At 47.2% G+C, this 288,358-nt stretch overlaps 5 protein-coding genes across 10 annotated transcripts in view; 1 reads left to right on the top strand and 4 right to left on the bottom strand.

Annotated features, from left to right (window-relative positions):
- Nucleotides 1-26,381: 26,381 nt before the first annotated feature.
- IGDCC3 (immunoglobulin superfamily DCC subclass member 3) lies at nucleotides 26,382-129,481 on the bottom strand (the record flags this gene model as incomplete). The annotated part of the gene is made up of 14 exons (XM_080351267.1): nucleotides 128,866-129,481; nucleotides 118,215-118,520; nucleotides 67,697-67,841; nucleotides 64,605-64,735; nucleotides 60,545-60,682; nucleotides 54,212-54,370; nucleotides 45,632-45,797; nucleotides 35,495-35,742; nucleotides 34,951-35,115; nucleotides 29,587-29,775; nucleotides 29,031-29,135; nucleotides 27,973-28,111; nucleotides 27,265-27,472; nucleotides 26,382-26,546 (listed from the first exon to the last, which is right to left on the bottom strand). The coding sequence occupies exons 1-14, from the start codon at nucleotides 128,930-128,932 to the stop codon at nucleotides 26,382-26,384; spliced, it is 2,331 nt and encodes a 776-aa protein (XP_080207393.1). The 5' UTR covers nucleotides 128,933-129,481.
- Nucleotides 129,482-137,044: 7,563 nt separating this feature from the next.
- Nucleotides 137,045-220,915, bottom strand: IGDCC4 (immunoglobulin superfamily DCC subclass member 4; the record flags this gene model as incomplete). Its single annotated transcript, XM_080351415.1, has 20 exons — nucleotides 220,125-220,915; nucleotides 190,106-190,435; nucleotides 184,058-184,199; nucleotides 179,006-179,139; nucleotides 163,440-163,574; nucleotides 161,257-161,412; nucleotides 160,328-160,738; nucleotides 159,429-159,593; nucleotides 158,174-158,311; nucleotides 156,694-156,867; nucleotides 155,753-155,986; nucleotides 151,280-151,387; nucleotides 150,416-150,599; nucleotides 149,607-149,734; nucleotides 148,754-148,924; nucleotides 148,081-148,218; nucleotides 147,492-147,597; nucleotides 146,284-146,518; nucleotides 139,097-139,261; nucleotides 137,045-137,575 (listed from the first exon to the last, which is right to left on the bottom strand). The coding sequence occupies exons 1-20, from the start codon at nucleotides 220,228-220,230 to the stop codon at nucleotides 137,045-137,047; spliced, it is 3,891 nt and encodes a 1,296-aa protein (XP_080207541.1). The 5' UTR covers nucleotides 220,231-220,915.
- A 19,969-nt stretch (nucleotides 220,916-240,884) lies between these two features.
- On the bottom strand, nucleotides 240,885-263,869 carry DPP8 (dipeptidyl peptidase 8). 6 transcript variants are annotated; one of them, XM_080351455.1, is made up of 20 exons: nucleotides 263,821-263,869; nucleotides 262,489-262,758; nucleotides 260,852-260,964; nucleotides 259,746-259,919; nucleotides 258,690-258,858; nucleotides 257,336-257,446; nucleotides 256,851-256,979; nucleotides 255,534-255,595; nucleotides 254,406-254,506; nucleotides 253,110-253,287; nucleotides 251,908-252,067; nucleotides 250,863-250,942; nucleotides 249,757-249,909; nucleotides 249,353-249,488; nucleotides 248,424-248,569; nucleotides 247,450-247,596; nucleotides 246,695-246,847; nucleotides 244,548-244,690; nucleotides 243,711-243,822; nucleotides 240,885-243,134 (listed from the first exon to the last, which is right to left on the bottom strand). In XM_080351455.1, exons 2-20 carry the CDS (start codon nucleotides 262,745-262,747, stop codon nucleotides 243,009-243,011), a joined length of 2,652 nt encoding a protein of 883 aa, XP_080207581.1. In that variant the 5' UTR covers nucleotides 262,748-262,758; nucleotides 263,821-263,869; the 3' UTR covers nucleotides 240,885-243,008. The 6 variants fall into 6 exon arrangements, 4 of the variants coding, with proteins under 4 accessions (XP_080207581.1, XP_080207582.1, XP_080207583.1 ...); XM_080351456.1 differs by lacking the exon at nucleotides 246,695-246,847; XM_080351457.1 differs by lacking the exon at nucleotides 262,489-262,758 and having other exon boundaries at nucleotides 263,821-263,868.
- A 1,975-nt stretch (nucleotides 263,870-265,844) lies between these two features.
- Nucleotides 265,845-274,731, top strand: HACD3 (3-hydroxyacyl-CoA dehydratase 3). The gene is made up of 11 exons (XM_080351120.1): nucleotides 265,845-265,940; nucleotides 266,071-266,113; nucleotides 267,056-267,129; nucleotides 269,395-269,559; nucleotides 270,479-270,530; nucleotides 270,925-271,035; nucleotides 271,663-271,790; nucleotides 272,290-272,402; nucleotides 272,937-273,043; nucleotides 273,966-274,097; nucleotides 274,545-274,731. The coding sequence occupies exons 1-11, from the start codon at nucleotides 265,854-265,856 to the stop codon at nucleotides 274,619-274,621; spliced, it is 1,089 nt and encodes a 362-aa protein (XP_080207246.1). The 5' UTR covers nucleotides 265,845-265,853; the 3' UTR covers nucleotides 274,622-274,731.
- Nucleotides 274,732-276,646: 1,915 nt separating this feature from the next.
- Nucleotides 276,647-288,358, bottom strand: part of INTS14 (integrator complex subunit 14) — an 11,920-nt gene continuing 208 nt past the window's right edge. The window contains exons 2-12 of the mRNA XM_080351243.1: nucleotides 287,907-288,174; nucleotides 286,414-286,521; nucleotides 284,656-284,811; nucleotides 283,218-283,336; nucleotides 282,657-282,799; nucleotides 280,742-280,834; nucleotides 279,532-279,676; nucleotides 279,145-279,278; nucleotides 278,931-279,049; nucleotides 278,497-278,562; nucleotides 276,647-277,517 (exon numbers count right to left, since the gene is read on the bottom strand). Coding sequence (XP_080207369.1) covers nucleotides 277,266-277,517; nucleotides 278,497-278,562; nucleotides 278,931-279,049; nucleotides 279,145-279,278; nucleotides 279,532-279,676; nucleotides 280,742-280,834; nucleotides 282,657-282,799; nucleotides 283,218-283,336; nucleotides 284,656-284,811; nucleotides 286,414-286,521; nucleotides 287,907-288,128 — 1,557 coding nt within the window. The 5' untranslated portion in view covers nucleotides 288,129-288,174 and the 3' untranslated portion in view covers nucleotides 276,647-277,265. The remainder of the gene's footprint in view (nucleotides 277,518-278,496; nucleotides 278,563-278,930; nucleotides 279,050-279,144; nucleotides 279,279-279,531; nucleotides 279,677-280,741; nucleotides 280,835-282,656; nucleotides 282,800-283,217; nucleotides 283,337-284,655; nucleotides 284,812-286,413; nucleotides 286,522-287,906; nucleotides 288,175-288,358) is intronic.

Raw genomic sequence — 288,358 nt, forward strand, 5'->3', positions numbered from 1 at the left:
GCGTCTGCAAAGAGGGCTCACGGCCACCCTGCTGTCCACCATGTGTGACACTGCCCAACTCTCCAGAGGATACCATGTACAACCCCAGGGTATTTTTTTTTTAAGTAGTGCTTTTCTGTGACACTGACACAAATCAGAAAGGGCTGTTGTCTCAGAAATATTTGAGGCTCTTTATCTCCTTGCCTTTGGAGGGCTGATTCCAAAGGGAAAGTTGTACAGCTTCATTTGGGAAGTGGCTGAATGCAAATGACTCCACGTAGGAGGCACAGGGCACGTGCCAGATCACAGATAAACTGAGCTCAGAGCAACCACTTACAGCGGACTATCATAAGGTCTTCTGGCTATGAAATTTGAATTTCTGGCTATGAACCTCAATCTGGGCTGAGAAGGAACATGAGAGATAAACAGAAATTAAATGTGAGAACTGAAAAGCTTGTGGTTTCTCACTGTTGGGGAAGTCACTTGAGTTTCTGTCTGGCAGTTCCAAAAAGAGCAGAAGCGGGGATTTTCTTGCACTTCAGCTATGTCAGATCTGGGGAGCTGGTTCTGGTTTATCTCATATAGGAGATAGCTGCCAAGATTTATCTTTGCGGAGTGTTTTGCAGAAGGGAAAACAGAAGTGCGAAAGGTCTGGTATCTTGCGTAGCTCTGGCCAAAATAATATTATCTGAAATAACAGGTTATCTGAAGTTTGGCCAAAGCCCATTCTGCATGAGAGTCTAAACACCAGGCTTCTAATGCATTTTTTCATTATTCAAACCAGTATATGGCAGATGTGTGTTGTGGAAAGGCCACAAAGCCTTTTGGATTAGAGGTGAGCGCAGGGGATGAGCTGTGAGATGGGCAGCAACCTGCCCAGCAGGAGCTGCATAGATGCAATTTCCCATGACACAACCCTGTGCGAGGGGCAGCTCGGTGCCGTCAGCTCCAGGGGACAGTGGCGTCCTGGGGCCCTTGGCAGGAGGTGGCAGAGGAGGGAAATTGGAAATTAGAATCTCAGAATCATAGAATCATGGAATAGCAGGTTGGAAGGGACCACAAGGATCATCTGGTCCAACCTTTCTTGGCAAAAGCACGGTATAGACGAGTTGGCCCAGCTCCCTGTCCAGCTGAATCTTAAACATGTCCAGTGTTGGGGAATCCACTGCTTCCTGGAGAGATTATTCCAATGGCTGATCTCATAGTGAAAAATTTCCCTCTTGTGTCCAATTGGAATCTCCCCAGGAGTAACTTGTAACCATCACCCCTTATCTTTTCCATGGAATGCAAAAAAAATCCAAGTGTACGCTCCATGAACTGATGAAGATGACCAAACCCATTTGCTCTTAGGACTGTTTATTCTCTGTGTTGAACGGAGTGTATAGCTTTGGTGCAACTTCAGCACGGTGTGGACACTATGTAGGGAGCTGCCCGAGCAATCACACTTCTGTTGAGCTCCAAAATACCCAGAGAGGCCTGTCCACACCTTCACTCCTTCCTTAAACTTCTGCAATTCTCATCTCCATGGTGCTGAAGAGCATAAAGTGGCACTTAATGGCGAGTTTTGCTTGGAGTGGTCCAGCCTTCCCTTGTGTCTGAATATCCCATCTGCTGTGTTTCTCTTTTGTGTGTGTGCTGAAGGATGCCTCTTCGGAGTGGAAAAAGCAAAAGGAGGGTTTGTTGTGTTCAAGCAGAGTGTGTTGTGCCCGGTTTAGCTCCCCCCGTCCCAGGGAGGGGATGGTGCCCTGTGCTGGTTTCCTTTTGCCAGCTGATGGCAGCAGCGCATCTGCGGAGAGGGACGGAGCAGGCAGGGACAGGCAGCTCTGCCTGCTCACCTGCCTCTTCCCTTTGCTCCTCATTGCCCCAGATATCCCAATTAAAAGTTGAACTGGTGCGAACTGGTTATTGCCTTATCAAATAATTCGTGCACAGAAGTGTTATTGCAGAATGGCATGGGAATAAATAAGTCTGCTGCTTCTGAGGGAAAAACTGCAAGAAACTTTTCTTGTCTGTACAACAACAATGATTTTCTGCACTGAGGGTGGTGAGAGCCTGGCCCAGGGTCCCCAGAGAGGTGGTGGATGCCCCATCCCTGGAGACATCCCAGGCCAGGCTGGACGGGGCTCTGAGCAACCTGAGCTGGTGAAGATGTCCCTGCTCATGGCAGGGGTGGCACTGGGGGAGCTGGGAAGGTCCTTCCAACCCAAACTATTCTGTGATTCTATGATTCTAACCCACCTGCTGATTTGTTCCCTTCATTCACATCAGAACCGGTGAATCATCTCCAAAAAATAAATGCCAGGCAGTGAGTTGTTCCTCCTGTAAAGATGGGACTGATATTTCCTTGGGAGGTGATGGTGTGATTCCCTCTCCTTCAGAGGGGCTTTGCCCCCCTGTTACCCACTTCTCCCTGGGATGTGTCAGTGCATGACATTCCATTTAAAGGAAAAGATTATTCCCCGCTTGTCTTAAGCCCAACTGATGATTTTAGGGGAAGAAGGAGGACAATACACTATTGTTATGTTGTTCCCCACCTCAGCCTGGCACTGAAATATTTAAGCTCTCCCATGAATTATGCAGCTTCAACCCCCGAGCCTGTTTTGCACTTCACACTAACCGGGCCCATAAAACAACAGGATTGCTCCCGGCATACATTATACCATATAGGACATCTCCCACCGAGCAAAGCTTTGTCTGCGCTGCCACAAAGGCTGTTGGGATTTTTTTCCCTGTCTCCAAGAGGGATAACGAGCAGGAGAGCTCCTGGCTTTAAAATATTAGTGGAAACAAGTCACCTGTGGCTTTTTTTACCTGGTGCTAACTAGCTGTCCTCACCGCATCTCCCACTTATGGCTGATCCCATGTAGTTTCCTTTTTATCACACTGCCGTGCCCTATAGCAGGAGAACTATACAGCACTTAATCTACAGGAAAAAAAAACCAAACCACCGTATTTAGCTGACAGGCAAAGACAAAATGAGCCAAGTCAGTAGTCTGTACCATCACAACAACAACTGTATTTGTGTGATTTAAAGAAGAAAAACCACGCTGGGTGATTGCATAGATCAAGCCTCTCTGAGCAGTTTTGCACGGGCATAATCAGTGTCTGCAAGTGAGTATTGGATCTGATTTACATCCAGCTGAGAGTGGTCAGGTATCAATGAATAACCCAAAATAGGAATTACTTCTTTCTCTTGATTAGGAATTAGGTACCTAAGACGCAGCAATGAGCAGGAGCAGGATGCTATAATGGCTTGAGGCTCATATATACCCCATCACACAAACCATATCCCTTCCCGTGTCCTTGTAAGAGATTTTTGTAGCATTTTAATGATGCTGCTATTCAAACAGAACCCCTTTGGTGTCAGGTTTAGTCACTCCCAGCCATGCTGTGCGAAGCTTTCCTCTCCTCAAAGGAAAAGGAAAAATGAGGCAAGAGGGAAAGAAAAAAAAAGGGCCCCCTACCCCTTTGCATGCAGATACCTTTACACTCACCCTAAACTACAAAGGTGAGGCTCTTGATGAATTTTGGATTAAAAGGAGCAATATGCCTCCCTGGACATCTGGTCTGTCGTCAATAATGACATTAGGATCTGTCACATAGGAATTGCCATCTGTGATCCGGTCAGAGGCCTTTCAAAGGGAAGGAAACGGGAGGGTGGGGATCAGGGAATGATTTGCTGCAGGGAAAAGCGACTTGCAAGCTCCGGAGGTGCCTGTGCCCTTCCTTCAGCTCTGCAAATCACTCAATTCCTCCATCAGGTTTGAGGACAAAGGCAGAAAAATCTTGGGTTTTTGGAGAAATCTTGGGAAACCTTTGCTAGAGGGAGGAGATGAAGTGGGGAGACTTCAGGTTGTCTGCAAGGAGGTTGGAAAAAAAGGGCTATACTGAGACCTGAAGCCTCATCCAAACAGAAGATGAGGGTGATGCTCAGATGAAAAGAAGAGCCAGAGACCTAAAAACGCTGGGAGAGGTTTTCTAGCTGCTCTGTGAATTTTTTTGCATCATCTGGGTTACACCACCTGCCCAACCTCTCCCAAACTGGAGCTCTTTGGGAAGATGGGTGTCTCTGGAAACCCACCTGCTGCCATGGCTGCAAAAGCAACAACATTAGAACCTCCAGGGACCCAAGGATGCTATTTTCCACATGTTTTGTTTTTCTCTTTATTAGCTAGATATAAACTTTCCCCACGGAAACCTAAGATTAATCCCATCACCAGCCCATCAGCTATTTATTTAAAAAGGTACATCCTCATCTTGTATTTTGGCCATCAATCCCCATTAGTTTCCCTATCTGGCTGATTGAATAGTCCATCGCCTGTACTAATAAGCACCCATTAGTTGTTCCACAGAGCTTTGGTTTTATTAGAAACAATTCATGTCAGTCTAGGCCAGATGAAATGCTTTTAGCTGGATTGTTTTGATTGCATTACTTGGAAGGTGGCACACAAGCGCCTGGAAGGTTAGCGAGATGCAGCATCTGATGGAGCTGCTTTTGCACATATGTGATGCAGGAGAAGTGCCGATGATTTAGGTGATGGTTTTAAAATAAAGAGGTGATGGTTTTAAAATAAAGGGGGAGATTCAGGTTGGACATGAGGGAGAAATTTTTACACTGAGGGTGGTGAGAGCCTGGCCCAGGTTGCCCAGAGAGGTGGTGGATGAACCATCCCTGGAGACACCCCAGGCCAGGCTGGACGGGGCTCTGAGCAACCTGAGCTGGTGAAGATGTCCCTGTTCATGGCAGAGGTGGCACTGGGGGAGCTGGGAAGGTCCTTCCAACCCAAACTATTCTGTGATTCTATGATGTGGTTGTGAACAAGGCAAGGATTTGCTGCAAGCGCACAGGGAGTGCATTTAAATCTGCAGAAGTGGCTCTTTGGTTTGCACCGTTTTGGGTCAGTCTAGAAGGAATCTCCAGCATTTTGAAGCAAATGTTCCCATCACCTTCTCTCTGGCTTTGGGCTTTCAAACTCTGGTGGATCTCAGGACTTGTCATTCTTTTTTCATTCTCCCTCTTCATTCCTTGCACCACAAGCCCAGAAATTTCCCTTTTTGCAGCATTTTGAGCTGCAATAAGCTATTTACGAGCATTTTGGCTCACTGCTCTGAAAAAAAGAAAAAAGTATGTAAGGCAGGAATTGCTACAAATCACTATTCAGCTGCTCTTCATCACACCAGCTCTGGCTTCCATCTACCCGACAGCCCCGCTAAAAGGATAATAATGCTTTAAAAATAATGCTTTAAAAATTAGAGTCAGCCAAACAACTACTTCATAAATTCATGGCCTTGCCCTGATCCTTTCCAGAAGTTTTTCTTTCAGATCGAGTCCACAGCAGACCTTGGATTCCTTCCCTTTGGAAATGCTGCTGCTTTTCCACTTTCCGAGCACTTGCTGGGTCACCCAGCTATGCAAAGGGGGTTACCAATTATGTATCATTAGCTCAACAGAAACAAGCTTCCTTTCAGGATAATCTTATGATCTCTCCTTCAGAGAACATGGGATAATCTCTCCGTGATATTGTCTCATTGTGGGATTTTTGTCCTTGATAGATAAATCGGGCCCGAAATCCTATTAAGAGCGATTCTGCTTCCCCTGAAAAGAGACAAACTTGCAGGTAAAACATATTCTTGGCAAACTCAAAAGAAACCCTTGGCTTTGTCTACCTTATGGGAAACAGCTCAATTTTGCAGCACCTGTCTCCATCTGTGCCACTTCTGAAAGTGATTGAAGATCTAACACAGCCCTGGCTTTTCTAATCCCAATATGAAAGCACCAGAGCGGCTTTTGCCCCATACCAGGAACATCCCATGGGGAATTAACCTTGCAGAAATGGGGATGCTGGTGCAGCTAATGAAGAGCTACCTGAAAGGAGGTTGTAGAATGGAGGGCGTTGGTTTCTTCTCTCAAGTAGCAAGCAATAGGATGAGAGGAAACGGCCTCAAGTTGCGCCAGGGGAGGTTGAGGTTGGATCTTGGGAACAATTTCTTCCCCAAGGACTGTCAGGCATTGGAACAGGCTGCCCAGGGCAGTGGTGGAGTCACCATCCCTGAAGGGGTTGGACAGACGGAGATGAGGTTCTCAGGGACATGGGGTAGTGCCAGGGCTGGGGGAATGGTTGAATTTGATGATCTTGAGAGTCTCTTCCAACCAAAATGATTCTATCCAAAAATCATCTTGATGGCCAAACTGGGAGGTGAGCTCTTGAGTTGATAATGTGTTGCCTTCTCTTTTTTCACATTAAAAAATGTGGTAACACAGCACTGCTGATTTCCCATGAATAAATAAAATCAATAACAAACAACCCCAACTCAGATAAAAACCACCTCCGTCTGTAAAGATACTCACGTCTTCTTTTGCCTGGGATTAAAGTGGAGTCTTGCTGAGAGGAAGCTTAATAATACACGCTGGAGGTTGGGCTCCAGGGAGCCAGAAAAGGTTATTAGAATCTACATTTTCCTTGAAACACAGTTTTGTACCCTGCTTAAGTCATGAGTTTATTATTAAGAACAATATTTTGCATTACTAGAGCTCCTTGAAAGCTTTGGAGCCCTTTGCGTGATGCGTAGCTGGTAGTGTGGATTTTAACCCGGGTTTCTCCTGTGGTTGCTCTTTCATCGTGATGGGGCTTGTTTTGACCTTTTGGTGCCTCTTCTTAGAGGCACAACAAATAAATAGAGAATTTATTTTTGAGTACCGAATCTGAAAATGGCAGCGAGTTGGCTGGATTCCCATAGCAGGTTCATGCCTCTTGGTTGACATGTAGATTTTTTAAGATGCAAAGAAATACTGTCTTAGTAGCAGCCTCCCAGACACCACTGCAATAAATACAGACTCTGTTTAGCAATCCCTACTTGCTGTTCATGTCTTTATGTCATTAAGGAAGTTATGACAATAGAAGAAAAACAGATTCATCAGCCATGAAAGGAGTTTGAAAATGTTGTTTTAAAAAAGTATGTAGATTTTATTTTAAAAGGGTTTAAAAATAAAGTCTCTTCTTTTAGAAATCTGACAACTCCAGCAAAGTCAAATTGCTTCTCAAGGGATGTTGATGGGAAGCAGGATCCTACCCAAGTCTGAGATTGATGAAAAAGGAAAGTAGTCTGTGTTGTCTTAGATTTTGGGGGTTTTTTATTTACTCAGAGCCGTTCAGCCGTGAAGGACTCTGGTCCCTGAGGTGCATCTGTCGAGTTTGTGGTGCATGGACATCGGTATCTCCCTGTAGCTGTTTTTGCATCTGAAAATAGTGAGGGTGATCTAAATCTCTTGGGTTCTTTTCCTTCTTGGCATTTTGCTTTTGTCCTCCTCTGGCTGTTGGGAAGCAGGAACATGCTTCCTCCATGAGTCAGGGGAAGCTGATGTACAAGAAAAGATCTTCAGGCTTCTCCAGTTTTGAATACTTTTTGGGGAAAGTATGAATATATCTTATATATTAATATATCTCATATAATAAGGCCCATTCCCTTCCAGTGTTGTGTTGCTGTGTCCCACCCGTCCTACACCGCCTGATTTTTTTAGTGCCCATCAGCCATTTCCCTTGGTGCAAACAATAAAATTTAATTAGATTAATTTTGTTGGAGCTGCAGGAGGGTCTGGCCCATCTGCTACCAGTGAAACCACAAGAAGCTGGGAGAAACATCTTTCCCCCTCGCTGCCAAAACCACTGGGTCTGTAACGTCTCCTGTGTCACATCCTCGCCCCAGGACTGGCAGGAACACGTCCGATCTTCAAAAATAAATCCATCATGGGAGCAGGGAGCGGATGAAGCTGCTGCAGATATAAAGGTCAAATTATAAAGGCCATGTTAAAATATGCTCATAGGAAATGACAGCTTATAAGTGCTCTGTTATATAATTACTTATGTCAGGCAGATAAGGCTGGACAGCAATTATTTTTAACCAAAATCACGCAAGCAACTGCTGTAGCAACTTTCCTAGTTCTCAGCATTTCTTTTAGTTATCATTTTGGGGGCAAAACACAGAGCTTTGCAGGACAAGCAGCTGTCTTAAAGGGTTGGTTTTCACTTTCTTCAGTCTGAAGGTGGGGATGCTGCCTTACTTATCTTTTTTTTTTTTCTCCCTTCTCATACAAGTAAACCCTATGCAACATAGTCCACTGAGTCCATCCCGAACTGCACCCAGAGGGATGCCCTAAGATGACTCAAAGCACGAACATGGGATGGGAAACCATGTTGTCCTTTTGCAGGCGGGTGTCACAGCCTTTTGCTCCAGCCTGGCACACAAAATCCAGGTTCTGTTGGTCCTGCATCAGCTTCCAGCCTCTGCATGGTCTCAAATCTTCTCTCATGTTACCAGAGAAGCTTTCTTAGCCAAATGTATTTCTCTGTGCCTTATGGAGAGATCTTGGGACTACATATCATCTTACTTAGTGCTTCAGTCTTGGCTTTTTGACCCATGCTTGGGGGTGCTGCCCCCATTCTATCAAGATCTTTTGAACCTCAGCAGAGACGTTCATCATCCTGGGGCCTCAAGGAAGGTATCGATCATGTATGATGAATCGGTGCATGTGTCATGCAGGAGGAACGATCAGTTAATGGATGAAAGATGTGAGAGCTCGTGCTCTCACCTCGGGTCACTGCTTGTTCCTCCTTCCTGACGTGAGGATCTTCCTCGGTGATGTGGGACATGCAAAGGAAAAGGGCTGCGGGTGTTGGTGGCACCTTCTCCTGGGGACACAGTCTGGGTCCTCCTGGGTAGCACTGAAGGGTAAAGAAGCCAAGAGGACCTGGTGCAGCAGATGACACAGGAGAATATCTTGATGAAATAAAGCCTTCCTCAAGTTTTCCACCAGTGCCCTGGGGATTAAACAACCCTTTTTTCTGCAACACAGCCTCGACAGCTCTGGCCAAACCTCTTACCACCGCAGTCTGAGCAGGACGATGAATGTCCTTCCGAATCAGGTGGATTAATGGGGTTTTTATTCCACACACAGCATTAGTGTCATTACACGAACAGAAACTGCCAACGAGCGGCATTGGTAAAGATCTACGGATTTAAATTGAATTTTCCCTCTCTCTACCACTCTCCAAATATCTTTTGCTTTAAAGCAGCATAATTCATTTCACCTCCAAGGCTAAAATGTCACATTATTTTAGCTTCCCGACTTGATCGCTGCATCCCTGAGCAGCGGGTTTGCAGCATGGAGAGGTGCTGGGTTACGTGGTCCATAGGGACCATGAGGGACATGGGTGGGTGCTTGAGGTGCCAGCACTAAAAAAATACCCATGGCGGGATCACTTTGGAGCTCCACAGCTTTGGAGACAAAGCCAGGAAGGAGGAGATGCCACGAGGCTCTCGTTCATGTCGCTCTCCAAGCCTGCAGGAATTACTGCAAATAGTGATTTATTAAATCTTTGTAACCCTGCGCAATATCACGCATCCCCACTGAGAGCTCTTCTGCATGAGATGTTATTCGGAAGGGCTGTTTCCGATTGATTTTTTTTCACCCCCTGTTTTTTTTCCCCCTATATGAATGTTTTGGAAGAAAAGCACATTATTCCAAATGCGATTAAGTCATTTGGAAGAGGATTATGGTGTTTTGGAATAACACCCTCTTATTCTAGAATGGGATCAGTCACACGGGGAGTTAATCGGAAACAGCTATTTTTGCTGCTCTGGGAAACCTCCACCAGCACCACGAACAATCAGACAACTGGAGTCGCTCCCACCAGTGCCTTCTTCCACCCGCGGGATCTAAGGCCAGCCACTGCGTTATGGCTCAATAATTTAGAGGTATAATTTAATTATTTCTGGGCTTCTTGTAGCAGTGAAGACCTGAGAGTCCTCTGTAGGAATTGCAACAAATAGGTATTTCATGGACTGAAAATCAAGACGATTTGTAAAGAGCTGTTGCCTGCCAGAGAGGTTCGCTTCCCCAAAAGCCTCTCGGTTTATTTCACTGGATCAAACCACCCTGGAGGCATCTGTTTTCACGCCCACAGCATCGCTCTTCCCATCGGCCGTGGGGCTGCATCCCTTACTGGTGAGCTGCATCCCTTGGCCGTGAACATGACGGGCATCAGCATCGCCCATAACGCCGCATCCTCCACGCACACACGGCTCTGCCATGATGCAACAACCCAGGAACTGTGGGCTTGCATATGCCACAAATTATTTTTTTCATCCTCTGATATGTATTTATTATTGAAAATTAAAGGGTTTCCTAAATTTTTATTTCTGAGCCAGGCCAAACACAGCTTAGGCAGTAAGCAATGCATATTTATTTCCAGCTTGAGAAGGAAAAATATAACTTCTTTCGTTGTGTTTCTATAATTTCTTTTCTGTGCATATGCAAATTGCTGGTTTATTTGTGTGAGATTTATGCAGCTAAATGATGGGGAATTATAGATGCAATTCAGCACTTAGAAAGGAAAGAGACAATTGCTGCAATTTGCTTGTGCCATGCGTTAATTCCTTCAGAAAATGCTTTTGCTCATTTATTTGCACCAATTTCTGCACCCCTAAGCAAGCTGGGGAGATTTTCTCCAGGGTCAATATACTGCAAATGGTATATATTTCTTTCTGCCTGTGCTATCACCTCCCCATAATACTTTAAGGCAATTAGTAACAATAATGAAATATAGCTGTGATTTCTCAGTGCTGGAGAAACACAGCCAGTGCTTGTGAATCAAGCACATTTTCTGGTCAAATTGGCCATTTAAGCATGCTGCTCAGGAAGCTTTAAATCCACCTCCATGGATCACTACGAGCTAAGTTCCATGCGGGGGAACTGTTGGAAGCAGATTTTTTTTCCCTGTTTTTTTTTTCACTGCCAAAACTGGACTAGCTCTGCCAGGTGATGCTTGTGGGTTTGGGAGAACCTCTTGCCCTGGTGAGAGATGATGGATTGTGGATGCTTGTGAGCACCATCCTCCCTGATCATAGAATCACAGAATAGTTGGGGTTGGAAGGACCTTCCCAGCTCCCCCAGTGCCACCCCTGCCATGAGCAGGGACATCTTCACCAGCTCAGGTTGCTCAGAGCCCCGTCCAGCCTGGCCTGGGATGTCTCCAGGGATGGGGCATCCACCACCTCTCTGGGCACCCTGGGCCAGGCTCTCACCACACTCAATGGAAAACATTTCTTCCTCATGTCCAACCTGAATCTTCCCTCCTTTAGTTTAAAACCATCACCCCTTGTCCTATTACAATAGGCCCTGCTAAAACGTCTGTCCCCATCTTTCTTGTATGATGCAGCGAGATAGTGGTTTGCAAAGCCAACAGCAGCAAGAACTGGGGCATTTCCCAAGTTCTCCTCCATGTATCTCAAGGGTAAAGCTGAGCAGGGAAATCTCACAGGACCAGGATGCAGGATGGAGACAGGATACAGGGACGGAGGGTCCAGAGCCCCAGGAACCAACCTGGAGGTCCTGCGAAAAGGACTTGTTGTAGTTAAATGTCACAAGACAGCTGGTGCCCAGCACTTCGGAGAAAGGGAAGTGATTTAGGTTTGGCCATTATCAGAAAAACATGTGCGGAGGACGGGGCAATGAGAAGAGCAGCCGTTTTCTATTAGGATAAGAGTAGGTCAGGTGTAGTTAAAACTGGGTAAATGGAGCAGGAAATGTGGCTGTATATTACTCACCCAAGATATATTGCACACATTAGGTTTGTTTGATCGGGTTATTTGGAGATTCGGCACTCCGAGTGGTGTTTTAGGGTGGCCAAATCCAGGCTTTGTACTCTATTAAAATAAATATATTGCTAGTGTTTAATAAAGTCACAGAGTTTCAATGTAACCGAAAGTCTGCGAGCGGCCTTCTCTAGAAGTCTGAGGTCTTAATGAATCCATGCCTGCTATGGGCTTTTGAAGGTGGAAGGTGTGATTTTAATATTGTTTATGTAGGAAAATAATTTATGAATATTCATATGATGACGTTACCAGCTTCAATGTGTTTCTGCTCTTGGGAACTTCAGTGGTTTTTCTGTCGTGGCAGAGACCTGCCCTGTGCAAGGGCTGCAGGTTTTACTGCAAGTGCTTGTGTCTACCCCGGGCTGTAGAAAGGCTGGTCTGAAGTTTGGGTATGAAAACTGCACCTCATTTGCAGAAGATTTAGGAAAAGGCACTTTTTTCTGTTAAAAAGCCACATGAAGTGTGGATGGAATTATTGGTACTGGGCAAGGGAAAATGTGTTGAACGTTTTTTGGTGCTTGAGGAGTTAAAAGTGAGTTTTAATGAAGAATTGTGTGTCCTCTCAAAAGTGGAGAAGAAGCTGCTAAGGCAGACAGTCATTATACAGTAAAATTAACTTGCATTAGATGGTTTTCTATAATACAACATAAGAACTTTCATCTCAGCTGTATCCTGTGTACATCTGCATTTACCTTTGATGCATTTGACCTCCCCCTTGGTGCATGGACAAGCTCTTTATCATTTCCCTGTGGCTCCTTGGGAACTCCTGGGATAAATATGTGAAAAATACGTGCTCCTGGCATTGCAGTGTCCCTTTTTCCTTTCAGTGACGGAGAGCTGAGTCTGGGTCCAATTGAAACACTTGGATCCTGCTGATTCCCTACCTGAAACCTCACAAATCCTGTTTTTTGGAGAGGAGCTGCTGTTACAGCTGGGGCTATTGCTGTACATGCAAACAGAATCATGGAATAGTTTGGGTTGGAAGGACCTTCCCAGCTCCCCAGTGCCACCCCTGCCATGAGCAGGGACATCTTCACCAGCTCAGGTTGCTCAGAGCCCCGTCCAGCCTGGCCTGGGATGTCTCCAGGGATGGGGCATCCACCACCTCTCTGGGCAGCCTGGGACAGGGTTTTACCACTCAAGATAAAACAAATGGGGAGACTTACCCAGCTCCCCATTCCCTGTAATGCCACGGGGTGATGGATGGTTCATCATCTGCAGCCTCCAGCCCATCTGCGGGCAGTAAATCCTGCGGAAGCGCTCGGGACTGACCGCAACTTTGTTCCTTCTTTGCCTCCAACAAAGGTTTATTGTTTCGGCATGACCTGCTTTTAGGAGCCCCCTGAGTTCCAGCCATATATCTGTCCTTGCTGAATCCTGAAGGGCTCTGGGACCCCGGCGGGGTCACCAAAAGGGTACAGCACGGCTGGACGGCAATTATCCCCCAAGCTGGGAAAAGCCAGGGCTAAGGCTGCACCGTGACCTGGAGCCTCTTAAAAAAATCTTTGAAGGGTCCCAGGCAAAGCTCCTGGTTGCTCTGAATCAGTGTGTCCTCCCCCAGGCATCCTCTGCAAAAAAAAAATCAAGTGGTATTTCTGCTTAATGGTGAGTTTATTTGGACATCACATAGTAAACAAAATGCTTTACCCTGTCCCAGACACCCCTTGGCTGGTAGGGAGTGTCTTTTGACTCTTGGGTGGGTGCTTTTGGGTGAAATCCTGCAGGAGTGAAGTGCTGTGCTTCAAATTTGTGGGGTCATTAGTTTCCTGTTCCCCAGCTCCAGGCAGCTTCTGCCTGGCAGAGCCACTAAATAGGGTAAAACTGGAAAGAAATGGGCAAACCGTGACTGTGCAAATTGCTGGGTTTGTGTTGAACGGGAGATGAGAAGCAAAGCCTGGATGGTAACAGGCAAAATAAAACAAGGTGGTTTGATACAGTGAGAGGAAACGGCCTCAAGCTGCACCAGGGGAGGTTGAGGTTGGATCTTGGGAACAATTTCTTCCCCAAAGGGCTGTCGGGCATTGGAACAGGCTGCCCAGGGCAGTGGTGGAGTCACCATCCCTGGAGGGGTTGAACAGACATGGAGATGAGGTTCTCAGGGACATGGGGTAGTGCCAGGGTTGGTCTTTTCCAACCAAAATGATTCTATGATTCCATGATTTGTATTTGTCACAGCTGGGGAGGGGACAGCCAGGGAGCTGCCACTGTCCCCTGCCCGATGGGCTGGAGGGGAGGCAGCTGTTCCGGAGGGAAGCCTCCACGTGCCTCCTCTTGATGCTCAGCAGCACTGTATTTAATCTCCTCCAAGAGAAAGTAGCCCAGTTCCCTCTCCCAGGACAAGCAAACTCTGTCTCTGGAATTGAGCAGCAGCACCTGGCAGCCCCTTCTCGAGGCTCCAGTGGGAGCGAAGGCTGTTGGCTCCCGTCAATCCGCTAAAATAAAAAAAAATCAAGGGCAAAAGGTGCTGGTTTTGGGGGGAAGGCCACTGTCGCCCCAGGGAGACGCCAGTGTGTCCTGTATGCATTAATGAAACACTTTCTTTCCAGTTAGGACTTGAAGGATGCTCATTGAAAATCAGGCTGCCATGGAAACTGAAGGTGTTTAGTCTTTTGGGAGTGTGTTGGGCAGAGGCAGGAGAGGTGCAGGAGGGGAAGAACAGCCGCTGCAGATGAGGCATTTCAGCGAAACCCTTGATTTGCCATCAGTTGGTACCTGTCTGTTGCTTACAGTGGCTCAGTGTAGGAGAGGAGGGCTCGTCTCTTTGCTGGCTGTTTTCCCAGCCCTGGGAGCCTCCCTGCTCTCAGTGTGTCCCTGCGGGGATGTGGCACATGGACCCTCGTGCCCTCAGAGGCTTTTGTGTAGCACCAGCATGGGGTCTGGAGGGGACCAGGAGCTGCAGAGGCACCAAGCATCCTTCTTTAGGCACCAGGTGGGGGGACCTTCAGCTGTCAGAGCCCCCCTGGTCCCTGTGGGACAGGTGTGAGCACCCCAGTCCCCTGCACCCCCTCTCCCCGTACCTTGAGCATAAAGGCTGGGGAGGTTCAAGCGTGGAGAAATAATGGAATTATTGCACTTCTCCGCTCTGTCATGTACCATTCGTTTTAATTAATGCAGCACATCCGCACTGTGACAGCAGTATTAACGAAGGTGGGGAGGTTATTGTGGAAAAGTGTCATCTTCCTACACCTTGTCACTTCGAGAGCTGTCCCTGAAACAAAGTCCCTCTCCTTCCCCTGCTCCTTCTCTCCATCTTCTGGCTCTTGCTGGGAGCATGTGGCCATGGGCAGGTGCTGGGGGCACAAGAAGTACCTACTAATGCATGTTTAATTAGGATAATTAAATGAGTTGTACTGGGAAGAAGGACCGGAACGTGTCCCTGTTGCACACATGATGCAGCTCTTCGAGGTGACTCACACAACACCCTGCAACACTTGGCTGTGAGCACAGATACCGCTGGAGGTCATGGTTAAGTCTAATTAATTGCAAATATACCCAGTACTTTCTGTTGGGCACCTTTTTGCTTGGGCACAACACAGCGTGGGCGAAGCTGGAAGCCGCACAATGGCTCAGTCTGGGTTTGAAGGCAAAATGTGAAGAAATAGATGAAAATAAAAAGCAAAGCAGCCACCTTCCCCCTCATCAAATGTTCCTGAAATCAGCACGTTTGTGCAGAAAACCACAACATTTTTCTGAGTGGGATGGAAAATCCTCAGCGCCAGAGGACGGGGCTGTGCAGGTGCTTCGAGCATCGCCCACCTGATCAATTAACTCAGTTTGGATTTGGACTCCAGTTAACACACTGCCAGTGTTTTACCACCATATCCAGAGCCATAATTACAGTGATTGCATGGATCAATTAGCAGCTGCTTAAAGCCATTAGCGGCCTAGCCAGTATAGCCCATAGCAGCCCTGTGCGTGGTGAGATTTCATCAGGTGGGACCCGTCCTCCTGGTTCCTGCAGCGGGCAGCCCCTGGAATTATTTTAAATTTGAATTTTAGTCTTGTTTTCCCCATTGCACATCAGTAAAAAACTAGTGATGTCCCCAGCAGGGTCGCTGGGCACCCCCAGGGCTCGGAGGCGTCAGTGTGGATTCTCTGATGTCTGATAAGATCAGCCTCTGCCCGCTAAGATGCACAGAGTCAGGCAGGATGGATTTGCGCTGGGATTGCAAAAACCCGCTTTTTAAGGAAAAAAATATTTCTTTTTTTTAAGGAAAAATCTTTCCATTCGTGCCTTGTTTGGCTGCAAATGTTTCTTTTCTTTGGGATTTTGGCATCTTCTCTTGGGTTTGGCCAAAAGGTGACACTTTTGCTTCGTGATGGGCTGTTGAGTCAGACATTTGTGCTTGTTCAGCACTGGAAGAAATACCCAAATCCCCCAAAGTCTGGGATTGTCTCGAAACATCCGTTTTCAGTGGGAAAAGCAAAAACCCTTACTGGGGCCTCATCCATGGGGTCAAGCAAATTGGGGGGAGAAGCAGGGGAAGAAAGTGGATGTTTTTTCATACCTAAAGCCATAAGGGAAGACAAATATTTTCTCTGTACCTCACTTTCGCTGTAGGAAATGTAAATATCGCCTCTGCCTGCCCACGTCACCCATGGTGGCTCCAGTTGAAGGATGAAGTTCCAGGCTCTTCATGAAAACGCCTTGATGTCCTGGTGAGCACCAGCACCTCGAATACAAGGTTTGCATTCACGATAGAAGATTCAGTGAATAACATCCAAAATACCCCCCAAAGAGGTCATTTCTTTCAAAGTGTCCCCCAAAAGTGCAGGTTAAAAATGTCCCAGGAGAAGCTAGAGGCTGTAATAGTAATATTAATAAATAATATAGATAGTATATAATAGAATAATAATAATGTATATAATGCAATAATTATATATGTAATATATAATCTTGTAATATTCAACATCTCACATGCAGGGACTTTTTTTTCCCTTTTTTCCTTCCATTGATGAAAGGATTTGCAAGGTTTAATTGTTGTACATCCCAACCTGAGTGGCCCTATGGCCAAGGTGTCCTCGGTGGCCTGTCTGTCCCCAATGGGGAAGAACCCTTTGCATTTTAAAAATGTGAATAAATGGACAGATTTTATATTTTTTTTTTTCCTTTTATTTTCCCCTTGGTTTATGGTTTGTTTGTTTTGTTTTGTTTGGGGTTAATTTTGTTGTTGGTGGTGGTTGGTTGGTTGGTTGGTTGTGGCAGTGGTAAATATTTCTCATCTGAAGGATGATTTTCTCGTTGGGAAGCGGATCGTTCTGTGTGTGACTTATCTTGTTTCTAGATCGACGTGCGTGGGGTTTTATAGACACAAGTGCCCTTGTATCTGCTCGTGGTTAGTTGATAATGCAAAAACATATGGGCTGTCATGTACTTTTCAATGTATTCCTGTACGATAGAATACAGAAATAATCTGAGGGGTTAAATGAAAAAAAAACCTCGAGGATGGTATTGTTCGTGCTGGAGAAAACCCTGTGAACAAAGCAATTGGCATCATTTCACTTGCAAATTGAGCAGCGAAGCAAAATACCGTTTATGAAACTGTAATTTATTCTTGGAAAATCAAGCACTTACAATGTCGGCTTGTCGCAGGTTAAGTTACAGAAAAGGGAAAAAATAGATTAATGATGAACGTGACAACATTTCAGGGCAAATCATCACAGCGAAAGCCTTTGAAAAGCTTGTATGCTCTCTGCACAAACTGCATGTATTTTTTTTCCCCGAGAACATTAAACCAGCGATTGCCTTGGGGCTCGGTGATGCCAGCTGCAGCCGAGCAAGGTCTGGAGAGGTCCTCGTGCCCCTTTGCCCGCAAACTGCTGCATCCCGTTTTGGGGACCCCTCACCACCTTCAGAAGCCAAAAAGCAAAGTCTGACTAATATTTTTTTCCTCCTTTCTGCAATTAGTCCATCCCTTAACTATTCTCTTTCTTGCTGGTGTGTGTATTATATTCTTACGTTTTGGTGCTGAACAGACAAAGTCATCCCTGCAGTGGGGACGTCACTGTTGCCACCACAACAGGGGCATCAAACCCCATCATCAGTTCCTCCAGAGAACCGCAGGAGATGCTCCGTGAAGATGGGTCTCCCAAAGTCTCCTTTCTGCCCTGGATTTTCCTCCCTATCCCTCTCAGCCCTTTTTCTTCTTACCAGGAGATCGCTCACAGCTGCACTAACACCCTGGGGAGTTGTTGCAATGGGGATGGGAAGAAAATTCATATAATTTGCACAAGATGAGGACAGAGCTCATCAAAATAAGTCAACAGGTGATTAGGAGGTCTGGAGTTTCTGGACCATGTAGAGCCATAAATCCCAGACTGAGATCTCACTCCAGACTTGTGTCTTATATCTTTATTAAGGGAAATACTAGAAAATAGTCCCAAACCCAGAGATTTCTGCACCAGCATCTTCGAAGGTCTCACCCCAAGCGCTGGATCCCACCTCTGCCTTGGGAAAAGGGTCTTGGCAGGGAGGGAGGAAATTCCTGATCATCCAAACAAAGTTTCTGATAAAGGAATTAATTAAACGTATTATTACCAGTGGTGACCGATTCATGACTGGTACCCGACACCCCATGGAGGGACAGGGGGGGTTGTCGTCTCAAGGAGCGTTTGGGGCTCCTGGGGTGATGCGGGGCTGGGAGAGGTTTCATGATAACAAGATATTAAGATTTAATTCTGCCTTTTAACACTTTCAGGTAGGCAGATAACATCTGTGTGAGCAGAAGTGCAGGTTTTTTTACACACCTTTATATCCCCGCAATGAGGGTTTTTTGGGGGCAGGAGTGGGTTTTTCCATCATTCAGGCTGAGCCATCGCTCATCTCCCCATGGTGCTCACCAAAGGTGACGGTAAAACGGAGTTCGCGACCCAAGGAGCTATTGCCAGTGGTAATAGTGTGTCACGTATTAAGGGAGCATGTTTGAAACCACGTTAGATTATTAAAATTCATAGGAGTGATTTATAGGGGTTTTTAAAAACCAGCAGCTTGCCAATATAAATTGGCTTAGGAAAGTCAACTGTAATCCACCCAGGTCCAAATAATGACATTTCCTCCAACACATCCAAAAAGCTGAAAAGCAGAAAATAATATCCAGGCTCCAGAGATAAGGCGAGCACCCAAGGGAACGAGGACGCTGAAATATTCATGCGATCGCAGATTGGATGGTGGAAATGGCCCTTCCCAGCGGCTGCGTTTAGGGACTGATGAATTTAGTTACTCTACCTTTATATTTATCGCTCAATAAACAAGACAAGCTCCTTCACGATGCCGAGCAAGACTAATTTAGCTATTTTAGCGCTAAGGAAATGGCTTTCTGGGCAAGATGAGGGTTTGATAGGAAGCGAGTTTTGTATGAAATTGGGAGCTCTCTTTTAATTTAGCCAAGGCAGCGAGTGTTGGTGGGTTCTGTGGTGTGACCCAGATTTGAGGATTAACCCACCTGGCCCAACCCTTGATTTTGGGGGACCCTGCACCGAGATGAGGCTCAGCCTGTCGGGGCCGCCCCCATCCACTGATGAAGACGTTCCAGCTCTTGATTTTTAAAGATTATTTTTCAAGGCATAGCCCATTGCTATAAAGGTTTTACAGCAGCCGTGCCGGAATTAAGCGTGGCTTCGTAAAAATGTCAGCAAATGAAACAGTAATGCCCGAGTGGTATTAGCGCTAAAATGACCTTTCAGATAGTTAAGGTTTTATGGGATATTATAAATTCTCCCTGCGCTGGCAGGGTTGTAACTAGGACATTAATGGTAACATCTTCTCCAGCGATACCTGAGGCAAGAACCTGGCGTTCGGAGCTGAAAATACCCAACGCATTTTATTGTTATTATTTCTGGAGCTAAGAGCTGACATGTTTCCAGAAGAAATTTGAATGTGCGTGGTCAAAAGCAGAATTCTTTTATTAAAGAGGAGTTTTGAACGTTCAGGTAAGGGCTTGGTGGTTTTTTTGAGACTACTAATATTTCCAACAGCAAAAAAAAAACCCTGAAGTGATTTAAACACATCATTTGGATTCTTTTATTTCCTTAGTTTCTAAGGCTTTAGATTAATATTGTCAAGCCTTTTTTTTATTACTGTGAAGGGAAGGAAAGACCTTTTTTAATGAAAACCATGAGCTTTATACAATACCTTGACTCTGCAGCCACTATTTGAAGCACCATATTCTACTTCACTCAAACGAGTAAGTGAGCTCTGATTTTTTTTAACCTCTTGCATTGCCACTGGGAAACAAAATCAGTTTTTATGCCTATATTTATTATGAAGTATACGTTTAGACAATTCGTGCTGCAATTTAGCAGTTTCAGGAGCTTCAGGGAGTTGTTTGAAGCATCTTCTCACTCACCTCCTTATTGAAACCTCTTTGGAAAGTGCTGCTGGACTCGGTCTCACTCATTTATTCCCCACAGCCTTTTGCTTTGACCATCCTTTGGCATCGGGAGGAGAGGACGGGGGCTGTTCCTCCGGTGAACTCATTGATAACTGTTTTCCCAAAGCCGCCCTTGCGTTGGGAGGGACTTTCTGGCTGCAGATGGTGAAAATGAAGCAAGAAAAAAAACCCTAAAATGATCTGGAGAAAGCCAAAGGCATTGCAAAATTTTAATTTTGGTGGTGAATTGATGCTTGGAGTGAGCTGGACAGCCAGGTCCTGCAGCTTGAGGTCCATGGAGAGGTAGCAGCTCCAGCTCCCTTCCCTGTCTCTGCGCAGGTAACGCCTGAAAACGCAGCTGAAACAGTCCAAAAATAAGGGAGATATCGTAATTCAGACTGGTGTGAGCTGGCCAGGCTGCCTCGGTCGCTGCAGGGCTGTGGCTGTGTCCCCATAGGTTCAGCTGACCCCCAAAAAATCACCGTTATCCCCCTACCACGGTGGATTAAAGAAAATGGACCCAGCATCGACACCCTCCTGTCCCCAGGCAGCACAGGGGACAGTTGTGGGTCACAGTCCTGCAATGAGTCCCCAGGTAAATGATGTCCTGTTGGCACCTGAGGCGATGGGAAAAGCAGATGGCAGCACCAGCTGAGCAAGAGCCAAGATTAATTGGGAATTAATTTGCACCTCCGAGCACGAGGTGTCACCCCAGGAGCTCCTCGTCCCAACCCCGTCCCCAGCTGCCAAAGAGCCACCAGCCGTCCCCAGCACTCCAGCTGACAGCTCGGCCTGAGCTTTATGAGCAAACCAGCAAAAAAACGTGTAAGTCCTCAGCCCTTAAAAACTCCATTGTGGAAGCTGCTCTTTGGTAGGAGCCAAATTCACCACCCCACCCATAAAGTGACAGTGCCTGGAGCCACCGTGTGGTCCCCACACTACCACCGACCATGAAGAAACCACCACTCAGGCTGAGCCACTCAAGCTCATTTATTCTAGCTTTATTATTCTTGTACAAGTAGCCACAGGCTAAAATCTAAACAGAGCAAACTACAAAAAAACCTGCATTTTATTTCATTATTATCTTTTTTTTTTTTATACAGAGCTAACAATCGTAGGATCAGTGGGATTTCAAATATCAAGACAGTTCAAAGTAAGAAAGGTAGAAAATAAACAGTAGAAAAGTGCTTTGTAATTTGGGTTTTTAATATTACTCTTAACGGTTGATTCCCAAAGAGGACTGGGACAAAGGTTTAGCATCGTCTTTACCATTATTATAAACACAAAGACATTGCAAGTTTAAATGATGGAAATACGATCAAAGGAAAAATCCCTCTTTGCTTTGTAAGTAAGACCCTGATCCAAAGCCCCGTGAAATTCAGCTTTTCCCCGACTCGCTGGGCTTTGCACCGGCCCTGTCCCTTCTTCGTACAAGATGCCGAAGCTCAGACTCTGGTCTCGGAATAAAACTGGAGCCATTTCACCGATTTCCAGTGTTTTGGTGCTGGGGATGCTGGTACTTCACACAAAACCATCTCCCTGCCCGCAGCTCCAGCCCAAGCATCTTTCCCTTTTCTTTTTTCTTTTTAATTTGACAGGTGAAGAAAATAAATGAGCAGGCATCAAGTTGCTTGATAGGATCTTTACTCTGCCTTCTCGGGGAGGGATAGATTTCCAAATACTGTTTGCACAGATGAAGTCAGTAAGTAGCTCCCCCCCCGTGCCGCCACTGTTTATTTTCATAAGCTTTTAATTTCCTCTTTTTTAAACGATCTTCTCAGACTTAAGTGCTGTCAGTCAGCTCAGAGAGGATTCAGACACAGCACTGAGTCCCCCGAAATGCCATGGGATGGTTTTCTTGGAGAAATAACCCCACGGGCAGCAAAAAATAAATCATCCCTTCACCATCCAGAAGTGACAACACTTTGTAGCTTCTTTCCTCTATTATCGCCAACTTAAAAATGTACAGTCCCTTGGTATAATCTTGGGTGGAAGCTTTAAAATTCCCAGACTGGTCCAGCACTTAAAAATATTTCAGCGTCTTTACAAAACAAGGAAGAAGAAAGATATGGCAGACAAATAAATACCTGAATCCAACAGCAGGAAAATACCCTGTCACAGCATAAAACTATTCCCTGTTCAACTAAAGACAATGTGGATACTGTCCCTGAGGTAGCAGCCATCTCTGGTAAACGTGAGAGCTCCAAGAAGAGGTTGTGCCCATTATGGGTTACCAAAAAAACAACAAAAAAATATCAGTTTTTGGATAGTTTATTCCTTGCTGTAATTTCATCTCACCATCACCAGAAAAGTAAGAGGGTTGCTGTTGTTTGGGTGGGGTTTTTTTGGATCTGCCCAGAAAAGGCAGTGAGTTGAATTTGTGGAGTTATTTCATTGGAAAAAAAATACTAGAGGATGAGATTTCTACCCCAAATGTGGGCGGTTGCCAGTGGCTTGTGATGGATCAAACACCTGCCCATTATCCAGCACTTTTATCTCTGGATAAAACTCTCTGACTCCTCCCATCAAGAAAAGAGGGAAAAGAAAACAAACTTAAAAGAAACGTGGTAAGCTGTTGCTTAAATGCTTGCGGTGTGTAAATGAATTATTGAGGTGAAGGGAATGCCAGGGGCACGGGGAGGCACTCCCAGAGCAACGATGCTCCTGCTCAACCAACAGCCTGGACAAAGCCTGAAGATCCCTTTGAAGAAGCCTCTGATTCATTGAAAAGGGTATGTGCTCATGGAAGACCATGGATGAGCATTTTTGACACCTGTGAAACCGCATCCAAACCACTGGCAGCACACTCCAGTCCTACGTCTACCCAGGTACAACACGTCTACTTAAGTACAACATGTTTATCCAAGTACAACGTGTTTATCCAAGTACAATGTGTTTATCCAAGTACAACGTGTGAACTCAAGGACACTGTGTCTACCCAAGTACAACGTGTTTATCCAAGTACAACGGCTACCCCAGTACAACACGTCTGCCCAAGCACAACATTTCTACCCAAGTACAACATGTCTACTCAAGCACGTGTCTACCTGAGTACAACACATCTACCCAAGTACAATGTGTCTACCCAAGTACAACGTCTACTTAAGTACATGTCTACTCAAGTACAATGTGTCTACCCAAGTACAACATGTCTACTTAAGTACAACATGTCTACTCAAGTACAACTACGCCTCAAGCACAGAATAAAAACCTGGCGGTTTCCCTCAAACATGGGGCAGCACTTTGGATGAGCCAAGAACAGATTTGAAACTGTGCTCCACACTGAAACCAAACACAAGCTGGGTTGTTTGGGTGTTTTTTTGTTCTTTTTTCCTTCTTCTTTTACAGATTAAAGGCCAGACGTACACCAGGTGATGTTTTTCCCAGATTTTTGGTGGGCACAGCTTTGCCCAAGCCCGGCTCAGGCAAGAGAGGCTGTTAATGTCGCTTCTCCAGCTAAGTGGCAGCTAGAGATGATACTCCACAGGCACAAAGCCAGAATGTGTTGTTTTGAGAGGGGCTTTTTTTGCCCAGTTTTGTGGACTTGGGAGGCTTGGATAATTCAGGGAAGACCACGTTCCCCTGCTGGGTCTCCAGATTTCAGCCTCATCCCTTCAGGGACTGACCTGCCGCAACTGACTGTGGCAGGTACCAAGAGTACAGATTGACAAGAGCGGAAAAGAAACCCCGAAAAAGAGGAAAAGCTAAACATCTAAAAAATAGTCTTTAAAGATTTACATCCATTTTAACCATCTCAAACCAAAACATAATCTGCATTGGTTTAAGCCATCACATTTCTGCATAATAACAAAAAAAATAAAACAGAAAAAGAAAAAGCTCTATTCTGGAGATACTATTATATTTCAACTAGTCAAATGGCACAGCATTTCCCTTTAATAAAAGGAAGAAGTGACAAATACTTGTTACTATTACAATATCACAATAATATGATATTAAATTAATAGCATGTTCACAGCTCCAGGAGTCTGAGCTGAAAGCTAGTCTAAATTCTGTGTTCACTTTGGCAACAGTACTTATTCAATGTGAACGTCGGCATTACACACACACACACAAAATAAAATAAAAAGCTGGGCTGGAGTGGGATGGCAAGAGGAGACTGGGATTTCTTTGATATCGGTCTGACCGCCCATTTAGTCTCTTTGGTGGGGTGGGAAGAGGCTATTTGGGGATTTAATGCATAAATGTAACCCTTCACATCTTTTCTGTCCTGTCAAATGTTTGCAGGAGGAGGAGTTTTAATGGGACCGCATTTAACGAACGCCAAGCTTCAAGAGCTCCTTGCTCTCGAGGTCGATGCTGTTACATCTGGGCCAAGCTGGTTGATGAGGTTGGGAAGGACCAAGTCCCACTCGGCAGCCCAGCCCCACACCAGGACACCCCACAGGGGGAGAGACGTTTGCCTTATCGTCCCGTATATTGTATTATTTACACCATTATCAGTAGCATCCTGTTGCCAAACAGGAAGGTGATGAGGATATTTCTGACACAAGGGACTCCTCCACTGGTACCTTTAAAAAAAAATACCTTTTTTTTTTTTTTTGTTAAACTCATTTCCTTTCACTTTTCCTTCTGAACACGGTGACGTTTGACTTACCACCACCTACACCTTCACATTCACCCAGTTTTAACCAACCCACATGACGGGGAAAGGGCTGCTGCCCTCCAGCACCAGCTGGCCAATGTCCATGTCCCCATGGACGATGCTGGTCACACACTGACTCACAAGGACAACCCAAAAACCACGGTGGCACATTGGTGGTGGTCCCTGGAGGGTGAGGATCATGCATGAACCCTCTCTTTGGTGTCGGGAGCTCCTCTGCCCACCCTGGGCATGGGGAAGGGCATCCTCTGGTGTGGGCCATAGCCACCTGGGAACCCTCCTTGCCTCATTCCTCCCAGGGAAATGAGCGCTTCTCAGCTCAGCCCATCCTGGGACGAGCCCTTGCTTACTGGAAACATGCTGGAGGAGCTAGAAGCAGCTCAGCAGCATCTCCAGGGGTTTGGGAAGTGCCATATCAGGGTTTCCTTGTAGCTGCTCCTGATGGCCGGGTGAGCTTGGAACGGACAAGATGGTGATGATCAGGTTCCCACCTCCCAGGGGTGCATGATGCTGCTTGTGCCCATGCATGCCATGAATCATCCCATGGGGAATCAGCCTTGGGGAGATGGACCCTCAATACACTCAGGATGGACCACGGCAGCCAAATTTGGCCCTGCAAGAGCAACAGTGCCAGCGAGCCACAGGGCACCGAGCTGTGTGGCTGCGGTGGCCTCAACAGTCTTTAAAGTAAAACGAAAAACCATGATATGAATCTCCACTACACAAAGATCCCACCGGAGCCCTGCTCCATGCCTAAAAGTAAAGCTCATAACAACAGTGAAGCATCTTTCTTGGTGTGGGGCTGAGTGGGAGAGGCAGGAATTGGGGAGAGGAGAGGACACACGCACACAAACACACACACTCTTGAGGTAGAACATTGCTTTCAAGGTTTGGAAGTGCTTTAAATGGGAACGATGACAAGAAAACCACCGAGGCAGCAGGTACCGAGCGTGACTGCTGAGGTAGGACCAAGCTTGTACTGACCAAGTGCTATGCTACTTGTTTTTTTTTGTTGAAGACGAAGGAAGACGCAGGTATTTCTGCTTCCCAGAAGACATTCATTCCGGTTGAGGTAGGTTCTGAGTTCACTCGGGTTGTCTGTCCAAGTCTTTCAGTAGCCCTCAGGCAGGCATCCTTTGACACACACACTTTTTTTTTTACTTTTTCTTTTTCATATTATTTTGAGTCCATCAGCAAAAAAATTATCCTGAGAAATAGCGAAAGTGTACAAAATCATCAAATCCATGGAGAGATGGCCTTCCCAGGCCTCAATTTTTGGAGTCAAGTTAGAAGGATTTCTCTGAATCCAGTCTTCTGGAAATAAAAAATAGATCCAAAAAAGTAGTCCTAAAGCTGCTGATCAGGAAAAAGTCTGGGATGCCAAGAGGAGGCTCCAGAGTATTCCCAGTCTGTCAGAGATGGGAGAGTTTGCCAAAAACTCTGCCAAGGAGTCTTTTACGTAGCAGCTGCAGGGAAAATGCATCATGACCAGTCTTGATAAAGCCATCATCGGAAAAAACACCGAGAGGCCCCAGAGAGGTCAGAAAGATAAACTTCACAAGAGTTTCCAAAAGGCTGTATACACATATATATATTTTTATATATATATATATATATAAAAATAAAGCAAAACAAAAAAATAAAAATCAGACCGTAGAAATCTTCAATTGACCTGAGATTGACGACTCGTTGTAAAGACATCACCAGCCGTGGGTTTGGTTTCTGGTAACTCCTACAAGAGGGTTCGAGTCTTGGCAGTTTTATCCTTCATTGGCGGGACCATGGTCAGGAGCCGGAGCTGGGGGGCTGCCGCTGTGGGGGCGGTTTGGGAGGGGGTCTGGCTGCTCCTCGATGATGCTGAACTCATCCAGAGGGAGGGTGGATATCTGGGTGTCGTCATGGGTTGCTGGGGGGCTGTGAGACACCTGGCAAGAGAAAGGGACAATGCAGAAGGTCAGTCGCATCTTGGGCTGCAGCAGGAGCGTGGGCAGCAGGTCAGGAGGTGACTCTGTCCCTCTGCTCTGTGAGACCCCCTGCAGTGCTGGGCCAGCTCTGGTTCCTCAGCACAGGACACACATGGACCTGCTGGAGAGGGGCCAAGGAGCTACAGGAATGATCTGAGGCTGGAACAGCTCTGCTGGGAGGACAGGCTGAGAGAGTTGGGGTGTTCAGCTGGAGATGAGAAACTCCGGGGAGACCTTAGTGCAGACTTAAATACTTCTGTACTTAAAAGAGGCTGATAAGAAATATGAGGACAAACTTTTTAGCAGGTCCTGTTGTGATAGGACAAGGGGTGACAGTTTTAAACTAAAGGAGAGGAGATTCAAGCTGGACATGAGGAAGAAATTTTTTACAATGCGGCTGGTGAGAGCCTGTCCCAGGATGCCCAGAGAGGTGTTGGATGCCCCATCCCTGGAGACATCCCAGGCCAGGCTGGACAGGGCTCTGAGCAACCTGAGCTGGTGAAGATGTCCCTGCTCATGGCAGGGGTGGCACTGGGGGAGGTGGGAAGGTTCCTCCCAACCCAACCTACTCCATGATTCTATGATAACACAGTGACAATGGTGGATCACTGATCCTCTCAGACACGCCACTGCACCTGCATTCCCTGGGCGTGATCCCGTTGTGTGCTGCTGGACTTACCGTCATTCCCTTATCCTGCTGCTCCTGGGATGCGGATGTTGGGAATAACCTCTCCAGCTCGTTCATATCCAACTGCTTTCCATTCAAGTCTCGCTCATCCCTGTCCCTGCGAGCGGCTCCATTCAGGACGAGGCCCGTGGCGTTCCGCTGGCTCCTGGGGATCTGTGGGGTTGAGAGCTGCTCCTGCACGTTTTTGCACATCAGCAGCCTGAAAAACAAAGAGGCAGGGCCTGAAGGTGAGCAAAGCCAGTGTCTCCCCCAATCCTGAGTCTGTGTTATCCCTGTGCTATGTTCCTTCACTCCTTAAATCCCTCTTATAAAGTCATATAGACACCACCTGTGCAATTCCATGCCACAGGATGTGTCCCCTGAGATCTGTGTGGGAAACAGTCCATTATCACAAAGGTGTTTAGATATAAGGAAGAAATTCTCCCCCACGAGGTGGTGAGGCCCTGGCACAGGCTGCCCAGAGAAGCTGTGGATGCCCTGTCCCTGGAAGTGTTCAAGGCCAGGCTGGACGGGGCTCTGAGCAACCTGATCTGTTTGAAGATGTCCCTGCTCATGGCAGGGGGGTTGCCACTAGATGATCTTTAAGGTGCCTTTCACCCCAAACCATTCCTTGATTCTATGATCACACTGGGGGTGCAAGACCCCTGCGGGGACACCCACACGGCACTAGGACCACCATCCTTAGCAAGCAAGCCCTACCTTCCTCTGTACCCAAACATGAGGAAGAGGACACAGAATATGATGCATGTGACACCGATGTGGATCCCAATGATGATGCCGGTCGTGGAGGTCTTATTGTTCTGCTCGTCCTTCATGCAGTCGCAAGGGGGATTCAGCACTGCCAGAAAAAAAGAGGAGAGGGGGTCAGTGGTGCTCTTTGCCTCTTGGTCCTCCAGCTTTTGGGGGGCCCAGAGCAAAAGTGGGACCCTGGGCCATAAGCAGGGGAAGAGGATAGCAGCATGGGGGCCTGGGTGGGTCACCAAAGCAGCTCCCCTGCTCCTGGTACCCCAGCAAGGCGGTACCAGCAAGCACAGGACTGGAAGGTCCATAGACAGCCAGCCCCATTACCCAGGCTGCTGTTATTAGACGCTATTAATGAATAAAACCAAGTCTGATGTTAATTTTTACAAACCCCCGTGTCTGAGGTGAGAGGCAGCTACCAGAGCAGGCTGGTACCTGATGGAAAGCACTGAGTAAGCAGATGCCAATGAGATTACTATTTACTCCAACATAGACAGAGCAGTAATAACTGTCTCTGGAAGATATTCCCACTGGAAGGCTTAAAAGGCTTCCAAGATCAGCAAGATGTTTTCTTACATATAGACGAATATGAAAGGTGTGATCAGTTAGAGATTCCCTCTAGAGATTTCCCCTTTTCTGCCATGTAACGCAGTGCTCATGCCTTGCAGCCCCTCTTTCCAAAGCCACGTGTCCTCTCTTCCCAGCACCAGGGAAGGTCAAAATATCCAAGAGAGCTCCAGGAGAGCAGAGATGCTCAGTGCATCACACCTTGCTTGAGGACAGCAGCTCTTAGCTTATACATGGGGACGGTGCAAGCCACGTGGCAAGGAGACCACCCTGACCAGCACCAGGTGGTCCCACCCCTGCAGAGTTTTGCTTCATCATTTGTGATGCTGAAAATAAATGAGTGGCTGAAGATGAGATGCGGGGTAGAGCCCCAGATGTCTGGGGAATGTGTCTGGTCTCACCACGCTCCCGCCAAATACTTTTCACAAACCACCAATGTCCCATCTCACCTGTCCTCTCCACAGTTTCCCTCAAGGACACAAAGCGGACAGTTGAATTTCCATCCCCATGCTGGTTATAGGCGAGGAGCTTGACTTCATACACCACTGACGCATCTGTTTTGATGGAGACACAAGAAAGGTATTTCAGGTTTAATCATTAGTGTTTTCTCCCTGAGTTATGCTTATTTAGAAGACGCACATCTTGCCAAATGCACACAAGATGCTGCAAACAGGAACTGGGAAAGCGCTCCAAAAACTTAGGGCAGAGCTGCAGCATCTTCTGTTTAGTAGCCATGCAACCCATCATAGAATCATAGAATCATTTTGGTTGGAAGAGACCCTCAAGATCATCAAGTCCAACCATTAACTTACTGTATCATTAACCCGTGTCTCTAAGAACCCCATCTCCACATCTGTTCAACCCCTCCAGGGATGGTGACTCCACCACTGCCCTGGGCAGCCTGTTCCAATGCCCAACCGCCTTTTCTATGAATAAGTTTTCCCAATATCTGATCTAAACCTCCCCTGGCACAATTTGAAGCCTTCAAGCTGTCACTGTACTCACCCAGGTGGGTAATGTTATATGCCGTGACGTTGCTGGGCAGCAGCACCGGACCTGTGTACTGGGAGAGGTGGACCTTGCGGTAATACAGCTTGAAGCCTTCGTGCTGACCCAGCTTGATGGAGGGTTCCCACGTAGCCTGGACGGTGGTGCTGTTAATGACTTTAATAAAGAGGGATGGTATGGCTGGGACTGCAACAGAGAGAAAAACAGTGGGTTGCATGCTTTTTGACTCTGTGTGATAAAAAATTCCCCAGGAGCTGTTCCCTGTGGTGACCACACCAAAGAACATGCTAGAAGAGATAGAGAAAAAAATCAGATCAGACCAGATCCTGCTTTAAACAGCTTTGAACTTCTTCTGGGAGCTGTAATGTGTTTCTAAGGGTTTCTTCTGTTCAGTTCAGCAAGGTAAGAGGCTACTTTCACATTCCAGTTGCAATCTGATGCTCAGCCCGCTCAGGTCAGGGCAAGAATGCAGTGACTTTGGCAATGCATTCCCAAATTCCACTTTTCTGCCCTCACCCTGAGGGTACTGAGGACCTTTTGGAGTGATTAATCCCCTAGGGAGGAAGGAACCAGAAGGGATGGAGCTGGAGACATCTCTCTTAAAAGTCTGCTAGGTACCTGCGCTGGCTTGCAGGGTGTGCGGGAGCTTGTTCTTCCCATTAGGAGGGAGGTTTGTGACTCTGTGCTGGGGATTTAGAAGAGAATTTGGGCATCTTCATCCACCAGGACACTTATTGCTCCAGTCAATGCCCCCAAACTCTGCCCTCATTCTCAGGGTGGGGGTGTCACAGCCATTTAATCCCCAGAAAGCTGCCTGGCCCCATCCTGCCCCATCAGCCTGGGCTGAGAGGCAAAGACTTGCAAACCAAAGCCAGTTTTCTTCTGACACAGATATCTGGGGTTTCCAGAAGTTAATTCTACACACGCCCTGTCCCTGCACAGCGCAGGGGCACAGAGGACCAAATTTCCCCCAAAATCTCCTTCCTTCTCTTCTGACAGCACCAGGACAGAGATGTGTCACAGCAGGACATTTCACTGGTGATTTTTTTCACCTCATTCCACAAAACTCCCCAGCACCGGGAGAGAGAAGGGTCTTTGAGTGCTGCTCTACAAGCTCGGCTAAACCCTGCAGCAAAAGCACTGAGCAGAACAGCCCTGCTTCTTCAGCAGCCTCCAGGCTTTACGACAGAGCTATTTTTCCAATCCCATGTGATTACAAGCTCAGAAGTTCCCAAATATAAAGATTCCTGGGCTTGCCTTGGACCGATGCTGCTTTTTGTCTTTTTTTTTCCCCAAAGGGTCTCTAAAGGATGAGCCGTGCACACCCAGCCTTGATGGTGTCCTTTGGCAGAGAGTTCAGCACAACCATTTACTGAGCGATAGTGAAATGTGGCCACATCAGTCTAAGACTGACAAGCTAAAAAGGGCATTTCCTCCACCTAACAGCAAAGGCAAAACCCCATAGCACAACTGTTTGCCTTTTCCCAGGCATGGGGAGCTCCAGCTTTCCCCCAAGGAGATTTAGGGAAAGGAAAAACATATCTCCTGGTGAGCAGGATGGTCTGGGCGAGCCTGTCCCTTCCCAAAGTGATGCTCTCCTGCAGGTTCCAGGGGCTTTGCCTGAAGCCCACCAAACATACACAGTAAGAGGAGCAAAGCCCTGCTGACTGGTGAGAATCTCCATGGGGATTCAGGAGGAAGAACTCAGCTGTCCCGGGGCAGGATAACGAGATCCCATCCTGCCTGAGTGCTGCAAATGGGAAAAAAAAAAAAGGCTTGAAGTATTTTCATCTTGCTAGGATTTATTCTGATGTGCATTTCATCAATGGGAAGGCCACACTAAGCAACTTCTGGGTGCAGAACACAGAGCAATTTCTATTTATACCAGAACATATCATTCTTCCCAAGGATGCGTATTTTTTGCAATCCAATTAAATACTCTTTTTTGGATTTCTAATTTTCCCAGTTCTCTCTGGGGCAAAACTAGAGATAGTCTGGATCCCCACTCTGAGAAATTGGACTCTTGCTTCAAGCATCAGGAGTGAAAATGCCACAGAAAGGGAAATCACATTATCCCATGGACAAAGAAACACTGATGTGGGCCATCCTGATTTGTGAAGTTGGCTTTATTTTAGGGCTGCAGAGCCTTACATTTAACAAAAACCACAAGAATCTCTCTCCTTCAAAGCATGGAATATATAGTATTTATTCAAACTTTGAGTATATATATATATGCATAATATTGATTATATGTATGCACTCGCAGAATGCATGCGCTGTTTATAATATTATTACACAAATAAGTGTATACAAATGGAGTATATCTGTGTGTATGTTTAAAAATATGCACACACAGTAGTGTATATGTGCTTCACAGAAGTATATATAAGGCATAATACAGATCTACTATAAGTAAGGCATCTCCCTCATGCTAAGGACTGGGATACTTGTTTTCCTCTTCTGTGCTGTTTGGAATTTTCCCCAGGTCATTTCAACTTTCTTCTTGAAGGCGTCTTTAGCCGAAGATGACTAAAGGAACAGTCTTCATCCTAGAGAAATGTCAAAAAGTCCTGGAGAAAATCCTAAAAAGCATTAAAAGACAAGAACAAGGAGTGTGTGCTGCTTAATGAAGCAGAGAGAGTTTGAGATTTAAAATACCATGGCACTTGTGAAACAGCATAAAGGAGACGAGTAGGGAGGCGACAGGAGGACCTTTCTAGCAAGAGAGGTTTATGGAGGATGAGGTTCACTTGGGAGGTTTCTCTACTGCATCTTCCCTTCACCTTTCCATCCAAAATTGTCCCCAGCACAAAGGAAGGAGCACCGCACTTCCACAAAGTGTTGGAGGCTTCAGCCAAATGCATTCATAAAATCATAGAATGTCCTGAGTTGGAAGGGACCCAGAAGGATCATCGAGTCCAACTTCTGTCCCTGCACAGGACAGGCCCAAAATTAGAGAATCAGAGAATGTCCTGAATTGGAAGGGACCCACAAGGACCATCATCTGCATTCTCAGCAGATTCCTGTCCCTAAGAAGCTGATCTCCCCACTCGGAAAGGAGCCTTGCTCCTCAGGACCTTCACTCTACTATGGCTCCAGACAATACCAGCATAACTTAGACCAGTCTCCAGCTGGCAGATTCACCCACCGTGTCCTTTCCATGCAAGGTAGGACATGGCAACGTGGTGACACGGAGGGTCCAGCCACCACGGGGCTTCACACACATTTCTGTGCACTTCTCATGCACGTCATGCTGAGCTGGGATGACAATGCCAAGACACGGCATGTTGGGAAAATCCCATCCCTTTCCAAGGCTCTTAGCAAGAGATCCCGGGGCTGCCCAAGCCCAGGGGAACCCCAGCACTCTTGTGCACTTTAGGAATCATAGAACCATAGAAGAGTTTGGGTTGTAGGGTCTTCCCAGCTCCCCCAGTGCCACCCCTGCCATGAGCAGGGACATCCTCACCAGCTCAGGTTGCTCAGAGCCCCGTCCAGCCTGGCCTGGGATGTCTCCAGGAATGGGGCATCCACCACCTCTCTGGACACCCTGGGACAGGCTCTCACCACCCTCACGTCCAGCCTGAATCACCCCTCCTTTAGTTTAAAACCATCGACCCTTGTCCTATCACAACAGGCCCTGCTAAAAAGTATGTCCCCATCTTTCTTATTGGCCCCTTTTAAGTATGGAAAGGCCATAATAAGGTCTCCCCAGAGCTTCTCCAGCTGAACACCCCAACTCTCTCAGCCTGTCCTCCCAGCATTGCTGCTCCAGCCTTGGATCACTTCTGTGGCTCCTCTGAGAAGGCACAGGGTGAAATGGCTTGGCTGTGAGATGAAGCAAATCTGCAGTGAAACCTTGATTTGGTGACAAAAGCCTCAGAGATCCTCTCTGACCTGCTCTCTCCTCTGGGAGCAGAAGGCAACAGGCACCCGAGTGAAGTAAAACAAACAAATCAAGCCAGAACTGTGGCTTTTAAATATCTTTTTATCTTCTTACAAGATAAACACAAGCTGGGGTTGAGGGATCTCAGCCAGGCCAGCTTGTCCATCCTGAACAGGGAGCTAATTGCTGCAGCTTCGTTACACAGGACAAACCTTTTTTAAAGGATAGCAGAGCAGGACAATGATGCCTTGAAACTTCAGAGAGCTGGGAAATTTATGATCCCATTACCAGATACCTAACTATTTCTGTCATGATTGAAGGTAATAATGATAAAAAGTCCTCTCTAGCCTGACCCAGACTTCTGCAGAAACACCAAGCTCTGTGAAGCATGGCTGGCTTCTGGCTCCAGTAGCTGAACTCAGAGCATTGGGTCAAGGAGTTTCAAGTTGGGCCTTAGTCCATCCTTCTGTCTCTAAATTGGAAGGAAAAACAAACTCCAAGGGTGACCGGTTCCCTGCACAGTACCAAGGAAAATAAACTCACAGGGTAACGACCCAGCAGGGCGAGGATTTATTGCCGTTGTGGCTTAAATGCTGTAGTAAACATCTGCAAAAGCTGAAAAAGGAATGAGAAATGGATCCCCCACCTAGAGCCAACACACTCTTTCATTTGATCCTAAATAACATCCTCACACCAAAGGTCCTCTCTGCTGCAAATTCATAATTTCTGAGTGTTCATGAGAACAATGCAATGCTCCTAAGAAATGAGTATCAGTATGTGAGACAAGCCAGTATTCAGAGGTGCTGGAGAGGTCCGAGTCTCTAGGAAAATGTTCCTAAAATGCCAGCTGAGAGATCACACTGGGGCTGGGGTTTCTGCCTGGTGCCTGTGTCCAAGGGTCCTGCATTAGAGCACCCCCTTTCTTACTGGAGAAGCTAACTGGTGGCCACATCCGTGAGGCCAAGTCAGGGAAGAATGCGTTGGAGATCACCCTGACTTCCCACTGAGCCAGAAGGCTGCTCCAAGGCAGGGACCTGTAGGTCAGGACAACTCAGCTCCAGTGTGATTTCCCCACGGTAAAACAGAAAAAAATTCAAATTCAGAAAAATATTGTACCTACCAAGTCAGAGCTGTGAGTACCAGAGCTGCCTGAGCAGGGAATCTGCACTTAGTGAGTGGTTTAGGAAAAGCCCAGAACAGCTGTGATGCATGAGACCAGCCAGACTCACACCCCACCCCAACACAACATCAGCTACGTTTGAGGTGATTCTGCACTTAAAGCAATCAGTCCACCCCCATCTAACGATACAAGAGTTTTACAACATCCCAGAGCATGAGGAGGAGCAGGAACAAGGAGCATCAACACCACAGGCTACGTGCCAAAGCTCTCCAGGGTGGGTATCAGGGTGACTGGTGCTGCTGCTACACACAGCGGGTTTCAGCATCTGATGATGGTCCAAGCACAAAGCATTCCTTACCTTCTCCCAGCGTGCTCACCACGGTGACTTCTGAGGCTTTGCTGGCACCCCGGGAGGTGTAAGCCTTTATGTAAAAGCTATAGCTGGTGGAGGGCTCTAAATCAGTCACTAGCTGCTGGAAGGTGCTCTTGCTAACAGCCTCCTGATACTCCATCTCTACGGGATCTGAAGTGCAAAGAGAGAGAGAACAGAGTGGCGTTAGGCTTTGCAAGAGGTGAAGAGACTAAACTGATGTTGCAAGTGGTAATTTTGGTCCCTCCTGTGGATACAAATCTGCCCACATCATTTTCTCCTTACGTTTCTGTGCACTTTGCAGAGACCGAAATGGGCAGCAAGATCCAACTACGCAGCTTCACCCTCCCCACCCTTTTGGTATTTACAGCAGCATTACTGCCTCATCTTTGTCCTTCAGAGACATGGAGATGTTGGAGAACATGGGTGGCAGCACTGCCTACTGTCATGCAGACCTAGTTTACCTCCAGGGCCATGTTGCTAAATTATGGGAAGGGTGGGGATGCTCCGGTCAGCAGGTAGAGGACTGTACCTGCGGCTTTCCGAATGTGCAGCACGTAGCCGATGATCTCCTTGGTGTTCTGCAGAGGTTCTTTCCAAGACACCTGGATGGTGGTTGCAGAGACCGTCTCAGCCTTCACGCTCTGCGGAGGGCCGGGCAGCCCATCGGCCCACAGGACCGTGAGGCGAGCGCTGGCTTGCGTGGAGCCGGCGCTGTTCTCAGCGATGCACTGGTAGATGGCTTCATCCGCCTGGTTGATCCCGTAGATGGACAGCGTGCTGCATGGGGACACGAGAGGGACAAGCATTTCACCAAGTGCTCACCAGCAGACATCCCTCCCCTCCAGCCACGTACAGGAAAGACACGGAGATGTAGGAGAGGGGCCAGAGGAGCCACAGAAATGATCCAAGGTTAGAACAGCTCTGCGGGGAGGACAGGCTGAGAGAGTTGGGGTGTTCAGCTGGAGAAGAGAAATTCTGGGGAGACCTTACTGCAGCCTTTCCATACTTAAAAGGGGCTGATAATAAAGAAGAGGAAAGTCTTTTTAGCAGGGCCTGTTGTGATAGGAGAAGGGGTGATGGTTTTAAACTAAAGGAGGGAGATTCAGGCTGGACATGAGGAAGAAATGCTTTCCACTGAGTGTGGTGAGAGCCTGGCCCAGGTTGCCCAGAGATGTGGTGGGTGCCCCATAGAACATAAGAATAGAATCATTTTGGTTGGAAGAAACCCTCAGGATCATAGAGTCCAACTAAAACCTAACTCTAGCACTAAACCATGTCCCTAAATGGCTTTAAGCAGAGCAGTATGTTTTTTATGCCTTTAATCCTGACCCCAGGCAAGGCAGCACTTCCCTCAGAAGTGGGTCAGGCCTGCATATTGAGCCTTCTGTTCCCTTTTAGAAAGGAATCTCCTGCAATCACAACCGCCTTTTTTTTGATGAAGGATACAGGGTGCCCCTGTCGCCTCTTACCACCTGATGAAGGTGTCCCTGCTCATGGCAGGGCCTGGACTGGATGAGCTGTGAAAGTCCCTTCCAACCTAAACTCTTCTTTTTTCTATGACATGGTCCCCATGCTGGCTCTGACGGCATCCCCCATGCTTCTGTTTCCACAGAAAGCTTCCAGGAAGCTGTGGGTTGGTGATTTTGCAGAAGGAAAAGCCCAGGAGGTGGATGCATCTTTCCCTGGACCCCATGACTGGGCAGATTGTCTCGAGTTGCAGAGACTGTGGGTCAAGTACAGCCAGACGGGGATACAAGGAATGGGGAACAGAGGATCTGAAACCCCGAATTCATGAATATCCCAGCCACGCGACAGAGAGAGCTCTGTGGCAAGTGCATCCATCCACCCAAACCAGCTTTAACTGGCTTTGTTCCAGTACACACCAGTTGAGACCCATCCAGGCACTGCACATGGTTGCTGAGCCAAGTCCAATCAAGCACAGCCAGAAAGCCCTCTGGTGAGGCTCTAATTGCATTATAGCACATTAGAGCAGTCTTAGGGTAACATCGGGATTAGCTGATTTACCCGGCAGGGTTACAGCCTCAGCTCCTGCTTCTGCATTTTCAGAAACATGATGAGCATGAGCCAAAAGCCAAAGCTTAGGAGCAAGTCGCAGGTTTTTGTTTGCAAAACCTCTTGAGCACTTTTTTGATGCTGGTGCCTCAAAGTTAGCCCTCCCAGGGCAGGCAGAACAGTTCTTCCAGCCTGTGCTCAGGAACCTTCACTCAGGCTTAGGGGCTGGTTTCAGCCTCCAAGATAAAGACAGACACTGGCTATGCTGGTGGAAAACATCTCCAAAGAGGGGGAAAACCAGCGATGTACCAGCTTGTGTACAACCAGAGCAAGTTCAGGGCCAGTGCAAGGGCTGCATCTTTAAAACACTACCAGTAAATATTGATTCAGAAATGTTTGTGCAAGACATTATCTCTATCTTGCCATTCAGTGTGCAAAACAGCTTTTCTTAATAACATTTGTTAATAAACAAGGACCCATCAATGAAAGCCCTGCTCTCCTCAGGGCTTGCGCCCTTCTTCAGAAACCAAGCCAGGAACAACACGGTTCAATTTGTGTGAACAAAACACCACTCACCACTGCTCCCACTTCCATTTTTGAGCATCACCCATATGCGCACCATTCTGGATTAATCCCTTTTTGTGCATCTGCAGTTCCAGTCCTGTCCAGTTCATTTGAACTGTGGTTTGCTTCTGGCTTGACAATGTTTGCGAGACAATGATCCCCACAAGCTTCAGCATCATCTTTCAGGCTTACGCCAAAGCTCACATGAGCTTTTTGGTTGCTATTTTTCTGTAAGAAATTACCTGAGCCTAACCAAATCTGCATCCACTGCGTCCTTCTAGGGAAAAGTAAATGATTTTCTTCTCCTGTGGTGAATTCCAGGTGGATTTGGGACTTGACCGCACATGAGTAAATCCCAAGCGCCCCTGCTGATGCGAGGGGCACTTCATGGCTTTTTGGGATTCATCATCAAAGCTGCCTCTTATGTATATGAAAAATTGTACATGGGAAGTTGAAATGATAAATAACTTGCCACTGGCTGCCTGTATGTCAGAACAAACATTCCTCCTAATTGCAGCAAGATATTGGTCTTCCTATATTAAAATGTATTATTGCTATTCTTTTAACATTCATATTTGTGCCTTGCAAATTATCAGGGCCGTGGTGAGCGAGCAAATGTTTAACAGTCATCTATTTATGTCCTGTGCCTTTGTTTCCTTGGAAACACTGTAAATGGAATATCAAATGTGATGGTTTCAGCTGATACGGTGATTTTAGAGAATCAGCCCTAAGCTCCCCTCATAGCCACTGGGCTCAACGTATCTGATTAAATGGAAGGAGAAAGGCAGAGCTGGGAGGGGGGCACAGGGAGGAAGGACTCAATGTGTGGCTCAACTGTGTCAACAACGGCTGATTCCTGCGAGGACAGATGGCAGAAGGCAGGATTACGCCGTCCAAAAGCTGTACGCGCAGCTCAGCACAAAGCAGATGTGTGGAAGGAGCAGCAATTCCTTCTGCCCCGTCAATGCCGGGATTATTTCCACCCGGCCGCTGTGCATCTGGGCACCCAGGACCAGCTCGGTTGGGCTGGCACGCGAGTCGAGAGCAGTGTTAAGCTGCCCAAGCACAAAGTAGCCCAGGAACGATGAGTATTTAGGCTCTGCTACCTCCAAGGGTATTTATTTTCTCAGCGCGGAGAGGGGAAAAGATGGGGAGCAGAGAAGAGGGGAGCCTGGTTGGAACCAGTGGTGCAAGGAGCCTGATGGCAACAGCATGACTGTACAATCAATGAATCACTTTGGTTGGGAGAGACCCTCAAAGATTGAGTCCAACCATTAACCCACCCCTGGCACTGCCCCACGTCCCTGAGAACCTCATCTCCACGTCTGTTCAACCCCTCCAGGGATGGTGACTCCACCACTGCCCTGGGCAGCCTTTTCCAAAGCCCGACAAATGCTGACACTGGGGCCAAAGTTGTCTCTCTCCTGGGAGGATGAGTGGCTCAGCAAAGTTTATCTTGTACAGAACAGGTGATGTGCTGGATGCCAGCGCTCCTGGAGCGGGACAGCACTTAGCCACTGGGACCCAGAGCTGGGCAGAGCCTTGGACATCCCAGCTGCCTCTCTGCAGAGGTGCCAGGGCAGCCGGAAACACTGTCATGCACAGTCAAGTTAGAAGAAAAGAAATATAATAACTTTCTGTAAAGTGGACATGGCTTGCTTTAGGCTTTGAAAAGTTCGCTTTCATTGAGATTTCCAAGGCTGCGTTTGGACGTATCGAGCAGTAAGAGCCTTGGCCACCCATCACCACGTTATCTGGAACGATGCGCAGGTAATGGCGTCAATAAAGCACCTGGATTTTCAGCTGTGTCTATAAACCTGGGTATGGAGCAGAAACCAAGGGTGGAGAAGTTGATGAGCAGAATGCTCAGTATCTAAACACCAGTTTCATGGGTTTTCTCTGTCTGTCAGTCCCTCTGACACCTGCAGGCAGACTCTAAAGGAGGCTGTGAGCTCCTGCAAGCCCCAGCGTGAGCTCGGAGGGATGCTGGGAGCTGCAACGAGGAGGGCAAGTGCTGGCAGAGAGTGACATGAATCCCAGCATCATCCCACCTGACACCTCTGCTGTGCAGCCCTTTTCATCTTTACTGAGAAGTCCTTCCCACCTTCACCCACCACATCACCCCATGGATGCAGATGATGCGACACCGCAGGGTCAGTGTCTGATCCATCAGCTTTCCCGGGTTTTGCTACTTTTTGTAGTTTTCTTTTTTTTTAAGGAAGCTTAAACAAAAGGAAAATATGTAGTTGCCGTGCGAGGAGATGCAGAGCGTCTCCGCGCGTCAACCATCTGAAATATGCAGTGTCCTTTTATTTCTTCCCGTCAACAGGGGGAAAAAAAAAATCTGTCACTTTGGGACATCTGCTGTTGGAAAACTTTCCCGCGGGTGCCAGACCGGCAGCGCCGTGAGCACGTCAGACGAGGCGAGATGCCAGAAGGCTTTTTGCTGGTCACCAAAGCTGCTCGGCGAGCCGAGGGCTCCATCACATCCCTGCACAAAGCCCTGACAGGCATTGATGGAAGTGGGGAGAGGAGCCGCCGCAGATTCACACCCGGCTGGAGCTGAAATGAGACGTCTCGGCCGCTCGAAAGCCGCGGTGTTCCCAAGCTGTCTCCTCGTTCAGAGGCAAATCAGGATGAGTGATCTGACTCGGGTCAGGGGTCCGGGCCGGTGACCGGAGATCGGCTTTCCAAAGGCTCCTCTGAAAAAAGTCTGAGAACTGAAGGAAGCCTCTTCATTGCTTCAGCCACACAAAGAAGAAGAGGGGCCCATCTGGAAGGAGATCAGCCTGCGCGCGCACACGGGCGCACAAAAGAGGGAGTGTGCTGAAATTAATGTGGGGAGCAGGCTGCGGCCAGCAGAGAGGGTTTTAAGCACCAGAGAGCCACCAGTGCCACATTCAGATGTCCCATGGCCATGCCCTGCGTGTATCACAGGTCACATTGCGCCATCCTGCACCCAACAAACCGCTCCTGGGCTGCTGATCGGTGCTTTTTTCCCTTCAGTACCAGTTCTTTGCCATTTCACAGAAATGCCCTTTATTTTGAAGGTTGCCTTGTACAGGCTGAGAATAAGGTACAAAGCTTGAAGAGCGACACTCACAGGTCCAAGGGAACACTGCAGATCATCCCCAGCCATCTGTAGGCATGTTCTTACGCTTCCAGAAATGAAATAGCCTGCAGGGTTTCCCAGGTGAAATCAGGTTGTTTTATGCAGCAGAATGAACTCTTTCCATACAAACTGCTTTATATGGAGGGATGCAGTTTCTGGAGGGATGTTGCTGGTCCCAATATGATGCACGGTGCTGCGGGGAACCACTGGTACCAATGAAAGGTCCATCAGATCTCAGTCTGCAGAGCTGGTGAGGGATGCTGCTCCTTCTCGTGCCCCTGGGAGAGGATGAAGTCCAGCAGGATGGAGATTTGGTTGTATGGTGTGTTTTCTGCAAATGGGATGTTGCAAATGGTATCGCATTTGCTACACGAGGCTCAGCAGCAGCACCATTTCATCCCAGCTAACATGGGTTTTGTCGAAAAAAGCTGCCTCGTGAATAACAGGTTGTAGTTTCCCTCGGTTTGGTACCAAAAGGGTTGTCCTGTCCCAAGTGCTTGCACTAGAATTAAGCAACATGACAAATGCAAGAAAAGCAACGATGTCCTGCAGTTGGTTTACGGAGGAATATTTTCCCTGATGAACCTTGAGCATTTGTGGCCCTTGAAGTGAGTCATGCCCAGAGCAGTAACACAAGTGCAAACTAGCGCAGAAGAATTTTAAAAGGAGACAGTTCATAAGCAAAGGTCACCAAGGAAAGCAAATGCCACCTGAGCCCAGGTTCTAACGAAGCCTTTTTCCGGTGGAACAAATGAAGTCTCTTAATTACCATTTTGTAAATAAAATCTTCTTGGAAAATCAATATTTAGAGCCTGCCTTCTCTGAAGATGTTGGCCTTTGTTCCTTGCTATTACAGCAATATAAACCCCACAGTGTGATCTACTTCTAGGCTGAAAATTACCCCCCTGAACCTGACTGGGTCAAAGGAAGGAAAGCAATAAACCTTTCAGAGCAGTAATTCGAGTACTATTTCATGCTTCCTGGTGAATTTTGAAGTAATAGCCAAGAAAGGATGATTTTACACAAGCCCACAATTAACTCGGCCAGTAACCGCAATCTGCTTTCCCAATGGGCTGGTGATGTCGGGTGGGAATTTTGCTGGAAATGCCCATCGCACCTCTCAGCTATTTGGATCATAATTAATCTGAATCAACCCAGGAACAACACGGACAAAACAGCATCTCTGATCAGCAGAGAGGGACAGGCCCTGCGGCTGCTGGACATAGAGATGGCTCCATCAAAGTCAAAAAGGTTCCATCAGCTCCTCCATCCGAGATCGTGGTCCAGCGCAGCATCACCCCAACAGCGACCGGCTCTGTCCCCAACCCGGGGATTGCGCGGCACGACAGCCCCATCGTCAGCTCCTTCAGCGGTTTTTATTCACAGCTTTTAATGGAAAACCCCACAATTCCCTACGCCTGAGCCCTCATGCATTTTTCATTAACAATTATCTGCTATCCCAGAACTGCTTTTGATTTTTTTTTTTTTGCTAATCATCGATTGGATATTTTGTTCCCACACAGCTGGCATTTTCAAAACATAACAACCACCTCTGGAGAGGGCTCAGCAGAAGGCTGATCTTTAATGCTAATGTGCCCAGAAACCGTCAACACATCAGGTGATGAGAATTCACATCTGAGGGACCGTGAGGGAGGAGGTATTTATCAGATGCTGCCTGGGAGGCTGATTTTACTGTGCCGAAAGGCTGGAAGTTGCTTAGCAAGTGATGCTCCAATGTCGTACCAGAAGCCACATCCAACCTGTGGTGAATCCAGTCCTGAAGCTGCTGTCCCATCTCAACAACAGTGGGTTTGTGCAGTCCCTTGATCCTGAGGGTTTGCTTTCCTTGGGTTTGTAGTTACTGCATATCAGAGACAACACAGGGGGACTCAGATGCCAAAGGGACCTTCACAACTTTGTGAAGCAGCAGTTTGATGGATGGGTGTTCCCATCAGCTGAGGAGCGGAGCAGCATCTTGAACACCCCACGTACTGCAGGTCTGGACCTCACTTCTTGCTGTGTTCGTTTACAAGAACGAAGTTGCTCATAAAGACACATTTTGCAATCAATTAGCACATGATATGATTTGGGATGATTTACTCTTTTTTCTAAAAATCCCTTTGGGGGCACTCAGACCTTTATTGCCATATTAAGCAGAGTTTTAATCCAAATGAATTTTTCTAGGAAACCATGTAATCTAATTTAAAAGCTCGTAGTGCAGTTTAGTAGCTTCATTACTAGTAGATTTGAGATCCATCTTTACACGGACAAATATTTTCCAAGTGCAACAGACTGATAAATCCAAGGCATAATCACAAACTGATTCTGCCTGGAACTAAGTGGGTTACAGCACTTAGTCACGCCCATGAGAATGAAACAAAGGACAACTTGAAAAAGCTCAGAGGAAAAAAAAAAGGAAATAAAACAGCCGTTGATCTGTTTCCTCCAGTTGATGGAGGACCCAGCTTTGCTGTACCAGCAAAGGCATTTTTCAGACTGACAGCTTTGGAAACCACCAAGAATGGCCACTTTCCTGGAGTTGGGGGTCAGAGTAGACCAACGCTAATGCGAAAGAAGCCAAAAGTTCACCATGGTCAAGTAGGATGGCCCTAGGGCTCAGGTTTACAATGGCGTTACTATAGCTTGAGAAGATGCCACGTGTCAGCTGAGCCCCAGGAACCGGCTGAGCTTCCCCAGCCTGTGCCAGATGCAATGTAATCTGAGCTCACGGTGGAAAAAAATGATGCTAAATTGCATTAAACGATTGCCATAAGAAAACGATTACAGCGGCGTTCACCAAGTCACAGTTCACATGCATGTGTAGTGATAGCTCCAGGCACAGGGACCTGGCCAGGAGACATGACCATGACAAAAAATCCTACTTCTACTTTCCTCCAGCAGTGAGGAGCAATGATTTCACAGGGAAGATGTCTGCGCGAGACACAGAGCGTGAGTTTCGTCCTGGATTTAATGGCCGTTTGTAAAGTCTTTGATCACTTCTGACCTGCCTGGAGATGCACTAATTTCCCTTCTCCCATTTCTGCTCTGTTCATAGGGTAAGGGCAGCCAGGTCTCAGAATCCCATGCAATGAGCTAGAAGACCACGAGCCTGCATTGAGCGGTATCTGCACACACAAAGTTCCCTGGAGCTCTAAAAACTTCTAGCTCGGAGAAAACCTCCAGTGATTGATAAGATTTTACTGCAACTCACACCTTATCCTTCATGCAACACACATCCTTCCCTCCTTCATATAACAAACCTTTAAAAAAGCCTCAAACCTGAAGACAAAAAGCCCTATTATACAGAAACTTAGAAAAATAAACCCACTTTTCTCCCCTGAGGAACAAGCCATGGTGCCTGCACAGCACTTCCCAATAGTCTGAACTGAAGGTCCAGACCCTCCAGCGAGGTTGGGTAGTTGCATTTCATGAGACACCATTTTTAATACAGATAGCAGTTCTGTGACACCACAAAGTACAATTCTCTACCAATAATTCAGGTTTACAACACAGGTACTATTATTTTGCAGTATATTGTTCCATGCTATTTCCATAGAAACTATGTTGTCAACTTGTAATTTTCTCACTAAGTGCATCCCACCATATCATCGCCTCCGTACAAACACCCCCACCCCCTTGCACAAAAATGCAGTTATTTAGTACTCAGCGAAAACACTCTTCCCTGGTGAGATAAAAGGCTGAAGTTTAGTGGAAGTCAGCTTCTACGCAAATATTATTTCAAATATATTTGCATTTGCACAGCCAGGCAAGTCACTGTTTGGGGGTTAAAGTGTGGAGTGAGTGAGGTCCCTGCCAAGTCCAGGGACAACGTTTGGTCCTTCTAGAAATACCCAATGAGGATCAGGACAAAAGTGAAACTTCTGACAGGTTTCTGTATCATCAGTCAAAGTCTAACACTGATGTCCTGGTACAATAAAGCACGAAGCACTGAACTGTAAGCCTAAAAAGTGCAGCTAATAGGACTGGTGCAGTGTTTTAGTATATCAAAGCCCAAGTTAAATCCACTGACTGGCTTCTGAACATGATCACCTTCACATCAGCTCTTTGCTAATGCAGAAAGGAAGCCAATATCTCCCCAACTTCCTTTTCAACTAGAGTCCAGATTGTTCAAAACAATGGCTTTTAATTCAAAAGCTGGGCAAGGGGCATTGCATCAGTCTCTCTGGATCTCTCATCCCCATCTTGGCCTCGAGCACATCAGCCATTACCCAGCACAATGGGGTTACGGTGACTGCAGGGTCTGCCTGGCTCCCCATGAGGTGCTGCAGACCCCCACTGCTCTCTGTCAGCCTTCACCCATCGCTCCAAAATGAACCTCCACACACACCTGCCTCAAATCCACTATCTGTGCAAAAGCTGAAGTCTGTATGAGCCAATTTGCTCTTTCATAGAATCATAGAACCATTTCGGTTGGAAGAGACCCTCAGGATTGAGCCCAATCATAACCCGACTCTAGCACTAAACCATGTCCCTAAGAACCTTGCCTAAATGCCTTTTAAACCCCTTCAGGGATGGTGACTCCACCACTGCCCTGGGCAGCCTGTTCCAATGCCCGACAACACTTTCTGGGAAGAATTTTTTCCTAATATCCAATCTAAACCTCCCCTGGCGCAACTTGAGGCCATTTCCTCTTGTCCTGACACTTGCTACTCCAGAGAAGAGACCAACACCCTCCGTGCTACAACCTCTTTTCAGGCAGTTGTAGACAGTGATAAGGTCTCCCCTCAGCCTCCTTTTCTCAAGGCTGAACAGCCCCAGCTCCCTCAACCGCTCCTCCCCAAGAGGGAAGGGACAGCATCTTCTGGACCATCAGGTAGGTCCTGATGGACCATCATGTCAGTCCTCCATGTGTAGTAACTCCAGATTGGTGCTGGGGAATACAGAACCCATCTGTGTGTCTCACACTGCCCTCAACCCCCTCACTGAAGAACCAGCAGTCAGTGCACCAGGACTTACCTGTTGTTATTCTTCAGCTTAATGTGGTCACTGGTCTCCAGGATCTGCCCGTTCCTCAGCCAAGTGATCTGTGGGGGTGGTTCCCCTTGGGCCACGCACGTGAAGATGGCAGTAGTGCCCACGGGCCTGGAGATGGACTGGGGATGCTGCACAAACTCTGCGGGGGCTGCAAGGAGGAAGGAGAGTAAGAAAAGTTGTAAAGATCCCACTTTGTCCTGGTACATAGAGCTTGAACTTCAATAAGTCTTGTTTGCCTTGGAGCACGGAATACTCAGCCAACCTACAGCACAGGCAGCAGGCAACTATGGTTTGGATGGTATATCTGTAATTTAAAGAGTGGCTACAAAGATGAGGAGACTCCCTTTCTAAAAGGAGTCACACAGGGCGATGGGTGCAAGTTACTCTTGGGGAGATTCCAATTGGACACTAGAGGAAAATTTTTCATGATGAGAACAACCATCCACTGGAATAATCTCCCCAGGGAAGTGGTGGATTCTCCAACATTGGCCAGTTTTAAGATTCAGCTGGACAGGGTGCTAGGCCAGCTTGTCTAGATCATGCTCTTGCCAAGGAAGGTTGGCCCAGATGATCCTTGTGGTCCCTCCCAGACTGGTATTGCGTGATTCTATGATTCAATGCTGCAATTTGGTTGCTGTATGGAGAGCAGAGGTGGGTCCTGCAGGGTTCAGATGAACAGCATTAAGGTCTAAGCCCCTTCACATCACATCTCCCCAGTGAAAGCAACCTTAAGGCTGCAAAATAATCCATATCTGACAAAAGTTATTTAAAAACACATCCTGCCTGTTCGGGGAGCAGGCTGGGAGGTCAGAACCTCTGGTGGTTTGCACATACATCAAATGGAAAGTATACAAACCGTTCGTAGTGCGTGGCACCACGTGGGGCCATCACCCGGCAGAAACGAGCCCTCTGCTATGGAGACATGCAAAAATCAGCACATACTGACAGTACGAAGAGTGGTGGGGAAGAAAGGCTGCAGCTCCATGCGGCAGTTATTGTATTTGCAGTTGGGGAGATCTGCTGTTTCACTGATGGCAGAGCTACAGCCTTGCCCAAAGGACCCGTATGCCATCAGCAAACTACTCGCAAATAGAAAGCAATGTATACAGCGTACAGTTTGCATACAGCAACCTGGCAGGTTGTTCCTTCCCAAGTAAATACCAGGTTTGCTGCAGACTCTCCTGGTAGCAATAGATCAAGAAGTCTTTTTACCCCAGATCTGCAGCTGGGACCCTTGGGGTCCTACCAAGCCTGGCAGAAGATTCCGCCATGGCTGTAACTGCTGCTCACGTCATAACCAAGTGTTTTCACCTTTAACTGTAACATCTTTAAACATAAAGTGATTTCCATCCTTCCAGTAGCTCAAAATAGATTTAAAATCATTTATCAGAATAAACCAGCATATCAGCCTACAGGAAGCAGGGCCTGAAAGACACTGCTAAATAGGCTGAGTTTATTCAAGCAGTTACGCTTCAAAGGGCAGAGTGATAAATATACTCCAAGTTGCTGCTGAAACCTAAAATCAGGTGGAACGGGCAGTCATCGCAATGAAGACAAACAGAGGAGAGGCTAGGGCCTGTAATGAATTTACCAACTAGCATCACATAATGGATGGCTGGTGTTGAATTTCTCCGACAAAAGCAAAATTACCCAGGGAGACACACTCGATGCCACTCGCTGGCATCTTCCAAGGAGGGGGTTGGTGGGCTCAGAGATGCTGGGATGGGAGAAAGGAGCAAACTGATCCATGAAAATGTCTCGAGGGGTGGTCAGGCTATGAAAGACCTGTACCTTGTGGTTCACCGCCAAAAAAACCCCTCGGGGTTTGCTGCAGGAGCTGTGCCAGGGCAGAGCATCGCCGCAGCTGCAGAGAGGCCAAAGCACAGGGCAAGGTGAGTGTGTGTAAGAGCGAAGTCATGCACATTGTAAGTCCTGCAAGCAGGAAGACTCAAATTCATCGCAGAGCCTGTCTACCTCAAAAGAGCCCCCTTTTGCATTTTCAGTAAACAAAGGGAAGCACAGCATGGCAGGTCTGACTTATGTTAGTGGGGTGTCTGCTGGCAGACTTTACTGTCAGGCCACTTCTGCTGGCACTTGGCTCTCTTAATGAACCTGACCTCAGCAACCTAACGAACATGTGTTCTCTTGCTAAACTTCCCCAGGTGCCAACTGATCCCCTGTCCTTTTTCCCTCCTACATTTTTTCTTCCCCTCTAGAGTTATAAATTAAGATAAAATTCAGGATGGGTTCAATAAAAGTTGGAAGCACGGATACATGGGGAAAAAACCCTCTTCCCTCCAGTGAACGGTCCTTTTGTGGTGTACAACAAGAGCATCTGATACTTGATTTTCAAGAGTTCCTTAACCTCCCGCCCCCTAGTTTGTGCTGGCACAGTTTTGCAGGAGCAATTATTTTGCAATGGCTGTGCACATCCCTGCTTTCACCCGGGCTCACGAGTTACACAAGTCATACTTGCAGGTGCAGACCCACGATGTCAAGGAAGGGCCCAGATGCCTTCCAGCTCCTCGCCGCAGCTTCATTAAAGATCTGGCCACTTTGCTTCACCAAACCTCAAACCTGCTCTGTGTTCCAGCAGAAACAAAGTTTAAATAAGGAAAGAAGCATCCAGTGTAACCCTTCTGGAATCACCGGCTCTCCTTATCCTCAATAGCCTGTATCAAGAGGGACAAATTGGGGCAGTGTCATGTGGGGACTCAGGGGTAAGGAAGGTGCAGCTGCGGCCGTGGGCTCAGTGCCAGTGATGCTATTCAGAACCCAGTCCCTTGGGTTCCTCAGACTCCTGCTCCCCTCTGCCATCCCTCCTCTTTGCTGTCTCGCTAAACACAACTGGATCAAAACCCTGTTTAACTTGTTTAAAGTCTCTGGGGAGCAGGCGGCTGTTCCTTCCAATGACTCCTGTCTTGTGCTGAGCTGTCCCTGCTTGGTGGCATCTCTTGCTGCAAGACAGGGGATGTGCCGCTGCTGTTCCTGGCTCTCTTCAGACATTGCTCTGCCCTGTTCAGGTCTCACCCTCCTTTTTTTTTCAGCACAAAAGGTGCAGCCCATGCTGCAGCAGAAACCCATGGAGATAAAAGGCTCCTTGTCCCCATCACCTGCTTCTGACAGCATCAGAGAAAGGATATAGAAACATTTTGGTTGGAAAAGATGTTCAAGATCATCAAGTCCAACTATTAACCCAACACTATCACTAAACCATGTCCCTAAGAACCTCATCTTCGCATCATTTAAACCCCTCCAGGGATGGTGACTCCACCACTGCCCTGGGCAGCCTGTTCCAATGCCCGACAGCCTTTTCTGGGAAGAAATTGTTCCTAATATCCAATCTAGAAACCGCCCCTGGTGCAACTTGAGGCCATTTCCTCTCGTCCTGTCACTTGTTACTTGGGAGAAGAGACCAGCATCCCCCATGGTCCAACCTCCTTTCAGGCAGTTGTAGAGAGCAAGAAGGTCTCCAGCACCTCAATGTCTTTCTTGTAGTGAGAGGCCCAAAAGTGACCCCAGGATTCAAGGTGCCACAGTCCGGGTGCCACCACGGTCTTACCACAGGGACAGACATGGGCCAGGCTGTACCTGAACTGGTGTTTGTACCAGTGTCCCCAGATAAGGTGTCCCTCATACTTCATAATTAGCAGAGCATCTTGTCAGGGCTCATTTCACCCTGCATGGAGTCACAGTGGCCTGAACACCTCTCCCCCTTCCACCCTATGTGCCAAAATGCCATCAGAGATGGTGCAAGGAAGCATCTCTCATTCCTCCATGAAGATCTTACTTAATTAAGAACACCATTCAGAGCAGAGAATTCAAACCAGGTGAGGAGGAGCCAGCAAGATCCAACCCTGGCTTGTGAAGGATGAAGAAACCAGAGCGTTGATTATTCAGGACTTAATGGGAGGGAGGGGATCATGCAGTTTTAATGAATATTTAAAGGCATGACATTGGTATCAAAAAGCAATAACGCTTAATACCACCCCCAGAATCATTAATGAAGTGCTTCAGTAGCTTCTGCTGTGCTCAACAAACTGTGATAGCACAAAGATGCACTGTAACAGCGTGTTGTCACAGGGGACATCTCAGCTCAGTGGTGACGGGCCACCAGTGTGTCCCTCGAGGTAACAGGAGCTTTGCTGCTCTTGCCATGAGTGAGGTGTGGGGCTTATTGCAGCACCCGAAAACTCACAGAGAAGAGGACGGGGGAGCATGGACAGCCGATGGACCGGTGCCAGGCGAATCCTTGCCCCTTACTCCTCAGAATGAAGCCGTCATTAATTCTCAAGTAAGCGTGGCATAGTGAGAGAAGAAAGCTGGGGTGAGGAGAAGGAAGAGAAACATGGAACACATCCCACTGCTGCGGAGCTCCAGCTTGCATCTTGGTGGGACAAGAAGTTCATGATACCCACCAATGGCTGATGGACAACCTCCCTGAGAGCTCTATGCCTGTTTCCCAGGGGACATGAGCCACTGGTGTCTTTCTGAGGGGCTCAGGCACCCTGACTCACTCCAGCATCCCAACACACTAGATCCAAGTCCCATCTGTCCCCTGAGAAGTATTAATAAAATGTGGGCAGGAAGGGGACTGTTCCATGGGGCACACTGACCCATATATATGACCTACATCTAAGAAAGACAATATTCAAGAAGCAATTGCACAATGTCCCCAGACACACAGTGTGAATTTTGGGGTTGTCCTATGCAGAGGCAGGAGTTGGGACTCGATGATCCTCGTGGCTGCCTTCCAACCCAAGACATTCTGCAACTCTAAGATATAGCACATACTGAAGCTGGTTTTGCAGCATGAATTTAGGTTTAGGGCAAAACTTAAGACAAACCAAGTACCACAGAGCCGAGCCTAAAACACAGCAACTGTGATACATCCGGGGCTGAATTCAACCCCGCAGCCAAGGCTTGCAACGCCAGCGAGCAATAACGATGGAAGAAATATCAGGAAACCCAGCAGTGGCCGGATCTGCTGGACCAAGGAGCGCTGCCCAGTTCTGCCAGCAGAAAGCAAGGCGAACAAGGCAGTCATTGTCAGCAGAGCCTTCCAAAACACATCCCTACGATGGGCACTCATTTATGAGATGGGATCTCATTTTTCTGCATAGCTTTCAGGAGGAAATGAAGCGTGGAGCAAAGAACACTGGTGACCATCTGGCCATTCACAGCCCATCAGTTTGTTATGACACCAAACACATAATAAAGCACAAAAGCTTGCACAGGAGGTAGAGAGAAAGCACTTTGATATATATATTTTCTTCTTTTATTTTTTTTTTCCTTGCCACCAAAGCCTGCTCTTCCCTTGCACCACACGCACACCCTCCATTTCAGCCGGTGACACATTCGGCCTTTCGACAACTCCCCCCATGAGACTTTCATTTGCAGCCCCAGCACAAAGCAATATTCAAATGGCTGTGCCGCGGATCTGAAGAAAAAAATTGAAAGTTTCTTGTGGGAGAACCTTTACAAAAGAGATCAAAGGAGTCTAAATGGCCAGGGGAGGGCAGGGAGGGAGGGAGGGAGTGGGGGATCAACGCCTTCTCCTCTGAAGGGAGGAGGAATTCCCAGGAAGATAATAAGACTGCGTTAGATGAACTGAAGGAGAGCCTGCAATGCGAAAGGATGTTATTGCCAGGGAAAGAGCAGAGCCCGGCACCAGGACCCCTCTGCTGTGGTTGGGACAAGGACCAGTGCTGGCAGTGGGAGGGTGGACATGGTCTATGTCCCAGCCTCCTGCTAATTTCTTGCATTATGGCAGGAAACATCGCCTTTTCTCCCCCACTTTCCCACTTATAAAACGTGCCTCCTTCAAAAGAGGCTGGCGCAAGTTAATTTGTGCCTCCAGGCGCTTGAAGGACCCCTGTGTAAAGGCGCAAGTACCTGGCCTGGTATCGTCCCAGCCCTGTGCTAACTTCCTCTCCAACCAGGCTTTTGATTGCCCGCTCTTCACTTTTCTTCTCTTTAGGGATGTAATTTGCATTGTTGACATCCTGACAAAGATAAAAACCCCAAGGTCTGCCACGTCAGTCATTATTGGTGTTTTCTTCCCAGATAAACCTGAACAGCAATCACTTGTACCTCTCAGCTGCAAAATCCAGGCAAAAAAAAGATTCGGAGGAAGGAAAAGCTGCATCCAGAGGGAGGGTGAGCAAGGCTGGGAGGACTCCAGCTGCCTGGCCGCAGTCTGCCATGAGCTTCCCTGGGGCAGGGCAGCCTCATGGTAAACACGAAGCGTTTTATGGATGGACAACAGAAGTTGGGGTCCTGGACACTGCAGCTCATGTCTAAGGGCTACTCCAAGGACACGTTCCACACCGCTGCCAGCTTCTCTGCTGAGGCTGCACGCTGGAGCATCCCCTTCCCACAGCAAGGCTGGGCTCCCATGGCCCTGTGAGTACCACTTTAGGGAAAAAATTATCATCTTGGTTCCCTGGGTGAAAACCCATAGTAAATCTACCCCAGCACTAGACCAGCTGCTCAGGAGCTGATGTTCGAATCTCCAAAGAGACTGAAAACTGCCCATCTGTAGCGATGACGAGTTGTGCTACCTTTCCCCTTCTCATCCCATTGCTAAAAGGAGCAGCGAACGGTGTCCAATAACTGTATTTTTACAACTTCAAAGATTTTCCAGGCAATTTCTCTTGGCTCTGCCCACCTGCCTCCTGTACGTCAGCTTTGGGTTTAGACCTCTGCTACACGCACCATCTCCTGCAGCAGCTCTAAAGGGTTTGTACCAGTATGGCAGGGTTGTTCTTAATGCCTGGGTTGGTATTTCTTAATAACGGGACTTGTAATTGTGTCAGGGACCGTGGCTGCTGCACAAGCAATGCGGTGGTGGGTGACCACCAGCGACAAAGGGACACATCAAGTGAGCACCAGGGCTGGAGTGGGGCACTTTCCCCATGACCAGCATAAAAGGTTCAATTAGCTCACTCTGGCAAGAGACGTATAATTTTAGATTCAGGATATCATCAGTCAATAGTTAATGAGTGAACTGATGAGAGCGTGAGATGCTTTAAGTGGACGAGCTTGAAGAGGAGGTGAGTGCCTGCAATCAGGAGGGATTAGTGCCATTCAGAGCACGCTGCCAGCTGGGTTTGACTTCTGCAACCCTTCCCTGACTCCCCTCACCATGGAGACTGGTTGCACAGAGCACATGGAGGGGATTTGTTTCGTTTCTTGAGTGCTGATCTCTACTCTGGGCTGGATCACCCTTCACAAGTAGCATTTCAGGACTGCAGCAGTGGGGAAGGGGAGGAACCTGCATCTCCCGGGCATGGTCCCCAAAGGGGGCTTCACTCACATCATGGCAAGGGGCTCAGATGCAGTGTCAAGTGCTAAAGAAAACAGTCTTGCTGACTTTTTGGAAATGGCTTTAGATTTACTTAAGCCATTTAAATTGGAGAGTAATACTCTGAGTGACATCCACTGAGTATGGCTGCAGGAGCGATATCTACCATGCAGAGGAGTCCAACATGAGGACAAGGCCCGTGTATCCATATCAATAAGAACCATGCAGGAGTAAAAGATGAATTTGGCCAATTAATTCAGCCCAGGCTTTCTACTGAGATGTACAAGTACAGTAACAAGCAACAAGCAGTGCCTGCTAAACCAAATATATGCTTATGATGGAGTGGGAAACCATTGCAACCTGTGCAGCTGAGGCCTCAGTTGAGTGATGCCTGGTTGCCACTGACATACATCCACCTGGAAAGCCACATGTCTAGAAGAGAAGTCCTTTGTCTGATACCATCATAGAATCAAGAAATGGCTTGGGTTGGAAGGGACTTTAAAGATCATCTTGTTCCAATCCCCCTTGCCATGGGCAGGGACACCTTCCACTAGACCAGGTTGCTCAGAGCCCCGTCCAACCCGACCTTGACACTAGCAGGGATGGGGCATCCACAGCTTCTCCGGGCAGCCTCTGCCAATGCCTCACCACCCTCATGGGGAAGAATTTCTTAATTCTATCTAATCTAAATATCCCCTCTTTCAGTTTAAAACCATTACCACTTGTTCTATCACTATGTATCCTTGTAAAAAGTCCCTTGTAAAAAGTCCCTCTCCAGCTTTCTTGTAGGTCCCCTTTAGGCGCTGGTGGCTGCTGTAAGGTCTCCTCAGAGACTCTCTTCTGCAAGCTGTACAATCCCAACCCTTTCAGTCTGTCTCATAGCAGAGCAGTTCCAGCCCTCTGATCATCCTCATGGCCTCCTCTGGACTTGCTCCAACAGGTCCATGTCCCTCTTATGTTGGTGGCCCCAGAGCTGAACACAGCACTGCAGGTGGGGTCTCACCAGAGCAGAGTAGAGGGGCAGAATCACCTCCCTGACTTGCTGGTCATGCTGCTTTTGATGCAGTCCAGATGCAGTTTGGCTTTCTGGGCTCCACACCCACACTGCTAGGCCACGTGAAGCTTCGCATTAAGAGAGAAGCAAAGTCAGGATCTGTCCAACCAAACCCATCCCAGCACCCAGGTGACACGTGGAGCCCGTGGAGAGGGCACAGTGATGTGGGCATCACTGCTCCCTGAGTCCCGGGTTTGCTCACCTTGTACCACCAGCCTGCCCTGCGCCGTCCTTCGCACCCGAGTGCCAGGTTTGTTGGCCGCACACACGTAGATGCCAGAATGCTGCACGGTGAGGTCTGAGATCATGAGATTTCCCGTCCCCAGCACCTGGATCCCCTCCACGCCGATTGGACGGCCATCTGAAAGAAGGGGAAAAGGATAAGAGTCACGTGCTGGACCTTTGTGTGAAGTTCTCTAGGGCACAGCCCTTAGTGAAGCCAGTCTAAGCACTCATGGAGTGGTGCCACGTTTTGTTACAGGGATTTGCCAAGTCAAGTGAATAGGTCTTAGCTGATGCTCTTAGCAGAACTGCCTTCTGGACAAAACACATGATCCTCAGTCACATTTGCCCAAAACCGTACTTTGTGCTGCTTGGAAAACCAAAGTACCATCAGAAGAAATGTGAGAGCTTTCAATTACATGTTCAGATTAAGATGAAACACCCAGAACATTTTCAATAGAATGGTTAAATCATGTTAAATCATATCACCTTCTGTGAGCCATTGCCTGCCTGGGTTCTCACATCAGATTGAGCAAGGATCCAACCAGACCAACAACCTGCTCCCAACAGAGATGCTCTAGGAAGGAGAAGACCAGCCAACGTACAGCAGGACTTCCCTCATGAACTGTCCCCGCAATTATGACTTGAGAATATCGTGAGCCTTTTTGCCTGCTAACTCTTGATGGATTTTTGTTGGCCGGATCCATCTCACTGCTTTTGGAAACTATGTGAGCACCGCATTTTCGGTTCCTTAGCTCTTGAACATACAATAGCTTAGGGTCAAGGAGCCAAACTCTGAGCTGGGTGGTTAGATCTGCTCAGCTGCTCTGGCTTGGAAGGGCAACTGGAAAGGGCTGACTTCATCCTGAGTCTGTGGCAGGCCAAAACAGCTCAGTATCAGGGAATTAACCCTTTTCCAACAAAACTTGTTTTCACTAGAAAATTCCCAGCCAGCTTTAATTACATTGTGTTTCATTAGTATCAGGCCATTGCTTTTTATTGTTGTGTTGGTTTGTGTTTTAAGAGGGTGGTGAGAGCCTGTCCCAGGTTGCCCAGAGAGGTGGTGGATGCCCCATCCCTGGAGACATCCCAGGCCAGGCTGGACGGGGCTCTGAGCAACCTGAGCTGGTGAAGATGTCCCTGCTCATGGCAGGGGTGGCACTGGGGGAGCTGGGAAGGTCCATTCAACCCAAACTGTTCTATGATTCTATGCCTGACCTCAAGCAGGCTTCATGCTTCAACACAGGCACTCAGGACCAGTTAAAAGTTATCTTGCCATCACATGCTTTAGATGTAATATCATGCTTTGCATAATAAAGAATATTATGAGGATATGGGCTGTTCATAACCAACAGGTTCTGGAATAGACTGGGAAACATGAAGGCAAAGCAGCACTCAAGGAGAGGGACAAATTAACCATCAACCAGAAAATGCCACTTTGCAACCTGCTGCCCAGAAAGCACTTGGAACCACACGGAAAAGCACACGATTGGATGGGGAGCAAGTGTCTCTGTCAGCATTAATCAGAACAGCACAGGTTCATCAGCTCGCAAGCCTGGGATGTGGAAGTGAGGGATCCTATTTCAGATTAACAGCTGGGAAACACCAGCAAAACATGGCCTGCAAGCTACAAAGCACTTCACAAATGCATCTCCTGCCATGCTCTTTATGTATTACTTTTCAGGAAATTTTTAAACTTCAAGATTTTCTTGCTTCATTAGGCAGGCAATGCCAGACCACTTAATTATTTGCGTTGCAAAGAAAAATGCTCGGGTCTTGTAGAGAGAGAAAAACAACGTCATTAAATGATTAAATGATCGCATAGCTGGCCAAGCCACTGCAGCAGTAAATGTCTCAGTCATAAAAAGGACAGTAAAACATGACCTGTCCCACATTTAATGAGCAGTAGGAAGGAACCATTCCTTTCAAACATCATTGGAATTGAAGTGTAAAAGAGGCCTGAATTAAATTCAAATTAAACTTGATTTCATCTTTTAAATTAGACCTTTTGGAAGTCCACATTTACAATAGGCATAAAAATCAAATCTCTCTCTCGAGGGAGGGACGGGACCAGTGAAAGATGTGGAGTGGCCACCCCTGGATGCTTCATCACATCGTTGCCTCAAGAAATACCACAGAAATGTGACTTGAATGTCAGTAGTTTTATTGTATTATTTATAACGTGCTACATAATTTAAGCAGGCAAAGACCCAGCCTGCAGCAGGTACTCCACACAGGCCAAACCCCAGCATCGACATGTGTCCAGTTGCCTCTCTAGCTCCAACTATTAATTAGAGGTGCTGGTGGTCTGAAGAAACGTCTCCTGTCAACCTAGCATCCTTCATCTCCTTAAAGAACAAGGCTCTCCCAGCTCAGAAATCTCAGGGGATCTGCCATTTGAGTCAGAGATCGTGGCCAACTCTAACAGCCAGCAGAGATTACCGTGCCAGATCATCCCATATGCCTCTTGCTCAGTTCCTCCCTTCCAAAGAGCACTGGAGAGGAATAATAAAGAAATATCTCCTGCTTCATCCTCCTCCTCACTCTGCTGTGCCTCACTCCACCTGAGCCATCCTGTGACCAGCTAGAAGGTCTCTTCAGTTAATATCAAGTCCAACTTAGTAACACTGACAACGTGCATAAATAATACAGAGTATTTACACAAGAAATTCCTCGCGTCTTGAAAGCTCAGCACTTTGTAGAAGTGCTGTGCAGAGGTACTGACATCTCGCACCTGCTTTGCAAAGGTTTCTGTCTATTTTAACCCATTTCACTTACATGGAGACCTGAAGAGTGGCTTGGACCAAGGGATCCAGACCCTGAAAATCCAGATTCCTGGCATCACTTGCCATCATCTCTCCATGGAGGAGAACCAAAAGACTGCAAAATCTAACACTAGTGTTGGTGCCCAAAGCTCCCAGGACTCACGTAGGTTTGAAACTGCTGCCCACTTAACACAACCTTGTACTTCTTTTTGTGAAGTCAACAGCAGAAAATTTGAGGGATTAAAACAAGCCAGTCCGGGTGGAAATGTCTGACATTCTCCCCGTTGAACCCCAGTTGATCAGGGCTGAAAAGGGAGGTTCAGCTGGTTGTGAAGAGCAGATGGACACAACGGATGAAGAAAGGAGAACGTTCTCCAAAGGGGAGATGCTCCCAAGGGATATCCTGGCTGTGGACAAGTAGAGGCTTCCAGGTTGCCCACAGCAGTGAAATTTGGATGAAAGAGCCCTGGGGTTTGGAAGCCACATTATTTATTTTTCCAAGGTGTATGTGATGCTTTCTGGAGCCTATTCTCCGCCTGCTAACCAAGTGATTGGCACACCGGCACTAATTACGGAGACCCGTTAAAACGTGCCAGGCAATATGAATATGCAATGACACGAACGTCTTTCTTTTATAAGTAGCAAGTAGAAAGAAAGTAACAACTTTCTAATGTTGATCATTTAGCTCTTTTGTGAATTCTTTGTATTGTGCCACAGTAGCCTTCCACTTTTTAGATACATGGGTCTCCTGCTTCAGCGGACACTGGGCACCGTGGATTAGCATATTTAGAGTACATTGCAACAGTTGACTATTCAGTATGTGAAGTGGTGAAATTTACTCTATTATTTCTAAACACTTACGGGAACTGCGCTCCTGTCAACCAGTCAGCCATCCAATGCAAGCTTCTGTGTCCAATAAGTTACCAATTAATTGGCTCCTACAATTGTTGTATAGTTTACTTCTTGAATGGCTTCCTCTTTAGTAATTTCCTTCCCATTGTGCGCGCCTTTCTGACAACTTCTGTATAACGCTATCAGATAATCACTGTCTTTTTCTCTCTCGCCTCACTTTTCTATATCTCTCTAAATAGTTTATTATTCTGCCTTGGTACCTTTTATGGAGGCCAGCTCCGTGGCCTGTCACTTAAAAGGTAAAGATACATTAAAATCGTCATTCATTCAAAAGGCTTTGCAGTAAGTGCCCAGGATATTCATTTGTGCGCACATACAGGTCCAAGTCTGAAGTGCGTCGCTCTGAAAGGAAAAGCCCTGTCTTCCCCGAACGAACCCTTAATGATTTTACATTTCTCTCAGAGTCTGCTCTCTAATGAATGTTGACATTTCATGCACGGCGAGACACAGGAATTCTGTTTGTGGTCGGGGGGGCTACAACATATTCCCAAGGAAATTAAATTCAAAATTGATTGTGTGACACTCAAAAACTGGCCCAGAATTGGAAATATTTTCTCCAAGCGAAATATAGCTGCCTTCCCCACTGAACACCAGCCAGGTTTTAGCAAAGCCAAAGCAAAAAGTGCAAATGTTGTTATGGTTTGCTTTCCCCTGCACCAGAAAGCTGTAAAAGCAAAATTGTTCTTCTGCTCCTTTCTGATAGAAGAAATGCCAAAATGTCAAAACTGTGAGCAAAACGGTTTGGTGAGACCGTCCGAAATGCAAAGACCCATCATAATGACAATGTCATGACTCTATTTTGAACAGGCAAGAAAGATGTTCACATATAATTGACCTTTTTTGTTGTTGTTTAAATTAAGTCAGGTTTATTGCTAAATCAGCCGCATCTCTCTAAGACTTTGTGGCCTCGGATGCTTTTAATTTCTGGGAGTGGATGAAAAGGTGGGTTTTTTTTTTTCCAAGTTGACTAATTTAACTGGTTACTTAAGCTGAACCAGCTCTGCAGGAGGAAACTCTGGAAGAAGACCCTCAGATGGGAGGAAGCCACATGTACAGAGGACGGATGCTCAGGACCATCCAGTCCAGCATCAACCCCTCTCCCTCCTCCTGATCACACAGACACAGAGACATTAAAACACTCCTGAAATGGCTACAAAGAGACCACAAACCCACCAACTTATGAGACAGCCTGTAAGCCATGCCGCTGTCGAGATGTAAACTAAACAAGATCTTGTGATGCTTCGGACAGGAAATATTCCTACTGAATAGGAGGGATAAAAACAGGATCTGTTTCCCATTAACTAGCTCTAATTCTGCTGCTGTTCAGCGTGGAGAGGGTATTTATTTTGGCAGAAGGCAATGCTGAGCCCAGACCATCCAGACAAACATCGCATGGAGCTATTACATCTTCATTATTGCACTGCTCTAAAGAGACAAGTGTTTTGAAGAAGGTAATAAGCACTTATAATTAAGGCAATTATAAAGTAGTTTATTATAGTTGAGCGCTAACATAGAGGTGCCTTGTGTCCAAGAGAACCAAACTAGTGATACAGCCTATCTGGGGAATTTTTAAAACAGCATCAATCTAACAGTTATGGCTCTGGAGGAAAGAAAACCAAACCACACAGCTAGTGGCAGACAAGAACTGATTTTACAAACCATCGGAGGATGCGAACAGGAGGGCAAAGATGGAGAAATCGTGCGATTGATGTTGGATACTTGTCCGTGTCCCCTGGCAGATGGCTCTGGGGTGGGAAGAGCTGGACCCTGACCTTTGGAGAGCCACAAGGATGAAGTCCACATCCATCCCAGCAGCATGAGACAGGATTATCCCCATTTCTTCACCTCAGGGGACACAGGGAGATTAGCATCCCAAGATTATGTTATCTCAGGGACCACGTAGGTTTGGGAAATAACACATTGAACCCAACCCCACAGCATGCACAGGCAGAGTTACAAGCTCTGGAAGGTAAAACAAAAGCCACCAGCTCTTTGCTCCGCACAGATTTCTGCAGGGCAATGGAAGTGTTGCTCTGGGCAAAATAGTTTCTGAGCTACTATCACCTAAAATAACTCTTTCAGACTGGGAGAAACACAGCACTTTGCTCTTCCTCGTCTATATGACACCATTAGATGCTGCCTCTGGTTTCCTTGTCGATTAAAAAAAATATCGTGCATTTGTTTTTTCAGAGCTTCAAACACGCTTCTTTAAACACTCTCTTTCCCCTCAAGTTTTTTAAAAACTCTCTGAACAGGCAGCAAGTTTCTTTCAAGGCTGTTTTACGTGAAAGATGTGTTTGTGTATGATATTGCTTCTCTAGGCCAACAGTGGTGATGTTTTTGATGCAGCTGAAGAAGATGCTGTCACTTGAGGAAAGACAAAATTATCACCTTTCATGAAACGTCTACAAGTTTAACCAACCCACTTCTCTATCAGGTGAAAATAAGATCTTGGCAGAGAGAAAAAACAAAGCGCAGACGCAAGGATAAAAAGCACTTCAAGCCTACAATTAACTTTAGTGGGAATGGAAAGGGCGAATCACTTGTTGCGTAAAATACGCAGTGGCATCTACCTATTGCTTGTGCGATAGCAATGGAGAGGAGGAGGAAGAAATCCTGGTCATCTCAGGGCTTACCTAGGCGGCTCCAGGAGACGATGGGCCGTGGATTGCCGGTGGCGATGCATTCCAGCACAGCGGTTTGATGCACCGTCAGTGTGAGGTTCTCCGGACCGACAAGAATCATGGGGTCCTTGTAAACGCTGGAGCGGGAGCCTGCAAGGACAGCGTCGGCGTTAAAAGGTACCCGAATCTCTCGTTTAACAGAAACACCGAGGGCTTTGTGCATTCTTGAAGTACAAATGATGCAAGTGGCTGGCATAATCCTGGATAAATTTAAGATGCATATGAACAAAAGGAGCATAGTGTTTGTATGACAGTCACAGTACCTGATATTCCTGGTTAAAACACCTCAGCCAGCCAACCTGGCCACAAGCAGCCCTGTTAACACCCAGATATGGGCGGCATAAAGAAGGACCCGTGCTGGGAAATGCAGTGAGTCGATGTGTAGGAAAAACATGGTACACAGGGAGAAGATAACCTGCAGGGCAGCTCGTGCAGACAGGAATGCAAATAAATGGAGGAGTTGCTTTGTCTTGCAGTATCTCAAACCATAAAGCAATCCATGCAGTCCACAATGCCTCAATCTGCCTCTCTGCAAAGATCCTCTATTGCTGCTGGTGTCATTTGCCCCAAAGTCTTGTCCTGGGGCATGGAGAGTGATGGAGGTTTCAGTCTCTGGCTCCTGCTGAGGATCTTTTTGAGAGGAAACTCAAGGAAACTTCTCTAATGACTGCAGCCCACAGGGTGGTTATAGAATCATTTTGGTTGGAAAAGACCCTCAAGATCATCGATCATTGAATCCAACTGTTAACCCAACCCTGGCACTAACTCGTGTCTTTTAAATCTCAACTCTGTGTCTTTTAAAACCGTCCAGGGATGGTGACTCCACCACTGCCCTGGGCAGCCTGTTCCAATGCCCAACAGCCCTGTGGGGAAGAAATTGTTCCCAAGATCCAACCTCAACCTCCCCTTGTACAGCTTGAGGCCGTTTCCTCTTGTGCTGCCATTTGTTCCTGGGGAGAAGAGTCCAACCCCCTGCATGCTACCCTGCCTTTGACAGCACCCCTGTCCTGACCCACCCTGGTGGAACTGGGTGCAGGGAGATGATGCATCCCATCACTCTGATGTAATCACGATACAAACATCGCTCATGATGCAATTGCTAACTGTTCATTTGCACTACAGTAGGACCAAGTGGCAGCAACCAAGAATGAAGCCTGTTGTACACAATGATGCACAGACTCACGATAAAATAAAGCACTGGCACAATGACACTGGAAACCGGACAGGTACGGGATTAGCAAAAGAAACCACATTTCACCAGACAGGATAACACCACTAGACAAAAACATCATTCTGTGTCAGGTACAGCATTTAGTCCCTAAAAAGTGCCTTATCCCTTGGCCAAAGTTCCCTTCAGCCTTTACTCAGATTTCTTAGGAGCAGGAGAGGAGGAAAAAAATGAGATATTCTTCATTTCCCATAAGTAAACAAGAACACTGATAATCTCTGCATTAGTCTCCTCATTTCCGAGGAGAGCCAGGTGATTTTCCAGAAATGCTGAGCTCAAGCAGTGTTTAAGGAATTCCAACAATCTGACAGCTGCTGCTGGCAAAAATGCTCCATACACCTGCGGAGACAAACACTTGGGCTGGTGTCTGTCCCCGAGCAGGAGGGGGACACGAGGAGGGCTGGGGAGCCGAGCTCTGCCCTGGGCTGGGCTTTGCTGGAGGGATCACCCCAGCACACAGACTTTCCAGTGTCCAAAACGCTCGTTATAGAGAAGCGATCCACCAAAACCCTGCGAGGGTTTTTTTCTCCAAGAAAAAAAACATGTCTTTTCTTCCCGCATTTTTAGCATTGCACTTTGACAGCAGCTCAGGGGCTGAAGTCGGGGCATTAGCAGGGGGATTTCTCAACAGTCCAAGGGCAAGCACAGATCAGAGCGGCTCGTTTGTTAATCGCTCCTAGAGGGGCTAAATGGGGAGTGACAAAGCAACTCAGGAGTTGTGTCCAAATAGGCAAAATCCAAGAAAAATCACCGTGTCAGTGTGACTTAAAAGCTGACTTTTCTCAATAAATGCATTTCACTGCAAGCCATAAAATGCAGATTTTTTTATGAGAACCAGAATGCACAATAAATTCATATGACCGGCTGGTTAACCCCAAGAGATCTGAAAAACAATACCTTCCCCCTCAGCACCTCGGAGTGCCTTTAAAACCCATGTAGATTTATTGTTCTAAACCACAATACTAAATGTTCATGCTTAGAATAATACGATATCATCATTGTATTACACAGTGATTTCAATATTTCAGAACACAGAGAAATGAAATGAGTTGTCCAAGGTCACCCAAGAACATCCGTAAATGGGAGCGGAGACAAAAGCAGAATTTATACACCATTCTATTTTGGGAATAAGAAATTAAAAAATCACACGGTTTGATTTATACTCTGAGTCCTAAATATGCATTTGGGTTTTCAGGTGTGGGAAACATTCCCACTGCTGGTCACCTTCTCCTGCAAAGGCCACATAATGGTCCCGTCGCTTTGCTTCTGAGCAAAACACCCACAGCAGTGGCAGCTCCAGGGACAGCAGAGAGAGGGACCCCACAGGGACATGGTGACCAGACACCAGCATCGTGCAAAGGGGCTGATTGTTGCCAACCATCGAGGAGGAGGTTTCCTTCTCCAACCAGAAATGCTCTTTGCTGCAGGGTCGGAAAGCAAGGAGTGACAAAATGAGGGACTTGTGGCAGGCGAGTGCTGCTGGAGCTTGACAGGGTTCAGGGCAAAACGGGGGGGGATTTGTTTTGAAAGGGGAAAAAGGCTCTAATGAAGCACATGGTCCCCAGGGACTCTGCCAGCAGCAATCGTGGTGAGGACGGGGAGGTCCCCAGCACCGCCAGCGGTGACAGGGACTCTAGCAGGGACAGGAGCGTCTGTTAGATCTTGATCAAAAGCACGGCAGCAGAGAGAGCCGCAGCTTGCGCTGGAAAAGTGTCAGTGCAGAGAGGCAGGCAGCCCCACAGGAGCATCTCCGCTAAGCAGGCACTGAAAATAATCAATCAGTAGAGCTGGAAGACGTAGTAGAGCTGCCGCTCGCTGCCAACGAGAGGAAGGAAAGTGCTGCCAGCAGGTTCCTTCATCCCCTGCAAGCAGCCAGCTTCCTCCTCCTCTCTGAGTTATTGCTGGAAAGGGTTCCAGGAGATCAATTTGGGTCCCACGGGGACAGCTGACAGAGGATGGGCAATGGGCAGCTCAGCGGAGGGCAGCACAGCTGTCGAAACGTGATATTTGCACCCTGATCCTTCCCTCCCTGCGCCCACATGCCATTTTCTGTGCTTTCCCAAACAGGCCAAACCTGCACACATACAAAGTGTGGATGCGGGTTGCTTTGGTTTGCCCCTATGGCTCCATCACGTCCTACCTCTGCCAGCATGAAACCAAACAGCAGTTTGGTTTGGTGATTTTGGCCCCCTTTTTTGGAGAGGAAACCATAATGCACCATTATTTCTTTAGCTGGAGCTTCCAGAGGTGAAAACCTGTTTCAGTCACTGACTTCAAATGTGGATGGAGAACCAAGTCAAACTCAGCCTGAGGTGCTCAGGGCTTCTCCTTCTCATCTTTCAAAGAAAAGTTAGCCCACTTCAGTTGCAATGCAATGCTAACAGCCTATGGAACATAATTCCTCCATTAGATAAATAATTGATCACCCTGTGTGCTGCAATTACTTCCAGAGTGGGCAGATCTCATAAGGAAATGATGAATCTTCCACATTTCCAAAATAATTTATTTAATGTAAAGCTGCTGTAACTCATTTTCTCACCGTCCTCCCTCTACCCAGTAACTGGCACTAATGTAAAGGCAGAAAGACAGATTTATTTATCTGCTATCAAATGGACAGATCTGGCAGGAACTAGCAAGAATCCAGAAGAAGGAAGGGGCTACGGCTGGACAGAGAGATGCTTCTCAGTGCTGTCAGCCTCAACCTCTCTCTAACTGTCCTGCTCCAGACCAGCAACAGGAAGAAAAAGATGGAACGACAGTCAGGACGGCATTAGCGGTACTAACCTGACACAGTGAGCCTGGCCTCCCGGCTGAACTTCACATTAGCAATATTGGTGGCAACACAGTGAAAAATCCCACTGTCTTCTGCCCTCAGTCCCGTAATCTGGAGGACGCCCTTGGGAAGCAGCGTGTACCTGCAGGAAGAGAAAGGCAGAAATAAAAACCTGCAAAGCTGGACACGATGCGAAAGAAGGCTGCACACCCACGGAGCAGGGTGCTGGCTCCCCACGTCCCGGCGCAGAGATGCTGATCCCACCCCAGCGATGCTGAGCCCACACTTTTCACTGCAATCAGTTCTTTATTTTGGGGGCTATATGAGCCTCTGGTGCTTTTTTACAGGGGGCATGTTCCCTCTATTTTCTGATGCATCCTTGAGAAAGGATGACTTTTACTGGAAGGCTACAAAGTAGGACCTTCTTAGTTAAGCTGTGGAAAAGCTTTGGGATGTGAATCCAGCTGATGTGGGAGTTATCGCTCATCAGCTGGAGCACAGTGACCATGGACAAGCATCAGGGTACATGTCTGCTCTTAAAACCTCAAATGTGTGGAAATGCATGCTTAAAATAGCCAGCAAGTAGGCATACATGAATATAAATAAGTACGTTATATATTGAAAACGTAGATATATGTAAATCATGCATGCACACACACATATATGTATACATACATTACACGTTGCTTGGCAACTGTGTGTTTAAATTGGCTGGTAGTAAGTCATTACACTGTGATGAGTTAATAATCCATTTCCGCCTGGAAGATGAAGAATATCTTTTTTCCATATCAGCATATGGTTAAGTGCCTATAACCTGCTCCCCGCACCGGGTTCCAAATGCGAGGCTCAGTGTCGGCGGCAGCGTGGCAGCAATCAGTTTTACACGTCCCGAAGTTGATTGCAATCTCTCTGGGACTTTAAAATGCCCATTGTTTTGGATGAATTATACCACAAGAAGCCTTCATTTTTGTTAACAATCTGCCCACAGCATTAGAAGATTCAATTCCAAAGCTATTATTCTGCCTTCAAAGCCTCCAAGTGCAAGACTCGGCATACAAATTTATATGCACTTTATACACAGAAATGCACAAAGCGTGATTAATGCAGAAATCCAATTCGGTTTGAGAAGCAACTCTCATCACCCAGACCTGTTGGTGTCAGAGATTAATCTACTGAGCTGACAATAAAAACCTTCCCTGTAACTTTACTGCTACAAAAAGCCAAATCTGTTAAAAATGAAGACACTGAATGCAGGGAAACTGCTCTGAGCCCATGGTCTCCAGGGCTTGGGCAAGCTCCCTGCCCCGGAGGAGACGCAGTGGGTATGAGGATGACTTGGAGATCTCTGGGTTGGAGAAAAGTCTTGGTTGCTCAGTCTTGGGGGTCCTTAGCCTTGGAGAAAAGAAATCCTGCTCGCTCTCAAATCCCTGCCACATGTCTCACCATCTCCACACCTGTGACCCTGGACTCAACTGGAAAGGGGCAATAATGCATGAAAGACTTCAGGGGAACTTCAGCAGTCCTGCAGCATCTCATTGGGATGCACACAAGGCGCCGGGCCCAGTTCTGCACCCCTGACTTCTGCTGACACCACCTCGGACCAGTTGCTCTACTCTACACATCTCCAGTTTAGCACTTGTGTGAGTGAGGAGCCGTCAGAGGAGATCAAGTTTAACAAATCAAGCCTGTGCTGGGCTAAAAAAAGCTCAGGTGAAAAACGCAAGGAAAAATAAAACCTGACAGTTGCAGTTTTCCACGGCAGGGTTGGGCCTCTTGGGTCCTTCTACCGTAAGTTCACCGTAACGCTGAAAAGGTCAGGCATTGTTCCAGCCCTCGTGTTTTCTCCTGCCTCCAAAGAACCCAAGCGCATTCTGCTGCACAATTGACATTTTTAAGAATAGAGGCTTTCAGGAAAATATTTACAGCTTCCTGCTTTCTCCTGTTCCCAACGCACGGACTTCAATTGCCCATCGAGGTGTGCTGCCACCGATTGTTCCTCGCCATCGGTTGTGCGGCTCCCGAGGTGCAGCTGGGACCGCCGGAGGCTGCCGGCACGGAGCACACGTTTCCTGCCACCTGTCCTCACCCCAGCCCCACCGCTGCTCAGAGGATCAAACCGTGATGAGGACTGATGAGGGACATTTCCCACACAAAAGGAGCAGCTTCTCAAACACAGGAAGAGAGGACGTGCTGTCCAGGGCCTCAGCTGGGGAAGGAGGGCAGCTGGGGGGTCTCTTTAGGAGGATGGAATGGGAAACATCAGCCCAGGGCAGCAAGGGATGCTCTCTGTAGTGTAATTCAGTACTTGCAGGAGTCCGGGACCTATGTGGAAGACACTAAGTCAGGGATCTGTCTTGGAAAGAACTGCACAAAATGGAGCCATGGAGGGATTAAGGATGCCAAAGCTACCCCGGCTCTGCTAGGACTGCTGGGTGGGCTCTTCATGCTAGAAAGTAACCTTGGAGGAGAGCTGATCGGGGGCATCAATGCAAGGCCTTGCCCACTCCAGAATCAACTAGTGGGCTTTATCTGCCTCTCCTGGGAGATCACAGAATCATTTTGGTTAGAAGAGACCCTCAAAATCATCACATCCAAGTGTTACCCCACCCCTGACACTACCCCACGTCCCTGAGAACCTCATCTCCATGTCTGTTCAACCCCTCCAGGGATGGTGTCTCCACCACTGCCCTGGGCAGCCTGTTCCAATGCCCAACAGCCCTGTGGGGAAGAAATTGTTCCCAAGATCCAACCTCAATCTCCTCTGGCACAACTTGAGACCGTTTCCTCTCATCCTGTCGCTTGTTACTTGGGAGAAGAGAGCAACACCCTCCATGTTACAACCTCCTTTCACGTAGTTGTAGAGAGCGAGAAGGTCTCCCCCTCAGCCTCCTGTTCTCCAGGTTATTATTTCTACACAGTGTTTGACCAGAAGGAGCTCAGACAACCCACAACATTAACTAAGAGTGTTCCATGGCAGAAACACTGTCCAAGACCCTCATCCCCGATCAGTTGTGTCCCAGAACAACTGTGAGAGCAAGAGCAAGCCTGGCCACCTTTTCTACCTGGAGAAAGGACAGCAGTACATGGTTTGCACATGTCCTACCTTTCGTTGTCTGTGTTGACCGGCATGCGGTTCTTTTGCCAGAGGATGACCGGCTCAGGTAACCCATGGATCTGGCACTGGAATCTGGCTACACCACCTTCCTCCACCACTGCGTTCTGAGGGTGGATGTGGAAGTCGGACATCGCTGGAAGACACAAGGAGAGATAAAAATATTCACACGTGAAAAGAGATCCACTGCCAATAACTCTGCATGACCTAGAAACACCCCAGTTTGCCAGAGACAGCAAATGGGATCACAATGCAAGAACAGAAGGTTGGTTTGTAGCCAAACTCCCGCATGGAGAAAAAAGACTGGTGGCAAGTTCTTGACATACGTTTCCCTCTGCACATTGAACTGATTGGTTCAACCAGGACAGGAGGCAGTGCTTTGTGACACACAGGCTCCACAGCGAGGTCTACGCAGGGAGCAAGATGCTCTGGCACTTACCGGAGGTCATTCTCAACAGCACAGCAAGCTTTGGATCCAAGCTCACATCAGAAAAGATATGCCTATTCTTTCTGTTGCTGCCAGTGTCTTATCTGCTGTCAATATCCTTCTGAAGTGCATGGCTTGACTCCTAAACTCATACTGCTTATGTCTTCACCAAAGTTGCTCCCAGATACCCCAGTAAAACTTACAGCCCTTGATTTCCATCTCTGGTACTTGCTCCAGCTCATTGCACACCCTGCCTTCCAGCACTGCAGAAGGAACAGCCACACTCCCAGCCCATGGGCCAACAGGCTCCAGAAAGAGATGGTGCCGAGAGCTCAGCAGATGGAGAGGTTTAGGGTTGGCACCACTCAACGGTGAATGAGAAACCTCAGCGTACCCATGCAGGATAAATACAGACCAGCCCGCCTCCACACAGCCACAGCTGTAACCATCATGTGGAAAGACTTGGGCATGCTGTTAGAGCTGCATAAATAATACAGTAATTATTACTATTAATTAATTGGAAGGTGCTGCCTGTTGACTCTGCAATGAACATATTCAAGGATAACAAACATCCCAGTGGTTATTTAGCTCATAATTCATTCACAGCGCTGCACCTGTGGAAAGATCTCTCACGTTATCACACAAAATAAACTCCAAGAGAGTATCCTGCTCTGCTACCCCAGCCCAACAACATCCCCCTCCGCAGCAAGAAAGCCTCATCCCCTTTTACATGCATCACATATAATGAATGTACCTCTGCTAAGGAATAAGCTGCATTTGTGTCAGGGCAGCTTAATCATTCATCTGCAAACTCCAGTTGGGCTCGGGCAGATGGGAGATGGCCATTAGCAATCATACATTAAATATGTGTTGCATTAACCCGCGCTGCTCCCCCAGCCACCGCTCTCAACCCACTGACTGCAGATTTGTTAAGCTGATCGAGTAACACACAGCGAAGCCCCGGTCCTGCATGGGTGTCAGGTTGGGAAGGGCAATCAGCCCCACATCGGGATGCACCAGTGGGAGCAGGACCAAGAGGTAGCCATGCAATGCTCCAGTGTGATGGGAACACACCAGCAGAAGGTGAAAGATCACGCAAAACTGTATTTCCCTTTCCCAAGACGAAAGGTTGCCCAGAGAGGTGGCAGATGCCCCATCCCTGGAGACATCCCAGGCCAGGCTGGACAGGGTTCTGAGCAACCTGAGCTGGTGAAGATGTCCCTGCTCATGGCAGGGGTGGCACTGGGAAGCTGGGAAGGTCCCTTCAACCCAAATTAATCTATTACTCTACGATAATGCAAATATCCTCTCTGGTAAAGGATGAAGCCCAATGGTAGAACAGCAATTTACCCAGTTTGCACAGATTTAGCCTTGAAATGAGACTGCTCGTGGCTCAGAGCACTCAGTGATGTGGGAAGGAGCCCAAAGGTTGCTGGGGGGGTTCCACCACACCAGATGATTCCTCTTTCAAGGGATGCTTCAAAAAATGGGGGGTCCAGAGGTGCCAATGGCAGGAGAGCTCGAGGGAGCCTGCAGGACATTTCAAAGCTGCCACCGGGAGGTTCAGACCAGGGTGAGCATCTTGCAATCGAAATTTATGAACTCTCACCAAGAAATGAAGAAAAGAATTAATGAGAAAGACACAAAGCTCATTAATACAGAAAAAAAAAAAAAACAAAAACCAAATTCAGATGCCTGCAGGAAAATTCCTCTCAAATGTACAGATGCTCAGTGCTGAGGTTTTTCGGTGGCTGACAGGGTTGATAAGAAGAGGGAGGTGTGAATGAGAACAGCCCCAGCACAGACTTTGCTCTGCTGGCTACAGAATTCATCGCTGTTCCTTTATTTCAATAATATCACCTCTGATAGGTAAAACTGCAGCAATAACCTCTACTCTTAAAGACACTAGTATTAATATTTATCATGAATAAAACATGGGAAGTTATAAATAATTCAGTTATGAGGATGTTAAGTAAAATATTGCTCTTCAATGACCCTATAATGTGGCTCTGAAGCACAGTTTTATGTTAAATGCCGAGGAAACACTGCGACCCTTGCCAAGACCAGCTGGCTTGCAGAAGATGCATTAAAAATTCATGTGCTGAGCTACAAAATGCTATTTTTAACACAGGTTTACGAGTTTATTTACAGTTGCAGAGACAAAAGCTCTTGTAGCACGTCCTGTAAAACAGCAAGAAAACTTGAAGGCGAGTGATTACCTGAGATGCTGTTTTCAGCTGGGAAATAAATCACTGGGTGTAAGGAGAGGGATAGAAACTGCTTTACAGGACATCGCTTGGAGGGGCTAAATCTCTCCTGACATATGTGAGGTTTTTATATATGTCCCAGCCAGCCATAACAAACTCATACGGTGGAGTGTTTGCTCCTGTTTGTCACTTGTCACCCGTTAGCAGCCCGGTGGTTTTTGTTTCAGCCGCCACAGAGAAGAGCCCGGGTGAGGCTGGCCAGCAGCCAGGGAGCTGCAGCTCATTTCTATGCTAATGGCCATCATCATTTTAAAAATAAATACATGCAATCACAATATTCACCCACCAGCTCCTAAGAGGGGAGGTGCCCTCTGATCCATCTGCCCGCAGATCTGCCGACTGGCAATGCCGCATCCATGTGCCAGCGGAGGGACTGGGGCTGCCCCTGGTCCCTTTTTGCTGTCATGGGACTGGGTGAGTGTCACCCTGTTCCCATTAAACTCCCTTCTGCCATCTCCATGTAGCATGGTACCATCCACACACACAGTGAGCGTAGGGTAGTCATCAAGCTATAAAATCGCACGTAAATCATGTGCACACTCATTGCTCCATGTTGATGCTCTAAGCCACAGTGCCTCAGAGCTTCTACTATCATCACACCTGACCAGTGAATAACAAAATAAAATGAGCTCACAGCAGATGTGGAATGGTCCCAGCAGCTCTCTCATGCTGCAGGCATGGGCGCACCTTCTCCCAAAGACATTGGCCAAAGCTACATCCAAACCAAGTTGTCTATAGCCACACTAACACACGAGGGAAAGCAGTTACTCTTCATCTCTTCTTACCCCATATTTTATCATGGAGGACCTCAACTAGGATGAGGCTGGGTGACAGGTGAGGTTCTTCCCTAAAGAGAACCCCATGGTTAGGATCTCCCACCACCAAACCCTCACCAGGACGCAGTCCCTGAAGGCATCTCCTACAGACACAGCCCAGGTGAGCAGCAGCTCTTCTGCTCATCCATATTCACATAGGATTTGTTCCGGTAAATGAACTTGCTGGGTCTCCTCTAATCAAAGCACAAACACTCTCTCCATCCTAACAGGCCCCATGGAAAGGCCAGTGGAATAAAAATAAAAATAGGTATCGAGTGAAATTTTCTTTACTCCATAAAAAACTAAATTGAAACCATTAGTGGCCAATCCTTTTTTGCTCAGTACAGCATTAGTGTAAGCTGGAGATTGACCTAGATTTGATATAGAAAAAGAAAACATTAACTTGTTATGTCAAAGCAAACCCTAGGTCTGTTAAAATCATTAAAACGCAAACATTATTATCAGATGCAGGCACAAGGAGAGGAAGAAGACTTGAAAGGTTCAGTGCCAAGTCTGGTGTTAGAAGAGTACTGGGGAAGCCCACTCATATTGCTTTTTGCTTTTAAATTACTTAGGGGGAAACAGATACCCAGGTCGGATCTGACACAAGAGGATGCTGGGGAGGAGCTGAGCGTCCTCACGGACACCGGCAGTTCGCAAACAACAGCCTACAAGTGAAGACCCTTTCTCCACATTTCTGCCACCAACCTGTTAAATTCACACCTCTTCCAGTGCAGACATGTGGTTAAAATGCCTCAAAGTTACCTGAGTGAAAGGAACAAGAGCTTAATGGGGACGTGTCTCCAGTAGCTGGGCTCCTGGATACCCCTGCCAAGGAGGACAAGCTTTGTTAGCACCGTTCCAGCTGACGAAGGTGAAGCCTAGGAGGAAAATAGTTTGCCCAGTGCAAGAGAACAAGCCATGGGCAGAGCTGAGTCTTTCCAAGAGTTGTTCTATCTTGATGCTGGTGATAGCTGCCCAGGGCAGTGGTGGAGTCACCATCCCTGGAGGGGCTGAACAGATGCGGAGATGAGGTTCTCGGGGACATGGGGTAGTGCCAGGGCTGGGTTAAGAGTTGGACTCGATGATCTTGAGGGTCTCTTCCAACCAAAATGATTCCATTATTCTATAGCTACTGATTTTCATACTGAATTTTCTAACTTACTAATGAAACTAAATTTCCCCCTAGGTCACCAGAAGTCAGAGTCATTTTTAAAACGCAATGACCACCATGCCAATTTAACCCAGACCTAAACCACTATCAGATCAGGGCTGAGAGCTCCAGCAGAACCAAACCTCAGTATCTGTGAACTTTATTCAGCCGCCATCCTCCTTGGCACTGCGACTCCTTCCCAAACACTTTCCCTGCCCCAAAGCAAGCAGACGGATTACATCTTCTTCAAGTCCCTCCTGATCTGGGAGACTTCCACCATTAAGTTAACAACTGGCCAGGGAATATCTTCAAGATGGACATGAGGTGAAGGCTTAGCAGACACAGGTCTTATATTTTGTTTCCCTCTGTACTCTGGAAATGGAGGATTTCTCTGCAAGGAAGAGTCAGCACAAAAGACGGGGGGCATACAGATACCACAAATCCCATCCTCTCTTCTCCGCTTGCTTTCAAGCAGGGACGCCTTCCCAAGTCTTTAAGGAAAAAAAAAAGACACTGCATCTTCTTTCTCTACATTTTTTTCTTTCAAGATGTATTTTTATAAAGGTTTTTTTTAAAAAAAGCCCACGTCACAACAGCCCCGGTGGCTCCTCCAGCTGCAGAGCAGCCTCTGCGCCCGCGACCGGCCCTGCGTGTCTAATGATGCTTTTGTGCGAGGTTGTTGCTGAACTGCCATGAGCCCAATTTCAAATGCGAGTTGCTTTGTGCATAGTGAAGCGTGAACAACAGCGCCGCCCATTTATCTATTTAATTCTTCAGGAGTAGCAGGAGCGGGGGCCTTCGCTCACATCTTAAAGAGAAGAAAAAAAAAAGCCAAAAAAAATAGCCTTTTCTCTCAGCTTTGGAAAGGGAGGGAAATATTAAAGAGCAGCCGTGCTTCTGCCAGCACAGAGGAAAATCCCTTCTGCTTCTTGCCCACAAATCATAGAGGTGAAAATCCCAAATCTCTTATTGTCTATGCTGGGCCTCAGATCTCCAAAGAAAATGGGCTGCAAGACTTGGGAGGGTTTGAAGCAAGGAAGACATTTTGGAGGAATGTAGCTCATTTCAGAGGAACCAAAATAGGTGGTAAGATGAGAGAGGGAGGAAGCCTCATCTCAATCTGTGCTGGGCAGAGGGAGAGAGGGTCAGCCCTGGATGCTTTTTATTTGCAATATTTGCAAATAAATGCTTATTCCCCTTTTGCTCTGGCTGTCGTTTTCTCCCTCTGGAGCTGATAAAACTGCTCAGAGCGGGGATGAAGGATGGTCCAGGCTCTCCAGCCTCTCTGCATTTTGCATCCTTGTGTCTGTGGCATTATCACACTCAATCAAAACTGCATGAAATAATTTAAACAAGACTGAGAAGACACCCCATGAGATGAACCTCTCTGGTTGAAGAGCAGAGTCTCCACCTGGCCTGTTTTTTGCACACCCCCCCACCCAAAGCCCCTGGGATGGGGATGAAAGGGAGGGAACTGAGCTAATGCCTCACACAGCAGCTGCCCACGGGAGGGAACGTGCAACAGATGTTTTACAAGAGGAGGAGAAAAAACAATCCACCGCTTCATGACTCAGGTCCACCAGGAAGCAAACTGCTGCCTGATCTGGGACTACGGCTTCTCAATTTTTTGCATAAGATGTCAAATGACTGCGAGACAAATCCAAGCTCAGGTCATCTCTCCACTGCACTGCAACAAGCAGCACCCATGGACTCCACCAATCCATGATTTACTGTTTTGTTTTGGTGCAAAAGCAGAGAGCCCTGAGGGGTTTGCTTCTGCAAGGGGATGAGAAATATCCTCCAAAGGTGGTGAGTACCTCTCCCCTGCACACAGACTTGAGTTGCAGGGAATGTGCTCAGGGGTCCCTGGTTGCTCTGCACGAGGGAAGGACCACAGCTGGGAGGAGGAGGAGGAGGATGGGTCCTTGCAGGGACTTCATTGTGGCACCTGGAAAAACTCTGAATCCCTGTGCTGTAGCTCCGCTCCTCTTCCTGGACCATAGAATCATTTCAGTGGGAAAAGACCTCTAGGATTGAGTCTAACTGTTAATCCAATGCTGCCAAGTCCATCTCTAAATCATGTCCCTGAGAACCTCATCTCCGTCTGCCCAACCCCTCCAGGGATGGTGACTCCACCACTGCCCTGGGCAGCCTGTTCCAGTGCCCAACAGCCCTTTGGGGAAGAAATTGTTCCCCAGATCCAACCTCAACCTCTCCTGGTACAACTTGAGGCCGTTTCCTCTGGTCCTGGCGCTTGTTCCTGGGGAGCAGAGCCCGACCCCCCTGGCTCCAAGCTCCTTTCAGGCAGTTCAGAGATCAGAAGGTCTCACCTCAGCTCCTGTTCTCCAGCTGAACCCCCAGGTCCCTCAGCTGCTCTCATCACACTTGTGCTCCAGCCCCTTCCCCAGCTCTGTTCCCTCTCTGAACTCGCTCCAGCACCTCAAGGGCTTTCCAAGTTTCTCCTTTGAACATGCTTCCCATCAACAGCACATCCCAGCCCCTCCTGTACAACCACATGCACCTCCAAGCCAATCACCTAGTCCTAAAGAACAGTTAGTAGATTTATGGTATCGATTATAGTTCGCTTATTGGAAAAGTAACTACAGCACCATCAGTTGTTGACGGAGGGGTACTCTCCCCTGAGTGGGAAAGATTTTTGTCTGAATAAATGCAGTCTATGCACCATGCATGGAAACAAACAGGGGCCATGTGCTCCAAGGGCTGTTTTAAACTGAAATATCTCCCAATTCCTATGAAGCTCACAAAGTGCTCCCCCACACCCCCCAGAGAGAGACTGTGCCCATACTGTATTGGTGCATCATGCCAGGGAGCATCTCCAACACCCAACACCCCACCACCCTTGCTATCTTGACGTGAGAGGATGGAGAGTACCAGCAGAGCTGCCTGTGCCAGAGGAAACCCCTGAAGGCAGCTGGTATTTAATAGCACAGAGACATTGCCCAAAGCCTGCCAGTTCAGCCCCAGGACCTCCTGCAAGGCGGCTGCAGCCAGAAACCATCCCAGCCTGCAAATATGGAACAGCGAGTCCTGGTGCATCAGCACAACACTCTCTCCAAAGCCCAGCAAAAACCCGGGCTGTCTGAGCCTCCTCGAACCTTTTCTGTAAACGGATCAGTCATTTTACCTTTCCTCTAAACATATTTTACATTTTAGAGAGACAAGCACAGAAGACAAAAAGTGCCATCCACAGTCACAGCCCAAATCCAACATCATCCCTTGAGTACCAATGGCACGCTCTATCCACAAGGCAAATATTCTCCTTATAAATCCCTTCAAAAGATGCATTTTGGCAATCCCGTGGACCAAATTTCTCAGTTCCCTCCACGTTCAGAGCACACGGCAGCATCCCATCGCGTAACCTGCCACACAAAGCAGCACAGCAGACAGCCCAAGGCGGTTATTCATCTTCCAGCACCCTCTTGTTTTGCAGGGGAATCAACTCATAAACAGCCCCTTTAGCGCTCTCAAATTGGTTTCAGGGAGAGAAGAAGTTCCTGGCCAAGAGGGAGGCAGCGCTGGGGAAAATCTTTATCAGGGAACGCTATTGCAGTAATTTTTCAAGATAAAATTGCTCTCCGGCTCATGACAGCATTTAGTGTATCCTGAGGCGACCATTTGTGAAGCCAAACCTGTGGTCCTGCCACCCTGCTGCTGGAGGGAAGGGGGGAGTATTAAATGTCATAAACAACTCTTAATTTGCCTGGGTGGATGGCATATGGGGCCAGCGATTCTGCAGTGCAGGAGGAGGTTATTTGTCATCATTACAGTGCTCCGGCACAAAGGCTGATGCTGGCCGGGCAACAGCAGCCGCTGTCACACCTGCCCGGTGGTACGGGTCACCACGGAGAGCTCCTGTGTTTCTGCAGGGTGACTTCTTGAGCAGGAGACAAACCCCAGCATCACCTGAGGGTCCCCATCCCCAAAGCAGTATCTCCAGCATCACAAGAAGGTGCTCCTGTCGCATCCACAGCTCACCTCGCTTCAGGCAGCGGCTTCTTCAGGACTTTGCTGTCTCCCAGGCTTTCCTCTGAAGCACACTTTGCTCTTTGCAAAATACCTATGAATCATCCTCCTCAAGTGCCCCTGCAGGCCCCTGAAATAATGAGAAGATGAAGGGCAAGTTGTCTCGCAAGCCTTGGCGAGAGGCTGGCTCGGCAAGGGCAAAGCGGAGTGTGCGGCACGCTGGCAGCAGGCAGGTCTGTCCTGCCAGATCCCCATCCACAGCTCCTCCTGTTTCTCCTACTCCGACACACACAATTAAGACAAATTACATAGTTACCATTTTGATTTGTTGCACAATAGTAATGTTTTCCATCCCTCTCCCAAATATTGATGGAGATGATACAAGAGGATGCTCCCGCACAGCTGGTTTTGGCCCCGGACCATTTTGTTCGCAGCCAAATGCTTCCGATACTGAGTGCAGACGAGCAATTCTGCTTTTTATCAGCACAAGGCATCATCCTGCTCCTCCACAGCCCTTGCAACACCTCTAGGCAGAAACATCCCTGCTCAGCCCTCCCCGTTTGAAAATCCACCAGCCATCCCTGTCACCAACGAGCACCCGCTTTGTTTTGGCATCTCTGGAGGCAGCAGTGGGACGCAGAAAGGTGAAGGAAAGGAAGCTTTTCATCACGACTTGCCCACAGAAATGCCATCAGCTCTGCTTTCAGACAGGGAGCTGTCCTGATTTGCAGGCTAATGAATTTTAAATGAGATGCATTTTTTAATTTTTTTGTTGTCAGCCCCCATTTTTCTGCTAGCAATCACTCCAATAATAGCTTTAAATTTTCAGCATCTGTTTTTACCAGCTCTCTTGTAATTAGTTTACTAATGTATTTCACTGCGCCTTTGTTATTTTCAGAGAATTACTTCATTCCCAGCTATCAGAGATAGTGCACTTCAGTCTATAAGGAGTTTGGCCTTTGTTCCCCCGTGGTTATTCACATGGGGGAAGATGGCTCAGTGAATGACAAGCCTTTCTATCACCACACATTCTCCATTTAATGTCTTTATACTGGCTCATTAATTACCACAGAAAACTCCTTTCCAAATGGAACCCGTGATTTATAGAAGACTTGGGCAAGGTGCCATTTTTATCAGGGCCGACAGCGAATGGCATCAGTGCTGGTAATTCACTCGGCATTTTCTGTGCTCCAGTGGCGGGGTCAGCCCTGCCACGGTGGGAGTTTTGCCCAGACAACGGAGCTCAGCAAGTGCTCAATGCCGCTGAGCTGTGGCCGTCCCGCTGCTCCTGCACGGCTGGGATGACCAAATCCATAGAAAATTAAGCTACAGCCCATTCTGCCTGTGTACCAAGGTGTCTCCTGTACAGATGGGGACATTCTCTTGGATGAGTGTCTGGAGGAGGTGTCCCTGCCTATGGAGCTGCCTCCAAGATGATGTCCTGCATCTTTTGTGGCCTTTCCTTACTTAAAAGGGGCCGAGAAGAAAGATGGGGACAGACTTTTTGGCAGAGCTTGTTGCCATAGGACATGGGGTGATGATTTTAAACTAAAGAAGAGGAGATTCAGGCTGGACATGAGGAAGACATTTTTTACAATGCGGCTGGTGAGAGCCTGGCCCAGGTTGCCCAGAGAGGTGGTGGATGCCCCATCCCTGGAGACATCCCAGGCCAGGCTGGACGGGGCTCTGAGCAACCTGAGCTGGTGAAGATGTCCCTGCTCATGGCAGGGGTGGCACTGGGGGAGCTGGGAAGGTCCCTTCTAACTCAAACTCTTCTATGATTCTCTGATTTTTATCACATCTTGTAGTCCAAGGTGGTGTGGTGCACACAACAAAGTATCTCACACAATGCAGTGTCCCATTGCACAGCATGGGCTGGACAGGAGGTTTGAGTCCCAGCTGTTTCCTTCAGACTCTAAAACATTTTAGATTTGCAAACCTGCCCACAGCACAGGGGAAAAGCTGTACAAAGACACATAGATGAGGTTCTCCGGGACACAGTTTAGTGCCAGTATTGGGTTAATGGCTGGACTTCATGATTTTGAGGGTCTCTTCCAACCAGAATGATTCTATGATTCCAAGACACAAGGTAAATGCTCCATGTAGATCCGAGGCAGCTACCCTGGCTTCATGAAGGAATAACCCGGACAACAGTCTCTGTCTGACAGAAATTCACTTTAAATCCTTCAGAACAGCGAGTCTTCCACCACGTCCATACTCTGTGCCGATCATGATAAACTGCCCTCTTCTTTACTAAGGAATGAAATAAGAGGTGCAAACAGTGCACACGTTGACTAAAGAAGTTATTTAAACAGAAAAACAATCACAAAAGGATGGATTTGCATTGCTTGACTCTGAGGAGCCACCTCACACCCTTGCAAGGGCAATACTCAGCACCCCCGAGCACACAGGGAGGAGAGAGGAGAGGCCAAAGAACCTGAGCGCAGCAACGCAGCAGGTTGGGCACAGAGTTAGCATTACTAACGACTGCTCTAAAGCTCCTTTCTCTTCACTTTAACTCTGAATTTCACTCAAATGCAGGTGAATTTCCCAAATGCCAAGTGCTCCTCTGCTTCCATCCCTTGGCAATGAGCACAGCCACTGCGTTATGATGTTACTCGATCCAGATTGAAGGCAATAATATCAAAAGACATTAAAAAGGCTGAACTGCTGTGATACTGAGAAAATCCAGCTTCCTCCGAGGTCTGCTTTTCCTCCTAGCAGTGGCTAAGCCGTTAGCTGTCATCTCGTCCCTGTGGCTGAGTTACAGATATAAATTCCTGTTCGCTCCTTGGCAATAGCAACAGCTTCCTATTTTGCTGGCAGCGATCCAGGGGAAATTCAAGCTGAATTACAGCCATTCTTCAGAAAATAGGCCAAATCCACGAAAGCAGGACACATGACCGCAGACGTCGAGCTCGTCTGTTTTTTTTTTCTTCTATTTATTTCACGGCGAGAAGCCCTGTTGGCTGAAAATAGCTTATCTCTGGAAGTCCCCTTTTCCGTTCACGGCTGCCGCTCCTGGCTGCCATCCAAACTATTACCACCTCAAAGAGAAAGTTCATCGTTCCGGCATATCAGCCTCACTGTACGGGACGTGTGGTTTGATGTTTTCACCGATCTCTCTCTGGGAGCTCTGGAAGGAGACGGGGATTGTATTTCTGTACATGAGCCAGGCAGGGGATGTGAAGTTTTTTCCAGCACCTCTGCTGGGATGGTTGTACTTGGGCTTGTACCCCAGCATCGCTTCTCAGCGGACACAAAGCAGCATGTGTACACGTATGTGCATGTATGAGGGTGTACGATACAGCACAGGGGTAACACAGGCTGGACTCCGAGAGCCAGGGTCCCTCCAGACACCCATTCCCATCCTTAAATTTCAAGTCGGGTCCATGTGAAGCATCCAAACGCATGTCTGCACCCACAGCGAGTCCTCTCTCCTACCCATGTACCCCACAGCACCCTAAATACAACCAGGGGACACATCACCATCCCAAAACATGCACACAGACGAACACAAGTGAGGACACAGGAGAAAGGGTAAAGACAAGAACCATAGAATCATTTTGGTTAGAAGACACCCTCAAGAACATCAAGTCCAACCATTACCCCACTCCTGGCACTACCCCATGTCCCTGAGAACCTCATCTCCATGTCTGTCCAACCCCTCCAGGGATGGTGACTCCACCACTGCCCTGGGCAGCCTGTTCCAATGCCCAACAGCCCTTTGGGGAAGAAATTTTTCCCCAGATCCAACCTCAACCTCCCCTGGCGCAACTTGAGGCCATTTCCTCTGGTCCTGGCACTTGTTCCTGGGGAGCAGAGCCTGACCCCCCCTGGCTCCAAGCTCCTTTCAGGCAGTTCAGAGATCAGAAGGTCTCCCCTCAGCTCCTGTTCTCCAGGCTGAACCCCCCAGGTCTCTCAGCTCTCTGAAGAAGGGTGGGGAGATGGTCACATAGAGGAAAGAAGCAATGGCAGAGTTACAAACCACAAATCTCACCATCTTTATCTTCCTCGTTACCACCAGACAGTCAAAGTCAAGGAGCGCGGACGCATTCCAGAAAACACAGCTCTCCGGTGAGAGCCAGTTTCTTGTTGATAAGAAGCAGGGAGGCTTATCTCCCAAACTCACAGCGACACCTCACCCCAGGCCCAGTTTATCAAATTAAATTAATTACCTTGGTGGCCTTGCTGAAAAGAGGTGGCAGGAGGATAAAGGCTGGTGCTCGCACCACCTGCCGTGCTGCTCCCAGTTCAGCGCAACCTCACTGGCATGCACCGAGCAGGGTGGTGGCCAGTGGGACAACACTGCCCGTGAAATCCCCACCTGTGCCAAAATGTCCCCGAGTGTCACGCCAAGGAAGAAAAGGGACAGAAAGAAAAGATGCACTGAATTACTGCACGGCCATCACATGGCTCTGTGGTTTACTGTGTGTATGGCCACATCAGGTCAGGCTGCGCTGGGTGTGTTTTCTCTGTATAAGATAGTTTACAACAGCAAGTTTCTATATGGTAGAAAGATAACCTCACTATGTTTACAGAGGAGTGATGTCTCGGTGACTTGCCATCATCCATTCTCCATACTGTATTACAACCAAATACAGCATTTTCCATTTGTATCTATTACCAGCAAGGAGAAACAACCAAGTCCTTACCACAGGGAATTTTTAAAATGAGCAGTCAAGCAAAACAAAATTTCAGCTTCAAACGTTTTGCTAAGGCATTCAGATATATACTTCAGATATTGATTCTTTTTTTTTCTTCTTCTTCTTTTTTTTATCATAGATTAGACAAACACCAGTAACCTCGGGTGGTGCCTCTCTTCTCAAAGACCTTTGGTACCGTTTATGGGAACAGGATTCTGGTAACACGAGGCGGCAGCAATGAGGCTCGAGAAGCCTTTGATGAGCAGAATTCCCAAGGGATGCTCCCGGGCAGGATAACTATGAGCTCACAGGGCTACAAGGAGGGACTATCGATTTGCTGGCAGGAGAAGAGATGGGAAGAGCCTGTGTTATTTCCTACTGTGGAATCTGCAAATATTTTACCCCAAATGAGTTTTAGGATGCACAAACACATGAAGAAGCACAAATGGGGCTGGTCGAGGTGGAGAGGCTGTCAGACTCCCCAAGCAGTGAACCCATGAGGTGGGGACACAGATTTTCCTGTAGGCTTGTGGCAATCATCAGATAAACCCTCTGCAGATGCACCAAGTCCCTTATGCCCTCCATCACCCCACACCCACACTTCCAAACAACCCCCCGCAGCAAAATCCAGCGTCATAGACAAAAGACAAGGGAAGACCTTGACAAGAAACCCAGCACCCCATGCCTAGCCCGGAGAAGGGCTCGGTCCCACAGCTCATGCTGAAGGACTAGAAGAAAGGCTGGATGCTCAAACAGCCATGTAATCTGAATTTAAATATCAATATTTGCCTTCAAAAGCTCTTAGTGATGGGAGAGCCATACAAACTTGCAACTGCTCAGCAATGTGGCCATGTCCCCTCTGCAAAAGCTCCCTGAAGCCATGGGAGAGGGTGATCTCCCCTGGTATCCCTGCATCCCCAGCCCTGCTCATGTACCTGCTGTCCCCATTCCATTCCCAGCTGTATTCCCCATCCACATGCCAGGCTGATAATATTTAGCCACTTAAGCTCCCTGTCATCATTAAATTTCATTTTAGTTAGGGTTTGTTAAGGGTTTGGGATGCGGATGCAAGTGTGGAAACCTGCCCGGGCTGGAGTGATGCTGAGCATCAAGGAATGGCAGCATCGCAAAAGTGATGTGAGTTTTAGAGATCAGGTAGAGGTCAAACGCTGTGCCAGAACAGTGGGGGATTCAGGGGTGCATTCTTACAGACTTTGAGCTCTGAACTCAAGCTTTGCCCCTGTGTTTGCAGCACACTGGGGAAATCAGAGCCAAAGCCCCGTCAGCCTCATCTCTGGGATCACCTGCAAGGATGTTCAGCCCTTCCTGCACTGAGCGTGGGCAATCAGCCCTCCCTCTCCTGAAATGTGCATCTTCATCAGGAAAAACACTTGCACCCCAAAACAGGCACCTCCTTTTAACAAAATAAATGAAAACTGAGTAACAAACATGTAATTGTAGCATAGACTGTTAGAGACCTGAAAAACTGCTGGGACACCTGAAATATCCAGGACAGCGATTAAATCTATCTTAACAAAACCTTGTGGTACATAATGGCTCCCCAGGAGACTCATTATAGTACTCTGATAACTTGTTTATGTGACCAAATTATCCAGGAAGAGATTTCAGATTTGAACGAACATGGGACCACACATTCACATACAGGGGAATATAGCAAAGTCCGTAAGATGCTCGCGTGGGACAAGGGAGGAGCATCCACATGGATGGATCTGCACCACCAGCAACTTCACAGCCCTTCCCACCACGAAATAAAACACATAAATAAAGAGAGCTCCAGGAACTAGCTGCGAGGGTGATAGTGCTGACAGAAAATGAAAGCAGAAGTGGGGTGGAAAAAAAAAATCCAGCGCAGCTCGCTTTTGTGTTCGCACACAATGGGGCACGTCAGCTCCGAAGCCTCCGCAAGCCATCACCCACCATCTGGCACCGGGCTGGACACTAATGGGAGGCCCCGGAGCCCCAGCTGACTCCAGAGCCACGGGGGAAATCAAGCTGACAAGCTCCCCACATTAAGCCATCTAAATTAATGCAGATGCGTGGCCCACTCACAAGAAATTTGGCTGGTGAACGGCAGGAAAGAGAGAGGAGTGAGCCGTCTGCAGCGTGCCACGAACCCCGCGCCAGCCCGGAGATACAGCCCAGCCATCGAATTCAGCACGAGCCATCCTTGCTCATTTGCAAGACGAATTGTTGGCGAGGGGATCTGTAAGCGCAGCCTTTCTCTTGACTGCGAGATGCGCAACGCCGGCCAGATGCAAATTCTGCAGCAGCGGGGACAGCCCAGATTAACACTGCCTGCTCAATGCATCGCTCTCAAAAGCAGCCTCGTTAACTAATGGTCCTGTAATGGCCTAATGGAGGAGATCAGCTGGGAAATTGCTGTGCACGGGGTATACGCAGGGAAGGGGATGAAGATGTTCCAGGTTCGACAGCAGCATCTCTGCCCAGGAACAACCCTGCTGATTTTGGCAGGGTGGACCCCAGAGGACTCATCACCCCAGAGGAACATTTACTGCTGTGAAAATCTGATTTCTCTAAGCACTGTGCTACAGAATGAGGGTGCCAGAGCCTGGCACTGAAACTCAAGGGAAAATTCAGCGCTGTCCTGATGAAGCAAAGGGCTGGCTCAGCACCTTGTCGAGGACATGAGGTCCAGCTCCACACCCTTCCCTTGTCAGCTGTTGCATGAAGAGTGAGAAGAGAACAAGCCACAGGGGATTTAGCGTGCACAGTGCTCCCAAGGCATGGGAGTGGGTGTTGGGGAGTATGTAAAAGGGGACAATAAGAAAGATGGAGATAGATTTTTTTGCAGAGCCTGTTGCCGTAGGACATGGGGTGATGGTTTTAAACTAAAGGAGAGGAGATTCGAGCTGGACACGAGGAAGAAATTTTTTACAATGCGGCTGATGAGAGCCTGTCCCAGGCTGCCCAGAGAGGTGGTGGATGAACCATCCCTGGAGACATCCCAGGCCAGGCTGGACGGGGCTCTGAGCAACCTGAGCTGGTGAAGATGTCCCTGCTCATGGCAGGGGTGGCACTGGGGGAGCTGGGAAGGTCCCTTATAACCCAAACTCTTCTATGATTCTACCTGGGCAGAAATAGAAATGTCAACCTTCAGACAGGAATTTTTCATTTCTCCTCTCCACCACCTGCTTTGGAGAACTTATGGGAACCCAGCTCTGCAGTGGCCTGACCTGAGGATCAGAGACATCAGCGTGACTTCAGAGGCAGGCGAAGAAGAGCCTGGGAGGATCAAAGGTCCATCACAGGGGTGCAGGACCACACCAGACGCTCTCAGTGCTGCGGTTTCGCTGCGGTGTGCATCACACTGTGAGCAACACTGCCTGCTTGCAGCCAGGCTCCACTCACTGCCTTGCACCCCACAGCGACAGAGCCAAACGATGCCCTCGCTGGCATTCTGAATACCTTTGGCCATGACTGTTAGCAGCAGTGCCAAAAAATAGCCATAAACCTCCCCAGGGTGAACCCAGCCAGCAGAGACCTCTAGGGAATCGCTGCTGCACACCAGGCCAAACAAAAACCAAATCTTTAACAACTGAGGCATATTTCAGCATCTCTAGGGCACATTTCAGCATCCCCAGGGCCCATTTTAGCATCCCCAGGTCTAGCTGCTGTTGCACAGCCCAGGGAACCTCTCGGGGTGGCAGCGATGCTTTGCAACAAGCAGGTATTTGGGGATCCATCACTGTCGCTGACAGCTGAGCTCCTGCTCACAGCACCAAGGGTAAACCCAGACCCTTTCTAATGACTTTAGATTCATAACCTATTCCCACAGATGGAAAATTTTATTCCCAAATGCACAGAGACCCACACGGCAGCAGCTTGAGTGATTATGGCCTCTGCTATCATTTGCAGGGAGGCAGAAACACCCTCATTTTACCTAAAGGGGAGGGTGTAGCATATGGTAAGCGTGGGTTACGCTCAGCACCAGGAACAATGCTGGAGCTCTTACGCAGCTCGTGCCGCCTCCAAATTGCGTTTCAGGTCTGTAATGTCCCATCGGAAGAGAAGCAGAATTTCTGCTGGGGTGAGAGAATGGGAGAAAAGCTCTCCACGCAATTAATGTGCCTCCAAATTCAAGCTAGGTTAAATAATCTGTTGGTAAACACAAAGCACCACTGGGATAACAGCTGAGCAGAGGCTTATATCAATCATGCGTCTTCAGATGAAAATATCACTCATCTACAAGGCATCACCATTCATTCATGCTCAATAAAATACAAAATGGTTACAGATAGAGCTGATGGAAAATAAGAGAGAAATGAAAGTAAAGGTAACGCTGCCAGGCAGGAAACAGCACTAGGAAAAAAAAAAGGAAAAAGAAAAAACAACATCGTGAAGAGGCTAATTTAGCATTCTGCTTTGGGAGAAATTTCCAAAGCAGGTTTTAATATCTGATAAAACTTCACTGCTGGTTGCCACGCTGCCTGACGGAAGCACAGAAGGGGACTAATAGCCCTGGCATACGACACGATAAAACATTTTAAGCCGCATAGCTTTACTCGCGCTTGCTATTTCTAAGGAGGTTTTATGGTTCACTGCTACCCCTCAGTGTCCTACCAACAACCCCTGAGCATGCACAAGCTCTCATCTACCCACCAGGCAGGTAGTTTCCCCCAAGGTTGAGTTTTTCTAGCTTGTCCCAGTCAAATATTAGCGCTTGGCTGCATCCCTGCAAGGAACTGCAAGGGGAAGGACCCCTAGGCTGGTGGCTCTGGTCTTCCCACCTCACATCTGGCCCTTTTTGGGATCTCCAGCATCCATCCCGCTATAACATGGCCCATTCGAAGTCCCTCATCATGCAAACCCTCCATCCAACCAGCTGGATGCTGCTGACCGAGCGCTCATGAGAAACACCGGGGCTCAATTTCAAATACACTTCTGCTTTATAGATGATCTCCCAATCTAATAAAGAGGCAAAACATTATCTGTCTTGTCTTCTCTTATTTCCCAAGGAACAATAAGGCTGGAAACATCTTTCTGCTTCACTAATAAAACTTTTATAACCCCTTTCCCTGACAGCCCCTGAGTCCTTTTTACAGCAAGAATCCTGGAACAAGCAGGGAAAGGAGCAGCGGGATCTGTATTCACAGCCTGTCCGAGCTCAGGTGGTAACTAAAAAAATAAAGGCAACTAAAAAATAAAGGCAACTAAAATGGGGTTTGTTGGCTGTTTTGAATCCTATTTTGTTTATTTTTTTTTTTTCAGTGGTCTAGTGCCAGTTTGCATTTCCTGGCGGCTGTCGTGCCGTTTTCAGTTTGATTGAGTCAAAAACCAGGTAAATTTGGCCATGGGGTGCACAAGTCTACCTGCACATCCCTTTGACCGCAGTCTGGCTGAACGGCCACGCTGAGGCTGCTGCCAGGACAAACTGCTCTTGTTACCAGACAGACTGCATGACAGCAGGAACAGAGCTCTTTTGACCTATATCTCCGCATTTCCAGGACTTCTAAACTGATACAGGCATATGGGCAAAACTGTGGAGCCTACAGAGCAGGCTGTAGATACCTCCAGGCAGAAGATACCAACAATTTTTCTAAAAAATCACAGGGCCATCAGCGCAACAAATCCAACAGGTATCAGTATTTCCAGCTGGAAGGAGGAAAAATCAGCACAAACTAGGCAATAATCTTTCTCGCAGCCTTCCCTGGGATGCTGCCCAATGCAGAGTTTTCACTCTTCATAAATAAATGATCCCTCCCCATGTGGGAGACAAGCAAGAAGAGGCATAAACCCACCGACTCATGTCACAGCTCTGAGAAAGGACAAGGTCGGCCCAAGCAGATAATTACCGGGATGCCCTAATTAGGAGGATGAAGAGGAAGAAAATAGAAGGGGAAAAAGTTATCCAAAGTTATACAGCTTAATCACCCTGGCGGAGCCTTCCCCAATGGACCACTACTGCCTCCATCCACACATGGGAATCTTCTAAAATTGTTTCTAAATCCAGGAAACCTCTCCTGGCCACGAGCACGGGGTCAGGAAGGGGAAGAAAGCTACAGAGGAGGAGGAGGCTAGGAAACTTTTAAAAAGAAAAGAAAAAAAATCACATCAGTCAAGCCATGGGAAAGATTTCATGCCCCAGAAACCCAAGGCCAGGTTACTCATACACACAATCATAAGCTCCAGGAAGGAGAAGTCTTTCCTTTCTTTCTACAGTTTTTTGTTTAATGTCAGGAATGGTTTTAATTAGTGTGCCTGAAGTTTGTGAGCAGCTCTGGCAGTGGAGAATCCTGTCCCGATAAGGGAAAGCTGAGTATCCCAGCAGGATTCGTCCTGGCTCGTGGGGACATCTCATTCCCCTGGATCCACACCAAAGCAAGAAGTAGGTGTCCACAAGTTTGCTCAGATCCTGGCTTGGCACATGGCAAACAGCTGGAAAAAAGCTCCTTTTGGAAGTAATATTACCATTTCCCTACAATCCTTTAGCCCAAACCATGACAACAACCACTCGTTAAAGCTGAATCTTGTTTAGACGAGCACACACCACCTCCCTCTACATTAAAACAGCAACCTGACCTCAATAAAGTATAAAACAATTAACTTACTAATTAGTCAACAAATAACTGTTTCACCCAAGTAGGTACTAAGTTGTTAGGAAATTTATTAGCATTTCCACTGTAATTTCATGCTTTGCTGATGATGAATAAAACAAGGTTGAATGGGAGCTATTCACATCCAGAGCACAATGCCCAGGAGCTGGACGATAGTGGGAAACTCCCTCAAAAAAGTCAAATGTTGAGACCAGAACCACCGGCCAGACAGTGTCACCGAGGCCACAGCAGCACCAAAACCTGGCAGGGATGGTATGTGTGGCCAGGAGGAAAAGCAATGGCTGAGAAGCTTATAGGATGGAAGCAAGTTTTACCTGAATTTCCCATCCAAGGTGTAGGACAAGTTCATGCACACAAGTGGATCAGGCAAAAAAACCCCAATATTTTGCTTAAATTGATTGTTTGAAATTCTCCCAGTCAACTCCACCACGGGCAACAGAAATCTTACCAAATAATCTAGTTTTTTCACACATTCCTATGTGTCATTGGGCTGTGGTCAACAAGCAAGGCCAACAAAAGCCACCAACCCACACACATCCCTTCTCCGCTTCCTTCCAGAGAAACCTCGAGCACAAACCAAAGCTCATCAGCCTCCATGAAGTTCTCTGATTTACAGCATGCTGCCACCAGCCTGTCCACTTAATGTGGGCAATAATTAACATGTCTGTACCGGTCCCAACGATGAAGATTAGAGTCTCACAGGTGACATCCATCTACAAGATCCTCTTTCCCAGGTCAGGACATGCTCCTTGGTTGCATTCTGAAGATGCAACAGGAGAAATTTGAGAGTCTTCCAGCCCTGCCTGTCTTCTCCTGCAAAAACCTGGTGTGCAAGCCAAGTGGGACCCCATCATGAGAAGGGACAAGGACACTGCCAGCTCAAAATCTTGGATGAGTACACACGTCTCCAAAGATGTTCAGAGGCAGTGATGATAATACCAAAGGCCACAAAGAAGGGACAAAGCACGTAAGCTGCTGTTTAACAAGAAGTACCAAGACTCCTTTGGGTCTGTGGTCTCTTTCCTACCTATGGATGAAAACCACCTAGAAAATGAGCGTGAAATTTGGATTCAATGCAGGGAATCAACTGGTACATGCAGCACACACACCAGTTTCATAGTTGTTTGCTAGGAAAGTGAAGGTGGTTGTTGAGTCCAGCTGCCCCATTCCCAACAAAACACAGGGATTATCAAGACCCATGGTAGTGGCCTCGTTGGGAAAAAGAAATGAGTTGTGATGCTCAGATCAGTGAAATATTCTGCAGTCATACACACGTCTCCCCATCCAGGCATGGGCTGCTGTTTGGTTGCACTTAACCAGCACTTTATTCCCCCAAAACCCAGCATCCTGCTTAGCATCACCTTGTGAATCTCTTTTTCAGACACAACACACCCAGACAGAAACAGGTCGACACATCCAACTGCCAGCAGAGTGCCCGCTTCCACCCATATAACGTACACCCACAGAACACAGCCCCTGCCTTCCTTTCATCCTAATGTATGCCAGCTTCAGAAAAACATTTGCATGTTAGAACAATTAGACGTGAAACATTACATGCCTTATCTCAATGATATTACATAATTGGATTTGCAGCGTACACAGATAATGAAAGTCAGAGCTTCCAGCAGCCAGAAATATAAATCATACGCTGGGTTTTCTGCAGTTAAAGTTAAAAATATTTTTTATGAGGCCCCAGCAAATACGTTGTTTACATTAAGAAATCGAATCATGTTATTAGGCCCTCCATTTATCTAGTAAAATCTTTAAAAAGCTCATAAACTCGTTACTTTATTAGTTCAGACTTATTATATGTATTTGAAGCAATACTCAGAGGTATTGTTAAGCTACTGCAGGCGAGGGTTACAGGTCTTATGTATTTTGGTAGTACCAGATGTGTGGCTGTGCTGGGGGGTGTCGGGAAGCTCAGAGCAAGCCCAAGTAAACTTTTTTGTGTGTTACGGTTCTCCAGAGACCTACGGCACATTTAGCACATGGGTAGCTTTGCTTTTTCCATGGATAATTCTTCACCTGCGTGCCCACCCTTCCAACCCATCCTCCCCCAGGAGGAAAAGGCCACCTGAGAGCTGTCTGTGCAAATGCAGCTGTAATCCTGCTCCAGAGGTAATGACGCCTGGACTTCTTGCACTAATTAACCTAAATGAGTTCCTGCTCTGCATCACTGGAGCACCCACGGAGAGCGTGCGAGACCCTTGTGCGACTCGCATATCAGGTAATCGCTTCCAGAGCTGCTCTCGCAAGCAATTCATCCCCACCATCCTCTTGGATCCAGAAGATTTATGCAAATAGCTTAATGTGTTAATTTACATATTTGATGAATACACATTGTCATGCCCCATCGAAGTGACAGCAAACATGCTAATTACCAGCACACAAGCCTGATTGGGCTGTGGGATGGAAGGAGCTGGTGAAGCAGAGCTGTGCTGCCCCTCATCTCCTCACCCATCACCTCCCAATAAACATTGTATGTCAGGGCCCTCAGCTTGCATAGGGAGAGGGCAAGGAGCATCTGATCCCAGAAGCCTCTCGGTATTGCTAACATGTGCTTTGACCTGCTGCCTTGCACTGGCTGGTGTTTCTCCTTGAGCCCACTTGTGGGGATTTGCAGGAGGATCTCAGCTCGGATTGGAATAAACAAATCCATCCTCAGCGGCCGCAGATAAAATCCCTCATGGAACACCCCAAAGTATCCTCAAGGCCCAGAGTGTAAAGCCACAGAACCCCAAAATAAGGTGGATTTCCCTCTCTTTTGGCAATATTGTCATTTTTAACCCATTCTCCTGATTTTTTAGGGGTTGCATCTGATACTGGAAAGTAGAAGGCTATTCAGAGAAGGATATGGGACCACAAGCCCTGTTACCAGCCTCCAACATGAGCACCCCGAGCAAGCCAAATATCATTCTCTAGGGTCTCCAAGAGTCTTCAATCACTTCAAGCAGCACTGCTCCAAGGCACCTCCGCTTTTAACTTAGAGTCGTTTTGGTTGGAAGAGACCCTCAAGATCACCAAGTCCACCATCATCCATCACCTCGGCACATCCTTCACACCATCATCCCAGCACACAACCCGCACGTTGAATTTGGCAGCAGGGGGTGAAGGGCCTCGGCAGCGTGGTTTTCCCACCGCCTCCATCCCTCTGCTTTTCCCGGGCTCCTTCCTCCCGCAGCAGCTGTGCACCAGGTGAGCCGGCCCGCGGGGGAGGCTGGGCCAGGGGCTTGCAGCCCCCTGTGACCCCCTAGCTCCTCTCCCCCCCTTCCCCAGTGCCTGTCTGCCTTTGAAGCCCTGGCTAATGACAAAATGACATCCTGCTCCCCTCACCTCCCCCTGCCCGCTCGCCGGGGCCCCTGGCTTGACCTGAAGGTGTGACGGCTCCTCGGGTTCAAAGCAAGAGGATGCTTGGAGCTGAGACTTCAGAGGGGGGCTGCTGGAGGGGGTGGAGGGGGCTGCAGCAAGCAGCCCCACATCACCCCCGCTTCAGCTCTCCCCTTTGACCCCCCGGCTGAGGGAAAACCAGCCATTTCACAGCCCCAGGGGCAATGGCACTAATGGACGGCACAAACCACCACGTTTTATCTTGTGGCCCCAAAAGACTCAGGAAAAGGCCGATTTTTCTCTCGCTCTTTTTTTTTTCCCCACTGATGTTAGCAGATTCAATCACTTCATCGGGAGATTTACCTGGAAATCGAGCCCTTTCAGGCAAGCGGCCACCACGGCTCCCTGTGCCACCAGAGTCTAAATACTTTATAAGGTCTAATTATTGATGCAAGCGGACGGGGCACGGATCGCTCCTTGGCAGTGTTTCAAAGAAGGATCGGATGACACCTAGCTCCCTGTTTGATATGTCATTAAATCAGGTTGCCCTTACCTGCCCCTCAGCTCAGACACAGGCAAAGACAGATGAGACTATTTCTTGAAGTGTTTCCTATCTCCTTTTTTTAAACAAACAAAAAGAAAACTTGAACAAAACTCTCCCAAGCAGACAGGGAAAATATTTTTAATCTCTCCCTCTGCAGCTTAACATCGGCAGACACCGCAGGCTCAGATTTATTTAACGGGATGTACAGTATGAACAAGCAACCGTCTACTATTAGAAGCCAGGGACGCAAAACTCCATCACTGGCGGCTGTAACCATCGTAAAGGGCCATTAAGGGAACTAGTCTGCCTAAATGCACATAATCAGCAAATTTATGGCCTGTTTCTTCTGTTCCAGTGAGGAACTGGCAGAGGCAACAGGGACGTGTGATGCTGACAGCTCACAGGCTGGGCTGGTGTGCAAGCTCAGAAAGTCCAAAAACCTGCAACAGTTTGGTGCACAAACGTGCCACGCGTCGCACGACGGCTCCGTCGCACACATACACAAAGCTGCCTGCTGCCATTTAATTGATTTCCCCAAGGGCTTTGGTATGGGTTTTATAGTGCATAACTAATACTGATAAGCAGGCATGATAAGGGAGTGTTATTACCCAACTAATGGGTCACTTCATCCACAAATACTTTCTAATTTAATTGAAAACAGGAACGCGAGTTGCAAGTAGCCAAAACCTCCAGTATCATCTGTAACCAGCACTCCTGGAAGGTTTTTTTTTGCTCTCCCCTTCTCACCTTCGGTAGCTGGTGAACCATGGTAGATGTCCCAAAAACCATGTTTTGTGGCTACAGATTCACAGGCAAAGATCTCTGGATTCAATTCAGGCATGCAGCAAGGAAGTACAGCTCCCAGGAACTTCAAAGAGAACGGCATCCATCACTTTCTGCCCTTTGCTTATACCTACCTCCCTAGGTCTGCCCTGGAAAGGAAATTCCTGGAATAACTTTCATGTGCTTAACCCTTCGGAAATGGTAGGCATTAATAAAGCCTCTCCTCAGCATCCGCTTGCGGCTGATCGAAAAGAGATCTTTCCCAGTCATTAGCAGAAAAACGCACCTCCACATCATCGCCATTCTGCTGGAAAAAAAGCATGTTTCCAGTCTCTCCCGATGACATTCCTAAAGAGCACAGCTACCATTACGCAAATTGCTTTAACGAGAGTCCAGCCTCCTGCAATAATAGCTACGGGACCAGACAGAAATATCAGATGAACTTCTCAGTTACTGGGGTACTGGAAAAAAACGAAACAACTTCTAATTCACAGAGAATAAGATATTTTCTCCATTTTCAGTTGGTCTAGCACTCAGGAGTATTTTTGGCCATTCTCACCAATCCTGCGCTCGGTACCACATTGTGCTACCGCATTGGAATTGAGAATTATTGAAGTTTTGGGGATTACATCTCCCCCTTGTGCCTACAAACTCTGCGAGAGGCTACACGCCCAAGTTCTGCCACTGTTTAAAACAAAAAGGTTGGGTTTTTTTTAACTGGGAGAGATGGATCTTAGAGCAAAACTGAGCCCAGTCCAGCAGCAGAAAGTAAAGGCTCCATGTGGCCCAAGTACCAGAGCATCGCTTGTGCCGTGGCTGTTGGAAAACACCAGGTTTTGCAAAGATTTGAAAATAAAATGCTTCCCAGCCCATCCATGAGTGCATTTCCCTTCATTAGCACTAAGATCAACAATTTAGCAGGAGGCAGCTAGGGGATAGCAAGACCAATCCAAACACTTTTAACTTGAATTCCATCTAAATGAACCCGGTTTTCTCAGCTTTTAGCAACGGCGGGATAACGTATGGCTATTAAAGAGCATGTCAAAGCCCCAGTCACACAGTCTGGGCATTCAGTTAAAGCTCAGGTCACAGATCTGTGCCCTGGGGCCAGGGGAGAAAGGCTCAAAGGAAGAGGAGTGGCCATCTGGTCCCCCTGCTTATGCAGAGGTCACTGCTTTCTGTCACCCCCTCTGTGGCCTCTGACTTCTAGGACTCAAAGAGGGGGGGTAAAAAAAAAGAAAGAAAAGGAAAAAGAAGCCAGGCATGATGAAAGAGGGGCCCTGATGTGCTGAGACAACTTGCTAAAAGAGCTCTAACTCAAACCAGCCCCGCGCTCTGCGCAGTTAAAGGGGCAGCTCTCCCCGTCCCAGCGCTCACCGCAACGCCAGCTCCCGCGTGGAAAAGAGCTGGGATGAAATTCCGAGCGCAATAAAAACCTACCAAGCCATCGGCTGTAACGGGGAAGCCCAGTGTAATACACATGAATGCAAGAGCAGCACGATGGGGATGGAAAAGCAAGGGGCCAAGCAGACGCGCGGCCCGTTTGCAAAGCTCTCTGAAGTGCCGGATGCTCGCACATGCCTGGCAATGAGATTGATGCTATTCATGCCCGACGTGCTTGTTTCCTGCTCAGCAATAGCATGTGCACTGAGTCGAATCCGCTAATTGTTCCATCCGCGCCACGATTTGCAAACTAGATCACTTAGGACCCAAGAGAAAATAAATGAGGTGTTTATTAGAAGGAAGGCTGGTTCCATATTCTTCATAAAAGCAGAACAGCGCTGATTCTCAGCGCCGTTTCCAAACCGCCTTTCTTGTTGAGATGTGACTTTGAGCTGCCGGGGCTTTTATTCCTCCAGAGATACTCATTCAGCAATCAAAGCAGAAAGGCATTATAGTAACTCTGCCATTTATTTTCAGAGTAAACAGGTTTCTTGTTCATTAATTACATGGGTCTTCAGATAACACACACAATTTCCCATTACCTGGACTCTGGGCAGTTTGTTCCCTGCATGCCAGAGCACTGTGGACTTTTTATCGAGCAATTCTGCTTCATTTTAATCTGTGATTTATCTGAGGGCCCAGCATTGGTGCCTGAAGGGTATTGTTTAAGTAACAATACTGATGTACACATTCCCACATCAAATGTCAAGGGAGAAGGGGCCTGCTCCAGAGGATGCACGGACTCAAAGGAAATCATTAAAAGCCACTGGCCTGCAGAAACTAAATTGTGTTCGAAAAGAAAAACTAACAACAGACAGGAAGCTACTGGCAACCAGGCATGGCTTAGGAAAGCAGCTCTGGGGGGAATAGCTCGGTTTCCCCTTACAAACTCTCATCATGGCCCAAATTTCTTTCTTTTAGGCAGTGACAGACATGAATTTAAATTCCAGTTCGTACACACAGCCTCGGTGCGTGGATCGATGTCGTCTGGGTTTAATTCTCGTTTTTCCCAAAGCGGCATCACACCACGTCCCTTTCAAGGCAACAGCAAATCTGCCACCGGCCGTGGATGGAGCCGGGATCTCACCAGCCTTCCCCACTCCCCACCAGCTTTGAAGCCACTAGAAATTAGTGCAGCCCCATCAAAAGCAACAACTCCAATTAAAGCTGTTGAGAACCTTTCCTACTTCATATCCCAAATGTGCTCCTGTTAAAGCACACCCTCGAGCAGGCGCAAATAAGTCTCACGGAACGCCACCACTTTGTGACAACGAGAAAAGTGATGCCTCATATTTGCTGAATATTCTTATGTTTACTCAGGGAAGAAGAAGTATTTATTCCTAGGATGCAATCACTGCAATTAACCTAGAAGCTACTTTTAAATTAATGGAGTAATACTATGTAAAAAGCTAATATGTAAATAATAAATAAATAATAATAAATAAAGGCTAATATGTAAAAGCGCAACGCATGGAGAAAGCAAACACTTAATTTTGTTAGAATAATTTTTAAAAGAGCTAATAAAGCAAGACACTAGTTTGGGGAACATCCCACCTAAGAATAGCCAAGTCAGAGGCTCAGCCTGGTTTTAAAGGGGCCTCAGCCCACACCTTAGTGCTGCCCTAATTAGGGATGCTTTCCAAGAACAATCATCAGAGGAAAAAATGTCACCCTGCAGCATCACCAATGTTTTGTTGTGGGACACTCCCAGCTGGAGCACTGACAGCTCAAACCATGTGCACAACTCCCAGCTGCTTCTTCTCACAAAACCATAGAAGAGTTTGGGTTGAAGGGACCTTCCCAGCTCCCCCAGTGCCACCCCTGCCATGAGCAGGGACATCTTCACCAGCTCAGGTTGCTCAGAGCCCCGTCCAGCCTGACCTGGGATGTCTCCAGGGATGGTTCATCTATCACGTCTCTGGGCACCCTGGGACAGGCTCTCACCACCCTCAGTGGAAAAAATTCCTTCCTCATGTCCAACCTGAATCTCCCCTCTCTTAGTTTAAAACCATCACCCCTTGTCCTATCACCACAGGCCCTTCTTCCCCAAGACCAAGGCCATTTCTCTTGGCTTCAGCCAAGAGACATGACGCGTTGACATGAACCCGCATGTGCAGCCCATGTAGGGTCTACCAGCTGGCCCAGAACCAACCTGGGCCGCGAGGTCCCAGGGACACATGCTGCTTTCCCCTATGAGATTCTTGGTGACAACATGTCCAGAAAGCAACAGCATCACCAGAAACATCATTTATCACTCAGTAATCAATAGACACAGCTGTGTGTAGAGCGGTTGCACTGTGAATTCAAACTGCGGCTCCAAGATAAGGTGGAAATGCAGCAGATCTCATGGATCTCATCTCAAAACAACACAAAATACCAATGTCTTTAGGGAAAAAAAAACATTTCCAGTGTACTTCACCATAAGGATGGCAAAGAGGAATTAGATGCTAATTTATCCACAAATATAATTAAACTCTGCAGCACTAAGGCTTCACTGTTAATTTAGTTGCATGTCCATGTCATATGTGCAAAAATCAGAAACAGGCCTATTAATTTACAACTTTTCATATAATATATTAAGAATGTAGCATAAAATGGCAGGAATACAGGCAGTTCCATCTAAAACTCTGCAGTTGGTAAATTAAATCTATTTGCAGCAAAGTAAATTGAAATACACACTGAACTTATTACTGTGTCTAGTTTAATATCTACGAATGGGCTGGATATCTCCAGGTGAATATTAGCCATATGCAGTGAAAAAAATCTGGCTGTTTCCATCTTTCTGCTCTCAAAATCAGGGCTACTTAGCCCAACTGGCACTGAGGGTTTGGGGTGGATGGTGGATTTGCCAGCACAGAAAAGTTTCAAAATTCAACTGTCCTCCAAATATTAATAGGAATAAATATGGTATTTCCAAAACATGGTAGTATCTTGTAGTGTCCCTGTAAGATACCAGATACACAACGGGAAAAAAATATCATGGTGTTTCGGTCCTTCAGAGAAGCATTTAGATGTCTGGATGCCCAGGGGACCGTCAAACGCGCTCAGGAGGTCAGGGATGTCCCAGAGGCTGTTACAGCCAAGGTCTTAGGGCAGGATTCAAGGTTAAGCAGAAATGTGAGGGGGAAGAAAATACTCATGTAAAATGTTTTTTCCACCCAAGACGATCTCCAGGATCCCTTTCCTCCTGAGCCAGCAGACCCAAAGACAGTCAAAGCGAACATCTAACCAGGACACCCAGCCGGAGCTCTGCAATGATTTCCTATCTTTATTTAAAGAAAATCCAGACTAGCACATGAGAATACACTTGAATTTAATTTTCAGGAAAAATAAAATAATGCCCCTTTCCCCCCGCCCAATTCTGCTCTGCCTAACACGCTTTATTTAAACAGGACTCGCCAACAGCTCTCCCCCCACCCCCCTTAGTACTTTCAATCCATAATGCCTGAAAGGCTTTTTCCCTGGACCTTGCACGGTTTATAGGGTTAATTGAATGCACACTGATCTACTAAGTGTCCATAAGAAGAAGCACCATTCTTTAAGATGCCATTTCTCCCCCCGGTCCCCTCCCCGGCCCCCTGGACAATGCTGGGGGGCTGTGCCCGGCCAGGCTTGGCCCCAGCGAGGTTATTGTTCGATGGCCAGGGGGGCTTTGGAAAACAAAGCAAAACAAAAGAATCCCTGACATGCCTAAAAAAGGAGACTTCATGCCAGAGCTAACCTTTGAAGATTTATTCCCCGCTGCCCTTGTGACCCAATTCAACCTCCATTACTCAGGAATTCCCCAGACAAGCCCCGAAAGGCAGAGATGGAATTTCGGACTTTCTAACTCATTTGTTTGTGCAGGACAGGGTGGTCTGACAACCCCATCCAGACAAGGAACTCGTGTGCTGGGAGAGGCTTTATATAAATATACATCTGTATTTATAGATACTTTAGGTATTATATGTAATTATCATGACGATTCCCTCTCCCTCCACTTAAAATTGCAAATCCCCACCTTGCACAATACGACCGGGTTGTAATAGGCTTTTGTGCGGTTGCTTCCCTCAAGCCTTAGAATTCACCGCCTACTTTTGGGGCTGGAAACGGGGTGGGGGGGAGAAGGGGGGGGGGGGGAAGGAAAAGAGAGGCTCATCTACATTATAAAACTGAAGCGTGTTTCTCTTGAGAATATCTCTAGTGGGGTGAGAACTTGGGAAAGGCTCATTTGGGACATCTGTTCCAAAACACCTCTTGCAACAAAGCCTTGTGGGGGCTGTGGGGTGGGCGGGGTCCATGATGTGCTGGGCTGGGCAGATTTTAATGCAGGGCCATGGGAGATGCATCTGTGCCCAGCAAAAAGTCAGAGAAACCCTAAAGGAAAGATGTAAGAGCCATAAAGTCAAGACAGACCCACCCCCAAGAGCGTTATCTCTGCGTTATTCTTCTGTCTGCAGATGGTTTTCCCCACACCGGGGAGCGGGGGGTAGGAACCCAATTTAACACTAAAAACTTGGAGGAAATAGCTTGGGAAGGAGTCATAAAAATGTCACATACGCCTAGTCTCATTAGTCCAGCAAGGGGCATGCCCCCCTACACTACACAGACCACAAACCAAGGTACAGAGCGGGATTACACCAGGTCCAATTCAAACCTCTGAACACCATCTCTCACACACCCCTGCCAAGCACTTTCCAGGCTTTCTTGGGGATAAATGCCACAGCACCAGGAGACAGTAACAGTCCCAGGGGACAGCCACAACCCACGGGAGCCAAGTTTTTGCAGGCACTGATGTCTCAGACAGAAGCTGCAAACCTTTTCGGAAGATGCGCTCTCTCCTCCTACATGAGGTTTTTGGCCTGTGTTTTGCTCAGGGCTCACTAATCAGCCATGGTCACCCTTGGACCCTTCCTCCAGGACAGCCAGGGAGATTTTGCACGCCTCAGGTGCTGGGAACAAAGAGGTCTCGCACTCTGGAGGAAGGGGGAAAATCTTCTCTCCCCATGGGTAGCGTTTGGTGACAAAATGTGGCTGGATGGAAAACAACCGCCTGGCGCTCTAGCTGCCCATGTTCTGTAAAAACAACTACAAGCTGCCTGCAGAACTCCTCAGCTTGGGAAATGCTCAGGCCAAGGCATCTCTGCCGCAAGCCAATATCTCCCAAGGTAGAGGGGAACCTCCCCAGGGAATGGTCCTCACTCCAGCCCCACTGCATTACGCTCAGCGAGAGAAAAAGTCACACCGTTAGAGCTGCTGAACACCTCAGAAATCAAAGTTTATCTGCAGGAGACCTCAGAGACATTTGTGTCAATGAGACAAGCTGCTCCACGCTCCCACGGCACAAAATACTCCCAACGTTGCTTCCCCCTTCCAAAAGGCACGTTCCTGCCCACCTGGCAGGAGCAGAGAGCACTCGCGGGCTAGCAGGCATAACATGGAAATATTCGGGGCCAAATGGAGCTTATAGATTGGCACAGATGTGGCTCTTTGGAGAGCAGCGGCACCACTCACCCTCACCCCCAGGCAAAATCCCTGCTCTTCACTGACAGAGCCAGAAAGACTTCACCAGCTCTTGACACTCACAAACACAGAGAGCCTAATCGCTGGAGCTGGTTAAGTGCACTAATTAATGATCTTACTGCCATTTGTGTGTTAAAAAGCACTGAATTAGAATGGGACCTTTTGATGTTGGCTTTGAAGGCGCAGAAATGACTCCAGCAGCGCGGGTCTGAATTCTTCTCCGGGCAGGGCACGCAGCCTCAGCAAGAGACCGAAGGCTTTCACACTCCACATCAGCTCTGCAACGGAGCTCTGGACTGTTTCACCATCATCCTACCCCTCCTACTCCTTCGTGTCCCCTCTGAAAAAATGACAGTGATAGCATTCACCTGCTCCGCTGGCCCCCTAAGAACTCCCTCACTAATCTTGGCGCAGTCCTTTGTAGATCAAGGGCTGCTCTTAGCTGGAGCTGTGCTGATACAGGCCACCTGGAGGTCTGTCCCATTAAGGGGTAGGTGTTGCTCGGGTCCATGTTCAGTACCTAGGAAACAGGCTTGAGAAATGAGGTTATGCACACAGCATGGTGCTGCATGTGAACTAGTAAAAAGAGCTTTACTTCTGCCTAGTTGATGCAGTCCTGAGTGACTGGCTGATTATTCCATCTATATACAGTAAGGTTACACTGTAAATATGTCAGCATCGTGTCAAACAAACCTCAGAAGTGGTAAGTACAAGGTGAGAGTCTGGAATGTAAAAACAATCCCATTTTTTTTGTTGAAATCTGCTAAATAGGTTGGCTAAATGTCTAAACTGTTATAGGAAAGAGCTTCAAAGTGACCATCGCTTAGCACAGCACATATTTCAAGGATGTACGCAACACTGTACCATGCTAGCCAGGGAAAAGTTGTCTGCAAAATTCACTATATCATTACCCAAATCCTTTACCAAGTCACAGCAGGCATACTAGAAAGTCTCCTGGATTTCTTCTAAAACCTCTCTCCATAGGAAAGACTTCAGAGGACATCAGCATTAAATTCCAGGTAGCCACACCACCCCTAAAAAGCCCTGTAGACGCAAAAGGTAGAGATGTCTCCCAAACAAACATAGTGTAGGCTGAAACACCCTCACTAAGCAAAACTCCATTAAACTCCTCACCCTTCTCATTAAGATGAGGTCTGACTGCCACTTCACCTTGCCACCCTTCCACTTAAAACTGAGGAGGAAGCAGATGCTTAATTATCATCCATCACGGGTGTTCACAGGTCTCCGTGTAAGGAGTTACCAATCTGCTGCTTCTGCTTAGAAATCCTGGGTGACATCCTCCATCCCCTGCAGCCAGGCGTGCTGCTGGGGGACGTCTGCACATCGCTGCGGGAGATGAGGGACAAAACTCCAGGCGCGAATTCAGGCTTTGCTAGAAGCTCATCTGGAACCTCCACGTCTCAAGGCAGCAGATGCCCAAGACAAACACCTACAAGGTCTGTAGACCTCTGTATCTTAAAGATTTTTCTAGCTCTGAGCCAAGATAACTCATATACTCCATTTACAGACCTGGGAATGGAGTGATTTTTTAAATACCCAGGGTTTAAGTTACCTACCTGAGGACGAGCAAGGTGACTCTGACACAACCTACAGGACCCAAACAATAAATGATGTATATACAACTAGTGGAAAGCTCCAGTCTCTTTTCAACCCCACAAGGACAAGTTGGATTTAACACAGCCATGAGTTCCCCTGGTCCTGCTTCTTGTAGGAGGGACACAGATTCTCAGGGAGGAGGCAACGGGAGGGAAGCAGCTTGGTCTGAGGACACGACTGCACAAAAAAGCCAGCCTCCTATAAGCTCTGTTCATATCCCTTGTGCTTTCCTAACATTTTGCAGCACTCAGGGAAATCACAGAATCATTTTGGTTGGAGAAGACCTTTAAGATCAGCTCCAGCCGTTAACCGAACACTGCCAAGTCCACCACTAAACCATGTTCCTAAGTGCCAAGTCTATGTGTCTTTTAAACACCTCCAGGGATGGAGACTCCACCACTTCCCTGGGCAGCCTGTTCCAATGCCCGACAACCCTTTCAGTGAAGAAATTTTTCCAAATATTGTTTAAACTCTCCTTATTAATTAGTCCCTTTGGGAACTGGTGCTGAGCCCAGCCTGTTTGCCCACTTGACCCAACATTCATGGAGGTCAGTTCTGCTGTGCCAGACATCAGGACAAGGGTCCAGCCTCAGGTGAGCTTCAGCTTCCTGCGATTTTGTCACATTTGGCCATGGTTCATCTCATCCCCACAGTCTCTTTGGTCAAATTGCTTTCCCCAAAACACCGCAGCCACCCAAAGCTACCCAGCTTCTCCAAGGAAGACAGGAGGAGACAAAAACAGCTCTTGGAGAAAAGCAGGAGGAAAGGGATCCTGGAAAGAAGGCACCAGAGCTGGGCTGCAGTCAGACCCCAGAAGGACGAGAGCTCCATGTCCAAGGTAGATCCCCATACTGTGATGCAGGTGGACATCTCACATCACCTTCTGAGCCACGGCTGTATTTCTCCTGCGACAGGAACGTGAACCAGAGTTTGCATCTTCTACTTCTGCTCACCCAGATCTCATGGATGAATCACTGCATGCTAACGAGGAACAAGAAACCCCCCAGGCGCCAAGATTGTCTACAATAAATCACACTTCAAGGTGGGGTTCAGCCATTCTTGTTCCCACCTGACAAGACACTCAGCGACTTTGCTCCAGTGAAAATACAGCAAGTCTCCAAGTGAGAAAGAGCAACAGATTAGAGCCCTTAGGAAAAAGATAAAATGGACTATTGGCTGTCTAAGAGTCCTTGATTTGAGGAGGATGAGATTGCGGTTCAATTCTATCAGCTGCTCAGTAGGTACATTTAATGAACTATATCGCTGGCGGTCTCTCAACTCAGATGGGGATTAGCATTAAACTGGGAGAAAACAAAGCAATTTGATGGAAAAACACATGACTGGAGCAAAGTGGGATGGGGACTATTTCAACCTCCACAGTGTCATGGAAATTTGCAGCTGAACCTATTAAAAAGTCCAAATATCCCGGATTAAAAAAACAAAACCCCCAAAAGTCACCTTTAAGCAATCCTCCATTTCTTTCCCATTAGAAAAAAAAAACCCAACTCATGGTTGTGCAAATTGGATTCAAATGAACGTATTTACATTTGCGGGAGGAACCTGAAGTCAAGCTGTCAAAATGTCATTCTGTCACTCATGTTTTCATTGCATCCCGTCACAACACTGAGACGTTCTCCCCCCTGCCGTCCTCCTTGGACACAAGGGAATGAGTGGCAGGGAGGAAGGATGGCTGTCTCCTAAGGATGCTGGAGTGGAAAAATGTGATTTGCCTGTGAATTCTGGCACGCTGGGCTCTTATTGTCATTGGCTCCCAGCCAAGGGCTGCCAGGACACAAAAAGTCAATTTATGTCGGGATTTTCATTGACTCGCTACCCCTTGTTCCTCTTGGGGTTTTGGGGTAACTTATTATGAAAGCTGGAACTGGCCATATGTGGAGTTTTCACATAAGGGTTCATCCTAATTAAAAGTATTCCAGGATGGAGAGTAAATTATAGCAGGCCAGGATTGTGTTCACTGTGAAAAATAGTTTGTCCTTAATCTGGGACAATCTATTGTATGTCAAGGATTACAAGATTCATCTTATTTTCCTTAAAGAAAGGCCCGGGGCAGGGGGGAAAACAACACTAACAACACTAGACTTTAAAACCAAAAGGTTTAGAGCCATAAAATCCTGCTCTTCTACGTGAAGTTTCTGAAGGCAGTAAAAATCTCCAGAATGAAAATAAATACTATGTAAGACCAAGATTTACCACTTGAGGCTAAACATTCAAGGGAAAGCATCAGTAAGTTATTACTCTTTGCTTCGTAATAGGATGCTAATGGTGTGGTGCCGATGAGGATTATGTTCGCATCTGTCCCTGCACAAGGACAGGGCAATGATAAAAGGACCTAATCCCATCCTTTTTTGTTTCTCCCCAAAAGAACTGTTTTCAGGCCTTTTGGGTAGCAGGCCCAAAATATTTTGGGACTGATTTTCTCCTGAGAAGACAAGCAGGAGCTGCACATGAGATGGTGAGAGGAGAGCAGCACTTTAGAGGAGACACCCACACAACCCAAGCGCAGGAATTAATCTCCTTTTTAGCTACTACCTGGTAAGATATTCTTGCAGGATCAGGGAACAAAATAACCACAATCTGATACCACTCCTAAAGAGTAGGCACTGATAAAAAAGCTGGAAAACAGATCTGCAGCTCTGAGCACTGATGACAAGGTATATGAGGTGCCGATGGAAGGAAGAATGGTCCAGCAGCCCATGGCACAGACACATCCAGGTCAGCACACAGACGGAAGAGCTAGAATGGTCAATCCCACGTTTTTTACTTGGCCAAGGTCCCACCCAGGGGATCAGCAGGTTTAATGTTACCTCTGGGAGGAAAGCCATGGAAATAAGGCACTTTAATAGAAAAGCAAAGCAAATGATGGCAAAGCTGGCAACTAATGCCACTTCCAATAAGCCAAGGGAGATGGACTAACCCCTACAGACCATCCAGTCACGTGAAGGATTTAATCTGTAATGAGTGAGGACCAGTGCGATGGGAGATCTCAGTTGCTTGCCATATTCTAGTGCTGGTCTTAATTCTTCCAGCTGGGGCTGGAAACCTCCCTGTTTTTGCAAACCGGCCCCCACCCCGGCAGGGAACACAACTGCAGTCCCATAGCACTGAGAAGAGCTTAAAAAACACTGCCAAGCAGAAAATGGGGAAAAACCCTGTGTCCAACCCACAGCATGAGAATTGCATCAAGTATCCCAAAGGATGTGCTGGACCTTCTGGCTGTGCTGCTGCCTCTCAGGATGCAGGTTTCACCAGCTCCCATGAAAAATGCCCCCAAAACCAGAATTGCTGGGGTGAGGTAAGGTATTCCAGCTCCTGTCTAGCTGCTTACCGTGCCAGGGCAGTCTGCGAGCTTTTATGGCTCCTACATTGTGAAGAGAAGCTGCACAACATGATCCTATGGTATCCAAAACCAGGAGACAACCCAAGGTATCTTTTAGGAATGGAACCCAACGTATCTTTTAGGAATGATCTGTAAGCCCAGATTCTGACTTTAAAACATAGCTGCTCCCAGTCCAGAGATGGAAGCACATTAGAACACCGGATGTTTTACTAATCAGCATAAAAAAATAAAACAGCTATTCTCAACACCCACATCTTGCCCTTTTCTCTGAACCAGCTGGTTTGGACCCTGTCAGAAGACCGCATTAACCAGAGCTGATGTACTAACCCATCAATTCTCCACTCCTCTGAGATGTTCCCTTGAAGCTCATTATCCAAAACTTAAATTGCAAAGAATTAGATACCTTCACTCTGCATACCAGCAGAAAAAGGGGAAAAAAAAGGAAAAAAGAAAGAAATCATATAAAATTCACAAGCACACAATCTAATTAGGAAAAAAACTTCCAGTCCTGAAGCGTTTGTCAGTTTTTCATCCTGCAAAATGCAGATTAATCCCCGTTCCCCCACACGCTGCCTGGGACCGTCATTACACCGCTTCCACAACATGCCAGAAGTGATCAGCATTAGCCCTTCCTAATGTGTCTCCGAAACAATAGCAATTACAGAGTCGACCATTCATATCTAAAGGCTTACCAGCCTACAACTTCCCTCAGGAGGCTAAAGACATTTCATCGAAGCAATTATATTTATGTAGCATTAAAGTACTTTCTTTAAAGCCACGGCAGTTACCTTTCTGCATTAGAAGCAGAGCAGTAATGAGGAGCCCTTTCGTTCCATCCTAACCCCTCCAAGCATAATTTTTTGCCTGTTTAAAGATTGCTAAAACACACATGTTGGGGTTTCGTTTTTTTTTATGCCTTATTTTTAATGTTATTACACTCCCTTACCCGAGGGATCTGACATGCAGATTGGAGCCTATTTACATGACAAGGGACCAAAATGCAAGAAGCTCATCAATTTATTCAGCTTTCCCAGCTCTCATCATGTCATCAAGGACCTTGTGATGTCTGGCAATGCTGCGAAGCCCCAACTTTTAGCGTTTCACAGTTCTGTCAACCTTAGCTCTCGTTATGCTAGAAACATAACCTTGGTGTATCCTAACAGCTAAAAGTCAACAGACAAGCTAAAGGAACTGATAATTCACTATTTTTTTAATAGCAAGAATTCAGAACAAATGTTGTGATTTTTGGGAAAGACAACTCGACTCAGGTTTTGAATGCTGGAAGCTGTCAATATAGTACATTATTTATTTTCTACTTTCTCCCCTCCCTTCTCCTACAGGAAGCCAAGCAGGTCTCTAGAAATATTCCACCTATGTATTTCACAGCATGCACTGAAAAAAACTGAAACGCGAAGCCTTGATGTGACATCTCAAATCCCTGCCATTCAACAGCTGATCGTATTTTCCCTTCGAGCTTTACCAGCTGCACCCAACCAATGCGCCTGGCTTGTGCAGGGCTGCTGGTGGCAAGTTCGGCAACTGGGATCCCGGTTTGAAAAGACATTTCCTTTAAAGCAAACGCTGCACCAAGCTCTGATACACAGGGGGGATATTTTTTTTTTTAGCACTTGAAGTGCTAATATGAGAACGGATTCTTCGTGTTTGACCAACATTTCCTGGTGTCTGGGCTCTCCATCATCCTTCCTGAGCTCTTTGCATTGGAGGGCAAGAGTTATCAGTGACCCTGCACGCTCCTTCTGGGGTAGGAAACTGTCAGCCTGAATTTTGCAGCGGGAAGAGCATCTTTGCAGGCACAAAAACTCCCTCCATCCCTCCTGCCTCCCTGTGCCCTTCTGGGGATGCTGCAGGCTGGACCGGCTCCCGGCCGCCTCACAGCCAAACCTTGTGCTGGCCGGAGGATGAACTTGTTGCCATGGCAGGAGTCGAAGCACGCGTTTTGCTGCCAGCACGGCAGCCAGCGGCAGCACGGAGTGCCGGCTGCTCCTCCACAACGGCTTTTTGTTGTTCCTTTCTCACCGAGGCAGCCCCCGCCACAATGCACCCGCCCGTGCCGGAGCAGCCTGGCAAAATCCAGCTGACCGTAACGCACGGGAGCAGCACGGCTGTAGGGCCAACATCACATTTCTCCGCTCTAAATTCCACCTCTTTCCTGCCTGTTGCGGGGCATGGCATGGGAAAGCAGAGCCCACGGCACGGGGTCAGCCTTCCGTTGCAAAGACGGGACATCAGGGGATGCCAAAGTTTTGAGGCAGGAGCTCTGTCCTATACAGAAAAAGAAATTTTAAGTGAGGGGAAATAGCACCACTCAAAAAGGAGGCTGTCTCCAGCTAATGCGTTTCCTCGCTGCTGCTGGGATGTTTGTCACAGGACAGGCTTAGCTCAGCCTTTTAAAACTCCCTTACAGCTTTGATTAGCCTTGCTAAAACTAAGGGCATCTCTCATTCATGCACTAATTAACGGCAGGCTCAGAAGAGGTTGGTATCCCTCATCGCTGCAGATTTTTAACAAGGAGAAATACAAAGGTAGACTTAAAAATAAAAGCAATGCTCCTTCCTGAGCAGCAGTTTCAGGGCCTCGGAGATTACAAACCAGCCCTGCTCTGCGTGTCAGCAAGCCTTTCCAAAATAATGAGCCTGCTTCCGTCCCAAGCAGCTCCTGTTGCACTGGAAAAATGAGCAGAAAGGTATTATGGGCTCACACTCACCAGATGGATGTCCTGCTTTGTTCTCTGCTTACAGAAAACCCTACATATACAGTTTGGATTATCTTCATTGTAATTCTAATCACCACCTCTCTGTAAGGGAGGGAGGGAGGGAGGGATCCTTGCCACGGTCAGGAGAGCTAATTAAAAGTTGTGAGTCATCCAGACTTCTCCACACGCTGGAAATGCTTTTGGAAGATCAGGTAATCTCTCTTTCTTGGGGAAACCTTGTTAGCAAAAGAAAAATTAAGCAGAGTCCCCTTGAGTAGGGAGCTGTACAAGAACAAAACCTGTTTCGTGAATTGCAGAATCACGCAAGCCAGGCTTTAAAACAGAATGGCTTGTCCATGTTCCCCAGCACAGGGACACAAACACCTCCTGTGCACCTACACTGGCTTTTGAAACTTGTCTAAGAGAGTTTTCCATACAAATATTCAACGCAGGGACCTCAGCCTTCCCCTAAAAGAACTTCTGAACCCTCTGGCTGGTTCCCATGTGGTTGGGTACAACCTCAAAGGTCTCAGCAAAGCCAGAACCACCAGCCTCACAAAAATCGAGAGCCGGCAGTGATAAAAGGTCCACACCAAGCCCCAACTCCTCAACCCTGATTAACCACAGAGTGATCAGTGCTGAGCAGCGTGCCTGGGGGGAACTGGCCTCCCCAGACCCGCAGCAGTGGAACGAGCTGCCTGTGCCAATATAACAAGCTCTGACAGCTTCAAGCAGGGTCAGGCCCCCCCACACCAGCTCAAGAAATGGGCCACCCAACCCAAAGGGGCTGGGAGACGCTGGGGAGCAGTGGTGCCTCCAGTCCCCATTCCTGGAGACACAAAGACATCGGGAGAGTTGACCAAGGTTGCACAGGATGGTGGTGGCAGAGCCAGGTTTCCCAAGGCATCAACCACGCTGCTTCAGCCAAAACAGTCAAGTCTGGATCCTTAAGACTAACCCCAGGCTCTATATTAAGGATTAAGTGTCCCTGTCAGTTAGAGGCGCTGGAACTGAAGGCCGAGCCATGGCGAAGGTCTGGAGCACCCACAGCTCTCCCAAGGGACAAGGAAGCTGTTGTCTCTTTGGCTACCATTAGAACAAAAAAAATTATTATTTTTGTTGACATCCTTCAGATGGCCAGTCCAGCATGCAAGGACTTTTTCTGCTCTCCCCGCTGCTTTTCCTTTGGGAGTTGCAGCTGACCCCCTTGGGGCCCTACCTCTCCTTTCTCCCTAGGCATCAGGATTACTAATGAAAGATGTGTCGGGACTTTCCCTCCCACTTCTTTACACATTTCTGTGGGAAACCATGGTGAGCTGGACATGGACGCTGCTCCGAGCAAAACAAGTGCCTCAGCGAGTACCCCCACCTCCGCAGGAGATGCCTTGCTGCGGAACAATGGTCCACAGCCACATTGCTTGGCCATTCAGGGCAATGTCACTGCAGAGAGCTTGGGATGAGAGCAAAGCCCTGGACTGAGGCTGAATATCCCACTGTTGTCTGAGGAAAATGCTGAGCTGCAGGGAAAAAAAACTGGGGAAAGAAGGGAAAGAGAGGACTGCCACTTCCACCTGATCATTGTGGAGGTGAGCTCGGTTCCAGAAATCTGTTTGGGCTCAAATCCATTAAGTCTTCGCTTCATGGGAAGCCCACAGGCCCCCAAGAACCCTCTTGGCAAAAAGACGCTCCAGTTCCTGCCTTTCTGCCCCTGGCAAATCAAACCAAAAATAGACATGATGTATTTTCTACTACCAAAACGATTTGCAAGCTGATTTTAACTGGTGCAGCTTGAGGACCTGGACATTTGCAACCAGCTTGTCCCAAATACACATTAGCTCTGATTTCTTGTTGTATGTGAAGACTTGGGCAAACCTGAATCACGTTTCTTCAGTTCTCAGTGAAGCCATGAACCCAGATTACACACTCTTGGCTTTTCCTTGTCCCTCCTGCTGCAGCCAGGACACCCTCCTTGATGAGAATTCACTGTCCTCTTTGCCTCTTTGACACCTTCTCCAAATCAGTGTCCCTCTGCAGTGTCAGCAAAGCAGAGCAATCCCTGGTAGGGTGCATTGTGGCCTGAGACGAGGATGAGCATTGTCCTGCCTTGAGAGATGGGCAGGGAACACAACGTGCTGTGCTCAAAAGCACCAGCCAATTTGTGGTGCCGCATGGCACCAGGACGAGTGACTCAAGAAACACAAGCTCCAAAAAACATCTCACAGGGATCAACCACAACTTGATCCAGCAGCTTTGCTGTCCCTGCCCCTCCTGGGCACAGCAGGCAGGAAAACACTCTGTTTTCCCTCGATGAATAAGCACAGGAGGATCGATCGCCTGCAGCAGAGTACAATGCTGCAGCTGAAGTGCGCACACACCGCAGAAAAGGCTTTTCTGCCACCGCAACACCGCCACTCATTTACACACCAGCAGCCTAAAACTATCTCTTTTGTACACCCAAATTGATCCTCACTCTTAATTAGCCCTCTCAGTTGCAGCAAAATTTCATTTGTTTCTTCTAAATGTGACCCAATCCATTGTCCCTCTCCCGTGACCTGTGAAAATGAGTCATTGAGCTCAGTGACAGTGGTAAGTGCGAAATGCAGCATCAAAGGGACATAATGGGGGCCTCTTAGGACTGACAAAAAAACACCATTAATCAAGGCATGCTCGAGAGGTACCAACTTACTGAGGCATGTGAGCGGCGCTGGTCCCGAGTGCAGAGACTGGAGGCAGAGGGGTGTCCCCACCGCCCCAAGGATCACAGCCAGCCCTGGGCTGGTGGGCAGGTGTGGATGGAACAGCTACCAGAGCATCACTGCTCTCCAGGCAGATGGTCTCTGCTCTGCAAATCCTGAGAATTTGCCAAGCTGCTCTCCGAAGGAGGTTACAGAGCTGTGCTTTTCCAGGCAGCTCCTTGGTTTGGAGAACAGGGATGGAGCTTGTCTCGTGGTACCCAATGTGGTGCTTTAAACACAACCGTGGACCCTACTGCAAATGGGAGCGATGTATGGGACACCAGAACAGATCAGGTGCTGGAGCGAGTTCAGAGAAGGGAACGGAGCTGGGGAAGGGGCTGGAGCACAAGTGTGATGGGAGAAGCTGAGGAACCTGGGGGGTTCAGCCTGGAGAACAGGAGCTGAGGGGAGACCTTCTGATCTCTGAACTGCCTGAAAGGAGCTTGGAGCCAGGGGGGGTCGGGCTCTGCTCCCCAGGAACAAGCGCCAGGACCAGAGGAAATGGCCTCAAGTTGCACCAGAGGAGGTTGAGGTTGGATCTTGGGAACAATTTCTTCCCGGAAAGGGCTGTCGGGCATTGGAACAGGCTGCCCAGGGCAGTGGTGGAGTCACCATCCCTGAAATGGTTTAAAAAGCACAGAGATGAGCTTCACAGGGACATGGGTTAGTGCCTGAGTTAGGTTAACGGTTGGACTCTATGATCTTGAGGGTCTTTTCCAATTAAAATGATTCTATGATTCTATGTTCATCTGTATTTCCAGAGCTAACATGAGAGCCAAACACAACATCATCCGTCCACCTGCACCTACCCCCTTGTGCCACCCCAGGACCCAGACAAGGGAGGAGGCACAAACAGCCCTGACAGACCAGAGCAGTGCAGAAGCTGCAGCAAAATCACCTGGGGAATTATTGCAGGGATTGGGGCCTGAGAGCCCTATGGACAAACCTGCCTAGGGACAAAGCCAGGGCAGCCCCACTTAGCTGCTGAGACAGCAGCGAGGCAGCCAAGGGACCCATTTTAATTGATGGGGGAAGAGAGAGCTTTAACATCAGAAAACCAAAGCAAGGACCTCTGCAAAAAAACTCTGCAAAATTCAAACCTCTGCAGCAAAGCAGCGTGTTTAAACCCTCTCCTGCAAATCCATGTCATTAAACAGAATAACTTGGACTCGGCAAATCCAAATGACTCTCACTTTCAAGGTCCTGCATTCAGAAGCCCACAATGGAGAACAATGAGGGAGAGAAAAAGCCGTGGATCTTGACGCTGCATTCAGAAGGCCATCTGGTCCGGCCGGCACAGCCAGCGATGGGAACGGGCAGCATCGTGGGTTGAGATTTAATCTGAGCCACTTACTGAGTGACCTCAGGCGAATCATTTGACCTCCTTTTGCCTCAGTCAACCCAACTGTAAAATTGGGTTTAAAGCAAGAACCTCTCTGAAAACCATATGCTGTGCCCAGGAGGAGTGGGGAGCAGAATCCCTTCCCAGCAACAGGACTGGGACGGTGGGTACAGCCGAAAGCAGAGGGTGGTGGATGGAGCATCCAGCATCCCTCAGTGTTGGGGAGCTCCAGCCAACACCTCTCTTGGGTCTCATCCCACCAGCCCTGGGAAAGCTGCTTTGGCCCCATGCAGAGACTCACCCCTAGGAGGGGATTTGTGGGGTTTGCCCTTGATTACATCTCTACTGCACCCAAAGTCCCCCAATATTGCAAGCAGGGTCCCCAAATCCCAATCTCACAGCGGGCAGGCTGCTGCAGGCAGCGATCAGCACAAAAAACACAGCCATGATAAAGTCAGCTATCTTCCTCTACAGCTTCTGTGCCCTTTCATTTATTTATTTACATATTTCACTGTATTCAGTAACTTTGGGTTACAACCATGACCAGAGCTTCCAGGCAAATGCGGCGATGCATTCCTTTAACTTGCTGGTTGCCCACCAGATCAAGATAATTGATTGCTCTGGCCAAATGCCCCCGCAAATCGATTCCTACTCACAGCCTTGCCAATGAACAGCAGCAGAAAATCAGCCCCATCTCACCTGGGCACCAGCCTTTCCCTGGCCCTGCGCCCATCACCTCTGGGTAGGTTTGCAGGGAAGCGACAGCGCAGATGAAACACCAATCCCTAGGTAATTTGGGCCCCCAAAACCACAAAATAGCAATTTCTTCCCCACCAGATGCTCACAGGGGTGTATAAACAATGGCGCTGACAGTAAACCCATATTGGGTTCAGAGAGAGTAAAGTGAGTCACAGCTGGTGTATGGATGTAACTCGTTGCACCGTGGTCAGCTGGAACCCTTGTAGGGCAGAATGGGAGTGAAAAGACAAATATAACCATCACACCACCAACAGCCCACTGGAAAAACAACCCTATAACTAGTGGCATGACAAATCCTTAAGCTAAGGCAAGCCTAAGTAGATAAAGAGCTGCTCTAGGTGACAGCACCAAAGAGATCATAGAATAGTTTGGGTTGGAGGGATCTTTCCAGCTCCCCCAGTGCCACTCCTGCCATGAGCAGGGACATCTTCACCAGCTCAGGTTGCTCAGAGCCCCGTCCAGCCTGGCCTGGGGTGTCTCCAGGGATGGTTCATCCACCACCTCTCTGGGCACCCTGGGACAGGGTCTCACCACCCTCAGTGCAAACAATTTCTTCCTCATGTCTGGCCTGAATCTTTCCAAAGCAGCAGCCCGAGGAACAAGCAGAGAGCTGGGATGTTGGGCATCAGGTGTCTGCACCAGTACCAAGAGAGCATCACTCCATTAAAACCACAGGCAGGGAACTCAGGAGCAGCCTCGTGCTGCAGAGATATCAGAACTTCCTCAGCTGTGCTCCAAGAGTTAATTGAGACAAATAACTCAACAGTGCTACCATTAATGAAATTCTTCTGATATATTTCCCCTGAGCTTTCTATAAATGACTAAGTGACATTACTGCCTGCAGTGCAAACCCCCTATATGAGAGATAACATTGCCGGAGCGAAGGTTGGCGCATCCACGTTAGAAGCCTCACGGAGAAGTGCAAGATGATATTTAAATAACTATCATACTGCTAAGAAATGAGCAGCCAAAAGAAATATGGTCTTATAATGTGCTCAAGTCTCAGGATGAATCCTGGCTGTTAGATGCAGATGCTAAAATGCAGTGGGTGGTAAGTGACAAACTCTTTTAATCCCACAAATCTACTAAAATTCCCAGTCAAATCTTTCTGATCTCCCCCCAGTGACTCCTATATTTGTATATTTGTTTTGCAGCACACACAGGGCCAAATACTGTGACAGCACAGATGCGAGAAGCAGCATCACGTGAAGCAGCGTGTCCTAGAGGCAGCCAAAAGAGCTGATGGAGGGAAATAACCCACTCACTCATCATATCCATCCCCTGGAAACCTCTCACAGTCCTTTTGCCTGACTTAATTCATTTTTCTTCCCCCCTTTTTTTTTTTCCTTCAGTTTTTTCCCCCATTGAGACGCAATGCTACAAGCCCAGATCTTGCTGAGGGCTCACCAAGACCTGTAAGCATTTAAAGCACAGACAGTAAAGAAACATTGCTGGCATCAGGACTGAGCCCTCTACTGAGTGTTTGGAAGAAAGGGCATTAAATGCAAGCAGAGCCACAAACGGGAAAAACAAAACAAAACAAAAACTTGTTTGCAGATGGAGAAAACTTGGCATGCAAAATCAGGGGTTAAACTGCAATAAAATGCAAGCAACCGTTAGCCAAAAGTTCCTGGAGGTAGCAGGACCATGTCTCCAGAGCTGCAATCCGAGACTAGGGCACTTGCTTTAAAAACACACACCTTTCCCCCCAGCACGTGTTTCATACCATAAAACACGTCATCACCAAAGCATCCCAATTCCACATGGAGAAAAAGCTTCTCTTGATGTAAGCACAGGCTATAGGCAGGACTCTGATGGCAATACGGACACAGTACATGAAAAACCAACAGCAAACCCATGTGTTTAAGGTCCACCTCAATGTTTTGAGCCTAGACTCGCAATCTGCATCCAAACAGCGGCATTGCATGGGAAATACCTTGGTGACACCTTATTTAAACCTTAATTTAAAATGCTAACTTCATAATGAGTGGAACAAAACTGTGTAAAAACATTTCCCACTCTAATCCCGGTTTGATCCCCCAGTATGGCCTTCTTTTGTAATTACATCCCTTTGTGATCTCACTCTAATGCCTTGTATTGTGACCCATAAAATAATCAGCCCCCTTTGTCTCACCCTAATCCTTTTAGACTTCCTTCTTGTCTCTACACTCTTATAAATGCTGCCATTCTTCGGGCTCAGCAGCTCTTCCCACCACCCCAGAGCCTGGAAAAGGGGGATGCAGGTTAAACCCTGAATATATTCTGTGCAGAAGAGCTGAAACGATGGGAAGATCTTTCCTGCTTTAAAAAACCCACAATTCCCAACCTCCTTCCCTAGCCACACGGCTTGGCAGGGAAACCAACTTGCAAGCACACGTATGCACCAGACCTCCCGCCTTTTTTTTATATTTATCTCTCTTTTACCTCTTTATATTTACCCCTTTTTTTAAATATATTTTGCAGGTGACCTTGAAACCCTCATGTTTGCAGGGTGATGACACCAGCCCCAGGCTGGGCGAGAGGAGATGCTGCTGCTGCTGTCTGCAGGGATCAATGCAGAGAAGGGACGTAACATCTGCCTTGGCCGGAACATCAATCCTGCCCTCCTGCATTTGGGAAAGCGTTGAGGATGGGCAGGCACAGTGGGATGGAGGTGTGGGAGTTGGGGCAGGATGCAGAGGAGAAGGGGGTAATGGAGGATAAAAGGGCACAGGGATGTGTGGTGCTATGCTTGGCTACAAAACAGTCCCCTCAAAAGCAAGACTCAACAAGGAAAATATCTTTACAAGCTCAGGTCTCTCCAGAGCTATTCCCAAGTCCCACAGTATTTCAAATATTCAGAAAATCATAGAATATCGTGAGTTGGAAGGGACCCACAAGGATCATCGAGTCCAACTGCTGTCCCTGCATAGGACAACCCCAAAATTCACACAGTGTGTCTGAGGGGGAAATTTGAGTAGGTCCATTTCACCAAGTTTCAAGAAACCTCTTTGGCTCTACATTGCACAATTGACTTACTTTCTCCATTTCATTTTTTTTTTTTTTTTTTTTTTAATAGCACCAGATCAAACAGGGAAAATTGCTGTTCTCAGGCTGGATACGTGCAGAGCTTGATCCGATACCCAGTTTGATGGTGATTTCCAATTAGTGGTAACTGCTTGTTATTGAGTGATATAATCAATGGGTCTTACTCCACTGGCCGGGCTGTGATTTATGACGACGTGGAGCCAGCTCCATCAAATTACAGTATTGGCAAAAAGGGCTGGAAATGCCATGAGACAACACGATCAGAGTCAAGTCGGGCCAAGTTAAGCAAAGGGTGGTGATGAGAAGAAAGGCAGCTGTGTTTTGAGGAGCTCACCTGCCCAAGGAGAGGACTCTGGTCATTATTATTGTGCACAGGGTATCTTCATCCTCAGACAAAGGTGTGCATCAGCTTCTGGCATGCACAAGGGAAATAAATACATCTCCTCAAAGAGACCCACGAAGACACAGCCAAGCAGTGCCCCCAGAGAACACTCTGCCTACAAAACTGATTTTAATTAAGACAGCTCGGAGTCACGTGAAATTAGGAAATTGTCATTAGAAGAAAGAAAATATCTGTATTCGATAACCTAATCGGATTATAAAAACATGTTCCATTCCACACAACCTTTTAAACTAACACACCAGGGTTTGAACAGACAGAGAAAGAGCAGCCAAATAAATTCCAACCGGCAGGTTAGGCAGAGGGTGGAAATGCTGAGGGCATTCAAAAGAAGGTTACACTGCAAAAATATTATCAATGTGTTTAGCACCTGATCTGCCAATCCACAAACCTGCCCAACCTGCTGCTGAGCATCTTCAGTTAGTAACAACAACGTATAGAAATTCCCCTGCATGTTAGTTAAAGAAGTTTAATGAGTCAGTTTTTAGGAGGAAGGTTTTAAAAGTGCCCCCTCCATGGGGAAACAGCATCCCCATCGGGGCTGCACACACCGAGGTCCAAGAGCCGCATATTCTTCCAGTTAAATTTCACTCAATGCCAAGTGTTGAAGTAAATTTGAAACATAAAAATATGATAGCCAGCCCACATTTCCTGAATGCAAATATGTACATTCCTCCGAGCCAAGAAGATTATATTCCAAGCAATAACACAAAGCCGGGGTCTGTAACGGTGATACGAGACTAACAGCCTGCCTTTGAAGACAGCGAAAAGCGCAGCCAAGCTCTCGAGGGGCTCTGCTCTGTCAGATCCCTTTTATTCCTTGGTAGCACGGCCTTGATCAACTTTCAAGATTTTTTGTTTGTGAAAGGTTTTTATTTCTCCTTTGCTTTTGTGTTCAGATGTCAGGCTCAGAGGGAAGAGAAGATCAGCGCTGGGATGTGGTTTTATCCACCGGCAGTATTTACTCTGCTTCGCAAAGGTCTGCTTAGCTCTTGGGTTTGGTTTTTTTGTGAGTTTTTTTGGTTTGGTTTTGTTTTTTTCCAGACAGTCAGCACCCATTTCTTCGATGCAATGGTCCCCTCATCTCTAAAACAGGGATAATTACCCTCCTCCTTTCGTTTGACTTGCTTATCAGGACTTGGGGCAAGGAAAATCACTATTACTTTTGTGTAACCGCCCTGAGACGTGGGGGCTCGAGGGTACAACTGTGATTCATTCTTAGGAGATTTCATCTTAGTTTAAGCCAAGTTCTAAGCGCAAGTGTGTGCTCCTGCGGTTCAGGCACAGCGAGGGAGCTCGCCCTGAGCAGCAGGTTACCTTTGCCCACAACATCCCGTTTTATTCCCATTATCCGCAGGCACCTGTGGCGTGGAGGCCAGCTGCCCCGTGTTTTGTGCTGGCTTCACCCAGACCTTTTCTCAGGGCTGGCAAGAAACCAAGCCTGAAGCCAGAAGAGAGTCCAGCGCATTTTCAACACGATCCCTTTTTTCATTACGATTCACATGAAACTACAGCTACAAAAGGAAATGCTATTGAGGGACACACAGCACATCACATACATATTGATGCGGGAGCTGAGATAACAGTGTTTATTGACAATCCGCTATCCCAAAGGTAATTCCTCCAGTTCTCATGTCTCCTGTTTACAGGTCCAAGACGTCTGACATTGTGTTAGCGCATCAGCCAGCTCCCAGCTCACAAATGCCAAAGCTCTTCACCCAAAGCGCTCCAAGGTTTAGCACGGCAAGACTGACAAGTTGGAGATCCAGCTGCTAATCTGGCACAGACCCAAAGCCCTTGGCTCCTGGACAATGTCACTCCTTAATGCTACTGAAAAGCTAGGTTTGCAGATGGCCACTTCATGCACTCAGGAATTGTCACACACAAGGGCTGGAGTGTTCCCTTGGGGAGCTGCCAGCCGGCCCCGGCGCTGCGGGGAGCAGCCCCCCAGTTTGGGGAGTGGAGCCAGGGGACTCCAGCCCCAGGCTTTACATAAACTTTTCCTGCTTTGCACCAAGAAAATAAAAATCACAGTGCAATCTGCAAATGCAACAGAAGTGGTGACAAACAGCTTGCACAGAAAGAAGATTGGTAGCCAGCTCCCAGACAAGCTGGAGAACCCTTCAGTAAACCTTATTTAACAAAGCAGCATTCAGCCAGGTCTCAGGGCTGTACCAGACACCCATCCTCCCACCCAAACATAAATTATACCCAGCAGCAACTTCTGGTTGAATGCAAAAATGATTAGCAGCTGCACCTCCAGAGCCTGCATACATGCTGTGAGCAATGCTGGCCACCGACACAACAGGGACAGAAGCCACCACGACACGTCAGCTCTGCCATCAGTCCCTGGACAAACTCAAACCAGCAACCAGAGCCAGCACAACAGAGCCCAGCAGCCCCTGTGGCTGGAGACCCAACGGGACCAAGTGGATGCAACAGGCTGAGTCACAGCCTGCCCTGTAATTCTTTCTCCCGCACCTTTAAATTTAATTCCCTCACTGACATTTTCATCTCTCTTCTCCTCCAGGCTCCCCCAGCAGACAATCTGTCTGGTGTTGTTGGCCTTGCCCCCAGTGCCACCGCCATGCCAGGTAGTAAATAAGACCTTGCTGCCTCCGCACTGCCTGCCTTAAATAACCAAATGAAAGGATCCGTGACCTTCCCAAGGTCTTTGCCTATGGTATGGAAAATGCTGCCTGCCAAGCAGAGCCCAGCCATGCTGCACAGCAAAGGGGCTTCCAAACCTGCTGCAGGAGACACACAAACATGGGCTATTTAATGTCATTTACCCCTCCAAGACAGGGAATTTACTGCTAGAAGGTGGCGTTTAGTTTTCTCCCCCTGAGAAGGCCGATTAGCTCTTCTTTCACATCTGGGCAGCCACACAGATCAGATGCCAGCCAGATCCTCACACCAGCTCCAGGTTCTTTTTTCTCTTTCCCTTCTTTAATCCTCCCTTCCCCGAACACCCAGCACCCACCATGCTGCTCTCCCGCTTCCCAGCAAAGCCAGGGCTCCCTGTGGGATTGTCCCATGAGGTGTGGCGGGACAATGCCCGTACTTACTCGCTGCCTGGATCTTCGCCTTCCGGCTCACCACCAGCCCGTAGAGGTTTTGCGCCATGCAGTCGTACTCGCCTTCATCCGAGGACCCATCCCCCCGGATCCTCTGGAAGCGGGAGACATAGAGAGACCCGTTGGCCAACATGAAGGCGTTCTCACTGTCCACGATCATCACACCGTTCTTCCGCCATGTGATGGTGATGGGCTGGATGCCCTCCACCTGGCAGTAGAGGATCAAGGGTTGCTCCTGCACAGCTATGTCATCGCTCGGCTCCACAACAAACGCCAGCTCGGAGGAACGGCCAAAATCTAAAATGAGGAGAAAACAACAGAGTTGTAGAATCATAGAATCATTTTAATTGGAAAAGACTCTCAAGATCATAGAGTCCAACCATTAACCTAACTCAGGCACTAACCCATGTCCCTATGAAGCTCATCTCTGCTTTTTAAACCCTTCCAGGGATGGTGACTCCACCACTGCCCTGGGCAGCCTGTTCCAATGCCCCACAGCCCTTTGGGGAAGAAATTGTTCCCAAGATCCAACCTCAACCTCCTCTGGCGCAACTTGAGGCCGTTTCCTCTGCTCCTGGCACTTGTTCCTGGGGAGCAGAGCCCGACCCCCCCTGGCTCCAAGCTCCTTTCAGGCAGTTCAGAGATCAGAAGGTCTCCCCTCAGCTCCTGTTCTCCAGCTGAACCCCCCAGGTCCCTCAGCTGCTCCCATCACACTTGTGCTCTGGTCAGCAGCACATCCACAAAAAGCAGCAAGAGCCAACAGCTACAGCATTAAACGCAGGATGGTGAAAACATTTCAGACAGAGGGGGCTACAACAGGGCGCGAGGGCAGAAGTGTTTTGGAGAAACAAGCTTTGCCTCCCAAGGCTTTGCCATCAACATTTCTGGGCGCAGCTTCCAAAGGCACAAGCACAGACCTTCAAGGCTGCATCTGGAGACTCATGGGAAGGGGACGGGCCAGGCACAGCTCTCTGGTGGCTGCCAAACCCCAGCCCAAATTCACACCCCCTGCAGGTTTCTTCTTCACCTCCCTGAGTAGTGGTCTCTCTCAGGGAGTCCCAGGCAAAGGACAGTGCTTTTCAGTCCTTAATGAAGAGCAAGTTAAGCACTGAAGTAAAAATACACATGTTCTCGCTCAGTGACACAAAAGGTTTCTCACAAAGCGATTATGCTAAATGACGTCCACAAAAGACAAGTTATTGCAGAATTTGTACCAACAACAGGCAAATCCTCACTTCCCATCACACATATACATCCTAATTTACTACTTTTGCCAACAGAAAGTTTAAACACTACGTCTTTGGCAGGTTATGCTTCACTCGGTCCAGCACACCTTTTTAGGGTATAATTCACCATCCAGTCATCATTAGACGCTACAGAAGATGACAGAAATAGAGCGATTGTTTAAAAATTAGCCCAAAATACACGTTAACGTGAAAGACAAAAAACTACCAGGAAACAGGGGTCATATAAATATTTGAAGGGCATAAATGCAGGGATGGATGCGAATATGTCCATTTTTTTAAAAGAGGAAAGTAGAAGAAATTCCAGCAGAGTAAGAAAACCACGATTTTATCTGAATACGGGGCAAGCCTTTCGAACAGTTCTCTTGTGCAACATCCCCTTGGTGGGTGGTGGTTTCCAGCTGTTCAAACCTGCCATACAGCTTGTCCCCAGTTTCACAGGCTTGGGGGGACCAGTTCCACCAGGATCCCACCCCACTAGGCTCAAAATAGGGTGGAGGGCAGATCCTTAATGCAGGGTAAAAATAAAAGAGAAGAGGCAGTTATCCTAAAGAAAAAGCAGGGGAAAAAAAAGTCTGTCTTTTCTGCTCTGCAAACCCAGTGAGTCTTTTTTCTTTCTTTCCGTAAATCCCCATAGCTTTCTATGGCAACTTAAATTGGATTACGGGGGATAAACATTGAGTGCAACCTGAGCCGAGGCAGATGGACGGAGCAGACAAAGAAGGCAGGGGCAGCGCACGGCAGGTCAAAGGTATTGCTGTCAAGGTATGAGTGTGTGCAGGGAATGGACAAACCCCACTTAGTGACAGACACCTAAACCACACACTTTATTAACCCATTAAGTCTTAAAATGTCAGGCAAGCTCCAGCCATCTCGGTGATCTATCGCTCACCGTGACTTCTTTTTTATGAGATAGCCCTGGGGTTCTCTCGGCAAGTTAGGCTACAGCCAGCACAAACCCATCAATTACTTTTTTTTTGTGAAAATTAAGGAATTAGATGAATGCTCTGCATTTTTGTGCAAAGTGGCCAGAGTCTCAACACCAACTACCACGCCAGGGTCCTGTTCCCTGTGTGGGCGCTCATGGGATGAGGTAGGATAAGGACCTTCATGTCCGCACTCCCCATTGAACCTAAGGGGACTTTTGACTCCAGAAAGATTGAACAAGATTTCAGGATTTAGATTAACAGGCAATCAGAAAAAAAAAATCCCTAATGAAATAAATGCCCCATCTTCCCTCGGCTCCCCTGTACTCTTAGATAAAACGGCTTATTATTATATGTACAATAAAAGGAAGAATCAACATAATTACATGCCCTTCCCACAATAGCTGTCATTATAATAACCATCATTAAGGCCTGTGATTGGAGATAATCATGTTTACCTCCATAAACATTCGGTCTGCATCCGAACTCCAGGCTGCACGAACAGCAGAAACGATGACACTCGTAATTAGGATGGACAGACACCAGGGCGGGGACAGACACCAGTTGGTCCTGGGCTCTCCTTGGGCTGTAGTGAAGGGCTGGATTGTGCCTCAAGGTGTGACAGTGAACTGGCTTGTAACCTGCAGGCACCTCACAGTGCCAGAAACACCCCAAATTCCTCCTCGATGGATGCTTTTCTCATGAGAGGCTTTTCTGACGTTGAAGAAATCCCACCACCACTCTCCTGGGGCTTCAGGCCCAGGAGACTAACTAAATGGACACGTGGGGAGAAACAAGCCCACCCCATCTGGGGATGTGGGAGCAGACAGGTTCTTTCACCCCAACATCGGCTTTCCATGCAAACTCGGCAAAGTCTCACTTCTCCCCAGCTACTTTGATGCTAAAATATGTAGAGAGGCATCTGCTGCCCTTCAAAAATCCCTCAACCTTTCCCTGGCACCATGGGCACATGAGACATCCTAAAGCTGCCCATCTGCATCATTAAGTGCATAGAACTGAAATTGCCTGAGCTTTGGTCCCCCATCACGAATGAGTATTGGAAACTGGTCCCAAAACAGCCCAACCTAAAATCCACATGGCCAACACACAGATGCTTCTGAGAGAACTGGGTGCAAGGCTTGGTAGAAACTCAGCACCTTGCACCTTTTTGGTCCCTTTCTAAACACTCTCCTTCATCCATTTGACTGTAACCATGCAGGGAAATTCCAGTCAGCGGGATAACTCACATTAAAAATGGTTTTCAAGGATGGGGCTTCAAACAGGGACACTGGGAGTTGGCCTTCTAAGACTGAGACTGCGGAGCTCCAGGTCTTGAAGGCAGAGCCTTGCCTCCCTGGGAGGCTCAGGATGAGACACAAAGGGACAGGGACACTTGCAGAGGAATTTTTGTGGTGGGACAAGAAGGCTCCTGGCACAGCAAGGAGCGTTTGCTCTAAAAGTGAGCTCAGACAGGCCAGAGGGAAAACATACAAAGCAAGGCAGTAAGGGGGGAAGACAGGGAGTCAGCTTCGTTAGAACAAATAAATGATAAAATAGTTTGGGTTGGAAGGGACCTTCCAAGCTCATCCAGTGCCACCTCTGCCATGAGCAGGGACATCTTCACCAGCTCAGGTTGCTCAGAGCCCCGTCCAGCCTGGCCTGGGATGTCTCCAGGGATGGTTCATCCACCACCTCTCTGGGCAGCCTGGGACCGGCTCTCACCAGCCGCATTGTCAAAAATTTCTTCCTCATGTCTAGAGTTACAACAATAGTTAGCAGCGAGGCACAGAAACGATGCGGCAGATTTGGAAGTAAACGACACTCTGAAGGCACATGGGAACAGTAGAAGTGCAATTAATTGAGAGAGACAGAGAAGGAGTGACTAAGGCTGTGTGCATTCACTTGGAGACTCCCAAAGCCCCATCCCTCTCCAATGGCTGCTCATCCAAACCCAGTTCATTCCACAGAATGTCCCAGGTATCTCCTGAATGGCCCGCGATGCAGCACAGCTCACAGCCACCCTCTGCTCAGGCAGGATCTGTAAAACTCTGCTCACAGAAGCTTGAGTTTGTAGTTCGAGGCCGGGGTGTTATGCTGGCAGCTGAACAGCTGGTTTCAACCCCAGCGTGCTGCGCTGGGGAAAGCGCAAGGGAAAACTGCTTTACTTTCTGCAAAAGGATAGAGGGAGGAAGCGTTATTAGCTCTGGCATAAAGGCCACGAGAAAATTATTGGAATCCCCATTCTACAAGTCTCCTTTTGAGAAACATTTACCGTCTCTCTGAGCAATATAATATGTGACTATATGTGCAAATATTTAACAAAAACTACTTCCTCTATTGATCAAGCAGACAGGCATACTCAGAGAAACCAATTAGCACTTGTGCTTTTGAACCAAGAGATTTATTTAGCGCTGAGAGAAAGAACTTCGAATTAATGGGAAGCTTAAAAGACACTTTGAAGTACATTTAAAAAAAAAAATAAGTTTAATTATTTTTTACTTGACACTGTGATTCATGTTCAAAGCTTCAAAAGAACTTGCTCATACCCTAGCATTGTCCTTTTCCATTTGGGAAACACGATTTTGGCTTCCCCTCCTGTGCTTCTGAAGAACACAGCAGCTAATCTCACCGCTCTAATTAGCGGTGACATCCATCACCAAAGACCTTGGTCACATCACGGTGCATCCTCCTGGAGCCCGTCTAGACCCAGCGCTACCAGAGCCATCCCTGCCCCGGGAAAAACACCCTCCTGAGAGACGAAGCCCGTGTTATTACTCCCATTCGAGACAGGGAACATTAATCACAGAGAGATGAAGTGACTTGCCAAGGCTCTGAGCTCATGGCAAGGCGAGATATTGCAGGAGCTGTCTGGTCCACCCTGATCTTCTCAGTGCAGAGACCAAGGCAGCCCCAGCTCCTCTCTCATTATCCAACAGCATGACTCCCACTTGCAAACGGCCTCTTGTGAGCAGAAATCTGCCCTCTCCTGATTTACCGTGTTTGTTCCCAGCATAACACAAGAAAAATCAGCAGTGACCCACTGGCAGGCCTTCCCATCGCCAAGAATAGCCACCCCGGTCCTGCTTCAATGGAGCCAAAAGATGATATCCCTGGAGTCCCACCAGCCTAAGAACAGAAGTTTTCATGGTGGGATGCAGGTTAATATTAGGACCAAAAAGCTACACGCAGGTTAGGGCAGCCCTAAAAATATGGCTCATGTTTCTTCAGTGGTTTTGTTCTGGGTTTGGTTGGTTGGTTTGGTTTTGGATTTTTTTTAAACCCTTCTGCAAATGGGAGGACATGGAAGGAAGAGATACCTGGACCTGAAAGATCTTTTCCAACAGATTATAGCACGTTTCAGACTGATGAAATTGGCAACCTAAAGCTCCAGCTGGGGGCCCCTTAAATCTCCTTGAGGCTGACCCAGACCCCAAGGAGCAAAGCACTACAGTGCAGTAAAGTGCAAATTAGCTCTTTAGGGCATCCAGAAAAATTTACATTTTAAGAAGAGGAGAATAGGCTGTAGCAGGCCCAACATCTTGCTGGCAGTAAAGTTTACTAGCTCAGAAATTTTTATTTCCTTTCCTTTCAGACAGGAGGTTATATAAAGCGATTTTTCCATCAGGGCACATAAACCACATCCACTCGTTAAGTGATCACAGGAGGTCCTCGCTGAGGATAACGCGGCCTCTCAGCCACCTGATGCAGAGCCCAGAGAAGTGCCCAGCATCGCTGCCCTCGGTTGCGGCACAGATTTTAGCCAAGGAAGGCAAACACAGCCCGGAGAAACAGAGAAGTGGCCCCAAATAATTTTCAGATGTCAGAGACCAGACCGGGCAAGTCCCAGGAGGTCACTTGTTAAACGCAGTGTGGAAGCTGGAAGCGTTCACAGCACAAAGACCCTTTTCCAGGATGAACCCCGAGTCCTCTTGGGCTCCTCCAGCTCTCAAGAAAGCAGGGTAAAACGTGTTGGGATCATGGGAAAGGGCAAAGACCTTTTCTGAGTTAATTGCCCATGGATGCTCCATCCCTAGTGCATCCCAGCGAGCACGGCAGCAATCCCAGCTTAGGATGTGCCATTATTTGCATTCCCCACGTGTTTCACAGCCACAACCAGATCACGGTCCCACCACAGAGGATGTCAGTGATACAAATACAGAGCTGGAAACAACTGCGCATGAGAGGATGGCAAAGGCAGCAGCACAGATGGGAAACGCTGTGCCCAGAGCCGGGATCCCCGCAGGCTTCAGCCCCCGATGCTGCTCAAACGCAGAACGGGGTTTCAGCCCCCAGCTCTGCAGAAAGCAGCAGGGATGTGGCTGTCCCCACGGCCGGTCCCTTGTACAGACTGGCCTCGTGGTTTGTGACAACGTTCATGGACCAGAGACGTGGCAGCTGGGAGAAACACGAAGGTATGAGGCTGTTGAGAGAGTCATGGACACCCCAGCATCACAGTGCACAGCCCCATCACCCAGCCCTCAAAATTCAGCTGGAGTCCCCAGCAGGCAGCACTGGATGGTGTGCAAGGAAAGGCAATGTCCTTCACGAGGAAGAGAAGTTTCTGTGCACATTAAAACCTTTGAAACTCTTAATCGCATCCAGAGGATCTGAAGGAGACACAGCACTCTCCTCCCCGCCATTGCCTTATCACCTCCCACCCCAAAATCCAGAATGGAGGAAAGCAAAGCATTGCCGGGCACCGATCTCTGCGCGCTTCAAATTTGCCAAAATACCAGCACTCGTCTCCCTTTTCACGTACTCTCAGGTTTCAGCAGCAAAGATTCTTTTGCAAAAGCACCTTCACAACTCGGCAGAATCACCCGCCACAACCCACATCCTCCTGACTCGCCTGTAGCTTCATCAACACAATTGCATGCGCAAGAACAAAAAAACAAATAAAAAGGCAGCAAATCCTTGACTCTGCTCTGAAACTCTGGATTTAGATTACCAGCACAGGAGCGGGTCTGGGTTGTGAAGTGACCAGGCTCCTCTCGAGTGGAGGGCGCGATACAACGGTGACATTTGATATAATAGCAAAGCCAGATCAGTATGCCGGGTGCTTTTCTCAATGCGCTCGCCTATTTACCTCTCTCTTCTCTTAAAGTGCAATTATTGACATGTTCTCCTCCTTAACCATCAGTTTTATATGCTTGCCAATGACTCGTGAACATCTGTAAACAATTATTTTTATTTTCTTGCAAAACCAAAATGTTGCATATTCTTTTGGAATAACGGACTCAGGTCGATTTTCATGAGCCTTGCTACATAATTTATTAGTTTCTAAACTCTGTAAAACTAAAAGCTCCAGTAAAGTTCAAATAACTTTGTGATTTCAAAGTAATTTTGAATGGACTATTCCTGCCCCTGCCCAGTGTTATTCGGCTGATTTAAATGGGAATTCTTAATCTGTGAAGGGGGGGGCTCCTGCATTGTTTTGTTAGGTCAAGTAAAAGGACAATATCTGGGGTCAGAAGCCCAGAAGTGCAAAGCATGAAGGGAGAGGAAAGGCGGAAAAGCATCTTGCCCCATGTTGAGATCCCTTCCTGCTCCCACCGGAGCCAGTTTGTGGAGCGAGGGGCTGGCATCACACGGTGTCACTGCTGGGCACTTCACATGCTGTGACGCGGGGACTCTCCAGAAATGAGGAAATCAGAAGAAAAAAGTTCATGTGGACAGAAAAGAGGGAGAGGGGCTTTGTCATTTGGGCACATAAAATGAGAGCAGTTTTGCGGCTCTCTGCCGGGCAGGGCTGCTGCCGAGCTGCTCCATGCTGGCCCATGCCTGGCTGATGGCACCAGGGTACACGGAGCAGAACTGGGATTGAGAAGGAAAGAGAAAAGAGGTGAATGGGGCTGGCATCATGAATCTGGGACCCTCTGCCCAGCTCCTCTCCTTGAGACCCCCTGCCAGGTTCTACAGGAGCACAGGAGTTTGTGCTGTGCAAGGTCCAGAGCCTGACAGGTATTAGAAGAAGAAGAAGGTGGTGGGATGGATCCAGAAAGAATCAACCTGCCCTATTCCCCCCTCTATCCGCTGGCTTTTAGATAGTTCCAATGAGTTTAGTTTTGGCACCGTGGTGGCCCCAGATATTTGCGTGTCACTGGGACAGGTGGCCGTGCACTGGCACCCGGCACGGGTCCCAAACATGGGGCACGAGTGCGGGGTTGTGAGACAAGCACCCCTTTCAACGGGCCGCCCGCTGCATCCACCACGTGGGAAATCCACCTCCTGAGATTCTCCTGTTGAACTCCCCAAGAGAGACAAAGCCCAAATGTGGGCTTGAATTTCATACAGCATCTCTGAGTGTTACTGGGGAAATGATACCTGATACCCTCTATGTATATTAAGAAAAAAAAAGATGGGGTATGACACCAATTTAGGAGAAAGCAATCCTTTTTTTGCATCTTAAAAAAAAAAAAAAACAAACCACAGGAATTAGTGAAAGCTTATAGCTTCAATAATTTAGAAGTTAAGCCTACTTAAATATAAATGACGATGTTTAATTCCAAGGCTGTTACTGAGCAGAGCCGGAGAGCCCCTCGTATCCAATGCCTGCCTTTGAATGCTGGGCTCAGCAATAACAGACAAAAGCTGTCCACCACCCAGAACAAAGAGCTCCAGGAAATTAAAAAAAAAAAAAAAAAGAAAGAAAATACTGTGTCGCTGCTGAGCCTGCTCCCGCACGCTGACCAGTAGCTCCCAAAGCCCGGGTTGCCAGTCACCAGAGCAGCATTTTGGGGAGTTGGGAAAGCGAAGCATGCCGTTCCACGCAGTGTCCGTCCCCTCGGCCAGGCTTTCTGCTCTGTCACTGAGCGACAGCGACGCGGAAGGGTTTATTAAATTCAGCAGAGTGCAGAAACACATTACCTCGCTGTTAACCGTGTCTAGAGCATATAAACCCACCGAGGGGGGAAACCTCAGAACGGAAAAACTTTCAAAGTGCAGCCAAGCGCTCTTTGGTGGTGCCAGCAAAGCACACCCCGAAGTCAGGAGCCACTGAGCTGCCGAGTCGCAGCACAAACAGGACAATTTGGACAGCAGCAGGCGATAAGCTAGACACAAACTCAACTTACTAAAGTTCTGCTTTCAAAAATTCACTTATTTTCCGTTCCTTCCCCAAGAATCAAGTACTTCTCCACCTATCCTCATTGCATTGCTGCATACCCAGGAATGCCAACAGAGTAACCATACCTGCCCCGTTACATCCAATTTGTGGATAACTTATATTTTCTGCAAGTTACACTGGCTTCTCCTCCTTCTCGAACCACGTGGCGAGATTTATTGTAGGAATAGCCCACTGCCCGGTTTCCTAAACACCCCAGCAGCTAATATCTGATTGATCTAACGCATGCTTTTCTCCTTCTGACCATGCTGGGCTGCTTGCACGTTTTTTAAACAATTCCTATTTTTCCTTATCTTTAAGACTGGTAAGTGAAGAGGGGCCAGGAGGCACAGGGATATTTTGCCACAGAACAGCATCTTTCTTGGATTAGACCCACGCTTAAGCAGCATCACCAGTACAAATATTGCAATTTATCATGTGCACAGTAGGTCCAGGGAAAAAGCCCTTTCATGTTTTCCTAGTTCAGTCCTGGTCTGGCGGGTGGTGTTACGGGCTGCGGCTGTGTGACCCGAGCCAGGAGAGCACAATACTTGTAGGTTTAAAGTAGCTCACCGACATCCCTCCAACTCGCAGCCCAACAGTTCTTTTCCGCCGCTTTGCTGACAAACATGATGCGCTCACGTGGGCGCTGCCTCCCGCTCGCATCGCCCGTGATGATTTCGGGTCTGCTCTCTGAGCACGGACGCCCAACCACGCCATGGCCACGGCAGCCACCCCATCCCTCCCCAACACCCGCCATGGGGGCCAGCGTGGTTGCAGCCCCTCAAACACTCCAGTCTCCTTCACGCAAGTGAGGTGTCCAACCGAAAACACAGCTCTGGGGACACGCTTCGGGCTGGCTGCCGGTGAAGGTGCTGGATGGGCTGATAGGGGAGTCTGCAGCCCAAAGCCACGACCCCAACGTGCCTCCCCGGAGGGCCGAGCCCCCGCTCAGGGGCGCCGGAGGTGACCGAACCTCCGCGGCCGCGCATCCCCACGCCGCCCCCGCGGCCACACGCGTGGCGGAGCCGCGCTCGGTCCCCTCCAGCCCCCGGGGCTGTTCGGCTCCGTTCAGCCGCCACGGGAGCCCGATACCGCGGGTGGGAGCGACCCGGGTTGGGACCGGCTGGGGATGGGGACGGACCGCGGCGTGGGGAGGGACACGAGGGACCGGCGACGAACACAGCCCCGGCCACCGCTGAGGTGACGGAGGGATGCGGAGTGCGGGAGGGACCGCGGACGGGACCGACCGAACAACCGACCGAGGGGCGAGGGCGACGGCGAGCAGCAGCGGTGCCGGGCTCGGCGACGGCAGGTCCGACCCCCGCCCGCTGCCCAACCCCAACCCCAACCCCAACCCCAGCTCTTACCTCCGCGGCAGCCGAGCAACAGCAGCCCCAGCAGGCAGGCGGGCAGCGCGGAGCCCGGCGGAGCCATGGCATCCCGGGCGGGCGGGCTCGCCTCCCTGCGCCCCACGGGGAGGGAGCAACCCGCGCAGGAGGGAGGGAAGGAGGGAGGCGAAGCGAGAACCGCCTCCAGTTGTAGGGGGAAGAGGGAGGGGGGAAGGGTTTAAAAAAAAAAAAGACAACAAACAAGCCAAAAAGCGGATTTCAGCGCTGCTCCCCTCCGCGCGAGCACGCCGCGCCGGGCGGGCGGGGGCGGCGCTGAGGGAGCGGGGCCGGCGGCGGGCGGGCAGCGCCTTGCGCCATCTTGCGCATCCGCCAGGGCGCCGGCAGCGCCGCGCAGGGTCCGGCCGGGCTGCGGGGTCGGGGGCGGCAACGGCGGGAGAGGATCCCTGCGTGGGGCCGCTCGGCGCCCGGGTTATGTGGGGACTGTGTGAGGGGTCTCACTGGCGCTGCCCTTGCTGGGGCTACTTCACGGGGCTCTCCCCTCACAGGGTTTTGCTCATGGGTCTCACCTCACTGGAGCCCTGTAATGGTCTCTCTCTTGGCACTCCCCTCATGGCGCTCCCCTCAGCAGAGCCTTGTCACCGGAGCCCCAGTGGGCTCCCTTCGGAGGCCACCTCACAGGTCTCCCCTCACAGGTGCCCTGTCATGGTCCCCCTCATGCCCAGCCCCGTGCAGCACTGCGGAGCCCCGGAGCAGGAAGGCCCTCCAGGGATCCAGGCTGGTCCCGGCTGGCCCATTATGCCCCAGGGGACAGCAGCTGGAACTGGGCCTTCCCACACCGTGGTGGTGACCCATGAAGCAGTTTTCTTGCTTTCTGCCCAAGGGCCTCTCTCCTGCCCGTCACTGCTCAGAGACCAGGTCTTGGCAGTGGTGTCTGGGTCTGCGGCTGCAAATGAGGGCAGTGTCCTGCCCCGGAGCCCACATAGCTCTTGGAGGGGACCCAAAACTTGCCATTAAAACAAGGGAGAACACTGATGAGACAGCACAATTTCTGGTTGGCTCCACCAACCATTTCACTTTGAGGCTTTGTTTTGAAGAACAAAGGCACCCACCAAGGTGGTTGGCAATGCCCAGAGGTGACTGGTGTCCCTAGGAAGCAAGAGAGCAGGATCGTAGAGCCTTGGCCATAAGGGGATCCCATGTCTGGGAAGTCCCAGAGGACAGGAATCAAGAAGAACTTGGCTTGTTCCAGTGCTCTTTTTTTAAATGCCATTGTAAGGTGACTTACCTGGGTCAGTCACAGAGATGTCGGACCAGCCAGCTTACCAATGAAGATGCCCTCGTATCTGATCCTGTCTGGTCCCTTGGCCCATGTTCTCTGCAAACACAAGTCCCTGTCATCATCATCCGCAAAAGTCATCTCTTCAATGACAGTTCCAAGTCTGTTTTATTGTTGGAGAAAACAAACAAACAAAAATACACTAAAAAGACGAAAGTGGATCCTAACTAATTTCTTTTTTTTTCAGAATAAAAACCAGTTTTCTACACCTTGTAACTGTACCCAGAAACCTGGTGACAAACTGTTTGTAAAGACAAGGGACATGTGGCTCCCCTGGATGGTGCACCCCGAGCACGTTGGAGTCAGCTAACGAGGAAAGAAGACGTCACTACATCTGCTCCCCATTAAAGCCTCCCTCATTTAGCAGAGGGCTGAGCTGTATGAGGTTGCTTTCAGCCTGGGGAAGTATTTGCTCTGGCTCCATCAGCCTCTCGGTAACATCTGAATTTCTGCGCTGTCCCTGACCTTTTGGCACCAGCCCTGCTCCTGTTTCCCAGCCGTCTCCCTGGCTCCTGCCGTGGGGCCCCCACAGCGTTTCTGTAACATTTGCAGCCGTCATGGGCTCGCGGCAGCTCCTGAGTTGTTGCCGGCACTGAGGATGGCTTGTGGGAATTAGTAACTCCAAGGGAAATGAAGCGCCATGTGTTTTACGGGGCTCATTTTCCCCTGACACCAGAGATTTCGGGTGCTTTTGCTCCTGTGCCCAGGCAACAGCCAGTGTGGCAGTGGCGGTGACCAGCGGAGGTAGCTGTGTGTTTAGGGCATCACCAAGTTCAGCCCCATGTCTTGCAAATAACACCAGTGACATCACTAGTGTCACATTCAGAAATTACAAGTACAGGGCAGTCCTGCAAAATAACAGGACTCCCATGAAAAGCCAGGAGATTTTTAAAGAAAAATTGAGGGTTTGGGCTCTCTTTAGAGCCACCTGAGAGCAGGAATGCAAAGCACTCGTGTTTTTCTGTGCTCCTCCATAACCATGAGGGCTTAAAAAAGTTTCTTTGTATTGGAGGCAGAAATTCGCTTATCGCACTGCGAGCAGAAACCAGAGACTTTAGAAAAGCAGCAGGATTACAGGAGCGAACCGAGCCCTGAAACGCTTCCCTGCAGAGAGGTTGTGGGGTGCATCCCTCCTGTAGAGGGGCACAGCGTCTGTCCGTCTGTCTGTCCTCCCCCTCCGTAAGGTTCTCCTCCACAAGAGCTGGTGTCGCTCACCCCTTGCACAGCGAATTTCCATCAGCCCCAATAGCGCTCCTGATTTACGCCAATTAACGGCAAACTGAGTTTCCCCAAGACACCGTTAGTAGTTTCAGCGGATGAAGTGGGAGATTAACTTGTCTGAATTCACTCCATTTATTATTCGCTGTGTAATTGTGGTTTCCCTGTCTGCTAACAGCTCGGGAGCCTTTCACTTACATACATAACATGTGGGGTTTTAGCACTGGTTTCGCGGTCAGTGAGCAACAGGGAGGGAAACCAAAGTCCTGGCACCCCTCGAGTCATGGAGCCAAGAGCTGTCCCAGCAGTGGTGGGACAGCCCTGGGACGTGCTCCCGGAAGCTGCTTTCTCCAGCAGAAACCCTTTTCCCTCCACTTTTGACTGTATAAGGGCCCCCCACAAGGTCCTTCCTTGCTCATTTGTGGGGTTACCTGTTGTTAGGGGCGAGACTCGAGTTCCACAGTCTGACACAGTTCCCTTTAAACACTATCAGAGAACACGATGCTAAGTGGAGATTTATTACCTCTGTAATGCAGATAAAATGAGATTTTATGGCTCCATAGTCCTGGCAGCATAAAGTAATAATGGAAACGATCTACTTGAGTCGGGAATGCATCCTAGGAAGAAAAGGAGATGCATGGGAGGTTAATAGTGTGTCCTCGGGCACTGCCAGATATCCTCTCGCCAATCTCGCTGGACGCCAGCCACCGAGGGCTCGGCCCAGCCCATGATCCAAGAGAAGTCTCACTATTTGTTTATTATTTTTCACATTAAAAAAATTCCTCAGCCATATAAAGTATAAAACAACTAGACAATTTTTTGTCTTACAGGAATCAGTTCAAAACTGAGAAATGAGCAAGCAGCAAGAAGCGTCTAATGAATCCAAATTGTGCCCGCACCTGAAATCCCTGAAGAATCCGTAAGGAACCAGGGACCCACCACCATCCCACATTCCCGACCCCCAGGGTTATGGCACAAACATGGAACCTGGCTCCTGCTCCCACCGCGAGGTACAAACGTGCTGTGGAAGATGCTCCATCGTGGGTCTGACAGCTCCAGGGACTTGAGATCCATCCCAAATCCAGGGGATCAGTATTCCACAACACCTTTCTTGGAGTAAGAGCTATAATAGACTGAACTGTGAGACAAATTCCACTCGTTTTTAAAAGTATTTTATTAATAACCCATTAGTTAAGGAATATAAGGACAATGTCTTCTTACACTTTAACACTAAAGAGTATTTGTGGAGTAAGAACAGTCTCTGAAGAAAGAAAGTTATAATTAAGTACAGCATGGAGCCAAACACAGACACAGTCTTCTAAGGAGATAAAGTTCTGGTTACACATCCTTACGCACTGTGTAGAAAATAAAATGAAATTTAATTTTAAAATATTAGCAAGGGAATACAACAGAACTAGATGGTGGGTTTCTGCTGGACTAAACACCTCTTTTCTAACAAAAGTATCGATTAGAAAAGACACGATGATCCCTTCAAAACATCTATTTCTAATGAGATCAAAACCATACATAGTGCTCTATGGAAATGGTTGTTTTCTTACACAGCATATTTCATGGGATGATCTCAGGACTGTTAGCTAGTAATGTAAAAAAAATCTCAAAACCTAAATTATAAATTATCTCATTTGAACTACTTAAACCAGAACTTTGCTGTCTGTTAAGCAAGAAATCAAATCAACTACAAGTTGAGATTTTTATCCAAGTCATGTGTTTCATATAGCAAGGAATTAAAAGAAACAGCAGGATGATAACTGTGACTCTCGCAGCAGCATGGGGAATATACAGGTAGCCAAATGGTAACATTAATACTACAAAATTATGCCAGTGAGACAAACCTGACATTTTAACAATGTAAAACAATATACACCATCAAAAAGTTGAACAGCAATAATCTTTAGTGTTACTGAAAGGAAGAAAAGGGAGAAAGGAGCTTGATGGGTAGGAACATACATTAAGTATGACGGGTAATTAAAGGTATCAACAGTTTGTGTGTCTGTGAGAAATCTGCAAGAAAGCTACTTATTTCATGATAAAAAAATATATGCACTGGTTGTTTCAGCTTTACACATAAAATGTGCACTATCTGTCTTCTTCCATTCATTTCTAGCCGAGACTAGAGAGGTCCCACATGTGTTCAGGACGGGGGGGACCCCGACCAGGCACAGGTGAGTTGGACGAGGACACCCAGCACTGCGTGGACACACATTTATCCAGAGAGCAGCTTCACTGCTGCCGGTCGGTGGCGATTTCTCAGCTCCGAGGGAACAGCCTTGATTTCTGCAGCTTAGGTCTGCAATACCAGTCCATGGGCACAGCAGCACTTGGACATCCCAACGCTCCCAGTTTCGCTCTCTGGTACAATTTGGTGAGTTGTAACAAGATCAGAATGAGCCTCAGCATGACGAGACAAAGGTATTTTTGTGATGCATAAGTAGAATTGTTTGTACTCTACCGCATCTCCCCAAAAGCTCTCGGAGTATGGAACTAACTTGGTGGTTTCGTGATTGGCCCAAGGTGACCCAGGGGAGCAATGCCACACCATGCCTGCTTGTGTTGGCTTTGGGGATAGGCAGGGAGGGCTTTTGGGCAGATCGGCAATGCACACCCCATGGCTATAGGGTTGCTAAAGTCAGTGTGGACAGAGCAGAGGGTGCAGAAGTTCAAAGTAATGCCCCCAAAACTGTGGCACACTCCTAAATCAGGCCCTGGACTACGCCTCTATCCTCACAACTCCCCAGATGGAAAGCTCAGGGCCGGTACGTGACGTGCCCCAGGTAGTGTCACGACATGGAACCAGGAGGAGAACACAGGTACCCCGGTTGTACCCACTGGTGGCCAAACTCCCCCCGGCAGTGCCCTCTGGCAGCCGGGGCGCTGAGCAGAAGCAGTCCCTGGGCAGCCTGTCATGCTTGCAGGTGGGTGACTTGGTTTTGGAGGTGAAGTCTCCAGGGTTCCTCTGGAGGGAAGGTCCTTCTCCCTTTCTGCACATCAGCAGTGGCAAAGCAGCATGTGCAGGGTCTGTTCTGTCACTGGGGAAGGACAAGGACTCTTGCGTGAAAACAACTGTGAACTGAGGTCCAGCTGCAGAAATCTGCCCCCGCCCTCCACAGCTGGAGGGTTTATACCTCTGCGGCTGCATCCGCTCCCAAATAACTGTGAATTGCCCTCATTGCCTGCAATAACACTTCGCTGCCTTATCTGTAACCCTGCTAAGTCATCAGTTTCAAAGTCTTGTGGCGATGAGTTCTGGAGGTTAATTACACATTTCCTCTGCCCAGTTATGATTTCTTGCCTTTCTGGCTCCTCATTCTGGCACTAACTCCTGCCCAGCCTGCTCACCAGCACTGATTTCCAGTTTGTGTGCCAAAGCCTTTCAGAATCATGGTGTTCTGGAGCACAGAACAGCATTTTTGAGACTCTTCAAGATACCAAGCAGCAGCTGCAGCAACGGAGTAAGTGCAACGAGTGGAATTCCAGACAGTTACCAGAACAGGGTGTCATGGTGGGAGGAAACACTGCAGGATAGGGAGTGGTGGAAGTTTCAATATCTTTCCCAACAAATACTCCTCTAATGAAGAGCTGGAGCTCGGAGGGTTTGAGCGAGGATTGCAAGGACGTGGGCTGGTCCAGCGCAGCTCCAAACACAGGGCACACGGTGACATGGCTCTTCACAACAGAAGCGGGAACAGGATGCTCGTGGAGCAAGGTCGTCCTTGCTGCAAGCTGTGGTATCTCAGTCCAGATTTCACCACAAGAAAACGAAGTCTAAAGTCTTCTACAAGGTCTCAGGTCAGCACACAGCTCCCCATATAGCTTTGGGGGAATTTCAGTAAGAAAAGAGGGAGAAGGGCATCTTTTCTCTCTCTTTTTAAACAAACAGCCCGATATCTGAATCCTCCAGGAAGGCAGAACATTTACCAAACACCCAATGAACAGAATTACTGGTCCTTGTTACCTCCCAGTCAAACCAGAGGCCAAAGAACTGGTAGAGAAAAGTTCACCCAACACCAGAAGACTGGGCTGAGAGAAATATCAGCAGCAAACAGTGTCAGCAAGAAGAGTCACTGGATGATTTTCAAAGCAGACTAGTAGGAGACGAAAGATTTTATTTTAATTTTTAAGTTGTGGTAGTCTCTGCTCTTAAAAGAAAGAAAAAAAACCCAAACCCAGGACTCTCAGAAGTGACTGGAAAACTTCCTGTACATCCAAAGCCTTCAGCAAGTCCAATGCTTGCAGAAGGCTGAGAGCTTCCCTCTGGAAACCAAAATCATCTGAGCTGTCTCTACTTGGGCACAAAAAGAGAAATAGATATCCCCAAGATCACAAGTTAGTTTTGTAATAGTTGATTCTTTTTTTCCCCAAGATCACAAGTTAATTTTTGCAATTAACTGGTTCGATTTTCTCTTCATTAGTATAAGCTTCTCAAGGAAAGATGGATCAACACCCTGCCAGCTGGAGCAGTCTCCTTTGGCCAGCTCCTGCAAAACAGTCCTACAGAGAAACACAACCCAACTCTCCAGCTGTGGGGAAGGTGTCCTACAGCAACGCTTAGAAACAAAGCAAGAGAGACATCAGATCTGCAGCACTATGCATTAAAAAAGAGTCAACAACCAGTGCAAACATATTCTTTAGAAAAAGGCAGTATAAGAATAAGTTAAAACCTGTAATGGACTATAACAAAAGAGTAGATCTACTGCTTGTTTTTTTTTTTTTCTCCAACAGACATGAGGTAGTTGTGTTGTTAGGGAGGAAAAAAATAAAGAAAGAGAGAAGTAGTAAAAATGCTACTCTATACCACGCACTACTCCACTTTATAAAATTAAATAATATAAAGATGTTCCAAGGAAATAAAAATACATGTTGTACATTAAAAGGACAGACGTGTACCTAAAATATTAGGTACAAGAACCTACATAAACCGAAGTCCAGGTTGGTGAAAGGACCCAGACACTGAAGAAGGTTCTATATAGTACAAGTTGTTAGAGGCACTCGTAGAGTGTGTAATAAAAGGCCACTACATCAGCCTGCTAGTAATAGTTACTGCGGTAGTGCACAGAGAGAGCCTTATAATCCTTTTAACCACGGGAGGGCAGAAAAGCCTGGTGGTTCCAGCTCACTGAAGTTGTTTCATTGGTGTCCACCCCCTCACAGAACTCCTGACAACATCCATCCCAATGCTGCCAGGCAGCAGGTAGTGCCAAGGTGCTCCCTGGTGAAGAGACAGTTGGGAAGAACCACTCGCTGCACCCTGGCTCTTCCCAGCCTTAAAAGGTGTGTTGCCAGTCGCCTCGAGGATTACAGCGAAGTGACAGCCCCAGTCTAGCGTGGAAGGCTCTGTTCTAGCCGTGGTTTCATGTCAGACCTTGACAGATGGCTCAATCCTGCTCCCACAAAAACTGAGTTACTCATCAGCTTCAGCGGGAAGAAGATGGACCCTTACTGAAACCACTGGTTTCTTGAAGGCAATATGTACAGCTGAGAGGTCTGAATCTCGCTCTGGTGAGATGCTGCACCTTCTGAGTTCCTGCTGGGCTCAGTGGGTCGAGGGCATGCAGCACCTCCCAGGGACAGGCCCTTGTTAGTGCTTCCAGCTCTCCCATGATCAAAATCAGATTAGTTCACTCTTTAATGATTGTGGACACGTGCCATGTTCTCAGATGCTGAGGATGAAATGGTTAAACCAGAGTTACTACAGAGAGGGGACTCCTCCGGGGCCAGGGAAAGCGACTGGCACTTGACTGGCTGCGCATCCCCTGCACCATCCTGGATGGAGTCCGAATCTCCGCTTTCCACTGAATCCAGACTTTCCCCATGCCTGTGGAAGCCGTTGGTGAGCCCATGGGTGCCAACGGCCTCTGTTTGGTTCACCTTTTTGTCGCTACATAATAGCTCATCCTGGGCCTGAACCTCAGAATCGCCCGTGCAGCCCCCCAACACTGGGTGAGCATCCTGCTGGGGACTGGGAGAACTGGGAAGAGCCAGCTCTCCGGAGGAGACCTCCTCAGGTTCCTGGTCCTCGGTTTCTGTCTCTTCACTCTCCAGGGCGTGCAGCTGGGACTCGTAGTCTCTGTCAGAGGCTGAAAAATCAGAATGGACAATGACCTCTGCCTCCACTTGGTGGAGGGTAGCTGGCGGGTGGCTTTTCTTTGCTTCATTCTGTTATCAAACAGAAAAAAAAAGGAAGGTAAAGTAAATGAAATTCAGATAATTGAGGCTGTGACCCAACCAAGCACTGAAATGTATCTGGTTTTAATCCCACAGAGTGCAATGGGATGTACACATGCCTCTATTAAGCATTATCTTGATATGTTTCTCAGAGCTGAAGTCTTAAGAAGCATCTCAAATTACCTCAGGATCATTATTCCTATTTTACATTCGGGTAAGCGAGTCCCAAAGGAGTGAAGTGATTTGCCCACAGTTGCTTGGCAGGCTGGAGCAACCATTCCTCCCAGCCTCTTGTCAAAGGCCACCATTTTCTACACTCACCCATTTGTTTCCATTTTAAGGGCCAGATACCTAGAGGGCAAGTGGGCAGCAACCTAGAAAACTGGCTTGAGATAGCTCATGACATAGACCCACAGCTCGATACCAGGGCTCCCTTCACTTCCCAGGTTTAATTTTGGCTACGTTTCACAAAATATTCATTAGAGCCTTTGTCACAGCTTGCAAACGTTTGTGTAAATTCAAGCACTTTAATTCAGAAAGAAACCAACTGGTTCTCCTCCGCAGTGTTCAAGTGGAGTTAAAGGCTACAGCTCTCCACAAAGCTGGCTAAGAAGCAGGTCACTCTGCTAGATTTTAATTCTGTAATTTAACAGGCAGATTATTTTGGAAGCTCACAAAGAGCTCTCCAGGCAACAAGCATTCAGTTTCTGGGCTGTGATTTAGCAGCAAGAAGACAATTCAAAGTGTGGAAGCGAGAGATATCCCACGTGTAATTTGCGCTTTCTGTTGAAGCCAACTTTGTGCATCATTTACATATTTTAACACTTTTCTCCTTTTGTTGACAAACTCTGATGGGTTAGCTGTGCCGTAAATGATGCCCTGTAACTGGGTTGTAAAACACTGTCTTTATCCACAACGTTAATTACATCCTGTGTATAATTGATTTTCACACTGCTATCTAGGAAGGAAACACAGGTAGGTTACTTAGAAGTATTTGCTGGGAGTGGAGGGAGGACAGCAAACTTTTTAAAGCAATAACCAAAGAAATCTTGTGGTACAGAGTCAACCTGAGCAGGTGTCAGCTCACTTTGTGGCACAGACATCACAATCCTTGTACAAACTCTCCCAAACACCAGAGTGCGTATTTATTCTAAGGAAGCAATTTCAGAAACAGGATTTCCTCCCAATCTATGCACCCACATAAAGAAGACAAGTGCAGTGGAAAAAGTTCTGCCATATTGGGAAAAGTTTAAATCAACCTTTGATCTTTGACTCCTTAAAAAAATAAAATAAAATAAAAATCAAGCAGCTTTTACTCAAATCCCACCAACCTCACTAGAATACACTCCTATACACAGGAAAAAAAATAAAGCCCGTTATCAGCCAACTAAAGCTAGCTCAGAGGAGAAAACAAGTTCTCCTGTGCTGCAAAAAGGAGAAAAGGCAACAGGGAGCATAAATAGAAAAAGCACATCAGAATACATGAGTCAATAAAGCACTGAAGACACCCACCATCATGGCATCGTAAACCAGAGCTTGTAACAAAAGCTTCTGCCCCGCGCTGGACGGGAGCTTCAGTGACCCGTTCACAGCAGAGAGAGGCTCTTTTGTGATGCTCTCCCCGTATCTGGCGATGCTGTTTGTCCAGGGCTGGTTGGCTGATTTATTCCACAAAGACTGCAGAAGGAAAACGGGAGGAGAAAAAATCCAGTTATCACAGATACAGATTCTGCTCCTTGTAAGCTTGGAATGAGAAGCAACTTGAAAAAGTGCAAGTTGTGAAAATACCACGGTGTTAGAAGACGCGAGTTAAATGCAGAGAATATTTCTGATGGCATCAAAATAACGCTCGCTGCAACCGTCTGGCACAGTCACCCCACTACAACAGGTTTTACTGCTCTGTTACATTGTCTGATGCAGAGCAAACAGATAAAAGTTGCCAGATGGTTCAAAACTGGTCTCATAAGGGGCTTTCCACCACTTCTCAAGTTTTGAGACCAGCAGGTACATCATGGCACAAGACACCACGTACATCTCCACTGAAATCAACTCCCTGCAAAGCTGCAAACAATGCAGAGCAGCATGAGCCTCCTGCAAAACACTGCAAAGCTGGAAAGGAACAGTGGAAATCTGGAGCAGAATGACGATAGGCTTTGGCACAAGCGATGCTCTGCAGCATGGAGAACGACCCTCGCCTGCATCTACCAGCACGTGCACTCTGGCAAGAGCCGAAGATGATGCTACACAGCTTGCCCGGCGGTGCAGACACATTTCCTGCTGTCAGCTAAGGCTTGGGTAAACACTCTGCCATTCCCCACCAACACAGAGGCACAAAACTGGGGGCTTTATTTACTTATTTATTTATTTTTGCAACAGACCACCAAGCAATTCTTAGTTTGGCTTTAAGTCCCCTGGGCAACCAGTGTTACCTTGTTTGTAGATCTAATTAAATTATATGGGCTGAACGCAATTTGTTCTGGGTTCTCTCAGCTTCCCCTTGTAATAAACTGTTGAATGCACACCTCTGTGCATGGGAAATGTGTGCCTTTAAGAGCTGAAGTTATTTAACAGCTCAGACTATTAGTTCACAGGCAGAAAAGTCTTTTCTTTCCAGGTTTTGATTTTATTGGGCTGTCCTGCATCTACCTGAGCTCAGCCTTGCTACTGACTCACATATGTATACATACAAATGCATGTACGCATGTTCTGATTTAAGGGAGTTGGTTATCTCGGCTTGTTACACAGTGCCTGGATTACAGAGAGAGGATGACACAAGGCTGAAGTGAAGAGAAAATCCTGATCTGACACAACTGCCAGTGTGCACGTGCATACAGAATAGAGGTGATGTGACCATGATGGCAGCACAGCATGAAGGTTTATGGCACATCTACTCAAACCCACTAACCACCTATTTCTCACTGTCGGGAAAGAGAAACCCAGGTTTCTGCTCCACATACGTGGCCGCTGCTCACACAGGCCAGACCTGTTCCAACAACAATCACCATAGCACGAGTCGAGCCGCGACAGCAAGGAGATTTCTGACATCAGCCTGACCTTGCGTGAGTCATTTGACCTCCTCATGCCTCAGTCCATCTGGCTAGAAATTAGGTAGAAATACACAACCAGATGTTGTGTGCAAGCCAGGCATTCCAAAGTCAGCTATTTAGCAAGAAGCAAATGCTACCACGCACTGTCGGTGCCAGCAGAAGGCACGTTAAAGTGCTCGTGGATGCACTGAAGGGCTGCCCAAGCCTTTCGCCTCTGCCCACCCCAACTCCAGCACCAAAGGGACTCAACCCACTGTGGGAGGTAGAGCAGAGTCCAGCACCAACCCCATGTCATGGGAGCTTTGGAGCTCAGGATCAATTCCCCCAAAAAACAATTAGCAAAGGGCCTACAGAACAGTGATGTCCAAACCCAGCGCTGTGGATGTCAAGCATTCACTCATTTAGAAGTGGATGCTGGAGGCAGCGCCTTTGCCATTCCTCTCTCCATGATCCTGAGCAATATATTCTGAGCCAAGAGTATTCCCTAATTGCTCCCTTTCTAACTGGACAATCATTAAACTACACTTTAATAGCAAAGAAATCAGCCAAGCAATCGCAGACAGCTCACAATAAGGCATATCGCTACATGCGAGTACTCGAGGAACGTGTTCAATTTGCTCCTGCTGCCATCTGAACGGCTTTCTGCAGCTCTGTCGCTGACTGATGGCTTCTGTGCCTTTTCCAAGGAACATACGTTACTGAGCAAATACTGCCTAGAAATCTCAGCGCCGAACCTACACAAATATGCACACATGCACACAAATGTGTGTCCTGTTATAGATGCTTCCATGCGTATTTGCCATCAGGGAGATCTGAGCATCATCCGCGCACACACACACACACGCAGAGCAAACTTGAAAACCTTCTTGCAGGCATCTTGTGAATACCAAAAAACATGGAAAGAAACAGGCAGCTCTGCTGCGATCCCAAAGGACCATCTGTTAGCGGAAATGTCAATCTGCCGTGTTTACATAGGTTTTGATGACTCCGGGAACAGCCTGTTCAGCTCTGGCTGAAATTGGCTGCAACGAAGAACAAACTTGTTTTGTACCAGTTTGCAACTTTTCAGCAAACAGAACAAACCACCAGCCACACAACATGGCCTATATCCCACATGTTGTTCAAGCACATTATGTTTGAGAGGGAAAAGAAAATAAAATCACTCTTGGGGCTTAGTCTCTAAGGTTGGGCAGCGGCAATTAACTCAAGGTCTGTTTTCATCACAGACCTGAAGGTTTTGCATGCCTGAAAGCTTCTCTGTTTTTTTAAAGCAGTATCTTTTGGTGTAATAAATGATACTATTTCTTTCTACATGACGGGGGCTAATGAATGGCTGAAGGAAGACAAGGAAATGTTCGCTTGGTTTTTACAATAGAGGAATGAAGGCAAGGAGTGTCAGTCTAGTACTAATTTAAAGAGGGAAAAATCCCTTTGTCAGCTCACTGCAAACACAGGAATGAAAACTAATAAAAACATCTTCCAATAAAAGGTGTTTCCATTACAGCTAAATCCTTATCAAAGCAAACAAGCCTTTTCATTTTAGCCTTTTTATAGAAACTCCAACTGGTAAAAATGTGCCTAGATCATGTTACCTTCTCAGTGACAAGTAATGATTTCACGCAAATATATGAGCTGAGAATGAACGCATAGGAATTGTTGATCTTGAAACCTTCCCTGTTTTATGAGGAGGTTATTTAAACTAGCTTGAAATCCTCTACAGAACAAGGCTGGGGACATTTCAGATGTGCCTAAATTTTAAGGGTGTCATAGCAGAGGGAAAGGATTTGTTGCTGAATGACACCACAGCCAGCAAAGGGAGTGGAAAAGCTCCATGTCATGCAAACATCCTGGCATCCCTGCCCGCAGCTGCACCTCGAAACAAGACACAACACAACACAGATCTCTCCCCAGCAGATAAAGCAGAATATCTGCTCCCTGTCAACAGGAGCACAGCTCTCATCTAAGACTTTTCGGAAAACACTGGGACTTCTTTTTTTGCCAGAAGAAAAAACTTCTATAGGAAAATGACAAACAACCCGGGTAGATCCAAGTTCCCTGATGCGTTACAGATTTTGCTCACCGAGTCACGGGGATCCTTCATGGGAAATGCAGTCTCCGTGGAGAGGAGGCCCACAGAGAAGGAGCAGGCAGCAAGCAAGGAAGGTTCCAGCTTGCAAGAAGCACAACAGCAAACGTTTCCAAGCCAAAACACTTGGGTTTGGCTTCATTCAATGAAAAGCTGAAGTCTTCCATGGAAAGCAGATGCTTTTTAACATTCTCTCCCACCCCCTAAATTGCTTGGCCAAAAAGCAACAGTGACAGAGACGTCTGGAGTGAAGCCATTTTATCATCCTCAGTCCATCTGCCGGGGGAAAGAGAGCTGCATCCCCACAGCCTGTGCGTTACCGTGTCGTTTATAGCATGGGCTATGTCGGGCATTGGTCTGAGGGTCACTTGGGAAGAGAGTAAGAGAGGAAAATCACGTGTCAGCATATTTACAAATCCTTGTGTGTGACCACTGGGAAACACACAGAAAGAAAGAAAAAGGGTCTGCTAAACAGTTGAGTGTATTGCTCTGCAATCCAGAGGGGCCCCGTGCCCACAGCTCGGCTGCAGCGCACCTTGCTGTCCTGTGACAAGGGGCATGGTGGCCAGAGAGCCCCTGTGGGCTCCCCAGCAGCACAAGGACTGTCCCACCTTCCACCAACCAGCACCCCCAGCACTACTTGGAAGAGCTCAAGAGGAATCATGGCCCTGTGTTTGAAGAAAATGGTGATCTTGACTTGAAAACAGCCAAGGGGACTTCTCAAAACCCTCATCCGCGATTCTTTGCAGGAGTCAGTTCAAACCGCAGTGCTGTTATTCCTGCCCTTGGTCTCACTCTTCTCCAGTCCTCACACCTGCAAAGTGATGTTCACTCACTTCTGACTGCGTATGGAAAGGGACAGTCCCTTCTTTGTGTTTGTACATCCCCTGACAATGCAGAGACTCCAAGCTCCAGTGGAACCTTGGGCTGCCACAAGAATTAAAAATTATGAAGAATCATCCATGAAACGCTCAGTAATGAGCCGGCGTGTGAAGAGCCTGTAAGCACGGGAGCAGCTCTTGCTGCCACTGCTAATGGCAAGGGCCACCCAGCCAACACAAAACGGGTCTCAGGAGCGTAACTTGAGGATGGCGAGGCGAGAGCGCAACTGGAGAAGGTCACACAGGCCTGGAGGTGCCAGTTCCTCAGCATCACGGCTACACAGAGCTGCCCAACAGTGGCAGCAGCGTCGGACTACGAGTCTGTCCCAGCCAACACCCTGAGCTCTGTGGTGACATGATCTGCTGTTAAATGAAAGGGATCCTTGAGACATTTCTCACTCCATTTCTTTATTGACTAGGGCTGCAAGTGATAGTACCCGACCTAGAGCACCTGGGGAGCTTCTCCTTTCCAGGCTGGACCAGGAATTCCCTTCCACAAGGATCTTCTTTTTCATGTGGCTCTACTACATCCCTTGCTGTGGGTTTTCACAGCCCCAACCACACACGCAATGAGAGAATAAAAGACTAGGTGACAAAGGCAGCTGGTAGTTGTAAGGTACAAAGCTCCTGGCCATGCTGAAGCAGGGTCTGGGGAGGTTTTGGAAGTCCAGCTGAAATGACCACTGGAAGAAGTTATTTGCAGTGTACAAGACAACCCAGAAAACCTACAACCCACTCTTGGGCCTTCATTAATACCATTTTGTCTACAAGCAGGGAGTGCACAGACCCCTGGCTGCACCTCACTCTGATTTACAGCTCTCATGGGGACCAGGCATGTGTGTGCTGGTCCAGCCATGCTCAGGAGTCCTGCCCAACTCCTTCACTGCCCAGCTGGGTAAAAATCTCATCACCAGCCAGACATGTGGCCTCTTACCAACTGCAGCATCAAGATGTTTTTGGCCCGAGTCTTTTCACCCTTGAATACACACGTGAATACAGGGTGGATGCAGTGGTGCTCAGGGCTGGCTAAGGTGGCACTTCCAGCAGGAGCTGGGCAGCGGAGGGCGCAGTGTCCTGCGTGGGAGCACATCTCCCTCCAGTGCCCGCTCCCGGCAACAACAGCCTGTTGCTCCCACTTCTCCTTCACCTGCCAGGTCATCCTTGCCGGGCAGGACAGGTGACAACTCTGCTCTGCGGGTGGCTGCGTGCAGCTGCTCCTCAGTGATCCTTGCCTCTCTAGCCACATCCAGCAAAAAAAGGAAAATCAAGCTCTTTATTCTGCTGGCAAAAATCCACAGTGAATTTAACTCTCTATGACCTTTCCCCATCCAGTTAGGGAGGCAGAGCCACTACAGCCAGAATCATGAAGCTCTGATCTCTGAACAGAATTCTGCTGTTGGACATTGCCAGCCTCTGCGACAGATGCTGGGGTCCCCAAGCTCTCAGGCTAAGCCCCCAGCAGCCAGGCCTTGGCTCTACCCTCTCCAGCCCCTGCTCCATGCACATTAAAAATCTTTGTGTAAACCTTTGCAGAAAGGTTTGCTGCTTTGGAAGAGAGATCTGGATACGCTGACCCCAGAAAGGCCTCCCAAGGGAAGGAACTTCCCCCCACCCTGACCTGTTCTCAGGAGAAGTCACCATCACTGAAAACAGTTGTTCCTTATTTAACAGAAAGAGCTGTAGGAAATTCCTCACACTCTCCAGCTTGGGTCCAGACAGGCAGCTACATTCCACAAAATTCATAGATGTGGCTTGGCTGCAAACTGCCTCTCCTTCAGCTGAGCGCTGAGCTGCCGCAGTACTTGGGGATGGCCAAGAGCAACAGCTTCAGCTCACAGGACAATTAAAGCCAGTGGAAGATGCTGTGTTTCCAAAAGCCTGGACCTGTGCTGCCCTGAGCAGCAAGGACAGGTCTCACACTTGGCCAGGTCTCCTGGACTCACCTCCCCCCCAGTGACACACAAACGCATCATTGATGCAAACGCTGAAATCCCATGTGCTTACAATATATTTGTTTTACTGAACCTCCTAATTACTTTACATGCTCTCCCTGGGCTACAAAGAGAGACATAAACAGATTAACTAAATTAGGCCAATTAAAGGTTCCCTAATGGAATGAAATGTTTCAGGCAAGCTTGAGAGAGGAAATGGGCAGGGAGGAGTGAAAGACAATGAATGTCAGGCAAACCAAGCAGGGCAGGAAAAGACTACTTCAAAAAATAAACTTCACAAATAAAACACAATTTCACATCTTCTATATCTTCAAGGTTGTTCCAGCAAACACAATGTTTATAGACAAAGCTTCTAGGCAAAAGAGTATCCTGGAAAGCAGAGCAACTACTCTGGACGTCCCACTTTCTCACACCACCTGTATGCCACAGCAACAGGAACAGCTCATCTTTCTGCAGCATTAACTTGGGTAACGGCTGCTCTGGGGATAAGAGTCACTGTGCCAGGAGACAAAAAGGGGTGGTAGATGACACGGGGATCCCAAACTTAGATCTGACAGCCAAGATTAAGCCAGTCAGCTTTACAGAGAAGGAAATTCATGGCTGCCCAGCCCAGTCTGCAGCCAAGACTAACAGCACCTTGCAGAGCCAGGACAAGATCAGACCCCAGCTTTCCAGCAGAGACAAACCAAGCAAAGGCTCCTGCCCAGGGTGGGAGCCCATCCATGGTCCTCACCTTCCTTTTCCCATGGACGATGTCCTCAGGGAGGCTGGTGTGGATGAGGCTGTGCACTTCCGTCAGCTCCGTGATGTCCCCCAGGGGCAGGGGTGCATCTTCAGGGAGCGGAGACATGAGGGACTCCAGCTCATGTGAATCCGAGGTGGCACCGGGAGCCGCCACCCCTTGCCTGCTCCGGTGGTAGTAAGTGTGGTTGCCGGCTGCCTGGGGATCCAGGCCAGGCAAGGCCTCCCTGCAGGAAAACGAGCAAGAGTTGACATTTCAGAGCCTCACCTTCCTCTGTCCCAAATAGCCACAGGCTGCCAGAGAACGTGACCCCTCCGGCCCACTCAGCCTGTTCTTGTGGAAGCAACCAGGCCCCAGACTCATGGCTGGAGTCAGACAGCAGCAGCATCTGGACTGAGTCCAACTCTCCTTCAAACAGCCTGTCACTCCCTGGGAAGTCTTTCATCATTTTCCCAACAATCCCTTTCCAGACATCCTTAGAGCTGTCCAACCTCAGAAGCAAAATACTGCCCACACTAACCTTACTGCAGCCTTTCTGTACTTAAAAGAAGCCTATAAGAAAGATGGGGACAGAATTTTTAGAAGGGCATGTTACAACTGGAAAAGGGGTGGTGGTTTTAAACTAAAGGAGGGGAGATTTAGGCTGGACATGAGAAATAAATGTTTTACCCTGAGGGTGAGAGCCTGGCCGGGGTTGCCCAGAGAGGTGTTGGATGCCTCATCCCTGGAGACATCCCAGGCCAGGCTGGACGGGGCTCTGAGCAACCTGAGCTGGTGAAGATGTCCCTGCTCATGGCAGGTGTGGCACTGGGGGAGCTGGGAAGGTCCCTTCAACCCAAACTCTTCCGTGATTCTAACAGATGCAGGTAATAATCTCGCAGATAGTGGTTTGTTTTTTCCTTGTGGTCTGGTGTTTTTGTTTGGTTTTGGTTTTGGTTTGTTTTTTTTTGTTTTGTTTGGTTTTTTAAATTTATCTGACATTAAACCTATTAGTCTAGCAATGCAAATTAAAGAGAAACTACTGAGAAAAATAAATCAATGAAAAGCCTCCACTACAGATGTTCCTTAGCCAGCTAGAACTGCCGAGCCTCAATCTTTGTATTAACCACTGTCACACACCACATCCCCATCAGCCCCACTGAACACGGGAGCAGCTCACAGCATCTCTTGTCTCCTTCCACACCAGAGCTGACACCCACCTCTGCTTGCTGTTGCGGAAGCTGGCACACATGCAGAAGAGAATGCAGAGTAGCCCCAGGCAGACTCCCACAATGATTCCGGTGACAGAGTGGATGTCCAGAACATCTAGTAGGGCAAGGACAGACACATCATTTCAGCTGCTAGCAGGAAGAAAATATACAAAGTGTCTTATGTTTGGAGAAGCACCACCTTCGCTAAAAATAGGTGATGCCTCTATACACACAAAAGAAGAAGATACTTAGCAGTGACAATTTAGAGCAGCTTAAAGCAAACCGCCATTTATGTATATTCATTAATTTCACGCTCCACAGGCCTAACAAAAAGGCAGCAAGATGCAGGTTGCATGTGCCCTTACAGAGGAGCTGGGATGGGGAAGGGAGATGAAGCTGGGCTGCGGGATGGGTTCTGGAGCTGTCTGAGGAGCTGCACGTCTGAGGACTCTGCTGTGATCCTCACACAGCCTTATCCTGCATTCTGCGTGGTGACATCAGGCAATTCTTTGGCAAAGAGAAACACCACAGTTGACAAACCACAGTCCTCAGCAACACAACTCGCTTCCTGTAATGGGACACAGGGAAAAATTCATACCAGACAACTTCTCCCGGAGAGTGTGCACATCCTTAACATTCGAATACGGACCAGATCCCACAACTGTCTTTGCTCCCATCTTGAAGAAGTATCTGGTATCACTTTCCAGGCCATGCACTTCAGTGCTGAAGATATTTCCTGATCAAAAACAAGTCACAAGAGGTTTAAAATGTGCAGCTTCAAGAGTATTCAGAGGCTACAGCAAAGCAGCAACGGAACTCTGTTGGACCTTCAGAAATGAGGTGTTTTGTGTCCTGACCTCTAAGAACTGACTCATACACCTCTTTGGTATTAATGAACTTGCTGCTTAAAGAGCTGATGACACATACTGCACGTGGTGTGGCTGGCATACGTTCTCCTAGGAATTACTGGCTGCCAGCCTGTATCTGCAGGATGTTTGCTGGATGATAATGGCTATTTCAGCCCTAGATATGTATGATCTCATGTCTTTCAGGAGTCATGTCCCTGGACTCTCCTATATGACCAGAAGCAAGGCCCAGCTTATTTCCAAGAAAGCTGGCAGCACAAGCTCTTTAAGGTTTATATCTATTTGCTCAAAGTGAGGCAAAAATCAGGCAAAAATCAAAGCAGGACTGACCATGCAAGGCTCCACAGGCAGGGAAGACGGCAGGAGGAGGAAGACCTGGTGGGGTATTACCTCAAGGATGCTCACCTTCTCGCGTCAGCAAGGTCCACATGTCATCAGGCTGCGTGTTGTTTGCATTGTAGAGAATGAGGTACTCCACAATGATGCCGTTGGGCTCAGCAGGGGGACACCAGTGCACCTGGACAGCGTAGGGGTTGAGCGGGTGCAGCCGCAGGTCAGACGGAGGAGTTGAGGGACCTGGGAGAGACAAGCAAAGACCCAGCTGAACGGCAGAAATGAGAAGAGCACCATTCAACCTGAAGGGCGCGATGTTTGCTCTAGGCCTTCTGTGAATCCTTCTTCATGATGGCACGGTCACATTTGCATGCATGGTTAACAGCTGGACCTGACGATCTTTAGGGTCCCTTCCAACCAAAACAATTCTATAAAATGCTGCCATGCAGCTCAGTTTGAGGCTGTGCAATGTTGGTTATATTTAAAAGAACATTCCTAGCACACCCTTGCTCCCCGTTGCTTTCTTCTCCACCATCCCCAAAGCCCTGCTTGAACCGCAAATAATCCCAGCTAGGAGCAGGACATAACACCTCTGAAGCCCATCACTGCTGCTCTGTGAAGCTGAATACTGGAGCAATCGCTGATGAGCAGGATTTCTCTGAGCGTAGAGATAATCCCACAGTAACAGCAACTGTTGTCCTACTTCTCATTACATGCTTGTCTCTGTTTAAAAAGCAGCACTCCTTCATTTGGCTTGGGAAAGCTACCAGGATGCTTAGTGGCTTTCAGACTTCTGTGTACTCAGGGACACCAGAGCCTGGAGGTGATCTGAGATCACCACATCTCTCAGTAGTACACCAGGAGGCATTTCAGAGATTCAAGAAAAGCCAGGAGAAATCAAGATTCAACTCCCACAAATACTCACGGTCAGGAAGGGTGAACCGCTCCACCACGCTGCCGAAGGGCCCATCGATGCCAACGCCGTTGGACTGCACAGCAAACTCATACCTGGTGTAGGGCTTCAACCCACTAATGAGAATGTCTTCATCCGAGCTACCAAAAGAGGACACGTGCACAAGGCCATGAACACTAGATGCTTCTCCCACCCACTGTCACCTCGACACCTTACCAGAAGCACTGTAAGAGATTATCCTAACTCTCGGAGGAGTATTTGATTTTTCACCTAAAGTTTCATCTCCTGCAGTCATGTGACATTAACAGTATTCAGGTCTCAAATACAGAGCAAAGTAGGTTCCCAGCCTCCAGGACCTTTTCTGATGTACTTGCTGAGAAAAGCTTAAAAACACAGCCTGAAAACCTGCACTGGAATCCAGATTTAAAATACATCCCTAAATTATTTTAACTGCTTAAACTCTTGACAGTTTTTAAACCAAACTTGTGAGGACCATCTCACAAATCATGAATGCTTTGAGACTGGTCATAATTGCACCTGGCTTTGTTATTAACATGGCAACTAGCATGTGAGGTTCAACCAGAGCAGAAAATATGCAGAGACCAGCCAGTAAATGATTCCTTGGTATTTAAGTCATGGACAAGTTCAAATGCCACAATCCACCAGCTCTGAATGTATCTGTGAGCAATGCAGATGTTTCCAGCATGTAAAACACCCAGGTTTTGCTCAGCCCTGGAACTTCCATGCATATTCCTCCTGCCCTGTGTTTATTCCTGACATGAGCAATATGTGGCGGATGAACCCTTAGCATCCTGCTTTACCTTGTGTAGTATGTAACGAGAGATGCGTTTTTCAGGCCCCAGGGGCTGAAGCGCACGGTGTAGTTGACAATTTTGACTGTGGTGAAGTCAGGTTTCTTCCACCTGAGCCATATGGAAGTTGAGCTGTTGGACTCTGCATAGACTTGGACCGGAGGCAGTGGAGGACCCTTCTGCACAGGAGGATCTGTGGTCCAAGACAAAAAGAGAACAGAGATGTGGAGACATGCACGACAATAAGTCTGGCAGAGGTGATGATGGAGCCTGGGTCTTCAGAGCTTTTACTTGCTTTATAACACTGCAAAAAGCCTGGCATGCTGCTATTTCACATTCTTTAAACTTTCTAACATAAAAGATGAAACCCAGGTTATGTGGCATTTCCAAGACCATCCCTGAGCGACTAACAGGGCCACAGAGAACACCGAGAAGGGACTCAAGTTGCGACAGAGGAGGTTTAAATTGGATATTGGGAAAAATTTCTTTCCCCAAAGGGCTGTCGGGCATTGGAACAGGCTGCCCAGGGCAGTGGTGGAGTCACCATCCCTGGAGGGGTTGAACAGACGCGGAGATGAGGTTCTCAGGGACATGGGGTAGTGCCAGGGTTGGGTTAACAGTTGGACTTGATGATCCTGAGGGTCTCTTCCAACCAAAATGACTCTATGATTCTATATTTTGCTCCTTTATCTCCTTCCCAAGACAATTCCTCCAATGCAATTTGCAATGGCTGTCAAAGGAAGTTCCCTTATATCAGGACCTTTCCCATTTTGATATTGTCCCTCTTCAAGTTCATCTTCTGTAACTTTACCCTTCCTCTGAAGCCAAATGCCGACCAGAAGAGACAGACAACAAATGAAGGGCATTCCTCACCTACTGCTGTTGCAGGTGCCTTTTCTGTTTTGCCCTTCCAAACCGCTGCATAACCATCTTCGTGCTTATTGAATGCCACCAGCTTCACCTCATAGAGTTTCCCAGGAGCTGGAAAAATCAATCAGGGTTTGTCCGGGGTTATTTTTGTTACCAGCCCTCCCCCAGTTACACATGTTTTCTTTGACCTGAGCAGCTTTTCTCACCATCCAAGAAAGCAGCTTGAACAGAGTTATATTTGCTAAAACTCAGCAGGGAGTCCCCCTTCCACTTACAGGCTTTCCACGTTCAAATACTGTCTCACTACTGGTGATATCACAGCTACTCTCTACTTCTACTCTCATTTTTTACAGAAATTATCAGCAGCAAACGGTCTTGCCCCAGCCACCAAGGGTTAACCAGCGTCATGGCCTGTATCCCATCATCTCGGCATCTCCTGATCCTTCTTCCCTGCAGACGACTCAATAAACCTATGCATGGTGACTCCTCTCTTCCTCATGGAAGTGGATGCACTGCATAGCTTATTCTTGAAGAGGACATCCTCTCCTCCCATTTCTAAAGTCCCTTCTGATTTATTCATTGCTGTGAGGATCCTCTTTCCAGCAAGTCCTCACACATCCTGTTAAGTCCATGGCAGCTTTTGTTGCAGTGACTATTTTGCCTCCACAGTAGAGTTTCTTGATTTGCAATTAGAAAAGCTCACACAAAACCCACACCAGAAACCTGAGGGTCCTCACCACACTTGGACCCACACTGAGCTGCAGAACAGGGCGCTTTCTCTCCAAGCAGCGCTGCCCTGCTCCCAAATTCCTTTCCTCCAACCTTCCACCAGCTGAAATACTGCCCTGCTGTGTTAAATAACATGTGAGGGTTTTTTTTAGTGGAGATGTTTAATCGAGGAAAAAATTTGGGAGATACAAAGTTTTCGAATCAGACATTCGCCAGCTTCTCCCTTCAGCAGCCCAGACTGGCTTTGGTTACCTTGGCTGCAGTGCATCGATGAAGTTCGTTAATTCAGGATGTGCCTGTTCATTCCCTGCCCTGATAGATCACAGCTCGCTTTGCCTGACAACATAAGCAGAATAAAACCTTTCTTATTGATGCCAATTTTATTATTACTGCACTGATTATGCTCCCAAAGGCTAATGGCACCAATTACCAAAGGCTTTCTCTGCTCCACAACAAATGTTCACGCTCAGAATATAAAAACAGTTCAGTCGCGTTTTTCTCCCCAAAATAATCCCAAAAGCAAACGTTTTTTTTGTCTGCCTCCAAGGCAGACTGATCTGCATTTCCATGCTCTTCAGCCACAGGAAAACATTTCAAACCCGCACAAGGGGGATGAGACCAAAAGGCGCTCAACTTCCAAACGCCTGGGACCGTGGGCTTGGTGGAACAAAGAACCAACAGCCCATCTGTCTCCAGCACACACACTCCATCTCCTCCTGAGCGTTTGCTGGGCTTCGCTGGGACAGGAGCTCATCGCAACAATGTGATCCCAAATCATGAGGAAGAGCTCACAGATGTGAAGCAGCTGTGGGCAGTTCCTGTTGGAGAATGAAGGAAAGGACAAGTCCTCCATCCCCATCCCTGGGTAGGATCAATACAGCAGCCACTTACAGGTGGAGCCAGAGGAGCTTTACTACAAGATCAAGCAATTCACATTCTGAAAATAGGGTTATTTTGGATTTCTCAGGCAGAGGCTTGGCTTCAATTTTTATACACAGGCCCAGATGTTCAAGCTCTTAGAACATGCAGACATAAAGCTCTATCAAGCTGTCAAGAAGCTAGTAGGCAGCATGAAAACAGATGTATTTCACTGCATTCCATCATACATTAAGTATAAGCAGAATAATCTAGTCCAGATCATTTCAAATCACTAATCTGGATGACTGTGTAATGTATCCAATATGCTAAATATGTTGTTTCATTCAGTTTTTCAAGGTGTTCGTGTTGGCCCAGTGCCATACGCCAGACTTTGCTGTAAGAGGGAAAATACCCTGATCTCCAGGGAGTTGCGCCGCGAGGTGTGCGCTTCATGGGAACGTCAAAGACAGGATCAGATCCTTACTGCTTATTTTTCATGTAAACTACTGCCCTGGTAGTCACACACCATTACAGAGACAAACTGCTAGAACACAGACAGAAATCAATGAGAATTTCTCAGGAAAAAGCCCTCCTGGTGATGCAGGACAGCTTCCTTTTGATTTTGTGGGCTCATGAAATCGCTGTACTTCTTGTGTCCCTTTGAACAGCTGCCCACTGCTCTCATAGGATTTCAGCACGTAACTCTCAGAGGAGATACAAGGCTTGTCATTAGCGATATCACCCTAACGAGACGCGGTTTGCTCCAGAGGTCGGCACGGCATGGGAGAAAACTATTATTTTATTTCAGACAGCTCACACAGAGAAAACTGGGACATCACCGAAGGCAAATCAAGAAGCAGATGTTGGGGGTGAGACAAAGGATGAGGAAACTTGCAAGCCTTTTAGTCCCAGGGCCCAATGCTGGGTTCTCCTGACACCACTTCCAACACTGGAACAGGCTTCCTATGGTGGTGGCCAACGCCCCATGCCTGCCAGTGTTTAAGAGGCATTTGGACAATGCCCTTAATAATTGGCTTTAACTTTTGGTCTGCACTGGAGTGGTCAGGCTGTTGGACTAGATGATTGTTGCAGGTCCCTTCCAGCTGAAATATTCTATTCTACATAAACAAAGAACATTCTACTCATTTTCTTCTTTCTTCAAGCTCTTGACCCAATTTGTAGTTTCAGCTGTGCAACCTCTTCACAGCCCATCTCCCATGGGCCAGCCCAGGCAAATCTCACTCTTCCCCCAGGCAGCACCATTCACCACACACAACTACTTACCCTGACGTCAAGAGATACCCCCAAGAGACAGTGTTGGGTATTTTGTTTGTTTTTACAACGGGATCTTAGGAGAGGTTTCCACTGCTGTGCTTCGTAGGCAGATATCCATGAGCTGAGAAATCCCCCTGGCTGATTCCCCATCAGTTTGGGCTTCCAGCCTGTCCCAGGACTGCTACCCACTCTGCCTACAAAGCCCTCAAAGCAGATGTAAGTACCTGCACAGGGGAGCTCCCTGCCATAAACCTAAACCCTTCTAAATTCCAATCACTCCTCATTTCATGTCCAGACCCCCTGCCCTTCTCCACACAGACAGATTCCTGACTGTACGCGTGCAGAAGCATGTCATTCAACAGCGTAAGGGGGACGAGAGAGAACAACCACGGCTGGAAGAAACCAGAAACTCTCTTCCTGACGCAATGATAGCTGACACACCACTGCCAAATCATAAGGAAACCATTAGGGCTTGATGGATGCCCAAATTTAAGGAAGTAATTACAGAAGAACAAGCAGCCTTCTCAGCAGCATTGTGCCAGAGCATTTGGAACCAATTCAGCCCACTCCCAAGTCCCTCCGCTAACTGACTTGCCAGCGGTTAGAGCAGCACATGAAGATGTTCACATGTGGTTTCCTCCGCGCAATAATTACAGACCGAAATTCTTCAGAGAAACTCGTAACTGTTAACACCCTCTCAGTGGCAGGATGGCTGCAACATAGCTGGAAACCTACTTAGCGATGACACCAACCGTCTTTCCAGGTGCTGCAGCCCGACCTTTACACCATGTGTAATATATACGCCAGATGTGTAAGATGAACCAGCACGGGAAACACTCGCCCCGCGGTCTCAGCTCACTGGGCAGTAACGGGGGTGAAGCATGAAGTGGGGGATGGAAGAACTCTAAGAAGAAGAATCCTGTTTCAAGGATGCATCTGCCACGACTCTCTCCTCTCTCTCCATCTTGTATCAATGGGCAAATCAACTAATTAGTACAACTGGATGTTAGATCCAGAGCTCCTTATGGGAAACGCCAAGCACAGTTAGCCAGGCAGGTAGGCCTGGCTGTGGTGCAGATGCGTTCTCCAGCCACAGACATTCACTGCTCTGTCCCTTTTCCCTTAGGGAGAGGAGGAGGAGAATACTGACCCAAAATTGGCATATTGTGAATTAACTTATCTCTTCATTTTGACAGACATATCTCAATAGTGTTCAAATATGGAGCTTCTTAGAAATACACAGGGAAAGAGAGATCATTGTCCTGACTGGAGATTTTCATCTAAGCACTCTTTATAGTGACACCATAAAAAACACTAATAGATTCAGATCCACTTATCAGCGTATACTAAGTATATTAATGGCCCCTGGTTAAAAATACAATCCCTGCTACACTGGTGTCAGAAATTTCTGTGTTTTAAACTCTCCTTAGAACGAGAGCCCTGTTCCAGAAACTATTTTGGGTGCTCTTAAAAATGCTCACGTGGTCCTGGTCCTAAATATCTGCAGCCAACTAGATAACTCAGCCTCTTGGAAACACCCTGGGACCACTACGAGGTGCCAGAGACAGACCCTGTGTTTCCACACCAACAGTTCAGAGGATGTAACCAGCTAACCTAGTCGAGTCAGCTCATACTGCTTCACTTTCTTCTTCAGCTTTATGGGTCCTACATCCCAGCCCTCATCTTCAGCACCATCCAAAGGGCTTTCGTCGCTGGACTCCTCCGGGCCCACCTCTCGGTAGTAGAGTTTGTAGCCAGATATCTGGGCATGGTTGGCTGGGGGCTGCCATGTTATCAGGAGAGACTCCATCTTTGCTCGGACTTTTAATTCTGTTGGGGCAAAGGGAACTAGAAGAAGAAAAGGAGAAAAATGTTCAGCTGCTTGTCTCCATTTCTCTGTTCAACTGAATCCTCCCTGAGCTGGGCAGTGAGGAAGGGGGGTCAGGAAAGGCTGTTCTGTGAGTGGGATGTCTCCACTGTCAGACAGTGGTACAGTTACTCTCTGCTGTTGATTTACCAGCTAGGTGATACTTGAAAAAAAAAGGCCCAAAACCACTATGGGAATTTCTCAATGTATCCTGAGATACAGCCATCTCAAGTTGTGCCAGGGGAGGTTTGGACTGGATATTAGGAACAATTTCTTCCCCAAAGGGCTGTCGGGTATTGGAACAGGCTGCCCAGGGCAGTGGTGGAGTCACCATCCCTGGAGGGGTTGAACAGCCACAGAGATGAGGTTCTCAGGGACATGGAGTAGTTCCAGGGGTGGGTTAATGGTTGGACTTGATGACCTTGAGGGTCTCTTCCAACCAAAATGGGGACTGCATGTTTGCTTGCTTTTCTTTCTTTCTTTCTTGCGAATTTTCACAGCTGCACAGGGAGGCAGGAAGAACCCACTCCCCAGGCAAGCTGCTCAACAGAAAACTAAAGGTGGGCACTTGGGTCTAATCAAAACCAACAGTTATAATTTCCTAATGAAAGCAAACATCTGATCACGCCTCAAGTTCCCCAGTGTCCTGCACCCCCTCCTCAAATCCCAGGCATCACCCAGCTCCTACCGTGCGTCTGGTTGTCTCTGTCCGGAGTCCGATGCTGGGTCCACTCCGAAGGGGCCCCGTAACCCACACTGGTGCTGGCTGCGATGCGAACTTTGTAGACTTTGTTGGGATGGAGCGAGTAGAGAGTGATTTGTGTCTCATTTCCGCCCACTTCAATGGAGGTGACCTGATCTGCTGAAACCAAGGCGAAATCTTTGAAAACACGTTTCTTTTCCATAAAATGGAAATAGAACTGAGTAGCCACAAAGCCGAGCTACCACCACGTGGTCTGCACGCCCTGGGCTGGCTTGGCTTTGCCCAGTGCAATCTCATGCCACCAGTTAAAACTAGAACTAAAGACTGGGCAGAGCTGATATCCCAACTGACAACACACATTCATAAGTACAGGGTGCCTTAAGCACCACTGAGCCTGCCTGGAGAGGAGCTGTCAGAAACCCTGATGCTGCCGATGTGATGGCAGAACACACGCACAGCTGATGGTAAATTCCAGTGCTTTCATTGCTGTATTTAAATCCCCACTTTAATTTGAGCCAGAACTGTCCAGCAGCCCTGCTTTCTGCAAAATTCACACCTCGGCCCATGTCAGACGGAGGTTTTATCACTCCCTCTTCAGCCCACCCAAGTTCATAAGGGAGATAACAGGAAATTTAAACTGAAAATGGCCTGGGATTTTCACTGTAACAACATATCGGTCTTGCTGAAGATTAATATTGCCTGTTTGGTGAATGTAGAGGTCTTGCTTTTCAGCTTCACCTGGTGTAAACTCAGCTGGGAACAGTGTAATAAGGTATTGCTGAGTGTGATCCCAGACTGCAAATGTTTCCAAGGTTTTACAACGCCACAGAGCCATGTGCAGACTTCAGGGCAAAAAAACAAGAGCCAGGAGTCACAGCGCAGACTGCTAATCCAGATCAAACACATGGGAACATGTGCAGCACTTCATCACATGCCCCATACTTCTCTTAGTAAGAATCATGACCCTGGGAAGTGAAAAGCTGCAGAGCTTTGACGGTTTTAAGAGCAAATACTCAGAAGGATTTGCAAAGCAAGCGCATGTGGAACTGGAACATCCAGGATAGAGAAACTTTACCATCCATGCTGAGGGCTTTTTAGAGTGTCTGACAGTATAAATAAGACCGGATAAAACTCAGCAATAGAGCAACACAGCCTGACCAGGATACTTGATTTTTTTTTTCCCCAAGGATCACTTTGATTAGACTCGATTTGTAAAGGAATTGAATGCATTTACCCTTCTTTCCCAATCAGCATAAAGCTCTTCCCCCAAAACACACAGTGCAGATGGCACCAAAGGGTTGCTCGCACAGCCGCGATGTGACCATCAAGAGCAGAGCCAGGCTAAGACTGGGCTGTTCTCCTCCCCTGGGTAAAAAAGGGGCTCCCCTGTTTTCAGCCTCGACATGACATGTTGTTAACACTGCTGGACCAGAAGACACAACCCCCCAGATGGTGTTTCCCTCACCTTCCTTGAGGGTGCAATAGTCAATCTTGTACTTGGTTATCTTGCCATTACTCAGCTCTGGAGGAGGCGGCAGCCACGTCACACGGATGTCACCAGGAGTCATGCTTGACAGGGACAGCTGAGGGGCAGCACTAGGAACTGGGCAAAAGTAACAAGGAGAAGTCAGCAAAGACCAGGACGGTCATAGAATAGAATCATAGAATCATTCTGGTTGGAAGAAACCCTCAAGATCATTGAGTCCAACCACAACCTAACTCTAGGACTATCCCATGTCCCTGAGAACCTCATCTCCACGTCTGTTCAACCCCTCCAGGGATGGTGACTCCACCACTGCCCTGGGCAGCCTCTTCCAATGCCCGACAGCCCTTTGGGGAAGAAATTGTTCCCAAGATCCAACCTCAACCTCCTCTGGCGCAACTTGAGGCTGATTCCTCTCGTCCTGGTGCTCGTTACTTGGGATAAGAGACCAACACCCTCCATGCTCCAACTTCTAAAGACACTAAAGGAAAGAGCTCCCAGATCCAGATTCCAGTCTGGGAATCCCCATTCCCTGGAGAATCCCAGCTCTGTGCTGCAGGCAGCTTTCAGGCTTTCAACTCAGCTTCAGAGACACACATGTGGGACCATACAGTTCGCAATGTTGGGAGTATTAAAAGCACATCATATACCCTGCAGCACAGCAGGGACTTGCACAGGTCGGCCAAAACCTTCCTGCATCTGTCCTGTAGTCTGTTGAAAGATCTACATGTCCCTGCTGGGCAGCTGTTCTTCTGGCCCTCTGCCTTTACTGCTCACAAAATGCTATGTGATAAATAATAAAATCAACATAAACTACTGGCTCTTAAGGGATCCAACCTCCAGGCTGTTCCCACCCCTATAAATTGCAAGAGATGTCTTTCTTCAGAGTTAAAATCAAGTCTGGCCCAGAGTCAAGACTAGAGCAAAATCACATTAGCTAGGTGAAAAAGCTCAGGGGAGCTGACTGCAGTTCCTGCAGGATTCTCATGGGCCCCGGTGTCAGCAAGGTAATTTTCATGCTCTTCATCCCCCAAGCTGACCATCAGTCCATGGTGCTTTGGTTTTAGTTGGTTTTTTGTTTGTTTATTTGATTTTTAAAGGGCTTCTGACAAGAAGCTGTAGAAGCAGCAAGCAGGTTTCTAGGAGGTGATATGAATCTCCATAGCATATTCAACACTTACCATGAAACAGACCAAGAACATTTTTTAGGTAACAGTACCCATCTAATTCAACGCACCGTCCTCCAGGGTCTGAACAACAATGGAAGAGGATGTCCGGCTGGCTCCGAGCTGAGAATACGCGACCACGTAGAAGACATAGTTGGTGTTGGGTTCTAGGTCCTTGACTTGCAGCTCAGTGGTATCATTATTGACAGCAAACTGATATTCCACGTTATCTGTTCCTAGAGCCAAGGAAATACTGATCAGCAGGTCAGTGAACTGCCAAGACACTTAACTCACAAGATACATACTGTAAATCCACTTAAAAAAATCACTGTTTTCTCCAATTTCCCCAGCAACTGCACTAAACCCATCTCTTATGTGAATGCTTTGTTCAGAAACACACAATGCCTCAATGTTAACATGTCCATTTTGACACAAGCTCCTTAAACCATGCTAAGGCAGCTGAGGTTACTAGCTTCATTTTCAGAGGAGCTCTGGCAACAGTTCAGCAGGAGTACTGGCTTGCTGGCTGTTTGGGAAGAAGGATCCCAAGAGACCCGAGTGCCTCACTTCAGATTATGCATGTGAATAATTTAGTGATTACCCATGTAGACAACGTAACTATTTAATATCTCCATTAATAATCACACCCTTTGCATATAAAATCAATCCACTGGAGGAAAAAGTAAAGAATATAAATTAATTCCCAGAAGCGCATGGTCTCACTAGAATCCAGACAGCTCAACTATGCGGACACGCTACTGTTGGGCAGCAAGTTAATGTATGATAGCTAATCCACAGGCACTGTCACAGGCTGATGCTGAGACAAGAGAAAATTCCTTTTCCTGCAATGAAAAGAGCTAAACTAACTAAAATTGCCTCGTGCTTGTCACTAGCCAGGAGAGAAAGTCAACCTGTGCCTTGTGTCTTGTACCTGCAACGCAGCTGTGCTGCACAGGCAGGTGACACCTACCCACAGCCCGCTGGTAGTGCAAGGAGAAGCCGATGATCTGCTCGCTGTTGTACTCTGGCCGCTCCCAGGACACGAGGACCGTGGTGCTGGAGAGGGACACAGCTGACACCTTCTTGGGAGCGCTGGGCAAACCCTCTCGTACGATGACCGAGAGCTTGGCGGTGGCACAAGCCATGCCCAGGCTGTTCTCAGCCACGCACTGATAGTAGCCAGCATCTTCCAACCCAATCTGATTGATGACGAGGCTCCCGCTGCTCTGTACCTTCACTCGCCCATTGGAGAGGATGGTCTCGCCGTTCTTCAGCCAGTGAATGGTCGGGGCTGGTTCACCCTCCGCCTTGCAGACAAACCGAGCCGTGCTGGCTCGAGTGCGAGAGATGGTTTCAGGAGCCTGGGAGATTGTGGGGGTTGCTGGGAGGAGAGAGGACAAATTAATGCAGGAAGGAGGAGGAAGAGATAGCAGAGCAAATCCCTTCTCCTCCCCACTCAGTGCTATGTTTTATTCAGTAGCAGCTTTGCTTACAAGATAGGATTTGCCAGGCAGACTCTAGAGGCTTAATTTAGACTCTGTCCAAAAGGAAAAATAAATTCTGTATCAATCATGTGCTGCGTTCCCTGATCCTACGCTGTTCTCCCTGCTGGCTTCCACGATACTGAAAGCTAATTGCTAATACAGATTTCCATGGGGGAACCCTGGAGAACAAGAATAAGGCACAAAATGGTTCAGTAAATACAAGGAACTGAACCCCAAATTGAAGAGGTAACACTCCCACCAAGAGCTATCCCAATCCAGGGCCTCCTGGCTCCCATCTTACCCAGCACAGCCCACAGATGCAACTTCTTGGGCATCTCCTGGACGCTGGTCCAGGGAACCCACAGCTACCTGGCCAGCGTTTCTACCTGCAGCATTTATCCCGCTCTCTACTCACCGAGGACGCGGAGCTCAGCTGCGGCCGTAACGAACTGCCTGGTCTGGGGTTTGTTGGCGCGGCAGACGTACACCCCGGAGTGATGGGGCTGGCTGGAAGGAATGAGGAGATTTGTCCGACCCAGCACAATTACGTCTGTGGAAACAGGCTTTCCATCTGCAGGAAGAAACGGGCACAAATGTGGGAGGGAGCCGCAGGCTGCCCTTTAGAGGGGCTTGGAAACAACACGTCAGCTGGGGAGCAGAGAGACCCCCAAATCCCAGACTCCAGCCCACAGGAGGATTCCTCCTGGGACACTCCTCAGTGGTTGCCTTAGCATCAACCAGCCCGAGCCAAAACTGAACCAAGGCCTAGTTTAACCTGTAATAACCAAAAAAGTTTTGCTTTGGATCAGAAGAGTCTGTCTGCCTGCAATGAGACCTCCAAGGAATACACAGGTTGAAGGGAAAACTATGCTAACACACATTTTGGAAAGGAACCCATGGCCACCTCTGGCACAAGTTAGCCGTTTGGGAGAGGTAGCCAATTTGTGCAGTGCCTGTGCAACACCAGACCTTGGCCCTCTCCAGCTGCACGATCACAGGTGTTTCTCAGCAAAACCTCTTCAGCTTAGGCTTTATCTGGAGACAGAAGCAGGATCTCCACCTCCACTGTGAGCAGCTGTACCTACTTAGCACCATCAGCAGGGAATGCAGCTGAGATCAGACCCTCTGCCCCCTCTATCCATTTTGGGGGCATCTTCAGATGGCCGCATGTTCAGAGGAGGAGAAAATCTGTGCACCCCCTGTCTGCACTGGAGAGGTTTGAAAATCTGACTCCAGATGGTGGCAATTTGCTGACACCACCAAGGCTGGTAGGAGGTCCCTGGAGGTACAGTCCTTGGTGTTACCCACATGACTAATTGTCCAGCAACCCAGGCTGCTCCTTAACAAAGTCTTGGGAAGAAACACACTGGTACAACACAGAATTGCTAGTGCAGTTAATCCATCTTTTCTAATCTGAAGAGTCCACACCAGGAAGCAGAGGGGGAGCAAGCAAACCCTTTAAAATAAAGCATGCAAGGAACTGTTTCACCAACCTTTCTTTCCTTTTCCCTCCGTTTGCCCCCATCCACAAAACTTTCATAATGGTAATTAACTCTAATAACATCTACTAAGGGCATCAGTAGCTCTCAGTAAAGCAATGAATAAGTGATCTAGCACTAGAAAGCTGAGTATTCATGATTGTAAAGTGCACGGGATAAACCAGATACATTTCTGCCAGAACATCTAATCCTTGCTGATTTGATTTCCAAAGTGGTGTCCTCTGAGATTTTTTGCTCCTTTTTTGTGGTGAAGAGGAAATATTTGTATACACTAAAACCACTGCCTGTGGACACGTCTGGGCTGAAGACCAACCACAATAAATGGTTACAGGGGAGAGGAGTCTTAAATCATAATGTGGATTTATGAAAATGGCCAAGAGCCTTTTCTGGGGGAGATTTGACTCCTGAGCTGAAAACGCCTTCAGTTGGAGCTTCTGAAATGCATCTGATGGTTGTGACACTCTGAAGTGCCACTAGCACCCTACTCGTGACATAGGCTATCGGCCCTGGGTAATGTATGCCAGTCTGGCTCACTTGTATAGCCCTGACGAGACCAAAGCATCTTTTCGATCCTTCCATTATCAATCTGACCACAGAAAGATTTTTGAATAAAAACCTCCCAGCAACACTCCCAGCCACTCCAATGATTAACAGATCTTATCAGGTTTTCTAATCCTGCAAGATAATACAAGTTTTTTCTCCAATGCAGTGGCAGATTCCACAGAACCCCCACTAACCTTTGAGTCTCTGGAGGAGTGGCACAGACCCGACCCCATCTCATGACCTTCACTGCTCAAGCTCAAACAATGAGGATGACTAATTTAGATCAAAAGGCATCCAGGCACTAGAACTTCATGTATTTCACAGGTCAAACAGCTATGAAGTGAGCTGCATGCTTTGTAACTTTCTAGATTTAATTAGTAATTCCAGTTCAGCAAGGACACCCTACACTGTGACACCACCTGCGTCATTAGGTACTGATGTGACGAGCATACTTCCTGTCCCACAGATTCTTCCTCCTTTTAATAGATTTTTTTAAAATAAACTGTTCACAGGTTCCTCTTGACAACAAAAGCTTAATACTGTCCCTCACGCTCACCCTGCCGTATCCAGGAGACGAAGGGGGTGGGATCAGCGGCCGCCATGCACTCCATCACCACGCTCTCCCCGGCCACCACCGTGGTGTTCTCCGGAGCGGCGACGATGGTGACATCTCCTCCTGCTGGCTGGGAACCTAGTGCCAGAAATAAAAAGAAGAGTCTGTCCTTCCGAATTGCCAAGTCCTTAGAAAAACACAGAATGTAGAGCCCAGGCACCTCGGTAGTCTCATGTGTAGTAACAGCTCATGCCTAACTGGAAGAGGCAAGTGTGTCTTATTTCTACATTACTACAACTGCAGATTTCCTATAATCATGCTGGCCCTAGTAAAAATTATTAAGATTTTCACATGGAAAATAAGTAGAGTTTCAACCTAGCAACTTATCAACTGTTCCTAAATGGATGTTTGTTAACCAGATGAAACAACACGGCTATCCTCAGAGCAAGAGCAACACAAGGTGTTATAACAGCTCAGAAAGAAGCTGGTAACCTGGCTAGGGACATTCTGACATCCAGGCGCTGTCCTGTAAACTGCAACAAAGAGAGGGGAAGCGTCTGTGTCAAGGCACAGAGACTAAATCAGTCATGACACATCTGGAGGAGAGTGCGCTATTCAGCTCCTACGTGCACAAACAGCCAACACGTAAACCAAGCAGCGTCTGCAGGCAGATCTATAGGCTGCATTGCACAATGTCTTGAGAATGGGATGGGGATTTTTTTGCTTGAAATGAACCTTCTGCCTGCGTCTGCCCACTGCTGAGCAGAGGTTAAGGGAAGGTTAAGGAAATGCCTTTGCAGCAGCCAAATTTCTGTTGTCAGATGAAAACAACCCGAGCGCTCATGAGCCGACCAGACTGTTCGTGACCCTCAACAGTAGCAATGCTGTTCTTCCAGCTCTCCCAGAGATGTTTAACTCCGGGGGACACTTCTGTTGTTGTCCTCATGAAGGGAAAGATAACTGTAGAGGAGTCACGTAGTACAAGTAATTCTTAGGCCTGCCCCAGGGGCTCCCATGATCCGGCAGAGAAAGTTGTCAGCAGCAGGTCTCAAACAAATAAAAGCAAAGACCTTTTTGCACAATACAAACCGTCTTAAAATGCTGCAAAGTTCAAAAACCAAGAGGTTCAGACAAGCTCATGAAGGAGACATTTACCAGGACTGTAAAATACAAAGGTCTCACTTCAGTCCCCAGCCTGAGATGCTCCCACATCTCCGTCAGATGCTGAGGGAGGTGTCCAAGGAAAGCACCACATTGCCTCCCTGTCCAGTTTGCTGGTTTTGGTTTGGTTTGTTTTTTTTTTCTGTGCTTTCCTCTGGCATCTGCTGTAGTCACTTTTGGAGATGGCACTGCACTGGCTGGACCTCTGGCCTGATCCACACCGGCAGTTCCTGTGACATCCAAGCAACACTCATTCCTACTTGACTTTTTTGTGAATATAAACCAGAGAAGCTTTGGCTCCAGCATGGCAGGAGGCCGCATGCTGCTGCACCAAACGCACCATGATCAGCCCATCCCCAGGCTCATTGCCATTTACTCCAGCACAGAACTCTTGCCAAAGAGAGCTGGTTCAACACCAAAATCTTCCTGCAGTCCACACAGACGTGAAAGGGATTTCCATCTGTAGCATGACATGAGCACAGCTTAAAAGGAGCAGGCAAAATCCCGGAGGCATCAAACGAAAAGAGGAGAGAGCTGGAGCCGGTGCATGTCCAGCAGATGGAAGCAGAGACCGAGGAGCATCTGTGATCCCTGCCCAGGGCAAGGGCTGGACCCCCCAGAACTCCAACCCCAGCCACAGCAGGGCAAGGTGAGGAACAGAACAGGGACAAGAAGAAACAACATCAGACTACAGATTCAGAGGCCTTGTTGAGACACAGATCAAAGTCTTGGACGCTCTTAACTGCAGCACCAAGGCTTAGCTTGATGACTACTGAGACAGAAAACGCGTGTAATGTAAAAACAGGCACGAGAGCTTCCACAGCAGGCACGTAAGCTGAAGGATCAGAGAAACGTACGGCTCTTTGGAACAGCAGACTTCTTTTAACTCCAGCTCCGGTTCAGCAAAGCACTGAAATAAATCCACAGGCAATCATTAGTCCTGCAAAACAACCGAGTGCAGGGACTCCAGCGAGACCCAGCTCGACAGGAAAGGCTGCTCAGCACGTTGCTAACGTGAGGCCCCGACCCTTTCTCTCACCCAATGCGGCAGCAAGAGATGAGGCAACATCAGAGGAAGAACATGGAGAAGGAGCTTTGCAGCCAGGATTTGGAAGGAAACACACAAGAAAGCACCAGAAGCAAAAGAAAAAGCTTTTATAGCAGCCTTTGCAGAGACAGCCACAGTGCTTGGAAAACCCAAGGTCCTGGGAGCAGGAATGTATGGGGACAGACTTCCAGTTCACCACAGGAGTGCGCTTCTGTACCTGACACCAGCAGCTGCCAGCATACCTGCTGGGCAGGACGTGGCTGAAACGTGGCTGTGTGTGTAAAGCTGTCCTTTTCTGCAGTGCTAAGGGAAAAACATACATTTAGAGTAAAAAAAATAACACCAGACAGATGGCAATATATTCCCTGCCAGATTTGCGAGCAGCTTTCTCTACCAGGCTTAGGGCAGGGGAAGGGAAAAGCTCCTGGAGCCTGACTTAAACACCCATCTGTTGAATTCAGCTGCGCAGCCCCCGGTGCCGGCTGGCAAAGGCACTTTACAGGTGAAAGAAACTCCACGTGAAGGCACTTCCCCACATCTGAGATGATGTCACTTGGTCCCTAGACAGCTGCCAGGCACTAGGAGAGGAGTTTTATGCCCTCACTCTGAAATGGCCCCAAGAGCCATCAGCCCAGCTCTGCGATCTGGTTTAACAGAGCCACAAGGAAGCAATACCGTAAACCACAGCCTACATATTCACCTTTCCTTGGGACCCTGCATTTCTCCTGGCTGGGCAAAGAGCGACAAAACGCTCACCTCGGGCAGCCCCGCGTGCTCCCCGCTGCCCGTCCTGCACGCTGGGTGCTCGGGAATGCACCTGTGCTGTCCCTTCTGTGGCACTAAAACCTTCCACAGCACTGCCATTTAAAACCTGAGCTTTGAGAGTTTTTTCCCCCCTCTCCCAGCTTGATTTTGTCTCTCCGAGTAGCAAAGCTGCTCTACAAAAAAGCTTTGCACAGCCCGAGGCACAACCCGTGGATTCGTATCAAACCTTGCTATCACTGACGGTCTTTGTGGACTTTTTGCCCTTCTCAATCAGATGGATCAATTCTAGTCTCTTTTACTGAAAAAAACACCTCTAAGGTGCCAAACACAGCTCTGGGATGACTCCGAGTAGTGCACTTGGACTGAGAGAAATCCTCTGGGCATGGAAGGATTTAGAGATGAAGGTTCTCCTGCACAGTTTGTCAGCCTGCACACACATTTATGTTTGCACAGGGAGACACAGAGCAAGAGACAAGACTTACCGATAACCTGCAGAAATATTTCAAAATATTCCCCCAGGTTTTATTGTTTATGAACAACTCACTACAGCAGACTTCTCAGTTTATGTGTTTTTCCATAGGAAAAAGGAAAGTCTGGGCAAATTCAGGGGCTCCACTTTCCTGTACTGTTGCTCTCAGGGGCATTTCTCAGCATCAGGGTCAGGCAGTGGGCAGGCACAGAGGAAACACAACAAATTTCTGATGATCGAGTGTAGTATAAAACCAAAAAGAGGTGGAGAGCGGAGCACAGGGAACCTCGGGACAGCAAGCGAGCACACCAGACACATCTCAGCACACGGGCTGCCTAACCTCTAAAAATCCAGTCTGTACCATTTCAAAGTGAAAAGAAACTGCAAGCAGGGATGTGAAGGGAGGCACCATGGGGAGCTGCTTTGGGACAAAGCTCAAAATGTTTATTTGAAGTTATAGCTTGAGTAATAACATGCACGAGCGATTTCAAACTCCAAGAGTTTATAGCTTGGGTCTGCATCTAACGCATCCATAATTCATCAGCCATCCTTCTCCTGCCTCCCTGCTCTTGTTAGCGCGGAGTATCAGCAAAGAACTCAGGCGGCGCAACAGGAGGAAAACGTTTTTTGTTCAGCCAATTTGTGATGGTCGTTTGCAGTGACAAGAAGATGACTTCTTGGATGGGGACTAACACCTCTCTCCTGACTCCATAAACATCCAGCTTCAGCGAAAGTGCTGGAAGGTTAAACATGACTTGCATGCTGACACATTCAGCTCTCGGCTGTCAGCAGTTCAAGATTTGGAGATATCCAACCATCAAGCAATGATCTTCTGTTCTGCGAACTTTCTCACCCTCTCTAGAGGAGGAGCATGAAACCTTATTCATCCCCGCGAGCCTCCTCGGGGAACAGATTCTAGCACCGAGCAGCTGTTCATTAGAGAAAGTCAATGCTGTCACTGCTGTTATTCTGCAGACAATAAAGGAGGAAATTACCCATTGCAAAAACGCACACCTTCAAAAAAAGCAGGCGCTGTGGTTGCAGAGCATGTCCTGCTCTCGCTCCCCAGCAATCTCCCTTTTCTCAGACAACTCACAGACCTCCTGGGGCTGGTCAGGGAGAAAGCGGACAGTAACCACAGAGGAGAAAACACATCCTCCACACCTGCCTTCCTCCTCCCTTTACACTTTTCTGGAAATTGATTTACAATTTATTGTTACTTCTGGGCTAGACCCAGGCCAGGAGGTAACTAGGCAGGACATGTGCCTGTGTCCTAATGCTTTGGCCCATCTGCTTTGGGACAAAATAAACAAGGTCAGATCACAAACCTGAGCACAGTTAGCAACAAGTAATTCTTCTTTTGTAACTGTTCTCACCTGAACGCAGCTGCAATGCTCAGCTTTGCAAACAGGACCAGCCAAGCAGCCAGGAAAGGCCCAGCACTGGTGATTTTTCAGAAGTGGACGGAGATGTTGAGTGCTACCCTCCCAACACCCAACGATTCAGGCCTCCCCAAAGCATCCCAAGTCAAACACCACCTCCTCTTCTTCCCAAAACAGCTCTCATAACTACTCATCCTTTCCAAAAATTACCATTTTCTTTTTTGGGTTTTTCTTCCACCTTTGCTATACCAGTCCCTGTGGCAGTTTGGATCCAAGTTCTGTTTCCCTCCATCACTGAGGCTGGGGAGGGGTGACTTTCAGTTACAAGATTTCACCAAACATCTGGTACCGCTTTGATGGTTGTCAGTATTGAGAACTCCTCCTCTGCAGAGAACCAGGCTTTGGTTCCACAAGCCTTGCAGGAGCTTTTTTTCCTCAACAGGAACTCCAACACTGACCATGCTCGGGCACCAGGACTGCTAAAATTGTCCCAGTGCAACTGGGTAGCACCACTGCCCATGGCCTTTGTCATTAGAAATGCTCCTTTTTTCCCTTTTCAGGCAGCTGCAGCTGCCTGGGTCAGCACAAGAGTCATCTTGGAAGGGAGGCTGAAAAGGAACCCGCTTTTATTGCACAAGTGAGATCATACTGGCATGTTTGGTTTGGCTTTTTGTGCCCAATAATATAAACGAGCTCAGTAAATCAGTTTTGTATTATCTTTTTACCTCATATCCTCCAAACATTTTGTAAGCAGTTATTTACTTATCCATGCAAACATTTAATTGCAAAGCTGAACGGGGAATAATTTATCTTCATGTTTTGGAATGGGGACAGAGTCTCTCTTCCTAGTCACTACATTAGTGCTGCAGCAGAGCAGCTACACATCATTTGTCATCTTTAAAGCAGCATACAAAAACATGCATAAATGATTAAAACACAGAAGTTCAATAATTTGCTTAGCGCTATTAAGAGACCTACACCTACAGCACTAGTATCTCAAACTACTATCACAAAGCTCCCAACAAAGTCAGCAAACAGATCCCAAAACACGTGGTGCAACCTACACTTGCAGCCTGCTCCCATGATGTCCATATATTTGGAGAATATGGACAATATGGAGAATTCAATAGATGAAATACACTTCTGGGAGTGTTCATTTACTACCTGGCCACACTCCTCAGACCAGCACCTGCCACAGCTTATGGGGTCACTCCATGGAATGTGTTACATGCCGAGCATAACACTCTACGAACTGTTTCTGAATTGGCTTTAAGAGCTTGTTAAACATTTTCCCCAGCTCTGTGCCTCGTGTCTGGATGCCTGGGGAGCACAGGGACCCCAGTCCAGACAGAGGGGCCATCAGGCAGCCCTCTTTCACTCCCCTCCACTTCTTCATACAGCTGACAGATTTCAGCTCAGAAATTAAATCCTTTAATGTACCAGCTCAGCCAGAAGCTGACACCCTGAACTACATGTAACCAGAAGCCCAGAGCAAGGCTGAGCAGTGGCAGGGCTCCAGAAATCGCCTCGGATTTTCAGAGGGCTCTTCCCCCACCCCCAAAAACCTTTGTTCCTTTAGGGAATGGAGTTTTACACATCCAGAGTACACTTATTTCTGCTGCAAAGCAGCCGGAGAGTGCTTTGCCCACCACTCCACCTCCTGCAAAGCTGTGAACATTGGCTCTCTGTTTGCGTACATGCATTTGGAACTGCTCTTCATTACGCCAGGAGGGACAGGAGCCAGCCAGACTGCACGACGAATTCCGGCTTGCTTCCCCAGCAAGCGCTTGGAAGCGCCTCCGTTTGTACCGCTCCGAGTGGGAGCCAGGCAAAATAAACAGGAGGTGCTCGGCTGCACGGAGAGCTGCTGCTTCTCGGGAGAGCTGGGGTTCTCCTGCTTTTCTGACAGAGGTTGGAGACCTCAGGCCACGCGTCTGAATCCTCAGAAGATGGCAGATACACTGCAAAGAGTTTCTGGGAGGCAGAAGAAGTGCATTCCACGAGCTGGAACGTGGCAGAGGCAATACCCTATTTCCCCAAAAATAAGACCAGGTTGATATTGATTTTTGCTCCAAAAGATCCTTACCTTTTTACATGTATATCTGCCTGGACACTATTTAAATTGACTTTTTTTATGAACTGTAACTATGGCTTCTTTTTGGAGTAGGGCTTATATTTTGAGTATCCTCAAAAATCCTGAAAAAATCATGCTACAGCTTATTTTCGGGGTAGGCCTTATTTTCAGAGGAACAGGGTAGGAAGCTCACGCCAAGGGTACAGAGGACACAGACCCAACAGGACTGTGTTGGAGCATCATTGATAATGTCACCATTTGAGATAATTATTGATAAGCAAGCCTTTAATGATTCTTGGCACATTTTCACAAATCTTAATGCAAACTCCTTGAAGGAAAGCCCTCTGGACAGCAGGGTATAAACTTCCAGATTAGATGAGACGCCCCCTCCAAATCAGTGAACACCAAATGGCCCTGGGGACCTGAGCTTGCCAGCCTCTGGGATTCAGTGGGAACATCCCCACATTTTAACCATCATTACCCCAGCTCTCTGCAACCCCAGCCAGGATGATGCAGGAGAAATCTCCAAGAGTAAAAGCTGTGAGGCAGGTAAAGATCCTCTGTTACCTCTTGGCACAGAAATGAGACTGAGATACGGTCAACAGAAGATTCTTCTGGCTCAGAGGTCACAAGCCCCGAAATTCCCCCTTGCTCAGTCTCTCATCTTGTCTCTGTGCCTGGAGCCATTTCACTCCAGGAACTTCCCCCTTGCGCTCAGAGGCTGTTTCCCAGGGGCTGACACGTATTTCATCAGATCTATTTGCAATTCAGATTTATTTGCGACATCAGATCTATTTGCAATTCACGTACATGTAGTGACAGCGGAGAGGGAACAGGTTGAGGCGCTGGGCTGTGCAGAAGGACACAACCTGCTTGCTTTGTGACCAGGACTTGTGCTCTGCCCCATTTCATCTGCCAGCGAGGGTCATTCACGTCACTGTCATGCATGGCTTTGAAGAGAGAAACATTACGGGAAGCCACCTCGTAGCATGGTCTCCCTGATGCCAGGTACACAGAATGCTTCCCACAAGCTCAACTTCAACACACACCACGCCGGGAGCCCACAGTAACACAGTCTGGCAGCAAACGACGACTGCCAACTTGGAAGGAAGAATGAAAGGCAGATGGATGCATCTGCATTAACTCAGGACAATGCAAATCTGTTTTTCTAGGAAAAGTCTGGAAGGAAAGCTGGGCTTTCCACAGGAAAAGATCATTAGTGATATCCATAGACACTGAGTGCTGCAGAGAGCCCTGACCACTTCCTTATCCATCCTTCTTCACTTTTCCTGCTTCTCACTCTTGTCCACAACCCACATGGCATGGGCCCTTGGCTGCACTGGAAACAGAGCAGGGCAAGAACATCTCTCAGTCACTGAAGGCAAACTCCCAGCCGTATCCTGAGCGATCCTGGCATCTGAGATATCCAAGCGAGGGCTCAGAGCAGCACAGCTCAGCACTGACTCAGCCTCCCCTGTGATCTGGGCCAACTTGCCCCATTCTTGTTCCTTAGCACCTCAGCCTGTAGATACCTGTGAGTCTTTGAGACAGAGACAAGTTTCCTCCATATGTCTGTCCCTCATCTAAAGCAACAGGACCATGAGCTTTGCTGTGCCTCTGGACACTCTCACCATCATCCCTCCAGCTGTTAAGATGCTGTAAGCACCGCAGGGCACCGCTAGCCCTTGACCTCAGAGAGCTACTGAGGCTCTGCTGTGACACAGACAATTAATAATTGACAAGTGCCATCAGGAAACCAATCACATCAACCTGCCTGTACCACGGGCCGCTGCAAGCTGCTGACCTAATTATAATCTCTCTTCTTAGCTCCCTTCAGCCTCACCATGCAGGCACGGCCTGCTCAACAACCTCCGGGAGAGGCCGGGTGTGATCTGGGCACTGCAGATATGCCAATGCACCCCAGGGTTACAGCACCACCAAAATACTCTTGGAGGAGAGCTGAACAGAGACCACCGCTTAAACCTCGCTTCAGTCAGAGACTTATTAAACAGCAGCTCTGATTTCAGGAAGCCTCAAAAGCTCAGCAGATCTGGATTAAGACAAGATGCACATAGAGAACACTGGAGTATCACAAAACATCCCTGAATCCTGCCATCCCTGGTCTTCAGGAGTCAAAGCCGCCTGTAACACATGAGCCTGGCCATATCTGACAGCTCCAAATATCGCACACAGCCAACGGTGCATGTGGGAGAGACCAGGTTCCCCTCAGGACCTGGCAAGGGCTCACCTGTTCCCAGCTGTACATCCCTTGTTCTGCTCTATTATCCTTGACACCTCTCTTGCCACTCACTTCGGTGCCAACCCCGGGCTTAGCTGTTCTGCTTAATGGGAGGTGAGGGCTCTGAATTTTCTATCAAACCCTCTGTCACCGCAGGCTGCTAGAGCTGTCAGGAGCGTGGCACATCACAGTCCCACCGAACTTCACAGACAGCTGAACTGAAACTCCCCCTCCGGCTCCCAGGAAGAAGCTGCTGACACTTGAGCTACGAGAAGCTTTCCCCCGGCGATGCGAGCGGCGTGATGTGTGCTGGCCCTGTACGAACTCCAGCCGGGGAGAGAGCTGTGTGTTTGGGTGGGTGCCTGACGCATGTCTGCACCAGCCCTTCACAAGTTTCACCCAAAATCTGTGGTCTCCATCCTGTTCCATGCGTGCCTAAAATCACTGGCATCACTAGGCTCAGGAAAAGAGAGATGGAGTGAAGGTTTACAGCTCAGTGCTAGGCAGAAGGTCACTTCTAGCTTTTAAGATTTATTTTTTAAGCTAGAAATGCTGTGTATTTCCTCCTTGATCTTGCCATCCTCTGAATTCCCACTCACCATGGTTCGCTTAGCATTCTCTGCCACAGAAGGGGATCAAGAGCATTTTTCACAACCCAGCAGATACATTATGCAAACAGCTTCAGCAGATACCTGCCACACAGGATACCGGAGCTTCGAAACACATAAACAGAGTCCTCATGGCTGAGCTTTTGGGATGTCAAGTGGAGATCAGTTCCCCGATTAACTGCTGGGAAAGCGAGAGAGCACAGAAAAACAGGATGCTACAAGAAAAGAGGGAAAAGGGACAAGAGCTCTGTGCTCCGCAGAAGACGCAGCAGCAGAGAGTTAAGCAGTGTCCCATGCCCACAAACCCAGCTGTGGATAGAATCATAAAATAGTTTTGGTTGGAAGGGACCTTCCCAGCTCCCCCAGTGTCACCCCTGCCATGAGCAGGGACATCTTCACCAGCTCAGGTTGCTCAGAGCCCCGTCCAGCCTGGCCTGAGATGTCTCCAGGGATGGGGCATCCACCACCTCTCTGGGCAACCTGGGCCAGGCTCTCACCACCCTCAGGGGCAACAATCTCTTCCCCATGTCCAACCTGAATCTCCCCTTTTAGTTTAAAACCATCACCCCTTGCCCTATCGCAACAGGCCCTGCTAAAATAATTCTCCTTCTACAACACCGCAGATTCCTGCTGGAGGAAGACCAAGCCTGACTAGGTGGGACCATCACCTCACTCTGGTGAACACTGCCCTTCACCATCAACACCCAATGGGACCAACACCCACCTGCGGTCAGGGAGGTCAGACCAGAGCAGCATTGACCCGAACCCGATCTGCCCTGTCCCCGTATCACTCGGTCCCCACGTTCAAAGATGCGAGGGGAGCCCAGCACGTGCCGTCAGGCGGAGAGCCAAGCCAGCATCCAGCACGTCGTTCGCACATGCAGGGACTGCAAATCCACTTGTGGTAACAGCACGTCTGTTTCTGCGAGGTGGTGGCCAACTGCGAGCGCTGCTCACTTCATCAGCACCTTCCCCTTCATCCCCAAAGCTCAGCCCATGCAATAGCTATATTTTCCTACAGCCCTCTGGAGCAGGAACCACCCAGGTCCCAGCACCCAGAGCCAGGCTTTCCCTTGGTACCTGCAACATAAGCACCTACAGAACAAAAAACGTGAAGGTGTTTCAGCTGCCTCCGAGCTCTGTCCCTGTTATCATATTTCATACAAATATTTGGCTGAAAAATACATTTCCTGGGACACTGCTGCAGCAAGCTGCTACAACTGTCAACGTAAATGATGTTCTGCCAACGGCAATCTCGCGGTGTCATCTCTAATAACACTGCACTAAATCCCAGCTCACCGGGGACGTGCTCATCTGCTGGAAGACTCTTCAGTGGCAGGTTCAGCCCAGACCTCGGCGCTGCTGCCTCGACACCCATTGCCCTCATCTGTCCTCCCCGCTCCCGCATTTATTGGATCACGTAGAGCACGACTGCAATAGTGCCGCACAAACATCGCTGCGCAGACGTTTTGTCAGTGCTGGGGGGAGGCTGCTGCACATTCGGATTCTTGCCAGCCTGCTCTGCAGCAAAAGTTTTACCCATAGACCAGAACAACGTGTCAGTGCAGTCACAGCTACTCCCCCTGCACGGATCAGGAACAGGGTGCAGATGACACAAGAAAGAAAAACCTCCCACCCACGATCAGGTACGTACCTGTGTCTTCCTCTGCAAGCGCACCTGAGCGGACAAACCTCCAGTGCCAAATGCTCATTATCACTCTGCAGCCTGACCTATCACTTCTCAGAGGGCAACTCCAAGCCTATTAAATTATCCCTATTTACAGCAGCAGAAATTAAAGTGTTAAGGAACTGATTCATAGCCTGACAAACAAGAGAGGAAAGGAGAACCCAAGAGTCCTGGCTCCCAGGGCCACGCTGTGTTGACTCCTCTACGATGAGGAGTCCTGTAAATGTGAAAAAATAAACACTGTAGGTTTTTCAGCCTACAGGAAGGAGTTGTAGGGGTCAGGATCCCAAAATGGATGGTCTTGTTTTAATCTCCTGTACTTCTCCCAGTCCAGTCAAAACTCTATCATATTCTAAAATTGCAAAGATCCTTAACTTTCTTTAGGTCACTTAGAGGGCACCACATCACTTAAACATATTCAAAGGGATTAAAAACCAAGGAGGAAGAATATTTTAAAGAGCCCAAACACTGTGCAGCTAAAGATAACAGGATGAACCGCAGGAAAATGAGATTTCGGTTAGCTATGGAGAAGAGAGATCCCAGCAACCATTCAATGGGGAAGATGCAATGGGAGGTAGGGGGAGCCACACTCCTTGTGTCATATAAAACCAGAATGGATTAAATCCTTACAAAAACACACTGTGCTAGCAGAAGCAAAGCCTCTGACAGTTATTTGTGCCATGCTGAGGATGCAAGTCCCACTGTATCAAATGTGGGGCAAACACGTCACAAGAGGCAGTCCCTGTCCCCAAGAAAACACACGAAGAGCCAACATGTGCATGACACGGAGAGAAAAAGTGAAGTGACAGGCAAAGCGACCTGCTGAGACCACACAACATCACATTCCCCAAGCTTTTCTGCTGCTCTTCTTCGAGAGCTGCTTCACAAAGCATGGCAGTGCTTCCTTGGGTATGGCGAGGACCTGGGAACACAATCAGGACACGCAGGGAATTAACTCTTCAAATGCAAATTCAGAGTGGGGCTCCAGAGACTGTTTCCACAAAAAAAGCTACAAGAAACATGACATGGCCTCGCCAAGAGCTCACCCCAAGCAAAGGCACCATGCACAGATGGAGCGCCTGGGAAAAGCATCCTGTAGCCAGCTCCTGATGCCCTTTTTGGCAGAGAGGGCTGTGGTGTCCACCCATCATCTTGCCCAGGTGAGGAGTAAACAAACAGAGCTTCCAGATGCATTCAGTACTCCGTCCGCTGGGGAGCAGCAGAAAACCAAGGGGAAAACCCAAGCTCTCCCTATTTCCACAGCAGGCTGTGTTTCAGGGCTGTGTGACCGCTATCCCGCTCTCCGTCTGCTCTCTTCCAGCAAAAAAAACCCCACAGCTTCCCCAGGGAACGTCTGGAAATTTGTACCATGAAGTCTGCACAGCCGAAACATCTGCAGCGCTTCCAGCACCAGCGTGTCCTGCCTCAGCAAGGCCGGCATGTGTTCAGGCACCAGCACACAATCCAGCCTTCCCCATGTGATGGGGAAGTCAAATCGTCAAGGGAAACGACACTTCTGGTGGTTTTAGGCCACGCAAATACAGCAGAAGGGGGTCGCGCTAATTGCCGCCTGTACTGGGAAAAGGCCTTTAATAAGGGAGATGGAACAATTCCCAGTCATCATATTGAGAACAAGGATGAGGGGAGGGTGGGGGAGGAAAAGGACAACTGGGCAGAAGAGCCACAGGGAAACGGATTCTTTTGCTATGCACAGCCAGCTAAATCCAGCCCTGTCTGGCAGAGGCATGAACATGAGATGTTCCCAGGCCTGAGGGCTGGCAACCCAGCGCACACGAAAGTGTTTGCATTATATCCAGCCCCAAAACCCGTCACAAGCACCCAGACTCAGTCATCACCGCATGGTGCTGTCACCAGGACACCAAAGCTGCAGGTACAGCCACTGAGGAGGCACTCGGTCCCGCGGCACAGACATTTCCCAGGAGCCTTGGCAGTGCAGCAGGACCAGAAGGCTGCACTGCCATCTACACCAGCACAAACAACCCAATACATCAGCAGGGAGGGAAGAAGAAATAGTTTAGTTGCTCCTGCCTGCAGATATAGGAGGTTTGGTCCCTCAAATTTCTAAATAAGCAACTCATGCAACACAAAAGAGCTGTATTCCAGGCTATTGTTCTTTTGTGTTTGTGGTTCATTTTTTCCGCCTGGGATTTTTTGTTTGGTTTAGTTTGGTTTTACTTTTTAAAACTAGCGAAGGATTTCTGCCTGATGAGTTCACTCCAACTATTATACTATCAGCTGCTTCTGAACGGCAAGGAAAAGACTCTTCAAGCCAGTCTAGGCATCCAAAAATGTGCCTCTGATGGTGAAGTGCTGAAACAAAAAAGGATCAATACCACGCCAGTCACTCATGGAGGAGTTTGCAGCCTGCACAGGTCACTGCAGTTTCCCATCTGTCTCCGAGATACTTCTCCCCAATTATAAAAAACCCCAGAGATTTAACAGGCATGTTTTTCAGCACTATCAGCTCAATCTGGTGAAAAACTCAACCTCGCATATTTGTTTTTGCAGCCAGCGGGTGGTGTGGTGCTGCAGAAGTGAGATTTGGGCGAGAACTCCAGGCAGAAATCTGCTCAGGCCGGCTGGTGCTCCAGAAGGAACATTTCCCATTTAACCTCTTCCCTCGCCTCCATTTGCAAAGCAGATTAAACAATGAAGAGTTACGAGATACAATTATGCAGAACAAGTTATGATGCCAAGGACAGCATATTCACCTTTGTAGCTTGATCAATATTACTTATCAATAGTGAACCAGACCCAACGCGGGAGCTGTCTCTGGAGTGTGGAACTGCCCACAGCAAGCGCTCCCCTCGTCTCCGCGCTTCATTAAGCACACAGAGGATCTGGCAGGGGCTGGCAATTAGATACGGAGCATTCAACTGCTCACGAATTCTCTGCAGATTCCACACAGATTACCTCCACGACACAATCCATTGATCAGAGGTGTATTCTCAGGCTCCACAGTTAATTACGCTCCCTGCTGATGGATGAACAGCAAAGCCATCTCTGTGAAAATACATTGGTAGTAGAATGCCAAGCAATGCAATCCGAAACAAAGACAAAAGGGCCGGGAAAGATTTCAGAGCTTTCAAGGTTAAAGCTGACTACAAAATAAACCGGGGTCAGCATGAACAGGAGACAGATGTGGCAAGAGGGCACTGTCCCGAGATAAGGGACAGCTCAGCCAGACTGCCAGCCCTGGTGGGTTTGTCCACTTGCAGGATGGGGATTACACAGTCCTGGGGAAGCAGCCAGGCACGCTGGAGTCTAGTGACCCCCACTGCACCTACACGCTCACGTGTCCAGACTCGCCCACCGCACTCCCGGTTTACAGAGAAAAATGCGCTCAGAGATTGAGGCCCAGATCTGGAGGCAAAGGGCAGCTCGCACCCAAAGCCTTGCTCCAACCCTCTGGGTCACCAAAGACATCCCAGCTGCAGGTGTTCCCAAATACCACAAAAAGATCTCTGGAGCTCACCCAACAGCTCAGCAAAGAGCCAGCAATACGGACACAGAATGTAAGCTGGATATCACTGTGCTTAACCTCCTCTGGACTCTGTTAGGTGACCCACGGTCAACACAGCCCTGGCAACTATTCCAGCCTCCCAACTATTTCTCTTGCCAGCCTGGGCAAGCATCTTCCTCCATCCCTGCCACCCTTCGCTTCTCTTGCCAGCTGAGGCCATCGGAGATACTGGCACAACGAGGCTGCACTTCCCCAAGGTGCACACAGGGGGCCTGACCCCTTCTAGGAGCCTCAGAGCATAAAGGAGTCAAGGGCTGTTAAAACCCACCTGCTGTTAGAATCCACCTGCAAAAGAAAATCCCTTGGCGCAGCAAGAAACAACCCCATTATTATTATAGTTGTTGGCTGCCTAGTCCTGGGGCTGGGCAGAGCAGCCAGCTGGGACTCCCAGGTGGCAAGACGTCCCAACCCAGCCTGCTTGTCCCATCAGAGTAAAGAGAAATCTTTAATAAAACGCCTTCTCTGCAAGTTTTAACCAAAGTCACACCAGAAGGAGAGACTGTCACTGATGTTTCTGCTCAGGTTGCCATCACACGCAATGGCTATCTGGCAGACACATGCTGAGCCCAACATGCTCCCGTCTGTGCCTCACCTTTCAGCACGCTGAGGACTGCGTCGTTGCTGTAACGTTTTCGGGCGGCGTTGGTTGCCACGCAGTGGTAAGCCCCAGCATCACTCTCCTGCACATCCACAATTTGGAGGACACCATTTGGAAGGGTTATAAACCTGAGGGACCAAAAGGAAGAGTGTGAGATAGGCCATGCCTTACCTGAGCTATTCATCAACTCAAAGCCCTTTCAGCCCTTCTTCGTCACCTGCAGATGTATCGTGTACCAACCCTGGTAACCACAGCAGTGTGGGACCAACAGACCTTTGAGCCACTCAACTGGCAGTTCTTAAAAAGCAGAAGGTACAGATTTATCTGCACACTGGAGTTTTCAAAACATAGGATCTGCTTTTGGGAGACCAGACCAACAAGGCTTTACTGATACAAGCCAACTCTATAGTATAAAACAACCATAATACATACATACATATACATTTCTACATTCAGATTTGTAGACATCTCCAAGTGCCTTCACACACACTACAGCCCGTTTCACCACTTGTTTTTCACAAAGATTTGACAGTACATCACAAACATCATCTTTTGCCTGTTGCACCTCAAGTAGGCGAAGGGACTAATACAGCTACATCTCCACGGCCCAAAGCAGCCAGGACTCAGCTGCCTGAAGCCGCCCCTTTCCTGGCTTGTGTTGATATTGTTCTTCCAAGAGGTTCTGGATTTCACAAGCTGACAAGCGTACAAATCATCCCACATATGCCCATGGGGTGCTGCTGGCCAACACTTCCACAGAGTGAAATGGCTACATAGCTCGTAACATGAACACAATCCTTGCTGCATTCTACTGAACAAAGCAGATGATTAGCAATTAGCATAAAAGTAGGAGCTGGCTGTCAGCATCTCCATTTTCTGCCTAGATTCCTAGATGGCAGTCTCTTTATTCTTGAATACAAGGCACAAAGCCTACGTGATCCTTTTTAATTATATATGAGATCCATTTTTAATTGCAAACCTCTATAAACAGAGCTGCCGCGCTTTGACAAGCATCTCTGGGTTATCAGTCTTCATTATGAAGAGGGCACGTTCAAAGGCAATTGCTAAGGGGAGGGATAGCAGCTATTCCACGGGAACGGCACAGAGACAAGTTCTAACCATGAATGTCAGTCCTTCCATCCACAAAGATCCCAGTAAGTATATTCCGTAACTCAGACTGTGGTTCTTCAGGTACTGAGGCAGCTGGAATGCCATGAGCGAGGGTCACAGAACCAGGAGGATCTTAGACCATCCATCCTGTGTTCAAGCCGTGGTCACCACCAGCACACATCTGCTCCTGCAAACATTTATGCTAAATCTCCAGTAATGGAAACGCCTCCCCTGCCCTAAGCAGTCTGTTCTAGAGATAAATACCCTTCCTGCGAGTCTAGCATCTACCCTGGACCTCAGCCGCTGCAATGAGAGCTCATAAATTCTTGTCCTCTTCACAGCTGATGAAGAAACAGAACTCTTCCAGTGACCATATTGTCTCCGCTGGCACAGTACCACAGCCTGACTCATGGATACAGACTTGCTGAAGCTTCCACGTACACAAGGGCAACAGCCCCACACCCCTAAAGCCACACTCTTGCTTCTTACGAAGACACTTTTCTCAGGATCGAGCTCCAGAGACTTCAGAGGAGGTGGTAAGCAGAAAGCCCTCATCAGGATGCCTCATCAGGACCCAGGAGAAAGAAGACAAATATTTGCATCCTCTCAGCTCTGCGGAGGAAAGGCCTCCCACTGCGATAATATTTATTTTTGTCGTGCATCTGCTATTTGAGTCTGTAATTAATATCAACATATTTCAAACACTAGGCGAGCTACAAAAAGACACTCCAATTATGTAGTACAGATTCACTGAGGCTGGGAAAGACCTCTGAAAATTGTCTGTGGTCTTTCCCCTCTCAGAGCAGGCTCAGCTAGACCAGGCTGCTCAGGACCATGACCGTGGTCACGCTTGGCCAACATGTTCAGCTTCTCTTGAGAGCAGAAAACAAGCTGTTGTGTTTCTAAAGAGAGCAGGAGCGGGCGGCAAGAGGGAGTGAGGAGACGCAATCGACATGTAGCAGCTCAAGATGGTCCCTTTGGTGAGACCAGCAGAAGAGAGATCTGCTTACTGCAGTCTGTCCTTTGGAAAGCACAACAGCGGTGAGCCTCGCTCTCCCAGAGAAGCAAGGAGGGAAGAAACGCAGGATTTCTCTATCCACGATTCCTCCAACTCTTCAGGCTGCCAGCAGCCCTGAACAAGAAGCCTCCAGGCAGCCTGCAAGGGCACTTTGCTCCGTTCCCCGGCTCTCTGCAAGAAAGCCAAGTTCGCCTGATGATTCAGAGCAGACAGTTGGTGCTAGCGCTTCTTCCACACATCTTTCTGCCTGCCCACCTTCACCACAGATTATGCAGAAAACAAGAAACAAAGGACAGGCAGACAAAGGCTCTGGGAGAAACAGAACTGCTGGAACCTCGGCAGTCTCAGGAGTTTTGCCATTGACAACTACAACGTCAGGATCTCAGAGGAGACTGCCATGAACGGGGGCGAACGGCAGCCCCCGCCTGCAGCAGGCTGCTGGCTGTAGGTGTTCCTGCTCCAGAGTGGGGATTGGACTAGATGATCTTCCGAGGTCCCTTTCAACCCCTAACATTCTGTGATTCTATGGTTACAGGGCAGCACATGCAGACCAGGGCCCAGCTACCACGGGTGCAGAAGACAGGAAGACTCAATGATCTTAAAGGTCTCGTCCAACCAAAATGATTCTATTATTCTATGATTCTAAGCTGCAAGAGCAACAAGGCACAAACATGGAGCTGTTCCCCTCTCTGCTCCTCCCCGAGCAGACTCGACATGAGCTGGGGCAGAGGGGAGCGGTGTGTGTGTATGGCAGAGAACATTCCAGAGTTAACAGTCTGATTCCCTTTCTCACTTTCTCCCCAACAAACTGCTGGCACATCCTTCCTCACAGCCTGCTGAAAGTGCACAAAAGAGACTGCGGCGCCGGTTCCCAGGACAAGTCAGGAACCTGCAGCTTTACTGCCGACTCTGTAAGTCCTTTCACTCCCAGCTCAAGAGCCCTGGATGTGAACATGAGCCATGTTAAGGCACCCCTGACATGTGACAGGAATAACCTCTTCACACAGATAAAATCCTCATTTAGCCAAAATGTGAAAAAATGATATCGTGATTGCAAACTAAGTGATCTGTAGGGTGTTTATGTGCAAACCTCCAGTTCTTAGCAAGTGCTCATCTTGGCTCTAGAGAAAATAAACAGCTATTTGGACCCTGGTGTGAAACGCAGCCAGCACCTAAAACAGAGAAGAGATGACGCCAAGAGATGCAGCACACACCCCAAAGCAACTGCAATCTAGAGAAATCCTCCAAGCCACTTCTCAGCAGCTGCTGCAGATTTAAGACTGTATTTTTAAAAAGTACTTCTGAGTCAGAATTGCAAAATACTTCTGTGCCTGGCTGGCGTATGAAAGTTAGATTTTGCTCTGAGCTTCAGCAGGGCAGGAAGGGTATTCTGAAAACATCAATAAGCACTTCTCTACCCTTTGGGTTCTCTAAGTATTTTTTAAGCTCAGTCTTCAGCACCTGTGAGGTGGCACCATGCTTGAGCCTACACCCAGGGACAAAAGCCAAAGAGAGTGCCCAAAGGCAAGAGCAACACAAAAAAAAGAAAAAGAAAGCAAATAAAATAAAGGCAAAAAGAAAACAAAAGAAAAACAAAAACAAAACAACACTATGTCAGTTTGCCATGATTATTCTACCCCTCTTAAAAGAAATCATAAACACTGATGTAGTACCATTATCTCAAGGGCTGTATCTACAGCCCCAGAGCCTGATTTTGTACATTTGCCTAACTCTGCTATTTGGGAATATGAAATCATCATCCTGACGCCTACCTATCCAAACGATTGCATGTTCACAGGCTCATCAGATGTGTGCACAGGAGGGAGTCCACCACAATCAGAGCTGGCCTGAGATCTGGTCCTCAGGCAGGATGGGGTGAGGATAACAGAGAGCGCTGGTTGGCAGCCAACGTTTCCTGGAATTCACTTAATTCCTTCGAAAGCCGGTTATATTAAATCCAACAACAACAACTAGACAACAGCAAAAAAGCAAATCCTTCTGAAAAAGCATATTAGCTAAAACATGATTTAAAAAGCAAGATCTGCAGCCAGAGATTATGGTCTGGCTTTTACAAGGAAAACAATTTTCAGGCTGCCGGTGTTGAAAGCAATCTCTGAGCAAGTAATTTCACAACATCCATCGAGCTGTCTCATTAAAAAGCCGCTGCCCTATCTATGGCACACTTCTCTCTGCAATCCCTTTTTTTTTTCTCCTTTCTTTTAATTAATTAATTTTCTTCTCACTGCAAAGCAACAGCCTCCTAGAAAGCTTTAGATGCCACACTTTCGACTCAAGGATCTAAGTGGTTGTTCTTACTGAAAGAGTCATTGCTGCAAAATTATTCCTAAACTTTACCCCACCCCTCCTTCCTTCCTCTTGGCTTAACTTCCCTGGGAGGAAACAACTCCTTCTGCAGAACAGAAAATCAGTTTTTAAAAGCTAAGGGACAATGCAGGCACAAATCCCCTGCAGGAGTGATGTCCGCAGACCAACTAACAGCTCATCCTCTTCTTGTGTCTTCTAACTGAGTTTCATCAAGGAAAAGGCATCATGCTGCAGGACTCTCATCTTCTCCCATAAGAAAAGAAAATTCAGTGTCTTTTACTAGATGACCTCTAAACATGGGAATAAAACAAATGGAAAGACCTCCTGCGTTACTGGGCATGCACTCTATAGGAATCATTAGCCCTGAGCACTTGGTCCATCATGGCAAAGGTTTCAAAACAAGAGATGAGTAACAAAAAAAGGGCTTGGTATTTTATTTTTTTTTCTTTTTTTGGTGGATTGCGTGACATTTCAGGGAAGGTTAATTTTGTTCAGTTGCTTCTATCATCTCTCTCTTCATTCTACCATTTTACAAAGGTTTTCCACATTATAAAAGGACAGGTTTTGACCCAGGAAAGCAATCAGGGAATCACCTGGGTTCTGCTGGAACAGCTTCGTGGTCCTTCTCCCACGTGATGACAGGGGAGGGCAGCCCTTCGATGCGACACTCAAACCGGGCCATGCCATTTTCTTCCACTGTCTGCGACTCCGGCTGTTGGAAAAAGCGTGATAAGGCTGGGGAAAGAAAAAGGGAAGGGAAGGAAAGTTAGTAACTCAGTGTTTTTGCTGAGAAATGCAAACCTGTTATGATGCACGAGTTAAGAGGAAGGATTTCTCTCTTGAAGATAGCCCAAAATGTAATTTTTCACTTTCCCATACCCTACAGACCCTCTGCAGTTCCAGTAACTGTAAGGTTTCAATGTGCAAATTTCCTTTTTCCCTCATTTTCTCCTTTAGGGCAACCATGTGAGAGAAAAGACAGGCAATAAGCCGGTGTCAGCAGCTGCCTTCCTAAATTGCTTCCTTGTCTGTTCACTTGATCCATTTGGGAAGGACATGTAGAATGAGCAAAAGAAGAAGAAGGGAAATGCCACAACCCAGAGAGACCAGAGTTTCCCCTTGCCTTGTGGCGTTCCAGCAGCCACAGGAAATTAAAATCAGGCAAGAGGAAGAACAAAGCCAGATGTCAAGCTACTTACACAAAACAACTGCCCACAGGCTGGAGAGTGGAGCGAACCCATCAGAGTTACGATCCTACTTCCCCACAGTGATCAGCTTTGCCTGCAGAAACCAACTTCATCCTGCTCCAGCAGATAAGATGCAGCCAAGGGAATGGGTTTTGTACATGCCACGACACTTGTTTGCTCTCCAAAGCTCATCCCTGTCTATATGCTTCTATACTAGAGAGGCTGAGCTTGCTCTGGACATCAAAGGCATCTGTCTTATCAACAGCATAACCAAAGGCAACCCAGTCACACCGCGTTTTGAATATGCATGCAGGCTCCTGATGGGGACAGAAAACTTGTCATCTTCTTCACAAGAAAAAGCAGTTCCTCCTTTTAATAAATGTCTGTTAAACGACCTTTTCTGTTAAACTCACCCTGCAGTACAAATTCTTCCAGCAATGCTGTAACACAAGTGCCAGAAATCCTCAGTGTAGCATAATAAACATAAATTTCAGCCAGAGAACAGGTTTGACTGCTGGGCCAAGCACAGCACCGTGTGTACAAGGACCCCAAGTGACCTTCTGGTCCTTCCACACAATAATGTGCTCATCCCACCATCACTTCCCAAGAACATCCACCACCGCTTTAGGTTTTACAGGACTCCAAAACAGGAGTTTTCTTTCCATCACACACATACAAACATACATGCATGCACTTTATTGCAGTGTTGGCTTGAGAAAGGATGTCCAGTTTTGAAAACTAACTGTTTTTACATGACCTGTTTTAACCTTAGCGTATTCTCAGCTGTCATTAGTGTTTTTCTTTAATTTAAATAGTTATCACATGTTTAAAGCAACCCATTGCTCTCCGCAGCAGCTACAGACTGAACTCTCCCACAAGCTGTCTGCCAAGTCTAGTTTTTCAATTCAATACAAACGGCAATGAAAAATGTTTTCCTGGAAAAATTTGAAAAAGACATTAATACGTAAGGCTCCAATTCAGTCAACTGCTTTGGTATTTTCAAATATACACTGCAGCCCATTTTAACACAGAGTAATTTCTACAGATTGCAAGATCTTTGAAGCTTGTGTTAATAAAATTTGCTGAACCCAAGAGTTTAAAAAGAAAATCCGTCAAACGCCAGCGCACATTCGGGATGGCACCATCAAAACAGCCTTCTCCTGGCAGCAGATAACCTTAATGATCCTTCCTGTTTTTCTCTTTTCATCCTACAAGTATAAATGAGAACACTTTGGCAGGCTCTAAAGTGTCGTGTACCTGGAAAGGTCATGATGGGATGCAGGAATCCTGCTAAACAGACAAAATCTGTAGGCATCTCCATTCCCTCCACATCGTGTCAGGTCACCTGTCTCTCTTCTGTTCCTTATTAAGTGGCATCATCTCAGCTGACATGATGAAGTCCCAAAGTTTACAGCAGCTTTAGCTCAGTCTCCAGAGACTGAAGAACCTGAGTGGCACATAGTGTGTGCATGGACAGCAATGCCACTGTCACCAACAGCAGTGAAAAGGCTCTGCAAATCCCAGCAGGCAGCATCCTGCTCTCTTTTCTCTTCCTATAGCTTCATGCCTGTGTATTTTGTACAGTTTGGTAAGATACACAGGATGTTCAGTGAGCCAGGCTCTGCACATTTTGGTATCAAATGCAAAGGTGTAAAAGGGTGACAGGGCCTCCTGGGGTCCCCGAGGTCACCAGACAATAACCTGTCCCAAAGTAGAGGGTTGCCAACTATTCCTCCCCATCACCTGCCAGACCCGTGCCTGCAAGACTGAAATTCCCTGCTGAGAATCTGATCCTGCGCTTTACCTCCATTCAGCCCCATCCACCTGCTGCGCTGGGCTCTGGAAAGGCTCTTCAAAAGCAAAGAGCCAAGAAATGCACCCGTGACAGATTCCTCATTAGGATGTGGAGGAGCGTGACTAAACAGCGACCCTGATTAGGGAGCGCAGCGTCTCTCCTGCTCCAAGCAGCGTGCAGGACTGGCCAAGGCTTCCCAAGCAGAGGCAACAAAGGCTGGGAGCTCAGGGGGTGTCAGAGGTTCAGCCCTGGCAACCCCAAGCAAACCTTGTTGTGCCTGTTAGTAGCTCCTGGGGTGGGATGCAGAGGCTGAGCAGCTCACTCATCCTCCTTTTTACAGTCTCAGATTAGGGATAGCGGGAATCGCTGAGGACAGACTGAAAAAAAATCACCTCTGCAAGCTATGAAAGAAGCAGCCTGCAGCCTCCAAGGTGAAGGAGAGGACAGGGAACGTGACCAAGGATTTTTTTGTGCACAGAAAGCAACAGCAAAACAAAGTAAGAATGGTGAAAAGGTTTCTGTGGTGCAGGACCAAACAAGAACCCTGGATCCCAGCACCAGCAAGGAGGCTCACACAGACACAGACTGCCTGGCCAGTCTCATTACTGCTCCATGAGCATCCTCTGCACCAGCCTGGGGCCAAGAGCACAGCACGACGTGATCCCTGAGTCCCTCCTCTCTCATCCCAAGGGGTACCAGAGTGGAATGGAGGAGGCATGTCCAGCACCTAGAGCATCACCCAACCTTGGCTCAGAGCCGCACTGCAAACAGCTGATGCTGGGAGGAAAGAAGAGAATCAGCCAGAGCAAGGCAAGCCTGCTGTGGGAGGAGAGGACTGGAAAGCAGGTCCTGCCACTCTGATAGACTGCGCAGACGTGCGTGCGGGTCATGGCGAGAGCGAGACACGTTCCAACACACCACTCACCCCAGGGCCACAGGGATCCTTAGGAGGGGCTGTTCTCCTCTCCAAAACACGTTCTAATGGAAGGGACTCCTTGCAGAAGTGCTGCAAAGTGAGAGATTTTCACGCAGGGAGGCAAAGAAACAAGATGCTTGAGGGGAAAAAGGAACCAAAGATGACAGATACTAACATTATTTTCAACTCCTCAGCTAGGGTTTAGCTTGCAAAGCCATCCTGAGCTACAAAACACCTCCCAGCCCTGTTGCACTGATTACCCTGAACACCTTAATAGGCCACTCGGTAAAAATTACCCACTGCAGGTGAGAAGGTGAAGAGCATTACAACAAATTGCCCGCAGCGACACGCCAAAGCACCAGGCTCTCTGCACCCGCAGCAATGGAGCACACAGCTCCCTCGCTGCTGACACGTTAAGCCCAGCTGGAGCCAAGCTGTGCGTGCCAAGGCTTTTAGTCCCGAGCCCAGGGGTGAGCGCAGGATGGTGAAACACAGCACCATTCCTCTCTCCCAGCAGCCTGATCTGCGCAGGAGGCCATGAGCTTGGAAAGATTGGCAGGCAGCAACACTACACCCCAGGCAGAAAATGCCGTCTATGCAAGGAATTCAGCCTTCTGAAACGGGCTTGCTGCTCTCTCCCACAGCGCTGTGCGCCCAGACTCTCCACGTGCACATCCCCTTTGTATCTTTTACAATTATCAGTAGGTATTTTTTAAGATGGGGGGCAACTACAGCCCCCACTGAGATCACATACACCACCCAGACAGCTCGTCTCTGAACGGGCCGGGGCGGGAGGTGGAAGGGAAACACAGAAAGTCACAGAAGCGATTTGCCACGGGCCAAGAGCGCCGTGGAGGCAGAGCCAGAACAGCACTGGGTCTGCAGGGCCACATGGCAGCCCGGGCCTTGTGCTGCCCCACTAACCTGGACCGGCCTTACTCCTGCCTCGACCCTCCAACTCAAAACAGCATCCGAAAGTCACATCTGCGGATGGTCCAGAGCCTGAGCGTTCATCTGCTGGAGGTTTTCCTGCCCAGTTCAGCTCTGCCTCCAGTCACCGGCCTTCATTCACCTACGTAGCTAATCCACAACAGCATAAAATCCATGAAATAAATAGCTAAAATAAGCGTAAGTCCCAAGTCTGCCTTTCCTCAAATAGCAGGCACACCGTGTGTCATGGAGAAGAGATGCTTTCCTCACACAGAGCGGATCAGGAGGGCCCGTGGCTGTGGATTCCTGTTGCGGTTCGTCCCTCCAGCTGCAGCAACACACCAAACCTGTGCTGGCTGCCAGCAGCAATACAACGTGGGCCCATTCCCTCCAGACACAGCAAACATCTTCATTTGACAGCCACAATTACTGTAATTTTCTAGAACCTCCCTCGTGCAAAATGTTTAAGCTAAATTAACAGCTTTAACAAATCTTCACAAATGTAGTTATTAACAGGTAGAAAGCTACACCTTCCTACGACTAAAATAACGCCCCTGATATTTCCATGTGGGCACACACAGGGTTCGGAGGAACCCACAAACCTAATTCACCAGCCAGAGCAGCTGCTCATTTCACCGGCACGTCATAGACTCGCTCCTCCTTGTTCACCACGGCCACCACTGTCACCAGGTGTGGATGAGGGACTGTGGAAGGGTCCCCAGCTCAGGGTAGGAAACCCAACTGCTGGGCAGGGTGAATACATCCCACCTGCTGAACGGGTTTTCTTCTGCTGCCCTGTACGGATCAGCAGTGCCCAGGGCAATCAGCACACAAAGTAAGCCCATCTAGACATAAACAGCCTCGGATAGACTATGGTATTTGGCGGCAGGGATTAAAAAAAAGGCCTTGACAATCCTCATTTGCACCAGCTGAATGCTAATGTAGCAAGTGCTTCTGCCCAACCCACAAAACAAATGAAAGGGAGAGATGCATTTCATTAATCAACTCCCTCGCTGCTCTCCATTCAGAAATGAATATGTTATGTCAGGTACATGTAGAAGCAGCACTTTCCCTGGGCAGATGGTAATAAAAGGAGACATATGAGTACGCACAAGAAGAGAGTTCACCTGAAATTCCCCGTTTGTGGGAGAAAACCAGAACGGAGAGATGTGCTGCCTACATACACTCCTCTGGAAAAATCCAGGGGGAGGGAAGGGCAATTTAAGGCAGACTCTTGGTTTTGAGATGTCTCCACTGCTCTCACTTGTGAGACACCAAATAATCAACCCAGGTCCGTAACAGAGGCACAAATTGTTGCCACCAGGCAAGAGCCACGGTGCAAACTTCAACACAAGTCACCTCTAATAGGGAATATACCCTAATTCAGGATATCTGGGATTGAGGCAGAAGCATCCAAATAAATCCTCCTGGATTAATGACAATTTTTCTACTCCAGGTCTCCCACCTGATCAGAAAAGTATCTGTGTGCAGGATCCCTGGCTCCACTTTCACAGCCCTCAGGGGTCCCTTCACTTAATGATATACTGGAGCCACCTATTTATGTATTTATTACAAATCACTGAAAGGAGGGATGGGTGACCACAAATCTGTGGGTGCTTCATGCTACACATTTTCTGAGCAGAACAGGAGGGCACGTTGCAAAGATCAAAGATTTTCCTACTGATAATAGAAAGGTACCACTGCTCACTTCATAGACACTTTATCTCGAACTCCCTGGAAGGGAGATGGTCTGTATGAACATCAGGAAAGGGAGGAAAAAAAAAAAAGAAATGAAAAAAACACCAACACTTACTTGAAAATCTGACTGCAGCTGTTTGACTGGTGACAGCCCCTAGGGAGCTGTGAGACACGCAGGAGTAGTTACCCTCAGCACCATCCCTCTCAGGGTATATACTGTCCTTTGCCACAGCCTGGGATGAGATGAAGAGCGATCCATTCGGAAGGATGTGGAGATGTTCCTGCTCCACCAGTGGAATCCCATTCTTCTTCCATGTGACATTGATCACCTGCTCCGCAGGGGCCAGGTTACAGTCCAAAACCACAACTTGGTTGGGCTCCAGTATCACCTTTGCAGGACCAGCACTACAGCTCAGCTCCAGAGAATCCCCTTCCAAGAGCCTCCCTGCAAAGAAAAGACAGCGTTGCAGTGGGGGTTGCTTTCCTTGGTTAACCACAGCCCAGTTTACACAGCGAAGGAAGCGCCGTTTGGCAGGAGTGTGGTTGGAGACAACTAATCTCAAGCAATGGCATTGGAGCCCAGCTTGGTACCTCAGTGCCAATGATCACAACTTGGTGGGAGCAGTAAGAGCTCAAGACCAGCTGGGAATCCAGAGAGACAGCGTCTCCCATTGATGTTCATGTAATGGGAAACTCATTTCAAAGGAAAGACAAGAAAAAAACGGCTGAAAAGGTGACCTGCTGTCTCTTGAGCGTATTAGCCCATCTAGATGAATCCAGAATGGGAATGGATGGCTGTATTTTCCCCACTAGAAAAGGATATTCCAGCTGCAAGCAGACAGTACCCACAACATGCCCTCAGACAACCTGCCCGCTGCAGCCAGAGCAGTGACCAGCTCAGCAGAACAGGACTTGGTCTGGCCCATTTCCAAACCCACGTACTCATAGGAGAGCTCCACCTCTGAAACAAGGCTCAGCATTTCCTAAAAGAATATTGCCATTAATAAAATGCATTTGCTGTTAGGGTTCTCCAGAGACGCTAAGTCAATGTTAGCTGGCAGCACTGCTTCCACACACCAGCAATTTCAATCTCTGCTGTGCTCAAACCATCACCATCCACTCTTTTTATGGCTCTGCTCCAAATTATTTTGTCACTGCTCCAATCAGAAATGTTTCCTGCCTCTATAACAAGTTTATCAACACTGGATATGAACCACATGGCTCCCTGCCCGTCTCCTATCGCAGAAGGCTACAGATTAATTTTATAGGAATTCAGACACCCTATTAAACCTGCTACTACCTACTGCTGATAAAAGGGCTGCGTTTTAAAAGAGCGTGTGTTAAGCATGCAATTAGGGGCAATGACACGCAAAATTACACATGCAGGGAGATGGAATTATTTCAAGGCGTGCGCCGGGAACTGCAGGTGCCCCTGAACGGAAGGGCCTGACCCTGCCCATGCGTGGGGTTGATTTGGTGCCTGCCCGAGTCCGCGAGGATGGGAACTTGTCAGGTTTGCCGTCATTGATGGTTTGCAGAACGACCACTGAGATGCAGGTGTCGCTGCATTGCCAAGCGATGCAGGCTCCATGCGACGGCAAGAGCTCGTAACTCCGGGAGCACCAAAAAGCCAAGACGCCAAGTGAAAACTCAGATGTAGTCACAATCCTCAGGGCTCACATGGAACGCTTGGCAGAAAACCATGATGAGGCCAAACACATGTGACAATCCATCACTGTCTGTCACTTAATGCAGCCCAGGAAGCCTGACCAACATCAGATTGATCTGACCTGTCCTGAATCATCCAGCCCTTTTTCTTGCCTCTTCGACCCAAAAATACTGCGGGTTTTTGGGGACAAGCCCCCTGCACATGCAGAGGCTGGAGCAGCAGGGTCCAGCACCCAGACTTGGCATTGAAAAAGGCCCCATTATGACTCTCGTCCTAAGATCTTCAAAGAACTATGTGAATACTCCCTGATTGAGGAAAAAATACCTTCCAGGCTCTGGAAACGTAGGAGGAGGTCTGGTTCAAAACACCGCACTAAATTAGCAAGCCTGACAATGAGATAAAAGCCCCTTCAAGGGAAAGGATCAGAAGAGAGTAAAATTACTCCAAGCGAGATCAAAGACAAATGAAATCAGGAATGTTAAGTGCTTACAGAAGCTGCTGACTACTTCCAACCTCCACTCTTCATCGTATAGTGACAGAAATGGATCCGATGCTGTTTAAACACACAGCCAAAGCTCGCACAGTCTCTTGCTCACCTTCACGCTACCTGCTGGAGGTAACGCTGCAAAATAAATGGAGTGAAGAATACCCAGGGCAGCCACTTCCCTCACACGGTAAATACATCAATAATAACACAAAGATGGGTTTCTAAGTCAAAAAGCCTGTCCACGTATCAGTTCAAGGCAGTTGTTTCAGCTGCAGATCTGGGCCTTGGAGCTGGAGAGCTTTTTGCCTTTGGCTCCTCCTGGATGCAGCTTCACACACTGAAGACTGGCAGAGCTGGAAGTTTTCAGCTCACAAATCTCTAAATTGAGGCCAGGGAACCCTGTACAGTGGTGCCCTACGATGGACAACATCATATATATAGAGGAACAGTGTGGTCTGTGCCCACCCAGTCCCAGGGAACCAGCAGAGTTCATACTAAGCCCAGCAAACTGCTGAGCTGTTCCAAGACAGGCAGTAGCAGCTTCGAGACTACAAATGTTATGTGCAAATACACACCTACGTGTAGATATATACCACATAAATGTGCATTCACAAACCCAGAATTCCAGGGGAATGCGGGTGTATTCAAACACAGAGCACGCCCTGAAATGGAGGGTCTTTGATGGAGCAAGCTAAAAGCATTTTGTTGCATGAAAATGCTATTTTCTGACCCAGGCTCTGCAGGGGTATTTTACTGTCTCCTGTGTTGCTAAGCCCTAGGCTACATTATGCATAAACACAGCCCAGGAGAAAAATGTTCATTTTCTCCCATCTATTTCCTCACTTCCATCAGTCATTCATCCATCTCTGGTGTCCAGGCCCAGTGAAGTAAATGAAAAAAATCTCCTGTTGAGTGACATAAAAACCAGGGTGTTTCAGATGAACAAAGGTTGTAAAATCTTCAAGGCACAAAGCTGTCCTCTGCCTTCCATGAAGCACAGCCCCTGCCAGCAGCAGGCTCAAGTCCAGATATAGAGCAGGACTCTGAAAATCCAGGTTAAACCAGCCAACGTCTCCCTTCCCAAATCACAAATATCAATGTACAACCAAAACCAATCACCTCATCTCCCCTACACCAAACGGAAGCAGGAATAGCTCAACTCACTACTGAGCAAAGGGGAAAAAGAATCAATTCTCTTGTTTTGGGGATTTCAAAACTATGAATAATCAGGTAAAGTGTGAGCAAGCAAGACAGCAAAGTTTGACAGATTGCAGATAATGCAATTATTTAGAGGCAGGACCAAATGCTTTCATATCCAAGGTTCCAAGCCCATGGATCTGTTGGGAGCCTCTACTCCGTGGCTGAGAGCAGCACAAACCCCCACTTGTCTCCTTTTATATTGGGTTATTTCCTTTCACTGGGATTTAACCACCTAAGTCAAGGAGGAAAGACCTAGACAAGGGAGATACTTGTTCTGGGTGAAATTTTGGCTATCAGCAGTAAACATGCCCTTGAGCTCTGTTCCACAGCACAAGCAAATAAAAGGTTACTGTTCAACAGGAGACAAACAGCTTTGTTCAGAAGAGAAGTTGTGGTTTAGTAATTGCTTTAAAACCAAAACATACAGGCATAAACCAAAAGGGATGCATTTCTGTGGAAGCCACAGGCATATCTGTGATTCTTTTGTTTGTGCAGCACCCAGCACAACTGGAATGCGCTGATCCACAGCCCCTCAGTAAAGTCTGAGTAAACTCACTGCCTGTTCCTGAATGGTGCATCACCACGTGCCACAAAGTGCTGTCGTGATGGTTCAGCATGGCCCAGCTCCAAGTGCAACATTGCCATGAACTTGTCAGATAAACCCAGCTCGGCAGCACAACTCAGGCTCTTCTCTGGCTGGTGTGAGAACAGCCCCAGCAGCTCCCGGTCACAGCCACAACCTTGTCACCAACCAAGCCACCACCCAAAGGGGCTGTCCTGAAGGCACACAGAAAGGTAGCGCTAGAGGGACATGTACTATCTTCTCTTCAACAAACTGATTCAGCTGGGGGAAGACGAAGAGATTTAGGCATACACAAGATCTCAAGGCGCAATCATTCCCACAAACCCCAGCCCATTCTTCCAAACACCCAGCCCAGCAATTACAAGGCTTAGACCTTCACCTCAGGGCAGGGGAAGCCCATCTTTAGCACAGCTGAGCGAGGCCCCAGGATCAGCTCAAGGACAGGACACAACCCAAAGCAGCTAAACCACTGACATTTCCCATTGCCTTCATGCAAAAACCCTCAAAACACTCCCAACACCAACCAAATAAAGCTGCACCAAGCCAGACAGGACCCATTACAGCACAGGCCTTGGGAGATTAATACTTCACAGAGAGCAAAGTACAAGGGTTTTTAATCTGACACACTTCCAGAGCTGACATCACTTCTAGTTCTTGGCAGCTGGAGGTTTTTCCTGGGGAGCCGCTGTTGTGCTGCAGGTCCCGCAGCCTGGAGCCCGGCCAGCGCGTTTCCTATTCTACACACACACATCTGGCACTTCGGAACTGGCTTGTGCACCTTGCAGAGCTCCGGCCAAAGAAAACCTTCCCGGGAGCACGGAAAGTGGCTCAGGCGAGGCGAGCGGAGCGGCTGGTCGTCGTGTGTGTTCTGTGGGATGTTGGGCAGTGAGGGGAATGGGCTCCTCTCTCCCCTCCGCGTCCCACAGGAGGTGGCAGGAATTCAAACTGCAGTTAAGCCGCTGCACTGTTGCCTGTCTTAATTTATGTATTTATTTTGGACACTGAACTCGTAGAGCTCAACAGCACAATTAATCTCATTTAATTGGGAGTGAGCAGCGCTGAAGAAAAGTGGAGTTGCTACTTCCAAAGGGTTTTCCTACCTCTCAGCAAGCCAACTACTGTGCCATTGTTCTGCTCAATGTAACCTTCTGCCGATGCTCTTCAGACACTTTTAGAGCTGTAGAAAATCTTTATGTTCTCATTGTCTAATTCAAAGAGCAACCATACTTCAGTGTGTTCCCATTAAAGCAACACAAAGCCCTCTTTCTTCTTGGAAACTTTATGTATTGACAGTTAAAAGTCAATAGTTTGGTCTCAGCCTGTTTTTTAGGGCAACTGCACTTGGCAAGTGGTGACCCAGAAAGAAATGTGGATGGAGGTGTCTGACAAAAGCCTGCATTCTGGGTGCTCAGCAACATCAGCCCTGAAAGCAGACATAGAGGAGCTCTGGGGTTGGAGCACCCGATTCCTGTGATTTCTATAGCATGGGAGGCTGAAAGAGCTGAGCACCTAAACCCTCTAGTGCATCACATCTTCAAACCCTCTCAGCCCAGCAAACCAGGAAACATTCTTCCACTCAACTATAATGAGGCCCATGAGATGGAGGGGTCAAGATCCCTATAGTGCCTTCCCAGATGTTGCTGTAACTTTCCACTTTGTAACAACAACCCGAACAAGCTAAGAATAAGAAAGTTACACCTTCACCCTGCATTTAGCCTCTCTGGAACAGAATGCTCCTAAAACTGCCTCCAGGACTGCTGGAAATACCGTTTTATTAACACCTGACATCCACATACAGCAGAGCAGTTCCCGTACCGAGCAGCGCTCGCCAGTGAGAACCAGGCTTTTTTCTAACCCTGCATACATACAAGCAAGATGGTTTATTTAATAATGCAGCATCTCCCACTGCTGCAGGAATACATATCCAGCTGGCAGCAAGGGACTCTCAGATCATCCCCTGTCACTAAGCAGATCCCAGCCTTTCAGGAGCAGTTGGGTACCCGACTGGCACTGCGTGCAGTAAGAGACTGCGCTCCCACTGTCACACCGTCCCTATGTCACCAGGTAGGATATGGTGACACACAAGGAGTGATCTCCTCGCTCCCTGCACAGACCCAGCTGCAGGGAAGAGTGTACAGTGTCCATTGCATCACCTAGGCCTGGCTCAACAGCTACAGACAGCTATAAAACTGCATTTTAGACAGAAATACTTAGGAACATGCTCTCAGGATGACTTGCGTTGCTCTAGAACTTTAGGAAGGTCGTGGTCCAAACATCCTTCTCAGTAAACATCCTTGAGCCCTACCAAGTGCCTCTGTCCAAGCAACTGAGCTGTGCAGCCCTGGAGAGGCCAAAAGGGAGCCCAGGTACTGCAACAAGACTAGTGTAGGGACTAAGCTGCCAACACAAAAATACCCTCATCCTACAGCTCTGCTTCACTTAATCATGAAGATCTCCGCATCTAACAAATCTTTGTGGCTCTGGGATATCGATCCAACCCATTCACTTCACAGTGGTCCATTATTATATTTTCACATGTATACAAAGCCCTTCAATTTAGAAGTTAAATAGATCATAATTTATTGATTTGCTTCAGCATGCTCCAAATGCGGGTCTCCCTGAAGAATGATGCCGGGCAAGAGCCTCTTGCCTTTGTTCTGTTCAAACACCCAGTTAAAAACAAGAGAGCAGAAGGGATGGCATGAAAGAAACATTATCTAAAACATGTGCAGTGCCACATTGCTGTTTATAGGCCACACCAGAAAAGCTTGATATTATCTAAAGCTGCAATTAAGGTAAATAGGTTAATGACTAGACTCACTTAGATATTATAAAGGCAAAGGCTACCAAAGCCCTGGGTAAATTAATATCTTTGTCTGCAAATATAACATACCAAGCACCAAGGAAATAAATAAAACAGCTGAAAAGGTCCCTCAGTCTTTTTAAAGACACTTCAGATGCTCCTGGTGCTGATGCCAACTGCAGCTGCTCCTTTCAGCCATCCAAGACCATTGGAGACACCAGCCCATGGCTGGTGTAACCCTGGAGACTCCACCCCAGTTTCTAGGAAGGACTAAATGCTCTCATGCTTCTGTACAAGCATCAGGTTTGCCCAAGCATCTTGTGTGTATCTATAGATGACACCTACCAGACAGGGACAAACACAAACCCAGCTTGCAGGATTGAGTTCAGTTTCATTGAGATGGGTGTTATTCTGATGTATCCCCTGCAAACAAATGGTCCAGAAAGATGAAAACAATCAATGGCAGTAATAATTTATTCATCACGCTGAATTGTCAATGGCAATCGTAACGTTAAAGTGCTTGACACTTTCACGAAGGTTAAGCCTTTGTACTTTCTCCTGACTGCAGAAAGGATCTGATACAGCAGTTGAAGTCCAGAGCAGGCCAAGATCTAGACTTGTTAAATGTGGCTTTTTTCAGGTTTTCTTCCCAGGGTGTCTCGCACTCCTGAGAGCAAAACAGGGAAAGCGGTCCCTGTGTACCAGAATATCAGCACCAGCCTCCCTTGCATTGAAGGATGCAATGTCTCTGAGGAAGCCTTCATCTCCTCGTTGTCATCTTTGCCTCCTCATAAAGCCGACGAAGAGCCAAGACGATCGCTGCAGAAGCTGCTGCAAGTGCAGGATGGGCAGGGAACTCAGGACAGAGCCTTGGGTTTGCATTCATGAATTTACAGTGAGGAGGCATATTAAAATTACAAGCTTGAACAAGCACACTGGAACAAGAACACATCAGAGTCCTGTAATTGGGCCCTGAAATACACTTAGTGAAAAATACAGACCAGCTGCAATGTTGGAAATGCTCCTAATGCAATCCATGGTAATTATTGGTAACAGACCATCAAACAAGTGCATTAATATGCTCTGATCGGAGAGAGAATCAGATGGACAGTCTGGCAGAGCAGCTTGTACCTGCAAATTATGTAAATGATTGGAAAGAGCAAAGCCCTAAAGCCCTAGAAACACTAACTCTAATGAAAGTTATTAAATGCTATTTTTGTTATCTGCTGGTGTTAACATTATAAGGACCATTTGCCGCACTGACTATAATTTTGCTGCTGAGCAGTGGTCTGAGCTGAACAAGCCTGATATTTGCCATTTTAAAGGACCACGTCAAACTGAAATGACTGGCTTAGGTCTGCATGATTTCACGGACAACACTTAAACACGTAACTGCTTCCCGCATTTCTCACCGATGTTGGAAAGGAAACCCAGTCATTTTGCTTTTGTTAGATGTAGAAGTTCTTGATTTTATTGCATGGATCATATACACGTTTGACCTGCACACAACACAGGAAAGTCTGAAACAAGATCTCCTGTTACATTACGTATTTTTGCGCTTGAACTATTCAAGCTCAGCGTATTTTTAGGATAGAATTTTATCTCTCCATGCCTGAGAAAGCTAAAAGTATGCAATATGATACAAACTTGAGTATTTTGCTTCTTGAGAACAGCCACTTAACTAGAAAATAATATTACCAGACAAAATACACGGAGATTCTTCACCTGTGAGCTACAGTTAAAACTTTGAGCATAATTTGTAGCTCTTTTCTGGGTTAGTGATTTTGTATATTCCAAAGATGCACAAATATAAACACATTAAACTGAATAACGTTCAGCTCCAACAGTGAATATTTCATCTCTCAATTCCTCAGCATTGTACAAAGAAAAAAAATTTAAAAAGCATCATACCTAATTTCAAACCTTTGGAAAAGTCAATGCCCAGAGGAATGAAACACTGTCCCCACTGCAGGTCTGAAACAAGAAAACAAACTTCCCAGCAACTAAATCCCATCCTCTCTACCAGACAATTCTTCAGCCTCTGCAAGTCAAACTTTTATTTGCAAAATGCAGCATAAAGCTCTGGAGCAAACTGACAGAACATATCTTGGGCTATGCTTTGTAATTTCCAAAGAAAAACACCACCTGTCTTTTTATTTTATTTTTTTCACACTGTTGAAACAAGGATGAAGAGCCGCCCTGGGTCAGTGGGTAAATATTAACCCTGTGATAAGCAGCCTGAGGTTGTGACGAAGGGATGGCTGCTTGAGCTATTCCTAACGAGACAGAGACACTTCCAGCTTTAATGAAGGGCCCAAAGACTCATCCAGCTCCAAGGTGCAGGCTCACACCCCATGAGATCCAGCGCCATCCCCAGCCCTAAAATCACCCACCACGGCAATATGCAAAGAAGGAAGGCGACAACAGCCGCTGCTCTAATTTATTAGTTGTCTCTGTTCACGCTCGCCAGCCCCGCGCTAGGACACACTGCTCCGTTCGCAAGCAGACGGCAACGGCGAGTGCGACTCGAGGCAGCGGGAGAAACGCTTCTCCATCACGTGGATTTTCTCCTTCGCAGGCTCTGCTTCCAGTTGTCTTGCCTGTCATTAAAAGGAACTTATAACGCGCTGTTGAATGATGTACTGTAATCAATACAAACAGCCGCAAGAGCCCCCAAAAAGGATGTGGAAATACAGCTCGGCAGCGATATTTATGAGTGCAGGATACCGCAGAGCAGAATGGTCCCAACCCTCCTGAGTATTTCCACTATTTACACTGAGATCAGAAAATTAAAATGATATTTTACGCTTAATGGTTCGAACAAGACCTGTGAAGTCCTTCTCTCGGTCCCATTTACAACACAAACGCCAATGACAGAGCAGCAGATGGTCAGAAACACTCCCCTAGAATATTCAGGCGATTCAACTTGAATCCGTGCCCAAATCATTTAACTTTAATGGATTCTTTCATTAACAACCAAAGAAAGGGAATATGGTTGCCAGGACATTAAAATCACTTTTTCAATTATACTGTTATAAAATCGAACAAATTAGCTGTAATTCTTAGCCGGAGCCTAAATGGAAGCACAACTTTATGAAAGAAATGAAAATTGATTTGGATTAGTGGGCATCAAGGGCTTTTTAAACATTAACAAGATTCTTATGACTTCATGGCATGGATGGATTAGCTGGAGGTTTCACTGCCCTGTGTTCGGTACCTGCCAAAGCGCGGCAGCTGGCTTCACAGCATTCGTTACAGCGGGTTTTAATTAGACTAAGGGAAGAGGATGCAAGGATTGAAGCTGGAAACAAAGTTCTGGAGAAGCTGGGTGGTGTGTGAATTCACCTTTTGGACCCGGCCCAGCGGCGTCCTGGCAAAAACCAGAGAAATCAGAACCTCTGAGCTTTAGCAGTATGAGGACTGCAGGTTGCAGTGTTGTGCTTGGGACGGTCTTGCTTGAATGCATTGGATGCTTCACAAATACAAAATAAAAATCAAGCCCAAGATGCTTCAAGATGCTTCTTGCAAAGAGTGCACAACTTTAATGGAGGCTATTAAAAAAACAAGCAAACACACACACACCCCTCCCGTCCAAAAAAGCCGCAAAACCCCAAACCAGGTAAGGATAACAATGGAAGCAGCAGAAAGAGCAATTCAAAAAGGAAATGGGAGCTGGAACACTTGGTACCGCACACAAGAGAACTACAACACACAGCAATGGGGTCACACAAGAAATGAAGTCAAACACCCTTTAAGTTTTATAATATTAACATAACGAAAGAGACACTCACTGAACACAACTTGTGTTGATCCTACATACCAGAAACCCTGTGATATATTTTAGAGAGCCATCCCCTGCCAGGGATGGGAGCGATTGGAACTGCTGCCCAGAAAAAAAGAGAGACTGAAAAGCAAGCTGGAGGCTTTTATACCTGCACTGGACAAAACCTTTTAATATTTTTTATTTAAATACCTGCACTGGACAAAACCTTTTAATATTTTTTATTTAAATAAAGGCACTACTTGGAAGAAACCTGTTTTGACCCCTGTGAGACAGATGGGATGTTCTAGCGCAGAACCTGCACCCTGAACATCTCCAGGATGATGTGGGGCCGAGAGCACCTGCCAGCTGGCAGGACTGGCCTCTCTGCAAGGTAAATGCAGCAGAATATTTCAAAACCATTTTCATGACATTTGGCAACACAAAGCACTTTCAGTGACTCCCCTTTACGAGTCAGCATTTCACATTTAGTTATTTCTACTCTTTATCGCAACACAGCAGTTGACAATTTGCATCAGTGAAAGCTGGCTTAAAAAGTTAATCTTTCTTTTGGACAATCATGAGTATTATTTCTTTGCCATAATCATGCTGGTCATGTCACCCTGTATCTGGTCACAGGGTATTATTTTCCAATAAACCAAGAAGAGCTGTACCCTTTGAGCCAAACCTTGTAATTGCTGCAGGTCTCCATGTGATTGTTAGCAGTTTTCATGTTTAAGAGAACACATTTTAATCCAGAACCTTTTGAGCTCCACAGGTCTTAGTGTTCTTTTAATGACCTAAGAATCAAAGCACCCTCTGGTTTTCTGTTATAATTAATGACAAGATTTGGCCTAGTAGGGTAGCAACTACATAGGCAAACATAACACATGTAACCAAGAGCTTTATCTCATCCATGGTAGTGATCGGAAAAGCCTGGAGTTAGAGTGCTTTAAGGACACTCCCAGATAAGACTATCACTGACGGTGATATTTCTGCAAGGCAAAGCAGAACAGGCTTCTCCAAAGTGACACGTTAGGCTGAAGGTGACTTAAGTAACATCCTTTTATTTTTGCATCACTGCAATGGCATAGGAGCATGCACACATCAAATTACTGTGCTTCTGCTGAATGGCAGCAAATGCCAGGGTAGGGAACAGTAACTTCCAGCTAAAAGCTTCAGAAGTTCCTGACCCAAAGTGCTTGACCCAACTGACCAGCACAGGCAAATACATCCAGCTGTACCTGTGAAATGTGCCCTCCAGGCTCACGCTGCTCCCCAGCACAAAACCAGCACTTCTCACCACACTGTACACGTCCCACCGCCAACAGGGATTTAAAAGCACCCACGGGGGCTTCTGAATATCCATGTTGACTACTACCTACGAGAAGACGCTTATTATTATTATAATTATTAGTAACAATTATACAACTATTATTTATGCTAATATATGTCAACAGAATAAGAATACTAACATACTCTACAGGGTATTCCACAGAATTAATGAGATCTGGTAATGAGCCTAACCTCTCTGACATCTTGCTGATACTTATTTCTAAGCAAGCTACTAAATTCAGCGTGCATCTGCTCAGATAGCGCACGGCCTTGCAACTCGCTCAATACCTGTAGGTGAGAAAGACACGAAGGCTTGATGAACAGAGGTTTGTGCCTTGCTCGAGGCACTGATGGAAGAGGCAGACGTGCGTTTGCTCCTGCTACCTGTGTTATCAAGCTGGTATCATCCACCTTTAGGGACAGGCAGCTCTGAGCAGCCAAGTCTCCAACCACCCCCAATGTCTGATCAGTCCCCAAGAGCTCTTTGGCTTTGACATGTAAGTTCAACGTACGATTGTAGTGATCTCTTGTTCCACCTTATCTCAACGAATTTCAGGTTTGGCAGTGCTGCAAGAAGGCAACTCCAGCAAGGCTGATGTTCACAAAAGTTTTGCTAGTGGTCTTAGCTGGAATGCAGGGCTTCCGTCCTCACCTCCCCATCACCCTCAGGTGACAAGGAAAGAGAAATAAATCCTCTCCAATGCCCCGGGCAGTCCCTAAGACGGTGAAATATGCCCCAAGATCCTCAGTGCCAGACGTAGTGAGTACATCACAAGGGCAGTCGAGGCAAATTTTGTGTTATTTTGCATCCTGCCTCTTTTACAAGCTAGTACTTGGGAAGAACAGATAAGTGCCACCATTTCTGCAGCAGACCCTAAAAGCCCTAATTCTAGCATAGTGAAGTCAGCAGCAGAATTCCCACAGACAGAGCAGAGGATTTATTCCTAGAAAAGTTGAGAACAAAAGCAGCATCTGTGACTCACCCATGAGACCCACAGCACACAACAGTGTAAAAATTACATTCATATGGACCTGATGCTGCTTGATGGAAAACTCCGGAGCCTTTCTGCTCACAGATCCCATCTCTGAGCACGCTTCTTGCCCTCTTTTGTTCTTTAGAGGATATTTGCATGGAAACCAAGGGCTCCATTTCTCAGCTGCTCATCTCCTCCTGCTGTCTATCCTTCCCCAACAGAAGACAGACTTTCCAGAGAACCTGTTTTCATGCAAATAGCCCTGACTGATGGTTATGGAAGAACAGAGCACAATCACCTCCTAGAGCTGAGGATACTCCATGTGCACAGAAACCATCTCGCCATTTTGCCAATGAAAGCTTCTGTGTCCATGGGAAGTGTCCACTGGGAGATTTTTTAGAGTATCTTCCATGGAAAGTAAGTCTCTTCCTCTGAGACCATGTTGAGAAGGTCCAACTGTGGAGGATGACAGATTAGTCACCTGTGGCGTCCCCAAACCCAGCACTAACATACAGCTCCGGGGAAGCACAACCACTAATAAGAGACTCAGACTCCTTCAAAAAAATAACACAACAGTTACAGGACGTTTAAATTCTGCTCTTGCCCTTGAATCTTTCTGTGATTTTTACACATTTATAAGCCTATTATCGCGGTTCCAGTGGACTGGTTATGTAGAAAGTCCAACCAAAGCGGGGAAGCTGACAGTGACCTGCTCCGGGGAGTGTGAGCCATACAGGGCTGTCAAAGGGCAAAGAATACACTCTGGAAACAAAACCTCTTTGTTCCTCTAATTTTGTTCCAGTTAAGTCAGTTCAGCTGTTCCATATAACCAGTCAAAATCATTCAGCATTTCCCAAAGTATTTTAAGACTTCAAAGTTGTAGGTTTTATTTTGACAGTTTTAAAGCGCATAGCTTTTTTTTCCTTTACAGATTTTTTTTGCATTAAAAACAAGGCTGTTTAATAAATTAAGCTTTACAACAACCACTGCCGCCCTGCTTTTATCATGGCTTCAATTAAAATATTGTTTCTTGAAGACAGCTAACAGCTTCTGAGAAAAAAAAAAGAGGGTGTTTCACTGAGAATGTTTTCAATAGACTCAATTTGTTAAAACTTGTGATTAAAACCAAACTCCAAGTAGAGAAGGCTCAAAAACGGTGACATTTTAAATCTGTCCAAGTTGCTGAACTCAAAACTTCCCAGCCTTAAATGAACATACTCGCCTAAAAAGTAAACTCTACAACGCTCACCAATGAGGAAAATGTAAGAAAAACACTGTTCAGAGCAGTGCCTGGCAGCTCAGCAGAGACAGGAGCTCACCAGGAGCAGGTTGTTCTAGAATAAAACCTTTCTACATAACCCAGGCAACAGATCTGACCTTTTCAGCTACAAAAAACAGTCAGCCTGCCACTGAACTCATTACCGTGGGAGATCTGCCCCTCAAAACTGTTTTGTTTTCAGTCTCAGGGTCAAACCTGTTCTGACACCGATCACCTCCCGTCAGGAAAGTGCTGGAACAGCTTGGGGACGAGACTTGTGCTGAAACCAAACCTGTCTGAACTCTCCCCGGGTAACATGAGCTTCACACAGTGCCGCTGACATTGTCACGACACCGAATAGGAGCCAGGAGAGCAAGCGAGGGACTCGTGTCTTCAAAAGCAAACAAAAGAGGGTTAGGAAAAAAAACCACCTAATTAGCTGTTCGAACTCACTACTGCACTCCTCTGCAAAGCTGTAATCACAGCAGGCATTGTGAAGCAAATACACCTCAGCCGGCTCCTTATGAACAGCAGTGGGATGGACTGGGCTTGGCCAGCTTCATGGTGTCAGCAGTCCAGGCCCTAATCCCACCGTTTTGAGGCCAAAGCTCCACTTGCACGGTTCACAGTGCAGCCCACAACCAGCTGTGTCAGCACAACCGAGAAAGCGGGATCAAGCAGCCGTGGGGAGGGAGCTTTTAAGCCCGCGACGCTGCCAAATGCTTCGTATCACAGCCCTGCCCATTTGCATTTTTTGCCTTGGGTCCCATCTGTAGCTTCCCATCCATGTAAAAGCTGTCCCTGGGGAGAAGAAAGGCCACTGTCCATTTGTTCAACACATCTCTAGTAGGTGGTAAAACTCCTAATGCTGAATTTTCCATGCAATTCTGAATCTCTTGTCATCTGGGGCAGGGAAGATCAGAAATGGCAATAACTGGTCCAGCGGCCTCAATCAGTCAGTGCTGGACACCAGTGCGGTTCCCAATTTCTGCCACCCAGCTCCCAGCCCTCCAAGGCAGCACCACATCCTCACCACCTTAAACACATATACACGCTCAATTCTTTTCTCAAATTCCACTTCAGACAAAGCGATCTTACAAAACAGGTCTCCAAATGCAGTAACGGTTAAATCACTTAGTAATAAAACGTAAGGAATAAAGTACCTTTAAAATATGTTTAAATCCTGTTCCAGAAGTCTTAATGGGCCATATTTTTAGCCCAGGAACAACCTGAAAGCCAGCACAGACATATTGCAGCACTGAAACTATGTTACTGCAAAGCTATTTCATTACAAGCCACAGCTCCCTTTGAAAAGACAATTTCTTCCAAGAGCCCAGTGAAGCTGCTACAAGGTTTTTCAGCATGAAAATGTGCAGGCCAGCCAGAAATGAGCCAAATACATCATGTAAAAGTTGAGACCAGGAGAAAGAAACCAAGAAACACAGGAGATCGGTCCCTTTTAACAGCCGTGTCTCCGCAGAGGTCAGTGCCATGACTCGGAGCTGGAGCCGGGCCAGGGCACCACGCATGCATCTGCTGGAGATCCCACCCAGGCATCCTCAGACACATGCAAACAGCAAGACTGGAGGGAGTGGGAGCTCAAGCTGAGGCCACCCGGACTCTTGTCCCTCTCGCTACCTGCAGTGACAAAGTGCCTGGCACAGCCAAGGAGGTAACGGCTGGCAGAGCTGCTCAAGGGAGCACAGATCCTCCTCAAACGGCCGCTGTTTTCAGAGCTTTGGTCACAGCCAGGTCAGCACAACACTGAGCCACCAACACCTGAAGGTGACAGACACATGGAAGACAGAGACAAGACCAGGCATCCAGCACCATGACTTGCCAGAGCCCCAGGAGAGCAGCTGTGGAAAGAAAAGGGCAGATGTGGTACAAACTTGGGCCTCAACGGAATCCAGAGATGTCAGTACCAGGCACTGTTGAGGCCATTTCTGCTTATTCTCAGGGATGTGAACAATCCAGCAGCCCCCACAGCAGCTCAGTCCCAAAGCACACTGTGCTGTGACCATCTGTGAGTCCGTCAGGGCTTGTGAGCTCAGACAGGGCTGAGGAGAAGCACCAACACAGCCCCCACCACCCAGGAGGGGACCTGCATCACCCTCCTGTTCCCTCTAAACAGGTCACAGCCATGTCCCAAGCAAATGTTGGAGAAGCAGAGACTGTCTAACTCCAAGAGGCAGCGTGAGGTTTCAGTGGCTCTCAGACCGCAGAGAGAAACTGTACGTTGCTTTTCTGGAAGCTGCTCCTCCCTGCATGATCCTGGAAAAAAGATGGAGTACAAGAACACTCATACAGTCCTCATCTCACTCATTAAGGGGAAAAGAAGCTGCCCAAGAATTTAAAATGGGCTTCTCCTCTGAATCAGCTCCAAAGCTATCTCAGGAAAGGCATGTTATCTCCCACCAGCCCAAACCACTCCTATTTGGTACAGAATAATAAAGTCATTAGTGCTGAGCAATCACACTATTACACCGTTGTTTTACATGGCCATAATTTAACAGTTCCTCACTGTTTGCTTTAGGAAATCTGTTCTTGAAAGGTCTATAAAATTATGAACTCTTGCTCCAGTTTGGAAACACAGGCACAAGCAGGGATTTCTGCTCTCCAATAAATCATATCTCCCTACTAGTAAACACCAGCTTATAAGAAACATCTTTTGTTTATTGAAAGTAAATGGCATGTGGACATTTTAAACAAAAAGAAGGTGGGAGGCTGAGAGGAACAGACAGATTATGTTTTCCACTTTCATTTTGCCTTGTGTCTAAACAAACAGTTCTTAACAGCTTTGTTTTCCAAACCAACTTTCTCCCAGCTGCTATGTGGAACCACAGAAAGGGAAAGCAATACTCAAGATGTGCAAGGATTACTTGACTCTGCACTGTTCTGGATACACAAGCCACTAGGAGCATTACCAGGAATAAGCAATAGCCTTGTAAAAACTGGTTGGCTTTACCTACAAAGCAGTATTGGGAGGGCTCGCTCAGACCCCTCAAGCCATGCAAGGGGAGATGAGCATTTTGCTGAGCTTTTGTGCCAGGTCAGCTTGTTACAGGACCCCACCTATTTCCTTCCACCCAGACACACTGCACACGAACTTGGAAGATGACTCTGAATGCATATGACAGCAGCTAAGATAAAAGGCCAGAAAAAACAGCTCCTACAGACTCCTTGGTGACCAGTCACCTGTAGCATCCAAAACCACAACTATTACCCTCAACTCGTTTTGTCCATGGTCATGCCTGTTCCTATAAGGTAAGGGCAGCACAGAGGTACTGACCCAAAGAAGATGCAAGAAATTATGCCACGATAAAGTACACTCAGATGTTTCTCAATTTTTCATCATCTTAAAGATCAAAGATCTTAATCATCAAAGGCCCTTCTCATCCCTCTCCCTTCAACTGATGATCAAGGCATCAAATATTCCTTTGCTCCTTTTCCTTGCCTTCTTGCTACATGCAGTTTAGTGTTACTTAGACTGTATCTGCCTCAGAAGTTCCTTGCCTATGCAAGAGATGTGGCAACACTTTGTTAAAGCTTCAGGATGGGAATAGCTAGAGTTAACAATATTTTGATGCCCAAAAAGAGGGCCATAATTGCCTTATTTTGAGAATATCCATCTTGTTTTTTCCTCATTAAGTTAATGTGTGAAACTGCTTCATGCAGCCTCAGCAAACACCTCATCTTCCTTTCCTGGGTATCTCTGTCCATCTGTCACAACCCATCAGCTGTGACCTGTGCAGTTGTCACTTCCAGAGGTGGCCTCTGGTTACGCTAAGAGGTTGCAACCCCGTGATGTGGTCCATGGACCGCTGCCCCCAACACAGCTCCACATCTCCCTCCTGTGAGATTGAACTGAATAGAAAAAGAGGGAAAAACCCAGCTGGCCAAAACCCTCCATAATTAAGACTGTTGCTAATTATGTGAGGGTACCTAAAACTTCCTACCGAGGAAGCCGTTAGGAAGTCACATACACAGAAAACGGGCCTGAGCCTTCCTCAAGGAGACAGCAGATGATGTTCAGCCATATGGTAGATTCTACATATCTTTAATCTGCTTTTACAGTCCTGATGAAAAAATAACTCAACCTTGCAACCCGGATCTCCACAAGCGTTACCCAAAAAAGGCACTCGCACAGCCACGGATGGAGTACAGACCATGGCACCGCATGCTTGCACCTCATTCACCCCATTCGGGTCTTGCGGGAGGTCCTGCAGCACCCGTACGGCGTCAGAAGGTGCACGCAGCCCAAGGCAGCCTGCACCAGCAGAAACAAACCCTCCATGTAAGCCCCTTCCTGAGGCCTTTTTCTCCCACCCCTGCACAGCTGGCACAATAGCTAAGTCGCTCTGACAGCACATGGATCTCACTGCTAGTCGCAGTACAAATAAGATAATTAAGCCAGAAATCTTCAAAACCCTGCCACTGCCGTTGGTAATGAGATTCTGTGGTTCACCTGAAAATAAAAAGGGAAGGAGGAGAGCAGGTAAAGCCACCTGAACTTTAACGGTGAAGTCATCCATCAAACCGTTTAGTCCAGCTTCCATCGAGACGTCCTTTCTAGCAGCTGGGACGTTCACATGAGTACAAGCCTTAAAAAAAGAGAAGCATTTGTACAGGGAAACCAGCAGCATGACATATTTGCCAGTAAAATGCAAGCTATGAGCAGAGAAACTGTAATGTTTTAGTCAGTGACCGCCCTTTTATTTTGCTGTGTGCTGGCTTTATCTTCTGCAAAGGGACCAGATCACATCTCTATTCCTGCCTGAAATGCTGTCTGCAAAAAAAAAAAGGGCAAAGAACCCTTCTGCAGGGGTGACACTGCTCTGACACACATCCCAAAACATATTCACTCCTCAGACTGAGCTGAAAGCTTTCACAACAAACAAATCTCCTGGCATGCGATTAGAACTATTTATTGTACATTTTTGCTTCTTAAAGTCAAGCAAAGAGTCTCCCTTGTTTGCTCACATTTTGTTGATAGGTTGGGGTTCAAGTCTGGAATGTCTCTTCAGGGTGTAAAGTGCCAGAATACAGAGCAGACACAAAATGTCAAGAATGGCTCTGGTTTCAGTTCTACCAGATACCTGACAAATTTGCAGGCACAGCTGCTCTCTCTGCTCCTTGTGCTTTCCAGCTCTCTTCAAAAACAGCCAACCTGTCCCATAAATCCCCAGCAGCGAGGCCTGGGTGTGCAACTTGTCACTCCAAGACAACAAGAACCAATTCTCACATGCTGTATCGCTACCAAGTCACCTACCCCAGAGAAGTCAGGTTCATCAAACCCCTGCCAACTCTCCTGAATTTCACAGGTAATTGCACAAACCAGGAATTCATGAAAAATAATGAACCAGCACACAGGGGAAGAGAAGACAATTCAGAACAGCAACAAAGAAAGCTAATGGGAAAGTATGTTTTAATAGTTCACTGTAGACAACTGTTGCTTCAAGCCTGCATCACTTGGAGAGAGGTTTCACCTCCCTGGAAGGACGCGGGGCCGGCAGAGCCACACACCACCCACGCAGCAAGGGAACACAAGTGAAAGGTGAGAGTGGCTTAGACCAGGAGTTAATTTTGCAGAGAACAGACAGCGTGGGCAGTCCAGACAAAGCACCAGACTCTGTCACCATCCACCACAAAGTCACAAAACCCACCTATGCTGCGCTGCAGCATCTGACACCGGCTCTCTCCACAGGAACAGACTGCCCCAGCTTTAGCCGAGCTCCTGTCCTTTTTGTTATCACTTAACCCACAAAGGTACATTATCAGTACAGCCAGCCAACCAGCATTCCTTGGACAATAGCAGATAAGAGGGTACGTTTGAGAAGGAGACATCAAAAAGAACAAAACTGGAGATGCTAAACTGTACAGGTAAAGGAATGCCCACAGCTAGAAAATGCAATGATCTTACCAAGGACCTGACTATCTCAGGACTTTGCATCCTCCTGGAATAACTTCTCACCTAGTCCAGTTTTTTAAAACAGTTATCTGACTGTGATCTGGAAACTCTGTTATCATGGGAAATGGAAAGTGCACTCTTACATCTCAGGGATTGTGTTAGGAGAAACGCAAGATAACACACGTACCCATGGCTGCTGTGATGTAGTCGAAGGTGGATGGAACAGGGAGCACTACCACCTCTGGAAGATGGTTACGATCGAGGGTCAGAATGGGTGGGAATTTGCCCCCTTATTTCCAAATTTAAACTTACTTCTATAATAGCAACAGGAGGAAAACATTTCATAGCCTACGTTCCAAAATCCCTCACACCTACTTGGCTGTTTAACTTTCCAACATCCACAGTGCATTTATCCACTGTCAGCACAAGTTTCTCTTCTGAGCACATAAATCTTTCCTTTTTCCAAAGCTGCAGCCAGTTGAAACCTGACAGTTTGAGGACAAAGCAGTAAAAGCGCTAGCTCTGCTTCCAAATGGTGAAGGACATGCTTTCAGCGCTACAGCACCCAAGCAGCAGAGCATCTGTGGGGACCGTCACACCACTCCAGAGGCTTCTGCATCAGTGGGGTCCAGGCTCGGACGCGCTGCTTCTCCCTGCTGTCTCTGGGCTTCTGCTGATTTCACAGGGACACATCTGAAAACAACACCTGGACTTATCCTGAGATTTCAGCAAAAATGCCCAAATCATTCATTTTTTTTCATGGGGAGAAGGGGTTTTTCCTCTGTGCATCAGACTGCTAGATGAACACTATAGATGGTGGTTGCCCTGGACTAGGGAATACAACCTCATTTATTAATAAAAACCAGATTTATTTCCATTAAACTAGACTAATTACTGCTGCTCCTCTTTTAAAGAGGTCATGAGTGGCCCAGCACACAATATCAGTACAAGAGAAATCCTCATCTTCACAACCAGGCAATTTTGGGGCATTTTGAGTAGCTCCTTCTCTAGTATAAGAGGGAAAAATGGGAACGATGCCTCTTCCAAAGAACCGCTTTCATTTTAGAGAATGTTGTGTGATCATTCTCATGTTCAGGTCAGTAACAGTCTTGCAAAATCTCTTTGACTTTATCCAACTTTTACTACTGCTGAGCAGGGATTAACATTAATTGAGCCCACCCTGTATTAGCCAAGGATTATTTGTTAGTCACCAGCCTATAATCGCTTGCATTTTCCAGCAGAGACCTTTGCATCGCTCAGATAGCTAGCAGGATAATCCAAGTCACATTTTCAATGAAATCTACATAAAAACGCACATCCACACCCTTGTCTTCCCCCTTCCAAAATACCCAATTAGTTCAGCTTAGGAAATGCCATAAAAATTAATACTGTGAAATTTCCAGTCTAACGAGTTTCTGGTGAGAAGAAAATATTACCTACGAGGGCAGCATTTTTTTTAAACCCACAAACTTTAAAACGTATCAGCAAATAATCAGGAATTCTCATTTACGGGCCTGTACATACCACATACACATCTCAGTGTTGATGCACCATGGGCAATGAGGCACAGCCGTGTACACTGATATATTCTGTACAGCACCTGCTCTCCCATCTCTACAAGCCTCTGCATCTGAAACACACACCTGCAACACTCTGACCACAGCATCTGGACACCTCTCCCCCAAATATATTCATGCTCAACCCCTCAGACAGGAATTTTAATATCTCATTTTACAAATTAAAAACTATGATGCAGACAGAGGGTTGCCTGAAGCCACCCTTAAGTGTGTCATGCAGCAGGGAACCGAACGTCTCCATCCTAAAGCCCAACAAGTCCTAATATTGGTTTACTTTGTGGACACAGCTGGGCAGAGGCTGGAGACATTTACACAAGAAAATGTGTAAATTTTACACAAAAAAACGCATTGTGTAGGTGACACGGAAAAGGGCAGAGGCATCTTTATCAGTGGGAGAGGGCAGAGCTCCATACGTTCCACATGTACTTGAAGCGCTGATGGAAGATGTGGACGAGATGTTCAATGAAAGCTGCTGTAAGACTAAGAGAGTATTTTTCTATACAAGCATAACAGTGTGATTCCAGCTTAGGCAGCAGCCTTTCTCTTCAAAAGCTACATGGAAGCTGCACATACGTGCCCCATCCCAGTTTCTCCTCTGCTTTTATGTGTGTGAGTGGCCTGCTGCAACACCCAAAATCTGCTTCAGCAACAGCTCAGCTGCTCACCAAAGAGGTGCTCTCAGACCTGAAGGTTTCTTTACCTCTGCTTGGCTCCAATCCCATCACATCTGTAAAGTCATATCCAGACCCAGCTGCCCGAGCTGAATGACAGCTCTGCGCTGAGCTGCAGGGATCAGGTGCCCCTGGGGACTCATAGGGTCCAGATCCAAAAAATCGCTCTGAATCGAAGCAGCTAAGAAATTTCCTCTGCTGAGCAAACACCTTACTCTGAGAAAAACAGAGCTTTTACTAACACTAATGTTAGCTACAGAAGGCTGAGACAAAGGAATGGAAAACAGATGAAAGACTGAAGGATTCAGCTTGGTAAAGAGCAGGTTACCAGGAAATTCCATCAGCAGACACATACCCACAGGGAGGCTTTTCACACCAGCATCTGTCTTCACATACACCTATAAACTACAGCTGGGTAAATTCAGACTAAACGAAGGTGCACATTACTGAGCAGGGACATCAAACCGACTTACCGAGGGGTGGTGACAGACAAACACCCACAGAACTTAAGTCAGAAGTGGGTGTTGCTCTTTAAGAGATGCTCTTGTTCAAGCACAACCATTAAATCCAAAACACGAAATGTCCTCAGCTTCCCGCGGTACACAAGAAGCCAGCACAACCTCGCCTGCCTTAAACCTACAAACCCATCCAAGTGCCTTGACTGGCATGAAAAACACAGAGCAAGAAGAATTATTTGACAGCTCAGCCTCGTGCCCGGATGCTGAAGTGTTACTGAAGCCTTTCACCCCGCACTTAACTCCCTCTGCTGCTAAAGAGAAAATCCTGGCAGCAGCCACAAGCGCAAAGTAAATGGGAAGCTATTCTCTGCCAGCAGCTGGGAGAAACTTCCTTCTCTCCTCACTTTGCACGTAAAGAAAATCCCACAATAGTACTTGAGATAATGCTGTGGGCCAGATTTTCAACTGATAGACTCTTGAGGAAAGCCTCCAGATATGAAGTCTGCTCCTGAGGACCCTCTTCAAGCGGATGACATTTGACTTCGGGAACGTACGGCTCATCTCCTCGAGGAAAGGTTCACTTTGTTTTCATTCAGTACAGAGAAAAGAGTACAAAGGGAAGGAAAGAAAAGTTGCATTTACTGTGACCTAGGAAAAACAGAGCTAAATAATTTTGATCAATATTTTGATTTCTCTGACAAAAGCAGCAATCAGCACTGACATAAACAACTGGTTAGCAAGCCTGGGGGGGAAAGAGGGGTAAATCAAACCAGAGTTTCAAGACACTTATCTTTCCATCACAACAATTGCCACCAATGACAGTAATTTACATGGCTAATAGGCAGTATTATGTTTACAAAATCATTCTTGGGAAAGAAGGATCTAAACAATTTTTGCCAACCCAGCAAAGAATCTGGCATTGGATCAGATGCTGGGTTTCTTTTTCCCCCTTTTATCTTCTATGTGTATTTTGCCAAGATGCCTTGCTCTGGAACACCGCATAGTGCCTTCGCCAGCGCATGCAAACCCGTGGAGCATCTGATTGCCCTCCCGCGACAACATGAGTTCTCTGACAGCAGGGCTGCTTCTGCCTCTATGTCAGGGGAAAATACCTATCAAGGAGGAAATAAAGGAATTATGGAATTATGCCGGCAGCTCCAGATCCTCCAGCCTCCACCACACTTCTCACTCCACTGCTGGAGATAAACAAGCCCCAGCATCTCATACAGGAGCCTTATCTCCCATACAGCGACTGGTCTCATACCAAAACCGTGGGCTAAACCCCTGAACATCAGCCTGAACATCTGTTAATCGCCACCCTCCCACACCCTTATCTTTCTTTTGTTTGTTTTTGGTCACAAAAAGCTTCGTGTATCCTTCTCATGAGCCTTCTCGAGGCTGTGCCAGGAGTCCAACAGGTGAGCTGGACTGGGAGGGCACAGAAATGGGCTGCAACTGGTCCGGTCCCCCTGGGTCAACACGAAAAAAGAGACAAAAAGGGGACAAAAATTTCCAAAGGAACATAAAAGTCTTCTCAGTTGAAATAACACACAAAAAAATTAGTGAACACTTGACTAGTTTTCTTTTAATATCAGGTACAACTCCACTTTTGCCTGGAAAATACATGCACCCATTCTGTAAATCAGATCCAACTAGTCATCTGAGACACAGTGCAAAACTTCAGGTGATTTAAAAGCTGATGCTTTTGATGAAGAAGATTTTGCCAAAACCCTCAGTGTATGCACACAACATGGCAAGGGAAATCCTTTCCATTAAGTAGTGACCTTTTTGGTCACACCAATTAACTTGATTATCCATCGACAGTCAATTTAGAAACTATCAAGGATGCACATTTCCCAGCACAGACGGTGAAACATAAAGCAAGGCCTTATCTCATCGCCATCCCGCTGCCTGCCTGGCATCACCGCTGCATCCTAGGTTTGCTCCACCTCTCCTCCAAATTCTGTCATCCTAGCACCTTTCCCCGGAACTCCATTTTAACTGCTTAATTTCCCAAATTCTTATATTTAACAAGGTGCTAAGCCATCTCGACTCCAAAGGGAATGTTGTTCAAAGACCCAAGCAGGAATGACAGCAGGGAATTCAGTCAGAATAAGGGAAGGAGCCACAGCAGATTGAGCACAAATGAGCTTCACATGCTGGATTTTAATTCTCCCACCAATTTGGGCTGAGAACAACCTCTGGGGATGCTCACGTTTCATTAACACACCTTTAATATTAAAGACCTGTCTGCAAGAAATCCATGAGAGATCTTGAAAAAAAATGACATACATCAAAAAATCAGAAAGCGTATAATAAACCAGGTTATTCAATAGCTCAGCTGAATTTCATGCGGCAGTAACAAGCAAATGTGTTTAAAATGCAGATACAGATTGTTAAATAATTTCAGAACATCTGATATGAAAGTTTCAGTGGAATACAGTAATTGCTTAACACAAACACCACAGAGGGTGTTTATTACCCATGGAGATAACACACTGCATCTGCTGGACTTCTCAGATAAAGCAGCCTGCATCACAACAGCAGGATCCCGCAGATCAAGAGGAGGAGAGGACCCGACTCAGAGACACCAAAGGGCATTGGTGACAGGAACAAAAACACATTCGAGGGAGAAGCACCAAGACCTACACGCTCATAAGCAAAGTCTCTCGACACCTGCAAATAGGAAAGTGCTAGATATGCTCATACAAGGTCAGCAACAAGCATTTAGTTTGTCCCAGGGAATTTCTCAGCAGCTGCAACTCCAGCAGGTATTTGCCATCCTGGAGGAAACTGCTGACCGGCTCTTCCCCTCCCTGGGAAGGCTCTGTTACTCTTCAGAATTAGGAAAATTCAATAGTGCTTCAAGGATGACTTCGGCATACCAGTTAAAGCCAGGCAACATAGAAGGAGCTCTGTGTGGGGTTTAGCATCTCTAGAAGGGCTCAGGAAAACACAGCTCAACTGCTTTTTATGAAGACAGCAGATTCAGTTCTAACAACTGGGGATCCTCTCACGGAAAAGCTGTTAAGTGAGAAAAGCAGAAGCAGCACTTGGAGGTCACTTACTCATAAGATTTTAATAAACACAAAAGTGTACTTAGAGTGACAGTGTTATTTAAATGTTTACTGCATGCAACAGCATCTTCTGCCCAGCTGGAACAAACAAGGAAACTAAGGCAGAGACAGCAAGTGACAACAGAAAAACAACAAGAAGAGCCAACGTCACAGCAGCTCCAAGTCCAGTGTTTGGAAAATGCTTTCCCAATAAGAAAGGAAAACAAAACAGCTATCAAGCTCTGTGATGTGAATGCTGGCGTAATCATAAAACAACAGCTTTCCAGCTCTCTGGAAAGAGAGACCAGTAGGTCCAGTAGGACCAGTAGGTCCAAAAATTATTTGGAAAAGTAAAGAGAGACGGACAGACAACCTGACAGCATGACTATGGCAGTCTCTTTTCCCTACAAACCAGGCTAAAAATACTGTAGACAAGTGGGTCCAGTTCTTCTCCAAAAGAAATTGCATGACAGTTGATTTTGGCCCAACATGCACTTGGCAAATACTGATAACAAGGATTTACCATATCCCCTCTAGTATTACAGCTGACTATAAAGCAAACATTTGCTTCCTACAGATAACAAAATTACTGCGATCACTCTGGGTTTGTAAAGGTTAGGATTTCTGCCATCACCTAAGGCAGGTCTATAATTCTCAGTGTCCAAGCAGAAAATCCCCCACATATAACACTGGCCTCAGTTTTCCCTCAGGTACCCCCTCACCTCACACAAAGATACAGTTTGGGATGGATTCCAACAGCAAATTACAATCAGATTAAATATTAATTCCCATCTTAATTATATAACCATGACTGCACTTAATGGCCAAGTAGCCATTTAAACAGGAGAGGAGCGTGTAAATCGTGCAAGGAGCATCCCTTATGCTGCAAATGCTCCAATCGGTTCACAAGCACCTGGATTTTTCCGTGGGAGAACAAGCAGGCTTTGGGAAAGCGGCTCCAAGAGAAGTAGAATTCAAACCATCCAGCAAGCAATATGGTACCAGGAGCCACGAATTCATGAGCCAACATGTGACAACACAGCACCCTGCCTATAGTTGTGCACTGTGGTAATGAAGATCATATATGTGCTGAATACTCACTGATGGACTTCATTCTCATTGATGGATTTTATCCTCTCGACACCTTTGACAGAGAAGAGTGTGCAGCATCTCTACTTTTGTCAAAAGATGGGTCCTGAGGACATCAGAGCAGACAAAGCAGCCACCCCAAGATCACAGCAGGCACTCGGGCAGGACACCCCATGTGCCACAGCAACACAACCCACCCCAGCAGCTCCAAACACAGGTGGCTCCGGTGGCCTAAACGCAGAGCCCTGTACCAAACCCCCGAGCAGCTGCCTCCAGCTCCGAAACAAGCTCCGAGCCTGCATGCAAGGAGAATCATCTCCTTTCTTCTCCAGAGAAAGGCAGATTGCCAGACTTGTTCTCTTCAAATGATTACTTGTGCCACTCTGAAGCTGTTCGCGTCCCGTCAGCGATACACCCACCCCGTATGGGGCCCCCGGCAGCAGATCAAACTTTCTACAGCTGCCGGGAGAAAGTCTGCTGAGGAAAGCAGGGAGACATCAGGAAATTAGCAGGTTCTGCATCACTTTGGACTTTGAGGTAATGAAAGGAAAAAAAAGAGGAGGAAAAAGTTTGGGAAAACAAAACAGAACGGAGCCTGAGCAGTCTCTCCTCCAGCCTCACACACAGGGAAACACCAGCAAGAACATTCCCTGCTTTCGAACAGCCCTTGCCACCAGGGCTCGCAGACGGGCTGTGACAACAGCCACAGCACCGCGGCAGTCAGCTCCCGCACGAGAAACCAGCCCCAGGAAACACGGCACAGCCCTGACCTCATCAACACAGCGTGCACGGGCGTGTGGCACTGTCAGCGCCCCCGTTTCTTGGGGACCGTAAGAAATTCCCCCTCCCTGCACCGCTTATCCTGCCTCCTTGCAGTTCAGCCCACGCGCAGGCGACACTGCAACACCACGGTCAGCAGGACAAGCGGATCTGCAGGCAGGTGACGTCCTGACATCCCACGAAGCGCGGGTGACGGCGGCAGCAGAGACACACGATCCACAAACAACAGCAACACCGACTTCCCAGGCAAAGGCACCAACAGCACGGGGTCACGCCAGCAAGAGGAACACGACAGGAAGGGTAATAAACCAAACCCGAACTAAAGTTAGGTGATGTCGAAAAAGGAAATCTGTTCTGCAGCGAGAGGACTCAGCCACAAATCTAAACGCCATAAAGCTCAGATGGATTTCAGCTTATTGTTTGGATGGAAAGCTCAGCCTGCTTACCACCAACACGTCCCCTGTCGAGAGCCCCAAGGAGAGCAACCAGCACAACTCCCTCGCCAGCATCAACTGAGCAGGGGTTGGGGTTGGGTTTTTTTTTTTATTAAACTCTTTCCTGCTACTGCAGGGAAAACAGTCTCAAAGTCGGACAGACAGAAGGCTTTCCAAACACCAGATCACATCCCTAGCTAGTGTAAACTGGCACAGCTTCCATCAAACCCACAGAGGGGGGGACAGTTTTCCAGCCTTCTCTCCGAAGTATTTCATACCCAGCAAGGCTTGAACTTTGGATCAAAACACATGGGCTGTGGGATCAAACGCAGACTTTTCCCAAAACCACTTTAACCCTCTGCCAAATTAACTTCAGACTGAAACAAGTCCATGTTTTTCTTTTCAGAATCAAACCCACCTGTTGGAAAGCACATCTGCGTGTACCAAGCCGCACGTCCACAGGCTGCGCGGACACACTCGCTACTTCTACACAATACACGACCCGTTGTTAGAAAACAAACAGTAACAATTTTTACAAGTTGCCTAATTACTTGCAAAAAAATAAAAGGCAGAGAAGCCACAACTGCAAATTCCCGCAAAGCATTTGAAGTTTTCTTGTTCAAGTGGGTTTGAAAAATAACATAAACTCATAAACTCCACCACTCTCCTTTTTTCTTCCTTTTTTTAAATCATTGTTCTCCATTACAAGCCTCGGGATCCACTTGGCTGTTTGCTCAAACACGCAGGAGACGCAGCTCCCACCCACACCAGCTTTTCCCATTCGGCTGCCGATGTGGTCACAGGCTGCCATCCATCTAGAAAAACCCACCCGCACGGATGACAATGGGTCATTTACATGGACCGTTATTCATCTCCACACAGCCACCCTAACACTGCACCTATACCAAATGATAACCTACCCCTTATGGGAGCTCACAATGCTCCGAAAAAAAGGAAATAGAAACAACCCTGCAGCCGTTCACCACACTGTATTCTTCCCAAAAAAAGCTATTTTTGAAGCCATAAAGACTAAACATCCATTGTGCTGTTATTATGATCTGCCAAACCTGAATGCATCGTAAAAAGGAATTAAAGCATACAATGACACAGGGATGGCTCTTTTAAACAAGAGCAACTCCACGGCACATAAACAGCTCACATTTTTCAGTGCAGCTCCACCAGCCTTCACCTTCCCAGCGACGCAGACAAAAGCTTTCGCGGGTCTACGCACACATGGGGAACAAACCACGCGCCCCAAGGTCCGCAGCTCCAACGCCCCTCGGCGCAAAAACTTCGACGGCAAAGGCAGAAAGTCAGCGGGGCCGGGTGTACGTGTGCCCGCGCACGAAGCCGTTTGCGTAACCATTGCAAAACGGGGGATGCGAAGAGCACGGCTACTCCTGGGTCACCTCCTTGATCAACGGGACATGTGCCCACCCAGGTGTCCTGTGCCGGTGGGAGCGGGGCGAGAGGCCACGAGGGTCCCCACCACGGCCCAGCCACACACCTGGGCCTGCTCCGGGTCACACAAACGCTTCGGCCCCAGCCAGCCAGGCACAGCAGCCATCCCTCCCGAGGAAACTTGTCGCCCGGGGGTGGCTGCTGCTGCCCGCTCCCCTCAGCCCCGCTGAGCGCGGTTGTCTGTGGGGTACACCCTCTGTCATCCCTAGAAGGTGACCCCAAAGGAGGCACCATCCAGAAATGGGTTGAAGCCACGAGTGTGGCCACTGCCCGACACGGGGGTCGAAAAGCGGACGGGGAAGAAAATGAGATGGGGGGCAAGGGGGGGCTGTGAAAAATGGCCACGGGAGAAGTGCCCAGTGAGGGAGTCAGAGGGCGGCTAGGGAGAACAAGTCACTGACGGAGGCACCGACTCGGGGGGGAATGGCCACGAAGCGGGTAGAGGGCTGCTATGGGAGGGGAAACACGGCTGGGAAGAAGGTCGGGGCCGGGGAGCGCATCCCCGCGGGGAAGCGGCCGCTGCCCCGGCCGAGCAGGGTGAGGGCAGGTGGCCCCACCCGCGACCGCCCGTGGGATCAGGGACACCGACCCCCCCAACACACCACACCCCCCCTCCTTCCTCACCCACCTTGCACAGCCAGGACAGCCAGGGCGGAGAAGCAGAGACAAAGCAGGTCCTCCAGCGCCATGTAAGCCCCGCCGGGCGCCGGGAGCAGGGGCCGCCGCGGCCGCATCTACGAGGGGAGCGCGCTCTCCCGCCGCCCCACCGCCATCTTGTGCGAGCGCCCCAGCCCCGCGCTGCCCGCCGGCGCCGCCGGGCCCCGCTGCCGGGGGCGGGGGACGGCCCTGGGCTGCCGCTGCTCCGCCTTTGTCAGCGGGTCCGCCGAGCCGAGCCTAGGGGGCTCCTCCCGCCCTCCTCGGCAGCGGCGGGACCAACAGGTTGCTGCCAGCCCGCGGCGGGGGGAGCGGCCGCGGTTCCCGAGGCGGCGCGGCAGGTGCGGCGCGAATCAGCTGGGCCGGCAAACGGGGGTTATAAACATTTTATGGGCTTTTTTTATTATTTTTTTCCCTTCTCTTTAGTTTGTTCGTTTGGGTTTGTGTTGTTGTTGGGTTTTTTTCCTATTTGCCGCAGGTGAGCGTGGAGGACACGGCGTTGTGACCAGCTGTCATAGAATCACAGAATCATTTTGGTTAGAAGAGACCCTCAAGATCACTGAGTCCAACCGTTCCCCCAGCCCTGGCACCACCCCATGTCCCTGAGAACCTCATCCAACCCCTCCAGGGATGGTGACTCCACCACTGCCCTGGGCAGCCTGTTCCAATGCCCAACAGCCCTTTGGGGAAGAAATTGTTCCCCAGATCCAACCTCAACCTCCCCTGGTGCAACTTGAGGCCGTTTCCTCTGGTCCTGGCGCTTGTTCCTGGGGAGCAGAGCCCGACCCCCCCTGGCTCCAGGCTCCTTTCAGGCAGTTCAGAGATCAGAAGGTCTCCCCTCAGCTCCTGTTCTCCAGGCTGAACATCCCAGGTCCCCCAGCTGCTCCCATCACACTCACGCTCCAAGGGGGTGCAGGCAAACAGACTCTGGTGACCATATTGCCTTGAGTTTGCAGTCTTACTGGACCCCATTTCAAAGCACAGCTCCCTTCAGGTGCATATCATTCATGGGGCTTCACAGGTGTCAAGGTCTAGCCCGTGCTTCTTTTAAAATAAAGCAAATAAAATACGCTGTGCAGCCTCTCTGCACCCCATTGCTGCTGAGAAAGGCAGGACCCATCTGCCAGCCAAGCCGTGGAAATGAGGTGAGGAGCTGAGGGGCGCTGAGAGATGGAGAGTGGAGCCACTGCCTCCCCAGCTTGGCTGTGTCCCAGACACAAAATCACACTGCACGTAAAGCCGCAGGTGCAGGTTTGGTCCTAAGGGTAAATTAAATGACACCAAGCCCTTTTGGCAGCAGCCGCTGGCAGCAAACAGAAGGGCAGCCACATCTGGAACGGGTAGGAGGGACTCTGGCTTCCAAAAGGAGAAGAGGCCGCCCGGTGCACCGGGATGTTTTATCACGGTGGTGTGGAATGCAGAGAGGGCTCCAGTTATGCGGAATATGAAAAGAAATCTCTTTAATCCAGACTCTCCTATTTATTAGCTTGTATAATGAACTGTAAAAACTTAAATGAAACCAGAAAGGCTGTGTGGTGGGAAGCAGGTTTCCTGTGTGAGTTACACAGCTGTACATCAGCACTTGGCCCTGTTAGCACAGAAAATCCCTGGGATCCAGCAGCCCAGCACCAGGCAGGCATCTTGCTGGGAAAGAGGAGGAAATAAAACCACAGTAGATTCACCAACCCTGCTCCTGCACCATACGCTTACCTCCCTGCAGAAGGAAAAGTGGACAGCTACAGCCTTGCTCCCTCCTGTGTTACTCCAGCGTGGAGCTGAAGAGTAACAACCTCCACAAACCCTCCTTTCTCTCTGGACCTTTCCCACCTGCTCCTTTTTTTGTGTGTGAGGTGGTTTTAAAGGAGCTGTCAAATTGCTTTAACGAGGAAGCTGTAGAGGAACGTCTCCTCGTTGTGTCTGCCAGTGGTTTCTTTCAGGCACGGCCCTGCCCTTGTCTCCTAAAATCCCAGACATTTCTCCCTCCTTTTAAGTAAGAACACCTTCACCCAAAAGTCAGGCATAATAGAAATAATGAAAACTACTTGTGATCTGCAAAATACTGCAAATTCTGCCTAATGGCACGTGCCTATGTGAAGACATCTACACAGCTACCTGCCAGCAGGTCAGGGTTAGGAGCAGGCATCAGCTTCAAAAGACCCAGGTCTAATTCTTGTCTTTGCTCTCTGCCTGATATTACAGCGTGGATTGATTCTTCCGTGGCACCTGTCTGTCTTCCTGCACGTCAGTGGCAACAGGAATTAAACCAACATTTTGACAAACTCAAGCTCGAAGGAGTAGATAACTCCCTGTCTGTGAGTACACAAAGAACAAAGTGACAGCAGACGTGCCAGCAGAAGGGACATTCCTTCCCCAGGTATTGGCATTTCTGCCCTGATACTTAGGGCAAGCAAAAGCCCCCATTTATGCGCCGCAGACTCCCCAGTGTTCCCATCCCTGTCGGTGAGGAGTTTCTTTTTACCTTTCAATAGCTGCAAACCTCTGATACTTTGAGCTGAGAAAGTCTGAATGGCAAAGAGTAGCAGCAGCAAGCGGCTGGTGTTTGTAGTTCAGCCTTTTGTTCCTCCTTTGGGAGACATTCTTTCTGTGATCCAAAAGAGAAGGTCTTTGGTGAGTCAGGTATATGGGCAGTGTAATGTATAAATACACATCTCGCAGTTTGTATAAGATCCCAGCAATGAACAGGTCATTAGGGAAATCCAGCAAAAGCTGCTATAAATGTATTTACCTCAGCAGGAGCTTTTCCCACGGAGCGGCCTGGAGCCAAGGCAGGACCCATGGTTTGGAAGGTTGGTATAGATGCCTCCAAGCACAGCACTAGGAGTTACAGGGGTTTCTAAACCAGAATTTCTTCAGGATCGGAACCAAAACCCACGCTATGCAGCCCATGCCCACTTCCAGCTGTCAGCTGTAGGATTCAGACAACCATGATCCAGCTGTGCAAGGCAGTAAACAAATGCAGGTAAAGAACAACACTTGCTTCCCAAAAAAAGAGGTCCCTAAGATAAACAAAACATGAAGAACAGGGAAAAGCCATTTCACAGAGAAAGCACTGAGGAACAAGAAGATTCACAGCACATTGTGTGTTTTTTATTAAATAGGCAGTGGAGAATGGTCCAGTTCCAGGTTCAGTGTGAATGCTACCGCTGAAAATGCTGCCTGGCTGCCTCCCGTGGGCCGGGCTCAGAGCAGTTAAAGCAAAAGAAATAAATGAAAGTTAATTCAAAGGCAAGAGAGGTAGCAATTTAAAGCAGAATAGCTCATCCTCACGATGAGGATGTTCTTATTCCAGGTGAAGGTTGCTTTATATTGTCTTAGTTGAATCCACTTCACACTGTTTAAATTTGGAATCGGCACTTTCTTTGCAGACTAAGCATACCCCCCTCTTCCCCCCGCCCCGACCACTGCTCAGGAGTAGCTGCTCAGACACAAATCCCCACACTGCCAAACTCTCAAGCTCTAAAGGTAAAGCACATTGAAGCCTTTATGGATCTCAAATCCAGCCTTGCTCTGGTTTCTGGCCATCTCCCACTCCAGACAGGTCTGCAACGCTGAGGTTGACATTTTATGACGGATTTAAGCTGCTCTAATTACCAGAAGAGTTGGCTGCTCTTTCCTTTGTGACGGCATTAGTGCCTGAATGAGCCCAGAGCCGGGCAGAGGAAAGGATGATGGTGCTGAAAACTTAATTGGCAACAACAATAACAACAAAATCAGTCCCCTGCTCGAGCTCCTGGTGCAATCACCCGAGAGTTAGTGCCAACGCAAGGCAAGCAATGGAAATATATAGACAGAGGCACGAGGAAGCTTTCAACAGCCGCACAAAGCTGGATCAGCTCAAACTCGTTGTAAAACTGCAACCTCGGTCTTCTCAGGAAAAAAGAAGCGTCTCTCAGGGACCTTTACCACCAGGACTGGCTTCATTGCCAGGCTTCTTCTGGTCTGGCAGCAACTTTGGCGCTAGAGTGAACGTTGACTTCCAGACGAGAAAAGTGACGGTACCTCCTGTTCTATATGTGCGAGCAATGCCAAACAGGAGCAGCTGGTTGCACATAATAACATGCATTGTGTAAGTGAGCAACACAATAAGCAATTTGCTCGACAACCCAGGGACATCAGGACAATTCTGTGTAACAGAGAAGAAAGAAAAGAGTAAAAAAAAACATGCGATGACCAAACCCTAAGAGACCCTTGGTATACTACACATTCATTTCATTACGCTCGCTCTTATAAATATTTATTACACAGCCCATCTCATCATTCTTGCAGAAATGGGTGTTGTGTTATTGTTATACTCGGGGAGGGCTTTGCCTCTGGTCCTGCTGCAGGCAGTCAGCGGTTGCCAAAGATAAATTGGGAGCAAGAGTGTGACAATAACTATGGAAAATGCTACTTAAAATGGGGCTCAGGGGCAAATATTGGCAGGTGCATTGTTAGGAGAAAAACGAATGGAAGAGGAAAAGACGGCAAGTAATGAGATTCGGAAGCTTGTATTTATAATATGTTCACGGCAAAAGGGATTTCTGCAAGCAAGGGCCCTGGCCCTGCAGCCAGAGCCGCAAGTGAGCAGAGACTCGGGCGCGCTGGAGAAACCCGCATGGGTCCAGGCTGGGGAGTCTGGATTTCAGCATCATTTGCCCTCTACCCTTGAAAAGCCATCATGTTAACAGAAAAAATTCTAGCTTTGGTAAAGCTTTGCACATAAAACTTGGAGTGGTTTTGGTTTGGTTTTTCAGGGTTTTTTTATGTCTCTTCAATTTGCATCACTCCCTGGACATCCCCTGTGCTCTGCTCCTTGATCTTACTGGGACTCGTCACCCAGGTGAGGCTTTGCAAAATCAGATGCTATCTCGCCTTACACAGAGACACATCGGCTGATTCGTTATTCAAGATGAGCTACTTGGGTTGTGTTATGACAGTCCGATTTAGAAAAATATGCTGAGACAATCTAAGCTGGGCAGATTTTAGATGAAATTAATCTGTTTCATTTAAGTTGGTCTCCCTTGCTGTCACGTGAGTCTTTTTTGTGTGTATTTGTTAACCAGCTTGTTCACCATCAGCTATAATTGAATAAAGACCCACTGGAAACGTCCCGATATGTTATAAAGCAGTTGCATAAGAACATCACTGTCTTGTAAACATGCATTACTATGAAAAATAATATTTGCTCATAAACAACATCTGTGGATTTCTCCCTATAGCAGTTACTAAATACCAATAAAAGTTTTGATCCCTAAATAGTCTAAATTTTATACGCTGCTGTGGTACCTACTAACTAAGGCTGGTTTTAGGCATAAAGAACACATGTAACATGAAGGAATAGTGCACGGCCGGGGCTGCCTTCACAAACCCCCATCAGGCTCCTTTGTAGTGGGAAGTGTGTTCATGTGCCAAAGCCAAGGATCTATTCCGAAGTTTTACGAGATCTGTGGAGCTGGCTGTAAAATGCCATGCTGGGAGCTGCCTGGTGCACATCCTCATGCCACCCTCTTGTGGTTAACCCCAGAAAACCGAGCGCTGCTCGTCCGAGGACACCAGATTATTTTCGTATATGCCATCAGATTATTTTTGGAGCGCCCTGCTCCAGGCTGGAGAGCACACACAAGTAGTCAGGTTCACCTTTGAGCCTGGTGTCAACCAAACCCAGCTTAGGAGCAAAAGGTAAAGGGCTGAATAAAACCATTCCTGCACTTTGGAAACTTTGGGATCTGGAGCTGATCTGAGAATGGGATTTCATTGCAGGCCAATATGCTGAAGGTCTGCAGATGTTCATGGTGGACAGATGTTTGACTTCTGTATGCCAGGTTATTTGCTACTCAGAAACTGGGATCAGATCCATGCCTCTGGAGGTAGTTTTCACTATAAAATTCCATCCTTTGCTAATATTTCACACAGAGAACCTGATGCTTTTATACATTTATATTCCTGCATCAAAAACCCTTCATTACTTTTTACGTTCCAGAGAGCCCCACAGATGGGCACCAGAAAGGCGACCAGGCAGCTCCTGCATCCCCATAAACATAAAGAGTTTCAATACTGGTACCCAGAAATGGCCAATTTGCACCAAAAGCAGGTTCTGGCTTTCAAAGCAGCCCTCGCTGTACAATGCTGGCTATTCCCATCCATCAGACAGTTCTGCAAACCTAAATAGATGATGTATTTATTTATGGATTACTGACCACAAGAAAGAGAAGCTTTGCACTATTGTCAACCTTACAGCATTCGGTCTGCTATAAATAATGCATCATTGTTCCATGTTGGTTTATGGTTTAAGTTCCAATGAGCATCACGGACCAGCAGACTCAGCAAAGATGAAGGCAGCTCGGGGTATTAGTAAGAGAAATAGTACCATCTGATGAAGAGTACTAGAAAAACAAAGCAAAAATGTCATGTTCTCAGAGTCATTTTAATGTCAACTTCTGCAGCCAAAGACCTGCTCTTACCTATAATGGAGAATCACACGAATCTATGATTATCCGCTGATTTTCACTCTGCTTTCTCCCAATTGTGAGCTAATTCGATTTCAGATAAACACTAATTAACACAAGAGGTCACCGCCGTGGCCAGCAGGCACCATTGCAACGTGGCATTCAAACACACCAAGAAATCAAAAGAGCCTCCGCCGTTTCCTTTGAACTACCCAATTAAAATTTTCACAAATAAAGCTATTGTTTTACATCTGCTTCATCCAGGGGAGGAGAGAGGGCAGAGAGCTAAGAGATCATTGCCTCTAATTGGGCTGTTTTCCCTCTTTTCTTAGAGATTTCCTCCATGTGCGTTATTTTCTCCAGACCAGTAGAAGAAAAGGATGTTCAGAGCATTTGCGATGCAGCTCTTACCCTGCAAGGCTGAAAGCAAAGCCGTGGGGAATCCGATTTCCCTCTCGTGAGCAAAAAGGGCATCAGTGCCTCTCTTGGAAAGTTTGATTGATAGCCCTTAAGAAGGACTCATAAAATGTGTCTGTCTCTGGCTATTTAGGCAATTCCCTTTTGAAGATGAAGCAGAATATTAGATTAAGCCAACTGCTATAATAGCATTATCTCCTGCTTTTAAAGAAAATGTATTTTATGGCATATGTGCCCGAATGGAAACAACCTGTGGCTGCACAAGCCCTGGGCTGATGCTCTGCTGCTAATCGGGCTATGGTCTTCTTGGAAAAGGTTTTTTTTGGGGACCTGGTGTAAATATCAGACTTGTGCCACTATCCCACGTGGACAACCTGTGGGTAATGGAGAAACCGAGGCTGGGGCAGACCATGGGGTCTGAATTCCACTCTTATCCATCGTGGAGCTCACTTGAACTCAGGATTAAGGCAAATTAGCAGGAGTGTGGGGAGAAGGCTGCACAGCAGCTGTCTGGGCTGGACAGACAGGGAACATCAATCTTAGAGCTGTCAGCCCAGGGCATTCTGGAAAAAAACTAGATGGAAACACAGGTTGAGTATGTGGTGTTACCCGCCTGGCAGAGGTTTAGTAACCCTGAGCGCCGGGAGGCAGATGTGTGTCCCGCAGGAGGGTGCATTCCATCCTCCAGCCACAATAAAATCCCCGCTACCACCATCCAGGAATGTCACCAGAGAAGAAATACTCGTGATGGGAAGGGAACAGCAGAGCAGGTTTGTCTCAGATGAGGCACGTCACCTCACCTCGGCATCAGCCTGCCTGCTCGCCCTGTTCGGCTCCGGGGAACAAGGCAGCTCGTGCCTGGCAGGGACCTGCTCCCTTGGGCACAGAGGAACCAACTAATTGATTATTCACCGTGGGTAAGAAATGTTATCTCCTCTCAGCAGTGCCAAAAGGAGAAAAAAAATCAAGCTGGTGAGCCCAAAGGAGATCAGGCTGTGGCTTGTACTCACTAATGGCTTAAACTCACCTTCTGGGGAGTTCATTATTGGTTCCAAATGATGGAAGGAGATCAGGACTCCCCAAATCCAGAGCGGGTGCTGTGAGTTTGTGCAGTTCAGCTCCTCGCCCCAGCAAGCTACCCATTTTCATGATGTTCAAACGATGCCCAGCTGTGCAGGTTGAGCTTCTCCCCTTACACCTTGTGCTGGTTTTTGGGTTGCATCTTCTGCAGCTCCACTCTTGTACCTTCATTCACCAGCTGAGCCGATCTGACCCTCCAATGAAGCTGCATTACCTTAAAATACTGATTTTCCCCTGTAACATACTCCAGGATGCTGCAAACAGTACATTGCTTGTCCCAGGATTTAATCAGATTAATTAAGCTGCACTTGTATTAATTTAAATTACAAGTATCTGAGGGCTCAGCCAAATCAAGTGATTTATGGGCCATATCAATCTAATTAATACCACCAACTCTTAAAATAAAAACCTAGTAAATGAGTTTATTATACAGTTGTAAGATCAACTTATTAGCTTTGGGTCTCTAGTGACATGGCCAATTTGATGGAAGTTTTATATCCTTGTTGGGAAAAGGTCTTTTTTTTTAAACTTCCCACTTGCTGTATTTTTTAAAAAGTATCTTCTCCAGGGCAGGGAGAGGGAGAAACAACACAAGCTCAGTTATCAAAACACAACTCAAGCCAAGAGGTCCCCAAAGTCTTGCTGTACGCAAATAGTGTGGGTTTTATAACTGCGAGTGCCCACAGGAGAATAGTTTATCTGGCTTCTCGCAGGCAGAACCTTCCCTGGTCTGTGCGCTCCCTGTTAAGCAGTTTGAAATTGGAGTTAGCCAGGGGATGGGAATGGAAAATGAATAAGAAGAGAATTAAAAGCTTCTCAGAAGCAAATCTGGGGCAGAACGTGCTGCCTGTTCAGACGGAGCAGCTCAGCAAGGGCTGGGCGGTGAGCTGGGAAGCCAAAGTGCCCAAAAATGTCACTTGCACAAGGACAACTTGAAGATGCAACAGCTTCCCTTTGTCACCACCGTGTGGGATTGCAAAATGTAATGTGGGAAAAATTTTAAAAAGTGTTTTCCTGCAGAGGAGCCAAATGCCGTGGTGAAGCTAATCACAGAGTACAGGAGACACCTCCAAGTGCCATTACCCGTCCCCTGGTCACTCTCCCCATCGTCAACCCTTGGCATCTTGGCTTGGTGTTGACCGGCTTTTCACTAAGATGCTTTTTCCTCAGTCACAGAGTTCACGCTTGATTTCCTGAGCCATAAGATTGTGTCCCTTGCTTTGCAAAGGGAGCAAACACCCGCATGATGGAAAAAAGAGCAGGCTCAGTCTCTTTACCCTTTGCTTACAAAATAAGTTCTTCAAACACATTTGTCTTATTGTGTTCAGGATAACAACCTTCTCCAGAAAAAAAAAAAAAAAAGGAACCAGGGGAGCTTTTGGGGGGAGAAAATAGGGCGATTTATGGAATAATTACATAAAGACAACGCCATCCTGTGTGGCTGTCGCTGTGATTTATTATAGTTACACAGAAAATTGGCTGATTGGACCATAAAAGCTGGCTGCAGGCAAACCTGAACCCCTTTGCTTTCCTGCCCACACGCACAAAAGCCAATGAATTAGTGGCGTTTGTAACGCACTTGCAGAAACAACCCATCTTTGCTATTTTAAAGGAGGTACCAGGGCAAAGGCGCTGTAAGGAGCAGTTGATCGGACATGATGGACTCATTTATTATTCCTGCTGCCAAGCCGTGGGCTGGCTGCTTCCTCGGGAAACCTCTGCAAACCTTTTTATATTGCAAACCCCATCAGCACCTTTGCTGATGTGCGTCAGGGCCTGGGGGGACTTTATTCCATTCCACCCAGCATTAGGTGGGTAATTCCAAGGATTTTTGCAGTAACCGCTGCCTCCCCTCTGTGGCTGTCACACTTCCTACGTGCCCCCACTATTATACACCCCCTTTCCATCCACTGCCCCCAATTATCATTTTGCATTTGTCGACATTCAGCTGCATTTTCCATTTACCAGCTCATTTGGCTAAAATATCCCCATCCCCTTTGTATCAGATCGGGTGGCTTCTAGTGCTTTCCACACACCACTCTCATCTGAGTCATTTATATTTATGCTAAAAAAGAAAAGCATTTAGCAGCCAAAGGCACCGTTAGCTGAAAGAGCACTCTGGTTAGGAGGGGACCAGACAGGAGGAAATGTAAACTTCTAGCTCCAAGGGGGACAGGATTTGGGAATTTTCATTCCTGTTCAAAACGTAGGAGTGTAGGTCATCCAGGGCTGGGAATTCATTCTTTCCAGAGATGTCTCATCATGGGAAAAACTTACCCATGGTTTATTTGTGGAACTGCCGGACCATTTGCAGGGCGAAGCCCCTCGGGTTCGTGCGGGTCGTGGGTCACATCGGTACCTGGAATGGGCAGGCTGAAAATAAGCTGGAAGGCAAAACAGCAACAGCGTCTGGAAGAAACAAGCCACAGGGTGATTTACAGATGAGCAAAGCCCGGTGCGGAGGGTTGTACTTTACGCCTTCCGAAACACAAACTCCTCTCCAATAATTCCTGCTCACCAGTTGTTAAGCCACCGCTAATCTTGCTGCAAGCAATATTAGTTATTGCTTCAGGCTGTGGGTTGAAGATCACCAGCTTCTACTGCAAAAAGGTGTAGAAGAAACATTTATTTTAGCTAAAACAGAATAACCCATATTTATCCTTCCCATCGGAGGAAAGTTTCTGCTGACTGCTGTGTGCAGAACCGCAGTGACCATAGCTTGTGACAATATGGCAAAATTACTTGTTTTATTTAAAAATGCATGAGCTGGAAGAGGAAAGAACTTGAGGTACAAACAGATTTTATTAGAAATAAATATATCCAGGAAAAGCGTGGGTAGGTTTTAATCCAGACTGTGGTTCCAGGCAGCATTTCTGCGTGTGGGCAGGGTCATTACAGCAGGTCTCTTGTAGAGCGACGTCTGCTGAACCTGTGGCCACTTATCACAGAGACATTTTCCAATGAAAGCCTGAGCTAATCCAGGAACAGTGTTAAAAGGTGTAAAATGGCTGGATAGATGGCACGGAAACATTTAAATCTGTCCTTTGCTAAATGTTAATGGAGAAACTGCGTAATGCAACCAGCCTCCTGCAGAAGAACCAGGTCTGGCCAAATAAAATGATGAGAAACAAAAACTAGTTTTGTATAAAGATAAAAAGTAACTTTAACTTCAGTGCAGCTTCAAGCGGAGCTAGGAATAGTTGGGTTTCCTTCTTGGACAACCTATATAAATAAATCATAGAATCATTTTAGTTGGAATAGACCCTCAAGATCATCAAGTCCAATTGTTAACCCAACACTGGAACCAAAATAAAACCACAAAACATTTTAATTTAGTACAAGATCATAGTCTGGCTGCAAAGAAAACTAAACCTTGGTGTAAATATAATGATGAAATTGGGATAATTGAAAACAATAATAATGAAAATCCTGTCTGAAAGCAAAGACAACCCAAGGGGCTGATGCTCTCACAGTGACACAGCGCAGGTTTTGGGAGCAAATCCTCCCCTCCAGCATGTTTTGCACCCTGGTTTTTAGGGTGATTTTGGGTGTGTTTGCACCTGCACATGAGCACGAAGCTGCTCTGGCCAGCACAGCTGAGACAACCCAAGATGGGAAGGACACGGGGCTGGGACCCGCCGGGGCTGCAGACGATGCTCTATTGGGACGGGGGGGCTCCGGGACCAGGATTGTTGCCCAGGAGCAGCAGCAGGGTCGGTGCTGCCTTCCCCAGTCCTGATGAACACGATCCCTAGCGGAAGTGGAAATTCCTCCTGACCCACAGAGCACACAGCAGGGAAGAGCGTAATCTCCATGATTTACAGGCTGCAGCTCTAGTTTAAAACACATTAGGCTCCAACTATTTAATTACTGGGCACTACCAAATCACAGAGACAGAGGAGTCAGTCACGTCTGATAATGCCAACATTTATCATCCTATTTATCTACTGCAGCTTCTGAGACCCATACCGAATCACTTTCCTGTATTAGCTAATAACGTATGAGTTTATTCCTTGTACCTCAGGGCGGCCCTCGATGGATATTACAGCACTACTGGCAGCACACATCCACCTAGGGATGGATAAACTAGTTTAGAGCATATAAAGAATTGTAATCATCAGCCAAGAGTCAGCTCCAAATCAAAGCCTTTTCCCCTGCTGCCTCCTGCCCCCAGATACTAACTCTCGCTGGAGAGTAAATGCAAACAGCGCTCGGGGTTTGTCCGGCCAAAAGTTTGGAAACCTTCTGATATTTCATTAAATATTTACATTTTATGGTACAAGCATGGAGACAACGCCAGCTCTCACAGCACTGTTAGATACCACATCAGCCGCCAAAGAAATTCAGCAGGTGAAGCAGATTTGTCCATGGAAACATACTGGGTGTGCGAGAGGAGAGCGAGGAAGTGCCGAGCGATGGGTGAAGCCGGTCCATGTGCTCAGCCTGTTCCCAGTAAAGCCCCAGTAAACCCAGTACAATCTTCCCCTGCCTGCTTTTCCCAATGAAAGTGATACGCCTTTCATTTTGCTTGCTTGTGCTGCTTCCAATAAGGAAAACAAGTTGTAATTTCTCTATTTGGAAACATTTGAGCAGTCTCATCTTCAGAATAAAATACTCAGCATTCTCTCAGCTTCACACATGTGTCTGTACTTGAGCTGGGCATTAAGAAGGAAGAAGAGAGGCTTTCCCTGCTCCCAGAGAGTCCCAAAATAGCACAATAAACTAAATGTCCTTTTATTCCACAGGTTTCTTTGCTGGTGCCTTTTACTTCTGTAACTATGATGGTTATGTCACTATTGCTTATATATTACAGCCCACTATATACATATATATAAAATCAGGTGGTTTATTATTAACTCCTACCACCCTCTATCTCATTCTACTTGCCAAGCAGGTGATCTTGCCTTTGAGACTGGAAACGCTTATTTTCAGTTGTTACTGAAAAGGCAGCTCAGTAACAACCAGAGCATTGCAGGGAAATTCTCTCCGGCTCTTCCCAAAGTCCTCTGGAGTTCAGACACGGATCTGTCTTAATTGATAGTGTGGCCACTTAGGGGAGCAGTATCCATAGAAACTCAGGGGCCTGACAAGATGACAAACAACGCTGTGAGAGCCTAATAATGGCAGAAATAATGAAGTGTGGCCAAAAAGAAAAAAAAAAACAGCAATAAAAACAAACAAACATCAGCAACAAGCGTGGTATGATATCTCATAGCATCAAATGGGTGGCACCAGGCTAATAAAAGTGGCTGGAGGAAGATGAAGCACAGCTGGAGGATGGAATTTGGAAGCTGGATGGGATTTCTGTCCCGGGGAAAAGCCCCAAGGTGGTTTGGGACATGGATACAAGGCTCTGCTCTCTGTGTACAGCCGTAAATCAGAAACAACATCACCGGGAGCATCTCGGGAGCGTGGCAACGCAGTCACAGGAGCCCGCTCGTGTTTTGGAAGAGTCACCCCACAGCACGGCACTGGCGACAGCACTTTGGCCACCAGGCACGTCCAGCCAGGCTGGAGCCCTTGGGAACTGCGGCGAGTGGTCTCAGCCCCTTTGCGGAGCCTCTCGTTGGGTTTTAATCACCTCTTGACCCGAGTGCGGCTCTTTCCGCTGGGCAGAGATGCCCCTCGCCGCACAACTTTCCCACACGCTGCGGCAGGAGAGCCCGTCGGCCACCAATTTGGGGCTGCGGGGCTCCCCGGGCTCATTGTAGCACCGTAACTCATTGTTCGGGGAGACCTGACCTTTGGGGAGACCTGACCTTTTTCTTAATTAGCTTAAAACTGCACAATTGAAAAAAAAAAAAAAAAAAAAAGGAAAAAAAAAGGAAAGGAAAAAAATAAAATAAAAAACCCTCCGAAAAAGCCAGTCGCAAATCAAAAGAGGCAACAGTGAGAGCAAGCAATGTGTCACCACAAGTGTCCGAGTCAATGGAAACCTTGTTAGGTGGGGAACAAGGGTCTCTGCTAACAAGCTCTTATCTGTGTTTTTGTTTTCTATTGAAGGTGCATGTCATTAGGAGGAGTGTTAACAAGAGCTCTCAATAGCTTCATATGGCCAATGGCCTCTGAATATTCATGAAGGTGTGAACAGAATGTGGGAAAGCGGTGGAAGAAAAGGCAAGAAAAGCGGCAAGAGGGCTGATTGTGCCAGGAAGAAAGGACCCGGGGCTCTGTGGGAAAAAAGGGATCCTGAATCCCTCAAACAAGAGTGTATTCCCCAGGCAAAACCTGTCCTTCAAGCTGTGGGGATGGTATTGATGGAGCAAAAGATGTGGGATTCTTCTGAGCAGTGCTGGCAGAGAACCAGTTTCTGTCATTTTAGGTGACAGTGGCCAGGTTGGGTTTTTTTTTTTTTAAACTAAAATCACAGAGGTTGCTGTGATTTTAGTTTTAAAAAAACCCCAACCCTGGAGACCTGAGTACAAACAATGTGAAAACCAAGCGTATTTTCCAGTCCTACTTCTGTCTGTGCAGCAATGCAAAGCAATGCAAAGCATCTCTTACCCCGCACGTCTTGTCCATCCTCACAGGGATGAGCATCAGTGTCCCAGGACCTGCTGCAGCCTCGACCATGGATGGCACAACCTCGTGGATGTTGCAACCTCAATATCCAGTGTTATCCTTAATATTAATGCGCAAAACCCAGTAACCAGGCTGATTATGCTCCCTGCAGATCCCCATCGCTTCTCACCTATATTTGGAGATTTGAAATCCTCTCTCCAGGCTTATCAGGTCCCAGGGGGTAATTTTTGCTGGATGCCCAGCATCGAATAGGGATGCGCTCATGTGGGATGGAGAAGATGGGAGGCAAAGGAGCACACATGGATACTGCTCCTGCTCACCACGCAAGGGGGAACGGCTCATCCTCACCCAAATACCTCCTGCCCAGCATCTGCCTCCCCACCCACACCTCCCGCCAGCCCCATCCCTAGAGAAACCCCAAATTTCCCTCTGGCAAGAACCCAGCAGAGCTGCCCAGGGCAGCCAGGTGGGGAAAGGAAAGATGCTTTTCCTAGAAAACACTTTTTTGTTTCTTTCCCATAAAACATCTCTGTAGGTTTCGCAGCCACAGCTTCTGCATGATCAGGGCAAAGATTTCAGCCAGGCTGGTTTAACACAGAGCTCTGGCTCTGCGCGCTTTGGAGCAAAATTATACCGCAGAGTTGCCTCTTCTTGAAAGGCTCCAATCTCGCCTGTCAGTCCCAGATAAATAGTTTTCATTCAACAAATCAATGAATAGAAACAAAGTACAGCAAAATAATGTCAAGTCATTTCACTGATAACGACAGCTGCTGGGCTGCACAGGAGAAAGGGAGAAGCAGGAGGGGGGTGTGGGGGAATAGATTAAAAAATATAAAAAGCAATGAATCACAGCTGGGGGGAAAATCATAAAACCGCAAGCCACCACTGCTCCCACACAAACGTACACAGTATTTACTCATCTATTTCTAACGAAATTTGAAGTAGAATAGAAAAGGAAAAGGGAAGAGGGGGGACGGTGCAAGCAAATTGTCAAAATCGTCCTCATTAGGAAAGCAAAAGGGTTTTTTTTTCTGGTGCGGAGACCTGATGCAGAATGCAAAGCAGCGTGGCAGCAAGCACTGAGTGAGTGGGATGCTGCCCCGGCCCCGCACCACTGCTCTTCCCTGCGTTTTTTCAATGGGAAATGAAGCTGGGGGAAAAAAAAGGCAGAAATGGGTTTTGCAAGTTGGGAAGGAGGAGCTTTGGCTGCCCCGGGGCCAGTAGAGCCAGAGCAAACGGAGGTTTTGCGGAGCTGCAGACGAGGTGCTGCCAACCACCCGCCTCACCACGTTCCCACCCGGCTGTGAACATGGGAGAAATTTCCTCAGGCTCAACACCTACCTTGGGTACGGACAGACAACCCACCCTGGACACGGACAGCCAACCCACCCCGACCTGTTCCGAGCACCTCACCCGTGGGTGATGCCTCCAACATCTTGCTCAGGGTCAGCCACAGTGCCTCGGCTGTGCCGAACTGCCCCCAAATCACCCAAATTCCGGGCGCGTGATTAAGACGATGCGCTACAAAATCCGCCTTTTAAGTCCCGAGCCGCAGCTGCTCTTTTGCTGCATGAAATCTCCCTCCTGGGCCAGCGCTTCGCACCCTGCCCCAGCTGGGCACCCTCCTCGGCTCTCACGTTTCTGCAAGCTTTTGTCTGGGTTTTAATTCACGTTTTTCAGCAAAAAGCAGCTTGAAGGTAGTAAACAGCTCCTTGCAGCCCCTGGAAGGGCTTCTCATGGACAGGGCAGTAAAACAGCCCTTGATGAGAACACAGACACTGCTGAGCAGTGACAAGAGCCAAATCCAACACAAAATCCTGGTTCAAGGGTGTATTTTGACCTCAAACTCTAACCTGGGTCACATTGTACAATATGCCTATTTAGGCAAAATTTTGCCTGGAAGACAACGCAGAGAAAGTTTCCAGAGCTCTAAATGGCTCCATTCCTGCAAGTTTGACTTTCCATTTCAAACAAGCTTTAAATTTTCAACTATAACACTGTCAAACATCACCACAAAAGGCTTAATTCAAAGCACAACATCTCAGATTTCCTCTTGCTAGGATTTCACCTGCCAGAGCGGTTCTTTGCTGTTTGCTTTTAAGAGAGGAAATCCTGAAATTGGGAATCCCGCAGGAAATGTGCAGCCTGGCTGGCAGGCAGCCCAGTGACACCACGAGCTCACGGGCACACGTGCGATGGCTCTTGCCTGCCCTGGGGAGCCCACGTGAAACTTCTGCAGTGTAGTGCACTTGTAGGTCTGTTGGCGTGGGCAGCCTGGAGGACGCTCATCTTGAGAAAAGACTTGACACTGGGGAGGAAAACGCAGCCGTTTAATCCCAGTTACCATTTGCATTTTCATTATGAATATCTTAAGATGAAGAGAGGGTTTATTTTGCCCAGGCTGTAAGTTCTTACCAGGCAGATTTTTCCCTTATCCTGTCCCAGACCAGCACTATGACCCTGAACATTAAAAAGAAACCATGACTTTAGCCCCGAAAGGACTTTGCTATGTCTTCACTCCACTCTCTTGGGTCTCGGAAACCCCTGTGGGCACAGGCACTAAGGATCGGGAATAGTGAACCTTGTGTAGCAACAGGGCTCCAGCTGCACCACACTGGATGTGATGCCGAAAACCGTTACCTGCAGAGGAAAACGGCTTTTCCAGAGCAAATATCTCAACACCATGAACCCCAAACTGGGAACCTTTCTGCTCTTACACAGCGGGATTCACCTTGCGCCAGCCAGAGTGAGTAAAGGTGACCAATTTTGAGCGTCGCTTCAGGGATCGGCCACCTGGGACAGACTTTCAGGGTCACCACTGTGCCGTGGCCACACGAAGCTCAACAGCTGTGCAGGGGAAAACCTCTCCGTGCCCAAGGCTGGTGCGGTGCAGAGCAGAAGCAAACACTTTCCCTGACACCCAGGGTATTTTCCAGCTCCCTCCAGCAGTGACCAACAGAAAGCACGTAAGCCCGCCAGCTCGCCCAATTGCAAATAAATCCCCCTTTTAAAATGCGGTGGAAAACATGTTTTGTTCCAGCCTGAAAAGGCCGTGAAGCTCTGGGGCTCCGGCTGCACTGATGCAGCGGGAGGGATGAGTCTCCATGGGAACTGTGCACTGGTTCATCTCCAACAGGCGAGCGAGCGGCATTGGAAGGTGCCAGGGCCGACGTCTCGCCAGGGCCGGGGAGAACCTGGCACCAAAAAGCCCGATGGGTGAAGGGTGGCTTGTGATGCCATGGACATTTGCTCCTGCAGTCCCTTGTCCGGCAGCTGAGGCGGGGCTGATACTGGGTCTCTGCCGCTCCCCTGCCCGCAGCCACCATCACCACCCAGGTCACCTCTCCTGCATCTTGCTCTGCTGCCCATCTCCATGCCCTCCCTCCGCTGGATTCCTCTGTCCATCTGCACGTCCTTTCCTCCTCTGAACTCCTCCATGCGCATCCAACACAAGGCTTGGCCTCCTGTGCTTGGCAGAATCAAAATTGGAAAATAAAAAGCCCATGGCCAGTTGCTGGTGTGACACTCGCGTCCTGGCTTGCATTGCTGAAGGCTCCTGGGGAAGCTTTGCCATGTTATGGTAGGGCCTATGCAAACCCCAGAGGGAGACACAATGCAACAGATCAACAAGCCTTTGGCTACCACCTTATTTCTGAAAGCCACCAAAACAGTGGGTGAAAAGTCAGGAACAAACGAGTAAGAACATGAATTGTGACTGCCCTGCACACCCCCAAACCTTTTGGAGTGGTACCAAGCAGAACCGAGGTGCATTAGACATCTCTTCTCTTGGCAGAGCCTGTCTGCTACACACGGTCCCTCTGTCCTTCTGCCACCTCCTCCCCCGTGGCACTTGGCCCATCTCGAAGCGGCGGTTCTGCCGTAGCCGGTGCGAGAGCTCCGGCTGGTGGCTGCTGTGGCCACCAACAGCATCCACAGGGAAACAGCTAAGAGGGGGAACCGAGTTATGTCAAGAAAAACCCTGACCTTCCCATTCGTATCCCTCTGCCTAACCACAAGGGACAGGAAAAATCACAGGCGCTTTTGCCAAACACCCAACAAGGATATAAAATGCACACACACATTTTTCATCATTGCTGCTTTCCACAGCACAAAGAGAAGGGATTTAATTATATACAGACTCTGCTAACTCATGGAGATAGTTGAAAGTAGAAGGAAAAAAGCCCATTTAATTCAATTTATTTAGCAGCATCTTTATTGCAACAAAGGTTTTGTAATAAAACGCAGCAAAACTAACATCTCCACTTTACATGATTAAAAGCCATGTAGCTAGAAAGGTGGGGAAGGAGGGAGACCAATAAACCCAGTGGAGTGAGACATGCAATTTTGTTAACACAAACAGCAGGCACTTCATGTTCTAAAATTAAACACCTGAACTTGTACTGTGCAGAACATCCAAGTAAAAAACTGCATGAAGATCTCGCTTCCCCTTCCAAAGGAACAGCCTGGAGACCCAGGAGGGGCACACGAAAAGTCTTTACAGGATTCTGGTGCTCAAGTAAACAGGCAATTCAAGGTAGCGTCCTAATCTGGCTCATTATTTATTTATGCCCTATTATTGCCTCGTCAAGAGTTTAGCGTCACACAGCCTGCCCTACACACGGACACACACGGCAGGAACACAACCCGCTTCTCCTGGCAGGGAATGAGGGTTGGGGACCCCAGGCTCCCAGTCTGGAATTCGGTGCGATTCTGGGTGATTTGCCACACAGGCTCAGATGTACGGTGCTCCGGGGTTAACACATCGCTACACCATCCCGCTCCGAGAGTATTTCTATAGCCTGTGCCCAAACGCCACTAGTAAGCATTTTCCATTCTAATATAATGAAGTTAGTTGAGTTTCAAAGCTTTACTCAGCACTTTGAACTCATTATTTCACTAACAAGTTAACTGAGTTTATAAAAATTAAGCAGTTCTGGGTAGTTACTAATTCTGCTTTGTTCTGAATAAGAGATAATTGAAAACAAAGGGCTGGAGTAAGGGGTGCAACTCCAATGCAAAGAGTGAAACCCAACAGCTTTGTGCACTAGACACTTGAGAGGAATTGCTGGAAACTGCCTTAAAACAGGGTGAAAGAATATCCTTCCACCAAAAACAACCACAACCAACCCAAACACTGCAAATGAGAAGAAACCGCCAGCACCACCACTCAACAACTTCAGTACCTCATCACTTGGATCCCCATATGTCATATATATTTCTAAAAATATATGAAATTAAAACATTCATCTCAGACACCTGTGCCACTAACATCCACCATGAGCTGAAGGCCCAGTCCTGCTCAGAGCAGGTGTCCCGCTGGGCACACAGCACAAGGTTCCCCAGAGGGACAAACCAACATCAGCTTTGGGAGCCACAGGATGGTTCCTCCTCATGCATTTTTGCTCCACAACGTCCCTTGTATGCGCTCACCCAGGATCTCACCAGTTCTGCTTAAAATTATCATTAACCAAGATATTTTTGAACCCACAGGAAGGGAGAAGGTACAATCCCAAGTATCAAGCAGGCTGCAAACCTCTTTTAGAGTGACAGAACCATCTCCTGGATCGCAGGTGACTCCAGAAGGACAAAGCCACCACTCTCCACTCTCCAGTGCCAGATCAACACTCCACCATATGAAGTGCAGGACTGTTTCTGCCCCCTCAAAATACTGATGCACCAGCCCTCAGCACTAACAGCTTCCCACCTCTGCAGTCTCAGTGCAACGCATTTTGCCCTTCATCCCTTGTGCTGGGAATGGAGCCGCTGACCGTGTGGGGCTGGATCACACCTCAGACAGGGCATCTCTCACACCTTCACCTACCAGCAGGTGTCTTTTGCAAGAACTATAAACTCTGACGAGAAATCCTCCCAGCATTTCCACAGGATGAGAGAGCATGGGGCCTTAAAGTGCTTAACTACTGTAAAAATCAAAAAAGAAAACTGAAGGAGAGAAATACATAATTTATGTTGCAAAATAGAGTACTTAAGTATGTTGTACTTTAATAGCTTTTCAATATATATACTTAAAACAGTGAAAGGATGCATTATTAAAAAGTTATATGTCAGCACTTATAATCACATCTTGTGCTAAATCAAAACCCAGCCTGGTTTGCTTGCATAACATCTAGTTCTTCAGTTCCTAAAAAAGCACTGTTTGATGAAGGCCATTTTTGTTCTGTTTTTTAAACAAAAGGATCAGTTTTGTCTTAAAAATCATATACATTTACATTCAAGGGTAATCACCTCTAGAAAAAGAACAAAAACACCCCGAAAAGCAAGTCAATTTAATACTGAACAAAATATAAACAACCTTGGAAAAGGTGATACTATCCACGTGTAATTTTATACATATATGTATATATGAACAGATATAGATATATGTATATATAATACAGCATAAACACGTAAGGAACACAACGGAATTCCATAGTAATAGCTTATAATTGTCTCTGTTCACTGCCATGGTGTTCTAGTTCAAATCCATCAGACACGTAGTCATCCCTCGGTTGCTTCAGTCATAATTAATTGCCAAGAAGACATTACAGGAGCTGAGCTCCTTCCCAAAATAAAACTGCGAGCCTGTTATTGACCTGCTAATGGTATTTTAACTGATCCCCTTAACAATCACTGTGATCTGAAAACCAGAAAATAGCCCAAACCAAACATCTGCACCTCGGAGGAAATTTGCTGTTTGCTTTGGCTCTTTTGTGTAACCCAAAAACCAGATCCTGTTCTCACACGCACATTTTACAACCGTGTAACTGCACCAGCTCCCACACCTTTGGCGCACATGCCCAGCAGCCTGACTGAAAAACGATGCGGTTTGATACAATACAGCCAGATTGTGTTAAATCCCGGAGTTTCGGGATCAAGCCGAACAGTACAAAGCGAGGAAAAGACAAGGTTACAACATGTGGAGCACTAAGAGCGTAAACACTGAGAGTGATTCCAGATTTTTAGAAGATGAAAAGAAAATCATGCTCTGCTTCTCTCTAGCACCAAAACAGAAAGAAAAGGAAGTTCTTAGGTTTCTAAGAAAACCATTAAAACTTACAGAGTCTCAGAGACAAGCCCCAAGGGGAGAATTTCCTGGATTAAAGAGAATCATTTTGCTATGGATTTCTATCTTAAACGACCTTTTGCAAGTTAAAAGTGACTTCACACACTTCTGATGCTTTTTAGCCAAGCCTGCTGCTTAGTTAAAACCTCACTAGCAAGAACACAACTGGGATTGCACATCCTTGAGGCTTAGCGGGGTTACCTGAAGCTCTACAGAAGGGGGTTTCTCAAATATAGCATCATCACCATGCTACACAGGAGTGCTGGAAAGGACCCAGGAATGGAGGAGTGCAAAGAGTAAGAGCCTGGGCAACAGTTCCTCAGACAAAGCAGGAAATGCACTGAAATATTTTAGGTTGCCTCACATGTAGTGTTTGTAAGGTCTCTCCTCACTAAACCCTCTGCAGACCTTTGAATTTCAGTATTGAATTTTAAAATCCTAACAGCCTATATCATGCTGATGCAAGAAGAGTATTGTAAAACCAGCTCCACAATGAACATCAGGGAAAAATGTTAGTGAGAAATGGGTTGCACTTTAAGCCTCTTTAAAATTTACAGTTTCGGCTCTTTGAGTTAGGTTTGCACTCAGAATAAAAGATGGTTATGTCCATATCACAGTAAAGTATAACTTCACTTCCCCACTGAAATCAAGTAGAATCAGGATAGGATCTCAAGCTGCTGAAAGGAGGAAAAAAAAAATAGTATAATTTATCCTGGGGAGAGAAGAAATCATTGAACCTGGCATCACCTGAATCCAAAATCTGAATTCTTTAGGAGGCAGCTTAAAAGTCTCTCCTTCTTAAAAAACAATTAACATCTAGGTAGGTGATGTGTGACTAGCTTCTAAGCAGTGAGACACATCCTTTTCATGAAGCATAAAAACCATATGACAGCATTCAAAAATGTAATGCAGGTTGTAACCATTTGGGTAAACTCTTGCTGTGTAGTGAGAAAATCATCTAGTATTATTACATAAGATACCAAGGAACACACTGTAAAAATACATCAATTATGTAATAATGCTTTTAAAAAGTGAAGATCTGGTGCTATAGAAGTACATTATTTTCAGTTTCAGCTCCTCCCCCAAGAGAACACCCATGGTACTGCATTATACCACGGACTTTTGATTTTATTTACACCTCAAGCTTTAAAGTTATTAGGTCACCGTACTTTAATTTCCTGCATGGCACCAAATTTACTTTTAAAAAAAGTGTCTCTGTGTGTGTGTACGTGTGTGTACATATGGCAGGCACCAAAATGCAATGTTCCATTCTATTTTCTCTATCCTATATCTCCTGGTTGGGTAAAGCAGCCAGCGGAGCAGAGTTCTGCAGTCAGTTAACTGCCTTCAGGGCAGCGATCCGGGAGCCCAGATTCTCTTGCAGGTAATACAGTAGATGAAGTTCATAGTGCTCTCCCGACTCGGGTACCCTTATGCTGTGTCTCTCCTGAGGGTAGATCTAAAATATAAAATAAAAGTCATAAGTATCCACAAGAGTCACAAGCACCAATATTTAAACCGGTCCCCAGCATCACATTCAAAATGTTCATTTATTTCCCTGAATCAGTTCTCTATTTAACCTAATACAGCCCATCTGTCACCGCCTGAACCCAGAAACAACCCACCGCACCCGCTAATCCCGCCGGTGCTGCGCTGCAGGGGACCAGCCTGGTCAAACAGAGGCAGATTCTGCCCAGAGCCATCACATATTAATACATCGGCACGTTCCCAGTTCTGCGGCATGGTGTGGGTTACCTGGGCTACATCTGCACAGAAACAGCAGGGTTTAATTAAATGCAAAACCCTGTTCTGTGCTGCACAAACACTGCTGTACTGCCTCCAAACTGCAGATCTCCTTGGGAGCCGCCTTATCTGCTTTTAACTGCTCATTTGCCTAACACATTTCTTTCTCTACTCATAAAATTTTCCTTTTAAAAGAAAATGTTAGGCTGAAATATTACAGTTTTATCCTAGATTTACAAGTTACCCAGCATAGCGATGTTAGAAGTTCCTCACACCCTGGTTCTAGCCTTACCTGTAAGTCATATGGTTTCCCAGCTCTCACTAAAAAGCTGAGCAAAATACTAGTGTGTGCAAAGTGAACATTCTCATCCAAGAATCCATGTAGCAGCAGCAAACGGTTTGGTCTGAGAAAAGCAAGAGACAAACATTTCTGAACAGCATCCCCAAACCTGCCAGTCATGTCACAGTCCACACACATCCCTTCAAAAAGAATCAACAGGAAAAAAATACGTGCATTGAAGACAGGGATTTCACTATTGTAAATCGCTCTGGATGCACGTGTCTCCCCAACCTATTCTTTCCTCTTCTAAAAGTTTTTCCTGCATATGCACATCATGGTCAGACCTTTTATCTGTGTATCTTCTTTATTCTCAGAGTATTTTCTAGCTTGGACAATACAAAGGCTTAATACTTGCTCAAAATCACTGCTGACTTTCAGCCCATGGTCTCAGCCTGCTCTGCAGACAACTGTGTGCTGGTACAGCCTTCGAACAAGCAGAAAGCATCCTGATCAACTCTTTTTTTTCTAGCTTAATGTGGCTCTGAAGTGCTAATCATAATTGAAGATATATTTGTCATTTCTTCAGACATAAAAGATAGTCTTTCATTATGGCTAATATAAAAAGGATTACATGGAACGGCCTGTAATCATGCAAATGTTCATTCAAGTACTAAGTCTATTAGTGTTGGGGTTTGGTCCTTTTGTTTTTTCTTTTTAAAAATGATTATTTAATACTGGCATTTGTGATTCCAGGATTCAGTTGCCAAGAACACAGAAATTAATATGTGCCCGTGAGGCTTGAACTTTCCTGGTAGGAAAAGCCAAGGCAAAAGCCAGAACCAAACTTACTCAGAAGGAAACTTCTCAGCTTGCATGGCCACTGAACCTAAGTAATACCCCTGCTCGTTGTGATCTGGGTGGCCCATGTAGCGCTCCGTGTAACCAGTGTCGTAGAAAATCCATAGCGTGACGGGTGCTCCAGCAATGGCAACCTGCAAGTTCAACAGAGCTGTCAGCATGGGCAGGGAACGGCAACACCTGTGCCCCCGAGCTGGGGATGTCCCTCCCTTCACAGCTCCAGCCCAGTGCAACTATAATTGCCCAAAACACACTGAGAAGTTTACAGCCCACAAGCTGCAGTGGAAAAAGAAAAGCAATCCTCACTCCGCTTGCAGAGAGGCTTGTGAAAAAAAGATCAATGAGAAAACAAAAGCCACCAAATAACTCTTTGCAAGGCAAGTATTTTTAAAAGTAAAACTATAATGATTCTTAAGGTCTTAAGGTCTCGAGACAAGTGGTTATTAAATCTCCCAGGAATTTTCAGGTCGGGTGACCTGAGATTGCTATAGCTATACCAGCACCATCAAGTTAGTGTAGGCTCAACAGTTCAAGAGTTTAAAGGTCTCTCACACAGTTCCAGAGAAGGAATATCCTTCTGTGCTCAGCTGAACAGGGTGAATAGTTGTTCCTCCTCACGCCAGCTCATGAGAACAGTCTTGGTTATTCCAGTAAAACGATATTTCAGTAAAACTGGCCTATCTAGACAGCCCCACACTCCTCTTAGGTGCCAGGCTTCTGGGATGGCAAGCGTGTTCTGCTCAAATGCACCGTGCTCACATTAATCCTTACAGACAACATCACAGAATCATAGAATGTCAGGGATTGGAAGGGACCTCGAAAGATCATCTAGTCCAATCCCCCTGCCAGAGCAGGAACACCCAGATGAGGTTACACAGGAAGGCATCCAGGCAGGTCTTAATGCCTCCAGAGTAGGAGACTCCACAACCTCCCTGGGCAGCCTGTTCCAGTGTCTGTCACCCTCACTGAGAAGTTTCTTCTCAAATATAAGTGGAACCTTTTGTGTTCCAGTTTGTACCCATTACCCCTTGTCCTATCATTGGTTGTCACCGAGAAGAGCCTGGCTCCATCCTCGTGACATTCACCCTTTATATATCTGTAAACATTAATGAGGTCACCCCTCAGTCTCCTCTTCTCCAAGCTAAAGAGACCCAGCTCCCTCAACCTTTCCTCACACAGGAGATGCTCCACTCCCTTCATCATCTTTGTTGCCCTGCGCTGGACTCTCTCCAGCAGTTCCTTGTCCTTCTTGAACTGAGGGGCCCAGAACTGGACATAATATTCCAGATGTGGTCTCACCAGGGCAGAGTAGAGGGGAAGGAGAACCTCTCTGACCTACTAACCACCCCCCTTCTAACATCACACCTTCACATCAGGTCAGGGTTATGTCTGGCTCATTTGGAGCTCAGGGAAGCAAGCACAGTGATGGTGCAATCACACCACGCGTTTTGGGGTGGTTACACTCAAATAGGAATGTCACGGTCTCCTGGGGAGAAAAGCTGCAAATTTGTATGGAAAGTGCAGTACTTAATTGCACAAATGCAATTTTCTGGTTTGAGGCATCTCTGTTAGCATTAATTATTGGGGCTGTACTGGTATCCCTGTCTCTGAAAAGCCAAGTCCCATAGCTGTACCAGTACAGACTCAACATGAATACCAGTCCCAGACACCTCCCAGAGCATGACAGTGACAACAGGCTTACAGAGCAAGAGCATCTCATGCCCATGAAACACAAGCAGAGAGAACTGAGGAGACAACCCAAGGTCACCCAATAACTTACAATTGTTTCTGCAACACCCATTGATCGCTGGTTTTAGAAGGTATCGTGACTTGTTAGCAGGCACTCGCCTTAAGGAGTGAATAGACTTTCAGATCTGTTGTCTGTGAAGTATCAAAAAAATAACCAAAACCTGGAAGCCTAATTAGAAATACCATAAAGGAAACTATTGCTAGAAAAGCAACTTCTCTCTGAAGTCACCCAAATAGAAGAATCCTGAAGAAAACAGCCAGAAGACTGTGTCCTGGCTTGTCTAGAGCAAACTCAAAAGTCTATGCTGTGAACACCCATGGAAGGTTACATGATTAAGTGAAAAATTCTGTCTGTACCACCAGAATAAGTACTCAATGTATGAACATACCCTGAAGATATCTGACCTCTGCATTAAAGCCATAAGAGAGAGGTAGCCTCCATAGGACCAGCCGTGAATGCCGACACGATCCAAGTCAATGAAGTCATACTGGGATGCTAAATACTGCAGCCCTTCCACCTGGTCATCAATTTCTATTTGCCCCTGGCAGGGGAGAGACAAAAGGTAAGTTTTGTTAGTTCCAGACAAAAGTTACATTCTCAGGATTTCAAAAGGTAAGATTTTTCTGTATTTCTGCTCTTTGCTGTTACAAAAGCAAGGCTGCATTCTAGCTCTGTGCATGCAAATGCCATTCCCAACACACAAAGCTGCACTGCAAAGTCAGCAGAGCCTGGCATGGGCCCTACCTGCCTGGACACATGGCCAAACACCCTCACGTCTCCAGCCTGATGCAGGAAGTGCCCTAAATAGTAACCACGTTGTGCATGAAACTATCCTGCTTCACGTGAGCAGCAAAGCATATCTGGTGGGAGCCAAGAACCCCTTACAAACCACTTTGCGTTATGCCTGCCAAGCTGGAGTTGGTTTGCAGTCTCATGCCCTCAGGTTACATCTTTCCCACATTGAGCATCTTTCCTGTCTCAAGTTCACACTCAACTGCATGCAGTTTTGCTCCCCAGGCCCAGGCAGCATCACACGGGCAATGCTGAGCATCTGTACCACAACAGTGCTTCAGCTCAGGTAACGCTGGGACTCAAACCTGTCTCTGGCTCAAAATGAAGAGCCAGACTCAGAGCTCCACTTACCATCTTGTATTTAAAGGCTCCTTCAAACTTCAGCCCTCGGTGGCAGGACCCTCTGTTGTCGATCACAACCACCACATAGCCTAAAGATGCCAAAGTGTTCAAACGGAAATACTTGATTCCTTTAAAGCGATTGTTCACTAGCTGTACCTGGAACAGAAAAGCAATGACACAACCACATATGTAATGGAATGCAGAGGTCATCTCTCAATCCAATTTCAGATTTTACTTATATTTACCTTAAATAAATGTTTTATATGTTTTTATAATGTGAAGGTTTCAAGATCCCTACTCTCTTCTGCAGGATTCTCTCTCCCTTCTTGTGGTCTGCTATGAAATAAACTCTCCACCCCCAGTAACAAGCTGTTCTGTCACAGATACGAAGAGCAGAACTGAGCTCCACTGCAGCACCAACAGGCAGAGAGCAAGAGGGGTGACCACTGACAGCACAACCCAATCCTGAGACTGCAGCTCTGCTCTCCACTCTCTGTTTTTTACCAGGAGAAAATATTTCCCTTCACCAAGTCTCATTCCAGCTGTCTTGGACCACAGCAGAGCACAGCAGAGTTGGGGGAACCAAGGCAGGTCAAAGGGGCTCACCTTCTACTCATCAGTGGGAAAAGGATGACTGGAGAGCAAGCTCCGCTCACACACACACAGGGAAAGGAGAAATAAAGAACAAGAGCCCCTATGGAGGTGTCAGAGATAGAACAGGGAACAGGGACTATTGGCACTCCCCTTTCTCCCAGTTCCAGCTCTGCCACTCCACAGCTGTTCTCGGACAAGTGGCAGCACCTCAATCTGTGACCTGGAAATGATGGCTGCTTACGGCACCTTCATCCAGGCAGCTTCTCAAAAAAGAGGCAAAATGCTGCAGAGAGCAGGAACTGTTCATCCAGGAGAGCAGGAACTGCTCATCCAGGAGAGCAGCACAGTGATCCAGGCCAGCCCACTGCTCTCTGACACGCCGCCCTCACCTGAGGCCCTCCGTAGATGAAGAGCACAGTCGGGTACTTCTTTCCAGGCTGCAGATTGTGAGGTTTGTACATCATCCCATAGAGCGTAAAGCCCGTGGAACTCTCGAAGGAGAACATTTCTGGGGGAATGTAATCAGGAAGGGGGCCTGCCGGAGGAGGGAACAGAGAGTCTGGTTTAACAGGGAATGGATGGATGGATAGCGCAGCCTCTGCTCCAGCCCTGCCCCACCACTGATCTCGCTGCAATCCCAGTGGAGCTCTCCCACGCTTTCCAGCGGATGTGGCTGGGACCAGGCAGAGACCAGCAATGCCCCAGGGCACTGCCCCAGAGCTTTCTCAGTCCCATCACGTTCCCATCCCTGCTCTCCTCTGAACAGGAGTAACTTTTCTCCCCTGACACAGCCATTACAAGTATCCCATCCCCTCCCAACCCCACTTAGGGCTCATTGCTTTAATATATGGAAAACAATGCCTTAGCGAAGGAGAGATGAAAGGGGACAGAAACACAATGGAGAAAGAGAAGTGTAAGAGCTGTCTCACAAGGACATGAGTAGGCAGAAGCACAAAATTATTTAAGAAGTGTATGTACCCCCAGAGGCACAGAAACATGGTTGTTAGCAGGCATATAGCACAGAATATAGCACTTAAACCCCTCCCCGATGCTAAAATTGACTTTCTACAGCTTCTACTGGCTCTGGCAGTAAAAACTTGTTAATTTCCACTCTAAATGCCTTCATGGCCAATTTATACCCATTTGCTGGTGAGCTGAAAATGTAACTCAGGTACTTCCAAGAACCCCTCACATGGGCATGAGTTCCAGAGACAAGTCTAGTCACCCCCAACTGCAAATCTCAAGCAAGTATATTCTGGGATATCTTTCATTCTGTGATCCTGGTTGCCCTTTTCCAGTTCCTCATCCATGCCAATACCTGCTGAATCTAAGATGGTAGCCCAGAATTCCTTCGTCCTGTGAGCTGCATCATCTTCAGGTCCTGTCAGCCGGTAAAGTGACACACAGTGAGGGTTCTTCTGATTACTGTACTTGCTGATGAACATGTCACAATCCTAAGGAGAAAAAGAACATTACCTTGAACTCTTCAGTGCAAAGGCACAAGCAAAAATGATCATTTCTTTCCGCATTTAGATCTTTCAGAAAAGCAACTGAACTGGGAGGCCAAATCTCATTTCAGGCACTCACTGTACAACATACAGGAGCACAAAACTCAGTATAAAATCTACTTTTATTACATTCAAATACAGCCTTGTCTGCTGACTGATGAAGGACAGGACTGGTGACAAGCCCCAGCACGGGCAGGGCCTCGCAAGCAGGTACCTGGCTGACACAGCAGGCGTGCGAGTAACCGTGTTCTGTCAGCCTCTTTACTTCACCAGGATTCTCATAGTTAACAACGTACAAGTGATGCTCTAAAGGCGAGTCCTTTGTGCCTTGAAAGTACACCAGTTTTTTGGCTTCATCAACATAGATCTGTCAAAATGAAAACAAACACATCGCTCAACATTGCTGCTTGCCAAAACAATACCCAGTTCTACCATCTCCCAGTTTCCCCCTCTGCCTCCCCTGCCCCACTTCCATAAAAATGAGTTGTAGCCCAACAATCTGCAAGGAATAAGCCAAATGACTGTTCTTACTGTCCACAACTCCGTCAGTTATGATTTGCACGTCAAACCTTGTTGCTCAGCTCTCTCGTGCAATCCTCTACTCTTCCCAGTCAACCCTACTGTTTGCTATGCTAAATAACTCTGTCCCTCATTCTTTGTCACCTCCCAACTCTTCAGGCCCTTTCCCAAATCACATCAGATATGAACCACTCCAGAAAGAAATCAAGGCAGCAGCTGACTGTAAATTGCTGCCATGTTAAATATTCCTCAGCTGTCCCTTCCTTTTGAGCAGACAGCAGAACAGATTCAAAAGCAGGTCAGCTTGTACACCTCATTCTCTAACCCCACTACTAATTACCATTTAGGAAGGACTTTAAAAAGCTTTACAAAATCCAAATGAGTCAGACAGCTCTCCTTAAACTGCTGTTTGATTCAAATGATCAAAGAATTCATCCAGTTCAGATATAGAAAAGCAGCAGTTTGGGGAACTCCTTGTGCAAGCTTACAAACAACAAGGAACATAAACACTGTGTATTCTAGCTAAAAAGAGACAGTTGGACACCATCGTGACATCTTGCTGCTCAAAAATACTGCTGCCTTGTAGTATTTTTGCTCCCTTCTCCTCTTTAAGCATTGAACTTAGTGGGGAAAACTCCTTGTTGACAAGGATCCACATAGGAACATGCAGGACAAGAGAGCCAACTAACGTTGCTTGCGTTGCTTTCCCACACGGCCAAAATCACAACCTCTGGTCGGGAATAGCGTTATCAGAGGTAGAGAAGGATGCACGACATCCGCACGGCAGGAGCAGAGACTTACATTGGATCCATGTCTGCCAAGCACTTCCCATTCCCCACTAGTGATTGCTATCTCCTCTTTGATGGGGCACTTGAAGTCACCTGCAAATAACCAGCATAGAGAGATTTTACACTTTTACATCTTACAAAACACACGGTTGCAATAATTCTTATTCCTTCCAAGTTTTGTCACTAGACTAAACTCAAGAGCAACCTGCCTTGCAGAAGCCCCACACCTCCACCAGCTCCTCAGATAAACACAGCTATGTCATGCACCTGAGCAAGGCCAAACTTTGAGTGCAGCTCAGAAGCATGTGGTCCTTGATTTTTTTTTTTGCTTGAAACAACTCTTCCTGCATCACCGTCTCCAAAAGCTGCCAGTGATTTTCTCCTCCTAACATCTCTGTCTATACAGCAATACCATGATTTTTTTTAGGAGCAGAGAGGAATTCTCTGCATAGTTGTCATTTCATAGGTTTTGCTGCCAAGCGCACATGTTCATTTTAAAGGGACTAACATGGGATAGGGGGGCCCTCTATGGACCTTTTTACAGTGTGTTCAAACTGTGCTCTTTGTCAGCCTCTCTGCTACCAATCTGCATGTAAAGGCTGTAAAGGACTTGGGTTTATTTGTAAAATCAAGTCCTGAACCAATGTGCATCATGTATTAGATACATTGGACCCTGCACATCAGAGGGAGCCGTGTTACTGGTATTAATGTAATGATTAACTTCTGGCAAAGTCAGCACACAAACAGTCACAACACTGACAAGGAAAGGCCAATTAAGTGCATGTCACAGTATCACAGGGAGCTTGCTTCCCAGCTGATTTTTTTAAACTTTTCCCTCTAGTTTGCAAGGAAAAAATCAGGGTTAAAACTAAGGCATGCCGAATACAGAATAACCCCTGTACAATTTCAAGAGGAATGACGGTATAGTGAAGCACTTTCCTGGACAACAGCAGGAGTTTCCAATAAGACAACGATTCCTGCGACCTGGAAAGGCATTTATTTCCTCCCCAGTCACCAGCAAATGCTCCAAAAAAGTGCAAGAGAATAATTTTACTTACTTGGAGTGGGCAGGCCTCCACACGACCTTTTATACTTGCTCTCCTTCAAAACCGAGATGACTTTGTACAGGTGCCGGAATCCTGTTTTACACTCAGAAGCAAAAATGAACTCGATCTCATCTTCGTGGGTTTGAGGGAAAACGTAGAAGATATCGTGGATCTACAGAGGCAGAGCAGGGAATTGTTATTAGCAGGACTCCGGCACTGAAGTTAACACATAATAAGTTCTTTTTGCTGCCCAGCAGATAACACAGTTCACACTAGCAGAGTACAACACTGTCCCTTACTGGGAGAACCGGTTATGCTGACGAGCCAGGGGGTGTGGAGCTGTGGAACTCCAGGCTTTTTGCTAGTCTAACTCTAAATTCTGCCCACCAAACTAATTGAGTTTTTCTGCACCTGCCTTTCTAGCTTAGATCCAGAGGTGGGTCCCACTCTGCAGCCAGCATATGAGTCACCCAGAGAAGCCGGAGTTCAGTGGCCTCCTCTGTCCGCAGCTGTCCAGAAGCCCACAAGTGAAGAGCTATTTAAAGAAAGATGAGCTGACATAATCTTTCCACTCATGAACTTGCCAACTCTTGCTTCAAGGGACAACGTTTTGAAGGACTCGGGAGCATTTATCCGTACAGTATGAGCTGCCAGTCAAAAGCCATTCCAGCCAGTAAAAATAACGGAGAAAGGACAACTCACTGCACCACCCTGAAACCATGTACACTATTACTAAGGAGAAAACATAATAATAGAGAGCACTTGCTGTATAGAGACCATTCACTGCAAGGCTTCGTGCAAATGCTTTCTGCTGAATGAGCAGACTTTGAGAATTCTTCACCCAACATGACGTAGACAGATCTTTGTTGGCTGAAGAATCCTTCATCTGCTGGCACTGCTGGTAGTGAATGGGCACCAAGAAGCCAGAGGGTGTCAGTGGGTGACATTGCAGGCAAGGGGCTGCCCTGGAACAGAGGCCTGTACCCTGCTCCTAGTTCTGTCTGACCACTGCGCAGCCTCAAGCAAAGCAGTTTTGCTTTCACAGCTCAAATATCTCTGTCCTCTACATAGTGAGTTCTCTACAGCAGGAAGCACAGAACTTGCACAACAGGAATACTCTCCTGGGCAGCACAATAACACCAACATTGCTCAAGAACTACAAATAAGGTGTTGAACAACAAACAGTCAGAAGAGGCTGAAATTCAGATTCTTACATTTATCCAGATATCTGTTGTCTCTTCATAAATAATGAAAGGTGTAACAGAATCTGGTACAGCATCGATAAGTTTCTGTCTTTCCATTGCATCATCTTCCGTGGGGATGAATAATGCAGGAGGGATCAAGACTATCTGAAGTCGAGTTTGGGAGCGATCCAATAAGATGGACCAGATGCTGTTGAGGAGACAGACATTAGAGAAAACAACATGCAACCATAAGTATTAGACTGGTGTGAAAATCTCAACAGACACTCATTAGCACTATGAATTTTGAGGGAGTCAACAACATTCAATTTCAGATTAAGCACAAAGCAACATGTAAAATTTCACCCTCATGAACAAATCTCTTTCATAATACATTTCACTTCATTTCAATATTGCATAAGCACTGCAGGTTCAAAAGTTTAAGTAATTCTTTTCTCCCAGATTTGAATTGTGCTTCAGGGGAGGAAGAGAAAAGAAAAATCAGAGGTAATAACAAAGCAGAAAATTTTCAACTGAAATTTCAGGATACCTGTGAAAATATTGATGTTTTAAGTCTATAGCTGGCAGAGGATAATACTGGCAACTAAATGGACTGGCAACAGACCCTGCCATGCTTCTGATGACTTAACATGTAGCTCTAACAATAATCTCACAAAAAGAAAGATAATGGAGCAAATGCATCCCTGCATTTCTCCCACATTTTGGGGAAAAAAAAATATAATTAAAAAGGGGAAAGCCATCTTTAGATTCAAGAACTGGAGAAGTGCAAACCTGGAGAAGCTTCTCGTGAGTTAGAAACACTGTACTACATCATCTACAGGGTTAAAAATGACATGCAAATGTAAGTAGCACTTACAGCAGGTTTTCTGATCAGTAAGTCTGGTCAGCAAGGATGGTCCAGTGGTTAGGGCGCTAGCCTAGGGCTGGGGACCTGGGCTCAGTTCTCTCCTCAGCCACAGACTTCCCGTGTGACCATGGCAAGTCACTTAGCCTCTCTGGGCTTCAGTTCCCCATCTGTAAAATGGGGATAATAGCGCTGCACTCTCTCTCACAGGGATGCTGAGAGGACACATACATTAAAGGCTGCGAGTGCCCAATACCGAAGCAGCAGGGCCCGGTACCAGAGAAAGAGATAAGGAGGATTCTGTTTTGTTTTTTCTGGAAAAATCATCCCCTTTGCATGAAGAAGTTTGTAGCAGTTTAAAAATGAAAGCAGGCTTAAGCTTGAAGAAGACAGAGGCCACTACGTTCTGCTTCTAACTGCATCACCCCAAACCCTCTAAGCAGAGACAGGATTAACATACGCACTATTTTCCTTCTGGCGTCCACCCAGCTCTAGCAATGTACTCTACTCCTTCAAAGAGGATCTCGAACGGCTGAACTAGCTCTTTATCCACAACATCTGCAATCTGTTGACAAAGCAGCAATTCAGTGACACTGAGATGAACTCCCGCAACCAGTTTTCATGCACGATGAGGGTCTGGACACAGAAGGCTTCTTCTGTGCAGCTCACACAATTCATATTGTTCAGTCTTTGCCACGCAGGGAATTCAACCCCATCTGTAGTCAGACACCAGCAGAGCAGAGAGCCGCAAACTAACAGTACAGACATACCTGGGACTTGAGAAATCTGGATGCTGCTCACAAATCCATCACTCACCTTGGACAAGTCCCCTGAACACTAATTTTCCCCATGCACAGGAGAGGTGATTTGTACTGAGCTATTTCGTAAGGTGTTTCCATCAGCAGATGTTGAACATCCTACATGACATCCAGCTATCAATGTGGTTCTAATCCATGATATGCAGTTCTGCAGCCTGTCCCTGCTGGGACCACGAACAAGTTCCAGTGGTACCCAAAGGGTCGTGACAGCTTTCCCTGCGTTGCGGGCTGACATCAGCACCGCTATCCCATTAGGCGACTGTTGATGGCTGAAGCAGCTCAAGAGTAGAGAGGATCCCAATAATGTATGGCTGTGACTTTGGTAAGATTAATTTCCCAACTGTCTGAAGATCTTGGATTGGGCTATGGAAATTTCTGCATGTATTAAAAAAATTCCAGGGTTCATCTCTTTCCATATGTTAAAGCTTATGGAAGGTGATATATTCTCTTTGCAATCAAATTTTCCCAATATCTGCAGCCCGTCAAGAGATAAGTCACACAAGAAGGTCTAACCATCCACACTTAAAATATTCTGTTCTTCATCTGAGTTCATAAACCAGTGGTGGGGAGGGAAAGCACAGCCTTGAGAAATAGGGCTGCACACACAGACAGCAAGGATCTGTGCAGGAATGAGTCAAGTACACTGCCTCCAGAGCTGCCAGTAAGTTATCACAACCAAGAAAGTTTATTTGTACTGAACTGGAAAATTAATTTTACCAAAGAAAGTCACAGAAATAAAATTTATTTGGAAAACAAGCAGAACATAGAACTTACTCTGCCTTCCGCATTGATTGTCACTTCAGATATCTTGAAAGTGACCTTTGGATTTGCTGTACCTATAATAAAAAAGGATGTTAGCAGTCAGGCATCAACTGTTTGCTTCCAAGAGGGCAGACTTGAACGGTGGATTATTGCGGTGTTATTCCTACATAACTGGAAAAGGCAAACAGCAGAATGCTCTTTGATCAAATAGCCTATTTGCATGTGTGTGAGACAGCCCAGAACCTGGCAGAGAATAAAGAAACTGCAAACACGAGGCAGACTCAGTGGATGTAATCCCGCAAACAGAACAGATCAAGAACCATGCTACTGTCACAGGTAGTCTTCTCTCCCATGGTCAAAGGATGCATGTAATATTTGGAAGTAAATGCTCAGGAGTGATCATGATAGCAAAGCAAGCTTTGGTTTACTATTTGGCTGTTTTTCTTGAGATCATGCATAAGTGATCCAGTGCTAAAAAGCACCTGTGAATATTAGAGCAACTCACACTAAAAAAACCTATTGCCATGATTAGTAAAATGAAGATTTCAGCAGTGAGGAAACAGTGAACCACCGTTATCTGTAAGATTCATGCTCTACTGAAACAACAGGGAAGTCTCAGAAAAACAAGGGTTAGATTGTTCAAATTTAAAAGACGTATAGATGAGACTCTTAGGGACATAGTTTAGTGCTAGATTTAGGTTATAGTTGGACTTGATGATCTTAAGGGTCTCTTCTGACCAAAATGATTCTATGATTAATATGTTTCAAGCCTGCCCTCACCCTTTTACTGCTGAACCCTCCAGATAATTTGTTGTTTAACAACAGAGGTTTTTCCTGGTAGGCTGTCAGCATGTTGAGTCTGTTGTTCAAAGTCCAAGAGCAGTCATGGAGATCAGAGTTCTTCAGAACTTGAACTACCAGCAGCTAAACAGAAACCCTCCCCAAAAAAATCAAAAGGCCAGAATTCTGTAGCTACTCCTCCGGAGACACGGGGCTGCCATGAGAATCAACTCCTCAACAACCCAGATCTGCCAGGATCTAAGACAGCAGCTCCAAAACAGTGACAGTCACATGGGGTTTCTGCCACCCTGAGACACCCAGACTTGGAGCTTTTAGTAACTATGTGGCTGGAATATCAGAATAGTCACCAGTGACTAATCTACCCACCACAGCAGCAGTTCCACATTTCCACCACCCAGACATCCATTCAAAAACTACTCAACACCTCGCCAACAACGCCCTGCTCTAACCTGGGAGTTACCGCTGCCAGGCACGTGGGATTAAATCTGTGTCTCCCAGAAACAGAGATGTAAGGTAACAGGGTCTCACCAGTTTTGGGGTACCGGAAGGAATCTGTTCGTCTTGTCTCCAGCATGGGCGATGTGACATGAATAATTTCCACCTCTGACTCATCATTTTCTTCATAAAGAATTTGAAGAACTTTACCTCCATTCAGTGCTGTAAATGAATTAACAAGGCCTGGTCAGAACAGCTCTCATTACCAGTTACTGCAGGCAGCAATATTCTCTCAGGAGCACAAGAAGGATGGAAAGATGAAGAAAACTCCAACAAAGTTTGTGATTCATGTTTCATTAAGCGACACATTCTGAGACTCTTACAACTCCTGTTGTAAGAAGTCTCTTCCCTCAGTAATTTGTACTCACAAGGCCACTGTAACATGCCCACCGCTACAGATAGGTCAGAATGAGCTGTAAGGTTCCTTTTTTGTGTAAATAAATGTAACAAGAAAAAATAACCCTGCCCTGGGCAGCACAGCAGGGAGGCCACTACTTGTGTGTGTCAGATAGACTTACCTGGCTGCGCCTTCGGGCTCCACCAGTAGCCGGTGTATCTGTCAAATTCCTCCTGCAGCACAAAAGTAGCTACGCCAGCAGATTTTGGGTCCTCCTCAATATTGGCCAGTTCTAAAAAAAGACACAAAAGAATTAGTTCGTGATGTACCACAGAACCAAACCAGTTCTGCATTATCCCAAACATGGCCCAAGTTCAGTCCCCGGGAACAACTGCATGATAATAAATGTGACTTCTCAGCAGATTTTTTCTGCTTCCACCCTGCTCTGTCGATTTATTTAGGGAGGATGTAATCCTCTCTGTCCTGGCAGCTTCTTTTAAGAACAGAAAGCCATCCTCCCTTCTTACTGCTACCCAATTCGTCTCTCAATTTTTTATGTACTAGTCCAAGAAAGAAAATGTTCTCTCTACACAATTTCAGTGAATTGGAACCACAACTTTTAAGAAAATCAAAGAGAAAAAAACCCCAAACTCTCAAACCTTTCTGATCAATTTATACTGAAAATATCAAGATTCAGAAAAATTAAAACATCAGTATTTCATTCACTGTACCAACTAGAAGCAACAGACTTACATAACATCTCAACATGATGACACAGCCTTAGGGCTTCAATATTTTTCCTGTTACCCTGGAGGTAATTTAGCAGTGCTCCATAAATAATTATCATCTGAGAAGGAGTCACTGCTACAGTTTATTTTTAATGTACTTACATAATATTTTAGTAGTTAACATTTAAATAAGCTAAAACATTATTATAAAATAATAGAAATTTTAATTTAACTAAAATTTAAATTATATAGTTTAAATACACAAAGTATGAGTGAACTACAAAATGCAATGGATTTTTTTAAAAGCGCTTTATCCACAATTTCCTATCTTCCTTCCTCCAGGATACATGTCAGAAACAGAGCTGGAGGGGCTAAAAAGCAAGGACTGAAGTTACCGAGTATGAGGGGTCTGCAGAAGCCACAGTGCTATTCAGAAACTGTCTGTACTGCTTCTAAAAGGCACTGCAGCCTTATTTCCCTGACAGAAACTTCCCTCCTGCTCTATTCCACCCACAGCTCCTCCACACAAAAGAAGTCTGTTCCAGTAAAAAGGAACGTGCTGTATTTCATGGGAAGAGCCCTTCCATGTGGATTCAAGAACTCATTTTGCCAGATTTTACAGTGGAGGGAAAAGAATCATCCCACAATATCTGCACTAGAGGAAACGTGTAGAATGTGACAAACAAGGTGGAATAAGCAGTGGCCGTTCCTCCAGACTTCAGAAGCAGCCCTGGTGCTGTTGCTGAGTTCAGTCTGTCAAGAACAAGTGCAGAGGAGGTGCAGAGATTTTACTTCAGGATGCATTACCATTGTGCACAAACGTCAGCCTCCTTTCTTCCCTGGTTTCTAGATTAGATATCCAGATGTCATTGCTATGGATAAATGCAATCCAATTTGGATCAGCTGGACAAAGCTTGGGATCCATGCGGATATTTGGACAACTGGTCTCTACCAGAATGGGTCTTAAAGGCTGTTGCTGTTTGAAGGAAAAATGAAAAGCACAGTAAACAATGATAAAGCACAGGCACTTAAGAGAAACTAAAGTGGATTTTCAGAAGGTCTCTAAGACCACAGTAGTGTGGACGTTGACTTCATATACACAGGTTTACAACAGAGGACTCTACAGAAAAATATTATGCAGATAATTTATAGGGAAAGTTGTGCTTCTACCATAGTTGCACAGATCCCTCCAGGGCCTCTTTCACCAGTGCTGAGGATTAGCCACAAATCAGAAGGCAGGTTGCCTAGAGAAGACTGGCACACTCTTAAAAATAGCACCCTAAAAAGGGGCTGGCAGAACATACAATCTTGTCCTCAGGGTACAGTAAATTCTCCCTGACAACAGGGTTAGACAGACATTAGGCATTTGCTATAATAATAAGAAATTATTTCAGCTTTGAAGCCCAGCTACAGCACCAGCAGAGCAAAGGCTGCTTGTTCTGCATGTTGTACAGCCAAATCTTGTAACACACACACACACACACACACACACACGCAGCTTGGACCCCTAAACCACAGCTTCGGAACAAAAGCTGCCTCTGACGTGACTTCTGACTATATGAGAAAGCATGCAGCATCACAGCCTTTGTGTTGCTTTTTATTGGCATTGCAACTTATGAAAAATCAACAAAATCTGGTGTCCTGCCGTGCTGCCATGGTTTCTACCATTTCTTGTAATTCACCTGAGTTTCCTCTGCCATGGAAGTGCATCCCTGTGGAGGACTTCTCCACATTTCAAGGGTTATCAAGGCTAATTGCCATCCTAATGCAACAATAACTGACAATCACGCTCTGCTTTCACTCCAAGCCAAAGGTGTTTCTAGCAGTGGTACTGCAGGAACCAGGAGAGATGAGTAAACTCACCGTGAAGCCATGAGGGCCTCCGTCTTTTACGTGATAAATTCCACTCCCAGCCTGAAACAGAAAGGTGCCGCTTTCTCGATGGTAATCGTAAGAGGCAATCCCAATCGTGCCAATTCGCTTCCTCTCCCGGAGCAACTCCTCTTCACGAGAGTACATCCCATAGTCCAGGACGGCCTGAATACAGGCAGAGAAGCACAATTAACACCTCTGCAAGTCTTACTACGCTCTCAGAGTGTCTCCGTACGCCAGGCTTCCAGGAGCAGATGGCTGTGCAGACACCCTCCTCCTCTAGAATCCCGCTGGCGGCTGGAAACACGCTCCTGCTTGCGCCTCTGCCACCAGCTCTTGCAGGTGCAGGTCACGATCGGATCTTACCCAACTGTAGATGTGATGACCACTCCTCCCATAACAAGGTGGGCACTATTTCAAATATGCACTTGTAAAAGAAAGGTCAGACCGAAGGTCTGTTATTTCTAGAACAAGCAGGAGAGTCTTTGCTAACTTTTGCAAAGATATACAGTGACTAGGCTGGTGGGAGGAGAGCACAGCATAGATATTCTGTCTGGCTGACAGCATCAGGAAATAACATAGGAAAAAACACACCTAATTGCACATGGGGTTTGTCCCACCTCCTCCAACCTGCCATGGGGTGGGACTGGCATGCAAAGGGGAGAAAAGGGGACACAGAGTGAGTGGGAGGGGCACGCTCAGCTCCAGCATGAGTCACAGAGCCACTCACTGATCCTCAGGGGGATTCATCACTTCCCCCTGCAAGACAGCGATTATTGGAGACTACAGGCTCCTTCGGCAACCCCCAGGGTCTCACAGCAGAGAATTAAATGCAAATTAGCACTTGCAATCTCTGCCGGCAAAGCAGGAATCATCCAGCTCACACAGTTTTTATGACGCACAAAGGCTGTAGCTCCAAACACCGATGAGAAAGCTGTGCTTGTTTCTGAGATGCCTGCAGAGTCAGCCAAGTACAAGAAGAATCTTAAAATATTTAAGATAATAAACTCCAAATTTTAATGAGAGCTTATAGGTGCAACTCCAAAGCCTGCGTACCTGCTACACTGCAAAGAAGCAAGAAGGAAATCAGGACCCACCGGAAAAAGATCCAATAGAGGCTTCCAGGAAAGCAGCAGGACAGCAGCTTTGTTTATGGTTTTGGGAATTTCAGAGTAGAAGAGCGTGTTCTCTCTGTTCTCCCCGGACATTGCTGTTGTGAAAGCGAGAAGAAAAAAAAAAATAACATGTATTAGCTTTCTGTTAATAATCCAAACACTCTCAAAAAATACCAAGGAACAGTTTCACAAGCCCTTCCTTACCAGAGAAAGTAGACAGTGTCTGCACTGCAGCTTCACTCTGGGAATTCCAAGCCTCACAGAAATGCAAGTCATGGAGAAGACAGAGAACAAAAAAGTACACCCAGGCTTACCCTTTTATTTTATAGGCTTTTAAAATCGAGGAAAGCCTTTCCACTAATTTCCTTGGCTCAAACACAGCACGATGCAGCTTGTGTTTCCAATAAAACACATCTTTAGGAAGGTCTGAATGTCCCTTTCCAGCTCCTGTCCCTCGGTGCTAGTCAGATTTCTGAAAGCTCCTGCCAAGGCACAGGGGCTCAGCCAAGAGGGAGCCACACGTGCCCCGGAGAAGGCCAGGTCTGACCTACAGTTTAGGAAGCTGCACGCAGGAAACCAGAGCTCGTCTCAGCTGGGCTCAGCCTTAACTCACCCTCAACCAGCTTGAACCCAGTATCGTTCAAGGACTATGATCCCCAACCTCTGAAAAGGGGGAAAAAGGGGCCAGATGAGCAACTTTCTGACTCTGTCACTGCGCAGCACATGCAAAGACTCTGTGAATCACAAACCAGAGCTTAAGCACTAGCCTGAGCTGCAAGCAATGTGGCTAGAACACGGTTCCAGATCTTAGGCCTTTGCTTCTTCCCCGACCCAGTTTTTCATGAACTTATACTCAGCTAGTGCAGCTTTTGACAGAAGGATTCCTCTAGCACAAGGCCTGCTCAAAAAGCCACCCAAAAGGTTGCTCACAGCAGCACTTACAGCGCCAAGTCACTTCAAGCACAGCTGCAGCTCAAAAATGCAGATATATCAAATGAACACTAATTAGTAAAACAATGCAGAAGTGAGGCAGAGGCCAAGAACAATAAATGACATTAAGTTCTTCATTATCAAGACAAAAACCATGGAGGAAAAACATTTAGTCTTTAAGCTGCCTCTGCCCTACACTGCTATTTGTTTCCTCCAGAATCCCTGGAAAACTAACTCCATCACTAGCTGAGCCACAAAAGACTTTCAAAATTCCATTTCTGGTCTCTGTTTTGGAAGAAAACTTCATAGGAGAAAAAGGTTCTACCCACTAGTTGTAACTAAGAAAAAGGAGATCAAACTGACACAGCCTTTGGAGAGGGGACACGGTACTTGGAGTGAGAGAACACGGACCAAACAAACTTAATCTGTCTTCCCAGTCAGGGAACATACCCAGGAGGACACTTCACAGCTCTTTTCCTTGACCTAAAGGGTCACCTCCAACCACACCATTTCCATGGGAATTTACATCACAAAGTTTAATGAGACATTAAAATCATGATCATGACATTTGTCCAGCCACTTTGGCCTGAAATCTATTCTGATTTAACTGCAGGAAACATCCAGCTCTCAAGAACAGTCAAATCCAAACAGCTTCTGCAGTTTAGTCAAGGCTGTCACAGCAAGCTCACCCAGATAGTAGATCCTGTCGGAATGAGGTCCTTCAGGATCATTTTTCTTCACAAAAGTGAAGTCATGAGGGGCTTTTGCCATCATGTACCCATGATACTTCCGTGTGTCTGTGAGCAGTTTCCGAAGTTGGCTCCAGGAGTGTCTCTCCACATAGAAAGGTTCTAGTTTCGGCTGCTCCTCTCTCTGGACCGGCTCCTCACGGCCCGTGGTTTCAAAGATTTCAAGGCCTGGCTGTTCAGTTTCCATGGCTGCTGCCATGTTGCATGTTTCTGGAAGGACAGAATAGCAGAGGCTCAGCATCGCCTTCCAGCAGTCCAGCAAACATTCAGACTCCCAAAACACACCACAGCAAAACCATTAGCTCATGGAGGGGATAAAACAGTGGAATGTAAAGGACAAGGAAGGAGATTTCTGCTCTAGAAAACAGGCTGCGATCACTCAGCCTTTCAGAATGGAATACGAACTTCATAGAATGACATGGATTTATTGTTGTTTGCCTCTGCCACCTCCTCACATACCAACTACTCATTTCAGTTCATGAAGCGGACAGATTCTTTCCTGTTAAGTTCCCACCTGCTTCTGCACGAATATCACTTTACTACACTGATAACAGAACAGGGGATGATGTAGTAAGATCTAGAACAACAAACCCCTCAGAAGAAACAACACTGGCAGTTAGTCTGGAAGCACCTGGCCATACACAATGGCTCTACACAACCTTGTGACCTTATTCCCATTATTTTCCTAGAATTTCTGGGGTTTGTTTGCATCTCCTTTCAAATGAAGCTCGGAAGGTTGTTTAAAAGTTTGGTTCCACCTTTGACAAGATAAATACAACAAAAACGGTCTTTCTTTTGTCTGAGCTATTTACAACACAAAAGTACAGCCCTGTAGCACTGGAAGGCAAGTCCAAATGCAAACCCAGAACACCGCTCTGCTCAGACACTGCAATGAGGCCTCAATCCTGAATCAGAAAACTCAAATCCAATCTGCAGAATTCCAACGAAGAAAAATCTCCTTTCCCACCTACACCCAGACGCTGGTAGGTCTTAACTCGACCTACTTCTCACTCTCCCTTGCCTCTTATCCGCAGGGTACGCCTGGGGCAGGTCAGGCCGGAGCGGGGTGAACAACCACGGGCCTGCCCTTGCCGTCGAGGCCGGAGGAAGCGAGCAGAGCCCGGGAGGGGACCCCACCGCCGGCGACAGAAAGCCAGGCAGCTCTGGGTAAGCCCCCTCTTCCTCCCACTCCACGGCGTACCAGCAGCTCCCCCCGCTCCCGGGAAGGTCCCTTTCCCCGGGAAGCCCGGTCCCACGGGGCTCCTTACCCACCCGGCACTCACGGCGCTCCGCGGCGGCGATGCTGCCGGGCCGCCCCACCGGGCCGCTTCCGCTTCCGCCAGGAGGGGCCGCCGGGCGGCGCTGGGCGTGGCGGCGCCCCCTGCCCGTGAGGAGGAAGCGGCGCCAGCCGCACCGAGCACTGCGGGATACGGCCGAGGGCGCCCCCTGCCGGCCGGGAGGACCGCTCTGCGGGGAGCCGAGGGGAGGGACGTGCGACACTCCCCGCGTGCAGCGGGACACGCACGTGTCTCCTCCCGGGACACACATTTAGCCCGTGCACGGGGACCCGGGAAGCCCCAGGTGTCGCATGGATCACAGAACAGTTTGGGTTAAAAGCACCTTCCCAGCTCCCCCAGTGCCACCCCTGCCATGAGCAGGGACATCTTCACCAGATCAGGTTGCTCAGAGCCCCGTCCAGCGTGGCCTGGGATGTCTCCAGGGATGGTTCATCCACCACCTCTCTGGGCTCGAGCGGTGACAAGAATATGCTTGAGGCACTGGGTGTCCTACCCAGTGGAAAGCTGCCAAAGAGGGCTGAAAGCCAACTGTGCCTGAAAGAAGTCACAGTTCAGTTCAAACACCTGACATGTTCTCTCACGGACTCTTAAAACCACGTTTTAAGGTTTTAAAAGCAGCCTTTCTTATCCAGTGCTGGGGCCAGACCGGGGATGTCCCTCCATAGATCCAATGCTGACCAGTTGGTCATACATAGCTTATATTGGCAGAAAAAATTACATATTCATAACAATTCTCGACAACCATTAACATATTCCATGCCTGTTCTAACACAAGCTGTCTTTTAAGCAATGCTAAGCTACATTCACATGTTTCTCAGTTACTTCCCAGCTACCATTCACATATTTCTCAGTTAAATGTTTTAAAAGAATATGTCATAATAAATCTATGTCAGTTTTAAGAATAGGGTATGGTTACTAAGTACAAAGATTCCATGGTTACAAGGTCTGCTTATACGAAGACTCTATGGTTACAAGGTTGGTTGATCTTTAAAGGTTGCTACCCCAATATTCTCCTAAACTATGAGTTATATAATTACTTAAAATTCAGTCTAATAATTAGAAATACAAGTATCAGTGAGGGACAGGCACTGGAGGGAACACACAACAGCCTGAAGGGGCCAAAAGGGAGACTGTGGGTGCACCAAACGACACCCGGGGATGCAGAGGGAGCGCAGGGACACAGCGAGGCTCGGTTTGCCCAGGAAAGGGGGAGTGCAGGAACCAAACCCTGGGAGACCCGGGGGTCCTGGTGGACAGCAGGATGACCATGAGCCAGCACTGGGGCCTTGTGGCCAAGAAGGCCAATGGTACCTGGGGTGTATTAGAAGGGGGTGGTCAGTAGGTCAGAGAGGTTCTCCTGCCCCTCTACTCTGCCCTGGTGAGAACACACCTGGAATATTGTGTCCAGTTCTGGGCCCCTCAGTTCCAGCAGGACAGGGAACTGCTGGAGAGAGTCCAGCGCAGGGCAACAAAGATGATGAAGGGAGTGGAGCATCTCCTGCGTGAGGAAAGGCTGAGGGGTGACCTCATTAATGGTTATAAATATGTGAAGGGTGAGTGTCACGAGGTTGGAGCCAGGCTCTTCTCGGTGACAACCAATGATAGGACAAGGGGTAATGGGTGCAAACTGGAACACAGGAGGTTCCACTTAAATATGAGAAGAAACTTATTCTCAGTAAGGGTGATGGACACTGAACAGGCTGCCCAGGGGGGTTGTGGAGGCTCCTTCTCTGCAGACATTCAAAACCCGCCTGGACACATTCCTGTGTAGCCTCATACAGGTGTCCCTGCTCCGGCGGGGGCATTGTGCTGGATGAGCTTTCGAGGCCCCTTGCAATCCCTGACATCCTATGACTCTGCGAACCCGCCAGCCATTCCCGCCCTTTCCCATCCGTGCGCAGGCGCAGTAGGCCCCGCCCACCGTGGGCGTGGTGCGCAGGCGCACGGGAGGATTTCCCCCCCCGCCCCGGCTGAGCCGCTTGGGCGGGGAGCGGCGCGGCGCGCGCCATGGCGGGGCCCAGCCTGCGGCCGCACGTGCACTGGGCGCAGCGGCACCGCGAGCTCTACCTGCGCGTGGAGCTGAGTGACGTGCAGGTACCGGCGGGGAAGCTCCGCCCACCGGGGTCACCGGGAGGTTCCGCGGGGCCTCGCGCCGCAGCGGGGGCGAACGGGGGAGGTCTGGGGTGCGGGTGCCGCCGCCTTAACGCTGCTTCTCCTCCCGCAGAGCCCGGACATCGCCATCACCGACAACGTGCTGCATTTCAAAGGTGGGCGCTCCGTCCCGCGGGCGGGTCTCGGTGTCCGGTTGCGGTGCCCGGTCCCCATCAGTGCCCTTGGTGCAGCGGCCGAGCGCTGTGCTGGTACAGCACCGCACGCACCTACAGACCGTTCGGCTCCAGTGCCAGTAACAACGGCAGGTTGTCTCTTGCCTAATAAATGGAAAACAACCCTCCCCATATTTAAATAGCGGTGAGATTTGCATACGGCTTTGCTGTCCTGGCTCAGCTGAGCCCCGCAGAGAACTCGCGGCGGTTTTTTCCTTCCGCAAAGACCTTTGTTGGCGACTGTCACCAAACCTCTGCACGGGGAAGTAGCGCTTGGTTTGGAAGGTAAAGCAGATATTTTCCTAAAACATGGGCTTGTTTCAGCTGGGCGGCTGCACATTGCAGCACCACGGAGCTCGTGCTGGTTGGCGTGTCCAGGTAGCACAAGGATACGCTGTAGCTGGTTTTATTTGGCTTTTTACCATTTATTTGGTGTTTCTTCTCCAAGATGCATTGTCTGGGAAATGCTGCCACCCTGCTGAGACACAGCCAGGGCCATTTGATAGGGTGTCACTGCACATCGTGTTTGCTTCGGGATCAGTTTACGGCTTAGAAGGGTGGAAATTAAACTTGGCGTGCAAGTTTTTGGAGCCCGTCTGGGAACAAGACAAGAAATGAGAGATGAACACCCCCTCCTGCAAGCAAGGACCCTTTTCCAGTGCTGTGCCGAGTTGCAGCAGCTTCAGCTGCAGACTGCAGCGACTGCACCTCTAAGTAACATTTTGGGCGGTTTGTGTCTTCCCTGTATGCGTGTGGTTTTCTCTCACCTCTCAGCAAGGCAGGAAAAGCAACAACTGCTGAATATTTCTACGTATAAAGTGTCATTTGCACATGGTGTGTGCGGAGCTGGCAAAGACCTTCATGCTGTTGATTCTTGTCTTCCAGCTCGGGGTCATGGTGCCAAAGGGGACAACATCTACGAATTTCAGATTGAGTTCCTCGAACCGGTTGAGCCTAAAGTAAGTATTTGTGCTTTACTAACTCTTGCAAAGAAAAGGTGATTTTTTGAAAACTCGAAGGGAAAACAGCTGTGCGTAAAGTTCACAATATGCCCATTTTAGATTTTCCTGGTGATTCTGTAAGTGCTGCAAACGAAAGGCCACGATGCAAATTGCCTCACTGGAGCTAGTGCTCACATGGGTCAACTTTAAGAGAAACAGGGCCTTACAGGTATCAGTTAATATGGTGGATTTAAAGCAGCAAAATGTGTTGTCTGATGCAGCCTTGACTGGAGGACATGGCAAAACTGCTGCGAAGCATCACTGTGGTGTCTCCTGGCTTCTTTTGCTGACAAAATAAAGTCATGAGAACTAGTGCTTCTGGCTGGTGCAGATTTCTTAGGTTGCCAGGCTGTGGGTCCTGTTGCAAAATCTTGTCTTAATTGCTGCTGTGGTCCAACAGGAGGTTGGCTGGAGGAGCAGCCCCTCTGTGTTACTCACAGGTGGCTGTGAAGTCTGGCTTTACCTCTCAAAGTGGTTGAAAGCACGAGAAAGCTCTGAGCTCTGCTCCCAGGGCAGGATTTGTGCTGCTTATTCCTGGCTGCCCACTGGGGATAGCTGCAGTCGGACTGGGAGCCACCATTCGTTGAGGGAGTCGAGACCACCAGAGGGTGTATTTCTAGGGTCTGTTGGTGGGTTTCTTGGGTGCCTCCTACCAGGTAGTGAGTGGCAGAAAATCCCTTGGTTCCAGGATCTGGTCACCAGTTTGTCATCTGTCCTGTAAAGCAGCAGCTGCCTGGTCCACAGCGGAGGAAGGGGTGCTCACCACCACCTGTGCTTGTCCCGTGTGCTGGCAAACAGGGGCAGTGCCAGGAGCCAGATCTGGAAGGGAAGCCCTTGCCTCTGCAGAGCAGGCTCTTTCCAAAAGTCTGGTCACTCTGAGTCACTGTGGAGGGGCTGGAGGAGAATCAGCTTTCCAAAATGTGTGTAACTACAGATGGTTGGGAGTCCGACGTTTTGCAGTCCAAGGTTTTCTCTTTGATGTGCACCCTAAGTGCCTTTTTCTGGTGCCAGGGTGGCCACTAGTGGGAGATGGAGGCTCTGACAGGCAAGGACTGGACAAGGGTAGCTGTAAATCACAGCTGCAGCCTTCAAATGTCCTGCGAGCATCCAGGCAGCCTTGACAGAGCAGTGCTGGTATACTGTGCACAGTTGAGAGCTCAGTTCATGGCTGTTATGCATCATTTCCAGCTGGTTTGAGAGGGAGTTCCATGCAGAGCAAGCTGGCTTGGCTTGAGGTGCGGAGGGATGCAATGGTGGCAGTAAGGTGGGCACCCACCATGACAGTGCTGTGGGCTGTTATGCGGAGTGTGGCTGTGGCAGTGACCACACGGCCAGGTCCATCAGCTCCCCATTGTTTCCAGGTGGTTCCTAAGGCTGTTAGCTTTTCCTCTTGCTGTAGCAGGTGTCACACAGAATCACAGGTTGGTTTGGGTTGGAAGGACCTTCCAAGCTCATCCAGTGCCACCCCTGCCATGAGCAGGGACATCTTCACCAGCTCAGGTTGCTCAGAGCCCCGTCCAGCCTGGCCTGGGATGTCTCCAGGGATGGTTCATCCACCACCTCTCTGGCCAAACTGGGCCAGGCTCTCACCATCCTCAGGAGCAACAATTTCTTCCTCATGTCCAGCCTGAATCTCCTCTCCTTTAGTTTAAAACCATCACCCCTTGTCCTGTGACAACAGGCCCTGCTAAAAAGTCTCTCCCCATCTTTCTTACTGGCTCCTTTTAAGTATGGAAAGGCCATAATAAGGTCTCTCCAGAGTTTCTCCAGGCTGAACACCCCAACTCTCTCAGCCTGTCCTCCCAGCAGAGCTGTTCCAGCCTCGGATCGTTCCTGTGGCTCCTCTGGCCCCTCTCCAGCAGGTCCATGTGTGTCCTGTGCTGAGGAACCAGAGCTGGACCAGCACTGCAGGGGGTCTCACAGAGCAGAGGGACAGAGTCACCTCCTGACCTGCTCTTCACTCTCCTTCTGATGCAGCCCAAGGTGCAGTTGGCCTTCTGGGCTGCCAGTGCACATTGTTGGCTCACGTCCAAACATGGGGTCCCCTGTTTTGGACAGGAACCTATTACATTTACCAGTGGCTTGGGCAGCTGCAAGACACCTGTGCTGCAGCAGTCTGTGTCATCCCAGCTTCCCTGATGGGGAGAGCTCAAGTATCAACTCAGCCTTGGCCCATGTTCCTGAGGACTTCTGCTGATGTTGGTTCTCGTGTCTTCCCCTCAGCCCGTGTGCAGGGTGACTCAAAGGCAGCTGAACATCACCGTGCAGAAAAAAGAGAGTAACTGGTGGGAGAGACTCACCAAGCAAGAGAAGCGCCCACTCTTCCTCGCTCCTGACTTCGACCGCTGGTTAGATGAATCGGATGCTGAAATGGAGCTGAAGGAGAAGGTCAGTCCTGTGGACGCATGTGGCTTGTGCTGCCAGCTACAGAGCAGGGGCACCTGTTCCCTTGTGCATGAGCTTGTGTCCTTCATTTACCTGGAGGTGTCTGGCATGCTGATTATTACTATTTCATACAGATCCATATAGAATTGATGAAACAGCTCAAATTGTAAGGAGGAGTTCCAAAATAGGCACGCTGTTGGCTAGAAAGAGCAGCAGCTCCAGTCTGAACTGGTGGCTTTACAGCCTCGTGTGCCTGTCCCTATCAGGATCATATCAATGTGCTGTACAGAGCCCAGAGATGCCAGACCTGGACGTTGCTTGTCTGGAAATCAGGGATTTTCTGGGCTTTCCTGAGCTGCTGGGCTGGTCCTGATGCTGCATTCCCACCACCTGGTGAGCTTGAGTGGCTTATTGCAGCAGGGAGGTGCAAGACTGGCTTGGAGAACACTTGAACAGGTCACGTTTCTGCAAATCTTGTTTTACAACAAGCGCTGCCCTGTTCCCCTCCTCAGACACTGAGCTTACCCAAGGGCCGCTGCAATGCCAGGAGCCAGAAAACTTGGGCTGGATGTTCTCAGTTCCCTTCAGGTCACTTGGTGGGTCATGAAATGTTTTAAGGAACAGCTCCGAGCAATATTAATAACTGAGAATTAACACAGAAAATGAGGATTTGCAGCAAAAGCACCTAATTACTAGAATAAAATACATTCTGGAGGCAGGATAACTAGTTAACACCCTCTAGCTTTTACCATACCAGAATTTCTGGCTGAAGAATGTGCTGTTTTATGGAGGTGAATATTTCAACCCTCTAGCGACTGGCTGCTTAGCTGAGTTTTAAAGCCACTAGCTTTGCAGTAGTATAGTTAACAAATCACTTGCTAATTACAGTAACAGTCTTTACAACCTTATCCTTCATCTTAAGGAAGAAGAAAAGATTAACAAAATGAAAATAGAATCCAGAGTCCCGAAAGACCGTAAGTAACTGTACCTTTTTAATGTATAAAGTGGGGTTTAGAAAGCTGCTGTCACTCTTATATGCAAATTTCAGCTCTTACAGGGCAATTTTGACCAGCTCGGTGCATCTTGGAGGGGGATCTTTGTATTGTGAGCTATTTAGAAATTTAATAAAAATGCACTGCAGTTTCCAAGCAACTTAAAACATCCGACTAGCAAAGATCGAGTTCTAGGAGATGATGATAAAAGCAGGCAGAACCCCCAGTGCACACAGCAACCCTTTTATCATGATCAATAGCTTCACTTTTTCTTGGAAGCTTTACTCTCCCAGGACGCCTGGTTTGCAGCTGTACTCTTTGTAGCAGTGTTACCATTGCCCGAAGCTCACCCCATGTATTTCTTCTATGATTGTAGCTTTCAGACACCTGAAGAAGGGATACTTAATCATGTATAATCTTGTACAGTTTTTGGGATTCTCCTGGATTTTTGTGAACATGACAGTACGACTGTTCATCTTAGGAAAAGGCAAGTAATAATATTTTATTTACATTGGGTTTTGTATCGTTGTTTTGGTTTTTTTAGTGTTGTTTTTAATACTTTCTAAGTAGTGAAATCTAAAGGAAGACATATTGAGGAAACGAAACCTTAAAAGCATCACTGAAGCATGCAACAAAAGCCTCTCAAAAGCCATCACAGTGTCAAGGACAGGAAAATACTGTCCTCTTGTAAATCACAACTGCATGTTCTGATGAATGCTCCTTGTACTCTGCCAGGATTACTGCTAAAGAAATCAGTTGGAGCAGAACGTGTCGCTCACTGCAGTGCTGGTATTTTTGAAAATGCGCCAGGCAGAATATTTTGTTTTGAAGCAAGAGCACTGTATTCTACTGAGGTACAGCACTATTGCTGTTTTTGTAAAGTAATTACTGAAATAGCTCTTGATCCTTCTGTGTGTGAAACAGAGCACTTGAGCAGTGTTTCTGGCTTAACTGCTGGAACTTCAAGATAAAGCCTATAAAGAAGTTACATAATTATGCATAATGTTTTGTGAAATACAACTAGAATTCTGTTATCAAGATAACAGCTGCTGCACCAGCTTCCTGCACATGGAAATTCATTTGTTCTTTCAAAATGGTTTCCTTTGTCTTACAGATTCCTTCTATGACACATTTCACACTATTTCTGACATGATGTATTTCTGTCAGACCCTGGCATTAATGGAGATCGTGAATTCCCTAATAGGACTGGTCAGATCACCGCTGATACCTGCTGTACTGCAGGTAATACTTTAAAATTCTTCTTGCTCTTCCCATGTTTAAAGTAAATCTCTATTTTCCACAAGTGTTGAGATGCTTCTAAAGTGAGTGATACAACCTCACTGGCACTGGACTAGAGAATATATTATTCTAGAGGCAGGAGTCTTCCCAGTCTTGGCTTTCCTCTTCCATCACCTTGGTAAGATAGCTCAGGACAGCAAAAATGAGAAACAGCTGACAAAAAGTACATTATTTTGATTGGGTTGCGGTGCGCTTTTTATCCTGCTTGTGGTTGTTGTGCATAAAAATGAGGATGGATGATTTAGGACTTGGATTGCACCTAAATACAGAGCAAAAAGTGTGCTCGTCAGAAGCAGGTCATAGCTCAGCTGCAGTTAGTTGTGTGCTCAGCATGTGTTTGCAGTGTGAAGAGCAGATACCCTGCGTGGGTTCTGCCAGCAAGGACTTGCTCTTTCTTTTGATGAAGAGTGACTGTTCCTTAAATTTGTTTTTTCTTAAACAGATATTTGGGAGAAACTTTATTTTGTTTGTTGTCCTTGGAAGCTTAGAGGAAATGCAGAGCAAACCCGTGGTGTTCTTCCTGTTTTATTTCTGGAGTATCATTGAGCTGTTCAGGTTTGTGGGATTTTTCTTCTAGCAGGTGTGTAGAGACCAATGTGATTGTTCCCAAGAACTCTTTATAGAAGATTTTGATCTTTGTACCTTTTGGAAGAGTGGGACTAGTGTATTTGTCCCAGAGGGTGAAAGTCACAGACTGTCACAGCCTTCCTGCGTTGCTCCACCTCCCAAAAGCTGGGACAAGGCTGGAGTCTGAAAGTAATCTTGCCCTGAACCTGAGGAAACCTGTTGCTTTTTTACCTTGAGGGTTCTGTTGCTTTGAACTTCCATTAAGTGAGCTGCACTATTCAAAATAAGTATGTTGAAAGTTTTGTTAGGCTGTTACATTCATCCATATGGCCAGAATAGCAGCATTAGTTCCATAAACGGCCAAATAAGGGTGTGCCCATCATGATCCATAGGAAAAATTTGACTATTATGTTGTGTGGAAGTTATGTTGACTCTTCTGTAAAGCAGATATATGCAAGGCTAATTCTAGTAGCAGCTTCCATTTTAAACAGTGTGTTTCTTTACATGCTGAATTGATTTTAGGTATCCATATTACATGCTTTCATGCATTGGTATTGAATGGAAACCACTCACCTGGCTCCGTTACACCGCCTGGATCCCTCTGTACCCTTTAGGAGGCTTGGCAGAAGGTATGTCCAAAAAAGACAATTTAATAAACAACAGGGCTGGGCAAATAACTCAATTTTTGGTTTGGCTGCTGGACTAGAAAATAATATAATAGAACAACAGATAAATAGATATTTGCTTTGAGCTGAAATCAATGTGAGCATTTCTGTCTTTCTTACTGAATCAATTTTTCAATTTGATGTGAAAAAATATCTTCCTTTTGGGCACTGGAAAGTGAAGGCAAGAAAAGGTTACCTGACAAAGTGACCAAGCACGTGCTGCCATCCAATGCTTACTTGCCTCTGCTGATCCAAAGCAGTGCTTTATTTTCTTTTGTTTGTTGGCCCTGACTTGGTCAGCCTGGCTTGGCTTCACACCAGCTCACAGATGTTGATGTTATCTTGTAAATCATTGCACAGGACAGGCAGGGGCCAATTTCTCCCCTGAAAGCAGCAGAGCCTCTTCTGAGACAGGCACAGTGCTTGCCAGGTAGGGCTCTGCTCTGTGCGGGGCTTTACAGCAAACAGGTCTGGATTATTTTTATCTATTTAGGAAGCATATCAACCCTTCAGCCTCTAGCTGTAAGTCATGTGCTGTAATCTTACCTGTCAGAACCTGTTTCGATGAGGCAGGAGGAGGTTTGTGCATTGCCCATCTTCAGGCACAGGAAAGGCTGCTCCTGTGTCATCACTGTGGGTGCTGCCGTTTACAGTTGCGTGTGAGAACAGTGTTTCACCAGGCAAGTTCACTTTTACAGCTAAACGGCGCCACTGCCTGAGCTAGCTGCTTTCCGTCATACTGCGTGTTTGAAAAAAAAAACAGCTTTAAAATTGTTATAATTAATGAGAGCTAGCAAATAAGGGAAAATCCTGAAAAAGCTGGTGTGGGCTGGGCAATTGTATATTTGATCTGTGTTTGCTAATGATGATGGCCTTCTGCTTTCAGCCGTCTGTATTGTTCAATCCATTCCAATCTTCAGTGAAACAGGGAAATTTAGTCTGGGATTGCCAAATCCACTGAATGTCACAATCCAGTTTTCATTTTTGCTTCAACTATACCTTATAGCCTTGTTTTTAGGTAAGATCCTTAACTGTATTTCTCACTATTGAAATAAACGGCCAGTTTCCTCTAAATAAATATGTTTTTCAAAGAAAATGAAATTTCTGCATCTTGGGGATCACGGCAACATAAAATTGCTTGAGGTGAAGAATTAGCCTTGTTACTTTTATAAATTTGTCAGTGATGGAGGGGAACACACCTATAATTAGCACTGGGTAGCCCTCCAAGAAGGAGACCTTGGTAACAAGTTAGTAGCTCTATCTACTGATCATTTGGGTTAAGAGAGTAATTTTTACATGTATTTATAACTTCAGTTCTTTAACATCTATTTATAACTTGCTTTCTGTGTGGTGGTTTGTTTGTTTGGGGCTTTTTGTTCTTTGTTTTAAATTGGGTACAGTCATCTAGTATTAAAAAGAAGCAGTAATGTCCTGTCCTGCCTAAACACTTCATTCTCTTTTACAGGAGTATTTGTAAACTTCCGTCATCTCTACAAGCAAAGGAAGCATCACCTCGGACCAAAGAAGAGAAAGATGAAGTAAAGGAGGACTGCAATGCTTTCTTACCTAACTTATGACAAGATAAGCCTCTAATTATTACGGTTTTACCCACTGTAATGTAAAGAATTTTGTAAAATTAAATGATTACGCTAGATTTCATGATTTCATAGTGAATTCAGGTAACATTCCCACACACTGTATTTTGTTCCTTTTCGGTGCATGGCATTCACCATCGAACAGTAACATTTAAACTTGTATCCTGTCAGCTACCGTGTTAGAAAGAAATCCTATTATCTGCATATAATATGCTTATAAATGGTGGAGCAGCACTACATAGAAATAGTGTTTATCTTTAAATTGGATATTTGCTCTTTCAGTACTGCATGCAGATAGGGTGTCTGATGTGGGGATACACTGTTTGCTGGCCTGGGCTGTTCTGGGGCGCAGCTGGATGGCAGGAGGAGCACAATCTGAGACCACTGAACAGCATTTGGATGTTTATTTTGGGGTAAACTTGCTCAGCACATACTCCTTTTCTTCTGCAGCATATTGATGCTGCAAGAATTAAAACTGGAAGTAGCTAATATTGATTTAAATGCTACCAACTTAGTTTGTTTCTAGTTTAGCCTTACGGAACAGGAGCGCTGTGTGGATCCCAGCTTTCCTCTAGGGACACATCCTTATTCAGGCAGTGGGGAATAGAAGCTGCCAGTCTGTGCCATGGGCAGAGATGCTTTCGTGGTTGGTAATGCAAGCACTGAAACATAATAAAACAAGGAAACATAGGTACCAGCTTCCACCTAGCATGTGAACCCCAAAAGAACTCCAGCCCAGCCACACAAAGGGAAAAGGGGGACCTGTCATGGAAGACTGGGCTCCTCTGATAATTCCTGGCAGGGCTGTAGCTCCTTAAATTTATTTATATTCTTCAGAAAGGCAGTAAATATTGCTTTTCTACTTAAACTTAGGAGTGCAGCTGAGAATTTGGTGTATATGCTTTGTTGGCTGGCACCCGGTGGGATAGAGTAATGGGTCAAATAAAACAGTGTATTATTTTGATAGCAGGTATCAGATCTCAGTAGGAGAGATCCCACAGGGGATTTAAGTGACCCTTTCCTCTGTGCTTGCTTTAAACAACACCAAAAAAGAGGAGCCCTCCCACATTCCAGGTCATCTGCTCTCTTACCTGGAAACCTTTGTTTTAGTTGACTTGATTTCAACAAAAACTTTGCTCTAAAAGCGAATTGTGGTTACAAACAGGTTCCCTCCCAACAACTGCCAGTGCCCCCAGGGCAATGCCAGAAATCCAGAACAGGCACTAAAGCTGAGATTAGCTTAGTGCTGTCTTAGTAGTTATCTTTTTCTACTGTAAAACAATATGAATCCTCCAGAAAATTATTTTCTATGTTAAAGGTAACAAACAGCTTACAGTTTGTGATGGGAGCCCAGTGATTGTTGCTGTAAAGGGAAGGCTATAGTGTTATAAGAAGATTTTAATGAAGAACTGGTAGAAGCTCCATGCTGCATTTCACAAATTGTGTTCTGTCAACAAGAGGCGTGATGAAACTTCTCTTTAGGGATACCTGAGACTCCCACTCGAAGGAGAGTGCAGCTGATTTTACTCAGGAGAGATGAGCATTATTTACACACTTAGTATTTCACTACAGCACACACTGTACCTGTTTGAACTATGTCAAAGGATTGAATTAGCTGAGCAATGGAACAGCAAGGATCACTTTCATACTTTAATTTCTCCACTGGGCATTTGAACTTCTGTTAGGAAATCTGTATGTATTCCTACTTACGTCTCAGTGAAACTGTGGTACTTAGTGCAAGCTGTCATGGATCTTACACTACTGAATTTTAGTCCTTCAGAAAGAATGTGTTTCTATTAATAAAGATTTACAACCAAATTTTGCTCAGTCCTTTCCCTGAATCTGAGAAGTTGTATAATTTATTATTTAATTCATGTGATAAACAGGTGGGAGCTAAGCCTTCACCCAGTCAATGTTTTAGGCTACGCAGTCTAGTTGCTATGAAAATGGAACAAATCCAACTTACGTTCATGAAGAATTACTTTTTATTAACATTACACAAATAAAAAAAAAAGACGTGGCACAAGATAAAGTTACTTTCACAAGTGTAAGCACTGCACCGCCAGTGATAATTCCCATTATGGCAGTACAGACTGGCTTTCAAGTTGGGCATAAAATGAGTGACAACACCCTGAAATTAACTGTCTATCTGATCCTGCACAGTGATTCTCACACATTTTCTTTGGACTAATCAAGTTGGTGTATAAAGTATAGTAGCTGCCTTTTAGGATACCTTTACCAGTGAGTTCAGTTATGTGTAACCACATTTTGCCACATTTTAGGGAGGCCAAAAGCCATGAGCAGTCTGCTGCCTCTGATGGCATTTTCTTTCACTCCTCATATACACTGAATAACTTCCACCCAGCATCGAACAGAGTCATTGATTTTGGGACACTTTCCACAGTTTTCAGGTCTGACTAAAGCCACCACAAACTACCTACATTGATTTAGAGAGCGCTGATGCAGGTAAGGGACCCTGTTTTGGTAAGAAGTTCTCTAAACAATAACTAAACAGGCCCTAGAAAGTAAACAGGATGAGAAAATTTGAACCACTTGTGTCTTAATCTATAGAAGCTCCGAAAATGGTGACTTCACATCCTTTCAGTGCTGCTACTGGAAAAGTCTGTCTGCAGTGGAGCGATGTTGTGGTCATAGGCAGCATATTCCGACGCTCCGGTACTTGCCACTTTGAGCTGCTGAGCAGCGTGCGTGAGCTGAAACGCCGCGTCGGGATGCGCCGTGTCGGGAAGGAGCGTGCACTCCCGCTCCAGCATGTCCGCCACACCTTTGAGCAGGTCCAAAAAGCCAAAGGCCAGAGCTGCCTTTCGTAAACGATTAAGTTCCTGCGAAGAAGGAAAACTCCTTTTAAAGCCACTATAAGGCTTTACATAAAACATGGTTTTCTTCTATTTTTTCATGGCAAGCTTATTCACTTAAGAGGAAACGAACCTGAGCAATCAGTACAGCTGATGGAAACCACCCAGCTGCTCATGAGATCAAAAATGCTTCAGGGCTGAAGATGATAGCAGCACAACTAAACAGTTCATTTTGCCCTTGATCCCTTCCTATAAATCTCCACTTCTCCCTTTTCTCTTTTGTGCATTCAGCTCTTGTACCCACGGGCTTTGTCAATGTCTCAGCTGGGGTTGGCCTCCAACTGAGGCTTCACTGACTGCTGCCTTTAACCACAGTGTCCAGCAAAATGTGATATATATATAAATTTTTCTTCACTGTAAACTGACAGTGCTTATATGCATTTCAGCAGGGCATTCATTCTTGAAGTCTCAGGGGGCCACAATAACAAACTGCATCATCACTAAGCTTACAAGAGAAACGATTACCTCCAGCTACAGTCTAGATTATGGATTATTACGATGTGGCCAAATGTGCCTGGAATTTTTTCTTTCTCTGCTTCAGTTGTAGAAAAAATGTAGGAGACATTTCCAGACTCAGAATGACATCTGTGTTCCTATTCCCCTCTGATTCCTCAGTTTATTTCTGCCTGGACAACAGCATATAATCTGTGAGGAAGTTCACCATGGAAGTGACAGGGATCAGGGATCCTAAGAGGCACCTGTAAATATGACACATCTATGTCACCCTGCCAGAGAACGTGGTGACAGGGAAACCAGACCCCCTTGTCTCACCTTAACTCGTCTGTAAAATGGACTCAAGATGTTGCCTTTACAGAACCATCTCTGGTTTTCCAGAGCCCTACAAGCCTGCACGGAACATCCCCCAGACAGAGATGGTATGTGTTCCTCTGTTAATGCACCACTATCAGTATGGACCAAATTTGGGCTGTCCTGAAATGTTACTCACTTTATAGAAGGTCTGAGTTTTTTCAGGGAGTTTCCGTGCATTTCTCAAGATCTTCTGTACATCCGTCTGCAAAAAGGAAAAACAAAACAAAAACTTGGCAACTGCTGGGGAAGTGGCAGGAAAAATCCTCAGCTATTTATTGAGAAATTATCCTGACCATTGACCAGACCACAGCTCACAAAGGCTGAAGTATAAATGGTAATTACACTAAATCAAATAAACTAAGCCAGATGCTACACTGGAGACACGGCTTTCATTAAACGAGCTATGCTTTCTGATTGCATTTCAATCATGATATTTTAAAGTGGCAGCATTTATACAAATGAAAGAAAAGCAATAAAGCAATTACATTAAACAGACAAGATAGAGATAGCGTCCACTTTGCTGGTAAGACGGCTACTGCTGATCATCAAGTCCAAAACCCGTATCATTACCTGGAGGCCACTCGGTTTAATCCAGACGGTAACGTTCTGTGCGTAACTGCGCTTGTTCTTGGGTTGCAAGGGGAAAGGGCTCTTATTGTCATCCTCTCCATAAGGATTTTCTTTCGCATCTTGGGGAAGAAAATAAAAAGAACTTAACAACTAGGAATTTCACACAAGAAAACATTGAATCTCTAAGAGTTATTGAAATTATTGTGATTATTACCTGAAATAGGTCCAAGCTGTGCCATCTTCCCGAGCCATGGAAGGGGCTCAGGGCCCGGTTCAAAGAGTGACATCATGAGGTTTGATTTCTTCTTGCTGTCAGCTTGTGAATAGAGCATTCCGTACCACTCGGGCCTGTGGAAAAGAGCAAATCCCAAAGGCTGAAAATCTTGCATCCCTCTCTGCCTAGAATTTCCCCCTCTCACTGTGTGGAGGCTCACTATTTGCAATTTATACTGGCAGAACCATGTCCTGAATTAAAAATCCACAGCTTTGTCTGACAGTGCAGAGTTCTGTACAGAGTACAGATATAAATAAGCACAATTTATAAATAAAACATAAACAAGCAAAGTAAGAGATTTGTTCAGGCAGACATCCAGCGCCATACCCCAACTGGACGACAGCCACCATGCCTTCCACTTTCAGACTGCCATGTAATAAAACACAGAAGTTGGGGATTTTCCCAGCAATCTGATTAGCTGAATTCTCATCTTCAGTGTCATCCGTGATCCCAGGACCCACCTCATCACCTTCTGGGGAAGAATAAAAGCAAAGAAAGAGAACATAAGAATAAACTCAAACAAAAGAGTTCTGTTTCTGTGCCACCACCCTCTATCTTCTGCCATGCAAGAGTCTATTAATTCTCTTGTGGAACAAACAGCTGCTAAATGAATTGTTTGGGTGAAGTGGCATTATAATGTTATACAAACCACCGCATTCTACTAACAAAACAGAGTTACCAAAAAGCTGCACATAAAACCTCAGCTTTGAAGAAACTAGAAGTGAAATGAAACAACACCAAGAGTCTGGCAACGAATACGTGGCTGCTTCTGAACCAAAAGCACCCTGAATTTCCAGTTCTCCTGTCCTTTGCAATTTGTGGTCATTATAAGAAATGTTTTAGTAGTTGGAATACAGCTGTGATTTAACTGTTAGTATCTTCTAAGGTGAAAGGCCTAGCAGGATAAAAGTGTTAATACACAGATGAGAGCATTTCTAGAGTTTTCATTCTTTTTTACCCAGAGAACTCTCACTTTCTCTTTGCCCCACCCCAAAGCCGTGACAAAAGGAAAGGGAAAGTCTTTCTTATCACAGGCTGATGCACACAAGTAGCTGCAAGTCAGTAATGTGCTAACCATCCTTGACGCCTACACCAGACATTTGCATAGACACATACACACTTGGCCCCAATGAGCAGCAATTAATGCTCAAGTACAACTGAGCAATCTATTTGTGATTAAGACCAGATTTTTCACAACAACAAATAATTCCAAGAACCAATTAGGTGCAAGCATTAAATATTTATCTTGCACCACACATTTCATGGCCCATAACTATTTTTAGCTTTAAGTTTGGCATGTTCTATTAATAATGATGCCATAAGGACACCGTTCCCTCTATTCACTTTCAAAAGAAGACAGTCAAAATTGAAAGAGCTTGTATTCAAGTTTTAATTTTAATGTAATCACACAGACATGTCTTTAGAGACATCTGGCATTTTCACAAAGCATAAAACCTGTGCTTCTAGTCTAAACCACCACAGACATTACAAGGGAAGTTTACAGCAGTTTTTGCTAAAAGAAACAAAACTTGCTCACCTCTGTTAAGTGCAATGGGCAGCACCAAGTGTCTGGACAAGACAGGAGGGCTGGAAATGTCAGCTATATCTACAAACCCAACAATTTCTAGATCTGTGGGAAGACAACAGGCTTAAGTCAGATTTGGAAACAGCTGAAATGTATTCAGAGTCAATTTAACATTTCCACTTCTTAGACCACTGAGTTTTCTGAAGCACTGACTAGAGGTAGCACAACCTTGACAGTCACAGATACAAACATTCACACATAATACCACAGCACTTTAAGATGAGAACATCGAGAACATAACTTCCGTCACACACGTACTGCTGTCCATGAACCGTGTTACTGGACAAATACAGAATCTGGAAGATTCATTGTTTTTCACACTGTACCCAAACCATTGCCATCTTATAAATCCAAAAGGAGAGAAAACAAAGGACTAAACCAAATCTACCAGCTTTGAAACACTTGATTAAAGCCATGGAGGAATTCAGGGGGTGGGAACACCATACGCTGCATTTTAATGCACACAGAACAACATTTCTTTCCTAAGGACTTCTCATCTTTGGAATGACAGGAGGAACTCTCAAAATGCAACACAAAGCCTCTCAAGACACACCGCATTCTCTTTTTCTTGGCTTTTGCTATTTTGCTGCAGACATACTCACTCCTATTTAAACAGCGTGCAGCTACAAATAAGAAGTGATCACACCCCAAATGAGAAACGTTTTTTTCTCTTGCATATTTAAAAAAACCCCAAACAAATGAAGGCAATCTTGGTGGCAGGAATTTATGAGTTACAGTTCACTTCCTTGCAGAATTTTACCACTATCATGTCCTCATTCACATGCAAACTGTGCACATTTTGTTGATGAACACAGAAAAAAGAAAAAGGAAGTCTACAGGACAGATCCAGGAAATGGAATTGCCAGTGGAGCTAGAAACTCACAAAAAAAGAAACTATCTGAAAACTCATCTGGGCATATGATCTAGTCAAGTCACTCTTGTATTTCCTGAACGACACAAAGCCAGCAGGAACTCCCAGCAGGAACTCCCAGCAGGTCCCTTGCAGAGTTTGCCACCCTTGGGTGTCACCAAGGGTACCAACCTTTAGCCCAAGAGCCACAGAACTGCCTGATTGGGAAGAACAACGAAACGCACGTGGCCAAGTGCAATGCTGAGGAGCTGAGAGCAATATTGGTGCTGTGGTTCAAACTAAATTCTTAAGGCAGAGCAGTGAAGTTCAGTGTATTCTCTCCAAGATGTGTAACTAGCCATTCGCAAGGCATGGGCTACGTACAGCCTCCCTGCTGTTCATGAGAGCCGTGGCCAGGAGCAGGAGTGCTGAGATAGGTTTTCTTTGCACAGTTTTAAAAAACAATTTGGTATTTGTATGAAGCACCAGGATAACAGACAAACTATAAAGCCAGAGATTTCAGAAATCTCAGCCTTTACTTGTGCTGCCCCAACAATTCTTCTCAATTCTGTTCCTGGCGGATTCCTTGAAGAAGCCTCCAAAAAAAATGCCAGTTTGTCTGACTTTATAATACAGGGTCTTTCTGATAAAAGCAACTCTAATAAAAAATGCAGCCCCATCTCCAACATACCTCTTCTATCCCCCATGAAGTTTATGTACTAAGGTACTCATGGAAAGCAGCCTGTGACTCTCTGCCACAGTCCTTGCCCCCAGAAATCAGCACCCTGAGTTTTGAAAGTTCCTCTACCCTCCTCCAGCCCTTTGACCAGGGACATGTGGCTGCAACAGGACAATGCTCTTGTCCCCTGGTGCCACATACACCAACAAATCACGGAGTCAGTGACTGATCCTCGCAGAGAGAATGTGTATGAAACAGCAACTATACAGGAAAAGAGGTGGTAGTGAAAAGGTAGAAACTGAATGGGTTTAAGCGAAAAACAATCAAAGATTGGTTACCTGTATTAATTGCTTTAGGGATGGGGTCTATTTCCTCATCTATAATGAAAGGCTCTGGTCTGGGAAATACTTGCACATCAGATGTTAAGTGGCCACACTTGAGAACAGCATGGAATGGTGTATAAGCCAAGTCTATCAGCTTTCTAGAACACAATTGGTTATTATTAAGGAAAATATAATATATCTCAAATGAAAATTGTTTGTCTAAAGCACATGTTTTCCTTTTAACTACAGTTAATCCAGTAGTTCTAACATTGCTAAATGACAAAACAAAGCAGATTATTATCACGCTGATGGCAAACTAACAATAAACCTGGAAATTGGCACCTTCTATCTGCCAATTGTAAACAGATGCTGTGGTTTGTTATAGAATGACCAAAATAAACATTGACCTTAACCAGTGAAGGTCAAGACCAAAATACAGTAAACAAGACCATAAACTAAAAGAAAATAGGATGAATTAGAATACCTATCTCATCAGATTTTTTGTTATATTTGTTTTCTTTTACAGATACTATCTGCAAACCTTCACTAAGGCATATTATCTACAAATCTACTCACCCAAACATAGACTGTACATTCTTCAGGCAAAGTGGTCCATCAATGGTGAAAATTTGCCCTTCCCCGTTGTTCAAATCTATGAGCCGTTCCAGGCAGTCTAAGGAATCTGTGCTTTGAAGCTGTAAAAAAAGTAAAGTGAAACAGTAGGGGTTCTTAAAGTTTTCTTTTTATTATCAAGTATATTTTCAGAAAATATACACCACAGCAAAAAGCACCTGATTGGATGATAAAATGATTTTTTGTTATCTCACTACTTTCTGAATAAGCCAATAACCTTGGTCTCCCAGGAAATATACTCTTTATGTTGCATTTATATTAGACCAGATGCAGCATTTGGCCTAGTAACAAATAATCAGAATATCTTGAGATGGAAGGGACTCATAAGGAACATTGAGTCCAACTCCCAATACACTGCTTTATCGTGTTAAATTCTGCTTCGAAAGCAGGTTTAAACAACCAAAAATCTCAGAAGCTTTTGGTCTTCAAGAGCACAGGAACACCTTACTAGCATAACAACATTTCATCAGTAATGCTAAGTTTCCACCTCGTTCAGGAAAATCTTATTTTTAGGAGTGAAGGCAGATGCAATTATTTTTGAGAAGTTCTTAGAGAACGCCCTCCATTTACTGATAAGTTTAGAATGCTCTAAACTTACCAGTAATAGATTATTTATTTTAAACATTGTTCCAGTTATTCTGATATGTAAACAATGCTTCAATCCATCAGCTTCATCAAGAGGATCATTTCACCTTGAAGGTGAAATACCTATTGCATGCCTAAGTAGAAAATCCCTCTGTGTTGGACAGAAAAATACAGGTGTCGAGATAAAAGCAATGTTATTAATAAAACCTAATCTAAGGAACTTTAGTCTATATAGGCTTCTTTTTATGCATTTTTTATTCAACAGAATTCTACCTACTTTGAAGATTTTTAAAGTGGGTACTGAAATTTTCAAAGGTACTTGAAGAGAAAGAAAACAGTCACCTTCCCTTCAAAACTAAGGGAAGTTGGTTTGAATGTTGGCTCGAGGACTTTAGAATTTTGCTCACTCTCATTTCTACATAAAGCTATTGTTTTAAATGTTGAGCATTTCTTCGCAATAGAAGTGATTTATTCAAGAATTTAACTGTAGAATAAGAAAAGCCCCCAAATGCAATCAATGTAATGAATGCAGAAAAATAAAAATTGAATAATATTCCCCAGGAAAAACCTGACATGATTTATAAAGATTATGATAATAATGCAATAATAATTTTTTAAAAAGATACTGCAGCTACATTCCATCAAATAACTAACATTAAGCACTGGAATGTCAACTAAACTTTATAACTAAGCACAAGAACATCGAAGTATGTTTTGTGCTGACCTGCTCATCAGTTCAGAGAAGAAAATAATTATCCAACGTAACAAAGAAGAAGGTATGTGTTAAAGACGTCACCTCTTCGAGATTTGCCATGCACATGACATACAACTTGGATGGGAACGGGAAAGGCAGCGGAAACCTGTTGCTTTCACTTCGCTGGTTGTGTGTGGCCAGGGAGTGTCGCAGGGAGCCTCTGCCGATCCCCAGGCAGCCGTCGGTGACCAGGACAACCTCGAATGACAGGAGGAGAGATGAGCATTTCCGAGAAAAGACACATTTCTATCCGCAGAGGACAACTATATGCCGACACATTTCAGCAGCCTCCCTCGCAGCATGAACTTCTCTGGTGAAAATCCTTTCTTACACGGGGATTTCCTCTGCTGAACCGGGGAAAGAATTGCAAGTAAAATTTCCAGAGACAGGCACACAAATGAGAAATGGAAGATTTAACCACTGCAATTTCAGTTATGTACATAGTAAATATACATATAAATTTCATGGCTAGAAACACACCATACTGTGCATAAACATGGCTGTTTTTAAGCGTACACTAGAACTACAGTGATCATACAGCCCAAAAAGCAGCCTGCTGCTGATGGACTCGAGAACTTTGGGTTTATTTTCAGATGGAAGATTAACGCCAAGTGTGACCATTTCTTCTGCAGAATCTGGAGGGTGACCCAACTCCCACTACAAGCTACAGAAGCCATACAAAAGGTAGTATTAATTACCCTAATTCTTTGCAAATATAGCTGCGGTATGCTCACATTTTGCAGCAGAATTATTAAAGCAAGAATATATATTTTTCCATTCAGTTGCATGTCCAAAGTCACTCCTTGTACAAACCTGCATTAACAGGTTACGCTGCATAATAGAGCTATTTACACCAGTTGAGACCCAGTCATTTCCAGAACAGTAAGACAGCTGCTCTTTCAACACTGCACAGAAACAGCATGCATTATTTTTGGCTGAGAGGTAAGGAAAACCAAATCTAATTAAAACTCAGTGTATATCTGCTACCTCCAGACTTGTATTCTCTCTCCATCCTCTCTCTCTCATTTGCAGTCTGTCCAGTTATCGTCTGAACTGTTGCTCACCCATAATGTTTTTCACTATTACAAGATTTTGCACAGGTCATTCCCCACTGCCTTTCATCACCCCATAACCCACCTGACACACCTTCCCAGCTCACTGAGCTGCACAATTACTGCACTTCAATCCTAACCCAAAAAGCAACAGCCTCCTTGGTGTCTCAGAAAACTGAGGACTAAAATCAGTTTTTTCCACAAGAGACAGTAAATTTAGACGGCTGAGAGCTGCAATGGCTGAACAGAGCACGTGAGCAGAGAGAGGCCAAATGACTCATCAGGGAAAGAAGACAGTTCAAAACACACTCAGCAGCAGTTCCATGCTTCTGCTTGAGACCTGGAACTGTTACATGCACTGGAAACCATTAGGTACTGGGGGAGAAAGGTTATTTTGTGTATGATCATACCCCTTCCAAACTGAGTGAGGCTCCTGGGACAGAAGATTGTATCCAGATCAAATGTTAAGCCTCCAAAATAACACTCTTGGGCCAGATTTTATAATCCACCCCACTACATTAACATACCAGGCAAAAAGCAGCCTCATTTTTTGCTGCGGAATGTTTTAATACAGATCACCTTCTGTTCACATCCCAGCTACACCCAAAATACTAATTCTTTGTCTTCCTGTAGCACCAGCATGCCAGAGAGCATACAAAGTTTTCAAATTACATTTCCATTTCCATCTGCAACTTACAGGAAGTAGAAAGTACACGTCAGATCCTAACAACAGTGAAATCAGTCGTACCTGGCAAGGAATTGCTGCCCCCCATTCCTGCTGGACAATGTTACAAACCCCCAGCAGCGCTGACTCCAGGCAGGTTTTGTCATAATCATCCATGTTACTCAGGGCTTCCTGGAAAGACAAACACCACTGTCATTGCTGGCTGAAATATCACTAACACAGAAAAGTTATTCACAGTTCTGTTTTAAGTCAGTATATTTGCTTTGTACTGTAACATAATGCAAAGTGCTGTGTTCTTATCTATGACCTGGAAAGTTAAAAGAAAGAAAAAAAAAAAAGATATAGGAAATAGTGAACGATATAATAAGAAAACAGTTAAAGCTGACTCTGAAGGAACTATAATATTATAAACAAACTTCCTTGGGAGAAAAAAAAAATCTTCTGCATGTCTCAAAGAAACAGTAAAGTAAAAATCTGAAGTAATGTATAACATGAAACACTTAGCTTAGAAAATCTGCCCAGGTGTCAGAACAAATTTAACTTCTTAAAGGTTCAGAAAATAGGCCACAAGGAGGTTGTCTCAAAAACTCTTTGGCAGAGAGAATAACAGAATCCAAAATTCATACCCACACCCCATTTCTATAACCATAAACCAGTTTTTTCTCCTTAAAATGAAAACCTCATACTTAACACAGCACTATAAGAAAGGTGCAGCTATAAAACTAACATGCTAGAGGAGCTTGGCTGGATTTTTGGCAAAGAGAATGCACTGGCATTCATCTGCTAAAAGGCAAACATAACAGAGAATATCTCTTAAAATCTGCATGTCCCACAACTGATAAACCTAAAGCATGGTACCCTTGACAGTGACGTATCATTTCTTCTTGATATTATATACAATAACCAGACATATATATATATATATATACATTTTTTACTGGCTTCAGAGACTTTCAGTACCTTAGTGAATTTGTATGAAATTTCCATCTAGGGCTTTCTCCTTTCCATTTTCTTTCCACTTCCTATCACATCTGCACTTCCTATCACCTTTTTCTCATTCTTGCCCTGCTACAACTGCACCTTCTCTCTACCAAATCACTTGACTCAAAACCTTGCCAAGCAGTCCTATTTGATTCATAATTTGTCAACAGCAAATTAACAACTACAGACAAAACCATGAACATCACAGAACTACTGGTGTTTGTAAGAGCTTCATCAGGCAGCCCTTTCCTCCACCCCCACTTTTAACTAAATAATCACACTCTAGTGGTTACCTGTAAAGGTGCAATTTGCAAAATGTTTCAAACACATTGATTTCACCTATCCTTAAAATAAGGATAAAACACTCAATTCAAGACGTTCTGCAGAGGATGACAGGAAATCACACCATTTCAGTGTCATTCTGAAACACGTCAGGGGGGTCTGAAGGTTGTGATTTTGCTTTGTTGTGGTTTTTGTTTCGTTGGGTTTGGTGCAAGTGTGTTCTGTTTGTGTTTTGTTGGTGGTGTTTTTTTGCGTGTTGACAACTTACTGCGTTGGTGCCCCGCACACCCTACCTGCAGTGTGTTGTAGTCTCTCGTAAAGGGCACCATCAGCTCCCACAGCGATGAGAACACCACCAAAGCTGTGAACTCCAGCTTGTAGTTGGTGGCCATGTGCTCAAACAGCATGGTCAGCCCGTGGACCGCCAAGTGCTTCCTCTGGTACTCCTCAGACCCCTCCACCGACACCGGCCGCGTCATGGAGAGCGACACGTCCATCACCACCACCGTCGGCATGATGAGCAGCTCCTTCCCCGCTACCGTGGTGGAGAACAGCGATCCGCTGCGTGGAAAGGGAAGAAAAAAAAGCCGCGTGTGATAATTAAAGTTATGAGGCGACGTGCCTCCTCCTCTCACAGTGACCCCGCTGTGTGGTGGGGGAAGCGGCAGTTACCCTTTTGCCCCTCGAAAAGGCCGGATTTAGTGCAGATTAACTCAGTGGATCTGCTTCTGAACCACACTTAGCC

Source organism: Nesoenas mayeri (assembly GCF_963082525.1).
Source record: "Nesoenas mayeri genome assembly, chromosome: 11".
In the NCBI taxonomy this organism is placed as follows: domain Eukaryota; kingdom Metazoa; phylum Chordata; class Aves; order Columbiformes; family Columbidae; genus Nesoenas; species Nesoenas mayeri.

Excerpts from the sequence above, each read along its gene's own strand:
- HACD3 (XM_080351120.1), top strand. The coding sequence starts at position 265,854 with ATGGCGGGGCCCAGCCTGCGGCCGCACGTGCACTGGGCGCAGCGGCAC. Across the intron at positions 269,560-270,478 it reads AAATGGAGCTGAAGGAGAAG|GAAGAAGAAAAGATTAACAA; the intron begins GTCAGTCCTGTG and ends CTTCATCTTAAG. Across the intron at positions 271,791-272,289 it reads TGATACCTGCTGTACTGCAG|ATATTTGGGAGAAACTTTAT; the intron begins GTAATACTTTAA and ends TTTCTTAAACAG.
- DPP8 (XM_080351455.1), bottom strand. The coding sequence starts at position 262,747 with ATGGCAGCAGCCATGGAAACTGAACAGCCAGGCCTTGAAATCTTTGAA. Across the intron at positions 253,288-254,405 it reads TGGACGCCAGAAGGAAAATA|CATCTGGTCCATCTTATTGG; the intron begins GTGCGTATGTTA and ends TCTCCTCAACAG. Across the intron at positions 243,823-244,547 it reads GCTGAGAAGTTTCCTTCTGA|ACCAAACCGTTTGCTGCTGC; the intron begins GTAAGTTTGGTT and ends TGCTTTTCTCAG.